Genomic DNA, 288,358 nt, shown 5'->3' on the forward strand with positions numbered 1-288,358 from the left:
TTTAATGGTAAAGTCACATTTTTGTCCAACTGTTACAGGAAAGACACGTTGGAAAAGTTACTGTTTACCTGCCTAAGGCCTCGGTGATGCACTTCAAAGGGGCCTCCCTTGTCACAAGCAGATGTATCTCGCACCTGGGCCTGCCACTCCACTTGTCCTTCTAGTTGCAAGGGGGCACCAACCCCAGAGGGAAGAGGAGCTCCCCCAGACCTGGTTTAGAGGCTGGGAGCATCCCCTTTGAGATTAGAATGTACAATTCTGCTTGAATGTCACATCCTGCTTGACAGGTCTGCTGGATTTTTACTTATAACATTTGGGGTGCACTTCAAAGGAGGAAAAGAGAATGATAAAACACTTTATGTGTACCCACTGTCTGGATGCCAATTTTGTCTCTGCGTTTGTTGGGGGTGCAGGGGCTGTTCAGAACTGGATTGTAATGATAGATGTGTGAGGGCACAAGGATTACCCTAGTATACTCCACACTTAACCCCAGCCCACAGAATCCAAGTTTAGTGTGGCTGAAGACTTTACCCATTTTGAAAATGTTCACATTTGTAGGGTTAGCTCTGGGAACCTGTCTCCTACTGTTTAGGGCACCCTCAGGGGTCATTCCTACCCACTAGGTCATGCCAGTAATACATGTGGCATCGATTGGCACCAACTTCAGGACAGTCCCGGACGAGGGGAAGATCAAAAGAGAACTAAATCTGCTGTCTGAGAAGAGCGTAGAAGCCTGGAACCTTCCCTTCCTCTAGTACCTTCATTAGCGAAGTGGACACCAAGAGTCAAAATGCTGACCTCTTGTTCAATATACAGGGACACAACAAGCTCCAAGCGGCTTATCTTCAACTGACCAGCTGAGCAGTAGCAACTAGACCTGGGCTTGACTCCACCTGCCACCCTATGAGTCTCTAAGTCAGTGGTTCCCAAACTTTTTAGAACCACAACACACTTTTTTGAACAACAAACTTTCGAGACCCACCTACCTTTAGTGGACTTCAGACAGACTGATTTTTTAATCTGCCTAAAGCATTGTTTAGTACCACATCATCATTTACAGATGGCACATTTTCCCATTGAAATGGCCTCTAACTTTGCACAGACATACTGTTTACTGATAAAACTTTATAGCGCACAAGTGATAATGTGTGGAATGTGTACTGTGGTTGTCTTGTTTGTCTATACTTTTATGATCCACAGCAATCAAAACAAAGTTCTATGATGATAATGTGTGTGGAAATCGGGTTTCTGGTATTATTTATCATTTGTGCATCGCAATGTCTTGATTTGTTTTGATCCTATTAAATTGTAGTTTCCAGCACACTGTAGAATTACAAAGTAATGTGCTTAATTATGGCTTTTCCTAACAGCTGAATGTATACAGTACATTTACAGGTATTTATGTTTTGGTGTGTGGTGCAAAAAAAAAAACCACTGTCACACTATGCTGTGCTCCAGCAAGATTGACACAAAGGGCTGACCAAACAGTCAGCGCCACAATAATGGGTAAGCCACTCCTCCTCTCCCCTAGAGCAGGCCCGCCCACCCGCCAGCCCCCAACCAAACACTCTGCTTTGTCGCAGAGTGAGAAGCAGAAACCTAAAATGGTATATATAATACCATTGTATGTTTCTGCTTCTCGCACTGTGAGAAAGCAGTGGGATGACGCTCCTCCGCCCACATGGAGGTGCCACCCCTGTTGGGAGTTCTTGGTTCAATTCTTACTTAAAACTTTGAAAATTCATATCTCCCGTTTCCCTTATTGGATGTTTGCAATTTTGTTTATTAAATTGTACTCTGTTTTTCTAATTTGTTTTGGAATTTTGTATTGTTTTGCATTTTGACTTTGATACTGTGTAATATTGCATAAATACTTACACATTGCCCCTTAGTTAAGCCCGTTTGCTTTGTGCTATAGTTACCGGGCGATTAAGCTGGGGTTTAATTAGTGACTTTAGTGGTTCACCCTGACAAGGATTCTGATTATTACTTGAGATGGGTACTTACCTCCCTCAACTAATAATTCAATTTCTTGCAGTGGTGATAATATAGTTGACAAGTTAAAACGAAATAGATCCAGCTTGGGTGTTGGGTTGTGAGATATTTTCAAAAGCACAGAGTACATATTTGGAAAGTGGATGCCAGCAGAGAGAGAGGGTGCAATCCTCATTGAGGGGTGAATGGGTGGATACCAGCAGCCTCAAGGCAGGTTTGACACTGCAGATTAGTGACCAGTTGCCCTTGTTTCAGTGAAGTAAGGGAGGTCAGAGATGCAGGAGGGACATTATTTGCATCTGGTTCACTTCGATGCAGGGTATAGTGACAGGCTCACCCATGGAGGGGGCAAGTGGAAAGTGAGAGGGTGGAAGTGACAGTGAACCATTGTGGAGGAGCAAGACAACCAGATAATTGCCAGTCAGGGAGTTAAATGGTCATCTGTGATGATAAGGTTGGACTTGAGTGCTCTGAAGTCATTGATAAGAGGCAACGAGGGACAAAACAGTGGCTACAATTACTGCCCGGGGTAACGTTAAGGCTTATGGTCCCTTGTTTTGGAGGGGATTAGCGGTGATAACCGGTTGCACTGACTCGAAACAAGCAAGAGCTGGATCCACAGCATGGACAGCCCAGGGACAGGCAGCAGCACAGGGGGGTTCAAGCGAAGTCATTTACAGGTGGATTTTTACAGCAAGGCTGAAGGGAGGTAGTAACCCCTTTGCTCTGTGCACCTTTGATAAAAGTTTCATCTCAATATCTGGAGGGCAATGAGAATTGAGAGCAGATCTGGAGCGACCAACAACAGGTGACACTCCAGATCACCACCAGGTGACATGTACCGCTCCGTTTAGGGGTCTCCCCAAATTAGATATCAAACTCCACGGAGACAGATGGGCACTTCCTACCCCATCCTTTGGGCTCTGCTCATAGGAATGCCAAGGAAGTTAGAAGTAAGACAGGCTTCCAAGAAAGTGCATTGCAGGTTATGGATGAGGAACCATAACCCAGATTCCACCCCCACACACACAACATTTAGAATAACTGCTGACTCCTGCAACAATCCCTCTCCCTCGTCTCTAACAGAGGGGGTCTTATCTAGACTTCATTCTACAGCGGCTCTGTGGGGCTGGTGAGGGCCCCTCTCAAACTGAGAACCCTATGTTGGCAATAGACACACTTTGATGGACACAAAACTATTATTCTAAGCATCATAAGTGCTCTTGTAAGTTGCATTTGGAGCCCAATTATTCCCGAAACTGGCGAGCTCATAAGATTGTTCTGCAAGTAAAGTTTTACTTCTTAGATGCTTTTAATATTAATCTGTGCAGACGTATAACCTTCTCTTTAAGAAGGGTAGTTTAGAACTGGAGGCATGTGGCAATATGCACATAAAAAAGAAATTATTCTGCAGAGTCTGAACAAGCAAAACTCATGGTAAATAAACATTATGTTAAAGTCTACTACCTATGTTAATCTATAACACCGCCAGAATACACCACACCAGGATGTGCAGTTTTCATTGCATAAATATAGTTTTGCATAGTTTGCAATTACTGGTTTGCAAGGTGTTTGCAGATTTTCCTGATTGCCTTTCTTCTGCCTTGAACATAACATCAGCTGGTACCAAGAACTCGTAGGCATCTTGTTTGCTAGTGCATAACTTGCTCAGCTTATTCCTCGAGTACTCTGAAACATTGTCACATGAGTAACTTGCAGTCATTTTTAGGTCTCGCTGAGCCAGCACATGCGCTGCTCTGCGAGAAATTTAGTAAACAGGCTTTTAAAAGTGCTACCATAGGCTTTTCCTGGCCTAAATCTTGTGTGCACATGTGTGTGCACACGTACAGCAGCCATGTGGGTTTCTGTCAAGCCTCATTAAGCCTTCCAGACTTCCAGCACGTGAATCCCCTCCCCTACCCCCTCCCTTCTTCCACTCCCTCCTCGTTAGTTTCATTTTCCTTTTCACTTTCAGGGGTGGCCGCATCACTTTTGCTTGTTTTTTAAATTTCCTTTAGTTGCTCCACCACTCGCGGACTTAGGCTTGTTTTCTAAATTCTCTGGCCGAGAGCAAACCCGAGGACAAAGCCGAGCCCCATGGCTGCTGATTGAGCAGGAAAGGCTGGCTCGCGCCGACCGGTTCAAGGCATTTATTCCCACAAGGACAGCAATTCACTGTGAAATATATACTGCCATCAGCACTGTCCCACTTAGCCGCCCCCCACGCAAAGCTGGACAAATGTTCTCACCTTCATTTTTCCGACAGAGGAACGCTATCAGGGTAGACATAGGATTTCAGCTTTTTGCTGTCTGCAGCTACCATTGCTCCCAGCATGCCAATGCGCACAGCTGTCAACCGACCCTACATAGGCCTCGAATGGAACACACTGCCAGTCATTTATGCAACTCCCAAAGCGCGCGGGCAATTGTATGACTGCATATTTAAGAAGAAAGGGCTTGGCGCTCACCTCTTTCTACACCTGTAGTACGCTGTATTTCCATACAGTCGAACCTACGGTAAAAAATGAATATAATTACAGGGAAATATAATGGTAAACGGAATTTTGTGGTGAGGTCTGTGTAATTATGTATCGCTCCTTGGTTTTGGGGCACTGCTGCTTCATTCGTTTATTTCTCATTCCGAGCCCAAGCTCAATCATTCTCTCTTTTAGGGCATGCTTTCTAAAGAATAGCAGCTAACCAAAAATTTCCCCCAAAAAACCGAATGGTATCTGCAGGAAGGAGAATACAAAAGGACACTCTGCATTATATAAGCATTCTTATTCTTTTTTGTTCAACAAATATGTCTAGTGGAACGAAACACGATGAAATCGTTGACATAATGAGGATTTTCAATGAAGAAACTTAGAATGAAGAATTGTAGTTCCTTTTATTTAGTTTTGTGATGATGTATAAAGACTGCATGGCACCAACTGATGCCTTCAAGCCACTAGGACACTTCAGCTCAGATGCCCCATCTGAGAGAAGCGTTAGGGAGTCCTCTTTCTCCAGATGAAGTAGAATACTTTTTAATTGAGTAACTGGGCTGGAATTTTCTCCATTCAATTTGAGCAAAACCTTTACACTTTTAGGTACTTCTACGTACACAAAATGCTAGGATCAGTATTACATTCCACAGCCATTAATAGATCATCAGGTTACAACATAAGTATCAATACCACCTCAACTACCTTCCAAAAAATTAATTCTGTATCACTGCATTTCAATCATTTACAGTCGTTCAATATTTGCCTATTCCCTCTATAAACAATTAAAAGTCCAAACAAAATGGAGCCTCTGAAACGACAATCGGGTACAACTTTATTGTCGTCTTTTATTTTGCCTTCCAAGCAACATTATAATATTGGAGTTCCTTAAAATATACATTATCTGGGGAGGTGGCCAAACAAAGAGAACTGAAGACACACCGAAGGGCTGCTCTCAGGGACCTAACTTCCACCACAATGCTTTCAAAGAGAAAATTAAGTTATGAAAAACAGCAAACCAATGGTAACATAAACAAGCATTGGCATAGCCAATACATCTCGCATTTGGGACCTTATAAGTATTTAGTAATGCAGCACAATATCCTTGGTGCAACAACATTAACTGTTGCATGGCTAAACACGTATAAGGTCCCAAAGGCGAGACCTAGTGGCTATGTTATGGAAAGGCACATGCTGCTTGGCCCTTTCTCATGAGCCCCCTTCAACATATTCGCACCAGTAACTTGCATGGATTTTGTGCACAAGTGCATAATTTGCTTAGAAGTTCACAACCACTGCACATTTTTCATAGTTTTTGTGGAAAATATTTGAAGTTCACATGAAAAAAAAGAAAACTATTCTTATAGTCCCAGTCAGCACATATATCACTGGTGGATTGGGGTGAGCCGGTGGGGAGAATATGTCCAGAGAAGGTGCCAAGATCTCTTACATGGACTGTTTGTTGGTAGTGTGGCACTAGTTTGCAGTTTCTCTTATGCTTTCTGTTGGCGTTTAGATTTGGGGTGGAAGATTTTTGCAAAAGAGTAACATTCCAAGTTGTGTGGCTTATGGAGCAGAATTCCTAATTTAGCATTCTTCAGAGCCGCCATCTTGGGTTCTAAGTGTCTGTCCTTCTTTCAAGTATTTTAGCGGACAACAAATTGCTAAGCAGAAACGCAGGTGGTCCTACAATATATGCTAATGAATACACTAGAACCCACAGTGATGCAGCTAGCCATGATGTGAATCAGGGGCACAACTAGACCTGAACTTGGGGGTGGGTGGAGGGGGGGGGCTACTAGTACTAAAAATGATGGTGGAGCCATTTGTCACACTGGGAACCATTCAGGTTTGGAAGGCCAATAGTTCAGGGTTTAATGTGGTAATGCATGGAAAAGGCATGTGTGCATGCCTGTTCTATCATGCTGTAAGCACATTAAAGCCAGATCTTTTATCTTCAATGCATTCCCCTGACACACCGACCACTGTTGGAGCGCAGAGTGTGAACACCAGACCTGCAAGCATCAGATTTCTGCAAGATGGTTGCTAGCAAGCAGGTCCTATGCATTTCTGAGGAAGCAGCTTAGCAAGAATGCCATAGGCCTGGTGCAAGCAGAAGAAATGGCCACTTTTAATGCTGGTGTGGTAGTAAATACAGCAATTGTCAGGGTTCAACGGGCCCGCCGGGCTCTGAGCTCCGGTGCCACTGCACCTGCTGCACCAATGATAGCTACGCCCCCTGTCCGATGCACAGCAAGGAAAAGTGTCTTTTCTGATTAAAAGAAGCATGAATTGCATCATGATAAAATGCTTCTAAGGAACAAGAAGATGAGTGTGGGAGGAATCTCCCAATGTGCCCACAAATGTGCTCCCACATTCACTGAAAAGCAGACTTGAGGTGTGAAGAATAAACTGGAATAAAGAAAATTGTAGGGAGCTTCCATCTGGCTGTCACGACATGAGAGGGGCCCACAAACAGCTCAACAGGAAGGAGTATACACAGAGAATAATAAGCGAATTACCTCTTCACATAGTATAAGCACGCATGTGTTGGTATTTCTATAGCATGAACCTAGCCCAAGAGCAACAGAACGTTGCACATTATGGGAAGTTATGGAAAATGATGCTAGACTGTATTCATCAAGTGGTAGCTTAAATCTTTTTGTTGCACACACTTACAGCAATATCTCCCACATTTACATTTTATGGAATACGTTTTTTTTATTGAGTTAATTGGTAGGTGTCTCGACATTTGTACACAGCCATTTGCCTACAGCCACAGGGGCCGGCGGCTAACAAATGAGGCATTAAGTGAGAATAGAACACTATTGCATTAATGCCGACATCCCAGAGGCTGGTAGCGCTCAGAGTTAAGTCCAGCAATTAGATAAAGCCTACTCTGTCAAGGACCTCATAAGTCCAGAAACGAGCACCCACCTAGAAAGAGAACAACAAATAAATAAAGAAAACCACCCACCCAATCGCCTCCCATGAAGAAGGAAAACAAAGGGGAACCCGTACCAAGATATCAGGGGTCGCAGGGCGACCCATGCCCCCCACCATGCCCACCCTCCAGTCCTCCCTCTCACGTACACAGGGCGTCACCTACTCCGCAGTTGATGGTATTAGACGTAACACTTGCAGGAATTTGGGGCAAGTGACCTCACGGAGGTCCTTCGACAGCAACGTTATGAAAGGAGCCCAAAGCTCTGTGTATTTCTCACTCTTCTGATTTTGGACCAGCGAGAGTCGCTCCATGGCAAGGGTCATCCAGAGCCTGTGGAGCCAGGCCATATGATCCGGGACCGTGGGAGTACCCCAGTGGACTAAGATCGCCTGGCGAGCTGCGATTAGTGCCAATGCCATCTGCCTGCCTCGAAATGACCGTAATGGGAAGGTGAGTGGATTCGATAGCCCTAGCAAAGTGTAAGCTGGGAAACGAGGGAATCTCAGTTTCAAATGCCGTGTCAATATCATTAAGTACCTGTTCCCAAAAACGCTCTAGCCTCAGGCAGTGCCAAAGAAGATGTGCGTGAGAGCCTGTCAAGCCACAGCCCCGCCAGCATTTTTCAGTGTGGTTTTTGTCCCATTGGTGGATCCGTGCTGATGTGAGATACCAATAAGATGCTACTTTAAATGTAAATTCAGTCCCTGCAGTGTTGTATGCCGTGTGGCGAGCCCTATAATTAATATTGTCCCACTCTTTGAATTTGAGAGCCCGACCCAGTTCTTCTTCCCACCGGAGTTGGCCGCAAGACGACTACCTGTGTGTGCGCTGAGTGAGGAGAACATAAAGTTCTGCTATGAGGTGCTTATCATCGATCTTGTTCGCTATCCATTTCTCGAAAGGGGTAAGCTTACGAGAGACGTGTGGCAGATAGGCCTTAGTGGTAGCCCAGTCGTGGAGCTGCAAATAATAGAACTCATCAGTGTGGGGAAGATCATAGTCTTGTCGAACCCGATCAAACGGGATGAGGCCCTCAAGATCAAATAAGTGGCCAAAACGCTTACACCCAGCTTTCCTCCATCTCTGAGCAACTGCAGTCTTAACTCCCGGGGGAAAATCTGGGTTGTCTACCATCAGCGTCATCGGGGATGGAAAGGTGGTAAGACCTTTCAAGACTGCCACCTCGTCCCACACCTTCATTGTCGCCGCCGTGACCGGGGAGGAGTATAAGCCCCATGAACGTGACCGGCGGGGAAGCCAGATTTCACGCCAGACATTCATGCCAGCACCTGCCTGGTCCATAAAGGTCCAGTGCTTCTTTGAAAGTGGGTGATTCCACTCCAGCACGTAGTGACGGTGCGCTGCCTGGAGGTATCTGTGAACTAGAGGCAGATTCATCCCTCTGTCCCCTTTGGGGCGCGATAGCTGCACTACCGAAAGGCGTGCTTTCTTATTGCCCCAAATGAATTTATTCATGGCAAGCTGCAAGGTCTGCAGTGCTTTAGGTGGCGGAACTAACAGGAGGGTCTGAACTAGGTATAGTATGCACTGCAGGATCGTCATTTTCACCACGGCGATGCGCCCAAACCAGGATACACTGTGTTTAGTCCACCCGTCCAGCACTTTATACGTCTGAGCCACTAAGGTTGAGTAGTTCAGCTCTAGCGTAGGTGGGAGTGAGTGGGTCAGAAGAATGCCCAAATAGGGCAAAGGGTCACTAGACCAGTGTAGGGGAAGAGTCTGCCTGAGGTCTTCCACCTGTATTTGCGGTAAGGACAAGTTGAGGACCTGGGACTTGCTAAGGCTGAGCTTGAAACCGGAAAGCCGACCAAAGGACTCAAGCTTGTCAACCAGCGTGGGGAGGGAGGTAAGAGGTTGTGCGAGGGAGAGGATGGCATCATCTGCATAGAGGCTTATCTTGTGGATGTCACCTCTGAACTTGAGATGCTGGATTCTCGGGTGATTGCGGATTTTCTGCGCAAGGGGATCCATATAAAGTGCAAATAAGAGGGGCGAGAGGGGGCACCCCTGCCTCGTACCCCAGGCGATCTCAAAGGGGGAGGAAGCCCATTAACTCTAACAAATGCCCGGGGTCACAGTAGATACACTGCACCCATTGAATAAAGCGGGCCCAAACCTGAAGCCCCGCAAGATGTCGAAGAGATATGTCCAACATACTCAATCGAACGCCTTTTGAGTGTCAACGGAAAAAAGCACATCTCCTACCTGGGAGCGGTGAACACTGTCTATGAGATAGAGAATGCATTTGGTGTTAGGAGGGGAGCTAACTTGTGACAGAATGTTTTATTAAACAGGGCAGGATAACCGTCAGGACCCGAAGATTTGTCAAGCTTCAATCGAGAAATGGCTGAGATAACCTCGTCCAGCCATATTGGGTCTCCTAAGGGGTCTGCCAGCGCCTTTGGGAGATGAGTAAAGTTGCTAGAATCCAAATAGTCTTGAGCGTCAGGGGGGTCAGGTGTATCTCCTCTAAAGAGAGAGTGGTAGAAGCACCGGGATTCCTCAACGATCTGGGAGTCCAGGTGGATCTCCCCGCCTGTAGGCTGCTTGAGGGAGGTAAAAGTCCCCGCCACTGCCCTGGCACGCAATCACTGTGCCAACATTCTCCCACATCTGCCATTACCTAAGTAAAACGAAGGTGAAGTAGGGCATATTCCGCCCTGTCAAGATCTAAGCGTTTAATAAGCATCCGCTTCTCTAGTGACCGCCACACCCTCGGGGCTCTGGTACCTTTATATATATATCGCCTCCAATTCTGCCACTTCTTTTTCGAGGCCCGAACGGACTTCCTTGCGTCTCCGAGCGTCAGTAGATGAATTCGCAATGAATTCCCCACGAATCACTGCTTTGAGGGTTTTCCAAACAACAGACAGGCACTTCGTAATCGCGCATGTCCACGTGCTAAAGGCGCCAAACATTGTGAAGGCCGCACTCAGCCAGCCATTGCTTACCCTGTGGAGAGATAGCTTCCACGTGCATGGAGCACTACCCCGTGCGGTCTCAGTCATTGTCTATGACCAAGTTGAGGTCCCGACTCACCACCAATGCAGAGTCAGGGGAGGCCAAGCCTTCGGTAATATGTCAATGGAGAAAAGGCTCCTGCTGTGTATTGGGTGCATAAATGTTAATTAGAGTGAGAAAAGTGGACCCCCGCTGAATACGGAGAGCCAGAACCCTGCCCCTGGACTTATAGAAGGTAGTCAGCACCTTACCATCAAATTTAGCCCCCGGAAGGATTGCTACCCCATTCTTTTTTTGCTGCGCCAGATGACCAGAATTGGTGAGGGAAGCAAGCAGATGAGTCTCCTGTAGCATGCAGATGTCGCCATATGCCTGTTCGAGTAGGGAAAGAATCGCAGCGCATTTGGTAGGGTGATTCAGGCCCCGAAAATTGAGGCTCACAAGTTTTAGGTCTCTAGTCATAACCAATGGGGTTAGCACACAAGGCACACCCATAGGGTTGAGGAAACAGAGCACAAATAGGGGCCAGAGAGCGTGTGGGCAGACAAGGCAGGGACGCAAGCGCAGGTCCTGGTACGGGAAACCCCTTAAAGAAACCCCTACAAGTGTACATAAAAAGGCAACCTAGAATAACTCAACCCCATGAAGGAACAGTAGACATAAGTCCATCTGCAAAGAAAAACCAAAGGGGTTCAGGCCACTGGTGGCAGACCACTGAACAGAGTACCTGGCGAACCAAGAAAAACAGAAGGGCATTCCATTGGGCAAGGAAAGGTAGTCGACCCAGGAGCCCCTCCTACCTCGCTCCATGACATCCATCCCGTATGCTGAACTGGGGTGCTAAAGGGGAACACGGGCGGTCATGGGGTTGCAAAAGGGAGGAGATCACCGCTTCCCAGTCCTTCGCCATCTCCTCCGGGTCTGGTTTCTCAGAGGCCAACGCTTTCCCAACTGTATGCCATTGTGACAGTCTTCGTGCGACCCGGCCTTTGGGGCTCTCCCTCCGCTCTGCATCCACCGTGTTGTCCAGCTCCAGCAGAGCAAGAGCCTCTGCAAGAGAGCGGATCTGTCCCAATTTCTCTTGGTACTTGAATATGATGCGGAAGGGATGGCCTACATGTTGGGAATTCCATTGTCACAGAGGTAGTAGGTGACCACTCGGAAGATCCTGGAAGAGGGCCGGGGAGTGCCCCTGGGAACTGGATTGGCTGGGCCGCTAGAGCCCTGCGTAGGATCTACTCCTTAAGCTGGATGTCATGCACGCAGACAAGCACATCTGGTGGGGAGGCCTTCCCTCCTCTGGGCAGGCCCACGCGATGCACCCTGTTCATCTGAATTTCTTGCGGGCCGTCGTCTCCTAAGATCTGCCAAAAGAGAGCCAGGACATAGAATCGCGGGTTATCTCCCTCCGCTCACCATGGGATTGCTCGAATGCGGATATTATTCCGTCATGAGCGATTCTCCAAATCCTCTGCATGGGCTTGGAGGTCCAGATTTTGATCCTGCAGCCGGATTACTTCCTGTTGTAGCTGGTGCAAGTACTCTTTGCGGCGTAGTTCGTGCTCCTTGAGGGCGGCCACCCTCTCTCCTACCTCATCCACGTCTCGCCGGACTTCTTTGAGATCAGCAGAGAGTTGGCCCTTCAAATCCAATATGTCCTCTTTGATGGCAGAGAATAGCTCCATCATGAAGGCCTTCATGGCTGGTCCATCTGCTCCGTCTATTTGCTCCGGGTGCCCCGAGTTCTGGGGTGTTGCGTTCACTGCGTCAGGGCCAGTTGTCTGCTTTGATAGCAAGTCCTTGAGGGTCTTCTCCCTCTTCGCTCGGGCTGACACCATGGTGCTGGGCAGGGCTCACGGGGGAGGCAACAAGGGATCCACTAGGATGTCACCCATCAGCCCTCCAGGCTCGGAAGGATGACAGTGTCGGAACTCAAGCCGGAGCATGCTCCGGGGGACCACCTGGCCGACGCTACGTCGCTGTAGGTCCGCAGTACCAGGTCACTCGCCTCAATCAGGCCTCGTGCTGCCGGGGCGATTCTCTTGCTCTACGACTCCCAGTACCCGCTTGGCCAGGTGGCGTGTGCAGAAAACCAGGCCTTTCTCTGCCCGGTAGACCAGTGAGGGCCCCAGTGATGTCACAGGCGGGAAAGGGGCCTATACAGCGCCCAGTTTCCTCTCCCAGCCCCCCGGCAGTGGAGCAGGTCTCTCGCTATCCTAGCAACAGTCTCTGAGGCTGTGTCCACTGACAGTTGTTGGGGCTTCAAGGGGGGGGCACGATGATCAGCTAAACTACCCCCACAGTCAGTGCCAGGGGTGTGATATGGCCACTTTGCAATCGGGCCCTCCGCTCTCTGCAGACTTGAAGATGGCCGACGGGCCTTCCCTCAATGAATATGACAAAGTCCCATGCAACACTGACCGGAGATCTGTCACTGCGGCAGTGTGTTTTCGTCCCTCCGGCCTCGCCACTACATCACTTTGTAATTGCTCCATCCCCTGTCCCCAAACAGTTATATGGGGACCGAACCTAAGTAGACCTTCCTACGGTGACGGTTCAAAAAAGTCTGGCAGCTGTGGCGGTGCTCTTTGCACCGGTTTCTGACCTGACCTGAGGGCCCTGCAGAGGCGGAGGAAGCGGGGGTTGCCGCGCACCTAGATGGTACTGCGATCTGCCCTAGACGGCGCTGATTCGGTGGGCCCCCGAGCCCTTGTATGGCTGGTACGTGGCCTGGGGGGTGTGAGTGGGCCCGTTGCTGAAGGAAAGCTGCCCGACGTGAAGATTTGCGGATCTTTTGGCTAGGCCTCCGTGGACCACCCGCCATCTTGTCTCCTTCCAGGCCGGGATCGTGCTCTGGGGAGCACCTGGTCCGGGACCTGTCCTCGCTCCCCCACTGAGGCCTGGAAACGGGCAGACCGGGCGATTATTTCCCCGGCGCAGCAGCTGGCCCCCACCACGACTGTAGACTTGCAGTGAAGCGCAACAGATCTTTAGATCGCCCGCTGTTGGACTTGGCCCTTCTGGCAGGTTCACCCCTGAACTTTTTGCTTTTTACATGTGACCTAGGGATGGTGATTCTTGGTTTCTGTACACTTTCACTGTGTCCCAGTGGAATGTGCATGCGCACTCTGAGTGCGTGGAGTAAGGTTGGCCTGCCCTCCCATAGGAATGCATGGGGAATGTCTGTGTCACTGATAGTTCCTGTTTTGTGAGGTGTGCAGGCTCGAGTTTGGTATGTGCGGACTAGTGTGATTGAATGCTGCGCAATGATGCGTGCAGCGTGTTTGTGTCTAATATGGAATGCCACTTCTAGAAGTGTGCCTGTCTGTGCAGTGAATGTGCTGGCTTGTGATTGGCTGGAGCTGGCTGGTGTGCCAGGCTCCATGGGTCTGCCCCGGTGGTGAGTGTTGAGATTAGCATGTGTGATGTGAGGGAGTGGTACACCTGGGACCTGAATCGGGCTGGACTTTCCCACACACAATGCTGGCTCCACCCCTGTGGTGCGACTGATGACCCTAGCCTGGCCAGTGAAAGGAAAGGGTGGCTGAGCACAACAACAGTGCTCCAAAACTAGCTGCGACTGGTTTTTCCCCCACCCTGAGACAAAGGAATTCACTATATAAAGAGGGGCTGTGTCCCCTTACAAAATGTTCTTGTTCCTGACTTGAATCTACCAGGGGCGTGCTGCTGCTGGGGCCCAGGGGAAGGCTTGCCTCCATGGGCCCTGCCCAGCTCCTGGATGCCTGGAGGACCCCTCTACTTCCTGAACCCTGGCAGAGGGGGCTTTGCTGATGGTGGGGCCCAGGAGGGACCGCCATGGGGGCTGTCTCCTTTCTGGACTGCCCTGTGTGCTGGCCTCTGGGCCCTGCTTTGCCTCCCTGACCTCCAGGACCTGTTTCTGTTCTGTTCCCCTTGCCCCAGGACTTGATGCTGCCTGTGGGCGCCCTGGGAGCGCGGGGCTTCTCTCTCCTGTGGCCGCGTGTGAGGGAATCCCGAGCGCAGGGATTCTCCCTGTGGTGGCCCCTTCATCGCAGGTGCCCACCCTGCATTATGCTCGTTATGGTATTTTTTTTATATACGGGAGCCCACCCCGTTTATGTGTTCCTCAGCGAGTGCCCACCTCGCTTCTATCTCTTAATTGGGTGTCGAGGGTGCCCACCCCTCCTTTTGGCCCCCGAGATTCACCGCCGGCCTGGGAGAAGCACCGGAAGCCGATATCTGGCCAGCCGCCCGGTAGTGGGCGGGACCTGGAGGACGTTGTTTCCGCTTCCCCCTGCCTGGGGGAAACCATGGTCTGCTGTTAGCCCGGAGCCTCGCGGGCTCCATTTCCAAATCCCGGCCCCAAGATGGGGGGCCGGGTGAAGCCGGGCAGCTGGTCAGGCGAGGCTCCCATTACCGAGGGAGAGCCCCGCAGCCGCCAGAGAATGCCCCCACCGCAAGTGCCGAGCCGAAGAGACGCCGCGGAGAGGAGACGCCGCCTCCCAGCCATCCGGTGAGTGTGGGCGTCCCCGCGGGTCACTCCCCAGTGCTTCTGCTGTTCCTGAGTCCACGAGGGACTCCAACGCCGGGGGCAGTTGTTTCTTTCTGAGTCCCCAGAGGAGGGACTCCACCGAAGGCGCCAGCATTTATCTCGAGCCCCCGAGGGGCTCCAGGGGGCAATTATTGTCAGAGCCAGAGAGGCTCTTGGCTGGCGTTTAGTTCTTTTTGAGTCCCCCACGAGGGACTCTCACGATCCCGGGCATTCTGGGTGGTAGAGCGGCCCCGGCAGGCAGCGGGCCGCTCCCCCCGCACTGGGCCCAATTCCTCCAGAGTCCACAAGACTCCAACGACGAGCATTGTTGTTTTAGTGCCCACGAGGGTTCAGGGGGCACAGTTGTACGTCCAAACCCCAAGGCTCCAAGGCCCACATTTGTTTTCAGAGCCTAGAGGGCTCCCAGGTGTGCAGTATTTGTCCTAGAGCCTAGAAGGCTCCCAGTTTGCGCAGTGTGGGTTCCTGAGGGGCTAGCGAGAGCCCCTGTCGCAATTTGCTACAGCTGCCCAGCAAGTATTGGGCAGCTGCACCGTTTAGGGTTCTTTCCTTTCTAGGGACTTGTTCTTGGACTTAGGAGTGAGACGCACTCCTTCATCCCTACCTTGGCGTTCCCCAGCTGCGCAGCACTTAGTGCCAGCTGCAGCGTTTAGGCCCTGTCCTGTCTTGTCCCTCAGCTGCCCAGCAAGTAGTGGACAGCTGCTACGTTTAGGTTTTGGCGCAGTGGCGCAACCTGGACTTTGATGTAAGTTCTGTGCTAATGTGATTTCTGTGAATTATTCTGTGCTGCACCTCTGAATGCGTTTTAATGCGTCATGTGCCTTGTTCCTTACACCTCTGAATGTGTTGTTTATGCATCATGTGTTCTCCTGTGCTGCACCTCTGAATGTGTTTTGATGCGTCATGTGCCTTGTTCTTACACCACTGAATGTATGTTTATGCATCATGTGTTTTCCTTCCCTACACCTCTGAATGTTGTGATGCATCATGTGTAATCTGTTCATGCTTACCCCTAAATGTATGGTGATACTTAGGTGGTTGTTTTCTCCTAGTACAGGTGATGCTAGTGAGGTCCTGGTTCCCTGCGTAACATTCTCCTAAGGTGGTTAGGGTTGCGTGGGTGGTACTTACCTCTTACCAGTAGTTACTGGTTGTGTGTTCTATTTGCTATTTGGTGCTACAGTGATTTTATATTCTAAGTGCTAATTTTAACAAGTATCCTAGTTCTAAAAGTGCATATTCCTGACAGTGGCCCATGTGGCCCTGTCCTGTACATATCCCCTGTAAATTCTGCCCGTGCCTGTTGGCACATTGTAAAGTGTGTGTTTCTATTTAATGTGTTTTGCAATACAAAGGCTATTTTTACATATACCTTGTGTGGAGTTACTTTTGTGGGGGGCCTTGGATGTTGTTGCTGGTGGGTGCGTGCGTGCGCAAATGCTTTACACATCGCCTCTGAGATAAGCCTGACTGCTCGTGCCAAGCTACCAAGAGGGTGAGCAGGGGTTGTCTTGGCGGGTGACTTCCTTACCCTGACTTAGGAATGATGGTTTCTGCCTGGCTTTGGCGCAAGCCTTAGCCAACCAGAAATCCCATTGTTAACACCCGCCATCTTCGCTCCCCTCCGGCGTGGTCTGAGTACGCAATCCGGGAGCCGCTGAGCGGGAGGACCTGCCGGACATGCTGCACAGGGCACACAGGAGCGACCAGCCCCAAGGACTGTCTGTCACATTTACATTTTAGTCAAATTTTGATTAAGTGATTTTCCACAACTATTCTATTCTATTCTGCAGATTTTATATTGTGCACAGCTACTCGGGGGCCTCCCAGTGTTGCAACAGAAACCGTAGATCATCGTGGGCTGCAAAGGAATAATCCCTAAACAGCCAGGCCTTCAAGGCTTTACAGAAGGTCAATTGGTGCTCCACTAGACAGAAGTTCAAGAGGTAAGGTATTCCACAGTTTGGATGCCAGAAAAGAGGTGGAGCGTCCACCCCAATCAGCTCTACGAATCCGGGGAACCTTCAATAAATGAGGAAGATAGAAGAAGTCTCCCAGGCAGATATTGGGATGCCAATGGTCTTAACAATAAAGGGCTTTTACTATTAATTCCCCTATGCATAATGCAGTGGCACTTGAACTGAACTTGGCATTACATCGGAAGACAGTGGAGGTCTTTTAGAGCCTTAGCAGCAGACTGATGTTCGGTATGTTCATTAGAAGTCGGGCAGCAGCATTTTGTACAATCTACAACCTTCTGACAACGTAACTGGGTGAACCAGGATATATGGCGTTCCCGTAATCAAGGCCTGATAGGACAAGGGCCTGTATGATCACTCTTCTGGCTGTAGATGAAAGAAGGTTCTTCACCTTCCTCAATAATGTCAAGATGCTATAGCAGCTGGCAGCAACCTTTTTTACTTGATGGTCCATCTTGAGATTGGGGTCCAGTCACATCCCAAAGCTCTTTATTGAGCTTTTTGGAGAAGGCAACTTGCCAGTCTGGTAAGGGGCTTGGGGCATTACTGCAGAAGTTATTACCCAGCAGCATACCTTTCATCTTATCCTCATTGAGTTTATGGAACCAATCTTATTATTAGTATTAAGTGACAATCCTGAGGCAATACACAACTGTGTGCTTACAACCATATTGGCCGGCAGTGTGGGGTCAAAGAGAGAGTTACATTTACACAGCTTCAGTGCCTACAACCCCGGGGCTGGCAGCGATGTCTGGATTGTGTAGAAAACCTAACTTCAATAATGAGAACAAATCTAGAAACAACACAGAACTGAATGAAGAGATAAGCAAAAGTCCCTCCCTCACACCCCTCAAAGGAAAAGAAAAAAGATCTGCACCTGTCATGGATTCATTAGCGTTGATACTGCCCTCCATGAGCTCCTAGACTTCTTATAAGGTCTGCCCCACTACATGCGGGACGTCTTCGCCCCTTCTACCTCAGAAATCAAATGCAAAATTTGGAGATATTTGGGGCCTGTTACTTTCCTAAACTCCTTCGACAGTAGCTGGATGAATGGGGCCCATAATTCGGCATAGGGTCTCGCCCTTGTGATCTTTAACTAGTGAGAGGCGTTCCATGGCGAGAGTCAGCCAAAGTCTATGCAGCCAGGCCATGTGGTCAGGGACATTCGTGGAGCCCCATTGCGCAAGGATCGTTTGTCGCGCTGCTAGCAATGCCAGTGCCATCTGTCTAGCCCTCAGTGAGTGAAGGGAAAATGTCAGCACGTTTGATAGCCCCAGTAGTGTGTATGCAAGGAAGCGTGGGATCTCAGTATCAAAGGCTTTGCCAATATCATTCAACACCCCCTCCCAGAAGGGCACCAGCCTTGGACAGTGCCAGAGTAAGTGCACTAAGCAGCCGCAAAGGCCACACCCCCTCCAACATTTCTCAGTATGATTTTTGTCCCAGCTATGAATGCTGGCTGGAGTGAGATACCAATAGGATGTGACTTTGTATGATGATTCGGTCCATGCAGTGTTATCGGCTGTGTGGTATGCCCTGTAATGGATGTTCTCCCAGTCTTTGTCCGAGAGGACCCTCCCCAGCTCCTACTTCTATCGTAGTTGATCCTTTGTACGCCCCCCCCAACTTCTGCTCTGTGGCAAGCATAACATACAGTTCTGAGATCATATGCGTTTCATCCTGTTTGCACGTTAGCCACTTCTCAAAAGGGGTAAGCGGCCGAGAGGCTTTCACTAGATAGGTCAGTGAAGTGACCCAATACCTAAGTTGCAGGTAGTGGAAGTCGTCCGACTTGGGCAGACCAGAATCCAATTGCAGTTGTTCATAGGAAAGTATGCCCTCTACATCAAACAGCAAAACCACCCTTTAACACCCCACTTTTCTCCATCTCTGAAAGACCTCAGATTTACAGCCTGGTGTGAAGTCTGGGTTGTCCACTATTGGGGGCATCGGCAAGGGGAATGTTGTCAGGCCTCTCCTAAATGGCATGGCATCCCATACCTTTAGAGTCGTCACAGTGACAGGGGAAGAGTAGAAACCCCAGGCCCTTAAATTACGCGGGAGCCACGCCTTCCTCCATATATTTGCTCCAGCTACCGCCTGGTCCATAAAGGTCAAGTGTTTTTCAGAGAGCGGACGATTCCACTCCAGAATATACCGGAGGTGGGAGGCTTGAAGATATCTATGTACCAGTGGGAGATGCACCCCTCCGTCCTGCTTAGGTTGTGTCATTTGGGAAATGGGTAATCGCGCCTTCTTCCCTCCCGAGACAAATTTGTTAATGGCTAGTTGCATAGCGCCTATAGCTTTCGGAGGGGGGTGGCCAGGGGTAGAATCTGGAAAGCATATAGAATCCACTGTAGCACATCATCTTTACCGCTGCTATACTCCCAAACCAGCCTAGTTTTAGTCTCAACCACCTATCCAGGGCTTCGTCGTTTGTTCCACCAGAGCGGAGTAGTTCATCCCCAGGGTTTTCGCTATCGCTGGAGCCAGGAAGGTGCCCAGGTTAGTTATCGGTTGCTTGACAGATTTTAGGGGGAATCTCTCCCTTAAAATCTCTTCATGTGCCTTGGGGGAGGAAAGGTTAAGAATCTTAGGTTCACTTTAAATCCTGACACTTTCCCAAAGGCCTCCAGCTCGGCCATGAGGATGGGCAGACAGGTGAGTGGAATGGAATTACGTTGTCCGCATTAAGGCTTATCTTATGGACATCACTTCCAAATTGTAGCCCCTGTCTCTGCGGGTGGTCCAGAATCCGTTGGGCGGTATACAGAGACTGGTAGAATTGACCAAAGGTCGCTGCTATCTGAGATCCCAGTGCACCTCCTCGCCTGAGGGCGTCTTAATCGATGGTATAGCCGCCGCCAGAGTTTAAGCTCTAAGCCTCTGAGCAAGCAACATGCCACATTTGTTGCTGCACAGGTAGAATTTATGGCGGAGATGGAGTAGGGCGTACTCAACCCTATTCATATCTAGGGGCTTTAGGAGGAGATGTTTCTTCTCCAGTTCTCTCCATACCCTTGGAGCATCTGTGCGCTTATGTACAGTTTCCTGCAAAAAGTACTGTCGGGTGTAACCAACTATTTCTTATGAATGCAATTCAATTCAAAACAAGTTATTTTCTGCACAAGTTAAATGTTAAAGCGTTTTTAAGGAACACAGCGTAGAAACACAAAAACCACAAAGAAATCAGGGGGCATATTACCAAGCAATAGCGATAATTATCGCTATTGCTTGGTTAGCGGGAAAAATTTACCGCTGAGCTGCGGCGATTTTTACCGCAAATAAACCTTGGTATTACCAAGGTTTAACGCAAATGCGATAAAAATCGCCACAAAGCATGAATATCGCTGAAAAGTCAGCGATATTCATGCATTACCGAGCTAATGCTCTTAGCCATGTTATCCACCTCCCATTGGATAACATGGCTAAGAACTGCTCAGGGCAGGTGTTAGCTTTTGGAGATATTCGCGCTTAGCGCGAATATCTCCAAAAGTTGGTAATAGGAGATAGCGATGTTAGCAACTGTTTACAGTCGCTAACATCTTGGCACGCCCACTTTGCATCTCATTAGTGATAAATATCACTGATATGCAAAGCGGGGCCCAAGATGGTCGCTATCTCCTACTAGCTGTCGCTAACTGGTGTTAGCGACAGCTAGGTAATAGGGAGATAATTTTATCTCCGCTTTCTTGGCTTTTAAAGCCAAAAAAGCAGAGATAAACCCCCTTGATAATATGCCCTCAGGTTTTTAAGGAATTGGGATATTTTATATAAATGATGCAATTGATATAAAATATCCCAATTCCTTAAAAACCTGATTTCTTTGTGGTTTTTGTGTTTCTACAGTGTGTTCCCTGAAAACGCTTTAACATTTAACTTGTGCAGAAAATAACTTGTTCTGAATTGAATTGCATTCATAAGAAATAGTTGGTTACAACCGACAGAAACACTGTACTTTTTGCATTACTATACCCATGTTCTGAGGGAGACAGGGTCCCCCCATTGTTTACTGAGTATGTATAGTTTCCAGCTCTCCCACCTCTTGTTCAATGTTCTGACGGATCTCCTGATGCTTTCTATTGTCAGCGGAAGAGCCATAAATTCCCCCCTCGTTACTAATTTCAGGACCTCCCATATCGCTGCCGACGAGGTGTCCTCCCTTTCATTATGTTGTATGTATTCTACAATTATTGACCAGATCACCTTCACCGTCTCCGGTGACTGCAACAGGCCCTCCCGGCGGCACCATCTCGTGTATTTGTGGCTGGCCTCAACTGATTGAATGGTGACAGTGATCAGCGCATGGTCCGACAGGGACCGTGGCTCTATATTTGCTTCACGCACCCTATGCAGAAGCGCTGTGGAGGCTAGAAAGTGGTCTAGGCGCGCATAAGATTTGTGTGTAGCTGAGTAGTATGTGTAATCCCATGTTTCTGGGTGGTGGTGGCGCCAGACATCATGCAGCCCATTATCTTTGAACCATTGTTTACCCACTGGGGATAGTGCCCCTATCTGAGCTGACCGCTGGTGGGAACGGACCTTGGCATCATCCATTACTAAGTGAAAGCCACCTCTCACCAGGATCGCTACGTCAGGAGATGCTGGACCTTTTGAGAGGGTCCTCATAATAAAGGGGTATTGGTGCGTGTTTGGCATGTAGATATTAATTAAGGTGAAAGGAGTGGAGCCCCATTAAATTCTACGTCCGAGAACCCTCCCCTTCACCTCATAGGGTAGAGAGAACTTTCCCTTCGAATTTTGCTCTAAACAGGATAGCACTCCATTATTTTTTACTGCCACTCAAGGACCAGTACTGGTGTGGGAATCGGCATGTTCTCATGCGGGCAGTGTCTCTAGCTAATAAGTGGGTTTCTTGTAACATGCAAATGTCATTGTCTGCATTCTCCAGTAGGGAGAGGATGGCAGCGCATTTCACAGGGTGGTTGAGGCCCCGTACATTGAGGGATACGATCTTTACATCCTTACCCATGTGGTGTATCCGATGTTAAGTGGTATATGGGGGTGTACGCATAGTAGGATGGGCGAAGTGGGGTGGGCCAGGGAGTGTGCGGCGCTACCCTTGCATATCTGGCCTCCCTATGACCGGTGCAGAATACACAAAAAAATAAACCCCATGCAAGAAATCATTATAAACGTTCACATCAGACTGGGTGGAACAAGAGCAAGCATTCCTAGAGACAAAAGTTTGTCTCAGTAGAACTGGGTAAGGGGGCAAGTGCCCACGGCTAAGCTCTAGGGGAAGGTGAGGGCGGTCTCCGACTCCACCACTTAGTTGTGCTCATCGTTCTTCCTGTAAGCATTCAGCTGGGGGACGAATGGTACGGGCTAGTGGCCAGCGAGGAAATAACTGCTTCTTGTTCCTTCACTTTAGTCGCTGTGTCCAGTCTGTGGAAGAATGGGTTCCTAACCATCGTCTGCCAGCGAGGTTGAGTGTGCCTCGATCCCTCCAGGGATATACGCTGCATTTCCGTGGACATTGGCTTCGCAATTCCCAGGACATCCCTGGCCTCCTGAAGTGAACGTATCTGTCGCAGCTTACCCTGATAGCGGAATATAATGCGGAAGGGATGACCCCAGGAGTGTGTGATTCCTTTCTCTTTTAGGTGCATCGTAATCAGCCGAAATTCACGTAGCTTGAACAGGGTGTCAGTCGGCAGATCTTGGAAAAATGTTGGAGAGTGACCGTGGAACTGCAAGGGGTGAGCGGCTCTCGCCTTCTTAATAATCAGTTCCTTCAGTCGTGTACACAAACCAGAATATCCGGCGGTGGAGCTTTACCACTTCTAGGCAACCCCAACCAATGGACCCTGTCAATCTGGATGTCAGCTGTGTGGTCGTCGCCCAACACCTGGCGAAAGAGGGCCACAACAAACTCCCTAATGTCCTCTCCCTCTGCACCTGATTTCACACCTCTGATGCACCCATAGTTGCAGCAGTAACAGTTTTGCAGTTCTTCCGCATGTCCCTGTTGCTCAATATTCTGCTCTTTAGGCTGGAGGATTTCTTGCTGCTTCATATTCAGTTCCTCATCCCTTCTGTTTTCATGCTCTTCAAGGGTCGCTACATGGTCGCCTATTTCCTCAACATCACGTTTAACTTCTTCCTCATCGAGTTTAAATTTACAACCAGCCATCTAACTGGCTGCTTCCTGGAGACATGGAATCAAAAACAGCTGTCTGGAGTTGGGGTCGAGGGAAATTGACATGACCAACTGGGTGTCATCTTCATTTGAGACCAATGAAAGCCCAAATGAGAGCACGATGTCGGTAAGGAGGAGCATATAATGATTAAAAGGGTGAGGCTCAGGGAGGAGCCCTAAGGAACCACACAGCTAAGGGGAAGTCTGATGAGTTATAGGACTGATCCAAGACCTGAAAGGTTTGGTTCCCCAGAAAAGAGTTGAGCCATTCTAGTGCCTGGCCCTTGACACCGGCCTTTGAAACTCTCTGAGTGAGAGTTAGATGGTCCACAGTGTCAAAGGCAGCTTGAGATCTAAGAGAATAATGGCTGCAGATCCTCCTTGATCAAGGAGCCGTCTCAGTTCCTGGTCCACCTCCAACAGCGCTGTTTCAGTGTTGTGGGCGGAAGCCCATTTGAGTTGGATGAAGCACTTCCTTGGATTCGAGGACAGGGGAGAGATTTTATGAACATGTTTTTCTAAGAATTTGTAGACTCCAGGTAACAAGGAGATAGGCCAATAATTACGGAGACAGAGATGGTGAAAATTCCTTTTTTTTTTAAATTGGCCTGACTATTGCATGCTTTCATTGGTGAGCTGCCTGTTCAGAGGAGAGGGAGATGTTGAGTAACTGTCAGCACAGGAGCGACGTATTTAGTGAATAATATGGAGAGGGGGCTGGGTCCAAGGGAGAGCCTGATCTTACTTTGTTTAGAAGATCATTTACAAGATTCACTGTGAGACTGGAAAGGCAGTAAACAGACCCTCTCGTTGATCCAGTGTTAGATTACTACCTACAAGGAGCATCAGCCAAGTTAATTGTGTCAGAGAAAGAGGAATATATAGCCATGATTGTTTTCTGAAAGTAACAGGCCAGATTATCACTGTGCTCGACTAAGGCATCCGGAGTGAGACTAATTGTTGGGGGCTGAGTAATGTATTAAAAATATCTTTAGGAGGGTTAGAGGAGTTAGCAATTTTGGAGAAGAAGAAGAAGGCTTGAGATGCTTTAATTTCTGTGTGTCTTATCGTCTGATCGATTTCCTATATTCAGATTTGCAGGACTCATCCTAAGTCTTTCTCCATCTTCTCTCCAAATGTTTGCACTCCTTTTTCAGGGACATCAAGTGGGCATTAAACGAAAGAGATGTATGGGCCAGCTGGATATCTGTTTTGCCATCTGACTGGTAGAACTCTGTCCAGTGATTTAGTAATTTACTCACTAAACTGGTGGGTGGCCAGGGCAACATGTTCCGAGAAGTTGGGTTATGATGTTTACATGACATCTAACCAATTACACAGATTATGTTTGGGACAGGCACGGTTCAGCAGCACAACTGCACTATTTTCAGTCAATGCCAAGTTGCATTCAAGCCAAGGTCCTCAGATTGACAGTTTAGGAACTAGATCACACCTCCTTCCTTAGTTGGCATATTAGAACTTTAAAAAAAAGCCTTAACATTGGATTTCACCACTCCTTGTAAATGCTCATGTTCTGTTGATGTTTTGACTTTAATAAATACATATAGAAAACCTTGGTCTCTTTAGGAAAGACGTAGAACAAAGACAACAAAACAAAACCTAGCTGTACAGGAATGCTCCTTGTTTGGGATGAATTCCCTTTCCCACCAGAGGTGTATGATTCTTCAATGGGAATCTCCTCACACCATGACAGCTAATCACCTTGGGGGTTACAACTACCTCTCTAAGAGGGAGTGTTGGAATTGAAAATGTTATTGCCCCTTGCCCATCCATGCTTATTACTGTGTTATGCTCTGGATTCAAGCAAGCCGGGCTGAAGACGGCTGGAATGCCAGAAACCGGTGTGCATGAATGTGTGAATGGTAGTGGGATGACTGTGATATGTATGATTAGCGACTATATGATGGTTTGATAGTGATTTTATCCTGTTTTGTGTCCTTTCTCATTATTTGTACTAATTCATTAATGATGTACTGAGGTTCATCCAATATATCTAGCACCCTAATTTGGTTAATAAATAGCTATTAAATAGCATTTCCCAGTCTTGAATAGAATTCTTTATTTGGAAGACATTAAGAGATATGAGTTGTAGTATCAGTATTGTCGTTTCTCTCCTGTTGTTTTACTTTCAAAGATCAGCAGCTACTCACGCCAATATCAATCGGCGAGATGTGGTCTAACAGCCTGAGCTGCTGACTTTGGAACTGGGTAGTTTGAATCCCAGCGTCAGCTCAGTGTCCTGTGATCCTGTGCAGATCACTTATCCTGCCTGTGCTTAAAAAAAATCTGATGGTGGCCAAGATGGCGGGCTGAGAGGTCGCACTTGCCGAGAGCTCCCGGACCCCTGAATCCCTGCACCGCTTGTAACCGCTGATTCCCCCCCGGATCACGCGGCGACTGAGCCTGGTGCCCACGGTGGAGGTGTGGAGCGACTGCTGAGCCCGGTTTGCGCCGTCGGGGGTGAGATCCTGACCGGTGAAGCTCGGGTCGGGGCCCGCTGAATGGCCCGTGTGCGAGCTGGAAGCTGCGAGTCTCCCGACCCTCGGAGCGTGACGGAGCGCCCAGCCGCCTGTGTGTGAAGCCCGCAGCGGTGCATGAACTGTCGGAGTGGGAGTCAGCAGCGGCTTCGCGAACGGCCCGGAGTTGTCCGACGGCGGTTGTGCGGAACGGAGCAGAGCGGAGGTGAAGAGCGGAGGCGGAGTCGACATCGCCTCACTACGCCAGCCCGTGGATTGAAGAGGCCCGCTGGGAGAGGCCGCTCCGGCCGGTTGTCTGAGCGGAGCAGCGGAACGGGGCTCCCGGGGCAGATCTCCCCCTGAGGCTACGGCCCCCGGCGACCATCGCACCGTGACTTTGCCCACTGGCCGGATTTTGGGTCCCGGATCAGAGACGGATAGGGGTTCTCCATATTGGGCGTTGGCCCCTCGACATCACAGAGCGGCCATTTTGTGGTCTCCGGCCGGGCAGCTCGGCCTTCCTGGTGCTCTTTATGTAGCGCTGCCCCCGGCTGGCATATAGCTGCTTTCTTTGCCCTCAACGTCCTCTACTCAGCTGCAATGTCGAACGCTAGAGGACAGCGACGGGGTGACCGAACTTTGCCGGACATGCTGGGACGCGGCACCCTACGCAGCGGTGGAACCCAACCCGCCACGACCTCCCCGGCCCCGACCAGGGGTGCAGATGGCGGAGAACCCCCGGTGACGAGATCATTTCTCGAATCGCTCTTTAGCTCCCTTCGGGAGGACTTTCAAACGCTCAAGCGTGAGGTGGCCGGGGAGGTCCGCGAAGTAAGGAGAGAGATGGACTCCCTGGGGGAACGTGTGAACACAGTGGAGGAAGCGGGTCACTCCAGGGATGAAGAGATCACCCATCTGCAGCAGGAGGTCCTGCGACTGCGGGAGCAACAGATTGAGCTACAGGCCCACGCCGAGGACCTTGAAAATCGGTCCAGGCGGAACAACATACGGGTCCGCGGTGTGCCGTCCGGTGAGGAGGGTGAAGACGTGACTGCTTATCTGGTGGCCCTCTTTCGTGCGATCCTGGGAGAGTCGGAGGACTTTCGGATCCGCATAGACCGAGCACATCGGGTGGGCCGCCCCCGCAGAGCTACGGCGCCCGCCCCGGACATTCTGGCCTTCCTCCCGGACTTTCCCTTGAAGGAGCGAATCCTCCGAGAAGCACGAGGGCAGCAATCTTTCCGATTCCGGGACCACCCTGTGACCCTGTTTCAGGACTTATCTACAGTCACGCTGCAGAAGAGGAAATCATTCAAGATCGCCACTGACTTTCTCCGGGAACAAGGGACACAGTACTCTTGGGGGCACCCCTTCCGTCTGATATTCCGATGGAACGGTGTTTTGCATCAGCTTCGGTCCCTCCAGGATGTCTGCGCGGTGTTGGGCCTCACAGCATCGGATACAGATACCCCGGCTCCGCGGCGGAGGCGAAGCACTCGTGACGGATGGCAGCAAGCTGGAGGGGGGACCTCTCCTCCGTCGGAGCGTCCGGGCTCGCCCGTGATCAGAGCGGACATGGCGGCCGCCATCCAGGAGGCCTCCAGAGTGGCGGCGAACGGCGAAGTGGCCCTGACGGCCTGAACTCACTCCGGGGGGAGTCTACTTTAGCTTATTCCTCTTGCAGGTGCGGGGATCCGGGGGGTGGGCTGGGAGGAATGGCGAGTGCTGGAGGAGGTGGCTGGACGTCCACTAGACTGATTTACCACGGCCCTGCCCGTTACGGGCCGGACTGGGACAATGTCTTTTTTGAAAAGTTTGAGTAGCAGGGACTGGGGTTGGGACAGGCGGGCAGATGTTTTGATTCTGGGGACTAGAGGGGGGGCCAGTTGCGGGGGTGGTGTAGATTTGGTTGTGTGGGGACAAGGGGGGTTTTTCTAGTTGTGGGGTGTTGGGGTTCGGGGACTGTACTGTGCCAGTGGACGGTTCAAAGTTGCTCTGTTTTGAGGCCTCGAGTGGTGCCTTCTGTGTTTGCCTGCGGGGCTTTGCCTCTTGACATGTGCTCCATTGATCCCCCTCCTTGATGGCTCTTAAGGTGCTTACTCTCAATGTGAAAGGGCTGAATAATCCGGTTAAGAGGCGGGCAGTGTTATCCTTGTTAGAAAACTCACAAGCGGATATCTGTCTGTTGCAGGAGACCCATTTGCTGGCTAAGGACTGCTCGAGGATGCGTACCCCTAAGTTCCCCACGCAGCTGTTCTCCTCTAGCGCCTCCAAGACGGCAGGGGTGGCGATCTTGTTTTCTAGGGGGTTCAGGGGAGAGGTCGTGTGCAAGGTAGCAGAACAGAAAGGGAGACTTCTAGTGTACAGGATCAAGATGGGGGGTTTAGCACTGACTGTTGGCACCATCTACTGCCCCAATGATCACCAGGACCAATTCTTACACAGGGCTTTGGAGGACGTAGCATCCACCTCTGATAGGCACATAGTGCTGGGGGGTGATTTGAACCTGGTTTTCGATGCGGCGGTGGACAGGTCTGTGCAGCGGCGCCACCAGTTGGGTGAGCTTTCGGGCTCGATTCGAGCTCGACTTGAGGAGCTGGATCTGCATGACATGTGGCGCCACCTCCACCCCACCACCCGCGCATACTCTTACTTCTCACATGCCCATAGATCTTATGCGCGATTAGATCATCTCCTTGTGTCGGGCCCAATGCTCCCTTTGGCTTCGAGTGTGGACATGGGGGTCCTCTCTCTTTCTGACCACGCCCCGGTGGAGGGCGCTTTCACTCTGCCCCCGGTGGTTCGGCCAAGAGGGGTCTGGCGGCTCCGGGACACGCTTTTGCACAGGCGGTCGGTGGTGGATCAGATCCGGGCGGCCATTTTGGATTTTCAGACCATAAATGATACTGGGGATACTTCTCGTGCGACACAGTGGGCAGCCCTGAAGGCGGTGCTCCGAGGCGAATTTATAGCGATTTCCTCGGCCGAGAATAGGGACCGACAGCTCAAGAGAGATGAGCTCACCCAGCAGGTGAGGGAGCTGGAGCAGGTTCATCACAGGACAGGGGCCCCCAGGGTGTGGAGGCAGCTGAAGGCGGCACGGAAACTCCTGGCGGCCCTTGACACGGACCGGGCGGAGTATGCGATGCTTCGCCTGAAACACAAATATTATACAGGGGGCGATCGGTGTGGGCGGCTCCTGGCTAATAAACTTAGGGTGCAACACCAGCAGCACCGTGTGAAGGAACTGGAGGACCCGACCGGTGGTAGGGTCACGGCTGATGAGCAAATAGCAGACGTCTTTCGCAGCTTTTATGCTGACCTCTACACCGGGGAGGCCCCCTCGGCCCGGGCTGAGATGGCCTATCTGGACTCGGTCCCGCTCCCGTCGTTGTCTCAGGAGCAGGCTCAGTATCTGGAGCGTGACATCCGTATCGAGGAGGTGATCACGGCGATATCCCGGCTTAAATTGGGCAAGGCCCCGGGTCCGGATGGCTTTATCCCGCTGTTCTATAAAACCTTCTGTCAGGAACTGGCGCCTCTACTGACCCGCCTTTTTAACTCCTTCGCAGAACCGGGAGCCATCCCCTCCGAATTTCTCCAGGCCACGGTTTCCGTGATTCCGAAGCCGGGTAAGGACAGGACCGCCTGTGGGTCCTACCGTCCCATTTCGCTACTGAACACAGATTTGAAAGTGTTCACCAGTATATTAGCCGCACGCCTGGCGTTGCACCTCCCGGGCATGGTTGACTCGGACCAAGCGGGCTTCGTGCCCGGTAGGCAAACAGTAGATAACACAAAGAGGGTGACGCACATCCTCGAGAAGGCTTCCAGGATCCCTGGGGAGAGGATGCTCCTGTCCATAGACGCGGAGAAGGCTTTCGACAGGGTGCACTGGCCCTACCTAGAGAAGGTCCTGAGCAAATTCGGGATTGGGGAGAAGTTCCGTCATCTGATCTTCAATTGTTACCGGTTCCCCTCTGCGGTAGTCCGGGTGAACGGGGGCAGCTCTCGACCCTTCCCCATTGAGCGGGGTACGAGACAGGGGTGCCCTCTCTCCCCTCTGCTCTTTGCCCTGTACATGGAGCCCTTTGCTCAGAGGGTCAGGCAGAACCCCGACATTGTCGGTGTCAAGATGGGTGAATTCCATCATGCGATCAGCCTGTACGCGGATGATGTCATTCTGACACTGGATGACCCGCGGAGATCGCTGCCGGCCTGTGTAGAGGAATTGAACTTATTCGCCAACGTGGCGGGCTTCAAGGTGAACCTGGGGAAGTCGGCCGCCCTTGACATTTCGCTTACTAACGCCACTAGAGCGGAACTACAGAGGCTTTACCCTCTGAGCTGGTCCAGGGACCGGATCCCGTACTTGGGGATCCTATTGGCGCCCTCCCTCCCGGAGATGGTCACGGCCAATTACGCGGCGCTGGGCGCGAAAATCAGGGAGGAATTGGGCCGGTGGGATAAGGGCACGCTGTCGTTGCTGGGTAGGGTGGCCGCGGTGAAGATGACTCTCCTGCCTCAGGTGCTGTACCTCTTCAGAGCGTTGCCGCTCCAGCCCCCCGCGGGGTGGCTTGCGGAGACTCAGGCTGCCATCGCGCGGTTCGTGTGGCAGGGCCGCAGGCCGAGGATCAAGAGAAGCATCGCTATGCTGTCACCGGAATCCGGGGGGCTGGGGATACCGGACTTGCGGAAATATTTCCAGGCCGCTCAGCTCCGCTATCTAGTGGAATGGAGCCGGTGGGAGTCTGATAAGCACTGGCTGTTCCAGGACCAGGCGGTGGCGGGAAGGACGCTGCAGGAAGTACCATTCTTGAAGCGGGCCCATCGACCCCCCAATCTCTATGCGTCTCTGGTAACGCGGGTCCCGCTCCGGACGTGGGACTCGGTGGCTGCCAGGTGCGAGCTTACCACCTTCCCCTCTCCCTTTACGCCGCTCATTGGCAACCCGGACTTCGGCCCCGGGATGGAGCAGGGCGCTTATGAGCGATGGCGGGTGGCCCGCTGCTGCACTCTGTATCACTTGTATTGCCCTGAGGGGGTTGTCCCCTTCCCGGACATGAGGAGGGATTATGGCCTCCCGGAAACGGAGCGCATGCGATACATGCAGGCGCGCCACTGGGCATTACAACCCCAAGTGCGCGACGCGGCACACCGGGAAATCACAGCGTATGAGCGTTGGTTAATTACTCGCACGTCGGACGCTAAACTGATCTCAGACCTGTATAAAATGCTGCAGCCCCCCTCCTTTCATATTCACAACCCCGGTCGGGAACGTTGGGAGCGTGAGCTCGGGCGCGTTTTGAGCCATAAAGAATGGGAACACATCTCCTTCCGCGCACGTCACTCGGCCTACCACACGGGTCTTACGGAGACCTTCACTAAAATCTCGACCTACTGGTACCGTACTCCGGAGAAACTGCACGAGATGGACAGGGCAATACCAGGGACGTGCTGGCGCAACTGTGGCAATACTGGTACACTAACACACATACTATGGGAATGTCCCCTGCTGGCTCCTTACTGGGAAGAGGTTTTGGGCGAGGAAGACAAATGCTTTGGGATAGAACTGCCTAGATTCCCGGCCTATGTTCTGCTAGGGTTGCCGAATGGGCTGATGTATCCCCTTAGATCTAAGAGAGGTAGACAGATCGCAATTGCGCTGGGGTCAGCGGTGCAGAATATTCTCATACACTGGCGCACTACCACACTTCCCTCTGTAGTTGGTTGGCTGCACAGATTATGGCATGTCCTTGGAATGGAGAAGATGTCCTTAGTAGCCCTGGGGGATACTGATACTTTTGAGGAACTGTGGGAGCCCTTTCACAGCCTGTTATGTTCCGAGTTTCGGGAGATCACCTGCCCTAGATACCTTAGGTTGTTAAGGCTGACACCGCCACCGGATCCGCCTGCTTGATTGGGTGGGGTCGGTACTGTGTAGCGGGGATTTTCGGAGAGTTGCATGTAGCGGAGACTGTAGATATTGGCACAGTACAGGGGGTGGGTCAGGGTTCGGTAGTTGGGGGTTCTGTTTGGTTGGGTAGGTTCTTGGAGCGGGGTTGCTTCCCCTCCCTTCACCCCCCCCCTTTTTCCCCTTCCCCTCTTCCCCTCCCCCCCCCCTTTTTTTCTTTTCTTTATTTCCTCCCGTTCTTTCTTGGTCCCCCCCCCCTGATTTTCTTTCCTCCCCCCCATCCCGTCCCTCCCTCCCTTTCTCCCCCCCCCCCCCTCGTTGTTTGTATGTGACCACAGTTGGGAAAGCTATGCTCCCGAGTCGGATGGGGCCTCTTACGAAATTGTAATTGCATTACTGTACTTGCTGTACAATGCGCATTGCTGTGCGGTTCCTGTGGTTTACTTGTTCCTTGCCCCTTTGTGTCCTACCCCACCCTGCTTCAATAAAATACTTTAAACCTAAAAAAAATCTGATTTTGTGTTATTTAATCTGGTGCTTGTGTAAAGCGCCATGATGCCTTTGAGCCCCAGCCCCCCACCATGAAAGATGCTATTGGCAGAAGAGTCTGGTCGCTGCATTTAAAAGACAAAATGTATTTCTTTACCTTTTTAGAATTTATTTAGTGCTTATTACTCATCATATGGGTAGTAAGCACTATATAAATGCAATTCCAAAGCAAGACAATTTGCTACTCCTACCTTGTTTACTTGAAAGCAGAGGAAGACGGCAGAAATTGCTTTTGAAGTGTAGACGCAGTCCCTTAAATAGAGCGTTAAAGAGCACACATTGCTTCTCTTTAAAACAATAGTGATCAGTAAAGCACACTGCCATACACATTTGAACCCCCACTGTGAGGTTTTTGTCCTGGGTGTTGTGGTTCATCTGTGACCCCTATCGCCTCCTTTCAGGACACTGCAGATGCAAGATAAGCTGAAGGGGTCTGTTGGAGAAAATGTTTGTTCAAACGCTCTCTTCTTCATCTGTAGTTTTCCCGGACTTTCCCTGGGACAGACACCCACACAGCTGCAGGCCTGCAGCCTAGGCTACGGAACACATAGGGGAGGAGGGCTGAAGCCCTTACAGCCCATTGAGCATTGCTCGCCTGAAAAAAATTATATCTCAGTTATTTCACCAAACACTCGTACACCACGCCTGGAGTGTATTCTGCAAACCATGTTTGGTTTGGTTTCTGTCACATGCCATGCGCCCCCTAAATGTTACCCGGAGGTCCCGGCACAGCTCATCTGTGTCCCAGTAGCTGCCTGGCTGTTAACATAGTTACATCATGGCAACAGGACCCCCCCGCCCCACAACATACCTACAAACCCGCAAATAACACACAAGACACAAGTGTTATGTTGGGAAAAAATTGCTGCAGGTTTATTACATACAACATTATGTAATCATGATGGGTTATCTAACGGGCGATCCAAGGGCAGGCCGCATTCTCGCCACCTGCCCGCCTGATGAGCCAAGCAGCACCGTGGCGAACCACCTGAGTGCTGCCCCTAATGGTAATTATTTTACTCGCGCCCCTAGTGGGACGGAGCGCAGTTAGGCAAGCCCCCGGTGGCACAGGCCCACAACCACCCGAAGGACTACTGGGGCGCCGACACGGGTTCCCGGACCTCCCCTGAGGTCCAGGTCTTAGGCTCTGGCACCCCTATGTGCCTGCTGAGGTACAGTGCTGCACCTCTCTGCTTCCAGATCGCCCTGTAACTCCGCCTGCAACCAAAAAAAGTAAACATTATAAAGTTCAACCAATTTCCCCCCAGCTGACACTCAGGGTAAGAGGTAGGGAGGGAAAAGAGTGTCCTAGTATCATCTGGAGGTGTCTGGGGCAGCAAAGAGGCATCTAAAATGGCGAGGGGAACTTAAATACCCCTCGCCCTGCCTACCGCCCCAGGCGCACGTCACTGGCCCAGCCCTCTCCCTGCCGGGACTCCTCCTACACCCAGAGGAGTGAGTGGCCAAGCAAGACAGAGGGCGCGGGGGGGAGGCCCTCTGTAACTAAGGTGCCGCCCTCCTGATGGCCACCGGGTGGCCTCGGGCAGCCGCATAGTTACATCATGGCAACAGGACCCCCCCGCCCCACAACATACCTACAAACCCGCAAATAACACACAAGACACAAGTGTTATGTTGGGAAAAACTTGCTGCAGGTTTATTACATACAACATTATGTAATCATGATGGGTTATCTAACGGGCGATCCAAGGGCAGGCCGCATTCTCGCCACCTGCCCGCCTGATGAGCCAAGCAGCACCGTGCCGAACCACCCGAGTGCAGCCTCTAATGGTAATTATTTTACTCGCGCCCCGAGTGGGACGGAGCGCAGTCAGGCAAGCCCCCGGTTGCACAGGCCCACAACCGCCCGAAGGACTACTGGGGTGCCGACACAGGTTCCCGGACTTCCCCTGAGGTCCAGGTCTTAGGCTCTGGCACCCCTATGTTCCTGCTGAGGTACAGTGCTGCACCTCTCTGCTTCCGGATCGCCCTGTAACTCCGCCACAGCCCGGCCGGCGGCAACTGCCGCCACCCGGGCCCCCTACCACCTAACTTCTTATACTATTTGGAGCCTTTGCACTGCAGTGCTTCCTGTAAGTCCAATAGAAACAGGTCCATACCGACTGGAGAAAGGTGGACACCATCAGGTTCAAAGTAACCTTTTATCTTGTCTTGAATCATTTCATGCCTGATGAAACCAATGCCCCTCTGCAAGGTGAATTTACGCATGTCGCCGTTCATTCTCCTCCTCGACTTCTCTATTGCTTCGCCTGACTTAGCGCCCTGCCATATCCTGCGTGGTACCAATTCGGACCACCATACTTCACAACTTCCCATTAATCTGCAAACTTCTCCCAGGTCCACTTTCATTTTTTGCAAAAGCGTTGACCTTCCCAGGTTGGTGATGTCATTGCCCCCCAGGTGGATGACCAGATGATGGGGAGGTGCCCCCCTTGAAGCTAGGGAGTCTTTGAGCCTAGGCAAAAGGCAGTTCCAGCGCATGCCAGGGAAACCCATCCACATGCACTTCGTGTTGGAGAAAACGCGCATTCAGTTCCTTATGGCCGCCCATCGGCCTAAACTTGCGACGGTTGAATGCCCCAAAACCCACACTCTTGAACCTGTTAAAACAAAGGACACAATTTCACCTTTTGTTCTTTATTAACACAAATGGTACAACACAGCAAACACTGCACACGAAAATATCACTTAGACCATCACTGCAAACTTAAAATCGACCCATATCTTATGGACGTATGTAACGCTTATAACAAAGGGATTCCCAGCGCCCAACTTTTTGTATGCTTGCCGCTGGCATGCCAGCGCAGGAAGCCGCAGTGGCCGCCCCTATTCGAAAAGAATGGCTGGAGAACTTCTTTCCCTTATTTACAAAACCTGCTCTGGAGAGACAATCATAATTTTGTCCATCTGGTACCTGGTGAGCAGGCTAAGATCCTCATGCATGAGGAGGTAACCTGCTGCTGTTGGTCGAAGGGCGAGGTAGGCACGGACCGCTGAGACTGGACAACCTATCTGGTCCTCTAATGGAGCCAGCAAAATGACAACGCCTTTCCTAGCCTGATCTGTCTTTGACTTCCTGAGCGTGATAGTCAGGTTGGTGTCTACATTGACGTCATCCCTGCCCAGAGCATCCCCTGAAATGTCACTCTTGGATCGTGCAACCAGCTCGCTACTACGAAAAGCTCCAAAGAAAGCTAGGCAGAAAGCTGCCGCAAACAAAGAGGATTCGAAATGAGAGTGTGCCACGGCTTGCAACGCCACCAGCATAGACTGCAGAGTGCGAAAATCAATGGGGGCTCTATTGTCCGGAGTCCTAGGTTCGTCCCTTGCCCACCCCTTTAGGGCTGCCCTGATGATGAAGGACTGGGCTGGATCACTCAAACCCTTCAGCTTGGCATCATTGCTAACAGCGGCTAAGTGGCAACAAATCCAGGAGTGAGATTTGCCCTGCTTCTTTGCCCAGACAGTGAAAGCCTGTACTTTGTCTACAAGGGCTACTCCCGCCAATCCCATGCCTATGACTGCCTTGTTGAAAATCGCCAGGTCCCTCCCATAACGCTTCCTGGTACCTGGCGCCAATGCTCTCTCCCCCATTGCTCTCAATTCTTGCTTCACTCCAAGATGCGCCATAGTGCCGGTGGGAAGGGGGTCATCTCCTTTCTCGCTTATGGGCAGGCCGCACGGAAACGGTCCCACTGGAAACGAGAAAGAGCATCAGCTGCAACGTTAATGACCCCAGGAATGTGTCGTGCCCTAAACTCCATGTTGCAGCGCAGGCTCCTTCTCGCTAACTTCCTCAGCAGGGAGAGGACCAACGGGCAACTGGCCGTCTGCCCATTGATAGCTTGGACAACCGCCATGTTGTTCGACCAAAAGAGGACCTTTCTGTCGGACAAAAGGCCGGGCCAGAGATGCAGAGCAATGACAATAGGGAAGAGCTCCAAAACTGTGATGTTGGCAGTGATGCCTCGCTTGCGCCAGGCGTTGGGCCATTCTTGCGCACACCATTGTTCGCCCAGAATTGCACCAAAGCCCTCCCTGCCTGAAGCATCCGTGAACATACTGAGTTCAGGACTGTCAGCCCAAGGTGCCCTCCAGATGACCGTGCCATTGAAGTCATCCAGGAACTCCCCCCACATTTTCAAGTCCTGCTTCAAGCCCGCTGACAATTTCACGAAGTGGCGGCGTTTGACTACTTTTGCAGTTGCCCTAGCTAATCGCCTAGCAAAGACCCAGCACGCAGGGATGACACGTGCCGCGAAGTTGAGTTTGCCAAGGAGGCTCTGGATGACGCCCAGCGGTGCCTTGTCCCTCCCCAGCAGATCGCGGATGTCCCGTTGCAGGTCCTTCACCTTCCCGGCAGGGAGTCTTGACACCCCATTAACTGTGTCTAGCTCGATGCCCAGAAACATGAGAATCTGTGCCGGGCCCTCGGTCTTGCCTGGAGCCAAAGGTACACCAAGGTGTCTTGCCAGATCCATGAAGCATGAAAGCCCTTTGCTGCATTCCTCAGTACCTTCCCTCCCAATGAATAAGAAATCGCCCAGGTAGTGAGTCACCGCCCTGACCTCATATCTCACCGAGAGTGACCACTGCAAGAAAGAGCTGAATGCCTTTAAGAATGCGCAGGATACAGAACAGCCCATGGGCATGCACTTGTCAAAGAAATACTGGCCTCCCCACTTGAAACCCAGCAGGTGATAGCTCGCAGGGTGAACCAGCAAGAGTCTGAATGCTGCCTCAATGTCGGCCTTCGCCAACCACGCCCCCCTCCCTGCTCTCCTGATGATGTCTATGGCCACGTCTAGTGAACAGTAAAATACAGAACATGCCCCCTCATCCAACCAAGAGTTAACAGAGTCCCCCTCCGGGAAGGATAGGTGATGGATGAGCCTGAAAGCCCCCTGTTCCTTCTTAGGGACCACTCCTAAGGGGGACACCACGAAATCCGGAAGGGGGGGAGGTCAAACGGGCCTGCAACCCTCCCCAAAGCCAGTTCTTTTCGGCTCTTCTCAGACACTACCTCGGGGAGGCCCCTAGCTGATTTCAGATTCTCTGCGTCCCTGCTGACCCTCGGCCCCAAGTAAGGGATTTTGAAACCTTCTAAAAACCCTTCCGACAATGTAGCCCTGTCTTTCGCATTGGGATACATCCTCAGAAGGGGCAGGAGGTTGGGAATAACAATTGGGGAAGGGCCTTTTGAATGGAGGGAACAAACAGTTGTGGTAACCCAAACAGAAGTGACGGCTGACATGTCGAGTTGCAACACAGGGTCATGTGGAGGCGCAGGAGACGGGTCGGTTGGCAATGGAGAATGGGCTGGAAAGGAATTGTCGGGCTGTTACTTTTCTTGTTTCTGCTGGCCCCCAGCTGAATCCCGCTTGTCGCATGACGAGGCAGGATGGGCGCCGCTGCGCTTGCTGCATGTGTGAGCGAATCTACAAGCCTTGCCCCATGTACAGTTCCCCGCATTAAACAACCTGCAAGTTCCAACGAAGGATCTTTTGCCACCCCTGTTGTAACCACCTCCTCCTCGCCCCCCCGAAAGGACTGTTTGAAATGACCTTTTTTGTCTTGTCTCTGGCCTTTCCCTGCCTCAACTTTCTTATCAACGGAGCTGGCTTTAGCAGTGACTTCCGCCTTACCCTTGCCCATGTACTGCATCCATAGCCTAACCTCCATTTGATCCCAATCCAGTTCGGGACACACTGCCATCTTTTTTCTAAATTCGCACTCGTACTTTTACCAACCCATGCCCCCGCTCGATTCCGCCTCATCAGTGATGACGCTTGCGTATTGAAACAGGCCCTGCGCATGCTCTGGGAAACGCTCTGTGATGACTGCGGCTAAGATAGAGAATGCCTGCCTCCAATTCTTGATAGATTTCTCAGGCCAGGCCTGATAGCGTACCTTCTTCTCCTCATCCTTAGCCCCCATCTTCCTAATGTCCACCCCATCGGCCCCGATCATGAGGAGGGAGAAAATATCAATAAATTCCCTACGCCAGATGCCTTCCTTTGCCGCCTGGGGCACCTGCCAAGCTAAAGAGCACTTCCCTGAAAGCATGGGAGCCATGGACATTTGTGGTGCTGCTGGCACGCTGGGCGATGATGTGCTTGCCACAGGGGTGGATGCTACAGGTGGCGCGGGAGGCGCTTGTACGGCGGGGGCAGGAGGAGACAATGCTTAAGTGAGGGGCGCTAGCGCTTCGCTATGCTGCTCGGCAGGGGGCGGAGGGGCCGGTAGGACTGCTCGCTGGGGAACCGCGACGTTGCTTCTGCCGGTTCCTACTTGTGAAATTTCGCTTCCCCACACTTGTGTAAAATTTGCCTCTGCTACTGCCACAGGAGCAGGTGCTGGTGCCCCTATCCCGCCCCCCGCAACCATATTTTCGCCGCCTGCCTGCTGCCCAGCTGTCTTTAGTCTTGCTCTAATCTCAGCCATAAAGTCTGTGAGGGTGCTGGTGAGCTTACCCAACTCGTCATGTGTAGCAAAGTTCGTGGGTGGGGCCACCGCTGCCCTGGGGGGGGAAGCGCTGACCACAGTGGGAGGGGACGCCGCTGCATGGACTATCACATTCCTGACTGGCTCGGTAGTGCGGCTTTTAGCAGGAGCCGGTTCCGCTGGAAAGTCTTTGCATGTGGGCCTCTTCAATCTCTTGGACCTCGTGGTCGACATGTCCTCTGTTACCTCGGGTTCTGCCGCTGGTGGCGACAAGACAACCCCGGAATCCCCTGGACCGTTATCACTCAACCGCTCACTGGCCCAAGCCACCCCTTTGGCCTTTATCAGGTCCATGAGTGCCTTCATTTGTGCATCCTGAGAAAGTCCTGCTTGAGACTCGTCAACTTGGGACATCTGGGAGAAGAGCGGGGGGGATCCCTGGCTATCCATTCCGTCTCTTCAAGCTCGGATCCTGAAAAAGAAAGGCTCCATGAGCTTGATATAGGGATAACGGTGTGCGGCTTAGAGCAAGGACAACCCTAGCTGGTGATACAAACCACCGGCCTACCCCCCCATTCAATGAGAATCACCCCAGCCGCTTCCTGTTCCTGCCGCCTTGAGCTAACCCCGTGAGCAATGATACATACCTCTAGAAATGTCTCATTAGAATGCAGTGCAGATGCGTATGCGAATGTTTCGGTACGACAGGTGTCTGAAAGGAAAAGGAATCCATGAATATGACGCTGAGACCTTGTGTGCCAATGTGTAAACAGCCATGGCCTGCTAGATGAACACTATACCACACATCTCACATGGTCGGTAACTGGGCGCCACCTGATGGTCCCATTGCACCTACACCTTAGGCCCAACTTCACCCGCATTACCTGTACTTTTGTTAATTACTGTGTGTCCCTGCACACCCAGCACGTCACCTCCTTCTACACCTGAAACAGAAGAGACCACGAGCACAAGCAACGAAAATTCTATGCTGAAATTACAATGCCTGTACTGAACATACTGTCCCTTTCCGCCCTTTACATTGGCGTGCCGCCCATTCCTTGACTTTGCCCGCAACTACCGATAGTTTCTATACCATGTTGATAACCATAACGTGTGGAAAAGGCATTTTGTCCACATAACTCTGAGCTTCCCTTGATCCCAATTGGCCCGTGCCCCCTATTAAAGCAGTGTATCGAGCACCGCCATAAATACTGTTGTGACCGAAAAAAGGGGGGGGGTTGTATGGGGGGGCACCCATCCAAACCCAAGGTGCTCGCATGTCGTGGCAGACAAAGACCACACCATCATGCACCGCGAGCTGATTGTTCGGGTGCCATGGACCAACCACCCAACCCCCAGCAGCGTGTAGACTCCCGCAGGAGCGAGGCCACCCGTTGGGGAAACGATCAACTTGTAACTTGCTCACACCGAGGACCCCCGATACCGACCAGCGAGGCGCTCAGAACGGTGAGCGCCCGCCCTACCCCGAACGCCCTAGCGACCCCCAGGGACCCCTCAGCGAACACGGTGAAGTCTGGCACCCCCACCTCCACAGCGGCCTGCTAACTAAGCAGGCCGACTAGCCTCGCTCAACCTCTACAAAGAGGGAGTAGGCGGAGGGGGGGGGTACCGGCCAGCTAGGCCTCCACTTACCGGTGAAAGTTGCAAAAAGAGTGTCCTAGTAGCGTCTGGAGGCGTCCGGGGCGGCAAAGAGGCATCTAAAATGGCGAGAGGAACTTAAATACCCCTCCCCCTGCCTACCGCCCCGGGCGCACGTCACTGGCCCAGCCCTCTCCCTGCCGGGACTCCTCCTACACCCAGAGGAGTGAGTGGCCAAGCAAGACAGAGGGTAGGCCCTCTGTAACTACGGTGCCGCCCTCCTGATGGCCACCGGGTGGCCTCGGGCAGCCGCAGATTTGCAGGGCAGGGAGGAGGTGGAGAACAGGTGGGAATAATAATAATATATTTTTTTAAAACACCTGCTTGCCACATCGCCACCCTTGCTTTTTCAGGCACAAACTCCCAGATTGCACTGCGGCCAATCCTGCTGCTGCTTTCATGCTGCTGAAAGCAGCATCACAATTGGCCTGAATGCTGATGTTTTGTGCTTTCAGTTAGACTGGGAGCCTGTGCCTTCTCTCTCCATCCTGGCAACGCACCTGGGGTTGAAGAGAGCTTCAGTGCGCATGCCATGATTAGATTAGATTAGAATACTTGTATAGCGCATGGCTTCCCCAGCAATGAGGCGACCGAGCACTGAAGCAGAGCACAGCGTAAGGAAGCAAGGCAGAGAATTAGCAGTGGGAGAAAAGCCAGGTCTTTACCAGCCTTCTGAAGGCCTGGTGATCAGGATTGCTATGGATATGTAGAGGGAGGGAGTTCCATTAAGCGGGAGCCGGCCATTTGAAAGATCAACCACCTGATCTGGTCCTTTGCATTCGTGGAATTCTTGCACGTAGCAGATCCGCCGAGCACAGCGCTCGTGAAGGTACCTAATGGGCGCATAGATCACTCAGGATTCTTGGGCCGATGCCTGTAAGCATCTCATGTGTGATACAGAGTGCTTTAAAATGAACTCTGAGTAGCAGTGCCCAATACACCCTCTCCAGCCTGTCATCACCCTGGCCCCTCCCCCAAGCCTCGGCTCCGCGAGAAAACTTAAACAATGATAAACAAAGGTTCATTATTGTTTTATTTTTCATTTTTTCAGCCGCCGGCAGGTGGGGTGACGCTCCTATGCCATTATGTAGGAGCCGCCGCTGCTGTGTCCACCTACCAATGTCCACTGTAGAAGGGACCTATTTGTGATGCATGTGTCTACAGTGCTTGGGGGGTTGATTGCAGTCTCCAGACAGTGGCATGCTCCAGAAACAGATGTTACTTGAAATAAACACTTCACTTGGCCTCAAGATGACATCATGCCTGGAGAAGAGATGGTGCAAGGATGTCTGTGTGATTAAGCAAATGGTGAGCACACAAAGTTCCACTGTGGAGTGGAAACACGTCTTGTGTAGTTCAGTTCACCAGCAGAGAAGAACATCTGTGAACTTTTCAACTGTATTCACTCTTTTTTTTTCATTTTTCAACAGCATTCACTTAATATTCAATCAGGCAATTTCAGCAATCACATCTGCAGGATCTGCCCTGGGCTAGGTTCCTAGATGACTTCCTTTCCTCAACAAGTTTCCTTCATCAAACAACTGAATCAGTTCTTCAAAACTAAGGGGCAACTGTTGATTAATCACAAAGGCCAATCACTCAGTGCTGCTGAGAGTATGACATCATCCTGGGTCCAATTAACAGTCAAGCGAGCAAAATTGATCCATCGTTTTATGTATGAATTTAGCTCTGCCTGATTACTACTGTTTACGTTTTTCTTGGTTTTACTGGTTGCGGAAGAACCCAATTTCTCCTGCAGGTAAAACCATCTGGAAAACTACCTGAGTCTTTGGCTGCAGCAGAGCCAAGTTTTATTGTGCTTTTTTTTAATGGAGTAAGAATACAATGCTTCCGCCCGGTAGAAAAAACCTTCCTTTTACTTCCCTACTCCACCCCCTGTACAAGGGCAATTATGCCGCAAGTAAATTACTGTGCAGTAAATCCTCTTCAATAGCATGCAAATCATAATCAGAGCCCCAGAGGTTATACCTTTGGTGACTCGCGGCAAGTGTGTGCCCGTAGAGCCTTGGAATTTCCAGTGCCTAATTTGAGCAGATGGTTTCCGGTGCTCAGCACCGGCACTTAATTGTCAGCACCAGCACCTATGACAGTCTGCCAGACAGTTGATCTGTTTTATTAAATTCAGAGATGAGCACAACAACTGTTGTTTATTAATTCAGTATACATTAAGAATGAGCAATACCTGCTGCCAAAGCCATTCTATTAACTTTGGGGGCCTAAAATTGTCAGAATTCTCATACTTGTAGGAGTGTGACTTATTACTTATGCAGCAATGGGCAGTGCAAGAGGAAATGTCCTGCTGAATAGAGGCCTGGCATTTTTGTTTACAAATTAAGCACTGGATGGGGTTCTCTAGTTGGCAGAGGTAGGTACCTTTGACCAAATAGGGAGCCCTTCTTCTAGTCAGGGCAACGGGGATACACACTTTAGATAACCCCTGCTCACCCCCTTGGTAGCTTAGCATGAGCAGACAGGCTAATCCCAAAGGCAATGTGTAAAGTATTTGTACCAACACTCTCAGTAACACAGTGAAAACACCACAAATGGACACCAAACCAGTTTAGAAAAATAAAATATCTTTATCTAAACTAAACAAGACCAAAACGACAACAAATCCAACATACAGAAACTCAGTAGAATGTCTTTAAAAAGGGTTGTTGCAAAAATAAACTTGTAGATGATAAATTCGACACTTTAGTTTTAAAGTACCTGGGATGCGTAACACAAAAACAAAAGGGGTGCAGAGAAAACGATGCGTTGATTCTTGCTGCGCGCCGATGCGTCAAGATGGCGCCTCGATGCGTTGTGTTGCGATGATACGGTGCGGTGTGAAACAATAGCGGCTTTACTGCAATGCGACAACGTGGATGCGATGAGTGCACGCCAGACGGCTGTGCTGCAAATTTGGTAGTTTTCTGAGCAGCGACAGGCCCTGGGACACGCTTCCCCAATGATGCGACAGCCCTGCGACACGTTTCTCCAGTGATGTGACGACACCCTCTGACGGCGAACAGCGGCAGTGGCAACACACTTCCTCTATGATGCAACAGGTACTGGCGAGGAGGAATGATACCCCTGTTTCTGTTGTTTTTTCCCCTGTTTTTTATTGTTGGTCCAAGTCTGTTTAGGACCCTTGGGGCGATCATCTTTGTCAGACTTCGCCGCCTGCGTTTGCTTTTGCGCTATCTTGGCAAAAGGCTTAACACCTAGACTATTACGGCCAACGGTTTTATAAGCCGCCGTGATAATTCTCGGTAACTGACGGGGTTTCTCTGCATCGGGGACATCACAAAAGCATTCGACACCTGGAAGCTTACTGCATCTCCCTTAACGTTAGCAAGGACAAGTTCAGAAACTACATCAAACATTCCCACGAGTCTCATTCCCAATTCAACATCCGCCTCCGGCCCATGCTCATCCTGAACATGCTTAATGACAGAGGGAAGGACAGACATTGACGGGGTGCGGAAGCATCTCTTATAGACTGCCGCAAAAATCATACCCCATGTAGTACAGTCAGTCACTTCAGGCACTTGTCTTTCTGCAAACTAATTGTCAGAATCCTGTGTTTGTCCACAGGAGTAGTATTGGGAAATACTGCCTCCAGTTGGTCAAACTTCTCGGCAAGCCAGAAAGGCATTTCATCCTTATCTTGGGGACGCTTGCCCACAACCGCATTAACCATGACAGGACTAAGCTTCAACCCGTTCAGCCCAACTGGATGCGCCGCAACGCCACGACCCCTAACTGGAATGTTGCGGGAAATATAATGAACCAAAGCCCTAATAACCGCTACTGCAGAGACATAAAGGGGCCTCAATTCAAGTAAGGGACATTTCCCTGCACGTGGGTGCAGGGTAAATACAGCCAAAACAGGCCAAGAAGAGCCTGGAATGGACAAAGGACCTAACCTAATTGGTGTAAGAGGGTGGGAAAGGGCGCCATCAAACCAAACGCGGTGCTGCCAAGCAGAAATCGGAACCTCCTGTGTCCTATTAGGAGTGTACTCCGCAGGCAGGGCAGTGGGAGTGAGTATGAAACACATTAGTGTCTGCATTAACCACAGGACACGTAACCCACGAGTAGAAAAGCTCAAATGGGTGTGCTGCGTCTGCCTCTACTACAAAAACCACTGCCATGCCTTCTAGGTCAACGGTGAAACCCTACAAATGATTGCGTACAGCCAAACAACTGTACACTGGGATATCAACTGCCATTATGACACAGAAAGAAAAGAGAACAATGCAATGTAATAAAGCACAACTGGGTAGCAATTCAAACAGAAACCGTTAATAATGTATCAAGCTTGAAAAGACCTATTTAATTATAGGTAGGTTTATCCGTCACCACTGTCAACCGGAAACAATAGTGAGGGGGTCGTGGACTGATACAAGCACTACTCGAGAGTCTCACTATAAGACCACAACGTTAGGTGTGCCATATCGCAAGGATTCTGCTCCTACACAGAACTGTGCACAGAGACCCAGGACCTCAGTGAAATGTGGTGTACCAAAAACTCACCCTAGTGCCTAGAAAACCCCAACCAGCTAGCATCAGTGTCACATTAGCTCTTCGTCCTATAGCAAAGCAACCAATGATTAGACAACCCAGAACATGCGACCTAGGATAAGCTCAGGAATGGTGGGATGTAAGAACACTCTTTTGTTATACTCTCATACCAGTCCACAACAGCAGTAAAAAAGAGACAAGGGTAAAGTTAAAATATTTACTTTAACGACGTGCTCTAAGGTGCAGTATCTTTGCTAACATAAGCAGACATATTACACAAAAGGCGAAATCATATTACAATGATGGTGAAAACAGGTACAATAGCGCCTAGTGAATCACCCTCCCTAGCTAGGAACTATCTGGCAGATGCATCATTGTCCTCTTTTGCGAGACCTTAATAGCGAATTTTAAGGAATCGCTATTAAAGACTTGCAAAACGGGATGCATGTAGGAATCGCAATGTTATTAGCGATTCCTACATATTCCTTATTAGCGATTCGGTAATAGCTAATCGTTAATAAGGAATGGCTTTCCCATTCATTCCTATGGGCCTAAAGGCCCATAGGAATGAATGGGAAAGCCATTCCTTATTAGCGATTAGCTATTACCGAATCGCTAATGTTTTGCTATTTCAAGGGTGCCAGGGTGTCCAAAGGACACCCTGTTGCACCCCTGAAATGGACCTGCGCACAAATGTTACACACACACATGCCCTAAGGGCATGTGTGTGCGCAACATGTAACTTTGAAAAGTGCACAAAAGTGCATTTTTCAAAGTTTTAGCAAATTACCACGAAGTTCAACTTCATGGTAATTTGCTCTCCCTATTAGCGAATTCGCTATTTTTTTGGGTTTCATGCATTGCATTTAAGGAATCTCATTTTGGGATTCCTTAAATGCAAGAGCAATTTAAGGAATCGCTATTTAGAGATTCCTTAAATTGCGATTTCTGCATTTGGGATGATGCATCCCAAATGCAAAAATACCGGGAGCAAACGGACAGATTCTGAGAATCTGCCCGTTTGCTCCCGGTATTTTCTTTGATGCATCTGCCAGTAAGTCTTATAAACTAAAGAAAGTCTCTTAGGCTTGCTTGGGGGACCCCATTACCTCTCAGCTCAGCAAGAGTGTATCACATCAGGATCAGCCAAGGCTCTCTGCATCACTGGAAACCGAAAATCTTCCAAGTGTCTAAAATCATGACTGCAGTGTGATAATAAAGGCGCCAGGATCTCGGCTGGCCTGCAGCTCCCATTTGTTGTGTCTAAGACTGTTAGCCGATCAGTACGAAAAACAGTTTCTATGTATGATAACCTTGATGGCTTCAGCACTCACTGTGCAGACTAAGGCCACGATGTAAGTCTAGGGATGTCGAAGACAAGCTCTTCTCATGTAAAGCATTTCATGTAGCCTAACTTACAACAACAATTATATGTAGTGTTGTGTGCAAAAGCGGCAGAAATATAAAATGGCGTTCAAACTTCTAATAAGCTCATGCTAACATAACTGGGAACAGGACTAGGTTCAGGCTTCACTACACATTTTTTAAAGAACACTTTGAAATTTGAAGTTTTACCTTCTCATAATGATTGTCAATGTTTTAATATGTTTCTCCTTAAAGGGTCTGATGGCAACACTATATTATTGATTAATTTTTATAATAACTCATTTGGAAGTGAAATGTTTAAAGTTGTTGCAATAGTGGAGGAATAGATGAATAAGATAATAGGGCTAAGCACAAAGGAACCAATGGTTTTTTGGATAGGAGACTTTAACGTACATCATTGTCCTGCTGCATTAACCCCAATGTGTGGCTTTGTAGATGAAGATGGGGAATCAAATATGCATTTTTCTCATAACGCTTATGGGAAATGCATTTTTCTAAATGATTTGGAGATCATGAACCCACGATCTGAATCAACAGGTCTTCCGCTAAATACCTTTTGCTCCTCTACATGTTGTTCCTCAATTGATGTTATAATAGCCTCAGCTAGACTGGGTGAAAAGCTCAACAACAGGAAAGTTGAATTCCTGGGCTTCAGTGACCATGCAGCTATAACATGGCATGTGAACTGCACGGGTATTTTTGGCTCCACTTTGTCACATATGAAACCCTATATAGCGAAAAAGAATGGGATAACATTGAAGTGGGGGGAATATTGATAAGGCTGTTGTTATTCCTCATGTAGTTTCAAACTCAATGGAAGAAAGAGAAATATGTCTTGACTCAAATCAGGACCCAGGGTCCATCATTAAGGCTTTTGAAGTAAAAGAGAAGTAAAAAGGAATCTCCCTTAAAATGGAAATACAAACCTAAGGGACCCTAGTGGTTCGATCGTGATTGCACTAAAGCACATTTTAACCTACGCCGATTACTTAAGACCGTACCTAAAAACCTCCAATTTGTAAAGCAGGCCCGCTTAACTTACACGGTGGCGAGGAAGAGCAGGTTAAAGAAATTGAAACTTGGGATAAATTATTGGTTGCATCCATCACAAATAATGTAAGGGATTTTTGGTTAACGATTAAACGCCCCATTTTTAAAATCAAACTCTGAGCCGAATTTGGATACGCATGTGGACGAGGACTCTTGGGTGGCGCACTTCAGTAATATTTTTAATGCCCTACCTGTAAACGCTGAGCTAATGGATGTAGAGCTGATCCCATCCTCTAGCACTATTCTTACTATTAATATAGGGGAAGTATGCTTGGAATGTAGCAATGTACAAGTAATAAAGCATAGGTTTTGATGGCGCTCCAATAGACTTTTTTACAGATTGCCCTGATTTATGGAGTCCTCTGCTTACTAATATTTTTAACTCTTTAGCAAGAGAGGGACCTCCTGCCTCTTGGTTTAAGGCCATTTTAGTACCAATTTTGAAAAAAGGAGATAAGCAAGACCCTAGGAACTTTAGACCTATTTCTCTCTTAGATAGCACAGTAAAATTGATGGGTATTGAATCGACTTGAGACGTGGGCTTTGACTAATAAGATTTTGATACCAGCACAATACGGTTTCAGAAAAGGGAGAGGCACTCAAGATCAATGCCTGAATTTGAGTTTGATCATAGCAAAGTATACCTACGCAAAGCAGGGAAATTTATATCTAGCCTTTATCGATCTTAGCGCGGCTTTTGATTATGTGTCTCATCCACAGCTGTGGAGAATTATGAGGGAAATGGGGTAGATCAGGCAGTGATCAAATTCATTAGACGATTCTATTCAAGAGCTGAAGCATGTGTCATGTATGGGTCACAGGTAAAATGTACTAGGGGGTTTCCTGTAACAAGAGGAGTTCGCCAAGTGTGCGTTCTCGCCCCTTTTTTATTCTCGCTTATACTAACGGGAGAGAGTCTAAATTGTTAGATTCAAATATAGATGTGCCAAGAATAGGAAAGTTGCATATGCCAATTTTATTATATGCAGACAATGCAGTTTTAATTGCACGAACAAGAAAAATCCTACAAAAATTGTTAAATACCTATGTGGATTTTATGAAAGGCCTTGATCTCCAGACAAATTAATCTAAGTCATTTGTTTTAATTACAGGGCCAAAGCTGAGCAAACCTCCTTCTTTTTTTTATCTCAAAACGTAAAGTGACACAAACAGAGTCCTTCTCATATCTAGGAGTCACGCTTGATTCTCAGACCTCTTAGAGGAATATGGTAGTGAATCGTGTGGTCTTGTTGGAGAAAAGTACAAATGCAATACGCTCATTTTCAAATAAGATGGGAACGAGGAACCTAGATTTTTTAAGAAAGGTTTATGGGGCGAAATCTAGGACAGTAGCTACGTATGGTGGAGGGGTGTGGGTCCATGTTACAGTAAAGAGGATACAAACAACAGAGGATTTGTTTTGGAAATCAATGATGAGTCTCCCAATTGGTTGTTCTAATTTTAATCTACATGAAGAATTAGGCCTCACTTACATAACTGATTGGATAAATGTTGCACCTATTCTTTTATGGAACTCAGTATGGTGTATAGACACAGTGTAACTTAAGCAACAAATAATACGGGATTGCTTATCCCTCGAGCATAGGGATAATATTTTATGGTTAAAGTATGTGAAAGATACTTTATATACTCTTGATCTCAGAAGCTTATTTGTATCCCCAGAAAAATGTGCCTCTGTCTCTAAAAAAGCATTAAAGGCCCGCCTAATAACCACTGCTAAAGATGGGACATTGACTGTCTACCGTAATAAATCTACAGTCAAAGAATATATTGAAGGTCCATTGCAGATTGAGGGTTGTTAGACCTGGCATCTTTGGCGTGGTTTCCACCTATCTTTTTACCTCTACCGCCTGCATTTTTGATGCTGTGCTGGATTTCGTTTTGCTGGTTTAGATGCTTTGGACACTCTGCCACTGCTGATCAGTGCCAGAGTGTAAGTGCTCCCTATGTAAATTGTTATCATGATTAGATATACCCGTTTGGCATATTTGTATCACCACAAAGTCCCTAGTAAAGTGCACGGGGTGTGCCAGGGCTGGTGATGACAAATGCTACTAGTGGGCCTGCGGCACTGATTGTGCCACCCACATGAGTAGCTCTAAAATGGTGTCTCGGGCCTTCCACTGCAGTGCCTGTGTGCAGTCTAGGAACTGCTGTGTCCTCCTGGTCAGTGTCCCAACTGATCAGGCCTACCCCTTCCCTTTTTGTGCACATTAGTCAACCCTATGGAAGGCCCAAGGTACCCCCCCTGGGCAGGGTGCCATGTATGTGAAAGGTAGAGCATGTACTGGTGCAGGTGACATGCTCTGGTAGTGAAAGGCAGCCATTTTCGTTTTTCACTATTGTAAGGCTATCTTGCTCCATAGGTTAACATGGGGATGCCGGCTACAGTGGCTACCAGCATTTCCTCCCATAGGAACAAGATAGGACAAAAGAGTCTAGTATCCCTGAACTCAGAATTTAATAACACATCTTTTAGGAAAGGTAGTTTTTAAATCCTGTGTTTGAGAACAGCACTTTTAGAAAGTTGCTGTTCTCTTGTCTGACCCTTCTGTGTGCCTTGGCCTGTTTGTGTATTGACTGTCTGGTTTGAGAGTGACAGGGGCTGGGGATTCCCCGGGAGGCTGGCTGAGTCAGCCCTAGGCTGAATGACTGCATTTGCAACCTGAGTGGTGGGAGGAGTTAGCACCTGGGCCTGAATAGGGCTGTGCCTGCCTGCCACAATGCTGGCTCCACCTCCTGCTGGACGTCTGACGACCCTGCCCCTCACTCTGAAAGGAAAGGAGAAGCCAGGAAAACAAAGTACTCAAGAAAAACCCAGAACTGGTTCAGACCGGGCTCAGGGCCCACATGCACAAAGAGAACAAAGACTTTAAGGGATATAAGTACAGGACGCCTGACAACAGAAAATTAGATCATCCTGGAATCAAGAAGGAACCTCTGCCAAGGAGAAAGCTGAATCTGAAGAAGGAAAACTGTCCTGCTGTTGCTCTGCTGGACTGACCTGTTGCTTTGCTGCCAAGGAGAGGGGAAGGACTTTGCTGTTGTGCTGTGTCCCCTGTCTTGAAGGAATCTCCAAGGGCCTGAGAAGAGCTGGCTCCCTGTTCTGAAGTCCCAGGAACAAAAGGACTTCACCCCCAATTTCCCTGAACTCTGCTGAGAGAGTTCTGTCCTTCCTAGAGTGCTTGATCCAGTTGTGGGGCCTCTTGAAGTTGTACCTGTGCTGGGAAGCTTGAAACTAAGCTTGAGAGACTTTTTGCAATTGAAAAGTTATCGCATCGCTCGCTGCGGAGCGCATCCCCGACAGTGCGAGGAAATTCCCGCCGCTACGAAGGCCGAGATTGTCGCAGCGCCTGTTGCCACTGCAAGAGCCGTCGCATCCTTCGTTTGCGGGACGCACCACTGTGAGTGTTGTCGCTGGGTGAGATCGCCGCACTGCTTGCTCGCAGACCGCATCACGCCGCTGCGAGTGTCATCGCAGGAGCCATCGCATCGAGGAACTGCGAGAGAGAAGATCACTGCTGGTTTGCGCATCGTCGCCCCGGAGATCGTCGCAACTCCAGAGATCGTCGCATCGTGCCTTTGCGAGAACAAACTTCCTACGGAACCTACGCACCGGAATCCATACAAGTGGCCTTCCTCCCCATACAGACCGGCTGTCGCATCGCCTCCCCAGGGTCTCAGGAGCAACGCATTGCTTGTTTTCCACCGCACCAGCTTCTGCTTTTGGAACTTTGTCGCAACTAAAAGGTACTGTGAGTAAACGTGACTCAACTGTGAACTTTTCACGCATCTGTGGATTATTTTATCGCAACCTAAAGAACTTACATTACAACCTTAAGAACTCTTTTGAAACCATATCCTTGAACTGTGTATGTTGGATTTTTGTCGTTTTGGTCTTGTGTAGTTTAGATTAAATACCTTTATTTTTCTAAACTGTTGTGGAGTCAGTTTGTTGTGTTTTCACTGTGTTACTGTGAGTGTTGGTACAAATACTTTACACATTGCCTCCTGAATAGCCTTGACTGCTCGTGCCAAGCTACCTAGAGGGTGAGCAGGGGTTATCTCAGAGGGTTTCCTCCTTACCCTTACTAGAATCAAGGGTCCCTATTTGGACAGTGCTACCTACCTCTGCCAACTAGAGACCCCCAGTTCTAACAAGGGTTTATTTTTCTATTTGGAATTTGTAACAATCCCACGGCACAGGTTTATTCCGGTAAGATTTCGGCTTAACTTTATTACCTGCATGTTGGGCCATTCTGCTGGTATCTTTGCCCAAAAGAACTCCTGTGTTGCCCATGTGATGACACTTCGCAACAATCTGATTTGCACATTTTCTTCTTCTGTAAATGTTATTGTAAACAAAGGCAAAGGTTTCTAATTCCGCTTTTACGTACGCACAATTTTAGACAATGTCGCCTGGCCTTGCATTTTTTACGTATGGTGTCTGATCCTTTGACTTGTAATACTGTTGCCTCCTTTTTATGCTTGTGTTTGAAAACGAGGAAATTGTGTATTGGCTAACATTTATGAACTGCTTCTTTCCAGTTTTAATCTGAACTTTTTTATCTGTGATGTATACTTGTACTTTTATGATTAACTTTGTCTTAATCGAATAAAATAAGTTTGATTGATTGAAGTGGACAAACTTGGCATTCAGGATTATGATAGCAGGCAAGCTCAAGATGGAATTGGTTTTAAGCCAATGGCACAAGCCAGGGTAAAGTCCCCACTGTCTCTAGAGAAGGGCTGGTGATGTCCACTGCAGCTATCATCCATACCCCATGGATAATCCTTCTTGTATGATACTTCAGCAAGCCTTTCTAAATATGAGAATGCATAGGGGTTGATGGCTGTACCAGAGGGCCATGGATTGGTCAGGTTGCCCATGCCCAGCTGCATTTGGGTGCCAGGAAAGTCCCTCTTTTTTGCCATATGCAAATCAGTCTTGACCCTGTTCCCCATAGGAACAGTCCAGCCCAAACTGCAGAGCCAGGTCTTCCCTGGACGGGAAACAATCATCCTGGGTCCAGTTTTGGGGTAACACCCCTCATCAGCCAGGGTAGCTTGAATCCAGTGGCAAAGTGAGCAAGGGAAGCACGTCCGGGTATATCCTGCTAACTTAGGGCAAACAAGGCAAACACCAGGAGATGATGGACGGAGCACTGAAACTTTTTAGACACACACCCCTGCCACAAATCTAGGTTGAATCTATCATCGTTCTTTAGCTCACTTTGCCACCCCAGTTCAGACCCAGCCATAGGCAAATCAGTCTTGACCCTGTTCCTCGTGGGAACATTCCAGCCCGAACTGCCAAGCCAGGTCTTTCCTGGACTGGAAACAAGCATCCTGGGACCAGTTTCGGGTTAACAATCCTCATCAGCCAGGCTAGCTTAAGTCCACTGGCAAAGTGAGCAATGTACCCACGTCTGGGCATATCCTGCCAACTTAGGGAAAACAAAGCAAACACAAGGGGATGATGGATGGAGAGCTGAAACTTTTCAGACACTCACCCCAAGTCACAGAAGTGGGTTGAATCCATCATCGTTCTTTAGCTCACTGCGCCCCCCCTCCACCAGTTCAGACCCAGTATATGCAAATCAGCCTTGACCCTATTCCTCATGTGAACATTCCAGCCTGAATTGCCAAGCCAGGTCTTCCCTGGACTGGAAACAATCATCCTGGGACCAGTTTTGGGGTAACACTCCTCATCAGCCAGGTTAGCTTGAATCCAGTAGCAAAGTGAGCAATGTACCCACGTCTGGTCATACCCTGCCAACTTAGGGAAAACAAAGCAAACACAAGGAGATGATGGATGGAGCGCTGAAACTTTTTAGACACTCACCCCAAGTCACAGAACTGGGTTGAATCCATCATCGTTCTTTAGCTCACTTTGCATCCGCCCCCCCCCCCCAGTTCAGACCCAGCATATGCAAATCAGTCTTAACACTGTTCCTCGTGGGAACAGTCCAGCCTGAATTGCCAAGCCAGGTCTTTCCTGGACTGAATACAAGCATCCTGGGACTAGTTTTGGGTTAACAATTCTCATCAGCCAGACTAGCTTAAGTCCAGTGGCAAAGTGAGCATTGGACCCATGTCTGGGTATACCCTGTCAACTTAAAGCAAACAAAGCAAACACAAGGAAATGATTGACAAAGTTCTGAAACTTTTCAGACATTCACCCCCAGTCACAGATCTGGGTTGAATCCATCATCGTTCTTTAGCTCACTTCGTCACCCCAGTTCAGATTCAGCCATATGAAAATCAGTCTTGACCTTGTTCCTTATGGTAACAGTCCAGCCAGAACTGGCAAGCCACGGGCCCGATATCCCTCATTGGATAACATTGGGAATCAGCACTCTGCACCCGGCCGCCCTGGTGCCGGCTGAGGGTTCTCTAGGAGTGCATCCTTGACCCTGGGGGGACCCTTGTTCTAACCCCAGAAAACCAACTCCCAAACCTAAGTACTTACCTGTAAACCGATAAGTTAATTTCCTCCCCCATAGGATTATACTGGCGGCTTTTCTGTGAAAAATGTTTTAAGTGTGGAGCAGGAAAATTGTATGAAACCTTAAGAACTGTGTACTCACAAAAACTGCTTTACTTACCTTTTATTTAGGAAATGTCCCAGTGTGACATCTAAGCATATCCCAATGAGTAGAAAAAGGAATCTAGTAAGTATTCAGACAGTAACTGCAAAGTAATTTCAATTGTTTCTGAATAATTAACCTATCTGTATCCAAATCAATTACATACAACTGCATTCAACTGTGTTATTCCTGCAAAGTATTATTTCACTTACCTGCACAAGGTCTGGCTTGGCTCTTGAAATAAAATAAAATAAAATATTATTTTTACAAAACAAATTGGTCAGAGTTCAGTGTTTGAGTGTGTGAAATCCTCTCTTGCCTGAGTGTGTACAATAAAGGGGAATATCCCGAACAACGACTCCGGAACAACGAGATCCGGAGTCACGCAAGCCGAACAACGACTTGCCCGAACAACGACTCAGCCTTAACCACGCATGTGCGTGGTTAAGGCTGATTCTGTCTAGGTTTTTTGTAGGTCGGGTGTGCTCCTTTGTAGGACTAGCATGTCCTTCCTGACTCTGCCGTAGAAGCGAACGCAGGTCTGAAATGTCACTCTGGTGCATTCTTCAACAATGTCTTTCTGCGATTCTGGCCTAAACCTTTCTGCCAGGCTGACATGCAACAAATCAGACATTCATATTTGGCTCCATGGGTCAGCGTACCAATTATCACCTATTACACAAGCACAGTTTAAAGAAGAATTAGCCACCCCCCCAAAAAAAAAATTCACTCTAGTTGCGCATCTGAGTGCCAACTATCAAGTTCAAGTTCAAGAATTTGTATAGCGCACTACTCACCCAGAGGGTCTCAAGGCGCTTGGGGGAGGGGGTGCATTATTTATCGAATAGCCAGGTTTTAAGTTCCTTTCTGAAGGGAATGTGGTTCTGTGTAAGGCGGAGGTGAGTAGGGAGAGAATTCCAGGTCTTGGCCGCCAAGTAGGAGAAGGATCTTCCTCCCATGGTGGATCTATGGATGCGCGGAACTGAGGCGAGGGCTTGATTGGAAGATCTTAGTTGGCGGGTGGGAGTGTAGAAGGAAAGTCGTGTGTTGAGGCATTCGGGTCCCAGTTTGTAGAGGGCCTTGTGTGCGTGGGTGAGGAGACGGAACGTTATTCTCTTGTTGACGGGAAGCCAGTGGAGGTCTTTCAGGTGACCAGTAATGTGGTCTTGGCGAGGGATGTCCAATATGAGTCTGGTTGATGCGTTTTGGATGCGTTGGAGTTTTTTCTGTAATTTGGCTGTGATTCCGGCGTAGAGGGTGTTTCCATATTCCAGTCGGCTAGTGACCAGTGCGTGGGTGACAGTCTTTCTTGTCTCGGAGGGGATCCAACGGAAGATTTTTTTGAGCATACAAAGTACGTTGAAGCAGGAGGATGAGACGGCGTTGACTTGTCTGGTCATCGAGAGGGAGGAGTCTAGGATGAAGCCCAGGTTACGTGCGTGGTCTGTGGGTATGGGTGCTGTGCCCAGGGCCGATGGCCACCATGAGTCGTCCCAGGCAGAGGGGGATGATCCGAGGATGAGGACTTCCGTTTTGTCTGAGTTAAGTTTTAGGCGGCTGTTTTTCATCCATTCGGCTACTTTTTTCATGCCTTCGTGAAGATTGGTTTTGGCGGTGTTAGGGTCTTTGGTGAGGGAAAGGATCAGCTGGGTGTCGTCGGCGTAAGAGATGATGTTAAGGTTGTGTTGTCGCGCGATGGATGCGAGTGGACTCATGTAAACGTTGAAGAGGGTGGGACTGAGCGATGATCCTTGTGGTACTCCGCAGATGACTTCGGTGGCCTCTGATTTGAATGGGGGAAGTTGGACTCTCTGGGTTCTCCCGGCGAGGAACGAGATGATCCAGTCCAAGGCTTTTCCTTGTATGCCGATGTTGCTGAGGTGTTGTATGAGGGTGCTATGACAGACTGTGTCGAAGGCGGCGGAGAGGTCGAGTAGGATGAGGGCAACTGTTTCTCCGTTGTCCAGTAGTGTTCGGATGTCGTCTGTCGCTGCAATGAGGGCGGTTTCGGTGCTGTGTTTGGCTCAAAAGCCGGACTGTGAGGTGTCGAGGGAGTTGTTGGATTCAAGGAAGGCGGCGAGCTGGCTATTGACGGCTTTCTCAATGACTTTGGCAGGGAATGGGAGGAGGGAGATGGGGCGGTAGTTCTTAAGTTCAGAGGGGTCTGCTGTGGGTTTCTTCAGGAGGGCGCTGAGTTCGGCGTGTTTCCAGCTTTCTGGGAAGGTAGCGGAGTTGAAGGAACAGTTGATGACATCACGGAGATGGGGTGCGATGATGGAGTCTGCTTTGTTGAAGATGTGGTGGGGACAGGGATCGGTTGGCGAACCTGAATGAATGGAGTTCATTAGGCGGGTGGTGTCTTCAGTGGTGATTGGGTTCCAGGCGCTAAGGTTGTTAGAGGGCGGTTTAGGTTCGGAGGTGGGTGGAGTGGATTGTTCTTTGGGAATGTTCTCAAAGCTGTTATGTATGTCGGCGATTTTGTTGTAGAAGAAGGAGGATAACGAATCGCAGAGGTCTTGGGAGGGAGTAATGTCGTTTGAGGCTGCGGTGGGGTTGGTAAATTCTTTGACGATGTTGAATAGTTCCTTGCTGTTACGGGCGTTGTTGTCGAGTCGATCCTTGAATGCTGATTTCTTGGTGGATCGGATCATTTGGTGGTGTTTGCGGGTGGCTGTCTTGAAGGTGGTCAGGTTGTCAGTGGTTGGGTTTTTTCTCCATGTTTTCTCGAGAGTGCGGCACAGTTTCTTGGATTTCTTAAGGTCATCGTTGAACCAGGGGGCCTTTTTGCTACCCTGTTTGGTTTGGTGGTTTTTCAAGGGTGCTAATTCTTCAACGTTGTGAGTGATCCATTGTTTGAGTTTGGTGGCAGCTTGGTTTGGGTCCGATGAGAGGGCGGGGGGGTTTTGGTTGAGCGATGTGAGGAGTTGGTCGGTGGTGATTTTGTTCCAGTTTCTTCGCGGAATAGGTTGTGGGGGGTTGTGGGTCGAGGTAGTTTTGTAGCTGAAGTGAACACAACTATGGTCCGTCCAATGGAGAGTTGTGGTGCGATCGAAGGAGATGTGTTTGCTGGAGGTGAAGATTGGGTCGAGCGTATGTCCGGCTACATGGGTGGGGGTGTCAACAAGTTGTTGGAGTCCGAGATTGGCCAGGTTGTCCAGAAGGGTGGTGGCGTTGCTGTCGTTTTTCTTTTCCAGGTGGAATTTGAAGTCTCCCAGTAGAATGTAGTTCTCGGAGGCGAGGGCATGTGGGCTGATTAATTCAGTGATGTCTTCGCTGAATTGTGTGCGGGTTCCTGGTGGCCTGTAGATGAGGGTGCCTCTAAGTGTGGTCCTGGGGTCGGTGTGGATCTGGAAGTGGAGGTGTTCGGTGGTTGCAAGGTTATCGTCAAAGCTGGTCGTGATTCTGATGGTGTTCTTATGGACGATGGCGATGCCTCCTCCTGTTTGGTTGGTGAGGTCTTTTCGGATGATCTTGTAAGCTTCCGGGATGGCTATGGCGATGTCGGGTGTTGATGATGCGTTCATCCAGGTTTCTGTAAGGAAGGCGATGTCCGGTGAGGCAGTGTCGAGTAGGTCCCAGAGTTCAGTGGCGTGTCTGTGGACCGAGCGGGTGTTCAGCAGGATGCACTTCAGGTGGTTAGAGTCTGGGCTGTGTTTGGAGTTAGTGGAATTGGTGTGGGTCTTGATGCAGGCGAACTTGCAGGATTGGCAGGTGAATGGACCGTGGGTATGTCCTGGGGCAGCTTCGTAGCATTGTGGTGTGCGTCCGGGGTTAAGGGCTAGGAGAGTGATGGCATCATATGTTATGCGGGCGGGGTGGATAATGCGGGGGCCAGGGGGTCTGGCGCTGGGCGCGGTCCAGGCGCGGACGGGCTTACCTTTGGCGCACCTTCGGCGCGACCGCTGCGCGTGAACGCTGCGCGGAAATGCATCTGTCATATGTGGATAGTGGAGGGGGAGGGGCGAGGGAGGGTCAGCTGGGAGGCGGGGGCCGGGTGTAGAGACAGGCCAGGAGGCAGAACAACAACAGCAAAATGGCCGCAAAATAAACAAACACCAAAGCAGGACGATATTGGGGTGCGGAGTAACGCTATGGGCAGTAGTGGCACCGGCACGATCGGTCAAAAAGTAATATACCGATCAGTGCGAGCCAAACAGTGATGGAAATGGGCAATAGGGCAGTACGATTTAATCCAGGCGCAGAGAAATTAAAGATGATGCACAGTGACGTGAGCGATTCTAGACAAGCAAACAAATATAGTTACAGCAATGAGCACTGGGAGCAATGAAGCGCTACGAATACCTTAAAGCACAGAGGAATATGATCTACAAAGCGACGCTTACGATTTTACACAGGCACAGCAGATGCGGTTACAACAGTGAGCACTGATCGCAATGAAGCGCTGCAATTCAAATCAGGCAGAGAGGATTTGAGATTAAAAGCGCCGCTTACGATTTTAAATTAAACACAGGAAATGCAATATCAAGCAGTGCGCGATGAGAGCAAACAAGAGCAGTGATACTTAAGTGGCCAGGGAGCGTAGTGGAGCGACCGCTTCTGAACGAGTCAGGACGGTCACAGCGCTTCACCAGGCGGGACAGTCCAGAGCTACGAGTGGGAGGGAGGGTCAGCTGGGAGGCGGGGGGCGGGGTGTAGAGACGGGCCAGGAGGCAGAACAACAACAGCAAAATGGCCGCAAAATAAACAAACACCAAAGCAGGACGATATTGGGGTGCGGAGTAACGCTATGGGCAGTAGTGGCACCGGCACGATCGGTCAAAAAGTAATATACCGATCAGTGCGAGCCAAACAGTGATGGAAATGGGCAATAGGGCAGTACGATTGAATCCAGGCGCAGAGAAATTAAAGATGATGCACAGTGACGCGAGCGATTCTAGACAAGCACACAAATGTAGTTACAGCAATGAGCACTGGGAGCAATGAAGCGCTACGAATACATTAAAGCACAGAGGAATATGATCTACAAAGCGACGCTTACGATTTTACACAGGCACAGCAGATGCGGTTACAACAGTGAGCAATGATCGCAATGAAGCGCTGCGATTCAAATCAGGCAGAGAGGATTTGAGATTAAAAGCGCCGCTTACGATTTTAAATTAAACACAGGAAATGTAATATCAAGCAGTGCGCGATGAGAGCAAACAAGAGCAGTGATACTTAAGTGGCCAGGGAGCGTAGTGGAGCGACCGCTTCTGAACGAGTCAGGACTGTGCATTCATCATTCTCATACCACCAATTCCATTCAGACGTTATATGCCCGGATCTTATGTAGTGTAGTTCCTATTTTCCCAATAGGCTCTGCACATTGGAATAACATAAACAGCAGTTTAAACATAGGACTGAGGTCATCTAGGTCTCTACTGACTATGTTAGACTTAATTTGGGTTTGCCAGCTAGCTCAGAGGTCACTAGAAACTTTCTCGAATGAATAGGGAGGGGTTAACTTCCCTGATTCAGACAAGAAGAGATTCAGCTCCTGACAACCGCATAAACATGACAACTTTGCTCCCTCAGAATAAAGAGTGCATCTCTAGAGTCGTGTGAAAACAATAGACAGCTATTTCACTCAGTCAATCGTGCATACTTAGTTTCACCAGAGTGCAGAGAAATAGAGAGACGGGCGTTTTCAATAAAAAGGTGTTATTTTATTGAGCAGTCTTCTTTCTCATGCAAGAGAAATGAATTGCCACAATTGCAATACTTATTATGAAGTAAAGTGCGTACAGTAAAAGTAGTATTACGAAATAATACTGTAAAAGCATAGATATGGTTTCTTAGCCATATGATACTTAAAATAGAAAAAATATATATACATACATGAAACCATTGACTAACGTACTCAACTGATGCTTCTAACTACGCCTACCCCGATGTACCTGACCTAGGCCTAATACTTGGGAAGGAGTAAGTAAGTAGCAGTTTAAGTTATGTTGGTTAAGATTGCTTTTGCCAAGGATCTGATTTAAGAATTCTCTTTAAGGGTTTAGTCAGCTCTGTACCTTAGTAATAGAATGTGGGAGGTCTGGTATCTCGTTCTTCAGGACTCGATCTCCCAGCAACCCGCAAGGGGGACTCAGGAACACCGGAGCTGGATTTTCTCGGCGTGAGAAAAAGTAGCTTCTCCAGCGCGTCAAAGGGGAGGGGCGGCTTCCGTGGGCTCTCGCATCAGCTGGTCTCTCGGGCAAGTAGATAGCCGCTCTGCTCCAAACCACCGCGTGTTTGCTTAAGGCAACTGTTGGTATTTTATACCTGAAAGGTGCCGGGTTTGACGTAAGGTTGGACATAAGACGTCACTAAGAACTAACAGTTCTTGCTGGACTCCAGGAGTTCTTGTTCAAATCAAAACAAAAGCAGGGGGGGAATTTCCCGGGCTGCTGGAGGCTTGGTTTGTTTAAAGAACGCGTTGTGCTTTCTAGGAGTCGATGGGAGTAGCCGTGCTGTGCTTTGGACTGCATGGGCTATTACTGAATATCGATATGATTCTTATGCCTTTGTAGGGATATTATTGATTATGACCGCACAAGGGCATGAATCGGGAATATCGAATTAGGGTCCTAGATAGAAATACAACACCCACTCCACGGATTAATGTCCATCATTACTAAAAAACTAAGCAATAATAAACATGTAACAATGCATGTGTGTTTTCCAACCCACCCCAAAATATATATCACATTTGAAATGGTACATGGTAAATACACGAAAATGAGTATTGGTACTGTATGCTTTTCAAGCAGTGTCATCATTCATAAAAATGCATATATATATTTAGCTGAAGGATTTGCGAAAATTTACACATGAAATGGCTCTGAATACAGAAAAGAAGGTCGAGACCATTCCATCACATATTTATACAAAATGCTGTATGTGCTAGAGGCTGAGGTAAAATATTGTCTCTAGTATCCTAAAAATAGAAGCTCTGTTCTCTAAGAATAGTTCTACTTTAAGCAGAGTACCTTGTGCCAAAAAAAGTAAATATTTTGGAAATGGAAAAAATAATTTCGTTTTCAGGGGAAAAAATAGTTCACATTTTTTTTCAGTAGCTTTGTTTATCAAAACTGAAGGCTGAATTCAGAGTTCAGGGAACGCTGTGTGATCATTGTTTTTTAAGAATTATTCTCGTTGACTGGAGAGAACATCATATCAGACAGACTCGCAAAAAAATGGTCTACAACATCAGGTGAAAGTTCGACCAAGTTCGAAAATGCTGCGACTGTGCAGTTTGGAGCGTGATTGCTATCATCGATGTTTGGATCAGCAATGCTCACAGAAGGTTGTACCTGTATGGTGCTGCTTTCCTCTCGTACCTCACCGCCACCTACTCGTAGTGGTGAAGTCTCAACGATTGCCGTCATCAGAATAGGTAGCCGCTGGGGACAACACGATGCATTAGTCGTTACCGGACCTAGCAAAGTATCGATATCCTTTGGTACTGCTGATGGTAGTGTAAGAGAGATGTCTAACACGCATTCTTCTCCGCATAGCAGACATCGAAGCACAGGTAAGATGCAATCCTGCCAGATTGGTCTGAATGAAAGAAACCAGGTTGTAGTTAGATCTCTTAGCCGGGCCAATCCGAGGACCTTAGTGATACGGTCTCGGTATCGTATTGCTAGGATCGTTTCTTCCATCGTTGCTAGAGTCTTGTCTGTGGATTGGCTTGCCATATCGGAGCAGAAGGAACAAAAATAAAATTCCTGCCACGAGTCCCAAGATTAATGGTAGGCCGCCAAAGACAGAATGGACAAAATTCGGGACGATGCCCAGAACTGTTTCAAAGGGTGCTAACAGTCCCAAAAAAACTGTCTTAAATACATGTGCGATGCCACTGGTATCAGACATGTTTAAGATTAGGCTTAACATTTCTGCGAAATGCGCGGGGCAATTTGTCGATAAAAGAGAATGTATCTCTGCCGATGTCCTTGCCATTTGCAGATCATACGTTTCTTTTGATGACGTTAGAGGCACAGTTGTCTGTAAAAAAATAGACTTCATTCTGCTTAAAGTTTCAATTTGAATAGAAGAGATATTCAACGAAGGCCATAACCCAGCCCCCGTATCTGGATTGCTGTGTGGATACAATACTTGCATACAGCAAACGACCCTGGAAGTTACAGTCACGAGATAAGCTTTCCCTGGCACCATCCCACAACAGCTGTGGTCACTTATTAAAATGTAACTCCCGTTACTAAGTTGTTTGAAAAATGTCTCTATCTGTTTTGCAGGACTGCCATGCAGGTGACATGAAAGGTTATTTGAAGACCCTTCGCAGGCTCCATGCAAGTTAATACCTTGACAGAGAAGTGTACCGCTTAGTGATTTTTTACATTTGTTACCACTAAGGAATACATCCCTTTTCCCTTCACTATAACATCTGTGTGTATAGGGTAAATCCCATGTTGATTTGATGTATTCTTTACCCAACTTTTCATACTGGCCTGCAGGTATATACTCTTGGCAGTATTTAAACTGGAAAGTTGTTATCGGAATTGAAATTGTTCCGTGTATTATCCATTCAATGACAGGTCTCTCTGACATTGTCAATGGTAATCTCTCAAGTTTTTCAATGCTCAGAATCCTATAATCTGCTCCTTTTTTTGCCAAACTGATTTGTTTATCAGTAAGGTTAAAGATACCGAATAATGACGTTGTGTTGATTAAACGCCATGGTACGTAGCCTGAACGCAGATTTTGCAACGTCCAACCAAGCTGTACAATAGAAAGTAATTTAGACTGTCCATGTTGTAACATTAGTAATTCCTGTTCTATTATATCAATAGCAGATGATACAATGCTGTCCAATGAATATATTCTGGAGGACAGAGTCGTTAACCCATTGTCCACTACAGAAAGTGATTTTTCCAAATTAATACGATCAATTTCTCGTATTTTCTCTGCTGTTTCAATTTTCATTACTTTCCAAGCTTCGTTGTACGCAGCGTATATACCGGCCGCTATGAAACGTTTTTGAAGCTGTTTGCGTGGTCCCATTATGAAATAACGCAAGTCGGCACCGTCTTTAAGTAAAGTCAAGTGTTGCTTAATTTCAGCCAGTGTGGATTTCTGTAGCCACTCAAGGCATAGCTTCCCTACACTGTATGTTGTAACTATCCCTGGATGTTGTCTCTGGGAGTATCTTGGGTCTGGCCTGGTCATTTTGAACCCCTGTGTTTTGTTCAGGAATCTATCTTGACAGTTGTTTGTGTCTGATGGCCAGATCAACCACTTTTTCCATTCAGGATGTGTTCTGTTTTGGTTAAAAATATGGGTTATGTCTATCTCCACATCTGTAGTGCTATCACTATCAGTTATGGGTTTTGGAATAGACGGGTTATTTAAGTCTTTTATCTTAGCTAAGCCAAGACAAGTAGTTTGTTCAATTGTGTCATTCAAAAATATCATTTGTTCTGGGATCATGCAGGCCCTAAATAATGCTTCTAGGCCTTGTACTTGCCAATCTTTGGTGCCCCAGATTGTTTTTGTGTCAATGTTGTTTTTCCAAAATTCAAAACCAAATGTAGACATTTTGTTATCAAAATTTTCAGAATAAATCAATTTAGTATTTGTCAACATTGTTTTCATTCCTGTCCTATTTAACATTTTAAAATAAAACGTTTTCGGATCACTGATGTTAAACCCTGAGAAGTACTGGAATTTCTCATAAAATGTTTCCGAGCTGCCTTTTGGCGGTGTTGGACAGTGTTCCATTGGTTATATGATAAAACAGTTCTAGGCTGTGCAGTTTTATGCTAATAGTAATCACCAAAGTGGTTATAACAGTATAGCTCTTCATAATTCGATGAACCCTGTAGGTAATCATGTTCAGTAAATTTGGCTGACATCTGACATCATATTATTAATGTTTTCAAAGTCCCAATCATCAGAGAAAGTACTTGGTGTCACAAAGTCACTTAATGAAACCTTGAACTGGTGTGGATACTTCAAGAGCTCAACCGTGCCAAAAATGTCATATTCAGTTCTGTCCCATGCTACCCCACCGGGTATTGGTTTGGCTGAGATGTTTACTGATGATAGTTCTCTTTTCTCGATGTGGGAGGATGTGTGAGGCTTTAGGACCAAGTTGATGTTCTGACTTGCTGTGTCCATTGTACTATATTTTCCATCAATGAATTTTCCGAAACATAGAACCATGATGAGCCAAAGCAGGAGAGTAAGTACACCTAACACAATCCATAATTCAATCCATGGTGAAATCAGATATGTTTCTTTTAGTTAGAGACAAAGTTCCATTATTTTGTCTTTTAAAGTTTTTGTTACATGCATTTCTTCATGCTCACTTGAATCTTCTGAGAAGTCGTCGAAGTTGATGAAGTAGCCAGATGCAGTTCTGTCAATTGTTGGGATTTTTTCCGGATTTTCATTTCTTTTGCATTTTTCTTTGTTTCATTAGAATAGTCAGAGGCTACATAATTGTAGATTGGTGTTTCTTGACGAACTGTTACTATTTGGGTTTCAAGAGGCACAAGTTCCATGGCATTATTGCATAGTCCTTTTTTATTCACTGCAGGTTTATCAAATTTGATTAGTCTCTCAGCATGAGCCTCTTGGATTGTAGCAAATTTTGGTATTCTGCTATTTCTTGGGAGTCCACTGGGCCTACTACTTATTATTGGCCACATGATTGTGGTTTTACCAGGTCGATGGATACAACTCGGCTCTCCTTTTTACCAGCAAGGGGTGGTAGTACAACTGATCTCATTCCGCTGAAGGCTAAGACAGGTACAGCTTTTCTGTAAGAAGGCCCAAATTCCTTCTTCACCGCGATCTTCTCTCTGACCAGATCCCCAATTTTTGGAATCCAGACAGGTCTTGCTGGGACAGGTGGTTTTTCTTCAGTGGTTGTCGGCTGTTGTTTCAATTTTATGTTACTCAGGCTTTTTCTTGTTTCATTTAGATCCTGTAAAACAGCCAAATGGTCTTTGATATCAAAGCATCTTTCTTCTACCACTGAAGTGTGACAGTCAAGATCCTGAATTAGCATTCTAGTACCGAACAATAGTTTGTATGGAGTGAGACCTTTTAGAGAATTTCTTGGCAGATTATTAAGACTACGTTGGACACTTGTTAAATGTTTGACCCACCCATCACCCGAACCTAATACCCTCGCCGTTATAGATTGCTTTATGTCCTGTTTTTTTCTTTCCACTACCGCATTTCCCTCAGGATGGAAGGGAGAAGAGTACCGCAATGCGATGCCCATGCTGTTCATGGCCTCTTTGTAAGCTTGAGAGCTAAACGCAGGACCCTGATAAGAATGTAGCATGCCAATTGCGTATGTGCCAATAAAGACTCGCAAATCTTTTATAACAGTTCTGGCGCCAGCCGAATGCTGCTGGTCTACATATTCAAGTTAATTTGTCTTAATAATTATTGGGACGTATTCTTCTGGTTGGATTTCTGTATCATAGAAAGCCTGAAGCTTTCTAACAAAGATGTCCGGGCAGTATTCTGGTCCGGTTCACAGCTGCGATCTCTGTTGCAGTCTGGACAATCCATTGCAAATTTGTAAATTTGCATGCTCATTCCCGGCCACCAGTACTCTGATTGTAATTCCATTAAAGATTTCAAGATCTGTTGGTGCCTCGAACCCAGTCCCATGTGTGCGCTTTCAATCAAGAAAACTCTCCGGTTCGTGTTTGGAATTACTCTATCCCCCACTCCAGTGATTTGAGCAAACGGAACGGAGTTTGCATCAATTATGTATGTATTACTGAGTGGATAGTTGAGAGGTAATGCTGCATAATTGCCTTTTAATGAGGCTTTTACCGCCAGCATGGTTTCCCCATCTATGTGTTCTTCTGAACGCTTTTCAGTGGCTACGGAAGCCGGTTGAACCGCTTCCGCTGTGGCTGAGTTAGCCAATGAATTCCCTGCAACGTGAACGCCATAAAGTTGATGACTCAGTGCGTGTATCACGTGAGTCTTCTGTAGTTCTTTCTTTAAAAGAACTACTTGTTCCCAAAGCGATTTATGCTTTATTGTGGCACCTGTGTCATCTTTGTAACCGTTTTTGCTCCATGTCTGCATGTCACTGTTGTAAGACTTGACGCAGAAATGCGAATCGCACACTATTAGTGTCGGGAATTCACGATTGGCATTTTCAAGCGCCATCTTTAACGATCTTATTTCAGCTTGTCCAGCTGAACAGTTTCTGATTGATTCAGTTTTGGTAATCATTGGTCTGAATTTACCAGAGGGCCAACGACCTTTAACAATCGCGCACACTGCTTTGTATGATTTTTCCACTACATTGTAGTGTTGTGCAAATCTGTCCATGTACATTACACAAGTGTACTTTTCTAGAGGCAGAATTTCGATTGGCAGAGGATATTCTAGTTCGTACTCTAGATCACACAGTTTCTTCAGTTTTGGGTCAAACTAGTATTTCACGTCTTCTGCAGCAAGAATATTTTCCCATTGTATCCATTCTGGATCTAATGCCACAGCATTTGAATTGCGTGTAGATGTTAATGCCTCAAGGGCTGATTCTGCTGTAAAAACAGTTATCCTTCTGCTTTGGGCTTGGGCTCTTTCTTTTGCTACAGCAGTTTGAACCGCCATCAGAATTTTTTCTGTAGAACTGGATTTCATTTCAGCTTTAGTGTACAAATGTGATTTGTAAGCTATAGGTACCGTTTCTCCCTCATTAGAGGTCAGGTATGTGAATCCGCATCTTCCTGGGATGACTCGGATTACAAGATTGCGTGTGTTTTCACGTGTTTGCAAATTTGTTTTAGTTAACATGTCTGTTTGTAGTGATCTTAAAATTTCGGTGTGTTTCTGAGTCCAATTTATTGATTTGAAATCAGGTCTTATTAATTCATAGAGAGGTTTAACTCTCTCTGCATAATTTAGTATGTATGTTCTTCCGAAATTCAGGAAACCTAGTATTGATTGTAAGTTCTTCAGCGTTTTTGGTGCTTGGAATACAGCACATTTCTCTAAGAAATTGTCTGCCAGGCTCTTGCATTCACTTGCTAACTCATATCCTAAAAATAGGACTGTTAGATGGGCAATTTGTGATTTTTTAAAGTTGAATTTGTAACCCTCTGAAGCGAACCCAAGTATTATGGTGTTCACTCTTTTTAAGTGAGTCTCCAGGTCATCATCTGTGAGGTAGATGTCATCAACATAGGATAATGCCTCATCGTCGTAGATTTGTAGTAACTCTGTTACCCTTGCTGAGAATAATCCTGGGCTATTCTTGAATCCCTGTGGGAGTCTACAGAAGTGTTTTTGTGACCCCATTATTGAGAAAGCGGTCAAATACCTGCTTTCAGGTGCAATGTTTTGACAAAAGAATCCATTACAGATATCTAAGGTCGTTTTATATTTTTTGCGTATAATGTTATTCATTAGTGCTGCACTGTGTGAGTTTTGTACTGCAAATGTTTTACAACAGGAGTTAAGGTGTCTGTAGTCCAAAACTAGACGATATGAGTCGTCTGGCTTGGAGACAGGAAACAAAGGATTGTTCATTTGTGAGGTGGATGTTTCAATCACCCCTTGATATTCAAGTTGATCTAAAATCTCTTTGACTTGCTTTTTAGCTTCTTGTTTAATTGGGTACTGCCTTTGTGCAGTGGGCTGATTTTTTAACTGGATTTTGTGGTGAGGTGAATCCTCATCCCATCCTACATGGTTTTTATATAAAGCTGGAGCTTGGGCTACTGCCCATTTTCTTGCAAGTGTATATTTGTTATGAATTGGTATATGATTAGAGAAGGCAGGCATAATTATTTCTTCACAATAAAGATGCGGATTGCGCACTCCTCTGTTTAATCCTAAACTGAAAAAGTGTGGTGTGCTCCAGGGATATCACTCCCCGACATCAGAAGTGTGGTAATCGAATAAATGTCTGTGGCACTTAGCGTAAGCGCCAGCTCCTTGGGCACAACCTTTTAGAACATGTTTCTCTTTGTTATTCCAAAATAAAGAATTTTTTTCACATAAACTCTTGTTTCAGATTCTTCTTTTCATTTATTTCATGTTGTCTTCACATGAAAACGATTTTTTTCAGATGATTATAATCAACAAATGTCATGCTTTAAAGCTGATACAACACATATAGGTACATCACTACCCAATGCATTTCGGACGGTCTGTCCTTCGTCAGGGGTATTCTGTAAACAAAATGAACATTCTATGTATCAAATCCTCCGAAAAAATGTCTAATTACATGTGTATACAACATAAGTGCAGCGAGTTTTAAAAGTGCTTTTAAATCGCTTTTCACATCCCAAGTCATATTCAGTGGTTATTCAATGTGCTCTGTGTAGTGCCCGAGTGTTTATAAAAAATGATAGACTCAATTATGTGTCTAAGATAGAGTATAACCCATAGTCTTGGTAACTCAACCATTAGGGTGATCATTCAACGTGGTTGCGTGCAAAAAATAACGAACGTAGCATAGACCTCAAAAGGAAACTGTGACATGCATTTGTGCGCATTCTTTCAAGAACTTACTTGTGAGATAGTATAGACCCATGCGTCTACTTCGTTCGCCCCTCGCTACCGAGTGTAGAAAGTACCGGTGTATATACGGAAGTGAAATCACCCGTGTGCTATCAACATAAAAAAAGGACTCTGTATACGGCGGCCATCTTATAGTGGTGTAAATCCCCAATCGGATAAGAATATGAAAAACGTGATGTGTAAATAATGTAACTGACGAGTGATTTAAAAAATAAGTGATTTAAATGAGTGAAGGATGTTAATCCTGGGGTGCAAAATCAGTATGGTACATTGCATTTTCAAACATACACTTTATCACACAAATGTTTCTCAAAGATAACATAAAAACTCCATCCGGTCATTTAAACCAAAAGGTTTGGAAGATTGCAGGAACTTAATCCAGTGATTTTCGCGTTTCAATAGAAAGTTGTTATTGTCTCTGTCATCACGCTTTTCCACGACCTCTACAGCAGCAAATCTGAGTTGGCTGACGTTGTGTTTGTTTTCCTTAAAGTGTAATGCTAGAGCAGATTTTGTATTTTCAGTTCTTATATTGCTCTTATGTTCATTGATGCGTACTTTCAGTTTACGTGATGTTTTTCCAGTGTAAACCAGTCCGCATGGGCATTTGATTATGTAAATTACATTTTCTGTGTCACATGTAGCATTCAATCTTAAATTGATGTTAGCGCCCTTCATTGGATGTTTCATCGATGGCCCTTTCATCATGTTGTTACAGTTTTTGCAGTTCAGACATGGTTGGTTGCCTTTGAAGGTGACAGAAGAAGTTGTTTTGGGCTTCTTGATAATTTCTTTCAAATTGTTCGCCCTAGTATACGCAAATAGTGGTTGGTCTTTGAAAATTTGATAGAAATCCTGTTCAGTACTGACAATTGGCCAATGTTTCAATATTGAGGTTTTGTATGCTTTTGAAACAACTGAAAATTTAGAGACAACTACAGGTCTCTTCATTTCATCTTTTCTTCTGACCGCTAAAGCGTCTTGTCGGGTGATCTTGTCACATCGTTCCTTGGTATTGTTTAGGATTGATTGAGGGTAACCTCGTTGTCTGAAACGTTCCATCATGTTGGTAGCTTGTTCTTCATATTTATCTGAATTAGATACTATCCTCTTGACCCTGAGTAGTTGGGAGAAAGGAAGATGGTTCTTAAGAGGTTTTTGATGGAATGACGTATAATGCAGTATGTTATTTTTATCTGTTTCCTTTCTGTATATGTTTTTTTCCAAACAATTGTTTACTCTTGTGACACTCACATCCAGGAAAGTGATTGTATTTTGACTCCTTTCAGCAGTAAATTGTATCCGATCATTGATGCGATTGAGTTGTGTTAATGCTGTTTCCAAAGATGTTTGATCGCCTTGCCATAGGACAAATATATCATCGATATATCTCAATAACACCCTGGCGTGTGTATCCCAAGGATGACAATTCAAGATATAGTTCTCTTCAAAATGTTTCATGAATGCGTTCGCATAGACCGGCGCTGCACAGTTGCCCATGGAAGTTCCTGACAACTGTGCATAACACTAGCCCTCCCATGAGAAATAACTTTGATACAAAGTGAAATGCATCAATTGAAAGATGAAAAGCTGGAAATCCATCTCTAAATCAGAGTTTAGTAAAATGTTCTCTATAGCTTCCAAGCCAAGATCATGTGGTATACTGGTGTATAACGCTTTCACGTCTATGGAGCATAACCAGATGGGTTCATTGTCTTCAAAAGTGATGCCATCTATCTGATGCAAAAAGTCTGTTGTGTCTTTCACATAAGTGCGAGATAGTTGGATCAAGGGTTGTAGGTATTTGTCAATCAATTTGCCAGTGTTCTCATGGATGCTACCTCAAGTTGAAACGATTGGTCTAAATGGTGGGTGTCTTAGATCTTTATGAATTTTCGGTAGCATGTACATGCTAGGGGTTCTTGGATTACTTGGAGTCAAATACTGTTTGGTTTTTTGATTGATGACACCATTCGCATGTGATGTGGTTAGAATGTTAACCAATACTTCCATGTATTGTCGAGTTGGATTTTGTTGCATCAGACTATAGGTGTTGGTATCTGAAAGATGCTCTTGTACTCGTTCTCGATAGTAGGTAGTGTCCATCAGGACTAGGGCACCCCCTTTGTCTGCTGATTGGTATGTAATCTCCTCTCTTTTGGCTAAGTTGTTGAGAACCGAGTATTCCTTGTTAGACATGTTGATCAATTTTTTCTTCCTTGTATAGTTGAAGCTCGAGATGTCATTTTTTACTAGATTTTCAAAGATATCCAGAGATTTGTGGCTCGCAGGTGCCATGAACGTACTTCTTGTTCGTAAACCTTTCAGTTGGTCAACTTGATTACTATCTGTTGTTGGTGCGATGTTCTCAAAGAAATGTCTTAAGCGCAAGGTGCGCATGAATTTGAATAGACTAACCTCAAGCTCTAGTTCGTTGGTGTGGCTGGTTGGAATAAAGGAGGTGCCTCTTTGTAATACTTTCATTTCTTGTTCTGACAGAGTGTAAGATGAAATGTTCACAACTAGGTTGGTTTCTTCTTTGGATTCTCCACTCTCTTGCTGAGTGTTGTGTTCCTGAGATCCCTTTCCGTCAGACCGTCCGAAATGCATTGGGTAGTGATGTACCTATATGTGTTGTATCAGCTTTAAAGCATGCGAGATGTGGCAGAGGAGACCTGTACTATTTTCTACCCCTTCCCCGGTCACTTACCTGTGTCATACATGTGGTGAATGACTCGTGTGAGGCAAACTGCGGAAATCCCTGTATCCATTCCCGTGGCTCCCACGACCTGATGGAGGACCTCAAAACGAGACCCGAGTGGCCGCCCATCGACTGCAATGCAGCTCAGAGGCTGCCTCTATCCACACGCTAATGCCACATTGGAAGGCTTCCTCGGCTCCTGCAGAGCAGATCCTCCCTCTCCCAACCCCGCATGTGGAAAATTCCAGCAAACTCTCAATCTGGGCAGACTGGTAAATTCCCCATATCCTAAATTAAGTCTATCGAACATTTGGCCATTTGTCTTAGGGGGTGTGTGCACCTATTCTTGCTTTCTCCCTAGAGGTCTTGGTTGCTCCCTACCCCATGTTTCCCTCCTAGCCTTAAATAGGTAGGTTTGTATGCATGCGTAAGAGTACAATATTTGTGTGCTTGTGAATCCGGTAAGTGGGTTGAGGTTTTGTGGCTCTCATATTTTCTTAAACTATAACATTCCATTATTATTCATGTTTCTGAAGGCTACTTGCTTTATAGATCAGATGGGTGTACACCATTCTTCATTACTGTACCACACCTTTGTTTTATATTATCATATTAGGGGCAACCACAGATGGGTAAGCAATGCAGAGGATTTGAATTATGTTGAAGAAGGGCACTCTAATAAAGTAGATTCCTAGTTAAGTACGGGGTTAGTAAAAATGAAGTGCATTAATCAGTACCTCAAAGCCCTCTCCATCGTCACTGTACGTGGTTGCAAATGTGCCGGAGGAATCCATAGGAAGGTCAGCCTTGAAATACACCAATATACTGTTACATGTAATGAGACGTTTGCAGTGGGTTGAAATGTGGAACCATGATATTAATGCAGATGCTTATGTGGATACTGGTGCAGGCCTCATCTGAAAAGCTTTATGATGTGAAGCCTTTCCATACAGTTTGTAGTTCACCAGTAAACGTTGATGGGTCCATCAGGTAACCTCCATGAAAGTGTCGAGAAGAGGCGCCGCCTAGGTTTATGCCTGTAATGCTGGTGTAGCAGTCAATTTCATTTATTTCTGACTTTTCATTTATAACATCAATGTAGCGCATTGTATATGTTCTTTTCCAATACCAAAATAGAATAAAGCTCAGATACATAAAATATCTACTGCACTGTAAAACAATTTTTTTAACTCTACTTAAAAACCTTCCAGCTAAAAAAAATTATACAGCCTTAGTATGTCCCTGAGCTCTCAATTATTCAATGTCTTTGCACGAGTGGCTCGTCTAGGCTTTTTTTGTGTCTTGGACATTCCAGTATAGATGTTGTTGTGGGATGAATATAACTACAAGTTCCAGAATGCAAAGCAAAGACTTGGAGAGGATGCAATACACATTCATTAAACATACTTCATTCTTCAATGTAAATTCTGCACATTGTATTTAAAAAATAATAATTTGGTAAATAATAAAAATTTTGGGTTAGCACCACCATAGGTAGTAGCCAACTTTCACTCATACAGAGCATCTTGGAAATTGTGTTTGGACTGATATTATTGACCACAGAACTTGACTCCGAAATTTCAGATCTCTGAGATAAGCTGGTTCTCTGAAGGCTAAGTGATGACTTTAGTGACGCACATCGCTTGTCCAGATTATTTTTGCAGTAGCACTACCCTCGAGGTCCAGAACAGTAACAAGTGACCAGGAATAATTAAGCTGAATGTCCTCTAGAGAAGCAAGAATACCAGAGTTAACAGTTCACTTCAACAAGGACTCATCCCCGACTCCCTCAAAATTGGACAAGTTACACCTATACTCAAGAAACCAACAGCTGACCCTACTGACCTAAACAATTGCCGTCCTATTACCAATATTCCCATCCTTGCAAAACTGTTGGAAAAATGCGTACAACTCCAATTGACAAAACACATAGATCCGTTAGACCTCCTCAACCCTCATAATCAGGCTTCCGAGCAGGGCACAGTACTGAAATTGCTATGACACACATAATTGATGATGCACTCCAAATCCTAGATCAAAATGATACCTGCCTCCTCATCCTTCTTGACCTCTCCTCAGCATTTGACACTGTCAAACACGTGAACTTACTCGAGCTGTTACACACCAAAATGGGTCTATCTGGGACTGTTCTCAAATGGTTCACCTCCTTTCTGCATAACAGGTCTCAGAAATTCAAGAGCAACAACTTGATGTCCCCACCAGTGCCTGTAACATTAGGCGTCCCACAAGGATCTTCTCTATCCCCAACATTGTTCAATCTGGTCATGGAACCTCTCGCCACCTTGTTACAAGCATCTAATGTACACTTTCACATGTACGCCGACGACACCCAACTATATCTCAAATTACAATCCCCCAAAGACATCAAACTTCTGAACTCAACTCTCAGAAACACCCAATCACGGCCTGCCGATAATCACCTCGAACTCAATGCTCTGAAAACTGAGTTCCTTCTGATCTCACCTCCCGCGGAAAATCTCCACCACTCAAACTTGGCTTAAACACCTAACTGCACTCAATGTCCAACCTACCATTGTGGACTCAGCGAAATCCCTAGGCATTACACTTGACGCCAACCTCAACATGCAGCAGCATATCAGTAAGGCAACTAAGGGAGCAAATTTCCAAATCAATACCCTGAGGAAACTTAAACCCTTCCTACCAGCCAAGGACTTCCAATCTGCAGTACAAACCCTAGTCATTCCTCGCTTAGACTACGGTAGCGTCGCCCTTTGCGGACTCCCTCTATCTTCAACTGCACCCCTGAGAGCCTCTTTGAACACTGCAGCGAGACTCATCACTGGATCAAAAAAACACTCACATATTTCCCCTGACCTAAAATCCCTGAACTGGCTACCTTTTGAAACCAGAATACACCTGAAAATTGCCTGCATGACGCACAGAGCTTTACACTACAACTCACCCGGCTACCTCACTCAGAAGCTGACAATATCTGGTGACACAAGAACCACTAGAAGCACAAAGAATCTTCTTATGAAACCTCGTAGATTCCGGAAGGTTAAAACATATAAACGCTCCTTTTCAGGAATGGCACCCAGGATCTGGAACTCACTCCCTCCAGAAACCAGACTTATCTCCTCCACTACATTCTTTAAGAAAGAAGTAAAAGCTATCCTCATGACTAAATTCACCTGAACTTGTACTTTGGATCTATTTGAGACTCTGCACCTATCTGCACTATTGTTTGTCTGTTTGTCGATTTGTATCATTGGTTTTAGTTGATTATTATGCTCCCCCATGTACCTACCCTATTTTGCTATTCATTTTTTACCTACAACAATTCTTTGCTCAAAAGTCTGTTAATCACCCCCTTGTTTCCTTACCCCCTGTTTTTGTAAAGCGCTCTGATATCTGCAAAGATCTTGTTTGCGCTATATAAAACTTTCAAAATAAATAAGCAGGTATTCGTTGACTGATAATTGTTTGGGATGGAGGCATTCCTCTTCCACTACTACAGTGCAGAATGACATTCAGGACAAAGAGATGACATGTAATGTCTAGGGAGCCTCGAATTTCTTAAATATATAAAATTTCAAAGTTCTGATCCCACATTGGATAACTACGCCCACAACAGCAAAGAACTATTCAACATCGTCAAAGAGTTCACCAACCCCACCGCCGGCACCAACGACATCACTCCCTCCCAAGACCTCTGCAACTCCCTATCCTCATTCTTCCACAACAAAATCGCTGACATACATAACAGCTTTGGTGACCAGTCCACCCCACCCACCTCCGAACTAAAACCCCCCTCCAACAACCTTTGCGCCTGGAACCCAATCACCACTGAAGACACCATCCGCCTGATGAACTCCATCCACTCAGGATCACCAACCGACCCATGTCCCCACCACATTTTCAACAAAGCAGACTCCATTATCGCACCCCATCTCCGAGACGTCATCAACTGCTCCCTCAACTCCGCTACCTTCCCGGAAAGCTGGAAACATGCCGAACTCAGCGCCCTCCTAAAAAAACCCACAGCAGACCCCACCGAACTTAAAAACTACCGCCCCATTTCGCTCCTCCCATTCCCTGCCAAAGTCATTGAGAAAGCCGTCAACAGTCAGCTCGCCGCCTTCCTCGAATCCAACAAATCCCTTGACCCTTCACAGTCCGGCTTCCGAGCCAAACACAGCACCGAGACCGCCCTCATCGCAGCAACAGACGACATTCGAACCCTACTGGACAACGGAGAAACAGCCGCCCTCATCCTACTTGACCTCTCCGCAGCCTTCGACACAGTCTGTCATAGCACCCTTATACAACGCCTCAGCAACGTCAGAATACAAGGAAAAGTATTGACCTTGATCATCTCATTCCTCGCCGGAAGAGCCCAGAGAGTCCGCCTCCCCCCTTTTAGATCAGAGGCCACCGAAGTCATCTGCGGCGTACCACAAGGATCATCACTCAGTCCCACCCTCTTCAACGTATACATGAGTCCCCTCGCATCCATCGCGCGCCAACACAACCTCAACATCATCTCCTATGCAGACGACACCCAGTTGATCCTCTCCCTCACCAAAGACCCAAACACCGCCAAAACCAACCTACACGAAGGGATGAAAGAAGTAGCCGAGTGGATGAAGAACAGCCGTTTAAAGCTGAACTCTGACAAAATGGAAGTCCTTATCCTAGGATCATCCCCCTCCGCCTGGGACGACTCATGGTGGCCACCGGCCCTGGGAAACGCACCCATACCAACGGACCACGCATGTAACCTGGGCTTCATCCTGGACTCCTCCCTCTCGATGACCAGACAAGTCAACGCCGTCTCATCATCATGCTTCAACATCCTACGTATGCTCAAAATAATCTTCTGTTGGATCCCTACCGAAACAAGAAAGACGGTCACTCATGCACTGGTCACAAGCCGACTGGACTACGGAAGCACCCTTTACGCCGGAACCACAGCCAAACTACAGAAAAAACTCCAACGCATCCAAAACGCCTCAGCCAGACTCATCCTAGACATCCCCCGCCAAAACCACATTTCCGGTCACCTGAAAGACCTCCACTGGCTCCCCGTCAACAAGAGAATAACGTTCCGTCTCCTCACCCACGCACACAAAGCCCTCTACGACCTAGGACCCGAATTCCTCAACACGCGCCTGCCCTTTTACACCCCAACCCGCCAACTACGATCGTCCAATCAAGCCCTCGCCGCAATCCCACGCATCCAAAGATCCACCATGGGGGGAAGATTATTCTCCTACTTAGCGGCCAAGACCTGGAATTCTCTCCCCACCCACCTCCGCCTTGCACAGAACCACCTCTCCTTCAGAAAACAACTAAAAACTTGGATATTCGATAAGTAAAGTACCCCCCCCCCCCCCTCCCTCAAGCGCCTTGAGACCCTCTGGGTGAGTAGTGCGCTATACAAATTTTAAACTTGAAACTTGAAACTTGGGCAAGTTGATGAGCGATAAGTAAAAACATGGCAGGCTAAAACTATTGTTCCGATCGTTCTGGCCTAATGACGTTGTCTCTTTGCCGGTTCAGTGAACCAATGCCTAGTATGCTAAAATGTATGGCTAATGAATGTCCACATTTCTTTTGGTTCTGGTTGTGGTAAATGGCAAAATATGAAACTACTTCAGAATGAGGCGATATCCATAAAAACAGTCCTACCTAATTTAGTCGCACTCAGACTACACTAAATAGGCCACCAGCTAGATCCAGGATATGCTTGTTTCTCCCCCCTCAACCACGTTAAGCGGAAATTGTCAAAAATCTTAGTGTCCATTCTTGAAAGGATTGGGTGGTTTTTTAGCCAGCTGAGTCGCAAAGTCCTTTGGAGGACTTGAGATAAAAAAGCAAAGCTACAGCAATGTCTTCAATACCAAAGATATATACAGAAGGTGGTCATAAAGATGTGCAGTAGTGCCATGTCAAGACAGTGAATCTGGAATTAGAGTGAAGGTGGTAATAAGTTTACAGTTGTACATCAACGTACAGTATTTATGGATATTTTATACCTTCCATTTGATGTACTCTGCACCTATGTAGTGCAAGTAGGTCTTATTGTGATGTAAAATCCAGCATCATTTTAACATCCATGAAAATGTAGTGTGGAGCTGTTATGGCTTGGGAATACTGTAATCTGGTGCCCCTTCTCTCAACTTAGTGCGCCCCTGGAGTCCCTGAACATTTCTCTGCTCCTAAGGATACAAATTATCTGCTCTCGGCTGTACTTCTAAATGGGGCGATATTGAGTCATTAGAATGTGCTGCAAGTCCACGGTAGTTACCGGTTTTGCTAACTCCAATTTAATGCTCTAAAATTGAAGTCTAACCGGTGAAGAAAATGCTTAATAATGCTGCCACGTCCAAACAAGCATTGGCATAGCCAATAGGTCTCGCTCTTGGGACCGTATAAGTATTTAGTTATGCAGCACCATATCCTTGATGAAACAACACCAACATTTGCCTGGCTAAACACTTATAAGGTCCCAAAGGCGAGACCTATTGGCTATGCCAATGCTTATTTAATATATATATATGACATCCATATGTTTTTTTGCACAGTTTTCATAGGGATGATTGATAGTACGATGTAGTATGTAAGTGGACCTATTGTGTGTGTATTGCTCAGCACTTTAGGGAGGGTTTTTTGCATTTGGTAAACCCTCCCCACTTTCTACATTAGTATATGTAACATATTACGCTCTGCACAACTGCATAAATGCTTTATATTGGATTACTAAATAATATTTCATAAAGATAACTATTAGTATATAAAAATTCATTTGTAACCTTAGCAATATGGGCATGAAATGTGATATTATTTAAGTATCCTTTTTAACAGACTCCACTGTCTTGCAGGGGGGACACTATTGCCATCGCATCCAAAAGACTATGTGGAGGAGGATGAAGCAGATATGTCTTCTGAGATTGATTTGGATGAAGAGAGACTTGAGCCAAGATCTGATGATGATGACACGTAAGGCCGCAACATATGGCTATGAGTATTTGAAGCACAGAAAAGTTATTCTATCAACAAAGATGTTCACCAATGAGGTGCTCCTGCAAGACAGTTATTTTTAAAGTTTAAATATTTTCTTGGAAGTATGCACTTGCAGCACAAATAATCAGGTTACACAAGATATCAAGTGCTACGTTCAGTATATATATCACCTAATCAATACCAACATTTCAAAGCAAAATGTTGTCCAAAATGAAACCCATCCAACCAGAGGGTGCTGACACCTAGCGACTAATGCCAGCTCACTTCAGTTTCTCTCCTCCTTTGCACAGCAACTCGTGAAAAACACTCTTCGGATCCACGAGGAACATGGACACTCAGCCTCCTCACCATTTCACCATTAAATAGATCACAATGGCGTACTGTGGCCCTCAGTTTGACCCATAACATTGCTTGCTGAACACACTCATTCTGAAATATGGCAAAGTGCTGCTTCAATTCTAATATTTGCTTGTCCTACTTAACAGCATTATCACATTCAGCCTTCAAAGATGCAAAATATTCATCTTGCTTCTTGATCTGTTTCTGTAGAGTGTACAACACATTTTCTTTGTCCTGTAACCCATCTTGCACTTTGCTCAACTCACCATAGCTTGCATACCATTCTGTAATTTATCTTGAAGCAACTGCCTCTCAAACGTATGCTTTTTCTCTAACTCAACCAACTCAAAAACAGTTCACCAGCTAGATTAATTGACCGTTTATTCTGCTTAGCTTCAGCAGTCGCCAAGATTCGTTTAGCCACATGTCAATATGCTAAATATAATTGGCTGGCGCAACATTGGGATCATATGTTGTGCCCACTATTATAGGACTTAGGACTCAGTACCCAACTCCTGAAAAAAAGTTGAGAAAGGGTGTAGCCCAAATGGACTCCTGTTGATTAAAAAAAGAATTAGGGGATCTGCAGTACAACAGTGAGGCTCCCGTGTCATTTCACAGACTTACTGTGGTCCTGCCAGAGCAAGCATCCCTACCATGGTGCTGCAGCTCCATAAAAGCTTCCATACCATGGTGCAGGATCCACAGTACCGGTTCTTGTACTGAGGGCTGGCACCAGGGAAGGAAGTCTGCAGTACACTGTGACAGGTATGTAATGTTTACCACACAGTTTTTACTAACATGATTGGTACAACGTAGGTCAGTAGAATGCAGGTAAGTACCACACAAGCCTTTTTTGGCCTGTTTAGGATGCAGTACTTTACAATGCAGGCAAGTGTTTTTTTTAAATGACATTTTTAATGTCATAAAAAGAAAGGGTAAGGAATGGTTAAGGGATAGGTACGTGTAAATGGGGGTAAGGTTTTAATTAGGGGTTTGTGATCAGTAGAGATTAAGGAAGGCTAGACTTTTTAAAGATTCGGGGTGGGTACAGATAGAGAGGGTAAGAGGTGTTAGGGTTCAGGGCAGGTCGAGGTAAATGGGGTAAGGAGTTTTTATGGTCCAGGAGTTTGTAGATGTAAAGGGATTTAAGGGTTAGGGGCAGGTAGAGGTAAAAGGATGTGTCTTTTACATTTGATGGCCAGGTAGAAGTAAAGGGAGGAAGGGTTTTTAGCGGTCAAGGGTGTGTAGAGGTAAAGGTAATACAAGATTTTTAGGGTTCAAGTGCAGGTAGATGTAATGGGTAAGGTTTTTTTAGGGATTCAGGGTTTGGTAGAAATATAGGGAGGTAAGAGACTTTTAGGATTCAGTGGCGCGTAGAGGTAAAGGGACATAGGGTTTTTAAGGGAGAATATATATGTGTGTGTATGTATATTTTTATAAAAAGGGGTATGGGTGGGCTCTTTAACAATCTCTCTCTCACTATATATATGTTTATGTACACATTTAATCATATATAAAATATCAGCTGTTAGAACACATAATGTGCTTCAAAATACCACGTTGTAAAACAACATAATGTTGACAACAATGTGTTGTAAACATCCATGGTAAAGGCATGCATTATTAATGAAGTGTATTATAACAGCTGATATTCCCGTGGCACCATCCTCTGGAGAAGCCTAGTAGCCAACCCCTGCTGTGCATGGGCAAAGGCAATGTGAACCAGTGGCTGGTCACCCACAGAATGTATGGTGAAGTATCTGGCCAGGGGCCGGTCACTGTGGCCAACTCCTGCTGCTCATGGCAAAGGACGTGCACAGCAGGGTTTGGACGCCTGCTGAGGGTTGGCCACCTTTGAGAGTTGGGCAGAGGGCTTCGCTTGACATTAGCCATAAACAGAGGTGAGATCCCAAAAAATATTGAGTTTAGGATATAATAAAAAAAACAAAGAAACTCACTCAAAAACCAAATGTCAAAGTGACATTAGAGTTAGGCTTGGTAATAAGATTGTAACATACATTAAAAAACACTCCAGAAATCCACACAAAAAAACCTGTTAAAATGCAGTTACAGTTACAAAGCAAAACCTCAAAAACACTGAAATTTGCCAAATAAACTTCTGTGAACTAATTATAACTTGCACCCTGTCACTCACAGCTTAAGACTTCACGTGTTATATCACTCACGTTAAATTACATCATTGGTGACATCACTGATCACATTTTAATTGACGTAACAAATTACATCATCTATGGTACTACCTACAAACTAGAAACAGTTATTATCACACGACTCGAGGGCAGAGATCCACAGACAAGCCCTTCTTCAAATTCCACAAACGTGTACCTCCAGATTTGGACGGAGGTCTTTTTCCTACCTGGCCCCATTCTATTGCGATAAACTTCCCCTAACAATTTGCTTATGCAGAGAGCTGGGTACGTTAATAAAATTCCTAAAAACCTGGCTGTTTTAGTCAGTTTTTCACTAGTCTTATACTTCAGCAGAAGCGCCAAGATATTTCTTCAGGGATGATTTGTTGCGCTATACCAAGAGAGCATAACATAACCAACTCGAATATCATTTTAAAAAAGAAAATTGGTTGGGAAAGCCCTAAAGTCATGTACCACATAAAATTACTATGTGTACATGTGAGGCAACAGAATGGACATTAGCAATTTCTGTTTCTTGAGAAGACTTGCTCAGTTTTGTGCCTAGCACCTGTTTTGTTTGTTTGATTTTTGGTCTCACAGAAAACCTTTATTAGGATTCTGCTTAGATGAGCTCAGAAACAGGTGCCCTTTATGCTAAGGCAAAAAATCACAAATAGGTAGTAAATTGTCATTGCTTATTTTGACAAGACCAGCACATTCTACCTTTTCACCACAAAAGAAACGTCACCAAAGGTGACATGAGATGATAGGAATTTGAAAGAATTAATGAATTTCCTGCCAGCTATCACGGGAAAATCTACATTTTTCATAACAACATTTCCAAAGGACGACACTGCGGCTGATACTTTTTCAGTAGCAAGAATCTTCCTTTGCAGCGTACTTTACCTTACCATCCTTCAATCCACTTGTTTTTCTGGAAATTGAGATAATCATGGATGTTAATTATTCTCATTAGCTATGATTGGTGCTAGTTGGTTTAATGCGTTGCTCTTACATTAGCATTACTACTACAAAATGTATCTTTATACACAAATTACTGAAATATTATCAAGTTTTTTTTAGAAAATGGAGCATATTATCTTAGCGTTAACCTTCCTCTGTCACTGATAACCTTAACATCCAATTTATTTGAACATGTATAATTTGGAGTGAGAGAAGGATTGTATGAAAGCTAGCTCTTGTGAGAGGTGCCTTAATTCTGAAAACATTTTTCAAAATAAATTCAATGTTCCTTCTGACCTATATCATCACATTATCTCCTATGTTTAGCTGATTTTGTAATATTTTGTTAATGTAAGTTAATAGTCTAGTCAATCAAGATAATTATATATTTTATGACGGTGACTTGTTATACTAAAATCCCATTTACAAATTCATGCATTACCATACATAGAACTATCAGTCAATCTATTGTTCTGTACAGTTCTATCAAGTTATGCTATTTTTTTTCTTTATGGTATTGAATTGTAATATAGCTATTGAAATCAACAGCATCCTTAATAATACAGAGTTTGACCCCTTCTTATTTAAACTAAACTTACAAAATCTCAAATATATAACCGAATTGATAACATAATATTTTAAAACAATGATTGCAAAATCCTTTTACAAAGAATTTTTGGTATTTTGGTAAGAGTAGTTCAGTTTTAACTGCTTTGATTATCATTGTTCTTTTCCTCAGAAATTTTGAAGACTCTGATGACGAACTGAGAGAAGCGTTGGTGGAGTCTTTGGAACAAGTTATACTTCCCAAAGAAGAGATATTGAACGACGAAGTAAAAACAGAAGAGATATGCCTAGAAGAGCAGAAACAGAAGATGTGTGGCTTACAAAGATGTGAGTGTTAAAAAAGTACAAACCTACATTTCCCAGTGTTTAAAAAAATCTTTTTATTGTATTTTCTCACAAGCAAACAGTATGTAAAATGATACATGGAGCAACCAAACCCCCAGCTTGCTGCAGCACACAGATACATATGAAACGGCAAGTCACAGAGTCAGCCTGAAATCAGATTAAAGGCAGTTAACACTCAGTTCAGAAAGTCGAGGATTCCATCCCAGACGGCCCTCACTCTGGAAAAACGCCAGAGTGTATGGAGCAGTGTTTCTTACTGTCCACAGCCCCTCGGGCAGCAGTTCGTGTCACTCATTCTCCTTAACGCAGAGCTGAGTACGCGCATAGTATGCCTGGTGTAGAAGCTTCAAATGAATGAGCCAGAACCCCATCCGGATAGCAACCTTCATGGGGCATTTACAATATACCCCCACTCATTGTCCTCTGAGTGGGGGTTGCAGCCTCTGTAACAGGCCTGGCTGTTGCTGAGAAGTGTGGAATACATCTGCGCAATATAGCATGCCTGCATAGCGGGTGACCAGTGCCTGATACTCCAATGGGCTTTTGTCCTCTATATCGTAAGGGCAGGGGATCCGCCGAGTCAAGATGGACCTAATCAGTAGATATCATAAAAATGACCCCCCCCCCTTCCCAGTCCACCCCAAAGGCATTTAATTCTGGATTTGAACGTCCATGAGCGTCAGCCACCCTTTGCCTCTCCAGAGATCACCCACTTTGAAGATGCCGATCATATATCAGCACCGGTGGCCCGACACCCTTTGCGGCCCCGCCATCGTACCCGTGTCCCACAGCGGTGTCTCCAGTGTCAAACAACCCGCCCATTCCAGCCTGTGTGTCACAAGCTCAAACCACCAAGACGGTCAGTTTCAGGAGGGTGGTTACTGTCCATGCCCCGTAGATTCACCGTGTGATCCCATGGGGCTCCAGCGGCCACCTGTAGGCCATCAGGGCTGACTCCCTCTGATGCGCAAAGGTTCAGTTATTGACCAACAGCAGGTGAGCGGCCCAGTAGTACAGTTATAGATCCAGCAGGGCAATGCCCCCTTCCAAACTGACTCCTCGTCAGTGTTCTAAGAGTGATCCTCAGGCACCACCATCCCAGGAAATTTCCCTAACCTCTGCCTCCACCCTTTAGAAGAAATGATCGGGGATCTCTAAAAATGAATTCTGCACCAAATAAAAGAAGATAGATCATCTTATACAAGGCTACCCTGCCCAGCAGGGGCAGAGGGAGGTGACACAAGTGTTCCGAACTGGACTGGAAACAAGCCTCCAGAGACTGTTTCCGGGGTATCTCCCCTCATGAGCCAGTCTAGCTTGAATCCAATAGCACAGCAAGCAAGGGGCCCTCGCATGGACATACCATTGGCCACTTGGGGCGAACATAGCAAACGCAAGATGATGGACTGAGTGCTGAAAATTTCCAAACACTCACCACCAGTCAAGAGATCTGGGTTAAATCCATCATTCTTTTGCTCACCATGCCACCCTAGTTTAGAGCCAGCCATATGTAAATCAGTCTTGACCCTGCTCCCCATGGGAACAGTCCCGCCCGAATTGCAAGGCTAGGTACTCCCTGGACCAGAAACAAGTATCCTGGGACCGGTTTCGGGGTATCACGCCTCATCAGCCTGGCTAGCTTGAATCCAGTGGCACAGCGAGCATGGGACCCACGTCTGGGCATACCCTTGGCCACTTAGGGCAAACATAGCAAACACAACAAGATCATGGACTGAATGCTGAAACATTTCAAACTCTCAAACCTAGGCAAGAGATCCGTGTTAAATCCATTGTTCATTTGTTCACCATGCCACCCCAGTTTGGAGCCAGCCATATGCAAAGCAGTCTTGACCCCGCTCCCCATTGAAATAGTCCAGTCCAAACTGCCTGGCTAAGTCCTCCGTCAGCCAAAAACAAGCATCCTGGCACTGGTTTCAGGGTATCCCCCCTAATCAGCCAGGCTGGCTTGAATTCAGTGGCACAGCGAGCAAGGGATCCCCATCTGGGCATACCCTTAGCCATTTAGGGTAAACATAGCAATTAGGGTACCAGCTACTTATATCTGCACTTTTTTAAGGCTATTTGAAACTAGGCAATGATTAGATGGCTCTTAGCTGGTTCAAGGCTTTCCTGTCAGATAGATCTTTTAGGGTCTCTATTTCACCGTATCTCTCCAAGGAATGTCCCGTTGAACAGGGAGTACCTCAGGGGTCTGCCCTCAGCCCCACCCTGTTCCACGTTTATGTCCTTCCTCTGGCAGAGGTAGCCAGGAAGTGCGGGCTCTCACTGGTGTCCTACGCCGATGATACCCAGCTGGTGGTAGCACTAAAAGACGAGAGCGGCCTGAGTGTGCAGAATTTTAAACAGACTCTCGCAGATATCACCAGCTGGATGTCATCAAACTACCTCCAACTCAATGCCGGCAAGACGGAGGTCCTGCTGCTAGGTAAAGATACAACAGCCTGGGGAAATAATTGGTGGCCTGAGACTCTGGATCAACCACCTGTACCCAAAAATGTGGTAAAAAACGTAGGAGTATGGGTGGACTCTGCCTTGAACTTTAACCATCATACTAAAAAAGTGGCTGCCACATGTTTTGGTATTTTACGAAACCTACGGCCTATTTTAAAATACTTTGACCACCATACCCGCCAATTGGTGGTACAATCAGCAATTCTCTCGCGGTTGGACTACGCTAGCTCCTTGCTGCTGGGAACTAACGTAGCCGAGAAAGCCAGACTACAGCGAAATCAAAATGCCGCCGCAACAGCTCTGACAGGTCTTCCGCGTCACAAATCTGTCACTACTACCCTCAAGAGTCTACATTGGCTCCCTGTAGAAAAGAGGATCCATTTTAAAACCTTATGCCTTGCTTTTAAAATTCTGAAACTTGCTTCCCCCCCATGCTATGTCCACTCCTCTCATCCTACGTTCCTCGACGCACTTTACGGTCGGAGGGACAGAACCTGGCCACTATTCCCCGCATTAAATTAAGTCGAATGGGCGGTCGCTCATTTAGATACCTAGCGGCCAAGCTCTGGAATGGATTCCCAGCCCAGATTCGTGAGATGAAGGATCTTCTATCCTTCAGAAAAGCCATAAAAACTCACCTCTTCTGTTAGTTATGTTGTGTCACCTACAGTCTACATCTTCAGCAGTCTCCTTTGGATACAGACAGCTAGCGCCGGGACGCCCCTTGGCTGGGGCAGCCGTGCGCTATACAAACACCTATAACATAACATAACATGAGAGTTTTTAAAAATTGCAGACACTGCTAGATGGTCACACTTTTCTTTGATTAATGTGTGAACGCAGCTGCCATTGAGCATATATTATAGTCAAAATTAATATTTTGTTTGCTATGTAATACTGAGTTCAAGGCATTGGAGTGCATGAAACTGACCATTCTTAATATAGCAGTAGTCCATGGAACATGAGGCACAATACAAAGAGCTGCATGGTTATATATCTGAAATACACTTACCTTTCCCAGATTAGAACCCAGGCCTGAAGGCTCATTGACCAGGAATGTGTCCACGAGACCCTACCTTTCTAGTCAATGGCTTGCGATTGAAAGCACTCCCTGACATGATTAGTGTGATTACCCCCGAGGGCAGAATTCTGGACTAGCTGTTAACAGATAATAATTATGTTGGGGAATTGTTGTTCAGTTTGGAATTCACATTAACTGCCACCTTTAGTAACATGGGATTCAAAATCTGGTAATGCCAAGATATTTGTGTAGAACCTGAGACTTCTAGGGTAATGACTTACTCAAAAAATCCCAAAATATCTTATGCAGTTAGACTGATGGATGTTTCTGCATGGCATTTCTATTTTTAGAAACTTGACAAATATTTTAGATATTGTTCTATTATTGTGCTATTATATTTTAAATTATTTTATGTATGGGGTCTATACTTCCGTCACTTTGCTAGTTCAGCTATTTTAAGTAAGAGGCCATATATTTATATTTTATAGGACTCAAAATTGTGTGTTCATTTGAGGACTGGGGACCACCTTAGCTGTTTACACTTTTTCTCTGGGAATAATTGCACTTTCACCATATTCGTGATTCAACTTACTCAGGGAATTCGCTACTGCTACAAAATGTCTGCCCATGATTTGGGACATTGGGCGCAGGGTTGTCTAGAATCAAAATATACCCCTAGATATAATTAGGATTGTGAGTTTGGCAAGGAGGGGAATCCTTCACGTTGTACCCTGCCAAAGTCTGTGTGCCCTTATTTAGAGACGAATAGACCTTAAGTAATCCATTAACATAGTCACATTGGCTCAGTCAACAGAATACTTCCTCTGACAGTCCAAATAAAGTAGGGGCTGTTAGAGGAGAAACAATACAGCAATTGCCCTAATTAGGGGGCATGGTGAATTTTGTTTTTCTTGTCCCTCACTGCTAGGAAAAACCTGGTGGTAAGGGACAGGAAAAAAACTAGAATGACTCCCCACAACATGGAAGAAAACTGCCCAGGTGTGGGGGAGGGGGCATTCTAGGACATTGAAAGGAACCAATGTGATGAGGCATTCTTTCAAGGTACAAAGCTGACACCACTGGGGCGAAAGTATCTCTAAATGTGTTGGCTGGAGTATCATCAGCATGAGTGAGGTAGTGTCCTCATACATCCCGGTAGAATCGACTCCATCTGTCAAAGACTAAACCCGGACCGTATCTTCTGACGTTTTTCTTCTTGTCAGTACAAGCCGCATATGTGAAGATCTTTATTTCTTTGTATTTATTAAAATCTATGGCAATTCTAGCACAGTAAGTCTACAATTAATTGATTGTCGTAAGCCCACAACTGTGTGATCACACAATATGGTGCCTTCTGCATAATGCAGAGCTGGGATACACTTGCTGCCCAAATTAGGAGAGGACAATTGGGATTATTGCAATATCTCTGCAAAAGATAGACAGAAACATTAAAAACCAGTGTGGATAGCTGAGGCATTGTTTCTTTTCCTGATAGTACACCACTTCATATTTACACATGTACCAAACCTCTGGGTTTATTCTAAAATAATTTGTTGGCACCTTCATTATTTTCCTTTGACCTTCATTTATGTGGGGTGTCTACTGGGTTTTCAGAAGGCTGATTGATGACTAAGCACGGATGCTTTATACATTTAAATCCACCAAAACATGTTCAAATACCCAAGTGACCATCTCTTGGTCTTTTAGGTGGAAGTTTAGTTTCATTTCATTTAAGTTGTTGCTATTTGGGCTATCTGCCATTTTAATTTTCAGTTAAAAGGGCTTATGATTACTGGACAATGCCATTCCCTGTCAGGAATTTACTAATTGTTTATTGATTCTGGACCAGTCACTTAAACAGACATATTACACTGCCGATCGTTTTTAAAAGTCTCCCTCTGTTTTCATTTTCCGGGTTCTCTGTCACTTCTGGAAGTAACCACTCCAGTTAATCTCTCTCGTCGGTCTGTATCAGAAAAGGATGCCACCTTCTTGCTTAGATAGATGCATATTGCTTCCTTGAGGGCAAGTATAACCAACTTATCTCATTAATGTTAGAAGGACACAACATCGTTGAGCTGTTATTTCTGTTGCCATCAGTCAAGCAGTCTATTGTCTTATAACACCCATAATGAGATCACAACAAACAGTGACGCCCTGACCTGCTCCATTTTTCAACACTGTTTTAAGCAAAAATTACCCTGCCACCATCATGACTGTTAGAAAAGTCTTGCATTACATTTGACATCTTCAGAATTGGGATATGGCATCTTTTGACCACTTCATGCCACGACCATTAGATCGTTTTAATTAACCAATCGAGTCTATTTAGCACATCCATCCAGAAAGTGGTGATCTACTGCATAGCTATTGCATATGGGAGAGAAAACCTACTTGTTGATTACAGAGCTAGTGCATACTATTTATTCTAAGTAGTGCCCCTTATTTTTGGTGAGATATATTTTGTTGGATCGCTCTTAATAAACAGCATTTATGTAAAGTTCAACATCACTGTTGTGTCCAATTGATATATATTTATTTCTTGGTGTAGTTGCTTTGACTCCTGAGGATCAAAGTGTTCAAGCCATGACATGAGCCAGTGCATTTCCTGTATACCACTTAAATAAAATGTATTATACCTGATTAAAAGATAAAGCATATCATGAAAGTTCATTGTCGAGTAAGGTGAAGTTAAATTAAGATTGTCAAATTCTCCAATGAATTAATTTTCCGAGTTATTATCAATACTGAGGTAGCTGGTTGAATCCAAATTTTTAATATGGACTGCTATGATTTATCTAAATATTATGAATTTCCTTAAATGGGGAGTTTTAAAATAATTTTCAAAAAGACTGAATCGCACCTGATTTTGTTTTGGCGCTCTTTGGGTTTTGTTACAATCAGTATATTAAACATCATTCATATTCCTTTGTTTATGACTGATAACAATTGAGCATATTCCACACTGTGGAGTTTTGAAAATATTTCTATTTGAATCAATTGTAGTCATAGTTTCGTATTCATATACGATATTGAGAATTTATTTATGATGTAATCTAAAAAGGTACGTGTAGCTATTTTTTTCCTTTTGGAAAAGTTAACAATTGACAATTATCAACCATATATTCGGGTCAATGGATGAACTTCCTGAATTACATGATTTTAATACTTTTTTGTGTCAACGTTTTTCTTACAATATTAATGATGACCATATTCTGAGATGTAGCTTAAAATAGGCTGAATATGTGAACAATCTGCAGTGGTAGGTGGACTTACAGGTGCCAATGTCATAGTGCCAGGCATTTATCTGCCTGCCCTGCGCCATGGATTTACATATCACATTGTAACAATTGCTTGTAGAGAAAACAAAAAAGGAAGAGAGGTGCAGGCGTATGAGTGAGAAGTACCACCCGTAAACAAGTACAGAGGCATCAGGGCTACTCTCATAGAAAAAAAATAGAAAACAAATGAGGACATGTGCTACAACATGGGGTCAGGCTGCGGAAGCTGATCACCGCTTCTTCTGTGAATAGCTCATCCTTATAGAACACCAACAGAGATCACGCTGAAGGTGACCCATGAAACATGGTGGTATAGAGGAGTGGTAGGAGAAAGGGAGCCCATAAACAAATGATTACAAAAATAGATAAGTATTTTACTTGTGAATGGGCATAGGAGTGTTCTGTGCATCGATTAAACTTCCAAGGTGAAATATCCTAGAACTGCATAAAGTATATACCTCTCTCAAGTTCAATATTACTTTAGAGGAAATGCAAACACTGCAAGTATATTAGTGCAAAATTAATAAATCTCCTTTAAAATAAGAATGTGAATTTTATGAACAGCTAAATGGGTGAAAGTGGTTATTTGGCTAGAATGACCTAAGATTCACAAATGTCCATCCAGCTCAGGGCTGTGCTCATCACGATTGAGGAGTCAGGCAGCGGGTCTAATTCAGGGGCTATTTCTTCGGGTCAGGCAGAAACAACATAACACCCAGTGTATTTGCCCATGAAGGACAGAGGGGAAGACAAAAACATTGCAGCCCTAGGGAACACCTATTCTGAGGCAGGCGTCATACATCAGCAGCGAGGCTGTGCGGCCTGCTAAAGGAATAAGAAGAACAAGCATCCCCGGAATCTACAACTGTTTGGTTTAGACAGGCATCAACTTTGGAGAGCCTTTTTCGTGGAGGTGCAGAGTGTGTTCTCTTTTCTTGGACTAAGAATATTTTGCTTGGCACACATTTGGGTTAATGCTTTGGATGTGGGTTCAACAAGGGTCATTGGTGACCGTGTCTTTGGATCCTAGGGTTTACCTGTGACTATTTGTGATTCAGAGCTGGACAGATAAGGTACTCCATCACAAATGCAATGGAGTACCCTGTCCGCCAAACGCTTGGCTTGTCCACCTCATGTAAGGACATGGAGCCCTGAGCTTTCCACTGATGGAGCTGTCCTTTTCTCTGTAGATGGAAAGCGTCATCCAACTGTGAGATGAAGTAGGGGTTCTCAGAGGAAGGGCATTACACTGCCCATCCTATTTAGGGACGGTGTAATGTCCTTTATTTCTATCCTTTACCATCAGGAAGAACAGGAGAAAACAAATCATGACCCCACACCCAGGAGGAAACCTCCAGGGAGTGGGGGTCATTAGTATTTATTTTCAAATACAAACACCCACTTTGGGATTGTGTTTCTGAAAAACAAAAATATATAAAAGTTTGGTGAACGCCTGTCAGAACCTACGGAGGCCGTTCATCTAACTGTACCTTGAGGGTACTGGAGTAACAGCGGTTCCTTTCAAGGTATAAGAGAGGACGGCTGGGCCAGCGGTTAACATTTATCCCTATGTCTGGGGATTTTTTTGTGACTGGCCCCAGAGATGGGGTTACTTGTAGCGATTTCTGTGGATTCTGGTGGGCTCTCAGTAATCGTATTAGGGGTGTATTCCATTATGCTTCTGACCTCTCTACTTTGTCGATTCTCATCCTTTTATTAGTGTCTAAGATTAGCTTTAGTACACATTTAACCTATGGTTCCCGACCATTCTTTGTTCCTCCCTGTCCTCTTCATACCATTGCCCTGTCTGAAGGTGCTTGGTGTTAGGGGTCCATTGTGGTGTGCTACCATCAGTACTGTTTTTGTGAGACATCTGCAGATCCTTGTAGTTTGTCACATTAACGTTGAAAACGTTTTGAAATTTGATATCTGATGTTAAAACAATCTGCGAATGTTTATTTGTTTAAAACCCTAGACGTCAAGGAGGTATAGGCAACTATCTTCAGAAAAACTAAGGCCCATATTTGCACAGGTTTTGTGTTACTTTTTAAAAAAGATTCAACGCAAAATCCTTTTAGTATTTACAAAGAAAGGCAAGTATCTGTTTGTGCTGCTTTATAACAATAAAAGAAAGCAGCGCAGGGCATTGCGCTGCCTGGCATTACTTTGCTTCAGTGAGGTGGTCCATGAGTGGTACATTTTGACACAAGCCCATATGTACAAAGGCTTATGGGTTTGCCCTACAATCCTGTGCTTTCCTGGTGCTAGCATAGCAAGTATTAATATCTTTAATTCTCTGGTTATTTCCTCTTTGCATCTGCGCTGCAATGTGCAGCACCCATCAAAGAGGAAATGCCCTCAAAAGATAGTTTCGGTGCAAACAAACTATCCTGATCACAAGCCAGACACTGTTGCAGAATGGGGCAAAAATGCCCGTGTTAGCGCTAGGCAATACAAAGTGCACCCGCACATAGAGAAAGTAGATTTGCACTATTTCTTTGAAGATATGATGCAGTTCGTCTCTTTCTAGGTGACGCAACACAGAGCTGCAACTTTTTTTTGCTGTACTGAGGTGGGCAACTTTTTATTAAATCTAGCCTCAAGATTCATGTAGGAAGGAGGTGGGTGATAATATTCCATATGACAAGGCGGGCACTTTTATCTAATGAGGAATAAGCCTAAAATTGATGTAGAAAATCTAAGGTAATAGGTATTATAAATTGAATTTAAATCCTGTGGTCTGAAGGACTGGTGACATTGGCATGTGTTTCTTAAATATCTAGTACCAAATTGGAAACTATTTTAATGGGCCAACTGCAGCTTTGGTATGAATAAGTCGTGGACCCGGGTGAATCCAGGGGTGGCCGCTCCATAATGGCAGAGAAGCGTCGCCCCACTGCCCAGAGCTAGCAGATCATAAATAAAATGCTAATAACACAATGTTATTATCATTTTATTTATTGCTCTCTTAGCCGCGCAATGGGTATGGGGCGGGCCGGCCATGCCGTGTGCAATTAGACATGCACACTTATGTTTCTCCAACCCAGCTGTGTTGCTCAGCAAGGTTGGAGAAAAGCCACAGGCTCCAAGGCACTGTCTGAGGGGCAAACAAGGCCGCTCAGACCAATCCTGGCACGGCTTTCCTGCTGTAAGAGCAGCGTCTGGATTGGGTGTGGAGCCTGTGCTCTGAGGCCCACCCATATCCGGGCTGGGTCAAAAAAGAAACGGGCGGCCGGGAGCAGGGCAGCAAGCAAGTGTTATTTGGTATTATTACCCAACCACAACCCCCGCTCCCCCACCCTAGATAGGCGGCGGCCGCCACTGGGTGAATCATCTGGGAGTTGAACTGCCAAACATCTTTGGACAGTCATGGTGCTTTGCAGACCTTCACAGGACAATTTTAGCCCCTGAACTACTTAGCTGATGGGATTCAGGCGCTGCAGAAAATAAGGTGTTCTGGTTCTCTAGCAGAAATTAAATAATGTATTTGTGGGATGAAAAACCCCAGTATGGTAGCAATTTAAATTGAATGCTTGAGAGCCTGCAATGGAGAGGAGGCTCTTATAATGCAACAGTGCCTTTCATTTTTCAAAGTTCTTCTGCATTAAAAGTTACAAGTACAATATGTTCTGGTAAAACAGACTGGTGTTTGCCCTCTGTCAAAGGGGGGACTACACTATGCCTAGCCCATCTGAAAGAAACAGGTTAGTATTAGATTCCTTACCTTAGAATATCCCCAGGCGTCAGTCTGGATCCGGAAACTTTTGCGTAGCAGTACCCCTGCGCGTCGGTAGGCGTCGTCTGCAGGCGTCGTCTGCGGCTCCGCGTCCGTCGTCGGCGTCGTGCGCCGTGATGGCGTCGCTGGAGTATATAGACGCCGCCTCCGTGCGCTGACGTCAGTTCTTCTTTTTTCCGCAGCAGTTAGCACAGATCCGAGAAGTGCAGTACTCCGGTCTCTTTTTGACCAAAGTTTTTTGATCTTTTGATCTATCTTTACGGTGCCGGTAGGATGCCTGGTTTTAAGAATTGTGATGACTGCGATCGCACGATGTCGGTCACGGACCATCACCGACTCTGCCTCCGATGCCTGGGCCCCGACCACGACATGGACGCCTGTGTCGATTGCCGAGCTCTGACGAGTAAAGCTAGGCGGGAGCGGTCCCGCAAGCTGCTCGAGCTGCGGGTGTCGGCCCCGCGTCGAGAGAGGTCCCGGTCCGGCCGGAGGTCGAGGGAGCGGTCGAGGGAGCAGTCGCGGAGCCGCCACGAACGCTCCGGAAGTCGTCACCATTCCTCCGGTTCCTCAGGCAGGAAACACAAGAAGTCGGGGCGTCGTCATCGTACCCCCGACGCTCGCGCGATGCGGCCGGGGGTTCGGGTGGCCCCACCCCTGCGGCTCCGCGTGAGCCGCCGGCGCGGCCTGCTCCATACCCTATGGTCCCTGGGCAAGGCGCGACGCCTGAGGAGATAGAGGAGTTCCTCATGGCCATGAGGAATCTGTCTTCTCCGACGGGGCCTACAGCGCCTTCGGGCCCTGTGGCCCCATCCGGAGGCCCTAGCGGGTCGGGTGCTCCTGCCTCGACGCCGCCGGGTGCTCTGGCCCCGGCGCCGCCGACGGCTCCGGCCCCGGCGCAACAGGGGCCTTCTGGATCGACGCCGGCTGGCCAGCCGACCTCTCCGGCGCCAATCCCATCGGGGTTGCCCCCGACGCCGTCCCCGGGCGGCGCCGCCCCCATACCCTCTCTGACTCCGGACGCGGAGTCGGACCGCCGTCGCCCGACGCCGAGTCCGACGCCGATGGGGCCTGTGGACCCCGGGGAGCCGGTCTACATTGTTGATTCCGAGTATGGTGAGGATGTAGATTACGGAGAGGATTGGGAGGGGTCTGAGGACCCTCTGACATGCGTATGTCAGTACAATGTGGACTGGACGGGTGACTTGGGTGACGCCAGTGGGCTAGATGAATCCCCTAACCCTGGCTTTGTCTTGCCTCCTACCGTGGCTTCGGAGGAGGGGGCAGCTTATTCAGTGGTGTTGATGAGGGCTGCCAAGGCCTTACACCTTGAGCTCCCCGTCGCGGCCGTGAGGACTAATATCCTCACTGAGGTCCTCAAACCGCAGTCATGCCCACAGGAGCCACTGCTGCCGTTCAACGAGGTCTTGACTGACGTTCTTCTGGGCGCGTGGTCCAGGCCCGCTTCAGGTTCGCCTGTTGATAGGAACGTGGCCAGACGCCATCGTCCGTGTACGGATGACCCCAAGTTCCTGTCCACCCATCCCACCCCTGAGAGTCTGGTGATCCAGGCCTCGACTTCCCAGACCGCATTCCCGTCGGCCCGCCCGACCGGGAATCCAAGAGGTACGACCAGTATGGAAAGAAGGTCTTCTCGTCCCTGAGTCTGGGACTGCGGTCTTGCAACACCGCGTGCCTCTTGGGCCGCTACACCCACTCTCTGTGGGATACGGTCGCGGACTTGCTGCCAGAATGCCCTCCGGAGGTACGGGCAAAAGTCGGCAAAGTTATGATTGAAGGCCGAGACGCAGCAAGGTACTCCATCAGGTGTGGTCTTGATACGACCGACTCGCTGGGCAGAGAGATGTCCACGACAGTGGCGATTCGTCGCCACGCCTGGCTGAGATCCGCCAACTTTTCGGCTGATGTCCAGAATACATTGATGGACATGCCGTTTGATGGCAGTCGCCTGTTTGGCGACAAAGCGGAAAACGCGCTGGAGCGCTTCAAGGACTCCAGGGTCACGGCCAAGTCCTTGGGTCTTTCGACCCAGCGCCAGCAAACGGGTTCGTTTCGCTCCTTTCGTGGCCAAGGAATGGGCGGTCCCACACGTGCTGCCAGCCACGTGCCGCAACAAAGTTATCAATGCGGTGGCGGCCGTGGAAACCGCCGTGGAGGCGGTCGGGGACAACGGCGAGGTCAGACCACACCTCCCCCCGCAGCATCCGCCTCAAAGCCCTCCTAGTCCGTGCTTTCAGGCCCATCAGACCATCACTTCGGACAGGTGGGTGCTGCAGATCGTCCGAAGGGGCTACTCCCTCCCCTTCGAGACCAATCCTCCAGCCATGCCACCGCAGAACCACCGTGTGTCGGGGGACAACTTGAAGCTTCTGCAGGAGGAAGTTACGACCCTCTTGGCCAAGGGGGCCATCGAGCGCGTTCCTGGGCCAGAAGTAGGACGTGGTTGCTACTCCCACTACTTTCTGGTGCCCAAGAAGGACAAAGGGGGCCTACGTCCTATCTTGGATCTACGGAACGTCAACCGCTTCCTCCGGAAGGAGAAGTTCAAGATGTTGACTTTGGCTCAGGTCTTGGCTGCTCTAGACCCACAAGACTGGATGGTAGCGTTGGACTTGCAGGATGCGTATTTTCACACCCCTGTCCTGCCGGCCCACCGGCGTTACCTGCGGTTCACGGTAGGCCACAAGCACTTTCAGTTTATCGTGCTCCCCTTCGGCCTTACCAGCACCCCACGGGTGTTCACAAAGGTGATGGCGGTGGTCGCAGCCCATCTGCGCAGGTTAGGGGTTTCAGTCTTCCCCTACCTAGACGATTGGTTGTTGAAGGCGGGCTCGCCCCAGACAGTCGTCCACCACCTTCAGATGACGGCAGACCTCCTGCACCAGCTGGGGTTCTCCATCAATGTGCCGAAATCACACCTGTGTCCCTCTCAAAAGCTCCTTTTCATCGGAGCGGTTCTCGACTCGGCGCAGTTTCGGGTTTATCCTCCGGAACAGCGAGTCCAGGATATACAGGCTTTGATTCCCATCTTTCAGCCGTTATCCCAGGTTTCGGTCAGGTTGGCGCTGCGGCTGCTGGGGCTGATGGCTTCCTGCATCCTTCTGGTGCATCACGCCCGGTGGCGGATGCGGGCTCTGCAGTGGGACCTGAAGTTTCAGTGGGTCCAGCATCAGGGCAACTTGTCCGACCATGTCTTGATCTCGGAGGGCACTGGGAGACAACTGCAGTGGTGGCTTACGGACCGCAATTTGGTCAGAGGCAGATCCCTCTCCCTTCCCCAACCGGAGCACGTTGTTGTGACGGACGCGTCCCTCCAGGGCTGGGGAGGCCACTTGGGAGAGGCAGAGATCAGAGGCATCTGGTCTCCGGCGGAGTCCCGGCTCCATATCAACCTGTTGGAGTTGCGGGCGATTCGTCTAGCGCTGAAAGCATTCCTCCCCTTTGTCAGCGGGAGTGTAGTGCAGGTGTTCACGGACAACACCACCGCCATGTGGTACTGCAACAAACAGGGCGGGGTGGGGTCGTGGACCCTTTGCCAAGAGGCTCTGCGCCTCTGGCAGTGGCTGGAACATCAGGGCGTGACTCTGATGGTTCAACACCTGGCAGGTTCTCTGAACGCCAGGGCGGACGAACTCAGCCGTCGGTGCTCGATGGATCACGAATGGCGTCTGAACTTGGACGTGGTGCAAGGTCTCTTTCTGCAATGGGGAGAGCCTTGGTTAGATCTATTCGCCACAGAAGAGAACGCGCAATGTCATCAGTTCTGCGCGTTGGAGTTTCCAAGACGGCACTCGCACGGCGACGCCTTTCGGCGCGAGTGGAGTTGCGGTCTGTTATACGCCTTTCCGCCTATACCACTTCTGCCCAGAGTGCTGAAGAAGATCAGGCGCGACCGGGCCCAGGTCATCCTTGTGGCTCCGGACTGGGCTCGAAGGTACTGGTATCCTGAGCTACTCAGCATGTCAGTCGGTCCCCCGATCCGCCAGCCCCTTCAGGAGGACCTTCTGTCGCAGCAGCAGGGGACGGTCCTCCACCCGAACCTGTCCAGTCTCCACCTCCATGCGTGGAGATTGGGCGGCGGCAGTTGAGGCCATTTGACTTGCCTCCTGAAGTCTGTGATGTGATTCTGGCAGCCAGGCGTCCCTCCACTAAGTCGGTATACGCCTGCCGGTGGAACAGATTTGTGGCATGGTGCACAGCAAAGGCTGTGGACCCTCTTTCTGCCCCTCTTTCCGAGGTTCTTCTCTTTCTTCTCTCTCTTGCCCAGCAGGGCTCTGCTCTGGGCACTATCAAGGGCTACCTTTCTGCCCTTTCGGCCTTTCTGAGGCTGCCTGATCAACCTTCTTTGTTCAAGTCCCCTATTGTAACAAGATTCTTGAAGGGCATCACACACATGTATCCACCTGTTCCGTTTGTGATGCCTCAGTGGGACTTGAACCTGGTTCAAACCTTCTTGATGTGTGCTCCCTTTGAGCCACTTCATTCCTGTCCTCTCCGTCTCCTGACTTTAAAGACGGCCTTCCTGGTTGCCATCACCTCTGCCAGGAGAGTGAGTGAGCTCCAGGCTCTTTCTGTCAAACCTCCTTTCATGTCCATTCATCCAGACAAGGTGGTTCTGAGAACTAGACCTTCTTTCCTGCCCAAAGTAGTCTCTGCTTTTCACATCGGGCAGTCCATCACCTTACCCTCCTTCTTCCCGCCTCCGCATCCTTCAAAGGATGAAGAGCGGCTCCATCGTCTGGACCCAAAACGTGCGCTTTCATTTTATATGGATCGCACACGCCAGTTCCGGGTGGATGACCAACTGTTTGTTGGCTACGTGGGTGCGAAGAAGGGACGGGTGGTGCACAAACGGACCATCTCTCGGTGGGTCGTTCTGTGCATCAAGGCGTGCTACTCTTTGGCTCGGAAGGAGCCTCCTGTTGGGCTGAGGGCCCATTCCACTCGGGCCACAGCAGCTACTACTGCCCTGGGCCGGGGAGTCCCCTTGCAGGACATTTGCCAGGCGGCTACGTGGGCCTCGCTGCACACTTTTGCGAGGCACTACTGCCTGGACAGTCAAGTCCAGAGGGATGGCTTCTTTGGCCGTTCTGTCCTCCAGGACTTTCTGGTGTAAGTTTGTATTGGTTCGCAGACCCACCACCGGGGTTGGTATTGCTGGGGTATCTATTCTAAGGTAAGGAATCTAATACTAACCTGTTTCTTTCAGATGAACAAGTTACTTACCTTCGGTAACGATATATCTGTAAGAAACAGTAGTTAGTATTAGATTCCTTACCGCCCCACCCATCCTCCCCGTTCTGCGAACTGATACCTAGGGTTAAGGTCATCCCTTTCAGGGCCCTAGTTTCAAATGGCACCAGCATTGGTTTTTTACATGGCTCTGCGTGTTCTGGCGTGGAAAAGCTGTGTACAAAGAACTGACGTCAGCGCGCGGAGGCGGCGTCTATATACTCCAGCGACATCATCACGGCGCACGACGCCGACGACGGACGCGGAGCCGCAGGGGACGCCTGCAGACGACGCCTTCCGATGCGCAGGGGTACTGCTACGCAAAAGTTTCCGGATCCAGACTGACGCCTGGGGATATTCTAAGGTAAGGAATCTAATACTAACTACTGTTTCTTACAGATATATCGTTACCGAAGGTAAGTAACTTGTTCATTTGGTCGAAAACGACGTTGATACATAAGTAAAGGTTAGGTTAGGCTGATTTATAAAGCGCAACAGCTGCCCCAGCAAAGGAGCGTCCCAGTGCTACGAGCAAAGAAGGCAGCTAGCAGCAAAGAATCCATCAAAACAGCAGAAGGAAAAAGCCAGAGAGACGACCACACCTAGAGGGCGGGGAAAAGATAAGTTTTCAGGGCCTTCCGGAATGTCAAGTAATTGTCCATACTCCGGATATAAACAGGCAGGTCATTCCACAACTTAGCTGATAGAATGCGAAAGGAGCGTCCACCGGCGTGGGCCCTTCTAACCTGAGAAACAACTGCGAAGTGTAGACCTGCTAAACAAAGGTGACGGGAAGGGGCATAGGCGGAGAGCAGGTCAGCCAGAATCCCAGGAGCTGGGGAAATCCTAAAAGCAAAACAGAGACTTAAACTGCACCTGTTTTGCCACTGGCAGCCAGTGAAGCTGACGAATGGCATTGGAGGTGGAACAGTGGTGAGGCAGGCCTAGAAGAGTTCTGGCGGCCACATTTTGGACTCTCTGCAGTCTCGCAATCTCTGTCTTGTTGGCCCCCAAATATAGCGAGCTGGCATAGTCCAATCTCGACAGCACGGATGCCTGGACAATCATCTGTCGGATGGATGCGTCAAAGAACCCCAGCAGGGGTTTAAGCCCGCGCAGAATGCCAAAACATGACGCCCGTACCTTCTTAGTCTAGGTTTGAAAACTCAAGGCCGAGTCCACCCAGACCCCAAGGTTCTTCACCACCTGTTTAGGGGTGGGTGCGGGCCCATGGTGGAGGGCCACCACTGTTAACTCCACAGCTCCCGGTCTTTCCCAACCAGCAGAACCTCAGACTTGCTGGCATTGAGCTGGAGACAGTTGGCCATCATCCACCCTGCGACGTCCACTAGAACACTCAGGAATTTTGCAGCGTCATTCAGACAGTCATTGGAGAGGGCGACAACTAGTTGTGTGTCATCGGCGTATGACACTATAGTCAGCCCTCTCCTCTTGGCTGCCTCAGCTAGGGGCTGAACATACAGGTTGAAAAACGTTGGACTCAACGCCGAGCCCTGCGGCACTCCTTGTTTGATAGAATGGGGTCTGGAGGCGAAGGGAGGGGCTGACACCAGAAAGGACCTCTCCGAAAGAAAGGAGATAAACCAATCCAGGGTGCAACCCATTATGCCAGCCTCCTTCAACCTCTGTATCAAAATCTGGTGAGAGTCCGTATCAAAATGAGGCACTAAGATCTAATAGGATTAGTGCCAAAGTACGTCCCTCATCCAGTGCTGCTCTTAGTTGTTCGATGGCAGCTAGGAGGGCAGACTCTGTGCTCAGACCCGGACGAAACCCACACTGGGAGGAGTCCAGTATGTTATTTTCCTCCAAGTAACCTGACAAGATAGAGTTGACATAGGCTTCAGAGAAATTAGTGGACCAAGGAAGTAGGGGGATAGGGTGAAAGTTCTCTGGTTTTGTTGGATCAAGGGTGGGCTTCTTTAATAGTGGCATCTCCCTGGCCTGCTTCTATGACCTAGGAACCTTGGCCATTGACAAGGACATGTTAATCACCTTGCTCAAAGGTGTTAATAGCACAGGGAGAAGTCTTATCAACTGGTCAGGCTTCATAGGGTCAGCCGGGGAGCCAGATTTAATCTTACAGCAGAGTGCACGTAGCACATCCTCGGAGATTGGCGGAAAGGTAGTCAGTGTATGAGCGACAGGGGTTGCATTAGATGTAGAGTGTAAATGTAACAATTACTCAAGAGGGGTGTGGCTGGGGATTTGCATGCTAACAGCCTTTACTTCATTGGTGAACTACACATTAGTATAACCTGGTTCGCTTTCAGGTTTACATAATATTATCCTATTCCGCTGGTTCAATCAATCAATCAATCAAGAGTATTTATAAAGCGCGCTACTCACCCGCTAAGGTCTCAAGGCGCTGGGGTGGGGGGCTGCTACCACTCAAAAAGCCAGGTCTTGAGTTGCTTCCTGAAGGAGAGATGGTCCTGGGTGAGTCGTAGGTGGATGGGGAGGGTGTTCCAGGTCTAGGTCTGCCAGGTAGGAGAAGGATCTACCTCCGGTGGTGGTTCTGCGGATCCGTGGGACGGTGGCGAGTGCGAGGCTGGCGGAGCGGAACTGGCGGGTTGGCGTGTAGAACGTGAGGCGGTTGTTGAGCTATTCGGGGCCGAAGTCGTGGAGAGCCTTGTGTGCGTGGGTGAGGAGTCTGAACGTGATCCTTTTGCTGACGGGGAGCCAGTGCAGGTTCCTCAGGTGGGCGGAGATGTGGCTGTGTCGGGGGATGTCCAAGACGAGTCGTGCTGAGGCATTCTGGATGCGCTGGAGTCTTTTCTGTAGTTTGGCGGTGGTCCCATCGTAGAGGGCGTTCCCGTAGTCCAGACGGCAGGTGAACGAGGGCCTGGGTGACCGTTTTCCTGGTTCCAGTGGGGATCCAGCGGAAGATCTTACGGAGCATGCGGAGTGTGTTGAAGCAGGAGGAGGTAACGGCGTTAACTTGCCTGGCCAGGCGCACATGGTGGTGGTGGGGGATGTAGGTTCGGTGGTGGGGTACGTGTTCTGAGCGCCGAAGCTGTCGTGTATGTGGACGATCTTACCATGAAAAAAGGTGGCCAGAGAGTTGCAGAAGTCTTGAGAAGGCGTGATGTCGTTGTCGCTGGCGTTGGGGTTGGAGAGCTCTTTCACGAAGTTGAAGAGTTCCTTGCTGTTGTGGGTGTTGTTGTCCAGTCGTTCTCTGAAGGATGACCTTTTGGTGGTGCGGATCAGCTGGTGGTGTTTGCGGGTGGCGTTCTTGAGGGCTGTCATGTTATCCGTTGACATGTTGTGGGGCCAGGCTTTCTCGAGGTCACGGCAGGATTTCTTGGAGTCTTTGAGATCGTTGGTAAACCACGCGGCTTTCTTGCTGTTGAGGTTGCTGGGAGGGTTTTTCAGTGGAGCAAGGGTGTCGGCGCAGTTGGTGATCCACTGTGTGAGGTTGCGGGCTCCTTCGTTGGGGTCCGTGGTGTCAGTGGGAGGGTTTAGGCGCAAGGAGGTGGTGAGTTGGTTGGTGGTGATCTTGCTCCAGCATCTTTGTTTTTTTTTATTGAGGGTGGTGGTGAGTCGTTGTTTTCCTGAAGTTGAAGTGAACGCAGCTGTGGTCGGTCCAGTGGAGCTCGTTGGTGTGGCTGAAGGAGATGTGGTTGCTGGAGGAGAAGACAGGGTCGAGCGTGTGGCCTGCGTAATGGGTGGGGGTGTTGACCAGTTGCTTGAATCTGAGGTTGGCGAGGTTGTCTAGTAGGGCGGTGGTGTTGTTGTCCTGGTCATTCTCTGGGTGGAAGTTGAGGTCTCCTAGGAGGATGTAGTCGTGGGAGGCGAGGGCGAGCGGGCTGATGAAGTCTGCGATGGCCTCGCTGAAGTGTTAGCGTGGTCCCGGGGGTCTGTAGATGAGGGTTCCTCTGAGGGTGGTCTTGGGGTCGGTGTGAATCTGGAAGTGCAGGTGCTCTGCGGTGGCGAGGGTGTCGTCGGTGTTGGTCGTGATGCGGATAGTGTTTCTGTGGGCGATGGCGATGCCTCCTCCGGTCTGGTTGACGCGGTCCCTCCGGATGATCTTGTAGCCCTCCGGGATGGCAATGGCGATGTCGGGGGCTGAGGAGGCATTCATCCAGGTTTCTGTGAAGAAGGCGACGTCTGGTGCCGTTTTGTCCAGGAGGTCCCATAGTTCGACAGCGTGCCTGTGGATGGAGCGGGTGTTGAGCAGGATGCACTTGAGGTGGTTGTTGTTGGTGGCTGTTTTGGCTGGCGCGCAGTGCAGGACCGAGTGCAGGTGAAGTAGCAAGCGTAGCAGGTGAAGACTCCCTGGGTGCGTTTCGGGGTGGCTTGGTAGCAGGCTGGATGTCGGCCGGTGTTGAGTGCTTGGAGGGTGGCGGTGTCGTAGCTCAGTCGGGTAGGCTGGCTCTGGCGGGGTCCAGGGGTTCTGACGCTGGGCGCGGTCCAGGCGTGGACGGGCGTAGACGGGCTTGCCTTTGGCACGCCTTCGGCGCGCCCGCTGCGCATACTCGCTGTCCTCGCCATTTATGGCGAAGTGGGAGGGAGGAGCAGCTGGGAGGCGGGAGTGGGAGACAGGAGAGGGGGCGGGCCGCAGGAGAGCAGCGGCTGGGAACAGAGGGGGTAAAGAGCGGGAAGGCGGAGCGGGGGAGAGCGAGGGCAATCCTGGGCAAGCCTGGCGATCGGGGCAAGCCTGGGCAAGCCTGGAGAGTGAGGGCAAGCCTGGAGAGCAGGGGCCCTAACGAGAGGCGGCAGCAAGAGGGCCAAGCAGGCAGCGGAAGCAGAATCCGGGCACACGGGGGCCGTGCGGTAGTGGAGTGACCGGGTCAAGGGTTGAAAATAATTCTCTAAATCTTGGAAATCTAGAAGACTAGTTTTACAGATCGAGTGACAGCATTTCTATTTTTCCAAGGCATAGGACTAGAAAATCTCTCGATGCTGTGTTACAAGCAAGCAAGTATCTGGTGCTCATCTAAACCTCATGTAAACAAACTAAAGTGTTACCGAGATTCTCAAATGGGCACTCAGAGGTATCTTCCTGATTGTTATGTGGTTTCTCTCTCTGAGTTTATGAAGTAAAAGCCAATTGTTTGTCTTTGCAGTTTTCTGAAATAAGGCATGTGCACACTTTGCTGCTAATACATATCTACGGTTACAAGGTTGTCAACCACATGCCTTAAACAGGAGTGCGATTCCTTATTTTTTAGTTGTGTTTTCTTTTTTCAAAGTAACAATGCGTAGGCAAGGAATATTATGTAGTTAATCTGAAAACATGCTATACTCTTATTGTAATGTAAAGATGTAGAGTTGTGGTAATATGTATTGTGTTATATTTTTCTACTAGAAACACTGTAGGCTGTTAAATAGGCTAACTTAGCTTATTAGGGGACCTCTATAATACTTCAAGAAGCAAGTGGTGTCTTTGTTCAGTTCGTATCGTAACACTCTCTTTTATAGAACCTATGTAGTAATTACTGTGAAGCTATTAAGTTCTTGACTTAACAAACACATTATTTTCCCCATTTGATGTTGCTTGGTTTCTCGGGTACATTTGCCTTGCAATGTGGTATGAATTCTGAGAAGGACTGATGTCAATGTTAGCAGAACAATATTCTATACTCTTTTGTCTTGAAACTTGCATGACTAATAATAAGATACAGCAGATCTCAAAGACTTTTACAAAGTTCAGTAGTCCACTCCCAAATGCCCAGCTGTATATATTTACCTCAAAATGATAATTTTTTTTGTAGTACTGAAATGGAAAACAATAGGAAAATTGTAGATGTGAAACGTACTTGTTTTAGAGGTGGATAATTCACTTATCTGTTACTGTGTGGATCAATAAGAATAGTGCTGCTCCAGGTTTTTAAAAGGCACTCCCTCTGGATCATATTGTCTGCTGCTGAGAAGAACGTAGCGGGAGCAACCTGAATCTTTGGCACAGTGGCAATGCACCTTCATCAGATCACCTTGGCAGGTTGGTACCAGTCCCCCATCAGTTCACAGAGCAAAAGTTGGCAGACCCAGCTTTCAAGAAACTTAAAGAGGAATACACTTTGACACCAGCAAAGGGTGTGACCTTGGGGGACAGCACTTAGAGGTCAAGATTCACTCCAGCAGAAGCCAGCAGCAGGGTCCTGGGCAGGTCCAGTTGGAACTGGTCAGCAAGGAATGCAGAAAAAGGCCTCTTGTAGCTTGATGTGTCCCTGTATCCCAAACAAGAGGTCAGCAAAATGACCCTTGGAGTCACTTCTCGGGTCCTAGGTTCAAGGCATGCACGTCCAGTCTACCTTCGGGTTATTCAGACAGAAGGGCAGTCCTTTTTCTGATTCCCCACAAGTCCAGTAATGTTCTGTGGAGGGTACTAGGGTTTCCACATTTATGGCCAGTGCTAGACTGTGGGTGGGGAATCTTCGTGCCCCTCTCCAACCCAATGGGATAAAAGAACCCGGGGGCGGTGGTGCTACCCACTTTTGCAGCACTGCCAGTGTGTTTCACTGTAAGCTATCCCACAGTGCTTCTCTCTACCTAAATACAACACAGCGGAAGCATTCTTCTCCTGGTCAGAGCTCCCCATGCCCACCCAGACTTGTGACTATGGTAATGGATTAAACCTCCCTTGTGGTCACTCCAAACCAGTCTGGGGCAGCTACCCCTCTCACTGGGTTTGGAGCCCAAGACAAAGGGAAACAGGCCTAGATGTGAGCTACATCTGCAAGTGACATGGTAGGCCCCCTTTGAAGAGTAGGAAGGGGCTTGGCATTGCCGTCCAGGCCATCCTGCTGAAGATGGAAAACACCTCTCCACACTCAAACCTTTTCTCCACAGTCTAGGAGCAATCCACATCTCACTGCCATTCAACAATTAGGTGACACTGGACACTTCAGAAAGGTCTTTTTGGCTAGGGTAGATATATGACAACTTTCTAAAAGTGTAATTTCTACAATAGCAATATAACATCTGGTGATTCTTAAGTTGGATTTTAAATTACCATGAAAACGAGCCTTGAATGAATTTTCTAGCTGCTCCCAAACCAAAATTAAGCATTATAAGTTGTTATATTGTAAGTCCATGTTCCTCTATGTGCGAGATAGCCTTGCTACCGTGAAAAGCTACTTTGGGGGTCTTTTACTGCTGTCACATTTAAAACCTTAAATAGAAATTTCCTACTTTTTAAATACCAAGCACATTGTCCTTTAGGAATTTAGGGTCTAACTTAGGGGTGACTTATAAATATCAAAAAGGAGGATTTAGGCCTGGCAAAAAGTTTATTTTGCCAGGTCGAAATGTCTGTTCATCAAAAGAAGGCAACAATCTGGGGTAATGCAACACAAAATATGGACATTTCCAACAGTGATGAAAAATTGGTTGTAACACCTAGCCTAATTCCAACCCCACATGTAATCCTAACTCTACTTATTGTCAAACTATTGTTAGTTCTTATTTCCTTTAAGATTAGCCTTACTGACATTTTATAGGAACATTTGTACAGTGTCAAATTTTGCAGATCTGCGGTCTGCGAATTCGTGCGAAACCGCAAAACAATCCGCGAATTCGCTGATTTTCCCGAGAAGTCGCGGATTTTTTTGCGATTTGCACTCTACTCAACTGGAGTACTTTCTACTGGATAATCAGTAAGTGCTACCTCGTTGGGTAAATGTATAGTGCTTTTCCTACACTGCAGCTGCGTAAAGGGCCAGAAGATTTGTCTCCACTGACCATGTGTGCCTGTAACTTTGCCACCGCACCAAAACGCGCTGAGGTCCCTTGAGTGAGCTGCCCATCATAGTTGGGAAAGGGCGGGAAGACGTTTGATACCGCTTGTGTGTGGTGCGGGGCCAAACGAGCGAGGCTTCTATGCGTGTCAATATGCCTCTTGTGTATACAGGGTCAGAGAGCGAGCAGGGCAGCAGGTGAGGAGAAAGCAGCCTCCTGATCACAGGAACTACACGGGGTTTGCGCTCGAGAAACTCAGGGATTGAAAGACCTCCCGCGAGTATTACAGCTAATTTTCGACTGCAGATATGGGGTTAAAGCTCACTTGCCCAGCCTCGACCGTGCTCACTAATGTTTTGGGCTGATTAAAGCGTTACTGAATTTGAGCTTCAACTCGGGCACCTGCTATATCTGTAAGTGCTTCCTGTTGAGGTTTAATTTTTGTGACAGGAGCCTCATGCCAGAATGAATCCTGCCCTGCATAGTTATCCACAAAGATGCCATCATTTTGTGCAATACCTCTACTCAACTGGAGTACTTTTACTGGCTAATCCAGTAAGTGCTACCTCGTTGGGTAAATGTAAAGTGCTTTTCCTACACTGCAGCTGCGTAAAGGGCCAGAAGATTTGTCTCCACTGACCATGTGTGCCTGTAACTTTGCCACCGCGCCAAAAGGCGCCGAGGTTCCTTGAGTGAGCTGTCCATCATAGTTGGGAAAGGGCGGGGAGAAGTTTGGTACCGCTTGTGTGTGGTGCGGGGCCAAACGAGCGGGGCTTCTATGCGTGTAAACATGCCTCTTGTGTATAAAGGGTCAGAGAGCGAGCAGGGCAGCAGGTGAGGAGAAAGCAGCCTCTTGGTCACAGGAACTACACAGGGGTTGAGCTCGAGAAACTCAGGGATTCAAAGACCTCCCTCGAGTATTACAGCTAATTTTCGACGGCAGATATGGGGTTAAAGCACACTTGCCCAGCCTCGATCGTGCTCACTAATGTTTTGGGTTGATTAAAACGTTACTGAATTTGAGCTTCAACTCTGGCACCTGCTTTATTTATATCGTAAGTGCTTCCTGTTGAGGTTTAATTTTTGGCCCACAGGAAGCACTTTCAGAGTTAAAGCAGGTGCCAGAGTTGAAGCTAACTTTGTAACCATTTTAGAATAGCGCTGGTAAGCTGCCAGAGTTGAAGTTGCAACTTGCAAGTAAGCAACTTCAACTCTGGCAGCTTGCCGGTGCTATTCTAAAATGGTTACAAAGTTAGCTTCAACTCGAGCACCTGCCTTAACTGTACGTGCCTCCTGTGGGCCCAAAAAAAAAATCCGCCCGCGAGCGGATTTGCGGATTTTTGGGCAATTTCGTGAGATTTGCGGATCGCGAAATTGCCGAAATTCCGCGAGCGGAACGGACTTTTGGCCCACAGTTACTTAATGCCTTTTTCAAGGCTGTGAAATGCTGATTATTGATGTTTATCACATACTGGGCTCTCTTTTGGAGGTGTTGGGGAGAATAAAGAGTTGCTTGTGCGCGAATCAAAATACTAGTCAGTAAGCATCAAAGCTATTAGTTTGTACTTGTAGTACTGCAAAGGGCCAGATGTAGGTGGCCCAATACCGGTCGGTAACGGCCGAAATTACCGAATTTCGGCCGTTACTGACCGGTATTGGGCATTTGGGATGTAGGTAGCCTAAATTGCAAATTAGGTAATTTACCGATTCGATATTTTAAGGAATCGGTGAATTACTGATTCCTCAAAATACCGACTCGCTAAATTACCGAATTTGCAATGTAGGGAGTACTCAAATGAGTGCTTTTCCCATTTTAGGATTCGTTATTTACCACCATCTATAAGTTGGTGGTAAATAAGGAATACCTTTGAAAATGCAAATCTGTGCATTTTCAACTGTGCCATGTGGCAGACATACATGTCTTTAGGGCATGTATGTGTGCCACATCTGCACACAAGCACGATTCAGGGGTGCAACAGGGTGTCAAAGTGACACCCTGGCACCCTTGAATGTTTCCCTCATTTTATCGAATCGGTATTTACCGAGTCAGTAATTGCCATTCATTCCTATGGGCCTATTACCGAATCTTACCAATTTGGTAATTTTTCCTGAAAATGTATCTACATCCCATTTACCTATTCTGAAATACCGAATCGGTAACATTTGGTATTTAAGAATAGGTAAATTGACATTACCTACATCTGGCCCAAAGTGATTAATGCTTTCTAGGAATGAAGGTAATTATCAGTAATCTCTTTTCTGAAAGGCATTAAATTCCAGAGTTGGTTGTCTGGACAGAGAAGTAGATTTCATTGTGTGGACTCTCTCTGAATGAAGGTGCCATCAATAATGGGGGAAGCCTTGGGTGAAGAGAAATTATTTTGTGATCTGAGTGTAGTTTTTGGTGTAAGAATAGTAGTTCCACTCCATGTACTGCTCTGTGAGTTGTGCTCAATACTTTGAACATGATCTTTCACACTACTGGGAGGTAGTGTAGGAGGAAAACAGGTGTGATGTAGCCTGCATAGGTAGGATAAGGAGTTGTATTGCTATGGCTTTCAGATTTCTTTCTAGCTTCCTCAGCTGTAATAGGGAGTGTTACTAGATAGAGTCCATTAGCAGACTGAAAGGGCAGTAGTACAAGAGCGACCGCAGTCTGGATCTTTTGCTAGAACCTAAGGTATGGGGAAAAACTTCAAAGACATTTAATCATGTAGAAGCTTGATTTGGCAACTTGATTGACTTGTGGTTAAAGGAATAATTTAGAGCACATGGTCATCCCTAAATTACTAATTTCAGAAGAGTACAATGGTTGGGTCAGCTCCTGAAGCCAAATGGTGATGGTTTTTCCAATTGCCATATACAAGAATCTTTTCGCGTGTTGCCTTTAAAATGGTTAGCAAACATCCACAGTCAGTGGCCTGAAAACATTTCCCCATGGTACATGAATGAAGATGGGCTAAAATATCTTTAAAATGACTGAAGTGTCATCTGCATAAATATAGCAGTAAAAAATGAAGGCGCATAGGAGCTCTGGTAGTGGTCTTAGGTAGATATTGAGCAGGAAGGGGGCAATGGCAGATCGTTGTAGTTCACCAGCTGATAAAGTGGGAAATAATAAGGGAAGCATCTTGACAGCAAGAGTACATGCAATCTCTTTCAGGATAGTTCCTCGAATATCAAGGACATGTAGTCTTTTAAGGAGGGAAGGTCGGCAAGCAAGGTCAAAGGCGGACGAGAAATCAAGTAGAGCCTCCATTCCCTATATTTTGTGGTCATTTTGATATCATCCCATGTTGTAGTAAGTGATCCCTTAGTGCCACAAACAGAACAGAATCATTTTGATAAGCAATTGTGATGATTTGAACTGCAAAACAATACACAAAATACAGAAACAAACATTCCTCAAACAAATACAAAAATGATTGAATATTTAATTTAATCCACACAAAAAATCTAAATTTTAATGAGAAGTTTGTCACTTTTATATACTCAATTGAGGTCTCACATCTTCCATACTATATTCTGTTTGATGCCCATGCAATGCTGCTACAAATCACTCGGAGAATACCAAATTTTTTTATAACTTTATTTATCATTTTGACAGTACACGAAAAACATAGGATACATTGATATGCAGTTACATCATTTCACCAATCCTCCATCATTATTTATTTAACACATATGTAAATCATTGTGCCGCTATTGTAGCTTTTATCAAATACACTTTGCATAAGTTGTTCCCTCCTTTACCTCCTGTATGCCTTATTTCTAGCCGTTAGCCCTAGCTCATTCCGTTGGCACTATCTCCTTGTATAATTCCTGTAATTATACCACATTATTTATGAACTTCATTCTAGAAGCTGTCGTGTGTCTCCTTCCTCCTGCTGTCGAAGGTTTTCTCGTAAAGGCTGCCATACGTCCTTTGGGCGACATGTGGGTGGTCTTAGCTCAGCATGTAGCTCACTCATAATGTTGCAATATGACATGCTCTTGAGCCACCCTTTAATTGTTGGTTTCTGTCTGCTACCCCAGCGTATAGCTATTTTGCGCTTCGCTAGAATCAGTGCCACTGCTGTGAATCTGCAATTACTTTTGGGCAGCGTGTCCACATAACCCATCAGCGCCAATTACTGGGAGGGGGTCAGTTATAGCCCAGTCATCTGCTGCATTATGCTAAATTCGTCTTGCCAATAGGTGTTTATTACATTACATGTCCAAGTCATGTGTATGAAAGAGGCTGCTAACGCGTTGCACTTAGGGCAATGCATTAACTTAGCACTTTTTATGTGGGTCATCTGCTGTGGTGTAACGTAAGCCCGTCTAAGTATCTTGAAATGAATAAGCTTGTGTATATGATTACAGCATCCTTCCCATATCTTGTCGGTGAGTGGCTGCCCTATGTCAGTCGACCAGGCGTCCCTAACTTTGGTAATATACAATATAGAGCACAGAAAAATTGTTTAGGAGACTGCCTCTATTGTCAGTTAATTTTAATTTCAAAACAATTGAATAGAAAAATACAACTATGTCCACGGTCTTATATGGTCCAAAAGTTAAACAATCCAATTGAAATATTGTCCATTTATACAAATTTCAATAAAGCTTCAAATATCATTGAAATGTTGTAGTCACATTGGTGCAGACAGCTTACACACGTTTCGTTGTGTATACGACATCTTCAAGGCTTGAACGCGGTCTCAAGTGGGCATATAAGTAGAGTACTAATTCTTTTTAACGTTTTGTGGAAGAGAAAAGAAAATCTTTGGAAAGGATTGCACTGTCAAGCGTCCAAGGAAAAAATAGTGCTTTACGACACTTGGGAGGAATGTGTCTCGTAAGGTCTACGAGACCAAAGATAAGTATCTAGAAGGCACACTGCGTGTCAATAGTTGCCTGTGTATTCTTAGGGCCCGTCTGTAGCACACTAAGGAACGGAAACAGTCTTAAAACAATTAGAATCAGAGAGACTGTAGACGAATCCGTAAAGAACCCCAATGTATAGTAGCATCAGTGGTCTATGAATGCCCCAAATGAGAGGCACCCCATTCGGTAAGTATGGTCCCGCACGGTAGAACGAAATCCTCCTAACTTTAGTGTCATGCTGTGGCATCAAGGTGAGACTGTGGCATCAAGGTGAGACATGCCTTGTATAGACAAGAAGCAACATGCTCCCCGCTATCTTTAATGACTGATGTAAGCGGCTCAAACTCTTCAGGCTCAGTAGGGTAGGTTGGGTTTACATTCCTAAGTGTGTTTTGTTTACGGGCCAGTACAAACTGATCCATTTAATTTGCGGGTTTCTAACGCGCTAGAATCGACTCCCGAAGGAGTATCTCTGCGCAATAGACCGCTGGGGAACCCATCCTGGCTTTCCCTGTGATACTGGGTTTCTCCAAGGTGAAACCAGGCATCCCCGGCGTATGTGGGGGGCCGTTGCGGAGATGAGGCAAGCTAATGCCCAGAGTTGCCAAGTGTGATCTCTGGTTAGAGTAGGCACCAAGGTGAGAATTATCGAGTCCGCTGACCCTGGTCCATGACCCTGCCGCGTCGGGAATTGAACCCTGGTCCCGGGCCGTCCTCTGCTCCCGGGTCTGCCACCTCTAACCAGTGAGCCACACCACTCCATGAAAGTGGCTGTCAAGAAGCAGGGGTCTTCTGTCCGGGAGAACACGTGCCCACCAGGGAACAAGTCGCCTAAGGTGTCTACCCCCAAGTGTCAATGAAAACACTTCGGATTTGTCCCAATTAGTGTGAAGGCTGGATAGGGCTCCGAAATCTTCTATTTCCCCTAGCAGCGGCTGGAGGTTAACCTCTGGTGTGCGAACATACAGCACCACATCATCCGTATATAAGGTCACTAGTACCGGCCCCATGTTTTAACTGGAGCCCTCTGTTAGTGATCCTTCTGGCAGTAGCGTATGAGCGGGTCCATTGTAATTATAAAAAGTAATGGAGATAAAGGGCATCCCTGCATGGTGTCTCTAGTTATGAGAAAAGGTTCTGTTATCATGCCAATGAATCGAATACGGGCGGTCGGTGCAGTGTACAGTAGTTTAATCAAGTGTTCAAAGCCCTTCGGAACGCCCATCTTAGCCAATATAGCATGTAAGATGGGCCACTCCACCGAGTCGAACACCTTCACCGCATCTAAAAATGCAGCTACTGCAGGGGTAGCCAGATTTATTGTGTTAACCACAGAAAAAAAGTTCCTTAAGTCTAGAGCTGTGGATCTGCCTTATAAATCCGGTTTGCGCTGGTGCTATAATTTGCTCCATAAGTAGGGACAACCTAGTCGGCAGCATTTTTGCTTACATTTTATACTCAAAATTGAGCAAAGAGAGCGGCCGATATGAGCACACTTTTCAGGATCTTTTCCAGGTTTAGGCAACAATATCAGGACTGCCTCTTTGAACGAGGGTGGAAGTATTCCTTTCTCTAAGGCTTCTGCATAAACCTCTAGTAAGTAGGAGGCCAACAGCCTCTTATATGCTTTGTAGGAGGCACCAGAGAACCCATCAAGGCCCGGGGCCTTGGATCCAGCCCTAGCCTCAATAGCCTGTTCTATCTCATTGGTTGAGAATGGTTCACTTAAGAATTGCCTGTGCTCATTAGGGAGCCAAACCATAGCTATCTTGCTTAAGTATTCCTTCATCCCATCTGCACTAGTTGCTGCCTTTATAGTGTAAAGATCCATGTAGTATTGCAATAATGTCTGCTAAATGGCAGCCGTTCCCAAAGCCATCCCTCCGTCTGGCTCTTGCAGCTTGGTAATATAGGTCTGCTTATAATGTGGCCGGAGCAGCCGTGCAAGCATGGGAATTGGTCGCTTCAGTATATTCTGCCAATAATTCTGTCCTGCGGTTTATATAAGGTGTGTTATCTCGGGGCTGTCTTGCCATGTTCTCTCTACCTAGTTTGGCTAGTTCTTCCTCTAATCTAGCTAAACTGCGTTTCAGGTCCCTTAGCACCGCCGTCTGTGTGGACATACATATCCCTCTGATACATGCTTTAAAGGCCTCCCATAGAGCACTCTGCGTGGAGACCGACCCCGTATTCAGTGCAAAGTAATTCACTATTGCTGTACGCAGTTCCTCTCTAAGGACCGTGTCTCTCAACGCCATGGTAGGGAACCTTCAATGCCTCTCGAACCTTCCCTCAGCCGGTACTTAACTGACAGGAGTACTGGGGAGTGGTCTGATAGGGTGCGGGGCAATTTACTACTGTTTGAACCCATGGAAGCACCGGTCGCAATAACAGCCAGTAATCTAGTCTTGTCCATGTGTAATATTGTTGTGCATAATGAGTATATTCAGTGCTCTGAGGGTTAAGGTGTCGCCATGTGTCCTTCAATTCCCAATTGTTAAAAATTTCTGTTAATACCATGTGGGACCGGGGCTTGCTTACCGGGGACTCAGCAGGACTGTCCAATCTGGGCTCCAGCAGAATATTCAAATCCCCTCCCAAGAGAATATAATCGGCTTCTAGAGTGTCTAATTGCGAGTGGAGCTGTTCATAGAAGGCTGGATCATCTGTATTTGGGGATTATATATTGGCCAGCAAGACCTTGTGCCCTGCCAGGACCCCTATTACCAGAAGAAAATGTCCTCCTGGGTCTGTAAACGTTGCAGTATGTACAAAGGACAATCGTTTGTTAACCAGTAGCACTACTCCTCGAGCGCATGTGGTATAGTTTTAAAAGAACCTGTGGGGACCCCAGGCAGATGCAAACTTATGTAGAGAAGAAGGTGATAAGTGTGTTTCTTGTTGATAAACGATGCTTGCGTATTGTTGACGCTCATATTGAAGTACTAGTCAACATTACTTTGATTGTTAATGCCTCGTACGTTCCATGTCAGTAGGGCGACTTTCGTGCTATGGTATATTTCTACCTAATGTGCCATTGTGAATAGTAAAGCATACTATGTCTTCTCTGTAGGATGTGGGTAACGCATATGACTGTCAACTGAACTGGTGTGACTGCATATTTTAAACTTTTCTATACCTCTGCCCCCTACCCCACCCCCACCTAGTGGCTGCCCACCAGGTGCTTCCCTATGTTCCCAAGGATTAAATGTTGATTAATACAACGCTAACATGGCAAACTTTCCCATTTCAATACCATTGTGAGCCCACTGAGGTAGTGGCAACGCCACATGGGCACCCCTTGCACTAGCGCTATTCTGTAACATTAGTCCCACTACGCATTCTTCTCTGTATACTCAGGCTGGCCCCCCTCTCCACAACCCCACGCCACTTATCTTCAGTTAAGGCAATATCAACAGACAGTTCACACAGCTCCATTCTTCCAAAAGGACAAATCAACTAGCTGTGAACAGGTCTGCACTCGTGCCCGATTAGGCTCCCTTTGATGCTCCTCCTGGGGAGGTGCCACCATGTAAATCGCCTGCCCCCGCATGCTGCTTGCAGAAGATCTGGACATATTCAGGATTATTGAATATTTTCGTCTTCCCATTCACATCTACTTTTAGGGCTAGATGTAGGTAGAAAAGATTTACCGATTTTAAATTACAGAATTTTACCGATTCGGTAATTGAAAATCGGTAAATCTATGGGTCCGACATGTAGGTATTCCAGATGTGCTGGAATACCGAATCAGATGAATTCATTATTTACCGATTCGGTAAATACCGAATAGGTAATGCCCATTCATTCCTATGGGCTTTGAAGCCAATAGGAATGAATGGGCATTACCGATTCGGTATTTACCGAATCAGTAAATACCGATTTACACAAGAGTGCAGGGGGTGTCACTTTGACACCCTCTGTCATCACCAAAACAGGCACGGGTGCCATGTGGCAGGCATGCCTGCCCTAAGGGCAGGTCTGCCTGTCACATGGCATAGGTGTGCACGCACACATGTGCATGCACACCGGAATCGGTATTTTACCATCAAATTGGATTTGATGGTAAAATACCGTTAAGGCTCCTGGGACTCTGAAGAGTCCCACCTACATATGGGTGGCTCCGAATCGGTAAATTTACCGATTTCTTATTTTACCGAATCGGTAAAATTACCGAATCGGTAATTTTACCGATTCGGTAAAATAATACCCCCTACATACCATTCGCCTATTTACCGTTCTGTAACGGCCGAAAATACCGATTTTCGGCCGTTACCGACCGACCTACATCGGGCCCTTAGAGTCTTGCAGGACATAGCATCCCACAGCGAAGGCCTAGCTTCTGCACTGCAGCCTTCGCTCCTGCAAACTTGCTCCTGCAAACTTGCGCCTGGCGTCCTGCACCAATGCAGTGACGTCCGGATATATGGAGACATTTGATCCCTGCCAGAACAGAGTTTCAGCTTCTCTGGCGAGGCGTAGCGCCATGTCTCTGTCTTTGAAGTTTAGCAGTCTTGCCAATATAGGTCTTGGTGGGCACCCAAGACTTGGCCTGGGCCCCAATGTTCTGTGCGCTTGTTCAACTACAAATGTGCTTGCAAATTGTTCAGACCCGAACAAGTCGGTCAGCAGGCCCTCAACAAACTGGTGTAACCTCCCTGTGTTGGTGGATTCAGGAATTCCCATGATGAACACATTATTGCGGCGGCTCCTGGCTTCCAAATCCTCGTTCTTGACTGCGACTGTCTTCATTATACGGTCAAGGTGCTCCACGCGCTTAGTAGTTTGGGCTGCTCCATCTTCCAGATCCGATATACGCCCTTCCGTTGTGTCCAGGCGGGTTTTGTGGCGATCAATCCACTCACCCAGCCCGTCAAACTGTCTGTCTAGGGCGTCAAGCCTTTTGTTTAGGGCCTTAAATCCTGAACACAGTTCCAGCAGGAGCACAGTGGTATCTGGGGAAGCAGTTCCTCCCATCACGCCAACGGACATTATGCCTCCCATACCTGTAGTTTGTCGCCCTCTGGTGCCTTGGACGCTTCGAACTGCAGTAGCCACTGCTTAGGGTCCTTGCTCACTATTCACTGTGGTCTCAATCTTCACCCTCAAGTAAGTGACGATGCGCGGGCTCCGTGGTTGTCCCCCACTGTAGTGTAGCTCTACCCAATTGTTACAATGTTGGCAAATCTTTGGTTGAGGTAGCGTTGGTGTTTATCACTGAAGATGACGTGGGAAATGTAAAGTATAAAGATAGTTGTTGTGAGTTGCAGTTCTTTGTAGCCTCTATTCAGTCTCACCAGCTGTGTCTCGCTCTCCCAGATGATTGTGCATCCGTCTCCGCCCTCTCCTCTCCACAGCAAAGGCTGTGGATCCCCCATTCCGCCCCTCTTTCGGAGGTTCTTTTGTTCCTCCTTTCTTTGGCCCAGCAGGGCTCTGCTCTGGGCACTCTAGAGGGCTACCTCTCAGCCATTTCAGCTTTTCTTAGGCTTCCTGATCAGCCTTCTCTTTTCAAGTCCCCTGTTGTAAATTGCTTCCTTAAAGGCTTTACTCATCTTTTTCCTCCTGTTCCCTTCGTAATGCCCCAGTGGGACTTGAACTTGGTTCTTACATATCTTATGTGAGCTCCCTTTGAGCCGCTACATAACTGGCCTCTCAGGCTTCTGACCTTAAAAACCGCCTTTCTGTTGGCCATCACCTCTGCCCGCAGGGTGAGTGAGCTCCAAGCACTTTCTTCTAAGCCTCCTTTTCTGACTGGTCATCCGGAAAAAGTTGTCCTTCGGACTCGTCCTTCCTTCCCAAAGTGGTTACTCCTTTCCATATTGGACAGACCATCACTTTGCCCACCTTCTTTCCCCCTCGGCATCCTTCCAAAGAAGAAGTGAGGCTCCACCATCTGGATCCAAAGCGTGCGCTTTCCTTTTACTTGGATCGCACAAAACAATTCCGGGTGCATGACTAGCTCTTTGTTGGTTATGTGGGCACCAAAAAAGGTCAGGCCATGCACAAACTGACCATTTCTAGATGGGTCTTTTTGTGCATTAAAGCTTGTTATTCTTTGGCAAAGAAGGAGCCTCCAGTGGGATTGAGCACCCATTCCACCAGGGCGATGGCAGCTACCACGGGAAACATCCTTTACATTGCGGATGTTTCAACGCAGTGCTGTCATGATGCGTCCTTTACAACGCAAGTCGTAACCACGACTTGCGCTGGAGGGCGCTACAGGATTAAGAATAGTATATTTACTATTCCAACACCTTCCCTAGTGTCCACGGGGACTGGTGTTAGAATAGTAAATTATACTATTCTCGATCCGCGCCCCCAACGCAAGTCGTTGTCACGACTTGCGTTGTAAAAGACGCGTTGTAACAGCACGCGTTGTGACGGTACGCGTCGTAACGTCATACATCCAGCTACCACTGCTTTGTAACGTGGAGTCCCACTTAATGACATCTGTCTGTGGTTCTGTGGTTCCGTAGATTCTGAACCTGTTCAATAAAGGTCGTCGGATATAGACGATTTTGGTGTCAGCGGACCGCAAAGGACGAGTGCGGTATGTACGAGTGTTTTTGTAATAATCGATCAATGAGAACACTACGTATTCATAGATTTCGTCTGAAAGCTCGGGTTCCATTTTGTGTACGGCAGCCATTTTGTGTGGTTGCCCTCACATAGGCCGATGACTGCGGCCGAACAAGTCTTTGGGACACGTACACCTTTAGCTGACTTCTGAGTGACCTGAACGAACTGACTCCCTTGCCCGAGGCTGACCTCGTTGAGCCAGTTCCTTGTTAAGCAGCTGGTCGGATAGAGATCAAAGAGCAGGACATTGCTGAGTTTATGGTACATGCACACACCCTTCTATCTTGCTTGTCATCTGCTTCTGTTCCTTCCTTTATGGCTTAATTACTGATATGGGTTGAGGTCTTTATGATGGGTCCGTCTGGCCTGTTCGAGCAGGAATGTTGAATTTTGCTTGGTCATTTCTGGTGGGCTGGACAACAGAAAGTGGGATTGTCGTCATGCGATATGTTTGAAATGTCACCCTCCAATTGGTCAGTTTGTATGTAACCGATGCTAGCCAGGAATGTGATTTTTAGCATAAAAGACGATGCTCCGCTCTATGAATTTGTGCAGTCTCTAGCGAACCACCCGTGTTGTGCTTCGTAGACCTCGGTTCCTGGTTGCAGCCAATAAATTTGGTCTTTGACGTCATCAAGAAGTGTCCCGTGTCTCTGTTTGCCAAGGCAGGGGAACTCGAAGACATCGGGCATTTTCCCTGGCGCCGCCCGGTTCTTCAGTTGGGGCCCAACGTGGGGCAACTTCAGCGGTACCGGTCCAAGCCTGAAGATCGTGAGGAGCTTCGTGTGAAAATTCTGGAGGAAGGCCTGCCACTTCCTCGACCCCTGTATGTCGTCGTGATCCGAAAGTCTTTGCTGCGAGGTTCCCCGTTTTCCGACGGCTACGAAGGACTGCTGCCCTGACTGTCGCCCTGTCTTGGAGCCATTAGATGATTTGTAGAGCGAGACGATAGACGGGTCTTCTGGTGACGCCATCGACATTTCAGTTAAGTATGAGTGGAGCGTCTCCCAGTCTTTAGTTTTGTTTTGGTATCCTTTCGGGATTCTTTGATTTGGTACCGGCAGGCCCCAAAGCTGAGGGACTTGTGTATTCACGAGACTATCGTTTTTAATATTCCCTTGAAGTTTGAAGATAGACTAGTGAGCGAAGATGCCTGGTCTTAGCAGACTTGGAAAGATATTTTGTTGTGGCTGTAATAGGGATTCCCGATTGGAGGATTCGTGTCCGGTTCCTCCGATTTGAACTCCGACCTATGAACTCTATATAAAAAATGGAGTGGGTCCTATCACGTATAATGAAGTATGGATCAAATATACCAGGAAAGACGGTGTCCTACAGTGGCCCCGTTATGGTAGCTTTGAAACAGAGATTTTAGATAATCTCGAAGTTAAACTGTTCAAGAAGAAAGCCCGGCCGGCGATGTTTGACTCTTTTCGCTTATGGCGAAAGGAAGCCAAACAGAAAGAAATTAAGTTAGCGAAACGAAATAAACGAGAATGTGGTATGTCAATGGTGCAAGCTGCTATACAGTTTAGGGATAATGAAGAAGAACAAGAAAGCGAACAGATAATTAGGCAACGTAAGTTAGCGGTGGACAAGTGCTATCCAGCTTTGCCACCTCAACAGCAAGAAGAGAAGAAAGATCTTGCGAAAGATCCTTTAATGTAGCACCTATTGAGTTCGCCACCCCCTTATGTGCAGAGTGCTACAGCACCTCCACAAGCTATAGTTGTGCAACCTCCGGTTGTTTTGCCTCCTGTGGTTCCTCAACAGCCAGCTCCTCTTCCATTGGCTCCTATTCCTTTGGCGCAGCCTTCTCAAGGGCCGCCGACTTTGCTACCTTCTTCGTCTGCTACTCCTACGCCTGTCTTGTTTACTCCCCCTGTTACTGTTCCGACTTTGGTTTCTTCTCATTCTGCTTTGTCTCCTGTTCTTTTGTCAACTTCTCCTTCTGCTCGACAGAGAATGACTGATTTTGTTGCTGGTCTCTTCTCTCCTCTTTTGGGTTCATTGGGTATGTATCCTGTTGTAGAGCGTAAGCAATTGCGTAGCCAATTGCCTGGTCCTGATGAACGGACAGTGTTAGATCACTTAGCGCGTAAATGGGTTACGTATCCTTTGCACTATGATCTCGAGTGTGTTATGGATGTTTTTTGTCAATGGGAAGCACCGAAACAAAGATATGTTTTCAATATGATGTGTTCTTTCCTTCGCGAACAATGGGAAGATGGTGATGTAGGACAAACTCCGTCTGAGTTGTACCGTATACGTTCTGAGTTTGCGAAAGGGCCTGTTGTGGGTCTTGGGGTTGAGAAAGCAGTTGCGACGTTGTTGTCGTTTAGGAGTGAGTCTCCTTCTCAGCGACTGTTTGAGCCTGATTCTTTGGTTAAGAGAAAGGCGCGACAATATCCGATGCGAGAGGTTCTTCCAGTTTGAAGACCTGGTGATGCAAATGCTGTTCCAATTATTCCGCCACATTTTCAGCGAGTTTGGGTACATGTTCCATGGAAGCTTGCTGAAGTTTTAGCCCTTAAGCAGACTTTGCCTGATCCACGTAAAAATCCTGCAGGGTACTATAAGGAATTATCTCAAACTGCGGATTCATGTATTATGAATCTAGCCGATATAGACATGTTCTTTGGGAATGTTGTTCCACAGCCTATATGGGGATTGATTCGTCATATGGATCATGCACAGGAATTAGGTGATACATGGAATAATCTTAGAGCCGCAGATAATAGACAAGTAGGTGGTGCTAAACCAGAGGATGTGATTACTGATCTCCCTGGTAGGATTATGATTATATGAAGACTTTGATGCCTGCTATGCGTGTTAATTGGGACAAGTTGTCTGCGTGTAAGCAGAAGAAAGACGAGACTGTGTCTGACTTTTTCACTAGATTCGAAGAAACGTTTACTGACCATAGTGGTCAGGACATGAGTACAGAAGGTGGTCAACGGTTGTTCGTTGACAAGTTTGTGCATAATTTGCTTCCCGACTTGTGTAATAAGTTGAAGGATTCTGAGAGTGCTTGGGCTGTTTCTACGTCAGCGCAGATTTTGGCTACTGCCCAGTACTATGAGAATAGAAATAAGGATGAGATAGAGAAAGCGGATAGGAAGACTAAGGAATTGAAGACTAAAGTTCTTCTACAGCAAGCTTATCTGCCCCGTAATAATCAGCGCGATTATCAGCAACCTCAGCAATATCAGAGAAACTCACAAAGGTTCGAGTCTTCTCAACAGCGTTTTCCCGTAGGAATAGCTTTGATCAGCAGAATGGTGCGTCTGGTAGGATGGCACAGTACTATGCGGACGATTACTATGTTGAAGGTGAGAATGTGGATGCTAATGATTGCTAGGACAGCCATAGACAAAGAGAGGGAGTTGTTTCAGTTCCAGTAGATCAGAGTGGACCTTATGTTGAAGAGATTGCATCAGGTGTGTCAGAGCCTTTTCTGTTGGATACTGGTGCTGCGAAGAGTTCTATTATGCACTCTAAACTCCCTGGCGCACCTTTGTATGGCTTAACGAATGTTTCAGTAGGTTTTTCTGGCGCCCCGGTTACGAATCCGATTTCTAGTCCGTTGTCTATTCTGTTGGACCTTGTGAATTCGAAGCACCCCTCATTCTAACGACAGGTTGTGGTGAGAACTTGTTGGGATTGGACTTGTTGAAGAGATTGTATGCAACGCTACATTGTTCTCCTTCAGGAGTACATCTTACATTGGGTAAGAGAGTGATCTCTCCGATGTATTTATCTAAAGATCGACTTCCACCTGAATTGTCTTCTCTCCCTGATTCTCTTTGGGCTACTGGTCCTAATGATGTGGGTCTCCTAGAGATTCCGCCATATGTTGTGACGTTGAAAGCGAATGCTAGATTGCCAAGTATTCCGCAATATCGAATTTCCAGTGATGGTGAAAGAGCACTTTTGGAGATCATCTATGATCTGATTGTGAAAGGTGTGATTGAGGAAACGAGAGGTAATGTGTGCAATAGTCTGGTTTTGCCTGTTCTGAAAAGAACGGATTCTTCACAGCCTCCTGTATATAGGTTTGTGATCGATCTCCGCGAGGTGAATAAGATCGTTGTTCCGCAATTTCCTGTTGTGCCTGATATCACCACTTTACTGACTTTGATCCCGGCTACAGCCACGTGGTTTTCGGTGATTGACTTGAAGAATGCTTTCTTCAGGATCCCGATTGCCGTGGAGAGTAGGGATATCTTTGGCTTCTCTTTAGGAGGACAAAGTTTCCGGTTTAAGCACGCTCCTCAAGACTATTGTGAAAATCCATCGATCTATAGTCAGGCTTTGAAAACACAACTTAATTTGCTTGTTTTACCTGATGGTGCTGCTCTTATTCAGTATGTTGACGATCTGTTAGTTGCTGCTGACAATGAAGAGATCTGTAGAGAGGCTACTTTGTCGTTGTTACGTCATTTATCTGATTTCCATCATAAGGTTTCTCTATCAAAGTTGCAATATTGTTGACAAGAAGTTACCTACTTAGGTCACCTCTTATCGAAGGAGGGAAGGAAACTGACCCCAGAAAGAATTCAAGCGATTGCGAAAATTAGTGTGCCTACGACACAGAGAGAAGTACGTGCTTTCCTAGGTATTACGCCGTACTGTAGACAGTGGATCCCTAATTTTTTATTGCTTGCGAAGCCTTTGATAGCTCTTACTGTTAAGGATACTCCAAATCCTATTCCTTGGACTGACGAATGTCATAAGAGCTTTTCAGAATTGCACGATGCGTTGTGTTCGGCTCCTGTCTTGGGTACTCCCGACTACAGTAAGCCTTTTACATTATATGTCCACGAGAGAGAGGGATGTGCATTGTCGGCTTTGACTCAGCAATTTGGCGATAAACAACGTTCATGTGCTTATTTTTCGTCGACTTTGGATCCCGTAGCTAGAGCGTTGCCGAGTTGTTTGAGAGCTACAGCAGCAGCGGCTGTTTCGATTCGACAGTCTGCTGGTTTGGTTATGGACTATCCACTAATTTTGATGGTTCCACATGCAGTGGATACCTTAATAATTCGTACCAAGACACAGCACTTAACTAGTGCTCGGTTGTCAGGTTATGAATTGACACTGTTAGCGAGTCACATACATATAAAGAGATGCAACACTTTGAATCCAGCTACGTTGTTGCCGATTTCAGTAGAGACAGATGTTATTGAACAACATGATTGCTTCCTTAGGACAGAGGAAGAAACAAAAGGGAGGATAGATCTTAGGGATACTCCTCTTCCAGAGTGTGATGGTACCTTATGGGTTGATGGTTCGTGCTTTAAGCTTCCGAATGGTGATACAACTGCGGCATATGCTGTTACGACTTTGCATACGATTGTTGAAGCTGCACGTATCCCACATAATTCAGCGCAAGCAGCAGAGTTGATTGCATTAACGAGAGCGTGTGTGTTGTCGAAAGGAAAGCGAGTGACTGTGTATACCGATAGCCAGTACGCGTTTGGTGTGGCTCATAGTTTTGGACGTTTGTGGAAAGAGCGTGGGTTCCTGACTTCGCATGGAACTAAGATTCAGCATGGTCAATTGGTGAATGAACTTCTTGAATCTCTTACTTTGCCGTTGCAAGTCGCGATTGTGAAATGCAGTGCGCATAAGAAAGTTACGGATGATGTTGGTCGTGGTAATGCGTTTGCAGATGAAGTCGCGAAAGAAACTGCGAGAAATGTGATGAGTCGAATGTATGTTGCGGGTCCGGCGAGATTGGTTCCGGATAGGAGTATGTGTGAAGATACGCTTGAGAGTGTGAAATCCATCCAAGCTGAAGCTACAGAGAAAGAGTTGAATGAATGGAGAGAAAGCAAGGTTAATTGGATTCGAATGGTTGTTGGATTGAGTTGTCAGAGCATCAGAGATGGTTGTTACCCGATGCGTATGTACTTCCAGTGGTTACGATGGCTCATGGATTGGCACATATCAGTGTAAAAGGGATTTGCAAGTTGTTAGCTCCAGTATGGCAGAATGCTGGTATTCCTAAGTGTGTGGAGAATCTGGTTAAGAATTGTATGGTGTGTTTGATGTACAATCCTGGTAAGGGAATTCCAACTCCAGCTGGTTATTTTGCTCCTCCAACGTATCCGTTTGAGGCTTTGCAGCTAGATTTCATCCACATGGAGGGGTGCAACAACCTGAAATACGTCTTAGTGGTTCTTTGCTCTTTTTCTAGATGGGTGGAAGCCTACCCTTTGAACGATAATACTGCCTTGTCCCCAGCGAAAGTCCTTATTAAGGAATTCTTCCCTAGGTTTGGTTTGCCGAGAATGATCTGGAGTGACAATGGGAGTGAATTTGTAGGTCAAGTGATGAAGAGAGTATGTGATGGATTAGGTATCAAGCAGAAGTTCCACGCTGCAAATCATCCCCAATCAGCTGGTTTAGTCGAGTGCTATAATGGCACTCTTAAGTTGAAATTAGCTAAGATTCAAGCGAGCTCTGGTTTACAATGGCCAGATGCTTTGCCATTAACTCTTCTGTCCACTAGAATGACTGTGCATTCACAAATGGGTCTTAGTCCATACGAGGTAGTGTTTGGTCGCCCGGCAAATGTTTGGGGAGTGCCGCGGCCGACAAAGTTTAGTGAGATAGAACATCCTGTGTTGCTTGACTACCTGTATGAATTGACGGCTAAATTGCATGTTTTGCATCAACAGGTTCATGATTCACTGCCACAAGCTTCTGAAGATCCAGGACACGCCATTGAACCTGGCACCTGGGTGCTGGTGAAGAATTTCCAGCGGACCAAGAACGATCAGCCCCGCTGGAACGGCCCGTATTTAGTTCTGTTGTCCACCCGTTCTGCAGTACGAGTGCACGGTACAAAGAACTGGATCCACGGCGTACATTGTAAGAGGGCTCCTTTGCCTCTGCCGTACGACCGGTGGGTCCAGAAAGGACTTCCTGATTCTGAAACTGAGACCGTGCCTCGTTTTCTGCCTTTCAGCGATGCCCGTTTGATTGGAACGAACACTGAGCAAGAAAGTGACGATCTTCTTCAAGAAGCTGTGCCTCAGTTGAATAGTATGAACACTGTTGAACCTGAGTTATTATTCCGTGAACAGACATTGCCTGGCAAAGAGCGTTATAATTTGCGACCGAGAGTCGCTGGACTAATAAAGCACTGAGATTCTTTCTTTTACTGATATTTTTAAGGTTAGCTCTCCTCCGAGGAACTATTTTGATTTTTGTTTTTCGAACCGCCATCTGGGTTCAGCTGTAGGGTCGCGGTGTCAAGTCTTTGGAGTGCAAGCCGAAGACGTTAGGTTGACGGTTCTGGTTGGTCTAAGGGAGTTGCCCTGGACTGACAGACGCGTTCCTTAGCGCAGAACACCCTACCGCCGCGAGCAGCAATTAGAGAGGATGGAGTTTTTCGAGATGGAGAGACTTGTTGAAAGAATAAGCTTTAAGAGCAAAATATGTAAATTAATGAGCAGAAAACGTTTTTTAATATTGTGTTTGCTTATATTGCTTAGCTTAATGATATTTTTAATTGGATATGTGACATTCTCTTTTCAAGTGACGTTCATGCCCACTATGCAACCTATGCCTCCTCCTACTGTTTCTTCGCATTCTTTTCACCCTCTGCCCGAACATGAAATTGTTAGAAGATTGGAATTTGCTAATAATTCCTTTGGTCAACTCCTGTATCAACACCAGCTAGTAATGAACACGACAAATTGTTGGGTGTGTGGCCTTATGCCCCATACTACCAATAAAGGTATTCCTTACCTGGTTTTGCCTTTTAGCTACAATCGTTCTATTTGGGCATATAGAACGATGTTCATTTATGCTCATGGAGTCTATCCCCAACGTTCCGTGAAAGATAGTCCAAAGACTAGTGCTCTGGTCAAGGGTATAGTCGACATGATTAGGGGAATTAGTTCGTATGAGACTATCCCGAGAGATGAGACACAAGCATACATTGGTTGGAACATTACTGGATACGGAGTTAGTCTGAGTGTTAACCAGCGAGCGAAGAAATCCCCTCCAATTTGGATAGTGCCCCATCAGGGTCATTATTGTCTGCAAGGTAATGGCAAGAATCCGAGAGCTCAGTTAGGGAAGAGCGTTTGCACTGAGACTTCTGTTTTTGCGTCTCAGACTTCCCCAGCGTTCCTAGCAGCTAAGGGTACCTATTTCATCTGTTACGATAAAGCGTACACATGGTTGCCCCCTGACTTTTCGGGCACATGTTTTGTTTCGTTCCTGTTGCCTCCCACATTTACAGCTGCGGCAGATTACCATAAGACGAGAGTTGCTAGAGGTGTCTTCAGTAAGGAAGATACCGCAGGACAAGAATTGGGAGATTTCTTTAAGGGTTTTCTGCCGTTCTGGGGACCCATGGCTAATAGCAGGAACATTCGACAGTTGACGAGAGTGGTTGAGTCCACCATAGTCGAAACTGCCGGTGCCCTTAGTAACTTGACTGCTGAGCTCCAGTCGGATCGACTTATGACTCTTCAGAACAGAGTTGCGCTAGATGTCATACTTGCAGATAGAGGTGGGGTGTGTAAATTGATTCAATCGAGCTGCTGCGTTTTCATTCCAGACAACGCTCCGACAGTTTTCCAGGCCATTTCCAGACTACATAAGATCTCCGAGTCTGTACATATAGACGAGGGAGATTGGTCGTTGATGGGATGGTTTGGGGGATTGTTATCCACGTGGGGATGGAAGATTCTGATGGTCATTGGGATGATCTTAGCTATCCTTTTCCTGTTCTGTCTTTGCGTACAGTGTGCTCCTGCTATATGTGGCCTTTGTGCTACTTCGTGTGCGAGGAGACCTGTCCAGAGAGAGTTGCTAAGTACTACGATGATGCTACAGCAACATCTTGATGATCTGATGAATATAGACCTGGATTCAGACTGACATGGGTTTGGGTTTGTTGCCTATGTAAGGGCAAAAGGAGGGCCTGTGGTTCTGTGGTTCCTTAGATTCTGAACCTGTTCAATAAAAGTCGTCGGATATAGGCGATTTTGGTGTCAGCGGACCGCAAATGACGAGTGCGGTATGTACGAGTGTTTTCGTAATAACCGATCAATGAGAACACTACGTATTCATAGATTTCGTCTGAACCCTCGGGTTCCATTTTGTGTACGGCAGCCATTTTGTGTGGTTGCCCTCACATAGGCCGATGACTGCGGCCGAACGAGTCTTTGGGACACGTACACCTTTAGCTGACTTCTGAGTGACCTGAACGAACTGACTCCCTTGCCCGAGGCTGACCTCGTTGAGCCAGTTCCTTGTTAAGCAGCTGGTCAGATAGAGATCAAAGAGCAGGACATTGCTGAGTTTCTGGTACATGCACATACCCTTCTATCTTACTTGTCATCTGCTTCTGTTCCTTCCTTTATGGCTTAATTACTGATATGGGTTGAGGTCTTTATGATGGGTCCGTCCGGCCTGCTCGAGCAGGAATGTTGAATTTTGCTTGGTCATTTCTGGTGGGCTGGACAACAGAAAGTGGGATTGTCGTCATGCGATATGTTTGAAATGTCACCCTCCAATTGGTCAGTTTGTATGTAACCGATGCTAGCCAGGAATGTGATTTTTAGCATAAAAGACAATGCTCCGCTCTATGAATTTGTGCAGTCTCTAGCGAACCACCCGTGTTGTGCTTCGTAGACCTCTGTTCCTGGTTGCAGCCAATAAATTTGGTCTTTGACGTCATCAAGAAGTGTCCCGTGTCTCTGTTTGCCAAGGCAGGGGAACTCGAAGACATCGGGCATTTTCCCTGGCGCCGTTGGGTTCTAAAACCTGGTTCTTCATGTCAGGCAGCTACGTGGGCATCACTGCACACATTCACAAGACACTAATGCCTGGACAGCCAAGTCCGCAGAGAGGGCTTATTTGGCTGTTCTGTTCTCCAGGACTTCCTGGTGTGAACTTAGGGTGCAGACCCACCTCCCGGGTTGGTATTGCTGGGGTATCTATTCTAAGGTAAGGAATCTATAACTAACTGTTTCTTTCAGCTGAGCAAGTTACTTACCTTCGGTAATAATAATATATCTGTAAGAAACATAGGTTAGTTATAGATTCCTTACCGCCCCACCCATCCTCCCCGTTCTGCAAACTGACTTTTAGGGTTAAGGACTTCCTTTCAGGGCCCTAGTTTTGTGCAACAGTGGTCAGTGTCTTGCATGGGTCTGCGGTTCTGGCATGGAAAGTCTTGTACAGAACTGACGTCAGTGCGCGAGGGCTGCCTCTATGTAGCTACCGTGATATCATCCCGGCGACCATGACGCCAACGACGAACGCGGAGCCGACCGACGCCATCTTTCGACGTGCAGGGGTAATGCTGACAAAAAACTTTCCAGATCCAGTCTGATGCCTGGGGGTAATTTGAAGGTATGGAATCCATAACTAACCTATGTTTCTTACAGATATATTGTTACCGAAGGTAAGTAACTTGTTCTTTATGGGGATCTGCTTTCTTACTGTTAAAAATTGGGTCTCTACTTGGCAGTTGTTTGCACCCTGTCCAAGTAGGGACCCACGATCCTAGTCAGGTAAGTGTAGTACACACTAAGTTTACCTGTGCTCATCCTAGAATAGCTCGACACAGAGCAGTCAGGCTAAACTAAAGAGGCAATGTGTAAAGTATTTGTACTCACACACACACACACCCCCACACACACAACCACACACACACACAACCACAACCAAACCCCCAACCACAACCACACACACACAACCAACCACAACCACACACACACACACACACAACCACACACACACAACCACACACACACAACCACACACACAACCACACACACAATCACAACCACACACACAACCACACACACACAACCACACACGCAACCACAACACCACACACAACCGCACAACCATACACAACCACACACACACACACAAACGCACACACACAACCACACACACAAGCACACACACACACAACCACACACACAACCACACTCACAAGCACACACACACAACCACACTCACACAACCACACACAAACCACACACACACAACCACACACACACACACACAACCACGCACATGACCACACACACAACCACAACCACACAAACACACACAACCACTCACACACACAACCACACACACAACCACACACACACACACAACCACACACACACAACCACACACACACAGCCACACGCAACCACACACACACAATCACACACACAACTAAACACACAACCACACACCTACAACCACACACACAACCACACACACACACAACCACACACACAACCACACACACAACCACACACAACACCACACACAACCACACACAAAACCACACACAATCACACATACACACAACCACAACCATGCACACAACCACAACCATGCACACAACCACACACAACCACAACCAAACACACAACCACACACAACCACACACACAAACACACACAACCGCACACACAACCACAACCACACACACAACCACATACACACACAACCACGCACACAACCACACACCTAACCACACACACACACACACAACCAAACACACAACCACACAGCCACACACACACAACCACACACACACACAACAACACACACACAACCACATACACACACAACCACACACAACCACACACACACACAACCACACACACACAACCACAACCACACACACAACTACATACACACACAACCACACACACACAACCACACACACACACAACCACACACACACATACAACCACACACACACAACCACACACACAACCAACCACACACACAACCAAACACACAACCACACACAAAATCACACATGCAACCAGAACACCACACACAACCACACTCACAACCACACACACAACCACAACCAAACACACAACCACAACCAAACACACAACCATACACACAACCACACACAACCACACTCACACAAACACACACACAACCACAACCACATACACACACAACCACAACCACGCACACAAACACACACACACAACCACACACACACAACCACAACCAAACACACAACCACACACACAACCACATACACACACAACCACACACACCCAACCACACACACACACACAACCACATACACACACAACCACACACACATACACACAACCACACACACACAACCACAACCACACACACAACCACATACACACACAACCACACACACACAACCACACACAACCACACACACACACAACCACACACACAACCACAACCACACACATAACCACACACACACAACCACACACACAACCAACCACACACACAACCGAACACACAACCACACACACAACCACACATGCAACCAGAACACCACACACAACGCACAACCATACACAACCACACACAGCCACACACACAACCACACACACACAACCACACACAACCACACACACACAACCACACATACACACAACCACAACCACGCACACAACCACACACACAACCACACACAACCACAACCAAACACACAACCACACACACAACCACACTTCTACACATACAACCACACACAACCACAAAACCACATACCACATACACAACCACACACACACACACAAACACACACACAACCACACACACACAACCACACAACCACACACACACAACCACACACACAACCATACACAACACCACACACAACCACACACACACACAACCACACACACAACCACAAACACAACCACACACACAACTACAACCACAACCACACACACAACCACACTTCTATGCACACACACCCACAACGACACTGACACACACAAAACACACACACAACCACAACCACACACAACCACACACACACACACAACCACACACACACAATCACACATATACACAACCAAACACACATTCACACACACACAAAACCAACCACAACCACACACACAACCATAACCACAACCACACACACAACTACACACACATAACCACACACACACACACCCAAACACACACACCCAAACACACACAACCACACACACAACCACAGAGACACACAACTACACACACACAACCACACACACACACAACCACACACACACCACACAACCACACACACAACCACACACACAACCACACACAAAACCACACACACAACCACACACACACACACCCCCGGCCACTCACTGCCTATCAGCCTCCTCTCAGCCAGGTAGCACGATCAGTTTCACTTTCACGCGATCGCAATCAGTTTCACTTTCACAGCCGCGTTCGCTGTGAAAGTGTTCGCGTTTTTAGTTTTATTCATTCACTTTTGTTTTCTAGTGCTTGACAATCCAATCTCTACAATATTTAAGCAGCCTGCACGTCTCCTGTCAACCATACCACTCCATGCATTTTCTCTGATCCACATGGCACTGGTGCGTCTAGCCTGGCACACACTGGGTGATGATCTCCGCACCTCCTTCTAGACCCCAGCTCACTACTGTTTGCAGTCTGTCACTCACCCCTCACCTTCCTTGCACTCACCATTCACCCCTTAGGCATGGCAGTCACTCCTCGCACCTGGCACTCACCCTTCTCCCTCTCTGGCACCCAGCATTGACTCTCTGTGACACTCAACTGTCGCCTCCCCGACACCCACCCTCGACCCTCCTGGTGCTCATAATTCCCCTCCCTGGCACATATCCTTCACCTCCCTGACACTCATCCATATCCCTCCTGGCATTCACTACTCGCCCCCTTGGCACTCACTCTTCACCTCCATGGCAGTAGCCTTTCCTCCCCCTAGCCTAGCAACTACCCTTCACCCCTTGCACTCACCCTTCCCCTCCCTGGCACTCACCTTTGACTCTCCTGACTCTTACATCTCACCTCCATGACACTCAACCTTCATCTCCCTGGCACTCACCCTTCATCCCCCTGACCTGGCACTCAACCTTCACCTCCGTGGCACTAGCCTTTCACCCCTCTGGCCTGGCAGCTACCCCTCACCCCTGGCACTCATACTTCCCCTTCTCGGCACTCACCCTTCCCCTCCCTGGCACTCACCCTTGACCCTCCTGACTCTTACTTCTCATCTCCCTGGCACTCACTCTTCGCCTCCCTGGCACTCACCCTTCACCCCCATGGCCTGACAGTCACCCTTGTCCCTCCTGGCATTCACTCCTCAACTCCTTACCACTCCCCCTTGACCCTCCTGGCACTAGCCCGGTTTCCCCCAAGAACAAAAAATAACAAGCATTGGCATAGCCAATAGATCTCACCTTTGTGACCGTATACGTGTTTAGCCGTGCAACAGTTGATGTTGTTGCACCAAGGATATTGTGCTGCATAACTAAATACTTAGAAGGTCCCAAAAGCGAGACCTATTGGCTATGCCAATGCTTGTATAATATGTTACACCTTAAAGCAGGGGTCTTCAAACTGTGGGGCGTGACCCCCAGGGGGGCCGTGGAGCGATGCAAAGGGGGTCGCGCCTTCACAGTCATACTTCTGTCCAGGCCCAAAGGCTTCAGCCCCCCTCCTCTTTCGTCGTGTCTCTCAGCCCGGCTGCTGCTGCAGTGCAACTCGATCTGCTGTGGGCTTGGCTGGGCAGTGTCTGGAGTCATCTCTGGCAGGCCCGAATTTTTCACATGTCTTTAAAGACCATTTGCATATTTACATGCCATTGTAAACTGGTTACAGAGGCTTAGTTTTTTTCCTGGTTTGAGTACCCCCTGGGCCCTCAAGGTGCCAGTTCCTTACATTTGTATTTTACAATTACTGCTGTAGTGTGAGAGTGCATTTAATGAAAAGGAATATAAGTAGGGATGCCTGCCTGTTGTGTTTAAAGAGCCTGCAAAGACCTCCTCTTGACACTAAATAGACTTTTAAATACAAAAGTATGTATGCATTAGTTATGTGACTTTTCTGTCTTTTTTCTCTTTGTCAGTTATGGATCATTGAGGCAGCCCTAGAACACAATTAAAAGCGCTTTCTATTTATATTTGCTGTTCGAAGTATGCACATAAGTGCTGAAAATACAACTTTAGGTGACTGCTTATTTTTGTACCGACTTGGCCATCAAAATAATCTGCTGCCAACCCTAACCATAGGACTGTAAGTTTGTTGCAGGATCAGCACATTATTTATTTCCTCCACCCTCGATCCCCGATTAATGCCGCAGTAGTTTAACTTAGATCTTAACCCCTTCGCCGCGGGGCTAATTCCCCCGCGGTGCGGGGGGAGGGGGGCCACGCACAGAGCCGTGGTGCTTGTGACAAGCTTGGCTCTTCACGCTGCACGGTGGCGCAGTGCTCATGACGAGCTGAGCTCGTCATGACCACGCCCGGTTAATGGAAAGCCCAGCACAGCAGGGAAATTATCCCCGCGTGGGCTTTCCGCAGCGGTTATGACAAGCTCAGCTCGTCATGAGCACGGCGCCACTGTGCCTCATGGCGAGCTGAGCTCGTCATGAGCACTGATGTGGTTAAACCCTACGCCGCCGTCAATAACATGTTACTTCAAGTGTCTAGGAATGCACCCTACCTTCAGACAACTCACTCCTCAATATCGCCCTGCACTCACACTGATCACCATGCACTCACACCATTCACCCTGCACTCCCAGTGATCACAATGCACTCACACTGATCACCATGCACTCACACCATTCACCCGCTCACCCTGCACTCACAGTGATCACACTGCACTCACAATGCACTTGCGCTGTTCACCCTATACCTCACCCTGCAGTCACATGAGTACACTACTCATCCTGCACTCATGTGACACTTCACTCACCTGACCCCCTCACTGCTCAATATGCAACTCACTCAAACAAGCCCATCAGTAATCATACATTCATTCATCCCATTCTGAACTTGCATCCGCACCCAAATTCATATGCCACCTCACTCACCCTGCAGTCACTCCTCGTAACCTACTCTCGCACTTTTGCATCGCTCACCGTGCATTCACATGGGCACTCGTCACCCACACAGTGTGCAGAGGGTTAATGTGCCTGCTACAAAGAACGTGTACCATGCAGGTCACAGAAATGAGAGTGAGTAAACTATGAGTAGCGCTATAGGAAAATTAAATGTTTGTCAGAAAGGTGCTATAGAGAGATGAGGTGCATTGTTGGTGAGTGGCAGCGAAGGAATTCATGGAGAAGGAGGAAACGTGGGGTGGGGCACCAAAAAAGACTGTTGCACCGTGTGCAACCAGTGTTAGGACCAGCCCTGGCTGGAAGTATTAGTCCCCTCCGAATTTCTGGACTAGTGACTTCCCTGCTTCTGGCTATTATTATTATTTACATTTGTTGTGCGCTACTGTTACCAAAAGATGTCCTGGGGCTAATAATCATCTGCTGCATGTAGGCAAATGAGAAACACACAGAGGGAGAAAGTGAACCAGCCAAATTGGGTAACCTAAAGAGCATTGAGAAAGGTTTTTATATCTTCCTAAAGGATAATAGATTCATGGTGGAGCGAAGCAAAGGAGGGTGCAAGTTCCATAACTGCGCGGCCTGCACCAAAACAGCGAGACAGACAACTCATGCCTTCTTGAATTAGGAACAAAAAGCAGAGTGGCACAGGCAGAGAGGAGCATACGGGTCCGACCTGTGTGCTTGGTGAGGAGAGTTGAGAGGATGAGAGAGGACAGCAAGGGAGTGAGAGAATTCGATTGCAGAGAACAGGGATGAGGAGAAATGTGATTTGCCAAAGAGAAGTGTGGACACGCAAGAAGTGAGTGTGAGTCAAAGGTGAGGGCTTCTGTTAGAACAAAGGGGAGATGTGAAAATTGAATGGGGGACTCGAGAGGTCTAAGATACAAATAGACAAAAATTTCAATGGAGAGACGAGGTGAACGAGAAGTGCTGAGGGGCACGGGAGGTGACGGGACAAGAGAGGCCATGAGATAAATGTGAGAGACTGTTCGAGATGAGGGCAGTGAAAAGACAAAATGGCAAGAGATGATTAAAGGTGAAGTGAGAGGTTGAATGAGGAGAGTTCAGATGTTGTAAAAAGGGGTGAAAGAAAATGGCCTGCAAAGTGAGAGAGGGATGGAAGGGGGGGGGGTGAGAGGAAAGCTGCATAGGTAAACTGCTTTACTCTGCACAAAACCACCAGGTTTTAAAGGGACCCCTGCTTCTCCTGGCCAGGGCCAGGTGAGCTTCTAATCTGGCAGCACATATTCCTGCAGAGTGGAAGGCCCTTCTCAAAGGTTGGCTAGAAATATTTCTGATGTTAACTGCTTTATTTTGGTTATAAACGAGTACTGATGGGGTGAAATCTTTCCTCAGTGTTACTGTGTGTAAAAAATGTCAAAATAATGAAGCAATGCTATCCCAAAATACGCTGCATCACATAACATCACTTACATTTTCTTCCCACACAATTTAGTCAAGCCTGTCGCGTAATTTGGGCCTCACCTGCTTCATAATTCTAGTAGTCCGGCCTACAGGTTTAGAAATTTTTGTCAGGAGGGGGTCCTTACGCCTCAAAATGTTGACAGGGGGGTTCTTGGCATCCAAAAGTTTGAAGACCTCTGTCTTAAAGGGTCTGATGGCAACACTAAATTATTGATTAATTTTTATAATAACTCATTTGGAAGTGAAATGTTTAAAGTTGTTGCAATAGTGGAGGAATATATGAATAAGATAATAGGGCTAAGCATGAAGGAACCAATGGTGCTTTGGATAGGAGTCTTTAACTTATATCAATTGGCGTTAACCCCAATTTGTGGCTTTGTAGAAGATGGGGAATCAAATATGCATTTTTCCCATAATGCTTATGTGATGTAATGTAATGTAATGTAACCAGATTTATAAAGCGCATGGTTACCCGGAGGCCTCCCAGCGCTAACATGGGAAATGCATTTTTCTAAAAGATTTGGAGATCATGAACCCACGATCTGAATCAACAGGTCTTCCGCTAAATACCTTTTGCTCCTCTACATGTTGTTCCTCAATTGATTTTATAATAGCCTCAGCTAGACTGGGTGAAAAGCTCAACAACAGGAAAGTTGAATTCCTGGGCTTCAGTGACCATGCAGCTATAACCTGGCATGTGAACTGGCCGGGTATTTTTGGCTCCACTTTTTCACATCTGAAACCCTATATAGCGAAAAAGAATGGAATAACATTGAAGTGGGGGAATATTGATAAGACTGCTGTTATTCCTCATGTAGTTTCAAACTCAATGAAAGAAATAGAAATATGTCTTGACTCAAATCAGGACCCAGGGTCCATCACTAAGGCTTTTGAAACTAATTCGCGAGAACTAAAAAGGAATCTCCCTAAAAATGGAAATGCAAACCTAAGGGACCGAAGTGGTTCGATCGTGATTGCACTAAAGCACGTTTTAACCTACGTCGATTACTTAAGACCGTACCTAAGAATCCCCAACTTGTAAAATAGGCCCGCTTAACTTATACGGTGGCGAGGAAGAACAGGTTAAAGACATTGAAAGAGGAAACTTGGGATAAATTATTGGTTGCATCCATCACAAATAATGAAAGGGATTTTTGGTTAAGGATTAACGCCCCATTTTTAAAATCAAACTCTGAGCCGAATTTGGATACGCATGTGGACGAGGACTCTTGGTTGGCGCACTTTAGTAATATTTTTTAGGCCCCACCTGTAAACACTGAGCTAATGGCTGTAGAACTGGTCCCATCATCTAGCACTATTCTTACAAATGATATAGGGAAAGTATGCTTGGCAATGGAGCAATGTACAAGTAATAATGCACAGGGTTTTGATGGCGCTCCAGTAGACTTTCCTCTGCTTACTAATATGTTTAATTCTATAGCAAGAGAGGGACCTTCCGCCTCTTGGTTCAAAGTCATTTTAGTACCAATTTTGAAAAAAGGAGAGAAGCAAGACCCTAGGAACTATAGACCTATTTCTCTCTTAGATAGCACAGTAAAATTGATCGGGAGAGTGCTATTGAATCGACTGGAGACGTGGGCTTTGACTAATAAGATGTTGATACCAGTACAATACGGTTTCAGAAAAGGGAGAGGCACTCAAGATCAATGCCTGAATTTGAGTCTGCTCATAGCAAAGTATACCCACGCAAAGCAGGGCAATTTATGTCTAGCCTTTATGGATCTTAGCACGGCTTTTGATTGTGTGTCTCACCCACAGCTCTGGAGAATTATGAGGGAAATGAGGGTAGATCAGGCAGTGATCAATTTCATTAGATAACTGTATTCAAGAGCTGAAGCATGTGTCAGGTATTGGCCACAGGGAGAATGTACTAGGGGGTTTCCTGTAACAAGAGGAGTTCGCCAAGAGTGCGTTCTTGACCCTTTTTTATTCTCGCTTATTCAAACGGGAGAGAGTCTAAATTGTTAGATTCAAATATAGATGTGCCAAGAATTGGAAAGTTGGATATCCCAATTTTATTATATGCAGATGATGCAGTTTTAATTGCACGAACAACAAAATCCCTGCAAAAATTGTTAAATACCTATGTGGAATTTATGAAAGGCCTTGATCTCCAGACAAATGAATCTAGGTCATTTGTTTTAATTACAGGGCCAAAGCTGAGCTAACCTCCTTCTTTTTTTTTATCTCAAAACGTAAAGTGACACAAACAGAGTTCTTCTCATATTCTCATATCTAGGAGTCACTTTTGATTCTAAGGCCTCTTAGAGGAATATGGTAAAGAATCGTGGGGTCTTGTTGGAGAAAAGTGCAAATGCAATACGCTAATTTTCAAATAAGCTGGAAACGAGGAACTTAGATATTTTAAGAAAGGTTTATGGGGCAAAATCTAGGACAGTAGCTACGTATGGTGCAGGGGTGTGGGGCCATGTTACAGTAAAGAGGATACAAACAACAGAGGATTTGTTTTGGAAATCAATGATGAGTCTCCCAATTGGTTGTTCTAATTTTAATCTACATGAAGAATTAGGTATCCCTTACATAACTGATTGGATAAATGTTGCACCTATTCTTTTATGGCACTCAGTATGGTGTAGAGACACAGTTTAACTAACGCAACAAATAATACGGGATTGCTTATCCTTCGAGCATAGGGATAATATTTTATGGTTAAAGTATGTGAAAGATACTTTATATACTCTTGATCTAGGAAGCTTATTTGTATACCCAGAAAATGTGCCTCTGTCTCTAAAAAAACATTAAAGGCCCGCTTTATAACCACTGCTAAAGAATATATTGAAGATCCATTGCAGATTGATCTTCCTATTTGGAATTTGTAACAATCCCACGGCACAGGTGGGATTTACTCTGTTAAAATTTCGGCTTAACTTTATTACCTGCATGTTGGGCCATCCTGCTGGTATCTTCTCCCCGAAAGAACTCCTGTGTTGCCCATGTGATGACACTTCGCAACAATCTGATTTGCACATTCTCTTCTTCTGTAAATTTTATTGTGAACAAAGGAAAAGGTTTTTAATTGCGCTTTTACGTTCGCACAATTTTAGACAATGTTGCCTGGCCTTGCATTTTTTACGTATGGTGTCTGATCCTTTGACCTGTAATACTGCTTCCTCCTTTTTTTGCATGTGTTTGAAAACGAGGACATTGTGTAACTATTGACTGACATTTATGAACTGCTTCTTTCCAGTTTTAATCTGTAACTTTATTATCTGTGATGTATACTTGTACTTTTATGATTAACTTTGTTTTAATCGAATAAAGTAAGTTTGATTGGTTGATGATTGAAGTGGACAAACTTGGCATTCAGGAGTATGATTGCAGGTGAACTCAAGATGGAATTGGTTTTAAGCCACTGGCACAAGACAGGGTAAAGTCCCCACTGTCTCTAGAGAAGGGCTGGTGATGTCCACTGCAGCTATCATCCATAGCCTGACAGGGTACCCCATGGATAATCCTTCTAGTATGCTACTTCAGCAAGCCTTTCAAAATATGGGAATGCATGGGTGTTGATTGCTGCACCAGAGGGGCATGGATTGGTCAGGTTCCCCAGGCCCAGCTGTATTTAGGTGCCAGGGAAGTCCCTCTTTTTTGCCATATGCAAATCAGTCTTGACGCTGTTCCCCAACAGTCCAGCCCAAACTGCAGAGCCAGATCTTCCCTGGACGGGAAACACTCATCCTGGGTCCAGTTTTGGGGTAACACCCTTCATCAGCCAGGGCAGCTTGAATCTGGGTGCAAAATGAGCAAGGGAACCACGTCTGGGCATATCCTGCTAACTTATGGCAAACAAGGCAAACACCAGGAGATGATAGACGGAGCGCTGAAACTTTTTAGACACTCACCCCTGCCACAAATCTAGGTTGAATCCATCATCGTTCTTTAGCTCACTTCGTCACCCCAGTTAAGACCCAGCATATGCAAATCAGTCTTGACTGTGTTCCTTGTGGGAACAGTCCAGCCCAAACTGCCAAGCCAGGTCTTCCCTGGACTGGAAACAAGCATCCTGGGGCCAATTTTGGGGTAACACTCCTCATCAGCTAGGCTAGCTTGAATCCAGTGGCAAAGTGAGCAACGGACCCATGTCTGGGCACACCCTGCCAACTTAAAGCAAACAAAGTACCATATTAAAATCTATCTTCACCTTGTTCCTCATGGTAACAGTCCAACCAGAACTGCCAAGCTAGGTGCCCGATATCCTTCGTTGGATAACATTGGGCATCAGCACTCTGCACCCGGCCACCCTGGTGCCGGCTGAGGGTGCTCTAGGAGTGCATCCTTGACCCTTGGGGGGGGACCCTTGTTCTAACCCCAGAAAACCAACTCCCAAACCTAAGTACTTACCTGTAAACCGATGCGTTAATTTCCTCCCCTATAGGATTGCATTGACTGCTTTTCTGTGAAAAATGTTTTAAATGTGGAGCTGGAAAATTGAATGAAACCTTAAGAAACTATGTACTCACAAAAACTGCTTTACTTACCTTTTATTTAGGAAATGTCCCAGTGTGACATCTATTTTTTTTTTGAGAAGCAATTGACTTGGAAGTCCTTTAGACCAATTAATTCATGTGTGGTCTTATAGAGCGATTTGTTGCTTAGAGTATTTTTTACTTTTTCCCTTGCATTACGTTGTTATGGATTGTAAATGAACTTGGTGTCAAGATAGGGCACCCCACAATAATTGATGTCTGTTGATGAAATTGTCTCTATGTGATGAATTCTATCTCTATATATTGTTTAATGTTGTAGAATATATATGTTGTTTTGTACAAATTGTAAATATGTATGTATAGTGTTTTTTCTTAGTTGAAACAATACAGAAACATTTAAAAAATAATGAAATAAAATAGGTATGAACAAAGTATACCTTACAAACTCCAATTGATATTGGTTTGTAGTTCTTAAATGTGAGACATGAAAGAAATGTACAGCTAGTAATTCTTTGTATAAGTATCCAGTGTGACATCTAGGCATATTCCGCTGAGTGGAAAAAGTAATCTAGTAAGTATTCAGACAGTAACTGCAAAGTAATTTCAATTGTTTCTGACTAATTAACCTATCTGGATCCATATCAATTACATACAACTGCATTCAACTATGTCATTCCTGCAAAGTATTATTCCACTTACCTGCACCAAGCCTGGCTTGGTTCTTGAAATAAAATAAAACTAAACAATATTTTTACAAAACAAATTGGTCAGAGTTCAGTTTTTGAGTGTGTGAAATCATCTCTTGCCTGAGTGTGTACGATAAAGGGGAATATCCTGAACAACGACTCCGGAACAACGAGATCCGGAGTCACGCAAGCTGAATAACGACTTGCCCGAACAACGACTCAGCCTTAACCATGCATGTGCATGGTTAAGGCTGATTCTGTCTCGGTTTTTCGCAGGTCGGGTGTGCTCCTTTGTAGGACTAGCATGTCCTTCCTGACTCTGCCATAGAAGCGAATGCAGGTCTGAAATGTCACTCCGGTGCATTCTTCAAAAATGTCATTTTGCGCGGTTGGCCTAAACTCTGCTGCCTGGCTGACATGCAACAAATCAGACGTTCGTATTTGGCTCCATGAGTCAGCGTATCAATTATCACCTATTACACAAGCACAGTTTAGTATTAAATGTTTTTATTGATTTTACAAAAGTTAGCAAACAGTAATGCCATATAAGAATTGCAGATTAGTCCGAGGGCTGACCCACCGAGCGATGTTAAGGAAGGTACAAGCCATCGGCCATGTCATGAGGAAGCAGTCTTATACACAGCAAGCCGCCTACAACCCAACCTGGGCCGGCCGCGTCATAAACACTGTGAGGCTGGAAAGCATCCCGGGGACCCCATTGCGTCCCCTGCCATTTGGAGACATGAAGACATGTTATCCGAGCTAAGGAAGCTTTATGTCCAACAGTCTCTCTTCGAGCACCTTCCTTTTGCCCTACGGCCTAACAGCCACCCCTAGACATCGTCCCTCGGACGCCCCTAATCAACAAAAAGAAGGAAGACCCCCCCTAAACAATCCCAACCCTACCCAGACCCCGACAACCCCTTCCCCCATGTAACCCCACCCCTCCCAACTCCCCCAATCCCGCCCCCTTTGGTCCATGGTCCACCTTTACTCCCGCCGCTGGTCCCTCGCAACCTTCAGTGTCGAAGCAGTTTATTTTTGTCTGTTTCGGTGTCCGTCAGCCTCAACAGTCGGAGATACTTAGGACAAGTCACCTCCGTAAACTCAGAAGCCAGCAAGGATAGGAATGGCCTCCACAGCTCGGCATAGCTTGCCCCCTCCCCTGCCCTAGATAGTGATAGTTTCTCCATGCCCAGAACCATCCAGAGGCGGTGAAGCCAGCCCTGATATGTGGGGATGTGTTTTGATCGCCAAAGCGCCACTACATTCTGTACCGCTGACCCCAACGCGATCGCTATCAGACGACCCCTCCGCGATCACAATGGGTAAGTCAGTGCATTAGGCAACCCTAGGATTACATAGGCGGGAAAGCGGGGAATATCTGTTTTGAAATGTGTGTCTACGTCCACTAAGATCTGGCTCCAGTATTCTTGTAAAAATGGACAGTCCCAGAGTACGTGAACTAACGTGCCAACCTGACCACAGCCGCGCCAACACCGGGGATCCTGTCCACTATCCATTTCATACAGGTGTTCGGGGGTGTAATACCAGTAGGACGTGACCTTCGTAAGCGTGTCTGTAAGTACCATATGGTAGGCCGAGTGCCGCGCTCTATAGTAGACTCCCTCCCACTCCTTGTGAGTTAGGGCTCTCCCCAGCTCCCGCTCCCAGCGCACCCTGCCTGCGTTGTAGGTGTATCTGTGTTTTTGCATGAGCATTTTATAGAGGTCTGAAATCAGTTGTTTATCATTAGTGCGGGAGATCAGCCAATACTCGAATTTTGTCAAGCGTCTGTCCGCCGCGGACCTTACTGCGGTGTTAAGCGCCCAGTGCCTGACCTGAGGGTAGCGAAGCCTCTCAGTTTCTGGTAGGCCGAATTCCTGCCGAAATCGCTGGAAGGGAATGACACCTTCTGGGCCATAGACATGATGGAGTGCGCAACAACCCGCAGGCTTCCAGCGCGCAAAAGATGTCTCGTCCATCCCCGGGTGGAAGTCTGGGTTCCCGATGATGGGGGTGAGGGGAGAAGGGAGGGTGGTGAGTTCTTGGCTAACCCCCACTCGGTCCCAGATCTCCAGAGGTACCCGCATGATGAGGGACGCATAGAGATTGGGAGGCCTGTGTTCCCGTCGCATAAAGGGGATTTCCTGCAGAGTCCGTCCAGCGACGGCCTGGTCTTGAAACAGCCAATGTTTCCCAGATTCCCATCTAACCCATTCCACTAGGAAGCGGAGCTGGGAAGCTTGAAAATACGTTGCCAAGTCTGGCATCCCAATCCCGCCTTGTTCTGGTGCCAGCATGGCGATCCTTCGCTTCAGGCGGGGTTTTCTCCCATTCCATATGAACTGCGACAGTTCCGACTGCATCAGTTTTATCCAGCCTCGTGTGGGCGCAAGGGGAATCGTGCGAAAGAGGTATAGTATTTGGGGAAGAACCGTCATCTTAACAGTGCCACCCTACCCAACCAGGACAGCGGATAATACTTCCATTGTCCCAAATCGCGTCTTATTTTCTGTCGCAGGTTGGAATAGTTGAGTTCTACGGAGGTCTGAAGGGAAGGTGCCAGTTGTATCCCAAGATATGGGACCGCGTCCGTCGTCCACGGCATGGGGAACTCCGCCTGTAAATAGGCAGGTGTGGTGGTTTCTAGTGACAAGTCGAGGGCCACTGATTTAGACATGTTGACTTTGAAGCCTGAGACTTGGCCGAATCGCTCGAGGCCTGCAATTCACACCGGGAGAGAACTCCGGGGGTTAGCGAGCGATATCAGCACATCGTCAGCGTACAGGCTTATGGTGTGAACGTCGCCCCCGAACTTGATTCCCTGCACTTTCGGGTCGGACCGTAGAAGGTGCGCGAGAGGCTCCATATAAAGGGCGAACAATAGGGGGGATAGTGGGCAGCCCTGCCTAGTGCCTCGCTCGATTTCAAACCGGGGAGACGTACAGCCATTGACTCGGACTGCAGCTGAAGGAAATTTGTAGCAGTTAAACACTCTAGTTCGGAATTTGGGCCCTATACCGGCCTTCAGCAGCATCCTTTCCAGATAAGGCCAATGCACCCTATCAAATGCCTTTTCGGCATCGATGGCCAGCATCATAAATTCACCCTCTGTTCGAGCGGCCTTTTCTAGAAGGTGGAAAGCTCTTTTAGTGTTGTCTGAGGTCTGCTGTTCTGGAATAAACCCAGACTGATCCGGGTCGATCAGTCCCCCATGTATGGTCCCAAGCGAGAGGCGAGGATCCCTGTATAAATCTTAAGATCGACATTTAAGAGGGAAATAGGCCTATATGCTCCGCACTCGGCGGGATCCTTACCCGGTTTAGGTATCACCGCGATGGACGCCTCCAGTAGGTCTCTCTGGATCGCTCCCTCCTCAGCGAAGGAGGTAAAGAGTCGGACGAGTAGCGGGGCCACCTGGCCACAAAATGTTTTATAAAAGCTCGCCGGGAAGCCATCCGGACCCGGAGCCTTGCCTAGTTTGAGCCGGGAGATCGCAGAAATCACCTCTTCCGGTCGGATGTCTCTGTCTAAGCAATCGATCTGATCCTGCGTCAACGCCGGCAGGGGGAGAGCTGCTAGGAAATCTGTCTCCGCCTCCGGGTTTGAGGGGTCGGCCGCATACAATTCCGCATAGAATGCACTGAAAGCCTCAGCTATGGCTTGGTCTCCGTTCACTGTGATGCCATCGATCCCTCTTATCTCACGAACCTCCCTGCGCTGCGTGACCTCGCGGAGCTTGTTCGCCAGCAAGCGCCCACATCTGTCCCCGCTCGTGTAATAGGCGTGGCGCAGTCATAAGGCTGCATATTCTGCTCTATCTAGATCGAAGGCTGCGAGTTGTTGGCGGGCAATTTTTAATTGCCTCCATATTCTCGGAGCCCCTGTTCTCCTATGTATCTGTTCCAGTTCCCTGGTCTGCCGTATGAGCTCATCCCTCTTGGATTGTCGTTCCACATTTTCTGCTGTCGAGATAGATATAAATTCACCCCTAAGAACAGCTTTCAGCGCAGCCCACTGTGTAGACAGAGTGGTGTCACCGTTGCTATTATGGGAGAGGTAGTCAGTGATCACGCTCTGGATTTGAGTGACCACCACCTTCCTCTGCAGCAATGAATCTCAGAGGCGCCAAACCCTACGCGAGCGTTGGGCAGCTGGCATGGAAAGGGAGGCCGTGACTGGAGCGTGGTCGGAAAGGGAAGCAGTACCTATGTCGGCTCTAGTGACAAGCGCTTGAGTGGCAGTGGAAACAAGCAGGTAGTCGAGACGCGCATATGTTTTGTGGGCAGCCGAAAAGTATGTGTAATCCCTCTCCCCAGGATGAAGCGTACGCCATAGATCCACCAACCCTAGATCCTGTAATCTAGCTTTGCCTGCTTCTGTAAGCGCCCCCACCTGTGTAGTGTGTTGACAAGACCTGTCCAGTATGTTGCCAAAAACCAGATTTAATTCCCCGCCCAAAACTAAGTGATGGTCAGTCGTGTCAGTGACATCAGTGAGCGCTCTGTGTAGGAACTGTTCTTGGCCTTCGTTGGGCCCATATATCGAGCCAATCGTAAGAGTCCTGTCCCCCAGTGCAAACCTGCATACTAACAGTCGCCCCTTGGTTTCAGCCAATTTCCCCAACACCTTGCCCCTAAACGTTTGTGCCACCAGGATCGCAACTCCCGCCTTCTTGTCAGGGCACGAGGAAAAGAACTGGTGGGGAAATTTACAAGACCTCATCCGGTGACAATCCCTGGCCAGAAGGTGCGTTTCCTGCAAGAGGCATATGTCCACCTGAGACTGTTCCAACTGGAGCAAGATCGCTTTGCGCTTGACAAGGTTGTTCAGGCCGCGCACATTCAGCGTTAGGATAACTAGATCATCCATCATCATCTAGAGGTGCAAAACCTCGACCCGCCCCGCATGCCTCCCCGGGAGATCTAAGTCTGGTGTCCCCGAGTCTGTCCCAGCCCACTAACTCCAAAACCCCGGCGCCAGAACCCACCCTACTGACAGTCGAACCATGGACCAAATTCCCTACCACACCCATTCCCCCCCTCCACCCCCCAGAACTGCAAACTGTCATAGTCCCTCATCTAGAGATGAAAAGGAAAAAACCAGCACAGGGTAGTCTTACTAGTCTGTCCGGGAGCACTCTCCCACCGACGGCCATGTGGCCAAAACGGGCAACCAGATCACCAGGTCTCAGCAGGCTCTTCACCCTGTGGGGCCAGTACCGCCATCCGTGGCCACCGCATCCACTACGGCGCGTTGACCCGCTGCAATCTCCGTCGCCGGAGGTTTCTTCACTCGTTTCCGCCGCCGCTCCTGGCTCCACTGGGGCCTGCGCGCCTCCGTCTCGGGTGTGGTTCCCGAGGCCTCGGTGCCTTCCTCGGGTGTTTCTATTCCTAACAGAGTGCAGGCCTCCGAGACCGACCGGAGCTGGTACTGTTTGTTCTCCAGTCTGAAGATGAGATGGAAGGGGTGACCCCAACTGTATGGGATATTGTTCTGTTGGAGATACGATGTGACGGGTTTGAAAAGACGGCGTTTGTGCAGCATGAGGGCCGCCAAATCTTGGTACAGCAGCGGCGACGTGCCCTGAAATGCGATCGGGTGTTTCTGACGTGCCCTCTTGTAGTATCTCTTCTTTGGTGCGGTAGTCTTGGACACAAACCAGTATGTCCGGGGGTGGCGCCGTCGCCGCACGGGGCAGCCCGGTCCTATGTGCCCTGTCTAGTTGGAGGGGTGAGTCTAATGGCCGCCCTAACACGTGGTTGAAAAGTTCTCTAGCATAGCGAAACGCGTCTTGGGTCGCCTCGGACGTGGCCACGTTGCGAATGCGAATGTTATGGCGTCTGGAGCGGTTCTCCAGGTCTTCCAAGTGGAGCTGAAGGTCCACCTGCTGGTCGTGCAGACGGATGATTTCTTGCTGTTGGGCCGCGAGTTCAGTGTCTTTATCGTCGCTTTTAGTCTCCAGGTCTGAAACCCTTTCCCCTATGCCGTCCATCTCACGCCGCACTTCTCTGATTTCGCTGGTAAATTCTGTCTTAAAGGTCTGAATATCGTCCCGCAGGGACGCAAAAAGGGATTCCAGAAAGGCCTTTGTGATGGGCTCCGACCCGCAATCGGTGTTTTGTTCCATCTTCTTCGGGGTCGGGACCACTGTGTCGTTTTCGCGAACAGCTCCTTCACAGTTTTGCCCCGGGGGGGCCTGCCCGTAGACATCACGCAGCCCCGGTAATCGATCCACCTGGCGGTCCCGCGTTCTTCAGCAAGTCCGTCAGGACCTCCTTCTCACCGTGCCTGCAAGGCGACTCCGGATCTCCGCGGGGCCAATGCACCCTGTCCGCCAAACTTAGCGCGGGCCCCTCCCTCTGGCTTGCCTGCACTCGGGTTCAACCGTCTTCTTGGGCCCTGGCGGGCCCCGCAACAACCAGCCACCTCCGCTCACTCCTGGTAGGCCACACCTGTCCCCTGGCTGTCTGGCCGCTGCTCTATGCGCTGTCTGCGGGGTCCTCCTCACCGCTGTAGAGCCCCTATGCCAGTGATCGCTCGACCTCAGTCCTCCAGAACGGGGAGCGCAGCCCCCAGCCGCTAAATGTCCAACAGCCCCACTGGTGCCTCCGACCTCACACAGCTAGGCACTGCACTGCGTCGCAGTCCTCCCCAAGCCAGCAGGGCCTAGGCCTCGCTCGTCTCTGTCGAGGCGTCACCCACACCGCCGGGCCGACCTGCCCATCGAAGGCGCCCCTCTCTTCCCAGGGCGGCCACTGCCACACTGATCCCGGACTCACGGAGCCTCCGTTCATGTGTCGTGCTCCAGGCCTTACTTCCGCCGCCCGTCCCCTCCGGTCTCCGGGCCTCCCCCTCCTGATGGCTCCGCCGTACCCGGGACCTCCGTGGCGATGCCTCCTCTCGTGCGTCCGCCTCCACCGTTGCCGCAGGTCTCCGCTCCGCACTCCGGCGATCGCCCAAGGCGTGTGCTGCAGACGACACCACGGCCGCCGGGACAGGGGTCCTCCGCTCGCCTGCACACTGACGCGGGAGCTGGCCTCACTTTCGGCCCTGCGGGGGATGGGCGCCTCGCGCTCTCGGGGCTTTAGGCTGCCTGATGCATGGAGCGCCTCGCGTCCGCCGAGCTCCCTAGACCCGTTCCGTTGTGTACTCGGTTCCGGCAGTCCTCAGCCCAACACCGTGGACCAGGGTGCGCCAGAACCTGTGCTGAAAACGGCCGCCAGCGGGAGCAGTGGAAACACACGTCCGCTCACTCCGCCATCTTGGCCACGCCCCACACACACAAGCACAGTTTAAAGAGGAATTAGCCCCCCGCCGAAATTTCACTCTAGTTGCGCATCTGAGTGCATTCATCATTCTCACACCACAAATTCCATAACAGACGTTATATGCCCTGATCTTAAACTACACACAACAGCAGCGGCGACGTGCCCTGAAATGCGATCGGGTGTTTCTGACGTGCCCTCTGTAGTATCTCTTCTTTGGTGCGGTAGTCTTGGACACAAACCAGTATGTCCGGGGGTGGCGCCGCCGCCGCACGGGGCAGCCCGGTCCTATGTGCCCTGTCTAGTTGGAGGGGTGAGTCTAATGGCCGCCCTAGCACGTGGTTGAAAAGTTCTCTAGCATAGCGAAACGCGTCTTGGGTGGCCTCGGACGTGGCCACGTTGCGAATGCGAATGTTATGGCGTCTGGAGCGGTTCTCCAGGTCTTCCAAGTGGAGCTGAAGGTCCACCTGCTGGTCGTGCAGACGGATGATTTCTTGATGTTGGGCCGCGAGTTCAGTGTCTTTATCGTCGCTTTTAGTCTCCAGGTCTGCAACCCTTTCCCCTATGCCGTCCATCTCACGCCGCACTTCTCTGATTTTGCTGGTAAATTCTGTCTTAAAGGTCTGAATATCGTCCCGCAGGGACGCAAAAAGGGATTCCAGAAAGGCCTTTGTGATGGGCTCCGACCCGCAATCGGTGTTTTGTTCCATCTTCTTCGGGGTCGGGACCACTGTGTCGTTTTCGCGAACAGCTCCTTCACAGTTTTGCCCCGGGGGGGCCTGCCCGTAGACATCACGCAGCCCCGGTAATCGATCCACCTGGCGGTCCCGCGTTCCTCAGCAAGTCCGTCAGGACTTCCTTCTCATCGTGCCTGCAAGGCGACTCCGGATCTCCGCGGGGCCAATGCACCCTGTCCGCCAAACTTAGCGCGGGCCCCTCCCTCTGGCTTGCCTGCACTCGGGTTCGACCGTCTTCTTGGGCCCTGGCGGGCCCCGCAACAACCAGCCACCTCCGCTCACTCCTGGTAGGCCACACCTGTCCCCTGGCTGTCTGGCCGCTGCTCTATGCACTGTCTGCGGGGTTCTCCTCACCGCTGTAGAGCCCCTATGCCAGTGATCGCTCGACCTCAGTCCTCCAGAACGGGGAGCGCAGCCCCCAGCCGCTAAATGGCCAACAGCCCCACTGGTGCCCCCGACCTCACACAGCTAGGCACTGCACTGCGTCGCAGTCCTCCCCAAGCCAGCAGGGCCTAGGCCTCGCTCGTCTCTGTCGAGGCGTCACCCACACCGCCGGGCCGACCTGCCCGTCGAAGGCGCCCCTCTCTTCCCAGGGCGGCCACTGCCACACTGATCCCGGACTCACGGAGCCGCTGCACGGAGCCTCCGTTCATGTGTCGTGCTCCAGGCCTTGCTTCCGCCGCCCGTCCCCTCCGGTCTCCGGGCCTCCCGGCGCCTCCCGATGGCTCCGCCGTACCCTGGACCTCCGCGGCGATGCCTCCTCTCGTGCGTCCGCTTCCACCGTTGCCGCAGGTCTCCGCTCCGCACTCCGGCGATCGCCCAAGGCGTGTGCTGCAGACGACACCACGGCCGCCGGGACAGGGGTCCTCCGCTCGCCTGCACACTGACGCGGGAGCCGACCTCACTTTCGGCATGCATGGAGCGCCTCGCGTCCGCCGAGCTCCCTAGACCCGTTCCGCTGTGTACTCGGTTCCGGCAGTCCTCAGCCCAACACCGTGGACCAGGGTGCGTCAGAACCGGTGCTGAAAACGGCCGCCGGCGGAAGCAGTGGAAACACACGTCCGCTCACTCCGCCATCTTGGCCACGCCCCACACACACAAGCACAGTTTAAAGAGGAATTAGCCCCCCGCCGAAATTTCACTCTAGTTGCGCATCTGAGTGCATTCATCATTCTCACACCACAAATTCCATAACAGACGTTATATGCACTGATCTTAAACTACACACAACCCTGACACATTTGTTTACACGTGTAGTACAACTTAAAGAGCTGCAATAGTGTGAACTCACTGCACTTTCAATCCATTATTTGTGATTTTCAGTTCACCCCAACTCCAAGTTCTTAATCACAATAGATGATTCTGCCCTCATGCTGATAATAAATAAGCGCTCATTCTGTGATCAAGATACATGAAAAAGAAAACGACCACTAGATGGCAGGCTAGCATTCTGCATGATCGAACTTTAACATCATACCATGAACTTTATAATGTGCGCTCCAAACAGTTGAAGCTCCAGATAAGTAATCAGACACAAGGAAGTGGGGGAGGTGATGCTGTGATAGGTCGACCTAGTGACAGGCGATGCACTAGCATACACCGGCAATGTAGCATCACGTGTCACGATTGCAGTACGTGCAGGCATGGCTTGTGTGTGGGTGATTGTGCTTATTTTTAGGGTGGGTGGAATTGGTATTTAAGGAGTGGGGGGGATCGGCTTACTAGTTGGAAAACATTTTTTTATACCATGCATTCCTTTACCATGAAAGATTGTGGTAAATGAATGTGTGGGAAAAAAATTGTGGTTTCGACTGGGTCGTGGTTATGACCTCGTTGTTAGGGAAATCGTGGTTGGGGAACTCGTTGTTCAAACATACAACCTACAATAAATGCTTAACACTACCCTCTATAAAGCCTTACTGCTCGCCCACACTACTACAAATAGAGAGTAAGGTATTATCTATATTTACCTCTGCCTACCTTTGAGGATCTATTGGACTCTGTGTATACCTTACTTTGGCATACTAGATACAGAGTTAGCTTCTTACAAATACTACCAGTTGGTATGGGCCCTCTTCCTTCAACTGTGCTAATACCATTCCTATGCCATTCTCTGAAGCATCCGTCTGCACGATTAATTCCTTGGAGAAGTCAGGAACCTTGAGTACAGGTGCTGTACACATGGCCTTCTTGACGGTATTCAAGTCTTCATGACAGGCCCGTGCCCAGATCGCCAATCTGAGCTGTTTCTTCAATGTCACCTCTGTTACCAGAGCAACAATGGTGCCTTATCCCTTAACAAATTTAGGAGAGAGGAGTTGGTCCAACGGCTAGGGCGGTCGGCCTCAAATTTGGGGAACTTGGTTCGAGTCTCGGCAATGAAGCTGAACATCCTGTGATTCTGGACAAATCACTTAATCTCCCCGTCCCTAACAAAAATGAATGTGTTCTCATGTAATGCAACTGGTGCTATGTAAAGCGCTCTGATACCCGATTCAGGTCAAGTTTGCGCTATATAAAACTCTGTTTAAAAAATCATTCTTTTGTAGTATCCTGTGAGGCCTAGGAAGGTAATCACCTCAGTCTGTGTTTTAGGTGGTTGCCAGGTCATGATAGTCCCAATCTTAGTTTGGAGAGGATGACCTTGCCCCCGTTCAGCGGTGGCCCAGACACACCAGATAGACCCTACCCTATCTCGCACTTACTGACCTTGATAGTCAGGCCTGCCTGTTGCAGAGCCTGAATCACCCTCCTGGAGATGTTGCAAGTGCTCCTCCTAGTTGGAGATATAGATCGTAAAGTCGTCCAGATCAGTGGCACAGAAGACCTCCTTTCCAGCTAGGATGCTGCTAGCCAATCTCTTGAAGGTGGCAGGGCATTCTACAGGCCAAAGGGCATCACCCGAAATTGGAAGTGACCCTCTAAGGTTGAGAGTTCTGACCTCTCTTTTGCTCCTTCAGTCAGAACAACTTGCCAGCACCCTGATGCCAAATCAAAAGTACTGAGGAATTTGGCAGTGTCCAGCCTGTCAATGAACTCATCAGCTGAGGGGATGGGGTATGCATCAGTCCTGGTGACTTAATTGAGACCCCTGTACTTCATGCAGAACCTACGTTCAGGGGTTGCGCCCAGTGGGGCAGCCGTTGATACTCGCACCACAGGGCTGGACCAGGGACTGTTGGAGGGCTCAATCACCCCTAACACCAGCATCTTGGAGACCTCCTTGATGCTGACTCGCACTCTGTCTGACAATCTGCACATGTTGATCTTTACAGGTAGGGTGTCCCCAGCATTCAGATCATGGACGCACATGTGTGTGTGTGTGTGAGTCCCGGTGTGAGGGAGAAAAGAGAGGTAAACTGCCCCAATAACTGATAGCAGTCATTCTCATGCTCTGGGGCCAGGGTAGAAGAGAGAAGAACACCTTCCACTGACCCATTGTGCTCCTGGAAAGAGGAGGTCAGGGAGAGGCCCGCTCTCCTCTTCCACACCTTCATCTTTCACCAGGAGCATGCCCACTTCATACCTATCAAACTGTGGCTGAACGCGATTCATGTGGAGCACGCTTAAAGGGTTCCTAGGGTTTGAAGATCTACCAGGTAGGAGACTTCTCTTTTTGCTCTTTCACATCATATGGGCCCGCCCAGCAATCCTGGGGAGCTCTGGACTCTGGCCGGCTGGTCATACTAGAGCATTATAACCTCTTGACAAGAGCATCTTAACCTTTTGACTGGCCTCAAGGTTACGTTTTACATTTTCCAGAAGCAGTGCATTTGGTTGCGGAGGGCCAGCATGTAGATGACCACATCCTGGGGAGGTTTCCTGGGAGCTTGCTCCCACCCCTCCCTTCAAAGCTCATACATACCCTAAGAGGGGGGTCATAGAGGAGTTCAAAGGGGCCAATAACTAATTGTTTCTGTGGCACCTCCCTGTAGGAAAAGACAAGGCATAGATGGAGGATGTCCCACTCATGCCTCATGGGCTCAGGAAGGCCCATTATCATGTCTTTCAAGGTCTTGTTGAATCTCTCCACAAGACCATTGATTTGGAGCTGATAGGGTATAGCACACTCATCCCACTTGGACTGCATTTACACTGACATGAAGGCAGTACCTCAGTCAGACACTACCTCCCTAGGGAACCCCACACAGGTAAAAATCCCTATCGGAGTTCTAGCCACTCATCAGGGTTCTGGCCAACACAGGTACAGTCACGGACCTCAGAGAGATGACCTCTGGCTAGTGGTGGTATTTTCCACCAAAACGAGCACAAACCTGTTGTTAAAGTATGTCTTGGGGTCTAAGGTCCAAGGGTCCAATAATGTTGATGCCTACCCTTTCAAAGGGAGTTTCAACAACAGGTAGTGGAGTCAGGGGAGCTTTGTGCTTTTTCCCTGACTTCCCACTGGCCTGGCTGGTTGGGCAGGACGTACAGTATTCAGCTGAGGCCGTCTTCATCAAGGGATAATAAAAGTGTGCAGAAAGCCTGGTGAAGGTTTTGTCTTGCCCTGGGTGTCCTGCCAGAGCTATATGATGAGCCAAACCTAGTAGGAAGGTCCTGGAACACTGGGGGACCACAGCATGTGGGCTTACCCAGAACCAGGACCCTTAGGCTCGCCATATAGGAGGTTATTCTCAAAATAGATCAGGTGATCTCCAGAGGTGTCACCTTCTGCCTGGGCTTGGGCTTGCTCCCTCAAGAGTGGGACAGTCTCTCTGCATCTTGCAGAACTGGTGGGGCCACCCTTAACTTGCCAACCAACAAGCTCAGACAGGTCACAAAGGGTGTCAATGTGCTCCCCAGTTGTTTCGGGCCTCCTCCTCAGGTGCCCCGTCAACCTCGACCATGGGGAATTCAGGGGCTGGTTTTTCACACCCTACCTCTCTCTTTCATGGCAGTAGTCTGGGCCATTGTTTTAGGCTGCAGACACCCTTGACTCCCTTCACAGGCAGGCATAGGCCGTGTGATCATACAGACCCATTCAGGCAATCCCAAAATCTCCAAGTGAGACCTGAGCTCTACTCCCCTCTAGATAGTGTGCTCCATATCATTGCCTAACAAACCATTTACAGGCATGGAAGGGCTCACAGCTACTTTCAGAGAACCTGAGATCACCCCCCACATTCAAAGAGAACCAGAGCTATTGGTAGATCGCTCTCAAGATTGTCAGCGATTATGACTTGGTGGAATGTGTTAGGAAGGACCTGCTCTGATGACACCTGCTGATTCTTCACAGGAGTCATACTGGTTTATGTGTCTCTCAGAGCCTCCAACAGTTGGCAATTAATGGTGAGCCACTGCCAGTACTTCAAAGTATTTTCAGGCAAATGGGCATTTGGCAGTACTTTTGAGGGGTCAGCCCAAACTTTACAATTAAAATAGCCTTCGTTGATTTGGTCCCCAACCTTTATAATCAGAAGTGTGCTTGCAGGTGTGGTTTTAAGATCCAATATGTAGAGAGATAATTTGGGAAATCAAAAATGCCAATCGGGGAGAATTTGAAATTGAAATTGGTCCTAGGTGTGGAATGGTAGTGTATACCAAATCACTGAATGGCACTGCACAAACACCTAATCTCACCGCTGATCACCATTGTTAGAAATTGGGCTACTGGATGACAGGGGCATGGGACTTGGTCAAGCAGGAACCACAATTCTAGTCACGTGAGAAGTAGGCTACACTAAATTAACCTATGCTCAACCTCTGGCAGCTTGGCACAGAGTAGTCAGGTCTAACTTTAGAGGCAATGTTAAAAGTATTTGTGCAACACTACTTACAGTAAAATGGTGATAACGCCAAATGATCCCTTACCAGTTTAGAAAGTTAGCTCTGAACAAAAACAACAAATATCCAATTAGTAGACTCGGTGATATCAAAATGTAAAATGTATAGTAGAAAATAACAGCAAGAAGCAAAAAGCACCATTGAGGATATCTGGTCACGTCCGGCCGGGACAAAGTCACCAGTTTAGGCTGACCATAGTGGTGCACGGGCGAGCTAAGAAATCCACCAGGAGACTGTTCAGATATTTCTCTACCACTGTCCACAGAAAGGGAATGAGAGAAATGGGTCGATCGCTATCAGGTAGGAAGGGACTAGAATAGATTTTTATTAAAGCTGGATGACTTTAGCAAGTTTCCACCCAGCACGCACCACCACAGTGGACAAAGAAAGGTTAGTTAGGGTCACAAAGATGGGGATAAGAATCTCCTCAGCTTTATGTATCAGATCTGGTTTAATCGGATCATCGGGGGAGCCCTACTTTACTGTACACATAAGGGCTTTGAAGGAAGCGTTATCAAGCTGTTCGAATTCCACCATCTTGAACCCCTGTGACAAGTCTTTGATGTCAGGCATCCAGAACTGGAACTGGGGTTGTCACTTAAAAAGTGTGTTTAAATATAATTAACATTTAAATGTAATGCATGTGTGCTGTGAACACAATAAACAACAACAAAATAAAAAAGCTTTGGGCAAGTCAACAGATCTGGAGTAGGCTGCCAGTCTTTTGGCTTTTTCAATGCTTATTTTGTTTTCTCATGGCTTCTCTAAAACTTTATTGATAAGGGAGCAGCCAGGCCAAAACGAATTTAAAAAATTGCCTAAAAGGAAAAAACATTTTGGTTTTAAAATGCACTCAAAGTAGTCCCTGGCACTGAGGATAACTACTTTGTCTGTGCATGTACTCCCTGTGAAAGAGCAGAATGCTGCCATTCATCGATAACTTAGCCAGTGGATGAAGTGGGCTGAACCATTACCTCATGTTGTATGTTGTAGTGGACAGAAGACTATATGAATGACATAATAAGAGACCAATGGGCGAGAAAGGCTGACTGAAAGACCCTATAATTGAGACTATAATAAATATAATTTTTATAAAATCAAAAGGCCTTGGATAATCAGACCTAACAATAATAAAAACAAGCACTGGCGTTGCCAATAGGTTTCGCATTGGAAAGTTGGAGCTATTGGCTTTGTAAATTACATTGTATATTTATATACTGTTATTAACAATGCCAATAACGATATATAAATATAAAATGTCATTTACAAAACCAATAGCTCCAACTTTCCAAATGCGAAACCTATTGGCAACGCCAGTGCTTGTTGAAGGACGAGGCGGTGACATCACTTAAAGCGCCCAGCCAGCTGGAGAACAAGATGGCCGCCTGCAAAAGGTCCTCCCCTGCAGGGCTTGGTAACACAGATCCTCATAGTTGTAGTGCGTTATCTTTGCTCAGCAAAACATTCCAGTAGATTTAGCTGTATAGAACAAGGATTAATGTGTCATGGGAGTGCGTTCTATTGAAGCAATTGCTCCCACTCTGATCTTGACAAGTGTTTATATGTACCTTTTTTTATCACTCCCAAGCGTGTCATGCTTGCCTCTAAAAACAATTTGAAAATGTTTATTAGTACACAAAGACGACTTCTTGTTTGAACCGGGTTTTGTACTGATTACGCTCCCCTTCGCTGGTTCTTGGCGTATCTCATCCCATGCCGAAGCTGCCACGCTTACTGGCATGATTCATTGGAGGTTAATTAAATCCATCTTCAAAACAACGAGGGGCCAATGAGCCATATCCTCGTTGCAATAGTAAATTAAATGATGCAATTGTTTCTAACTCCACCATCCAAAGGGGGCGGAGGGAGGGAGGAGGGCAAAGTAAATGAACAGCTCCCGGGCCGCACGCCGCGCGCCCCCAGAGAGCCAAGTAGCATGTGGCCATAAACCTGCTTTTAATTTGCGGCTGCAACACAAGATTATGCCGTTATCAGCTGCCGGGCCGCCGCGACGTGAAAAATTACTCTCTCTGAAAATAAAGACGACTCAATTCCAAACACGAATTAGCAGCGCATCCCTGTTTCAAATGTAAATTAGTACAAACAGGGTGACAAAGCAGGACTGGAAAAAAATGTTGCTTTGATCGAAAGTTGGCGCTGCGCATAGAGCAAAGAAAGCATGCAGAAATCAAATGCTCGTGTTTTTCGTAGCGGCCCTCGGCGTCATTAGACTAATTAATAATGCCGTCAATAAACTCTGCGCTGCCGCTGTCATTGTTCACACTGTATGTTTTATGCCCTGCGTGGCCGTCGCTGATGGCAGCTGTGGGACTCAGCTGGCACGGAATGACAAAGAGTGACAGCCGTACCAGGAGTGCCTGTCTCTGCTTGGCCCTGGCTGGGAATGGCGGCTGCCACACCTTCCATTCATCACCTAGCTGACAGTGATTGTGACGGATGGGCTTGTTGGAAGCTTGCAGACCTTAAATTGCCCGCTGCTTGCCACTCAGAGGTACGTCTACTCCCAGCTGAACTGGGGCTATTAGATGCTTCTTTTCTGCGAGTAATCAGGAGGACTAACTAATTTATCACATAGATTACGAGATTTAAATCAATTAGAGGTCAGAACCAAATGACACCGGAGTAAGCTAATAGAGACACATAAAGTTTACGCAATGCACGACAGCAGGACAAGAAGGACATACTGTCATATAGTTATTTTTTTCTCCCCGACACAATAGTAAAAACAAGTCAGGCCCGGGCCGTGCTGTGATTGGCTGACGTCACGGGGGTGTCCCGGGCCGGCAGCCAATCACAGCGCGGCCCGGGAAATGACGTCACGGGGGTGTCCCGGGCCTGCAGCCAATCACAGCGCGGCCCGGGACACACGGCAACAAGGGGCGGGGCTTAAAAAAAGACCCAGAAACGCCCCCGAATCGCGTTTTCACTGGAAAACGTGATTGACGGCCAATCTCTTCCAATGGCTAGCCTCCATTTATGGAGCTAGCCAATGGAAGAAGGGCGGATTCAAGTCCCCATAATGTAAACAATAGCTTTCGCCTGGGCTTAGCCCTGCTTCGCAGTGCTACGGCCAGGTCGAAACCTAACAAGAAAATATACTTTTCATGGCCCAGTCATACCACGCAGTACAGTGTCATGCAACTAGCAGTGCAAGGGAGCCACAACACACGTGTCCCCAACGTTACCCATGTTCTAGTGGCGATGGAAATTATATAAATGGACTGCGTCAGATAAAAGAGTTTCATCACCCATCCTAACTTGGCTCCCAGGTCAGCACAAGACAGGATAAGAACCTAATAATCAAAACAAGAATAATCACCGTGATGCAGCCGTGGGGAGGGGGCCCAAAGGATGCAGAAGTTGGCAAAAGCGGGAACAGAAAGATAAATTATTAAAATGGCTAAATCAAAAAAACGTATGACACAAATGGAGTGAGAAAACGAAGGAAGAAACTGAGTATGGGCTATAAAACAGATTAAACATAAAGGAAGGACAAGAGGATGATCAAATGAAAAAAGGAACAAAAAAATTAATGTGAATATGGAATAGGGAAATATGAAAATAAAATAAAATATGATTTTAAAGAATAGAGAGAAAAAAATGTATATAAATAGATTATGATCAAATGAATTCCCACAAAAAGAACTGCAGTTGCTCAAAACTGCGTGCATACTGATAAACCATGAAGTGCACGATCTTCTCAACCTAATATGAACTTTTTTTGACTTGTAGTTATTTTGGTTGTTAATTTACTTATTCATATACTAACTATTGCGCGACCTCCTCTGATTTGCCTGTACATGAATTGTGACCTTCTGTCCTGAATTTTTGTACTGAATTTTAACCCGATGTCCTGAATGTTCACACCCACCATCCTGAATATGCACCCATGCCAGTTGGTCACCCTAATCATTCCTCTTTCACGCGCACTCCAGACATGTCAGTCATGTGGTGTGCGCTCTAGCCTACCGGCGCATACGGGATGACGCGGTGCGCCGTAGGCTAGAGCGTGATAGGCGCGCATGCGCACGGAAGAGAGAGAAACGGCGCGAAGGAACCAAATCGGCAGTTGGCGACCGGAGCAAGTCGTTGTTAGACGCTCGGCGACCTTAGCTCATATCTTGATGTTGTAACCTAAATAAAGAAGACCTTTCACCTACCCCTGTGTGAGAGCATCCTGTGGGGGTACTAACATACATTACAGTGGCGACGAGGCTGGGATCCGGACACCATCGGGTACAAGACGACGGCAAGGGAATTAACCCCCACACCCACGAGCCAGTGAAGGCACAGGACCGACAAAGGAGAGCAAGGGCGTGGCAGCAGCGCAACAGCACGACCAGAGACAAGCCACCAACCTCAAAAGCCAGGTCAGTGTGGCCCAAGACTCCAAAAGCCCCCAGGCAGCAACCTGGCAACCAAGGGAGATACCCCCGAGCCAGAGGAAGGGGGGAGGACAGCGCAGGCAGCGCACGTTTCGAGGGACAATACCCCAGGTAGCCCAAGGGGTCAAGGAGACACGGCAGGCAGCGCAGGAGCGCCCGGTGTACCCACCAATAGGACCCAGGAAGGAGGACCTAGAGGGGAAGCCAGAATGGCGAATCAGGCATCAGCCCTAATGGCACCAGTCCCATTCCTAACCAGGCCAGGGGAACCCCAACTAAAATGGGAAGACTGGAAGGAATATTTCCTAAATTACATCGAAGCCCTGGAAGACGAGAGTGAAGGGGAATACAAGCCGGAAAGGAAGAAGAGGCTTCTGCTCCACAACTTAGGCCCAGAAGGGGTCAGAGTGTTCAAGAACCTGGTGCCCAAAGAGAGGGGCGCGGAGGAGACGGACGTCTTTGTGAACGCATTGGACGACCTGGACAGCCACTACCGCCCAGCAGTCTGCGTCTCGATAGACCGCTATAACTTCCAACAGAGGAAACAAGAGGCGGGAGAATCCATCGACGACTATGTAGCAGCCCTACGCAGGTTGGCCATCACGTGTAGATATGGAAACCTACAGGATGAATACATAAAAGACCAAATAGTGATGCACACCACCAGCAGAGCAGTCCAAGACAAGCTATGGGCAATGAATGAAACCACCTTGAAAGAAGTAGTGGCGATGGTCAAAAAGGCGGAAATGTCGAAGAGAGGCGCGGACGCGGCGAAAAGAGAAAGCGGGCCCAGACAGATGATCAACAAGATAGATGAAGCGCCGCAATCCAGCAAACCCAAAAACACGCACGGAGATCCGAAGAAGGACACAAGAGGACCTGGGAAACAGATGCCTCGCCCCAGCCCAGGAGCGAAATTTGCGTGCTACAGATGCGGCAGTACTGCGCACGCTGCCCAGGATAGGCGCTGCCCCGCGTTTCGCGCCAGGTGCTCATTCTGCGGGTTGACCGGGCACTTTGAGAAGGTCTGCCGTAAGAAAGGAACGAAATCCACGGTCAAGTGCATCGACTCGGCCACGGCCAACGTCAGTGAAGAGGACGAGCAGGAAGAGGATGACCTAGTGCTATGCATCGAGGATCAGGTGCTGGACGTATCCGGGAAGCGCAGGGACAAACCCCGCACCCACATGCACATAGGAGGCATCAAGGTATATGTGGCTGTGGATTCGGGATCCCCATGGACCATAATACAAAGATCGATATGGGAAGAGGACTTCGCGCCAGTGTTAGGTCCTGACCTGGATCCGCCGGACATCAGACCCATCTCGTACACGGAAAATTCTATTCCATTGGTAGGATGCAAGGACTTGGTGTTCGAATTTAGAGGACGGTCAGCCACATGCACCTTGTACGTAGCGGAAAAGGGCCCATCCGTGCTAGGATGGAGAGACGCAGGTGCCCTAGGAATCGTCCTCAACCCCGGAGGGAAAGAACAGATCCTGCTAACAGACGAATGGCCCCTCTCGAGGGAGGAGGACTGGAAAGCAGCATACCCTAAGGTATTTGAGGGCACGGTCGGAAAACTGGATAAATTCGTGCATAAGATGATCCTGAAGGAGGGAGCAGTTCCAGTAGTACACAAAGTACGGAACATACCGATCTCCACAAGTGAGGCAGTGCGCCTGGAACTACAGAAGCTGGAAGAGCTGGAGATCATCGAACCAGTCGACAGTGCAGAATGGCTATCGCCCTTGGTGGTGGTCAAAAAGCCCAACGGGAAGGTCCGGCTCTGCGTGGACCTGAGGGAGCTCAACAAAAACCTCATAGTGGAGAGGTTCCCGCTCCCCAGAATTGAAGAGATGCTAGCCAGGACAAAAGGCATTACTCACTTTTCCACCATAGACCTCACGTCTGCATACTACCAGATAGAACTCCACCCGTCGAGCAGGAAGTACACAGCGTTCATAACGCCCTTTGGATGCTACCAATTCAAAACGATGCCCTTCGGCCTGGCATCCGCTGCGGCCGTTTTCCAGAAGTTGATGCACAGGTTGTTTAAGGACATCGCGGGAGTGCAATACTTCCAAGACGACATCTTAGTGATGGGTTCCGACAAAAGTGACCACGACGAGAAACTGCATAAAGTTCTGAAAGTGCTGCAAGGCAAGGGAATGACGGCGGAGTGGAGCAAGTGCAGAATTGGATCTCGTACTGTGACCTACCTAGGGCACGAGATAGGAACACGAGGAATCTCGCCTAAGGAGCAGAACGTGAAGGCGATAAAGGATGCCAAGGCCCCATCCACCAAAGAAGAAGTGCGGTCATTCCTAGGAATGGCCGAGTATTACAGCAGGTTTGTTAGACATTTTGCCACAAGAACACACAGGATGAGACAACTGACCAGGCACAATACAAAATTCGAATGGGATACGGAAGCCCAGGCCGAATTTGAAGCCATTAAAGACTGTATCAGCCATGCCATTCCCCTGCAGGGATTCGCCCCCACAGAAAAGTCCATAGTGACAACGGACGCCAGCGATAAGGGCTTGGGGGCTGTCTTGGCGCAGGAGAGGGAGGACGGAACAAGAGAAACCATCAGTTTCGCATCCCGGGCGCTGTCCCCGACGGAACAGAGATACAGCGTAATTGAAAAAGAGATGCTGGCGGTCACGTGGGCGTTGAGCAAATTTCGCCAGTTCATATGGGGCACGAGATTCAGGCTCCAGACGGACCACAAGCCACTCATCAAAGTATTGACGTCATCAGGTCATGACACAGCCACTCCGAGAATAGCAAAAATGACCCTGAAATTGCTGGATTTCACATACGATGTGGAATATCTCCCAGGTACGCAGAACAGGGTGGCTGATTACCTCAGCCGGGCAGCGGCCATGGAGGAGGCACCGGGAGAGTCTCCGGACACAGAAGAGATGGTCGCCAGCATGGAGGATCATGAGTCGTCCATCAGTGCGCAGGAATGGCAAGCAGCATATGAACTCGACGAGGAGAAGATGGAGATAAAGAAACATCTCACGTCGGGGTGGCCGGATAAGAAGAAGCTAACGGAGGGGGTCAGGCGCTTCTACGAGATGAGAGAAGAGTTGTCCCTGAGTGACTCGGGAATCTTCTTGTACAGAGGAGAGAGAGTGGTGCCCCCAGCGACGCTGATACCCCGACTGCTGAAGGTGCTTCACGAGGGGCATCTAGGCATAGTGAAAACCAAGGCTTTGGTCAAGCAGATGTATTGGTGGCCAGGAATGGATGCCCACATCGAGAGACAGGTGCGGGAATGTGAACAGTGCCAAGGAGCGGACAAAGTGCTACGCCCACTCCGACCTGCATTAGGGAAATTCGACACCCCACATGGCCCTTGGGAGGAAGTGGCCATAGATATCCTGGGGCCCATCCTGGACAACAGAGGCGTAAATAAGTACATATGTGTGGTAATAGACAGGTATTCCAAGTGGCCAGAAGCAGACATACAAGAGTCGATGGACACAGACACGATCTTGAAGTTTCTGACAGGGCTCTTCCTCAGGGAAGGAATACCCAAAACTATCCTCAGTGACAACGGACCGCAATTCGTGTCGGACAAGTGGGAGAAATACATGAAGAGGAACGGAATCGAAGTGAGACACACGGCCGTATACCATCCGGCATGCAACGGCCAGGTCGAAAGGTTCAATAGAGTGCTCATGGGCTCCATTCAGGCAGCCATATCGCAAGGAAAGGACTGGGAAGTAGAAATGATGAACATGATGTGGGCCTACCGGATAACGCCCTCAGTAGTGGGGTACAGTCCGTTCCAAGTGTTAAGAGGACGGCATCCCTTCACACGGGACAACGTGGCATGGAGGGAGAAGACCATCACCAGCAAGTGGTCCCCGGCCGTGGTGCAACACAATCTGGAGAAAGCCCAGAAGATCTATGCAGCACACTACAACAAACGTCGTGGCGCTAAGGACACAGAACTAGAAGAAGGGGAGTGGGTGAGAATCAAACTCCCTACTTTACAGAGGAAGGGCGAAAGCAAATTCAGCCAGCCGCTACAAGTCAAGGAGGTGCGGGGCAGGGCGGCCCTCCTCAGTGATGGCAGAGTCTGGTCGCAGGATCGTATGGCCAGGGTCAACAAAATCTTAGTCTGGCCCAAGACTGAGGAGATCGAGAGAAGCTTGGATCACCAGGAGGCTCTCCCGCTCCCTGAGTGCGGCACAGACAACCAAGAGGAAGGCATAAGGGAGGACCATGAAGAAGCAGTATTGAGAGCCGGGCCGACTGATGGAGAAGCAAGACAAGTGAGTGCGGAGCCGAGAACAGGCGGGAGAGAAACTGAGGTGTCCCAAGGAGAGACAGCGGTGAGAGAGAACATGCCGGTAAGACACACCCGCAGCGGAAGGGCAGTTGTAGTGCCCTATCGTTATAATGACTTTGTGATGAATGGACACTAGATTGGTGCCAGCCCCCCGGGCGCCCCACATAGACTATGGACACAGTTGGAGGACATTCACCTTGGGGAGGAATTGTTATGTTGGAGTATGGTGTAAAGGGGGGAGATATGTGGTGTGCGCTCTAGCCTACCGGCGCATACGGGATGATGCGGTGCGCCGTAGGCTAGAGCGTGATAGGCGCGCATGCGCACGGAAGAGAGAGAAACGGCGCGAAGGAACCAAATCGGCAGTTGGCGACCGGAGCAAGTCGTTGTTAGACGCTCGGCGACCTTAGCTCATATCTTGATGTTGTAACCTAAATAAAGAAGACCTTTCACCTACCCCTGTGTGAGAGCATCCTGTGGGGGTACTAACATACATTACAAGTCATTCCCTGGTCTTATCTCCTGGTGTTCGAGGTGGCAAAATGTTCACGTTTATTCCAACCATGCGTATATATGAGACATTAGCGCCTCCTTCCGGCACAGGTTGTAAAGAGCTGGGCCAGTACTTTTCAATCAGAGACTTTACACATTCGTCCTTCAGCAAAGACGCGCACTGTGCTTCCTGCAGGAGACGAGGAGCAGTTTTCAATGTTAACAATTAGACCCACATAAACCGCATCTACGGACGCACTAAGGACGACCTGACCGAGCGGCCAGCATTGCACAGGGTTCGAACTACAGGTCTCCTGAAGCGAGACTCGAAGGCTGGCCCCTTCTGTTCACTATAATATTCACCGTATGAGAACAAGTACGTTTGTATTTATATCAATACAAACATTTCTTAAAAGGTATAACGCGGTTTACTGGACTAGGGGAGAAACTGGACAGAGATGCGGATATGTCCCAGTAAAAATCATTTAACTTGTACAATGTAAGGAAAGGGCGCCATGCAAGCAAGTTGTGAGAATAAGACGTACAATCAAAATGTAATTGATTTTAAACGAAGACTAAAAACAACCACGTTTGACATACGCTTGAAAGGCGCGTGCCTTCCCAGCGGCACCAGAAGCAGAATCCTGTGAATGGAACACTTATGACCTAACAGGCGCTCCAATGCGATGTCACGAGGCGCAGAGTAAATGCAGGGGGGAGGCCGTCACGGCAGCGGAGAGAAAAGGAGAGACCACTGTTGGGGAAGTATATCGGGTAGGATTGGATCTTATTCAGGTTAATCACAGGATCATTTTGTGACAAAAAAGTTAAATTATCTCAATAAAATGCACAATAACCGTGCCTTGCCTGCTCCCCCTGTTGAACTGAAACACATGGTATCACCCACACAGCAGCGATGTATGATGACACGCTGAAAAGCCTCGATTGTGACGTGTCCTTGGTATAAGAGGCTGGTAACCAGGCAGCTGCAGCATTACACTCGGGGACACCGGACGGAGAGGACCGCTGCTGGCGGCTGGAGCTCGGGGCAGGGAGAGGCCGAAGCTGCGGGGGCTGAGCAGGCTCCGAAAAGGAAGGGGAGCCCTCCGTCCCTCTTCCTTCCTTTCCCTCCCTCCCTCCCTCCCTCCCTCCCCCTTCCTTCTCTATATTTCTTCTCCTCTACCCTTCATTCTTCTACCCTTTCCTCTCCTGACCCCGCCTCCCATCCAATGCCCTTCCCTTCCACTCTACCCTATCTCTTATAACCGTTCCCCTTCCCTCCCGTCTCCTTTCTTCCCTTTCATTCCTTTTCCTCTATATCCCTTTGCTATTTCTCATCGCTTCCCTTGACTATCTCATCTTCACTTCCCTTCCCTAACTCTCCTCTCATCTCCCCTTCCTTTCCAATTTCTTCTAGCCCCTTCTGTTCTCTTTTCCTTCTCATAATTTCCCTTCAAATGTCCTCCCCCTTCCTTCTCTGCATCGCCTCTCCCTTACCTTTCTTCCCCTTCCTTCCTCTCCCCTCCACTCGCCTTCCTTCCTACCCTTTCTCTTTTATCCTTTCCCCTTCCATCCTCTTCATCTCCTTCGCTTCTCCTCCATTTGCTTCACTTCCCTTTCCATTTCCCTTCAATTCCCTTCCCTTTCTTCTCCCTCTCTCCTCCACTCTCCCTCCCCTTCCTCTTAACCCTCCCTTTCATTGCCTTTCCTCTTACTTCCATCCATTTCCATCTCCCCTTCCATTTCATTCCCTTCCCTATCTCTCCATTACTTCCTTATCTCTCCTTCCTCTACCATTCCCTCCCCTTCTTACCTTCCCCTCACTTTCTTCCTTGCATATTGCTTGTCTCTTCTTTAGGCCTCTTGCCTATCTCTCTTTTCCTCTCCTCACCTTCAATTTCCATCCCTTCCCCTGTTCCATATCCTTTCCTTACCCGTCCCTTTCCCCCCCGGCCTCTCCATTCCCTATCTCTTGGCTTATCTTCTCTTGCCTCTCCTTCCCTTCTGTCCTTCCCATCTCTCCTCCCCTCCACTCTCCCCTCCATTCATTTCCTTTACCCTTCCCCTACCCTTCTCTAGCTTATCTCTCCCCTCACTTCCCCCCTCCTTCCCTTCTGTTCCTTCCTTCCCTATCTCTCCTCTCCCCTTCCCTTTATGCCTTTACCTTGCTCTCCTCTCCCTTTCCCAAACATTCTTTGCTTTTCTATCCCTTCCCTTTCACCCCCCTACCCCTCCCTTCGATATCTCTCCCTTAACCTTCCCTTTCCATTCCCTCCCATGTCCTTTCCCTTCCTTCTGTCTCTGCTTTTCTTTGCCCTTCCCTTTTCTCCCCTCGCCTTCCCACCATTCCCCTTTCCTTCCTTGCTACCCCAATTTTTGTATCATATCCCATTCTCTACCCTTCCTCCGCTCTCTTTCCCATCACGTACCTTCGCTGTCTCAACTCTCCCCTTTCCTTCACCTCACTCCCCATTTCTTAATCCCTATCCCCTCCCTGCATCTTCCATTTCCTTGTCTCCCCTACGCTTCACATTCCTTTCCATCCCTCTTCCCTTCCCTTTCCTGTCCCTTCCGTATAGCTCCTCTCCTTTCTAACACTTTCCTTCTCTTCCACTGCTTATGTATCCTCTCCTTTCCTTTCCTCTTCCCTTTTATCTATTTCCCTCATTGCCTCTCCTCTCCCATCTGCTCTCCTAACCTTCCCGTCCACTATCCCCTTTTCTTCTCTTCTCTATCTTTCCTGTTCGCGTCCCCATATCTCTCCTTCCCTCCCTTGCCTTCTCTATCCCCTTAGCTATGTCTCCTATCTTCTCCCGTTTACCTTCCCCTGCATCCCTTCTCTCCTGCTCTTCTCTCCTATCGGCTCTCCTCACCTTCCCTCATTTTTCTTCCTGCCCTTTTTCTTTCTACTCTATCCCTTCCATATCTTTCCTCCCTACCCTTGCCTCCCTCCTTTGCTTCCCCATCACTCCTCTCCTCTGCCCATCCCTTCCTTTCCCTTCCCATTGTTTCATTTTCCTTCCCTAACTTCTTTCCTTTTCTGTCTTTTCTCTCCCCTACTGTTCCCTTCCCCTAACTCCCATTACCTCCCTCGACTATCTCTCCTCTACTCGAGCCTTCCCTCAAGTACCCTCCCCTCCCTTTTCACTCCCTCTTCCCTATCTCCTCTTTTCTCTGCCCTTCCCTCCCCTTCCCCATCTTCTCATACCTCCTTTTCCTTTCACTTCACTTTTCTTTTTTACCATTTCTTTCCTCTCCAAACTCTTTCCGTCCCCACCCTCCTCATTCTCCCATTCCCCTCCATTCCCTATCTCTCCACTCTCCCCTTCCCTTCCTTCCCTATCTATTCTCTCCCCGTCCCGCCTGATACAACCCTTTCCTTGCTTTCCTCTCCCTTCCCATTAGTTTCATTATCTCTTCTATCCCCTCCGCTTCTCTTTCCCTTCCCTTTCTTTTCTTCTTTCCCTTCCTTTCTTTGCCAATGTCTTTCCCCATCTACCCTTTCCAGGCTTTTTAGCTATCGTTCCACCCTTTCCTCTTCTCTTCCCTTCCCTCCCCTTCCCATCTGTACACTCCTCTTTCTCCCAAACCTTTCCTTCTCCGCCACTCCCTGTTCTCTCCTCTTCTCTCCCCCTCTCCTTTCCTCTCCTCCTTTCTCCTCTCCTCTTCTCTGTTCTCCTCTCTCTTTTCCTTTACTCTTCCCTTCCATTCCTTTCCCCTTCATTTCTCTTCCTTACTTCCCTAACTCTTCCTTTCCCTTTCCTAGTTGCTCTCTCCCCTTTACCTCCCTTCCCTATCTCTCCACACTTCTCATCTCCTCAGCGTCTCTTCCTCTTTACATACACTTTTCATGACGTTCCACCCTCCCCTCACCTTCTTTCCCTTTCCCAGTCACTTAATTATTTCGCTACCTCTCCTCTCCCCTCCTACATTTACTTCCCTTTTATAATATCCTTCCCTACCCTTCCCTGTCTCTCCCCCAAACCTCTCCCTCCATTCCTTTCATTCTTCCCTATCACCTCTAGTATTACCCTATTATCCTCAATTTCATTCTCTTCCTTTCCCATTTCTCCACTTTCCTGCCTTGCCTTCTCCTCCCATCCGCTCTCCTCACCTTTCCTTTAACTCCCCTCTTCCGTTCTCTTCTAGTTCCTCTGTTTCCCTTCCTATCTTCTCCCCTTCCTTCCCTTGCCTTTTCTCATCTCCCCTTCCATCTCCTCCCCATCTCTTCTCTCCCTTTTCTTTTCCTCCTCATGCCTTCTCTCCCCTTTGTCTCTTCTAATCCCTTCCCTCTTCCCATTCCTTTCCCTCTCTTTTTTCTCCTCACTTCCATCCTTAATTTCTCTCCCCCTTGTCCCCCTCCACTCCCAACTTTTCTACCTATTCCTTCCATTGTATCTCCTTCCCTCTTCTCCTCCCCTTCCTGCCTTCACTTCCCATTTCCCTTACACTCCTTTCCCTTAGCTTTTTCTACTTTCCTGTCTAACCCTCCCTTCCCCTCCCTCTCTACTTCTATTCCCTTCCCTTCAATTCCCTTTGGTTCTCTTCCTTACTTATCTAGCTCTCCTCCCCCTTTCCTTTCACTTCCCCTAACTTCCTTCCCTATTTTAGCTCTCCCTTTCACTTACCTTACCTATCTCTCAAATCTTCTCTTCTCATATCCACTCTCCTCAGCTTTCCCCTTTCCATGCACTTTCCCGAAAGTGCATGGAAAGAGGAAAGCTGAGGAGAGTGGATATGAGAAGAGAAGAGTGGAGAGATAGGTAAGGTAAGTGAAAGGGAGAGCTAAAATAGGGAAGAAAGGTAGGGGAAGTGAAAGGAAAGGGGGGAGGAGAGCTAGATAAGTAAGGAAGAGAACCAAAGGGAATTGAAGGGAAGAGGGAAGGGAATAGAAGTAGAGAGGGAGGGGAAGGGAGGGTTAGACGGGAAAGTAGAAAAAGCTAAGGGAAAGGAGTGTAAGGGAAATGGGAAGTGAAGGCAGGAAGGGGAGGAGAAGAGGGAAGGAGATACAATGGAAGGAATAGGTAGAAAAGTTGGGAGTGGAGGGGAACAAGGGGGAGAGAAATTAAGGATGGAAGTGAGGAGAAAAAAGAGAGGGAAAGGAATGGGAAGAGGGAAGGGATTAGAAGAGACAAAGGGGAGAGAAGGCATGAGGAGGAAAAGAAAACGGAGAGAAGAGATGGGGAGGAGATGGAAGGGGAGATGAGAAAAGGCAAGGGAAGGAAGGGGAGAAGATAGGAAGGGAAACAGAGGAACTAGAAGAGAACGGAAGAGGGAAGTTAAAGGCAAGGAAAGGTGAGGAGAGCGGATGGGAGGAGAAGGCAAGGCAGGAAAGTGGAGAAATGGGAAAGGAAGAGAATGAAATTGAGGATAATAGGGTAATGATAGGGAAGAATGAAAGGAATGGAGGGAGAGGTTTGGGGGAGAGACAGGGAAGGGTAGGGAAGGATATTATAAAAGGGAAGTAAATGTAGGAGGGGAGAGGAGAGGTAGCAAAATAATTAAGTGACTGGGAAAGGGAAAGAAGGTGAGGGGAGGGTGGAACGTCAAGAAAAGTGTATGTAAAGAGGAAGAGACGCTGAGGAGATGAGAAGTGTGGAGAGATAGGGAAGGGAGGTAAAGGGGAGAGAGCAACTAGGAAAGGGAAAGGAAGAGTTAGGGAAGTAAGGAAGAGAAATGAAGGGGAAAGGAATGGAAGGGAAGAGTAAAGGAAAAGAGAGGAGAACAGAGAAGAGGAGAAAGGAGGAGAGGAAAGGAGAGGGGGAGAGAAGAGGAGAGGACAGGGAGTGGCGGAGAAGGAAAGGTTTGGGAGAAAGAAGAGTGTACAGATGGGAAGGGGAGGGAAGGGAAGAGAAGAGGAAAGGGTGGAACGATATCTAAAAAGCCTGGAAAGGGTAGATGGGGAAAGACATTGGCAAAGAAAGGAAGGGAAAGAAGAAAAGAAAAGGAAGGGAAAGAGAAGCGGAGGGGATAGAAGAGATAATGAAACTAATGGGAAGGGAAAGGAAAGCAAGGAAAGGGTTGTATCAGGCAGGACGGGGAGAGAATAGATAGGGAAGGAAGTGAAGGGGAGAGTGGAGAGATAGGGAATGGAGGGGAATGGGAGAATGAGGAGGGTGGGGACGGAAAGAGTTTGGAGAGGAAAGAAATGGTAAAAAAAAAAGTGAAGTGAAAGGAAAAGGAGGTATGAGAAGATGGGGAAGGGGAGGGAAGGGCAGAGAAAAGAAGAGCTAGGGAAGAGGGAGTGAAAGGGGAGGGGAGGGTACTTGAGGGAAGGCTCGAGTAGAGGAGAGATAGTCGAGGGAGGTAATGGAAGTTAGGGGAAGGGAACAGTAGGGGAGAGAAAAGACAGAAAAGGAAAGAAGTTAGGGAAGGAAAATGAAACAATGGGAAGGGAAAGGAAGGGAAGGGCAGAGGAGAGGAGTGATAGGGAAGCAAAGGAGGTAGGCAAGGGTAGGGAGGAAAGATATGGAGGGCAGGAAGAAAAATGAGGGAAGGTGAGGAGAGCCGATAGGAGAGAAGAGCAGGAGAGAAGGGATGCAGGGGAAAGTAAACGGGAGAAGATACCTTACCCCTTCCCCTCCATCGCCTGTCTCCTTCCCCACCGCGCTCTCCTCTCCCCAACTCTTTTCCCCCTTTTTATACCTTCCCTTCCCTTTCGCCCTCTCTCCTGCCCACCTTCACTATCTCGTGTTCCCCCTCCCTGACCTTCCCTCATTTCCCCTTCCCTCCCATCCCTAATTCTACTTTTCCTTCTCTTCCATTTCCGCTAGCTCAAAGATACAGCAGACTGAACTGAGCATGAAAAACACAAAACATCCAACCCTTTAACAAGAAAAGTTTAACAAGACATTCATTTTTTAGTGTTCAAATTTTTTATTAAACGTATTTTTCATACATATTAAACAAACGCATTGCAAGGAATATAAACATCCATTTGCATCTAAATATAATATTTATAACATGAATGGGGTGCTAATGGTAATTTTATATATGCGTTTTGGGGTGCAAAGGGTAATTTGAGATTTGATGGTAGGTATGGATTTTGGAGTGACAAGTGTAATTTTAGGGTTCAGTGTGGGTATGGGTTTTGGGGTGCAAAGGGTAATTTTAGGGATCAAGTGGGTATGGGTTTATGTGCGCCAAGGGAAGTTTTAGGGTTAGGGGAGGTGTGGGTCTCTATGGTGCGAAGGATAATTTTGGGGTTCAGGGTGGGTATGGGTTTTGGACTGTAAAAGGTTATTTTAAGGTCCAGGGTGGGTGTGGGTTTTGGGATGCCAAGGGTATTTTTAGGGTTCAGGGTAGGTATGGGTTTTGGGGTGCCACATGTTTTATTTAGTGTTCAGGGTGGGTATTTGGTTTTGGGTGACAAGGTTGAATTTAAGGTTCAGGGTGTGTGTGGGTTTTGGGGTGCCAAGGGTAATTTTAGGGTTCAGTATGGGATTGGTTTTGGCGACCAAGGGAAATTTTAGAGTTCAGGGTGGGCATGGGTTTTGGGGAGCCAAGGGTAGTTTTAGGGTTCAGAGTGAGTTTGGGTTTTTGGGTGCTAAGGGTACTTTTAGGGTTTGGGGTGGGTATGGGTTTTGGGGTGCCAAAGTTCATTTTGGGGTTCAGTGTGGGTATGAGTTTTGGGGTGCTAAGGGTCATTTTAGGGTTGAGCCTGGGTATGGGGTTTGGGGTGTCAAGGGTAATTTTGGGGTTCAGGGTGGGTATGAATTTTGGGGTGCCAAGGGTAATTTTGGGGTTCAGGGTGGGTGTTGATTTTGGGGTGCAAGGGTAATCTTAGGGTTCAGGGTAGGTAAGGGTTTAGTATGCCAATGGTAATTTCAAGGTTCTTTGTAGGTATGGGTTTAGGGGTGTCAAGGTTATTTTTGTGGTATGGGGGATATAGGTTTTGGGGTGCCACAGGTAATTTTAGGTATTGGTTTTGGGGTCCAAAGGGTCATTTTAGGGTTCAGGGTAGTAATGGGTTTTGGGGTGCCAGGGGTAATTTTAGGTTTCAGGGTGGGTATGGGTTTTGGGGTGCTAAGGGTCATTTTAGGGTACATTGTAGGTATGGGGTGCCAAGGATTTATGGGGTTATGGGTTTTGGGGTGCTATGGGTAATTGTAGGGTCCAGGGTGGGTGTGGGTTTTGGGGTGTTGAGATACTTTAATTTTCGGGTTCATTGTAGGTATGGGTTTTGGGGTGTCAAGGTTATTTTTGGGGTATGGGGATATGGGTTTTGGGGTGCCACAGATAATTTTAGGTATTGGAATTGGGGTGCAAAGGGTAATTTTAAGCTTCAGGGTAGTTATGGGTTTTGGCGCGCCAAGGATAATTTTAGGTTTCAGGGTGGGTATGGGTTTTGGGGTGCTAAGGGTAATTTTAGGGTACATTTGGTATGGGGTGCCAAGGTTTTTTTGGGGGTGTTTTTTGGGGTGCTAAAAGTAATTTTAGGGTTCAGGGTGGGTATGGGATTCGGGGTGCTAAGGGTAATTTTAGGGTTCAGGGTAGGTATGGGTTTTGGGGTGCTAAAGGTCATTTTGGGGTTCAGGGTGGGTATGAGTTTTGGGGTGCCAAGGGAAATTTTGGGGTTCAGGGTGGGTGTGGGTTTGGGGGTGCCAGGGGTAATTCTAGGGTTCAGGGTGGGTATGGGTTATAGCGTGCCAATCGTCATTTTAGGGCTCAGGATGGGTATGGGTTTTGGGGTGCTAAGGGTAATTTTAGGGTTCAGGATGGATGTGGGTTTTGGGGTGCCAAAGATAATTTAAGGGTTCGGGGGGTGTGGGTTTTGGAGCGCTAAGGGCAATTTTAGGGTTCAGTATGGGATGGGTTTTGGCTGAGCCAAGGGTAACTTTAGAGTTCAGGGTAGACATCGGTTTTAGGGAACCAAGGGTAGTTTTAGGGTTCAGAGTGAGTATGGGTTTTGAGGTGCTAAGGATCATTTTAGGGTTGAACCTGGGTATGGCTTTTGTAGTGCAAGGGTAATTTTGGGGTTCAGGGTGGGTATGGGTTTTGGGGTGCCAAGGGTAATTTTGGGGTTCAGGGTGGGTGTGGGTTTAGGGGTGCCAAGGGTAACCTTAGGGTTCAGGGTGGGTATAGATTTTGGGCTGCCAAGGTTAATTTTAGGGTTCAGGGTGGGTATGGGTTTTTGGGTGCTAAGGGTCATTTTAGGGTTGAGCCTGGGTATAGGTTTTGTAGTGCAAGGGCAATTTTGGGGTTCAGGGTGGGTATGGGTTTTAGGGTGCCAAGGGTAATTTTAGGGTTCCGGGAGGGTGTGGGTTTAGGGGTGCCAAGGGTAACAGTAGTGTTCAGGGTGGGTATGGTTTTTGGGGTGCTCAGGGTAATTTGGGGGTTCAGAGCATGTGTGGATTTAGGGGTGCCAAGGGTAACCTTAGGGTTCAGGGTGGGTATGGGTTTTAGGGTGTCGAGGATAATTTGAGGGTTCAGGGTGGGTTTTGAGGTAGCAAGGGTAATTTTAGGGCTCAGGGTGGGTATGGGTTTAGGGATACCAAGGGTTGTTTTAAAGTTCAGTGTGGGTATGGGTTTTCCGGGTGCCATGGGTGATTTTAGGGTTCAGGGTGGGTGTGGGTTTTGGGGTGCCAAGGGTAATTTTAAGGTTCAGTATGGGTATGAATTTTGGGGTGCAAAGGGTAATTTTGGGGTTCAGGGTGGGTGTTGGTTTTGGGGTGCAAGGGTAATCTTAGCGTTCAGAGTAGGTAAGGGTTTAGTATGCCAATGGTAATATCAGGGTTCTTTGTAGGTATGGGTTAAGGGGTGTCAAGGTTATTTTTGGGGTATGGGGGTTATAGGTGTTGGGGTGCCACGGGTAATTTTAGGTATTGGTTTTGGGGTCCAAAGGGTCATTTTAGGGTTCAGGGTAGTAATGGGTTTTGGGGTGCCAGGGGTAATTTTAGGTTTCAGGGTGGGTATGGGTTTTGGGGTGCTAAGGGTAATTTTAGGGTACATTTGGTATGGGGTGCCAAGGTTTATTTGGGGGTGTTTTTTGGGGTGCTAAAAGTAATTTTAGGGTTCAGGGTAGGTATGGGTTTTGGGGTGCTAAAGGTCATTTTGGGGTTCAGGGTGCGTATGAGTTTTGGGGTTCCAAGGGAAATTTTGGGGTTCAGGGTGGGTGTGGGTTTGGGGGTGCCAGGGGTAATTTTAGGGTTCAGGGTGGGTATGGGTTATAGCGTGCCAATCGTCATTTTGGGGCTCAGGATGGGTATGGGTTTTGGGGTGCTAAGGGTAATTTTAGGGTTCAGGATGGATGTGGGTTTTGGGGTGCCAAGGATAATTTAAGGGTTCGGTGGGTGTGGGTTTTGGGGATCTAAGGGCAATTTTAGGGTTCAGTATGGGATGGGTTTTGGCTGAGCCAAGGGTAACTTTAGAGTTCAGGGTAGACATCGGTTTTAGGGAGCCAAGGGTAGTTTTAGGGTTCAGAGTATGGGTTTTGAGGTGCTAAGGATCATTTTAGGGTTGGGCCTGGGTATGGCTTTTGTAGTGCAAGGGTAATTTTGGGGTTCAGGGTGGGTATGGGTTTTGGGGTGCCAAGGGTAATTTTGGGGTTCAGGGCGGGTGTGGGTTTAGGGGTGCCAAGGGTAACCTTAGGGTTCAGGGTGGGTATAGATTTTGGGCTGCCAAGGTTAATTTTAGGGTTCAGGGTGGGTATGGGTTTTGGGGTACTAAGGGTCATTTTAGGGTTGAGCCTGGGTATGGGTTTTGTAGTGCAAGGGCAATTTTGGGGTTCAGGGTGGGTATGGGTTTTGGGGTGCCAGGGGTAATTTTGGGGTTCCGGGCGGGTGTGGGTTTAGGGGTGCCAAGGGTAACAGTAGTGTTCAGGGTGGGTATGGGTTTTGGGGTGCTAAGGGTAATTTTGGGGTTCAGGGCGGGTGTGGGTTTAGGGGGGCCAAGGGTAACCTTAGGGTTCAGGGTGGGTATGGGTTTTAGGGTGTCGAGGATAATTTGAGGGTTCAGGGTGGGTTTTGAGGTAGCAAGGGTAATTTTAGGGCTCAGGGTGGGTATGGGTTTAGGGGTACCAAGGGTCATTTTAAAGGTCGGAATGGGTTTTGGGGTGCCATGGGTGATTTTAGGGTTCAGGGTGGGTGTGGGTTTTGGGGTGCCAAGGGTAATTTTAGGGTTCATTATGGGATGGGTATTGGCGAGCCAAGGGTAATTTTAGAGTTCAGGGTGGGCTTGGGTTTTGGGGAGTCAAGGGTCGTTGTAGGGTTCAGAGTATAGGTTTAGGGGTGCTAAGGGTAATTTTAGGGTTCAGGGTGGGTATGGGTTTTGGGGTGCCAAGAGTAATTTTAGGGTTCAGGGTGGGTATGGGTTTGGGGTGCCAAGGTTAATTTTAGGGTTCATGGTGGGTATGGGTTTGGGTTGCTAAGGGTCATTTTAGGGTTATGTTATGTTATGTTATATTGACTTTTTGAGCGCACAGCTGCCCCAGCAAAGGGGCGTCCCGGCGCTATATCTGGAAAGAACATAACAAACAAAGCAGAACACAAAAGGAAGCTAATAAGGCAGGGGGAAAAGATACGTTTTCACAGCTTTCCTAAATGCAAAAAGATTATCTAAGGAACGGATGTGAGCAGGAAGTGCATTCCATAGTTTGGAGGCCATCACCATGAACGATCGACCACCCAATCTGCATTTATGGAATCGGGGAACCAGTGCCAGATTTTGGCCAGCAGAACGCAGGCTACGCGAAGGAGTGTAGGGAGTCAAAAGATGCTGAAGGATGGCAGGGGTATCAGATTTCAAAATTTTGAAGGCAAAACATAGCGCCTTAAATTCGATACGTCTGATGATTGGCAGCCAATGAAGTTTGGAAATTGTGTTACGGGCTGAGCAGAAACGCGGGAGGCCCACGAGGGCTCTAGCTGCCGCATTCTGGACCCGTTGGAATCGCAGGACTTCTGCCTGATTAGCACCTAAAAGTAATGCACTGGCATAGTCAAGTCTGGATAGTACGCTCGCTTGAACCACCAACTGGCGGGTGGAGGCGTCAAAAAATTTGAGAATGGGCCTCAAGCCGCGTAAAATGCCAAAGCACGTAGATGCTGTCTTTTTGGTGTGGCACGAAAAAGTGAGTTTGGAATCCAGCCAGACACCCAAATTCATAAGTTCTGACACCGGTATTGGCGGAGGTCCCAACTCTTTAGGCCACCAGTCTGCGCCCCATAGATCAGGTTGTTTCCCCAATACCATCACCTCGGTTTTGAGGGCGTTGAGCCGGGGTATGGGTTTTGGGGTGCCAAGGGTAATTTTGGGGTTCAAGGTGGATGTGGGTTTTGGGGTGACAAGAGTAACCTTAGGAGTCAGGGTGGGTATGGCTTTTGGGGTACCAAGGTTCATTTTAAAGTTCAAGGTGGGTATGGGTTTTGATGAGCTAAGGGTAGTTTTAGGGTTCACAGTGGGTATGGGTGTTGGGGTGCTAAGGGTAATTTTAGGGTTCAGGGTAGGTATGAATTTTGGGGTGCTAAGGGTAGTTTTAGGTTTGAGACTGGGTATGGGTTTTGGGGTGCCAAGGGTAATTATGGGGTTCAGGGTGGGAAAGGGTTTTGGGGTGCCAAGGAAAATTTTGGGGTTCAGAGTGGAGTGGGTTTTGGGGTGCTAAGGGTAATTCTAGGGTTCAGGTTGAGTATGGGTTTTAGGGTGCCAATGGTAATTTTAGGGCTCCGGTGGGTGTGGGTTTTGGGGTGCCAAGGGTAATTGTAGGGCTCAGGGTTGATATGGGTTTTGGGGAGCCAAGTGTAGTTTTAGGGTTCAGAGTGAGTATTGGTTTTGGGTTGCTAAGGCTAATTTTTGGGTTTATTGTAGGTATGGGTTTTGGGGCGCCAATAGTAATTTTAGGGTTCAGGGTGGGTATGGGTTTTGGGGTGCTAAAGGTAATTTTAGGGTTGAGCCTGGGTATGGGTTTTGGGGTGCCAAGGGTGATTTTGGGGTTCAGGGTGGGTATGGGTTTTGGGGTGCCAAGGGTAATTTTGGGGTTTAGGGCGGGTGTGGGTTTTGGGGTGCCATAGGTAACCTTAGGTTTCAGGGTGGGTATGGGTTTTAGGGTGTCAAGGGCAATTTTAGGGCTCAGGGTGGGTATGGGTTTTGGGGTAACAGATGATTTTAGGGTTCAGTGTGGGTTTTGGGGTGCCAAGGGTAATTTTAGTTTTCAGTATGGGATGGGTTTTGGTGAACCAATAGTAATTTTAGTCTTCGTGGTGGGCGTGGGCTTTGGGGAGTCAGGGGTAGTTTTAGGGTTCAGATTAAGTATGGGTTTTGGGGTGCTATGGGTAATTTTAGGGTTCAGGGTGGGTATGGGTTTTGGGGTTCCAAGGTTAATTTTAGGGTTCAGGGTGGGTTTGGGTTTTGGGGTGCTAAGGGTCATTTTAGGGTTGAGCATGGGAATGTGTTTTTGGGTATCAATGGTAATTTTAGGGTTCAGGGTCTGTATGGGTTTTGGGGTGCCAAGGGTAATTGTAGGGTTCTGGGTGGGTGTGGGTTTTGGGGTGCCAAGGGTAACCTTAGGGTTCAGGGTGGGTATGGGTTTTAGGGTGCCAATGGTAATTTTAGGGCTTAGGGTGGGTATGGGTTTTGGGGTGCCAAGGGTAATTTTAGGTTTCAGCGTGGGTGTGGGTTTTGGGGTGTCGAGGATAATTTAAGGGTTCAGGTTGGGTGTTGGTTTTGGGGTCAAAAGGGTAATTTTAGGGCTTGGGGTCGGTATGGGTTTTGGGGTACCAAGGGTAATTTTAAAGTTCAGGGTAGGTAGGGGTTTTGGGGAGCCAAAGGTAGTTTTAGGGTTCAGAGTGAGTATGGGTTTTAGGGTGCTAAGGGTAATTTTAGGGTTCCTTGTAGGTATGGGTTTTGGGGTGCCAAGGTTACAAGGTTATTTTTGGGGTTATGGAGGATATGGTTTGTTGGCTGCCACCGGTAATTTTAGGTATTGGTTTTGGGGTGCAAAGGGTAATTTTAGGGTTCAGGGTGGTTATGGGTTTTGGCGTGCCAAGGGTAATTTTTGGTTTCAGTTTGGGTATGGGTTTTGGTCTGCTAAGTGTAATTTAAGGGTGCATTGTAGGTAGGGTGTGCCAAGATTATTTTCGGGGTTATGGGGGTATGGGTTTTGGGGTGCGAAGGGTAATTTTAGGGTTCAGGGTGGGTATGGGTTTTGGGGTGCTATGGATAGTTTTAGGGTTAATGGTAGGTATGAATTTTGGGGTGCTAAGGGTCATTTTAGGGTTGAGAAAGTGTATGGGTTTTGGGGTGCCAAGGGTCATTTTGGGGTTCAGGTTGGGTGTGGGTTTTGGGGTGCCAAGGGTAATTCTAGGGTTACGGTTGGGTATGGGTTTTAGGGTGCCACTGGTAATTTTAGGGCTCACGGTGGGTGTGGGTTTTGGGGTGCCAAAGGTAATTTTAGGGTTAATTGTAGGTATTGGTTTTGGGGTGCTAAGGGTACTTTTTGGGTTATGGGAGGTATGAGTTTCGGGGTGCCAAGGGTCATTTTAGGTATTGGTTTTGGGGTGCAAATGGTAATTTTAGGGTTCAGGGTGGGTATGGGTTTAGGGGTGCCAAGGAACATTTTAGGTTTTAGGGTGGGTATGGGTTTTGGGGTGCTAAGGGTAATTTTAGGGTTCAGGGTAGCTATGAGTTGTGGGGTGCCTGGGGTTATTTTAAAGTTCAGGGGGTATGGGTTTTGGAGTGTCAAGGGTAATTTAGGGGTTCGGTATGGGTTTTGGAGTGCTATAGGTAATTTATGCTGGGTATTGGGGTGGTAAGGTTATTTTAGCAATTTAAGGGGGTATGGGTATTGGGGTGGTATGAGTTATCTTAGGGTTTTAGGTTGATTAAAAAAATGAGATATATATATATAGAGAGAGAGACAGGGAAGGGCACAGGACAGTAGAAGGGGATGGGTGGAGTTAGAAGGGTATAGGACTGAAGATAGAGATAGGTAAGAAGATAGAAAGGAAGGGTATAGGAGGAGAGAGAAAGAATGGAAAAAGAAGGGAAGGAAAGCAAGAAAAGAGAAGAGGAGGGACAGGAAGGGAAGGGGAGGGGGAAAGGGGAAAAAGGGAAGAGGAAGTGAAACGGGGAGGGGAAAAAAAGAGAAGCGGAAGCATAGGAAAGGGGAGGGAAGGGGAAGGTTAGGAAAGGAGAGAAACTGGAAGGAAAGGGATTAGGATAGGAGGGTTTGGAAGGGGATAGGACAGAGGACAGGGAAAGGAAGGGAATGGACTGAAAGGAAAGAAAAAGGAAAGGAGGGGAAGGGAAGGGAAGAAGAAAAGGGATGGAAAGTTGGGGTTGGAAGGGTAAAGGCGGAGACAGGGAAGGGCAGGGAAGGGAAAGTGCAAAAGCGCAAAGGAAAGGGAGAAGGGGAAAGGAAATGGGAAGGAGGAAAGGGGAGGGAAAAAAGGGGTACAGAAAGGGGAGGAGAAAGGTTAAGCAAATATGGAATGGAATATAAGAGGGAGGGGAGAAGGGAATGGAGAGGTAAAGTATGAGACAAGGAAGGTGTATAGGAGGAGACAAAAGAGGTGGGAAGGGATATAGGAGGAGACAGGGAAGATAAGGGGTATAAAAGGAGACAGTGAAGGGTGGGGGTATAGAAGGAAACAGAGAAGGGGTATAGGATTAGACAGGGAAGGGAAGGGGTACAGGAGGAGACAGTTAAGGGAAGGGAAGGAGTATAGGAGGAGGCAGGGAAGGGGCATGGGAGACAGGGAAGGGAAGAGGTATAGGAAAAGGCAGGGAAGGGGTATAGGAGGAGACAGGGAAGGGAATGGGTATAGGAGATCACACGGAAGGGGTATAGGGGAAGATGATTAGGAGGAGACTTGGAAGGGAAGAGATACAGAAGGAGACAGGGAAGGGGAGAAGCATAGGAGGAGGCAGGGAAGGGGTAAAGGAGACGGAAAGACGGGTTTAGAAGGAAAAAGGGGATGGGGAAAGGGAAGGGAAGAGAGGGATATAGGAGGAGACAGGGGATGGGTATAGGAGGAGGCATAAAAGGGGTATAGGAGATGGGGAGGACGGGTTTAGGAGGAAAAAGTGAAAGGGCAGAGGGAAAAGGGGAGAGGGATATAGGAGGAGATAGGGAAGGGACGAGAGGGGCATAGGAGGAGTCAGGGAAGAAAAGGGAAAGGGTAATAGGAGGAGAGAGGGAAGAGAAGGGAAGAAGGAAAGGGAGGGAAAGTGGGGATTGGAAGGATATAGGTAGAGACAGGAAAGGGGAAGGAAGGGAAGGGGAAAATGAAAAGGGAAAAAGAAAGGGACAAAGGAAAGGGGGAAAAGGAAAGGGATAAGGGAAGGGGAGGGGAAGGTTAGGGGGAAGGGGAGGGGAGGAAATGAAGGGAAGGAAACGTAAACAAAAAGGGGAAGGGAAAGGAAAAGAAAAGAAGAGAAGTGAAGGGAAGGGGGAAGTAGAAGGGAAGGGGTGAGGGGTATATGAGGAGACAGGGAAGGGAAGTGAAGAGGTATGAGGGGACAGGGAAGGGAAGGAATACAGGAGGTGACAGGGAAGGGAAACAGTATAGGAGATAGGGGAGTGGTATAGGAGGTGACCGGGAAGGATGGGGTAGAGGAGGAGACAGGAAAGGCAGGGGTATAGGAGGAGACATGGAAGCAGAATAGGAGAAGACAGGGAAGGGATATAGGAGACAGGGAAGGAAAGGGCAGGGGCATGGGGGAGACAGGGAAGGGTTATATGAAGAGGCAGGGAAGGGAAAGGGTACAGGAGGAGACAGGGAAGAGATATAGGAAAAGACAGGGAAGGGAAGGGGAAAGGGAAAAGAGGAAAGGGGAAAGGAAAGGGGAAGAGAAAGAAACGGAGGAGGAAAGGGAACAGACGGAATGAAAGGGAAGGGAGAAGGGAAGAAGGGGAGGGAAGAATGGAAGAGGATGGGTAAAGTAGGAGACAATGAAGGGGTATAGTTGGAGACAGGGAAGGGATATAGGAGGAGGAAACAGTGAAGGGAAGGTGTATAGAAGGAGGCAGGGAAGTGAAGGGTATAGAAGGAGACGGAAGGGAAGGGGGGGCATAGGAGACAGGGAAGGGAGGGGTATAGGAGGAGACAGGGGAGGGGTACATGAAGAGGAAGGGAAGGTAAGGGGTATAGGAGCAGTCAGGGTAAGGAATGAAAGGGAAGGGGTATAGGAGAAAACAGGGAAGGGGTATAGGAGGAGACTGGGAAGGGTTAAAGGAGGAGACAGGTAAGAGAGGGGAGGTGTATTGGGGGAGGCAGGGAAGGGGCAGAGGAGACAGGTAAAGGAGGGAAGGGGTATAGGAGGAGGCAGGGAATGGGTATAGGAGACAGGGAAGGAATGGGGTATAGGGGGGAAAAGAGAAGGGGTATGGGAAAAAGAGAAGGATATAGAAGGAGACAGGGAAGGGAAAGGTAATATGAGGAGACAGGGAAGGGAAGAGCAAGGAAGAAGGAAAGAGAGGGAAATAGGGGGTTGTTAGGATATAGGCAGAGACAGGGGAGGGCAAGGAAAGGAAATGAAGAGAAGGGGAAAATAAAAAGGGGAAACGAGCAAAGGAAAGGGGAAAGGGCACAGCACAGAGAGGATGAGAAAAGAAAGGGGGAGGGGAAAGTTAAGGGGATAGGGGAGTGTTGGACAGGCCCCAGAAGGCGGCTCGCTCCCTCCCCGCATGACAGAGCCCGGACACCGGCTCTCCAGAAACCACCCCCAGAAGTAACCCGTAACCCGTTCCACACGGGACACCTGCCCCGAACATCCCGTAACACCAGCCTGGGCCTCCACCGACACCATCGCCCGGGCCCAGCCGCCATCTTGGACCTTGCACCACGAGGCCGCGTGGCCTCAGCTCGACCCTAACCCTGGGCCTGGCCAGGCCCCGACAGCCCGGCACCACCATCCACCCGGGAGGTGAGCGGACCACTTGGCAGGTCAATGGGAGAGAGGAGTTCGATGGCTCTCCCCCTCCAGGTGCCGATCGCCCCCAGCTTCCCCCGGGCGCTGGCTCCACCCCCCTGCTGGGTGTCTGGACTCCCTCATCCCGGACCTCCCGACCTCCAAGGGCGAGGGTCCGGACATCAAAGGGCCCCAGCCCTATAACTGGGACAGCTCCAGAGCAGGAAGGCAGTTGTATCCTGGAGTCGAGAGACACCGTGAAGAACTCATCCTTGACGGACTGCTGGCGCTGCCACAGCCCTGCCTTGTGAACTGTCGTCCTGCCTGCTGGCGCTGCCGCAGCCTTCTGCAACCTTCATCCTCGTCGGGACCTGCTGGCGCTGCCGCGGACCGTTGTAACTACCACCTACGTCGGGACCTGCTGACGCTGCCGCGGACCGTTGCTACCTACGATCATCTCGGGACCTGCTGGCGCTGCCGCGGCCCGTCCTCCTAGAACGCCGAGCTCGAGGATTGTGAGCTAACCATCTCTTCATCGCAACTACCAGATTGGTAACAAGACTGTCCCGCTACCCCCTTTCCCATTCAAGAGACTAGAATCGAGGGGACCCCTGAGTCCTGACCTCCTTGTACCATTCTACTGTACTTCAAGATTGCTTATAAAGAACGTTAAACCTTATCTTTGTGTGGTGTCCATCTGTGGGGGAGAAGTTACTTGTCTGTACGATCGCTGGAGACGGCTCTCCCCGGAGACCTCTCCCCTTGTCCTCGGCCGACCCTCCCGGTCCCGTCTAACATTGGTGGCCAGCGGCGGGATCCGAATCAACGCGTACGTGCAGAGAGTGACTCACCCCACAACTAAACCACAATGACAACCAAAGAGAGCGGAGCCACCGAAAAATTCCAGATGGAGAAATTGGAAGAGTACAGCCATCGTGAGTTAAAACAATTTTGCATCGAACTAGGCATTGCTACCACCGGTCTGAGCACAAAAGACGATTTCAAGCACGCCATCGAATCTTGGGCGGAAACCGGGGCCGTCAGATCCCCGGACCGAAACGTCGCAACAGCAGAGATCAACACCACTTCTCCCGAAGAACGGAGAGCGGGTCTCTCACAGGAAGAGATCCAAGAAAGAGAAAGAAACAGACTACACGAATTAGAGATGGCACGGCTCAAGATGGACGGCGAGCTAAAACTAGCGGAACAAAAACTGAACTTAGAACACTTACGGCTCCGAGAAGAGCGGGAAGAAAAGCAAAGACAAAGAGAACTCGAAGAAAAGAGACTGGCGTACGAACACGAGCGCAAGCTAGCTGAAATAGAACTACGGAAACAAAACAAAGAACTAGGGGTGCCCGAGCAACCGCGCACCCCAGGCGCTACGGAACAAAAAGTCCACATCCCCAAGGACGTCGTCCGAGAATTCTATCGGAACGACGACATACAACAGTGGTTCAAGGCCTATGAGATCGCCATGGCCTCCCACCGGATCGATCGAAGTGACTGGGGCGCCGGTCTATGGGGGAGGTTCGTCAACGAAGGCCGCGATGCCCTGCTACAGCTCCCGGACCACCAGATGACGTCCTATGACCACATGAAGGCCGCCCTCCTCACTCGATATGGACTCACGCCCGAAATGTACCGCCAGAGGTTCCGCGACTGCACCCGGATCACGGGTACAACTTGGGTGGAATATGTGAACTATTTTAGCCGAGCCTTCGAAGGGTGGATCAAAGGTAGCCGAGTCACCACCTACGAACAGCTCTTCAATCTCATTGTTTGGGAGCACCTCTCCAACAACTGCTTCGTCGAGCTCAGGCAGCACCTCCTCGACAGTAAAATGACTGACCCTCGGCAGCTCGCCGCTGAGGCTGACCGATGGGAGAGCACCCGAGTGGCCCGGGGTGGGCCAACCGAGCAGAACCGAAACAACCAAGGCCCTCATCGTCCCCGAGGAGGAGGGGGAGGCCAGGGCCGGGGCCGAGATGCCGCTCCGGCAGCTCCCGTCAACAACACCCCACCCCCGGCTGGGCGGGGGAACCCTCCGATGCGCCCAGGGTTCCGAGCCAATGTCACGTGCCATCGGTGCCAGCGGGTCGGACACTATGCCAACGACCCGAACTGCCCCAAGAACCAGACTCCCGGGCCCCGCCAGGTCGTGGCTGCCGCCCTAGGAGAAGAACAAACGTACGAAGAGCACGAAGAATATGAACAGGAACAGCCCGAGTGGGAACCTGCCGCCATGGTCCTGGCCTGCCTAGGGGGAAGAGACATGGTTCCGCGGGTCCCCCTACCCACAAACACCCGAAAATACAGCCAGTGGGTGAACATCAACGGGCGCAAGGCCGAAGCCCTACGTGACACCGGGGCCAGTGTGACAGCCGTCCGCTGTCACCTGGTGACCCCGGAACAAATCCTGCCCAACGTCCTTTGCCCTGTCCGTTCAGCTGACAATTCTGAGAGCCTATGTCGGATGGCCTGTGTCCCCTTTGAGTGGGGAGGAGTGTCCGGCATGCTAAAAGTGACTGTCCGCGATGATGCCCCCGTGGACTGCCTCCTGGGGAATGATCTAGAGAGTTCCCCATGGGCGGCCGTTGAAAGAAGAGAGCACCTGGGGATGCTGGGCCTCCCAGACTGGGCGTGCGTAACAACCCGGTCCATGGCCGCCCGTGCCGTCCCCAGGCCCGAAGAGCCCGAATGGCCAGCACCTCCTCCCCCGATTGCTCCAGAGGAAGACGCAGGCCACCCTGACCCCCCAGAACGAGCCCCGGAAGAGCCCGCCCAGCTTCAAGACCTTCCAGACCTGGCTCAGTGGCGTCAAGAAGGGGGGCCCACCCAAGAACAATTTCGGCAGGAGCAAAAGACCTGTCCCTCCCTAGAGGGACTCAGACAGCAAGCCCTCGCCCAGAGCGCAGGAGACACCGCAGGGGCGCACTGGACCTACTGGGACAACGAATTACTGTACAGCGAGCAAAGAATTGCAGAACTGGGGGCCAGTCGGGTGCTGGTGGTACCCCTCCGTTTCAGAGACTTCCTTTTAAACTTGGCCCACGATGTCCCCCTGGCTGGGCACCTGGGGCAAGATAAAACCTACAACCGCCTGGTGACCCACTTTTACTGGCCCAAGATGCGAAATGACGTTTCCAACCACTGCCGGGCCTGCCCCACCTGCCAAGCCAGCGGCAAGAGCGGCCGAAAACTCAAGGCGCCCCTGCAACCATTCCCTGTTGTCACCACCCCGTTCGAGCGAGTAGGAATAGACATTGTGGGGCCCCTGGACCCCCGAACAGCACAGGGGCACCGATTCATCCTGGTCCTGGTGGATCACGCCACCCGGTATCCCGAGGCCATCCCCCTACGAACAGTGACAGCGCCAGTGGTAGGCCGAGCCTTGATGGGGATCTTCTCGCGAGTGGGCTTCCCCCGAGAAGTCGTCAGTGACCGAGGCACGAACTTTATTTCGAAGTATATGAGATCCCTCTGGCAGCAGTGCGGGGTCACCTACCGTTTCACAACACCCTATCACCCGCAAGGAAACGGACTGGTCGAGCGGTTCAACCGCACCCTCAAGGGAATGATTATGGGGCTGGAGGAGCCCCTATGCCGCCAGTGGGACGTGCTACTACCGTGCCTCCTCTTCGCCTACCGAGAAGTCCCCCAGAAGTCCCTCGGTTTCAGCCCTTTCGAGCTCCTGTACGGGCACCCTGTCCGAGGGCCCCTCAGCCTGGTGAAGGAAGAATGGGAGATGGCCCCCCTGAAAGCCCCTCCGGATGTCTACAAATACCTCCTGACCCTCCGCAACCAGACCAGGCGATTCAGGGAGGTCGCTAAAGCCAATCTGGAGGCCAGTCAGGAGGACATGAAGAAATGGTACGACCAACATGCCTCCTCCATTGAGTTTGAACCTGGTCAGCAGGTGTGGGTGATGTCCCCCACCGAACCCTGTGCCTTGCAAGACAAATGGACAGGACCCTTCAAGGTGGTCGAACGCAAGGGCCCCGTCACCTATCTCATCGACATGGAGTCCCCCCGAAACCCCCTCCGGGTCCTCCACGCCAACAGACTCAAACCACACTTTGTGCGCTCAGAGCTCAGCCTCCTGATGGCTACAGACAATGGAGTGGAAGAAGACTCCGAGCCACTCCCGGACCTGCTGAGGACCCGTGAGAGGTATGGTTCCGTGGATGGGGTCCGACTCTCCAATGCCCTGACCCCGGAGCAGCGCCAAGACTGTCGGACCCTCCTGTTGCAATTTGCAGATCTGTTTTCCCTCACCCCCGGGGTCACCCCCTGGTGCCTTCACGATGTAGACACTGGGGACAGTCCCCCTATCCGACATCGGGCATACCGAGTGCCAGACCGGGTGCGCGCCTGCATCCAAGAGGAAGTCACCAAGATGCTCGCACTCGGGGTCATCGAGCCCTCAGACAGCCCCTGGGCCAGCCCAGTCGTACTGGTGCCCAAAGCGGCCGCCCCAGGCACCACCCCCGAGCTCCGGTTCTGCGTCGACTATCGGGGTCTGAACGCGGTCACCAGAACCGACGCTCATCCTATCCCCTGAGCCGATGAACTGATCGACCGCATGGGAGCGGCCCGCTACCTAAGCATCTTCGACCTGACAGCCGGCTACTGGCAGATCGGCCTCACCCCCAGGGCTCAAGAACGATCCGCTTTCTCCACCCCAGATGGGCACTACCAGTTCACCGTGATGCCCTTCGGTATGAAAAACGCTCCAGCCACTTTTCAGAGACTTGTGAACCAGGTATTGGTGGGCCTCGAAGACTTCAGCGCCGCCTACCTGGACGATATCGCAGTATACAGCCGCCACTGGTCAGGCCACCTCCGAGAGGTCCTGCAGGCCCTTCAGCGAGCTGGCCTCACCATCAAGGCCAGCAAATGCCAAATCGGCCAAGGGTCTGTGACCTACCTTGGACACCAAGTGGGGAGCGGTCTGGTGGCACCTCTCCAGCTCAAGATCGCTCCATCCAGTCCTGGCAGCCCCCCGTCACCCAAACCGAGGTGCGAGCCTTCCTGGGGCTCACTGGATACTATCGAAGATTCGTGAAGGACTATGGCAGCATTGTGGGGCCACTCACAGAACTCACATCCAAAAAGCATCCCAAAACGGTCACCTGGACCCCAGACTGTCAAGCGGCCTTCGAGAAACTGAAGGCCGCCATGTGCACCGCCCCGGTGCTCAAGGCCCCCGACTACAGCCGCGAGTTTATAGTCCAGACCGATGCCTCGGACTATGGTATTGGGGCCGTCCTCTCACAGCTCAACTCCGAGGGGATCGATCAGCCGGTGGCCTTCATCAGCCGACGCCTCCTGGCCAGAGAACAGCGCTGGAGTACCATCGAGCGGGAGGCCTTCGCAGTGGTGTGGGCCCTCAAGAAACTCTGGCCCTACCTCTTCGGTACCCACTTCCGGGTACAAACAGACCATCGCCCCCTGCAATGGTTAATGCAGATGCGGGGGGAGAATCCCAAACTGCTGCGATGGTCCATCTCCCTGCAAGGGATGGACTTCACTGTGGAGCATCGCCCTGGTCAAGATCACGCCAATGCGGATGGCCTGTCCCGCTTTTTCCGCCTCGACGGAGAGAGTCCCCAAGAAGATGGGTAACTCTCCCCTCCTTCAGCTGGGGGGGACGCATGTTGGACAGGCCCCAGAAGGCGGCTCGCTCCCTCCCCGCATGACAGAGCCCGGACACCGGCTCTCCAGAAACCACCCCCAGAAGTAACCCGTAACCCGTCCCACACGGGACACCTGCCCCGAACATCCCCGTAACACCGGCCTGGGCCTCCACCGACACCATCGCCCGGGCCCAGCTGCCATCTTGGACCTTGCACCACGAGGCCGCGTGGCCTCAGCTCGACCCTAACCCTGGGCCTGGCCAGGCCCCGACAGCCCGGCACCACCATCCACCCGGGAGGTGAGCGGACCACTTGGCAGGTCAATGGGAGAGAGGAGTTCGATGGCTCTCCCCCTCCAGGTGCCGATCGCCCCCAGCTTCCCCCGGGCACTGGCTCCACCCCCCTGCTGGGTGTCTGGACTCCCTCATCCCGGACCTCCCGACCTCCAACGGCGCGGGTCCGGACATCAAAGGGCCCCAGCCCTATAACTGAGACAGCTCCAGAGCAGGAAGGCAGTTGTAACCTGGAGTCGAGAGACACCGTGAAGAAATCATCCTTGACGGACTGCTGGCGCTGCCACAGCCCTGCCTTGTGAACTGTCGTCCTGCCTGCTGGCGCTGCCGCAGCCTTCTGCAACCTTCATCCTCGTCGGGACCTGCTGGCGCTGCCGCGGACCGTTGTAACTACCACCTACGTCGGGACCTGCTGGCGCTGCCGCGGACCGTTGCTACCTACGATCATCTCGGGACCTGCTGGCGATGCCGCGGCCCGTCCTCCTAGAACGCCGAGCTCGAGGATTGTGAGCTAACCATCTCTTCATCGCAACTACCAGATTGGTAACAAGACTGTCCCGCTACCCCCTTTCCCATTCAAGAGACTAGAATCGAGGGGACCCCTGAGTCCTGACCTCCTTGTACCATTCTACCGTACTTCAAGATTGATTATAAAGAACGTTAAACCTTATCTTTGTGTGGTGTCCACCTGTGGGGGAGAAGTTACTTGTCTGTACGATCGCTGGAGACGGCTCTCCCCGGAGACCTCTCCCCTTGTCCTCGGCCGACCCTCCCGGTCCCGTCTAACAGGGAGGGGGTGGAGGGGAGGGGAGGGATGAAGGGAAGGAAAGGTAAAGGAAGGGAGAAGGGAAGGGGGTATAGGAGGAGACAGGTAAGGGGAGGAAAGGCATATGAGACAGGGAAGGGAAGGGGTATAGGAGGAGACATGGAAGGGAAGGGCAGGGGTATAGGTGGAGATAGGGAAGGGAAGGGGTATAGGAGGAGACAGGGAAAGAAAGGGAAGGGGTACAGGACACATGGAAAGAACGGGCAGGGGTATAGGAGAAGACAGGGGAGGGAAGAGAAGGGGTATAAGAGGAGGAAGGGAAGAGGAAGGAGAAGCAGAAAAGGAAAAGGGCAAAGGAAAGGGGAAAGGCGAAGGAAAGAGGGAAGGGGAAAGGAAATGGGGAAGGAGAGGGGAGGGGAAATGGGGAAGGGGAGGGGAAGGGGAAGGGAAAAGAAGGGAGAAGGGAAGAAGGGGAGGGGTATAAAAGGAGACGGAAAGGAAGGGGTATAAGAGGAGACAGTGAAGGGAAGGGGTATAGAAGGAGACGGGGAAGTGAATGGGGTATAGAAGGAGATGGGAAGGGGTATAGGAGACAGGGAAAGATAGGGGTAGAGGAGGAGACAGGAAAGGCAGGGGTATAGGAGGAGACATGGAAGAGGTATAGTAGACAGGGAAGGGAAGGGATATAGGAGACAGGGAAGGAAAGGGCAGAGGTATGGGGAGACAGTGAAGAGAAGGGGTGTAGGAAGATGCAGGGAAGGGAAAGGGGACAGGAGGAGACAGGGAAGAGGTATAGGAGGAGACAGGGAAAGGAAGGGAAAAGGGGAAAGGGGAAGGAAAGGAAAAGGGGGAGGAAAGGGAACAGACGGAGTATGAAAGGGAAGGAGGAAGGGAGTAGGGAAGAAGGGAAGGGGGAAGAATGGAAGAGGATGGGTAAAGTAGGACAGGGAAGGGGTATAGTTGGACACAGGGAAGGGGTATAGGATGAGGAAACAGTGAAGGGAAGGGGTATAGAAGGAGACAGGGAAGTGAAGGGGTATAGAAGGAGACAGGGAAGGGATATAGGAGCGGGTAGGGAATGGAAGGGAAGGGGTATAGAGAAAACAGGGAAGGGGTATAGGAGGAGACTGGGAAGGGATAAATGAGACAGGTAAGAGAGGGGAGGAGGCAGGGAAGGGGCATAGGAGACAGTTAAGAGAGGGAAGGGGTATAGGAGGAGGCAGGGAAGGGGTATATGAGACAGGGAAGGAATGGGGTATAGGAGGAAAAAGATAAGGGGTATGGGGAAAAGAGAAGGATATAGAAGAAGACAGGGAAGGGAAGGGTAACATGGGGAGGTAGGGAAGGGAAGAAAAAGGAAGAAGGAAAGAGAGGGAAAGTGGGGGCTGGAAAGATATAGGAGGAGACAGGGAAGGGGATGGGTATAGGAGGAGGAAGGGAAAGGGTATTGAAGTAGACAGGGAGGGAAGGGGTATAGGAAGAGGCAGAGAAGGGGTATAGGAGCAGACACGGTATAGGAGAAAACAGGGAAGGGGTATAGGAGGAGACTGGGAAAGGAAGGGATACAGGAGGAGATAGGTAAGAGGGGAGGTGTATTGGAGGAGGCAGGGAAGGGGTATAGGAGACAGGTAAGGGATGGGGTATAGTTGGAAAAGATAAGAGGTATGGGGGAAAAGATGGGTATAGAAGGAAACAGGGAAGGGAAGAGAAAGGAAGAGTGACAAGGGGAGGAAAGTGGGGGTTGGAAGGGTATAGGCAGAGACAAGGAAAGGCAGGGAAGGGAAATGGAGGGAAGGGAAGTGGAAAATGAAGAGAGGAAAAGGGCAAAGGAAAGGGGAACGGGCAAAGAGAGAAGGAGAAAGAAAAGAGGGAGGGGAAAGGGAAGGGAGTGGAGGGTGGGATAAAGGAAAGGTAAGGTAAAGGAAGTGAGAAGAGAAGGTAAGGGAAAAAGCAAGGGGGAAGGGGTATAGGAGGAGACAGGGAAGGGGTAATAGGGAGACGGGGAAGGGGTATAGACAGGGAAGGGGTATAGATAAGGAAGGGAATGGAAGGGGAAAGTATAGGGGGAAACAGGGAAGGGAAGGGGTTTAGGAGGAGAAAGGGAAGGGAAGGGAGGAAGGGAAGGGGTATAGGAGGAGAAAGTGAAGGGTATAGGTGGAGACAGGGGAGTAGCATGGGAGGAGAAAGGGAAGGCAGGGGTATAGGAGAAGACAGGGAACGGGTATAGGAGGAGACAGGGAAGGGGTATAGGAGTAGACAGGGAAGGGAAGGGGTATAGGAGTGGACAGAAGGGGTTTAGGTGATGACAGGAAAGCGGTTTGGAGAAGACAGGGAATGAAAGGGAAGGGGTATAGGACACAGGGAAGAAAAGTGAAGGGGTACAGGAGGAGACAGGGAAGGGGAGAGAAGGGGTACAGGAGTAGGCAGGGAAGTGAAGAGGAAGGAGAAGCAGAAAGGGAACAGGGCAAAAGGGCGAAGGAAAGGGGAAAGGGCAAAGTAAAGGGGAAGGGGAAAGGAAATGGGGAAGTAGAGGGCAAGGAAAAGGGAACGTGAGGGGAAGGGAAGAGAAGGGAGAAGGGTAGAAGGGAAGGCAAGGGGTAACGTCGGAGATAGGAAAGGGGTACATTTGGAGACAGAAGGGGAGGGAAGTGATATATGAAAGAGGGAAGGGGTATAAAAGGAGACAGGGAAGGGGTATAGGAGGAGAAGACAGTGAAGGGAAGGGGTATAGAAGGAGACAGGGAAGTGAAGGGGTAATAATGGAGACAGGGAAGAGGTATAGGAGGAAACAGGGAAGGGAATTGGTATAGGAGGCGACAGGGAAGGGAAGGGGTATAGAAGGAGACAGGGAGGGAAGGGGTATAGGAAGAGGCAGGGAAGGGGTATAGGAGCAGACACGGTGTAGGAGAAAACAGGGAAGGGTATAGGAGGAGATTGGGAAAGGAAGGAGATAGGTAAGAGAGGGGAGGTGTATTGGAGGAGGCAGGGAAGAGGTATAGGAGATAGGTAAGGGATGGGGTATAGTAGAAAAAGATAAGGGGTATGGGGAAAGAGAGGGGTATAGGAGGAAACAGGGACAGGAAGAAGGAAAGAGGAGGAAAGTGGGGGGTTGGAAGAGTATAGGCGGAGACAAGGAAAGGCAGGGAAGGGAAATGGAGGGAAGGGAAGGGAAGTGGAAAATGAAAAGAGGAAAAGGGCAAAGGAAAGGGGAAAAGGCAAAGAGAGAAGGAGAAAAAAAGAGGGATGGGAAAGGGAAGAGGGAAGGGAGTGGAGGGTGGGATAAAGGAAAGGTAAAGGAAGTGAGAAGAGAAGGGAAGGGAAAAAGCAAGGGGGAAGGGATATAGGAGACAGGGAAGGAGTAATGGGTAGACAGGGAAAGGGTATGGCTAGGGAAGGGGTATAGATAAGGAAGGGAATGGAAGAGAAAAGTATAGGAGGTAACAGGGAAGGGAAGGGGTTTAGGAGGAGAAGGGGAAGGGAGGAAGGCAAGGAGTATAGGAGGAAAAAGTGAAGGGTATAGGTGGAGACAGGGGAGTGGTATGGGAGGAGACAGGGAAGGGATAGAGGAGACAGGGAAGGCAGGGGAATAGGAGGAGTCATGGAAGGGAAGGGGTATAGGAGAAGACAGGCAACGGGTATAGTTTTAGACAGGGAAGGGGTATAGGAGGAGACAGGGAAGGGAAGGGGTATAGGAGGGAACATAAGGGGTTTAGGAGTAGACAGGAAAGCAGTTTGGAGGATAGAGGGAATGAAAGGGAAGGGGTATGGGACACAGAGAAGGAAAGGGCAGGGGTACAGGAGGAGACAGGGAAGGGAAGAGAAGGGTATAGGAGTAGGCAGGGAAAAGAAGAGGAAGAATCAGAAAGGGGAAAGGGCAAAGCCGCAAAGGAAAGCGGAAAGGGCAAAGGAAAGGGGGAAGGGGGAAGGGGGAAGGGGAAAGGAAATGGGGAAGGAGAGGGGAAGGGAAAGGGAACGTGAGGGGATGGGAAGAGAAGGGAGAAGGGAAGAAGGGAAAGGGAGGGAAAGGGAGGGAAGGGGAGGGGTAAAGTCAGAGATAGGAAAGGGGTACAGTTGGAGACAGAAGGGGAGGGAAGAGATATATGAAAGAGGGAAGGGGTATAAAAGGAGACAGGGATGGGGTATAGAAGGAGAAGACAGTGAAGAGAAGGGGTATAGAAGGAGACAGGGAGGGAAGGGGTATAGGAAGAGGCAGGGAAGGGGTATAGGAGCAGACACGGTATAGGAGAAAACAGGGAAGGGTATAGGAGGAGATTGGGAAAGGAAGGAGATAGGTAAGAGAGGGGAGGTGTATTGGAGGAGGCAGGGAAGAGGTATAGGAGACAGGTAAGGGATGGGGTATAGTAGAAAAAGATAAGGGGTATGGGGAAAGAGAGGGGTATAGGAGGAAACAGGGACATGAAGAAGGAAAGAGGAGGAAAGTGGGGGTTGGAAGGGTATAGGCGGAGACAAAGAAAGTTAGGGAAAGGAAATGGTCTCCTCCTATACACCTGCCTTCCCTGTCTCCTCCTCTACCCCTTTCCTTCACTGTCTCCTCCTATACCACTTCCCTGTCCCCTCCTATACCACTTCACTGTCTCTTATACCCCTTCTCTGTCTCACAGGCCTTCCCTCCCCTTCCTTGTCTCCTCCTATACCCCTCTCCTCTTCTCTTCTCTTCTCTTTTGTCTTCTCTTCCCGCCCCCTTTCCATTTACCTTTCCTTTCCTTCCCTTCACAAACACTCAACTTCCCTTCCCTTTACCCTCCGCTCCCATCCCCTTCCCATCTCCCTTTCCTTTCTCTTCCCTTTCCTTTGCCCTTCCCTCCTTTCCTTTGCCCTTTCCCCTTTTTCATATCGCCCTTCCCTTCATTTGCCTTCCCAGCCCTTCCTTTCCCTTTCCTTTTGTCCGCCTATACCCTTCCAACCAACTTTACCTCCTGTTCCTTCTTCCCTTCTCTTCCTTTCCCAGTCTCCTCCTATTACCCTTCAATTCCCTGTCTCCTCCTATACACCTTCCTTATCTCTGTCTATACCCTTTCCCTTCCCTGTCTCATCCTATACCCCACTCTTCCCTTCCCTGTTTCCTCATTCCCCTTCCTTTTTTTCTCCTATACTCCGTCCCTTCCCTGTCTCCTATTCCCCTGCCTTCCCTGTCTCTTCCTCTATCCCTTCCCTCTATCTCTTCCCACACCACTTCCCTGTCTCTACCTATACCCGTCCCTTTCTCCTCTTATACCCCTTCCCTTTCCCCTCCTATACCCCTTCACTTCCCTGTTTCCTCCTATACCCTTTTCTTCCATTCCCTTCCTTCCCTTCCCTGTCTATACCCCTTCCCTTCCCCTTCTCCTCCTATACCCCTTCCCTGTCTCCTCTTATACCCCTTCCCTCCCATGCTTCCTCCTATACCTATTTCCTTCCCTGTCTCCTATGCCTTTCCCACCCCTTACCTGTTTTGCCTTTCCCCTTCCCTTCTCTTCTCCCTTTACCTTTCCTTCAATGTATCCCTCCACCCCTTCCCTCTCCTCTTCCCTTTGCCCACCCCTTTTCCTTTCTCCTTCTCCCTTTGCTTTGCCCTTCCCCCATTTCCCCTTTTCATTTTCCCCTTCCCTGCCCTTCCCTATCCCCGCCTGCACCCTTGCAACCTCCACTTTCCCTCTCTTTCCTTCTTCCTTTCTCTTCCATGTCTCCTCATATTACCCTTCCTTTCCCTGTCTCCTCTCTTTTTCCCCATACTCATAATCTTTTTCCTCCGATACCCCATCCTTTCCCGGTCTCCTTTACCCCTTCCCTGCCTCCTACTATACCCCTTCCCTCTCTTACCTTACCACTATACCCCTTCCCTGCCTCCTCCAATACACCTCCCCTCTCTTACCTGTCTCCTCCTTTATCCCTACCCTTCCCAGTCTCCTCCTATACCCCTTCCCTTCCTTTCCCTGTCTACTCATATACCCCTTCCCTTCCCTGCGCCTTCCTATACCCCTTCCCTGTCTCCTCCTATACCCTTTCCCATCACTGTCTTCTTCTATACCCCTGTACTTCCCATCTCCTATACCCCTTCGCTTCACTGTCTCCTCCTATACCCCTTCCTTTCCCTGTCTCCTTTTATACCCCTTCCCTTCCCTTCTTTCCTTCTCCCTTCTTTTCTCTTCCCCTTCCTTTCCCTTTCCCCTCCCCTCTCCTTCCCCTTGCCCCTTCCCCCTTTCCTTTGACCTTTTGCTCTTTTCCTTTCCTTTTCTGCTACTCCTTCCTCTTCCCTTTCCTGCCTCCTCTTATACCCCTTCTCTTCCCTTCCCTGTCTCCTCCCATACCCATACCCTTTCCTTCCCTATCTCCTATACCACTTCCATTTCATATCCTATCTCCTCCTATTCCCCTGCCTTCCCTGTCTCCTCTATTCCTTTCCTTCCCTTCCCTGTCTCCTCCTATACCACTCCCCTGTCTCCACATACACCCTTCCCTTTCTCCTACTATACCCCTTCCCTTCCTCCCTTCCTCCCTTCCCTTTCTCCTCCTATACCCCTTTCCTTCCCTGTTTCCTCCTATACCTTCCCTTCCATTCCCTTCCCTTCCCTGTCTATACCCATTCCCTTCGCTGTCTCCCCATTACCCCTTCCCTGTATCCTCCTATATCCCTTCCCCCGTGCGTATCCCTTCCCTTCCTTTCCCTTCTCTTCTCACTTCCTTTACCTTTCCTTTCCTTTATCCAACCCTCCACTCCACTCCCCCCTTCCCCCTACCCTTTCCCCTCCCTCTTTTCTTTCTCCTTCTCTCTTTGCTCTTTCCCCTTTCCTTTGCCCTTTTCCTCTTTTCATTTTCCACTTCCCTTCCCTTTCCTCCATTTCCCTTCCCTGCCTTTCATTGTCTCTGCCTATACCCTTCCAACCCCCACTTTCCTCCTCTTTCCTTCTTCCATTCTCTTCCCTTCCCTGTTTCCTTCTATACAAATCTCCTTTTCCCCATACCCCTTATCTTTTTGCTACTATACCCCATCCCTTTCCTGTCTCCTATACCCCTTCCCTGCCTCCTCCAATGCACCTCCCCTCTCTTACCTATCTCCCCCTGTATCCCTTCCTTTCCCAGTCCCCTCCTATACCCCTTCCCTGTTTTCTCCTATACCCTGTCTGCTCCTATATCCCTTCCCTGCCTCTTCCTATACCCCTTCCCTTCCTGTCTCCTTCTATACCCCTTCCCTTCCCTGTCTCCTCCTATACCAATTCCCTTCCCTGTCTCCTATACCTCTTCCCTGTCTCCTTTATTACCCCTTCACTTCTCTGTCTCCTTATATCCCCTTTCCCTTCACTGTCTTCTCCTTCTATACCCCTTCCCTGTCTCCTTTTATACCCCTTCCCTCTTTCATATATCTCTTCCCTCCCCTTCTGTCTCCAACTGTAACCCTTTCCTATCTCTGACTTTACCCCTCCCCTTCCCTCCCTTTCCCTTCTTCCCCTCTCCCTTCTCTTCCCGTCCCCTCACGTTCCCTTTCCCTTCCCCTCTCCTTCCCCATTTCCTTTCCCCTTCCCCCTTTCCTTTGCCCTTTCCCCTTTCCTTTGCGCTTTTGCCCTTCTCCCTTTCTGATTCTTCCTCTTCCCTTCCCTGCCTACTCCTTTACCCTTCTCTTCCCTTCACTGTCTCCTCCTGTACCCCTGCCCTTTCCTTCTCTGTGTCCCATACCCCTTCCCTTTCATTCCCTGTATCCTCCAAACTGCTTTCCTGTCTACTCCTAAACCCCTTATGTTCCCTCCTATACCCCTTCCATTCCCTGTCTTCTCCTATACCCCTTCCCTGTCTACAACTATACCCGTTGCCTGTCTTCTCCTATACCCCTTCCCTTCCATGACTCCTCCTATTCCCCTGCCTTCCCTGTCTCCTCTATCCCTTCCCTGTCTCCTCCCATACCACTCCCCTGTCTCCACCTATACCCTTCACTTTCTCCTCCTATACTCCTTGCCTTCCTCCCTTTCCCTTCTCCTCCTAAACCCCTTCCCTTCCCTGTTTCCTCCTATACTTTTCCCTTCCATTCCCTTCCTTATCTATACCCCTTCCCTATCCATACCCTTTCCCTGTCTACCCATTACTCCTTCCCTGTCTCCTATATCCCTTCCCCCTTGCTTTTTCCCTTCCCTTCCCTTCTCTTCTCACTTCCTTTACCTTTCCTTTATCCCACTCTCCACTCTCCACTCCCTCCCCCCTTCCCTTTCCCCTCCCTCTTTTTTTTCTCCTTCTCTCTTTGCCTTTTCCCCTTTCCTTTGCCCTTTTCCTCTTTTCATTTTCCACATCCCTTCCCTTCCCTCCATTTCCTTTCCCTGCCTTTCCTTGTCTCCGCCTATACCCTTCCAACCCCCACTTTCCTCCTCTTTCCTTCTTCCTGTCCCTGTTTCCTCCTATACCCCTTTCTTTCCCCATACCCCTTATCTTTTTCTACTATACCCCATCCCTTGCCTGTCTCCTATACCTCTTCCCTGCCTCCTCCAATACACCTCCCCTCTCTTACCTATCTCCTTCCTTTCCCAATCTCCTCCTATACCCTTCCCTGTTTTCTCCTATACCGTGTCTGCTCGTATACCCCTTCCCTGCCTCTTCCTATACCCCTTCCCTCCCTGTCTCCTTCTATACCTCTTCTCTTCACTGTCTTCTCCTTCTATACCCCTTCCCTGTCTCCTTTTATACCCCTTCCCTCTTTCATATATCTCTTCCCTCCCCTTCTGTCTCCAACTGTACCCCTTTCCTATCTCTGACTTTACCCCTCCCCTTCCCTCCTTTTCCCTCCCTTTCCCTTCTTCCCTTCTTCCCTTCTCCCTTCTCTTCCCGTCCCCTCACGTTCCCTTTCCCTTCCCCTCTCCTTCCCCATTTCCTTTCCCCTTTCCCCTTCCCCCTTTCCTTTGCCCTTTACCCTTTCCTTTGCGGCTTTGCCCTTTTCCCTTTCTGATTCTTCCTCTTCCCTTCCCTGCCTACTCCTATACCCTTCTCTTCCCTTCCCTGTCTCCTCCTGTACCCCTGCCTTTTCCTTCTCTGTGTCCCATACCCCTTCCCTTTCATTCCCTCTATCCTCCAAACTGCTTTCCTGTCTACTCCTAAACCCCTTATGTTCCCTCCTATACCCCTTCCCTTCCCTGTCTCCTCCTATACCCCTTCCCTGTCTAAAACTATACCTGTTGCCTGTCTTCTCCTATACCCCTTCCCTTCCATGACTCCTCCTATTCCCCTGCCTTCCCTGTCTCCTCTATCCCTTCCCTGTCTCCTCCCATACCACTCCCCTGTCTCCACCTATACCCTTCACTTTCTCCTCCTATACTCCTTGCCTTCCTCCCTTCCCCTTCTCCTCCTAAACCCCTTCCCTTCCCTGTTTCCTCCTATACTTTTCTCTTCCATTCCCTTCCTTATCTATACCCCTTCCCTAGCCATACCCTTTCCCTGTCTACCCATTACTCCTTCCCTGTCTCCTATATCCCTTCCCCCTTGCTTTTTTCCTTCCCTTCTCTTCTCACTTCCTTTACCTTTCCTTTATCCCACCCTCCACTCCCTTCCCCCTTCCCTTTCCCATCCCTCTTTTTTTCTCCTTCTCTCTTTGCCTTTTCCCCTTTCCTTTGCCCTTTTCCTCTTTTCATTTTCCACTTCCCTTCCCTTCCCTCCATTTCCCTTCCCTGCCTTTCCTTGTCTCCGCCTATACTCTTCCAACCCCCACTTTCCTCCTCTTTCCTTCTTCCTGTCCCTGTTTCCTCCTATACCCCTCTCTTTCCCCATACCCCTTATCTTTTTCTACTATACCCCATCCCTTACCTGTCTCCTATACCTCTTCCCTGCCTCCTCAAATACACCTCCCCTCTCTTACCTATCTCCTTCCTTTCCCAATCTCCTCCTATACCCTTCCATGTTTTCTCCTATACTGTGTCTGCTCCTATACCCCTTCCCTGCCTCTTCCTATACCCCTTCCCTCCCTGTCTCCTTCTATACCCCTTCCCTTCCCTGTCGCCTCCTATACCAATTCCCTTCCCTGTTTCCTCCTATACCTCTTCCCTGTCTCCTTTATTACCCCTTCACTTCCCTGTCTCCTTCTATACCCCTTCCCTTCACTGTCTTCTCCTCCTATACCCCTTCCCTGTCTCCTTTTATACCCCTTCCCTCTTTCATATATCACTTCCCTCCCCTTCTGTCTCCAAATGTACCCCTTTCCTATCTCCGACGTTACCCCTTGCCTTCCCTTTCTACCCTTCTCCCTTCTCTTCCCTTCCCCTCACGTTCCCTTTTCCTTGCCCTCTACTTCCCCATTTCCTTTCCCCTTCCCCTTTACTTTGCCCTTTCCCCTTTCCTTCGCCCTTTTGCCCTTTTCCCTTTCTGCTTCTCCTTCCTCTTCACTTCCCTGCCTACTCCTATACCCCTTCTCTTCCCTTCCCTGTCTCCTCCTGTACCCCTTCACTTTTCTTCCCTGTGTCCTATACCCCTTCCCTTTCATTCCCTGTCTTCTCCAAACCGCTTTCCTGTCATCTCCTAAACCCCTTCTGTCCACTCCTATACCCCTTCCCTTCCCTGTCTACTCCTATACCCCTTCCCTGTCTCCTCCTATACCCGTTCCCTGTCTTCTCCTATACCCCTGCCTTCCCTGTCTCCTCTATCCCTTCCCTTTCTCCTCCCATGCTACTCCCCTGTCTCCACCTATACCCTTCACTTTCTCCTCCTAAACCCCTTCCCTTCCCTGTTTCCCCCTATACTTTCCACTTCCATTCCCTTCCTTATCTATACCCCTTCCCTGTCTATACCCCTTCCCCGTCTCCCTATTACCCCTTCCCTGTCTCCTCCTATACCCCTTCCCCCTTGCTTTTTCCCTTACCTTCTCTTCTCACTTCCTTTACCTTACCTTTCCTTTATCCCACCCTCCACTCCCTTCCCTTTCCCCTCCCTCTTTTCTTTCTCCTTCTCTCTTTGCCCGTTCCCCTTTCCTTTGCCCTTTTCCTCTCTTCATTTTCCACTTCCCTTCCCTCCATTTCCCTTCCCTGCCTTTCCTTGTCTCTGCCTATACCCTTCCAACCCCCACTTTCCTCCCCTTGTCATTCTTCCTTTCTCTTCCCTTCCCTGTTTCCTTCTATACCCATCTTTTTCCCCATACCTCTTATCTTTTCCAACTATACCCCATCCCTTACCTGTCTCCTATACCCCTTCCCTGCCTCCTCCAATACACCTCCCCTCTCTTACCTATCTCCTCCTGTATCCCTTCCTTTCCCAGTCTCCTCCTATACCCCTTCCCTGTTTTCTCCTATACCGTGTCTGCTCCTATACCCCTTCTCTGTCCCTTCCTATACCCCTTCCCTCCCTGTCTACTTCAATACCCCTTCCCTTCCTCCTCCTATACCCATTCCCTTCCCTGTCTCCTCCTATACCTCTTCCCTGTCTCCTTTATTACCCCTTCACTTCCCTGTCTCCTTCTATACCCCTTTCCTTCACTGTCGTCTCCTCCTTTACCCCTTCCCTGTCTCCTTTTATACCCCTTCCCTCTTTCATATATCTCTTCCCTCCCCTTCTGTCTCCAACTGTACCCCTTTCCTATCTCCGACTTTACCCCTCGCCTCCCCTTCTTCCCTTCTCCCTTCTCTTCCCTTCCCCTCACGTTGCCTTTCCCTTCCCCTCTCCTTCGCCATTTCCTTTCCCCTTCCCCCTTTCTTTTGCCCTTTCCCCTTTCCGTTGCCCTTTTGCCCTTTTCCCTTTCTGCTTCTCCTTCCTTTCCCTTCCCTGCCTACTCCTATACTCCTTTCCTTCCCTTCCCTGTCTTCTCCTGTACCCCTGCTCTTTTCTTCCCTGTGTCCTATACCCCTTCCCTTTCATTCCCTTTTTCCTCCAAACCGCTTTCCTGTCTACTCCTAAACCCCTTCTGTGCCCTCCTATACCCCTTCCCTTCCCTGTCTCCTCCTATACCCCTTCACTGTCTCCTATAGCAGTTCCCTGTCTTCTCCTATCCCCTCTCCCTTCCATGTCTCCTCCTATTCCCCTGCCTTCCATGTCTCCTCTATCCCTTCCCTGTCTCCTCCCATACCACTCCCGTCTCCACCTATACCCTTCACTTCCTCCTCCTATACCCCTTCCCTTCCTCCCTTCCTCCTCCTAAACGCCTTCCCTTCCCTGTCTCATACGCCTTTCCTCCCCTTACCTGTCTCCTCCTATACCCCTCCCCCTTCCTTTTTCCCTTCCCCCTTCCCTTCTCCCTTCTTTTACCTTTCCTTCCCTTCATCCCCCACCCCTCCACTTCCCTTCCCTTTCCCCTCCCCTTTTTCTTTCTCCTTATCCCTTTGCTTTACCCATTTCCCTTTCCTTTGCCATTTCCCCTTTTCATTTTCTCCTTCTCTTCCTTTCCTTGCCCTTCCCTGTCTCTGCCTATATCTTTCCAGCCCCCACTTTCCCTCTCTTTCCTTCTTCCTTTTTCTTCCCTTCCCTACCTCCCCATGTTACCCTTCCCTTCCCTGTCTTCTTCTATATCCTTCTCTTTTCCCCATACCCCTTATCTTTTTCCTCCTATACCCCATTCCTTCCCTGTCTCATATACCCCTTCCCTGCCTCCTACTATACCCCTTCCCTCTCTTAACTGTCTCCTATGCCCCTTCCCTGCCTCCTGTCCTCTCTTACCTGTCTCATTTATCCCTTCCCAGTCTCCTCCTATACCCCTTCCCTGTTTTCTCTATACCCCTTCCCTTCCATTCCCTACCCGCTCCTATATCCCTTCCCTGTCTCCTTCTATACCCCTTCACTTCCCTGTCTCCTTCTATACCCCTTCCCTTCACTGTTTCCTCATCCTATACCCCTTCCCTGTATCCAACTATACCCCTTCCCTGTCCTACTTTACCCATCCTCTTCCATTCTTCCCCCTTCCCTTCTTCCCTTCTCCCTTCCTCCTTCCCTTTCATACTCCGTCTGTTCCCTTTCCTCACCCTTTTCCTTTCCTTCCCCTTTCCCCTTTTCCCTTCCTTTCCCTGTCTCCTCCTATACCTCTTCCCTGTCTCCTCCTGTCCCCTTTCCCTTCCCTGCATCTTCCTATACCCCTTCTCTTCACTGTCTCCCCATACCTCTGCCCTTTCCTTCCCTGTCTCCTATATCCCTTCCCTTCCCTGTCTACTATACCTCTTCCATGTCTCCTCCTATACCCCTGCCTTTCCTGTCTCCTCCTCTACCCCTATGCTTCCCTGTCTCCTATTCCCCTTCCCATCTCCTTCTATACCCCATTCACTTCCCCGTCTCCTTCTATACCCCTTCCCTTCGCTGTCTCCTCTTATACCCCTTCCTTTCCGTCTCCTTTTAAACCCCTCCCCTTCTTCCCTTCTCCCTTCTTTTCCCTTCCCCTTCCCCTCCCCTCTCCTTCCCCATTCCCCTCCCCTCTCCTTCCCCATTTCCTTTCCCCTTCCCCCTTTCCTTCGCCTTTCCCCTTTCCTTTGCCCTTTTCCTTTTCTGCTTCTCCTTCCTCTTCCCTTCCTCCTCTTATACCCCTTCTCTTCCCTCCCCTGTCTTCTCCTATACCCCTGCCCGTTCTTTCCATGTGTCCTGTACCCCTTCCCTTTCTTTCCCTGTCTCCTCCTATACCCCTTCCCTTCCCTATCTCCACCTATACCCCTGCCCTTCCCTTCCATGTCTCCTCCTATACCCCTTCCCTTCCCTGTCTCATATGCCTTTCCTCCCCTTACCTGTCTCCTCCTATACCCCCTTCCCTTCTCCCTTCCTTTACCTTTCCTTCCCTTCATCCCTCCCCTCCCCTCCACCCCCTCCCCTATCCCCTTCACTTTCCCCTCCCCCTTTCTTTTCTCATCCTCTCTGTGCTGTGCCCTTTCCCCTTTCCTTTGCTCGTTTCCCCTTTTTATTTTCCCCTTCTCTTCATTTCCTTTCCTTGCCCTCCCCTGTCTCTGCCTATATCCTAACAACCCCCACGTTCCCTCTCTTTCCTTCTTCCTTGCTCTTCCCTTCCCTGTCTCCTCATATTACCTTTCCCTTCCCTGTCTTCTTCTATATCCTTCTCTTTTTCCCATACCCCTTCTCTTTTTCCCCCTATACCCCATTCCTTCCCTGTCTCCTATACCCATTCCCTGCCTCCTCCTATACCCCTTCCCTCCCTTACCTGTCTCCTCTGCCCCTTCCCTGCCTCCCCCAATACACATCCCCTCTCTTACCTGTCTCCTCCTTTAACCCTTCCCAGTCTCCTCCTATACCCCTTCCCTGTTTTCTCCTATACCCCTTCCCTTTCATTCCTTACCCTGACTGCTCCTATACCCCTTACCTTCCCTACCTCTTCATGTACCCCTCCCCTGTCTCCTCCTTTACCCCTCCCTTCCCTGTCTCCTCCTATACCCCTTCACTGTCTCCTATAGCAGTTCCCTGTCTTCTCCTATCCCCTCTCCCTTCCATGTCTCCTCCTATTCCCCTGCCTTCCATGTCTCCTCTATCCCTTCCCTGTCTCCTCCCATACCACTCCCGTCTCCACCTATACCCTTCACTTTCTCCTCCTATACCCCTTCCCTTCCTCCCTTCCTCCTCCTAAACGCCTTCCCTTCCCTGTCTCATACGCCTTTCCTCCCCTTACCTGTCTCATCCTATACCCCTCCCCCTTCCTTTTTCCCTTCCCCCTTCCCTTCTCCCTTCTTTTACCTTTCCTTCCCTTCATCCCCCACCCCTCCACTTCCCTTCCCTTTTCCCTCCCCTTTTTCTTTCTCCTTATCCCTTTGCTTTACCCATTTCCCTTTCCTTTGCCCTTTCCCCTTTTCATTTTCTCCTTCTCTTCCTTTCCTTGCCCTTCCCTGTCTCTGCCTATATCTTTCCAGCCCCCACTTTCCCTCTCTTTCCTTCTTCCTTTTTCTTCCCTTCCCTACCTATCCATGTTACCCTTCCCTTCCCTGTCTTCTTCTATATCCTTCTCTTTTCCCCATACCCCTTATCTTTTTCCTCCTATACCCCATTCCTTCCCTGTCTCATATACCCCTTCCCTGCCTCCTCCTATACCCCTTCCCTCTCTTAACTGTCTCCTATGCCCCTTCCCTGCCTCCTCCCCTCTCTTACCTGTCTCATTTATCCCTTCCCAGTCTCCTCCTATACCCCTTCCCTGTTTTCTCTATACCCCTTCCCTTCCATTCCCTACCCGCTCCTATATCCCTTCCCTGTCTCCTTCTATACCCCTTCACTTCCCTGTCTCCTTCTATACCCCTTCCCTTCACTGTTTCCTCATCCTATACCCCTTCCCTGTCTCCAACTATACCCCTTCCCTGTCCTACTTTACCCATCCTCTTCCATTCTTCCCCCTTCCCTTCTTCCCTTCTCCCTTCCTCCTTCCCTTTCGTACTCCGTCTGTTCCCTTTCCTCCCCCTTTTCCTTTCCTTCCCCTTTCCCCTTTTCCCTTCCTTTCCCTGTCTCCTCCTATACCTCTTCCCTGTCTCCTCCTGCCCCCTTTCCCTTCCCTGCATCTTCCTATACCCCTTCTCTTCACTGTCTCCCCATACCTCTGCCCTTTCCTTCCCTGTCTCCTATATCCCTTCCCTTCCCTGTCTACTATACCTCTTCCATGTCTCCTCCTATACCCCTGCCTTTCCTGTCTCCCCCTCTACCCCTATGCTTCCCTGTCTCCTATTCCCCTTCCCATCTCCTTCTATACCCCATTCACTTCCCCGTCTCCTTCTATACCCCTTCCCTTCGCTGTCTCCTCTTATACCCCTTCCTTTCCGTCTCCTTTTATACCCCTCCCCTTCTTCCCTTCTCCCTTCTTTTCCCTTCCCCTTCCCCTCCCCTCCCCTCTCCTTCCCCATTCCCCTCCCCTCTCCTTCCCCATTTCCTTTCCCCTTCCCCCTTTCCTTCGCCTTTCCCCTTTCCTTTGCCCTTTTCCTTTTCTGCTTCTCCTTCCTCTTCCCTTCCTCCTCTTATACCCCTTCTCTTCCCTCCCCTGTCTTCTCCTATACCCCTGCCCGTTCTTTCCATGTGTCCTGTACCCCTTCCCTTTCTTTCCCTGTCTCCTCCTATACCCCTTCCCTTCCCTATCTCCACCTATACCCCTGCCCTTCCCTTCCATGTCTCCTCCTATACCCCTTCCCTTCCCTGTCTCATATGCCTTTCCTCCCCTTACCTGTCTCCTCCTATACCCCCTTCCCTTCTCCCTTCCTTTACCTTTCCTTCCCTTCATCCCTCCCCTCCCCTCCACCCCCTCCCCTATCCCCTTCACTTTTCCCTCCCCCTTTCTTTTCTCATCCTCTCTGTGCTGTGCCCTTTCCCCTTTCCTTTGCTTGTTTCCCCTTTTTATTTTCCCCTTCTCTTCATTTCCTTTCCTTGCCCTCCCCTGTCTCTGCCTATATCCTAACAACCCCCACGTTCCCTCTCTTTCCTTCTTCCTTGCTCTTCCCTTCCCTGTCTCCTCATAGTACCTTTCCCTTCCCTGTCTCCTTCTATATCCTTCTCTTTTTCCCATAACCCTTCTCTTTTTCCCCCTATACCCCATTCCTTCCCTGTCTCCTATACCCATTCCCTGCCTCCTCCTATACCCCTTCCCTCCCTTACCTGTCTCCTCTGCCCCTTCCCTGCCTCCCCCAATACACATCCCCTCTCTTACCTGTCTCCTCCTTTAACCCTTCCCAGTCTCCTCCTATACCCCTTCCCTGTTTTCTCCGATACCCCTTCCCTTTCATTCCTTACCCTGACTGCTCCTATACCCCTTACCTTCCCTACCTCTTCATGTACCCCTCCCCTGTCTCCTCCTTTACCACTCCCTTCCCTGTCTCCTATGCCCCCCTTCCCTTCCATCTCCTTCTATACCCTTCACTTCCCTGCCCCCTTTCCTGTCTCTACCTATACCCTTCCAATCCCCACTTTCCCTCCCTTTCCTTCTTCCCTTCTCTTCCCTCTCTCCTCCTATTACCCTTTCCCTTTTCTTCCCTGACTCCTCCTATCCCCCTCTCGTCCCTTCCCTATCTCCTCCTATATCCCTCTCCCCTTTTCCCTATGCCCTTTCACTTTTTCCTCCTAAACCCGTCCTCCCCATCTCCTATACCCCTTTTATGCCTCCTCCTATACCCATCCCCTGTCTCCTCCTATATCACTCTCTTCCCTTCCCTTTCCCCATCCCCTTTTTCCTTCTAAACCCGTCTTTCCGTCTCCTTTACCCCTTCCCTGCCTCCTCCTATGCTTCTCCCCTTCCCTGTCTCCTTCTGTATCTCTTCCCTTCCAAGTCTCCTCCTAATCATCTTCCCCTATACCCCTTCCGTGTGATCTCCTATACCCATTCCCTTCCCTGTCTCCTCCTATACCCCTTCCCTGCCTTTTCCTATACCTCTTCCCTTCCCTGTCTCCCATGCCCCTTCCCTGCCTCCTCCTATACTCCTTCCCTTAACTGTCTCCTCCTGTACCCCTTCCCTTCCCTGTCTAATCCTATACCCCTTCTCTGTTTCCTTCTATACTCCCACCCTTCACTGTCTCCTTTTATACCCCTTATATTCCCTGTCTCCTCCTATATCCCTTCCCACCTCTTTTGTCTCCTCCTATACACCTTCCTTGTCTCATACTTTACCTCTCCATTCCCTTCTCCCCTCCCTCTTATATTCCATTCCATATTTCCTTAACCTTTCTCCTCCCCTTTCTGTACCCCTTTTTTCCCTCCCCCTTTCCTCCTTCCCATTTCCTTTCCCCTTCTCCCTTTCCTTTGCGCTTTTGCCCTTTCCCTTCCCTGCCCTTCCCTGTCTCCGCCTTTACCCTTCCAACCCCAACTTTCCATCCCTTTTCTTCTTCCCCTCCTTTCCTTTTTCTTTCCTTTCAGTCCATTCCCTTCCTTTCCCTGTCCTCTGTCCTATCCCCTTCCAACACCTCCTATCCTAATCCCTTTACTTCCAGTTTCTCTCCTTTCCTAACCTTCCCCTTCCCTCCCCTTTCCTATGCTTCCGCTTCTCTTTCTTTCCCCTCCCCGTTTCACTTCCTCTTCCCTTTTTCCCCTTTCCCCCTCCCCTTCCCTTCCTGTCCCTCCTCTTCTCTTTTCTTGCTTTCCTTCCCTTCTTTTTCCATTCTTTCTCTCTCCTCCTATACCCTTCCTTTCTATCTTCTTACCTATCTCTATCTTCAGTCCTATACCCTTCTAACTCCACCCATCCCCTTCTACTGTCCTGTGCCCTTCCCTGTCTCTCTCTCTATATATATATATATCTCATTTTTTTAATCAACCTAAAACCCTAAGATAACCCATACCACCCCAATACCCATACCCCCTTAAATTGCTAAAATACCCTTACCACCCCAATACCCAGCATAAATTACCTATAGCACTCCAAAACCCATACCGAACCCCTAAATTACCCTTGACACTCCAAAACCCATACCCCCTGAACTTTAAAATAACCCCAGGCACCCCAAAACTCATAGCTACACTGAACCCTAAAATTACCCTTAGCACCTCAAAACCCATACCCACCCTAAAACCTAAAATGTTCCTTGGCACCCCAAAACCCATACCCACCCTGAACCCTAAAATTACCATTTGCACCCCAAAACCAATACCTAAAATGACCCTTGGCACCCCGAAACTCATACCTCCCATAACCCAAAAAGTACCCTTAGCACCCCAAAACCAATACCTACAATTAACCCTAAAATTACCTTTGGCACCCCAAAACCCACACCCACCGTGAGCCCTAAAATTTTCAGTGGCACCCTAAAACCTATACCCAACCGTAACCCTAGAATTACCCTTGGCACCCCAAAACCCACACCCAACCTGAACCCCAAAATGACCCTTGGCACCCCAAAACCCATACACTTTCTCAACCCTAAAATGACCCTTAGCACCCCAAAATTCATACCTACCATGAACCCTAAAACTATCCATAGCACCCCAAAACCCATACCCACCCTGAACCCTAAAATTACCCTTCGCACCCCAAAACCCATACCCCCTTAACCCCAAAAATAATCTTGGCACACCCTACCTACAATGCACCCTTAAATTACACTTAGCAGACCAAAACCCATACCCAAACTGAAACCAAAAATTACCCTTGGCACGCCAAAACCCATAACCACCCTGAACCCTAAAATTACCCTTTGCACCCCAAAACCAATACCTAAAATTACCGGTGGCAGCCAACAAACCATACCCTCCATAACCCCAAAAATAACCTTGTAACCTTGGCACCCCAAAACCCATACCTACAAGGAACCCTAAAATTACCCTTAGCACCCTAAAACCCATACTCACTCTGAACCCTAAAACTACCTTTGGCTCCCCAAAACCCCTATCTACCCTGAACTTTAAAATTACCCTTGGTACCCCAAAACCCATATCGACCCCAAGCCCTAAAATTACCCTTGGGACCCCAAAACCAACACCCAACCTGAACCCTTAAATTATCCTCGACACCCCAAAACCCACACCCACGCTGAAACCTAAAATTACCCTTGGCACCCCAAAAACCATACCCACCCTAAGCCCTAAAATTACCATTGGCACCCTATAACCCATACCCACCCTGAACCCTAAGGTTACCCGTGGCACCCCAAAACCCACACCCACCCAGAACCCTACAATTACCCTTGGCACCCCAAAACCCATACACACCCTGAACCCTAAAATTACCATTGACACCCAAAAACACATACCCATGCTCAACCCTAAAATGACCCTTAGCACCCCAAAACCCAAACCCACCCTGAACCCTAAAATTAACCTTGGAACCCCAAACCCCATACCCACCCTGAACCCTAAAATTACCCATAGCACCCCAAAACCCATACTTGATCTGAACCCTAAAACTACCCCTGACTCCCCAAAACCCACGCCCACCACGAAGACTAAAATTACTATTGGTTCACCAAAACCCATCCCATACTGAAAACTAAAATTACCCTTGGCACCCCAAAACCCACACTGAACCCTAAAATCACCTGTTACCCCAAAACTCATACCCACCCTGAGCCCTAAAATTACCCTTGACACCCTAAAACCCATACCCACCCTGAAACCTAAGGTTACCTATGACACCCCAAAACCCACACCCGCCCTAAACCCCAAAATTACCCTTGGCACACCAAAACCCATACCCACCCTGAACCCCAAAATTACCCTTGGCACCCCAAAACCCATACCCAGGCTCAACCCTAAAATTACCTTTAGCACCCCAAAACCCATACCGACCCTGAACCCTAAAATTACTATTGGCGCCCCAAAACCCATACCTACAATAAACACAAAAATTAGCCTTAGCAACCCAAAACCAATACTCACTCTGAACCCTAAAACTACACTTGGCTCCCCAAAACCCATATCAACCCTGAGCCCTAAAATTACCCTTGGCACCCCAAAACCCACACCCACCGGAGCCCTAAAATTACCATTGGCACCCTAAAACCCATACTCAACCTGAACCCTAGAATTACCCTTAGCACCCCAAAACCCATACACACCCTGGACCCTAAAATTACCATTAACACCCAAAAACACATACCCATGCTCAACCCTAAAATGACCCTTAGCACCCCAAAACCCAAACCCACCCTGAACCCTAAAATTAACCTTGGAACCCCAAACCCCATACCCACCCTGAACCCTAAAATTACCCATAGCACCCAAAAACCCATACTTAATCTGAACCCTAAAACTACCCCTGACTCCCCAAAACCCACGCCCACCGCGAAGACTAAAATTACTATTGGTTCACCAAAACCCATCCCATACTGAAAACTAAAATTACCCTTGGCACCCCAAAACCCACACTGAACTCTAAAATCACCTGTTACCCCAAAACCCATACCCACCCTGAGCCCTAAAATTACCCTTGACACCCTAAAACCCATACCCACCCTGAAACCTAAGGTTACCTATGGCACCCCAAAACCCACACCCGCCCTAAACCCCAAAATTACCCGTGGCACCCCAAAACCCATACCCACCCTGAACCCCAAAATTACCCTTGGCACCCCAAAACCCATACCCAGGCTCAACCCTAAAATTACCTTTAGCACCCCAAAACCCATACCCACCCTGAACCCTAAAATTACTATTGGCGCCCCAAAACCCATACCTACAATAAACCCAAAAATTATCCTTAGCAACCCAAAACCAATACTCACTCTGAACCCTAAAACTACACTTGGCTCCCCAAAACCCATATCAACCCTGAGCCCTAAAATTACCCTTGGCACCCGAAAACCCACACCCACCGGAGCCCTAAAATTACCATTGGCACCCTAAAACCCATACTCAACCTGAACCCTAGAATTACCCTTAGCACCCCAAAACCCACTCCACTCTGAACCCCAAAATTTTCCTTGGCACCCCAAAACCCTTTCCCACCCTGAACCCCATAATTACCCTTGGCACCCCAAAACCCATACCCAGTCTCAAACCTAAAACTACCCTTAGCACCCCAAAATTCATACCTACCCTGAACCCTAAAATTACCCTTAGCACCCCAACACCCATACCCACTGTGAACCCTAAAACTACCCTTAGCTCATCAAAACCCATACCCACCTTGAACTTTAAAATGAAGCTTGGTACCCCAAAAGCCATACCCACCCTGACTCCTAAGGTTACTCTTGTCACCCCAAAACCCACATCCACCTTGAACCCCAAAATTACCCTTGGCACCCCAAAACCCATACCCCGGCTCAACCCTAAAATGACCCTTAGCAACCCAAACCCATACCCACCATGAACCCTAAAATTAACCTTGGCACCCCAAACCCATACCCACCCTGAACCCTAAAATTACTCTTGGCACCCCAAAACCCATACCCACCCTGAACCCTAAAATTACCCTTAGCACCCCTAAACCTATACTCTGAACCCTACAACGACCCTTGACTCCCCAAAACCCAAGCCCACCCTGAATCCTAAAATCACCCATGGCACCCCAAAACCCATTCCGAACTTTAAAATGACCCTTGGTACCCCTAAACCCATACCCACCCTGAGCCCTAAAATTACCCTTGCTACCTCAAAACCCACCCTGAACCCTCAAATTATCCTCAACACCCTAAAACCCATACCCACCCTGAACCCTAAGGTTACCCTTGGCACCCCTAAACCCACACCCGCCCTGAACCCCAAAATTACCCTTAGCACCCCAAAACCCATACCCACCCTGAACACTACTGTTACCCTTGGCACCCCTAAACCCACACCCGCCCGGAACCCCAAAATTACCCTTGGCACCCCAAAACCCATACCCACCCTGAACCCCAAAATTGCCCTTGCACTACAAAACCCATACCCAGGCTCAACCCTAAAATGACCCTTAGTACCCCAAAACCCATACCCACCCTGAACCCTAAAATTAACCTTGGCAGCCCAAAATCTATACCCACCCTGAACCCTAAGGTTACCCTTGGCACCCCTAAACCCACACCCGCCCTGAACCCCAAAATTACCCTTGGCACCCCTAAACCCATACCCACCCTGAACCCCAAAATTACCCTTGCACTACAAAACCCATACCCAGGCCCAACCCTAAAATGATCCTTAGCACCTCAAAACCCATACTCACTCTGAACCCTAAAACTACCCTTGGCTCCCTAAAACCGATGTCTACCCTGAACTCTAAAGTTACCCTTGGCTCAGCCAAACCCCATCCCATACTGAACCCTAAAATTGCCCTTAGCGCTCCAAAACCCACACCCCCCGAACCCTTAAATTATCCTTGGCACCCCAAAACCCACATCCATCCTGAACCCTAAAATTACCCTTAGCACCCCAAAACCCATACCCATCCTGAGCCCTAAAATGACGATTGGCACGCTATAACCCATACCCACCCTGAACCCTAGAACTACCCCTGGCACCCCCAAACCCACACCCACCCTGAACCCCAAAATTTCCCTTGGCACCCCAAAACTCATACCCACCCTGAACCCCAAAATGACCTTTAGCACCCCAAAACCCATACCTACCCTGAACCCTAAAATTACCCTTAGCACCCCGAATCCCATACCCACCCTGAACCCTAAAATTACTTTTAACACCCCAAAAAACACCCCCAAAAAAACCTTGGCACCCCATACCAAATGTACCCTAAAATTACCCTTAGCACCCCAAAACCCATACCCACCCTGAAACCTAAAATTATCCTTGGCGCGCCAAAACCCATAACTACCCTGAAGCTTAAAATTACCCTTTGCACCCCAATACCAATACCTAAAATTATCTGTGGCACCCCAAAACCCATATCCCCATACCCCAAAAATAACCTTGACACCCCAAAACCCATACCTACAATGAACCCGAAAATTAAAGTATCTCAACACCCCAAAACCCACACCCACCCTGGACCCTACAATTACCCATAGCACCCCAAAACCCATAACCCCACAAAACCTTGGCACCCCATACCTACAATGTACCCTAAAATGACCCTTAGCACCCCAAAACCCATACCCACCCTGAAACCTAAAATTACCCCTGGCACCCCAAAACCCATTACTACCCTGAACCCTAAAATGACCCTTTGGACCCCAAAACCAATACCTAAAATTACCCGTGGAACCCCAAAACCTATATCCCCCATACCCCAAAAATAACCTTGACACCCCTAAACCCATACCTACAAAGAACCTTGAAATTACCATTGGCATACTAAACCCTTACCTACCCTGAACCCTAAGATTACCCTTGCACCCCAAAATCAACACCCACCCTGAACCCCAAAATTACCCTTGGCACCCCAAAATTCATACCCACCCTGAACCCCAAAATTACCCTTGACACCCCATAACCCATACCCAGGCTCAACCCTAAAATGACCCTTAGCACCCCAAAACCCATACCCACACTGAACCCTAAAATTAACTTTGGCACCCCAAAACCCATACCCACCCCAAACCCTAAAAGTACCCTTAGCACCCAAAAACCCAAACTCACTCTGAACCCTAAAACTACCCTTGGCTCCCCAAAACCCATGCCCACCCTGAACTCTAAAATTTCCCTTGGCTCGCCAAAACCAATCCCATACTGAACCCTAAAATTACCCTTGGCACCCCAAAACCCACACACACCCTGAACCTTAAATTCAACCTTGTCACCCAAAACCAAATACCCACCCTGAACACTAAAAAAAACACGTGGCACCCCAAAACCCATACCTACCCTGAACCCTAAAATTACCCTTGGCATCCCAAAACCCACACCCACCCTGGACCTTAAAATAACCTTTTACAGTCCAAAACCCATACCCACCCTGAACCCCAAAATTATCCTTCGCACCATAGAGACCCACACCTCCCCTAACCCAAAAACTTCCCTTGGCGCACATAAACCCATACCTACTTGATCCCTAAAATTACCCTTTGCACCCCAAAACCCATACCCACACTGAACCCTAAAATTACACTTGTCACTCCAAAATCCATACCCACCATCAAATCTCAAATTACCCTTTGCACCCCAAAACGCATACATAAAATTACCATTAGCACCCCATTCATGTTATAAATATTATATTTAGATGCAAATGGATGTTTATATTCCTTGCAATGCGTTTGTTTAATATGTATGAAAAATATGTTTAATAAAAAATTTGAACACTAAAAAATGAATGTCTTGTTAAACTTTTCTTGTTAAAGGGTTGGATGTTTTGTGTTTTTCATGCTCAGTTCAGTCTGCTGTATCTTTGAGCTAGCGGAAATGGAAGAGAAGGAAAAGTAGAATTAGGGATGGGAGGGAAGGGGAAATGAGGGAAGGTCAGGGAGGGGGAACACGAGATAGTGAAGGTGGGCAGGAGAGAGGGGGGAAGGGAAGGGAAGGTATAAAAAGGGGGAAAAGAGTTGGGGGGAGGAGAGCGCGAATAAAGGTAAAGAAAGGGTGGGGAAGGAGACAGGCGATGGAGGGGAAGGGGTAAGGTATCTTCTCCCGTTTACTATCCCCTGCATCCCTTCTCTCCTGCTCTTCTCTCCTATCGGCTCTCCTCACCTTCCCTCATTTTTCTTCCTGCCCTTTTTCTTTCTACTCTATCCCTTCCATATCTTTTCTCCTTGCCTACCTCCTTTGCTTCCCTATCACTCCTCTCCTCTGCCCTTCCCTTCCTTTCCCTTCCCATTGTTTCATTTTCCTTCCCTAACTTCTTTCCTTTTCTGTCTTTTCTCTCCCCTACTGTTCCCTTCCCCTAACTTCCATTACCTCCCTCGACTATCTCTCCTCTACTCGAGCCTTCCCTCAAATACCCTCCCCTCCCCTTTCACTCCCTCTTCCCTAGCTCTTCTTTTCTCTGCCCTTCCCTCCCCTTCCCCATCTTCTCATACCGCCTTTTCCTTTCACTTCTCTTTTTACCATTTCTTTCCTCTCCAAACTCTTTCCGTCCCCACCCTCCTCATTCTCCCATTCCCCTCCATTCCCTATCTCTCCACTCTCCCCTTCACTTCCTTCCCTATCTATTCTCTCCCCGTCCCGCCTGATACAACCCTTTCCTTGCTTTCCTTTCCCTTCCCATTAGTTTCATTATCTCTTCTATCCCCTCCGCTTCTCTTTCCCTTCCCTTTCTTTTCTTCTTTCCCTTCCTTTCTTTGCCAATGTCTTTCCCCATCTACCCTTTCCAGGCTTTTTAGCTATCGTTCCACCCTTTCCTCTTCTCTTCCCTTCCCTCCCCTTCCCATCTGTACACTCTTCTTTCTCCCAAACCTCTACTTCTCCGCCACTCCCTGTCCTCTCCTCTTCTCTCCCCCCTCTCCTTTCCTCTCCTCCTTTCTCCTCTTCTCTATTCTCCTCTCTTTTCCTTTACTCTTCCCTTCCATTCCTTTCCCCTTCATTTCTCTTCCTTACTTCCCTAACTCTTCCTTTCCCTTTCCTAGTTGCTCTCTCCCCTTTACCTCCCTTCCCTATCTCTCCACACTTCTCATCTCCTCAGCGTCTCTTCCTCTTTACATACACTTTTCTTGACGTTCCACCCTCCCCTCACCTTCTTTCCCTTTCCCAGTCACTTAATTATTTCGCTACCTCTCCTCTCCCCTCCTACATTTACTTCCCTTTTATAATATCCTTCCCTACCCTTCCCTGTCTCTCCCCCAAACCTCTCCCTCCATTCCTTTCATTCTTCCCTATCACCTCTAGTATTACCCTATTATCCTCAATTTCATTCTCTTCCTTTCCCATTTCTCCACTTTCCTGCCTTGCCTTCTCCTCCCATCCGCTCTCCTCACCTTTCCTTGCCTTTAACTCCCCTCTTCCGTTCTCTTCTAGTTCCTCTGTTTCCCTTCCTATATTCTCCCCTTCCTTCCCTTGCCTTTTCTCATCTCCCCTTCCATCTCCTCCCCATCTCTTCTCTCCCTTTTCTTTTCCTCCTCATGCCTTCTCTCCCCTTTGTCTCTTCTAATCCCTTCCCTCTTCCCATTCCTTTCCCTCTCTTTTTTCTCCTCACTTCCATCCTTAATTTCTCTCCCCCTGTTCCCCTCCACTCCCAACTTTTCTACCTATTCCTTCCATTGTATCTCCTTCCCTCTTCTCCTCCCCTTCCTGCCTTCACTTCCCATTTCCCTTACACTCCTTGCCCTTAGCTTTTTCTACTTTCCTGTCTAACCCTCCCTTCCCCTCCCTCTCTACTTCTATTCCCTTCCCTCTTCCCTTCAATTCCCCTTGGTTCTCTTCCTTACTTATCTAGCTCTCCTCCCCCCTTTCCTTTCACTTCCCCTACCTTCCTTCCCTATTTTAGCTCTCCCTTTCACTTACCTTACCTATCTCTCCACTCTTCTCTTCTCATATCCACTCTCCTCAGCTTTCCCCTTTCCATACACTTTCGGGAAAGTGCATGGAAAGGGGAAAGCTGAGGAGAGTGGATATGAGAAGTGAAGAGTGGAGAGATAGGTAAGGTAAGTGAAAGGGAGAGCTAAAATAGGGAAGGAAGTTAGGGGAAGTGAAAGGAAAGAGGGAGGGGAGCTAGATAAGTAAGGAAGAGAACCAAAGGGAATTGAAGGGAAGAGGGAAGGGAATAGAAGTAGAGAGGGAGGGGAAGGGAGGGTTAGACGGGAAAGTAGAAAAAGCTAAGGGAAAGGAGTGTAAGGGAAATGGGAAGTGAAGGCAGGAAGGGGAGGAGAAGAGGGAAGGAGATACAATGGAAAGAATAGGTAGAAAAGTTGGGAGTGGAGGGGAACAAGGGGGAGAGAAATTAAGGATGGAAGTGAGGAGAAAAAAGAGAGGGAAAGGAATGGGAAGAGGGAAGGGATTAGAAGAGACAAAGGGGAGAGAAGGCATGAGGAGGAAAAGAAAAGGGAGAGAAGAGATGGGGAGGAGATGGAAGGGGAGATGAGAAAAGGCAAGGGAAGGAAGGGGAGAATATAGGAAGGGAAACAGAGGAACTAGAAGAGAACGGAAGAGGGGAGTTAAAGGCAAGGAAAGGTGAGGAGAGCGGATGGGAGGAGAAGGCAAGGCAGGAAAGTGGAGAAATGGGAAAGGAAGAGAATGACATTGAGGATAATAGGGTAATACTAGAGGTGATAGGGAAGAATGAAAGGAATGGAGGGAGAGGTTTGGGGGAGAGACAGGGAAGGGTAGGGAAGGATATTATAAAAGGGAAGTAAATGTAGGAGGGGAGAGGAGAGGTAGCGAAATAATTAAGTGACTGGGAAAGGGAAAGAAGGTGAGGGGAGGGTGGAACGTCATGAAAAGTGTATGTAAAGAGGAAGAGACGCTGAGGAGATGAGAAGTGTGGAGAGATCTGGAAGGGAGGTAAAGGGGAGAGAGCAACTAGGAAAGGGAAAGGAAGAGTTAGGGAAGTAAGGAAGAGAAATGAAGGGGAAAGGAATGGAAGGGAAGAGTAAAGGAAAAGAGAGAGGAGAACAGAGAAGAGGAGAGGAGAAAGGAGGAGAGGAAAGGAGAGGGGGAGAGAAGAGGAGAGGACAGGGAGTGGCGGAGAAGGAAAGGTTTGGGAGAAAGAGGAGTGTACAGATGGGAAGGGGAGGGAAGGGAAGAGAAGAGGAAAGGGTGGAACGATAGCTAAAAAGCCTGGAAAGGGTAGATGGGGAAAGACATTGGCAAAGAAAGGAAGGGAAAGAAGAAAAGAAAGGGAAGGGAAAGAGAAGCGGAAGGGGATAGAAGAGATAATGAAACTAATGGGAAGGGAAAGGAAAGCAAGGAAAGGGTTGTATCAGGCGGGACGGGGAGAGAATAGATAGGGAAGGAAGTGAAGGGGAGAGTGGAGAGATAGGGAATGGAGGGGAATGGGAGAATGAGGAGGGTGGGGACGGAAAGAGTTTGGAGAGGAAAGAAATGGTAAAAAAGAAAAGTGAAGTGAAAGGAAAAGGAGGTATGAGAAGATGGGGAAGGGGAGGGAAGGGCAGAGAAAAGAAGAGATAGGTAAGAGGGAGTGAAAGGGGAGGGGAGGGTACTTGAGGGAAGGCTCGAGTAGAGGAGAGATAGTCGAGGGAGGTAATGGAAGTTAGGGGAAGGGAACAGTAGGGGAGAGAAAAGACAGAAAAGGAAAGAAGTTAGGGAAGGAAAATGAAACAATGGGAAGGGAAAGGAAGGGAAGGGCAGAGGAGAGGAGTGATGGGGAAGCAAAGGAGGAAGGCAAGGGTAGGGAGGAAAGATATGGAAGGGATAGAGTAGAAAGAAAAAGGGCAGGAAGAAAAATGAGGGAAGGTGAGGAGAGCCGATAGGAGAGAAGAGCAGGAGAGAAGGGATGCAGGGGAAAGTAAACGGGAGAAGATAGGAGACATAGCTAAGGGGATAGAGAATGCAAGGGAGGGAAGGAGAGATATGGGGACGCGAACAGGAAAGATAGAGAAGAGAAGAAAAGGGGATAGTGGACGGAAAGGTTAGGAAAGCAGATGGGAGAGGAGAGGCAATGAGGGAAATAGATAAAAGGGAAGAGGAAAGGAAAGGAGAGGATACATAAGCAGTGGAAGAGAAGGAAAGGGTTAGAAGGGAGAGGAGCTATATGGAAGGGACAGGAAAGGGAAGGGAAGAGGGATGGAAAGGAATGTGAAGCGTAGGGGAGACAAGGAAATGGAAGATGCAGGGAGGGTATAGGGATTAAGAAATGGGGAGTGAGGTGAAGGAAAGGGGAGAGTTGAGACAGCGAAGGTACGTGATGGGAAAGAGAGCGGAGGAAGGGTAGAGAATGGGATATGATACAAAAATTGGGGTAGCAAGGAAGGAAAGGGGAATGGTGGGAAGGCGAGGGGAGAAAAGGGAAGGGCAAAGAAAAGCAGAGACAGAAGGAAGGGAAAGGACATGGGAGGGAATGGAAAGGGAAGGTTAAGGGAGAGATATCGAAGGGAGGGGTAGGGGGATGAAAGGGAAGGGATAGAAAAGCAAAGAATGTTTGGGAAAGGGAGAGGAGAGCAAGGTAAAGGCATAAAGGGAATGGGAGAGGAGAGATAGGGAAGGAAGGAACAGAAGGGAAGGAGGGAGGAAGTGAGGGGAGAGATAAGCTAGAGAAGGGTAGGGGAAGGGTAAAGGAAATGAATGGAGGGGAGAGGGGAGGGGAGGAGAGATGGGAAGGACAGAAGGGAAGGAGAGGCAAGAGAAGATAAGCCAAGAGATAGGGAATGGAGAGGCCGGGGGGGAAAGGGACGGGTAAGGAAAGGATATGGAACAGGGGAAGGGATGGAAATTGAAGGTGAGGAGAGGAAAAGAGAGATAGGCAAGAGGCCTAAAGAAGAGACAAGCAATATGTAAGGAAGAAAGTGAGGGGAAGGTAAGAAGGGGAGGGAATGGTAGAGGAAGGAGAGATAAAGAAGTAATGGAGAGATAGGGAAGGGAATGAAATGGAAGGGGAGATGGAAATGGATGGAAGTAAGAGGAAAGGCAATGAAAGGGAGGGTTAAGAGGAAGGGGAGGGAGAGTGGAGGAGAGAGGGAGAAGAAAGGGAAGGGAATTGAAGGGAAATGGAAAGGGAAGTGAAGCAAATGGAGGAGAAGCGAAGGAGATGAAGAGGATGGAAGGGGAAAGGATAAAAGAGAAAGGGTAGGAAGGAAGGCGAGTGGAGGGGAGAGGAAGGAAGGGGAAGAAAGGTAAGGGAGAGGTGATGCAGAGAAGGAAGGGGAAGGACATTTGAAGGGAAATTATGAGAAGGAAAAGAGAACAGAAGGGGCTAGAAGAAATTGGAAAGGAAGGGGAGATGAGAGGAGAGTTAGGGAAGGGAAGTGAAGTGAAGAGGAGATAGTCAAGGGAAGCGATGAGAAATAGCAAAGGGATATAGAGGAAAAGGAATGAAAGGGAAGAAAGGAGACGGGAGGGAAGGGGAACGGTTATAAGAGATAGGGTAGAGTGGAAGGGAAGGGCATTGGATGGGAGGCGGGGACAGGAGAGGAAAGGGTAGAAGAATGAAGGGTAGAGGAGAAGAAATATAGAGAAGGAAGGGGGAGGGAGGGAGGGAGGGAAAGGAAGGAAGAGGGACGGAGGGCTCCCCTTCCTTTTCGGAGCCTGCTCAGCCCCCGCAGCTTCGGCCTCTCCCTGCCCCGAGCTGCAGCCGCCCGCAGTGGTCCTCCCCGTCCGGTGTCCCCGAGTGTAATGCTGCAGCTGCCTGGTTACCAGCCTCTTATACCAAGAACACGTCACAATGGAGGCTTTTCAGCGTGTCATCATACATCACTGCTGTGTGGGTGATACCATGTGTTTCAGTTCAACAGGGGGAGCAGGCAAAGCACGGTTATTGAGCATTTTATTGAGACAATTTAACTTTTTTGTCACAAAATGATCCTGTGATGAACCTGAATAAGATCCAATCCTACCCGATATACTTCCCCAACAGTGGTCTCTCCTTTTCTCTCCGCTGCCGTGACGGCCTCCCCCCTGCATTTACTCTGCGCCTCGTGACATCGCATTGGAGCGCCTGTTAGGTCATAAGTGTTCCATTCACAGGATTCTGCTTCTGGGGCCGCTGGGAAGGCACGCGCCTTTCAAGCGTATGTCAAACGTGGTTGTTTTTAGTCTTCGTTTAAAATCAATTACATTTTAATTGTACGTCTTATTCTCACAACTTGCTTGCATGGCGCCCTTTCCTTACATTGTACAAGTTAAATGATTTTTACTGGGACATATCCGCATCTCTGTCCAGTTTCTCCCCTAGTCCAGTAAACCGCGTTATACCTTTTAAGAAATGTTTGTATTGATATAAATACAAACGTACTTGTTCTCATACGGTGAATATTATAGTGAACAGAAGGGGCCAGACTTTGAGTCTCGCCTCAGGAGACCTGTAGTTCGGACCCTGTGCAATGCTGGCCGCTCGGTCAGGTCGTCCTTAGTGCGTCCGTAGATGCGGTTTATGTGGGTCTAATTGTTAACAATTGAAAACTGCTCCTCGTCTCCTGCAGGAAGCACAGTCCGCGTCTTTGCTGAAGGACGAATGTGTAAAGTCTCTGATTGAAAAGTACTGGCCCAGCTCTTTACAACCTGTGCCGGAAGGAGGCGCTAATGTCTCATATATACGCATGGTTGGAATAAACGTGAACATTTTGCCACCTCGAACACCAGGAGATAAGACCAGGGTATGACTGACATGTCTGGAGTGCGCGTGAAAGAGGAATGATTAGGGTGACCAACTGGCATGGGTGCATATTCAGGATGGTGGGTGTGAACATTCAGGACATCGGGTTAAAATTCAGTACAAAAATTCAGGACAGAAGGTCAAAATTCATGTACAGGCAAATCAGAGGAGGTCGCGCAATAGTTAGTATATGAATAAGTAAATTAACAACCAAAATAACTACAAGTCAAAAAAATTCATATTAGGTTGAGAAGATCGTGCACTTCATGGTTTATCAGTATGCACGCAGTTTTGAGCAACTGCAGTTCTTTTTGTGGGAATTCATTTGATCATAATCTATTTATATAATTCTTTTCTCTCTATTCTTTAAAATCATATTTTATTTTATTTTCATATTTCCCTATTCCATATTCACATTAATTTTTTTGTTCCTTTTTTCATTTGATCATCCTCTTGTCCTTCCTTTATGTTTAATCTGTTTTATAGCCCATACTCAGTTTCTTAGTTCGTTTTCTCACTCCATTTGTGTCATACGTTTTTTTGATTTAGCCTTTTTAATAATTTATCTTTCTGTTCCCGCTTTTGCCAACTTCTGCATCCTTTGGGCCCCCTCCCCACGGCTGCATCACGGTGATTATTCTTGTTTTGATTATTAGGTTCTTATCCTGTCTTGTGCTGACCTGGGAGCCAAGTTAGGATGGGTGATGAAACTCTTTTATCTGACGCAGTCCATTTATATAATTTCCATCGCCACTAGAACATGGGTAACGTTGGGGACACGTGTGTTGTGGCTCCCTTGCACTGCTAGTAGCATGACACTGTACTGCGTGGTATGACTGGGCCATGAAAAGTATATTTTCTTGTTAGGTTTCGACCTGGCCGTAGCACTGCGAAGCAGGGCTACGCCCAGGCGAAAGCTATTGTTTACATTATGGGGGACTTGAATCCGCCCCTTCTTCCATTGGCTAGCTCCATAAATGGAGGCTAGCCATTGGAAGAGATTGGCCGTCAATCACGTTTTCCAGTGAAAACGCGATTCGGGGGCGTTTCTGGGTCTTTTTTTAAGCCCCGCCCCTTGTTGCCGTGTGTCCCGGGCCGCGCTGTGATTGGCTGCAGGCCCGGGACACCCCCCTGACGTAATTTCCCGGGCCGCGCTGTGATTGGCTGCCCGCCCGGGACACCCCCGTGACGTCAGCCAATCACAGCACGGCCCGGGCCTGACTTGTTAGGTCTCGCTATTCGATGCGCACGCATCGAGCTTGCGGGGATATAGGGCTTTAAACAAACTTTAACTAACTGGGCGATTTGGTGCTGTGCCCGTGGCTTTTAGGTCAATGCGCAAGCGCATTGACCTAAAATGCGCGTGCACATCACCAAATCGCCGTCTGTTCCCTCAGACGCACTCCAGGCCCCTGCTGCTTTCACACCCTCTCCCCGCTCCGCCCCCTCCCCTGCCCGCCGTGTCGCATTTCTCCTCCCCCCTCCCCTTCTCTGCCTTCCCTCCGTCTTCTTTTTTTTTTTTTACCCGCTCCGCACCCTCCCCTGCCCGCCGTGTCGCATTTTTTTTCTTTCAAATGCTTCCACCCAGTTTGCGATCCTGTACACATTCATCCCCATTGTTTCCAGTTGTTAGACGACGTGAAACATTGGCAATAAACGGACGGATATTTTGCTGGCAGTAACGTATCTTCAGACTGACTGGATTAGCATCGATATTTGAAGACAGCTTGCTTGTAGCTAAAAGGCAGGTCAGTGCAACGGGATTACATTGCCTTAGACACGGGTGTGGTATCTGACTTGGGAGCAGACATAGTGGGGAGGTACATACCAGCTCACACTGAAGCAAGAAACACAGGCGAACTTGCACCAGGCCCCTGCTGCTTTCACACCCTCTCCCCGCTCCGCCCCCTCCCCTGCCTGCCGTGTCGCATTTCTCCTCCCCCCTCCCCTTCTCTGCCTTCCCTCCGTCTTGTTTTTTTTTTACCCGCTCCGCCCCCTCCCCTGCCCGCCGTGTCGCATTTTTTCTTTCAAATGCTTACACCCAGTTTGCGATCCTGTACACATTCATTCCCATTGTTTCCAGTTGTTAGACGACGTGAAACATTGCCAATAAACGGACGGATATTTTGCTGGCAGTAACGTATCTTCAGGCTGACTGGATTAGCATCGATATTTGAAGACAGCTTGCTTGTAGCTAAAAGGCAGGTCAGTGCAACGGGATTACATTGCCTTAGACACGGGTGTGGTATCTGACTTGGGAGCAGACATAGTGGGGAGGTACATACCAGCTCACACTGAAGCAAGAAACACAGGCGAACTCGCACAGTTATTTGAAAAGTGTTCTTAATGAAATAAAGCAGTCTCAATCACTGGTAATTCCTTGGCATGCCTACTCAATGGGTGGCAGTGTACTGCACTGAGATATAATACCAACTCCTCAGCAACTGTAGATTATTATATAAATGCCTTCCCTCATTCTCCGTTCCCTCATTCTTGTTCCCCTTCTCACCGCTACTCGAGGGGCACCCCCGGCTGCCCACAGAGCTGTCGATGCCACTTCCATGTCTTCTTTACCCTCCATCCCCTCCCTTCCAGCGGAGCCAGGGACAACCTGCGACCAGCACCCTAGAGTATGGTCAGAGCTGTGTGTCTCAGCTTATGAAGTGGACTAGGCCGTGTCCTGCCTGCTGCATGTCAGATTACTTTGTTGAGAGGTATTTTGTTGTAATTGCGAATATCTACAGTTTATTACCCACGATGGGACCCTTACTGGAAAACATTTCAATTCTGGCGCTGTTACATTTTAAACACATTCGGTTTACAGTTGTAAACATCATTGTGGGGTTAGCTCTTGTGAATTCGGACATGTCTCTCCCAAGAAGCCAGGGAGTGTAACAGGCTCTTCTTGACCCAGGGCCTGTGTGGCGATGTAAGGTGGTTGACTCAGGCCTGGGTGCAGGAAAGGTTCGTGGACGCTGTGCTTGTTCGCAATCCATACAACAGTTTCCTTTAAATGTACTTTTTATGTCATTAAGTCTGGCTACAGACGGCTTTAAATCTTTCAAAAACAAATTCAAACAACTCTAACAAAACATACAATGTTGAGCAGTACAGAGAGCCAGTGGGGTGTAGGTTAGCCCTTTTTCATCTATCGGTTACTGAGTGTTTTTAGGTCTCGCTATTCGATGTGCACCATCACCTCCACATCCACCATGACATCCACCGCCACATCCACCACCACATCCACCACCACTACATCCACCACCACATCCACTACAACCACCACCCCATCCACCACTACCACCACCACCGTATCCACCACCACCACCGCATCCACCACATCCACCGCATCCACCACCACCACATCCACGGCATCCACCACCACATCCACCATCACCACCACATCCACCATCACATCCACCACAACATCCACCACCACATTCACATCCACATCCACCATGACATCCACCACCACATCCACCACCACCACCACATCCACCGCATCCACCACCACATCCACCACCACATCCACCACTTCCACTGCATCCACCACCACCACATGTGCTTCCCACGTACGCGCAGCGGACGGGCGCAGCGGGCGCGCCTAAGGCAAGCCCGTCTGCGCCCGTCCGCGACCGACCGGGACTAGGGGCCACAGATCCTACCTGTCCCCTGGTCTACTCTTCAGCCCAACTTACTGCACACCTGGCTCCCTTCCCTCTCCCCTCCCCTCTGTTACATCACCTCGACTCTTTCGGTATTCTTGTCCCCCACCCACCTTGTCCGCCTCTTCTCACTCCTCCTCTCACTCTCTGCCCAACTTCTTCCTCTTCTTCCTCCTCCGCCCTCCCGCCTGTTTCTTGTCCCCCATCCACTCCTCCTGCTGCTACTGCTTGCCTGCTCAACACTCGTTCGGCAGTCAGACATCAGACCGAACTCTTTAACCTCTTGAGCACCGAATCCCCTGACTATCTATTTCTCACTGAAACCTGGTTTTCTACTGATTCCCTCCCGGATCTCCTGGCCATTCTTCCTGACACCTACTATGCCCTTGGGGCGGATCGCCCGGCTGGGAAGGCTGGGGGTGGCGTGGCGATGATCATTCGCTCCAACCTGAAATTTCAGCTTCTTGACCATCCACCAATACCCAATGTGGATTACTTGGTGGCCCGTTCCCTTAATCTCCCTAATCCCCTCACTGTCGTCCTCATGTACCGTCCTCCCCAATCCATGCCCCTATTTGTTTCCACCTTGCAGGACCTCCTGGCCACTCTGGCGGTCAACCATTCATCGGTCATCTTACTTGGCGATTTCAACTACTGGCCAGGTGACCCCAGAGAAGATTCTTTTTCCAAAGACTTTTCTGCTACCCTCCAGTGTCTGAATTTTTTACCTCACATTCTGGCTCCCACCCATGTCAAGGGTCATACCCTTGACCAGATCTGGTCACTGCGCCGCGACATCTCACCCCCTCTTTTACTTCCCTGTATTTGGTCTGATCATTTCACTATCTCTTTTTCTATTTTTTCTGCACTTGCTGTCAAATTACCCTTATCCAAAAATGTACTAGCTCGTAGCTGGAACCAAACGGATCTTATTTATTTATTTATTTATTTAATTTATATGGCGCGTTATAACCACCGGGGTCTCTAAGCGCTGTTTGTCCAGATTTACATGGTGAGATGTTATATTCACTAGAATCTTAACATACTCTCATCTTCTCTGGCCTCTTCAATGCCAGACCTTACTGGCCTCTCCTTAGACTCGCAGACAGAAGCCATTAGCACCTGGCTTTCCTCCTCCTGTGATCAGGTTGCCCCTCTCAAAAAGGTAAAATCTGTCCGCCCCTACGATGCACACAAATGGTTCACCAAGGAGCTTAAAGATCTTAAACTCGATCTCAGGCGTTCGGAACGTCACTGGAGACGTAATTACTGCCCCATCCTCCGTGCCAAGTATAAACTCCTTCTTACTGATTACAAAAAAGCGATCTTGGCGGCCAAAACTAACTACTTCACTGAGAGAGTTGCTCTCTCTGTTAATAAACCTCGAGAAATTTTTTCCCTGGTTCATCATGTCGCCACCTCTGATCGCACCAGCACCAGTCTTGTCCCTACCCAGTCCCTCTGCCTCTCACTTAATGATTATTTTATTGACAAGATCGCCAATATAAAGGCAAATATTCCCTTGGCACAACATACTGGTGTTCCCTGTTCCCTTCCTCTGCCTTCCTCGTCAATGGATCATTTTTCTCCTATTTCTAAAGATTGCTTTCTCAATCTGCTTTCTAAAGTCAAATCCGGCTCGCCAGCGGACTGTGCCCCGGCACGGATCCTTAAAGTTCTTTTCACCAACTGTCCCGCCTCTCCTCTTGCTCTTCTTAATGCCTCCTTGACTTTGGGTTCTGTTCCTTCCTCTTTTAAAAACGCAAGGGTTCTTCCCATTCTTAAGAAACCCGGCCTAGATCCTTCTCTCCCCTCTAACTTCCGGCATATTTCTCTTCTCCCCTACTTGGGGAAGATCCTTGAAAGCCATGTCACCTCTTGCCTGTCCTCTTATGTCGAGGAGAACCACCTCTTGGCCTCCCATCAGGCAGGCTTTCGACCAGGACACTCTACGGAGACAGTTATCATCGCCGTCCTGGACGAACTCAAGGGGAAAGCGGACACCATTCTTCCCCAAGCCTTGGTTGTCCTCGACCTGTCCGCTGCGTTTGACACGGTCGACCATGCCATCCTTCTCGACCGTGTCAGCGCAGCGGGCATCTGTGGCGTAGCCTTTTCTTGGCTGGCGTCCTTTCTTTCGGGCAGGTCCCAAGCGGTTCATCTCTCGAGTTTCTCCGCTCCCCCTCTTCCAGTCATCTGTGGGGTCCCTCAAGGCTCTTCCCTCTCCCCTCTTCTTTTTAACCTCTATATCCACCCTCTTATTATTTCCCTTCGCGAGCTGGGGGTCTCTGTGTACAATTACGCAGATGACCTCCAGCTCGTCTTTGATCTTTCTTCTCCCTCGATTTCTCTTCCTAAATTCTGCTCCACTTTAGTTTTTATTTCTGATTGGATGAGCACCAATCATTTAAAGCTCAATCCTGACAAAACAGAGCTTGTCCTCACGGGTGGTCCCTCCAACCCCTGGTCCTCGATTCACTGGCCCCCCTCTTTTGGCTCCCCCCCTTCTCCGGTCCCCTCTGTTCGGACCTTGGGCATTAAGGTCAGCCATGACCTTACCATGCATGCCCAAGTCAGCTCCGTGGTATCCTCCTGTTTTTTGTCCCTTCGTCTCATCCGGAAGATCTCCCGGTATTTCTCAGCGGACGCCCTTAAAACCATAGTCCTGGCCCTTATCACCTCTCGCCTTAACTATGGGAATGGTCTGTACGTAGGCATTCCTGCTTATGAAATCCGTCGCCTACAGGCCATCCAAAACCAGGCTGCCCGTCTCATCCTCCGCCTTCCCAAATCATCCCATATCACGCCTGCACTTAAGTCCCTCCATTGGCTCCCCGTGCACCTCAGATCATTTTTCAAATTGGCCTGTTTGGCCTTTCGGGCCTATACACACTCAGCCCCCCTCTTCATTAGTTCTTTGATTACTCCTTACACTCCCACCCGTACTCTTCGTTCCTCTTCTCTCTCCCTCCTGCATGTCCCCCGTTTTCGTAAATCTAGAACGGGGGGCACTCGCTTCTCGGTTCTGGCCCCCCGTTCTGGAATACCCTTCCTCTCTTTATTCGTTCTATTCCCAACTATGCTCACTTCCGTAAAGCTTTGAAAACATTTCTGTTCTCCCAGGCATTCCCCTGTTAAACTCCCTTGGTCTCCTCCTTAGAGTCTAGTTTGGTCTAAGCGCCAGGAAGCCGCTTGGCCGCAGTGTGCTTTATTAAGTTTCTTTTTCATTTCATTTCATTTCATTTCATCCACCACCACCACCACATCCACCACCACATCCACCACCTCATCCACCACCACCACATCCACCACACCCACCACCATCACTTCCACCACCACATCCACCACCACTTTCACCACATCCACAGCCACCACATCCACCACCACCACATCCACCACATCACCACCACATCCACCATCACCACCACATCCAACCTTCACATCTACCACCACCACATCCACCATCACATCCACCATCACCTCCACATCCACCATGACATCCACCGCCACATCCACCACCACATCCACCACCACCACATCCACCACCACATCCACCACCACCCATCCACCACCACTGCATGCACCACCACCATCACACCCACCACCACTACATCCACCACCACATCCACTACAACCACCACCCCATCCACCACTACCACCACCACCATATCCACCACCACCACCGCATCCACCACATCCATCGCATCCACCACAACCACATCCACCGCATCCACCACCACATCCACCACCACATCCACCATCACCACCACATCCACCATCACATCCACCACAACATCCACCACCACATCCACATCCACCATGACATCCACCACCACCACCACATCCACCGCATCCACCACCACATCCACCACTTCCACTGCATCCACCACCACCACATCCACCACCACCACCACCACCACATCCACCACCGCATCCACCACCACATCCACCACCACATCCACCACCTCATCCACCACCTCATCCACCACCACCACATCCACCACACCCACCACCATCACTTCCACCACCACATCCACCACCACTTTCACCACATCCACAACCACCACATCCACCACCACCACATCCACCACATCACCACCACATACACCATCACCACCACATCCACCATCACATCCACCACCACCACATCCACCATCACCTCCACATCCACCATGACATCCACCGCCACATCCACCACCACATCCACCACCACCGCATCCACCACCACCGCATGCACCACCACCACCACACCCACCACCTCTACATCCACCACCACATCCACTACAACCACCACCCCATCCACCACTAACACCACCACCGTATCCACCACCACCACCGCATCCACCACATCCACCGCATCCACCACCACCACCACATCCACCATCACATCCACCACAACATCCACCACCACATCCACATCCACCATCACATCCACATCCACCATGACATCCACCACCACATCCACCACCACCACCACATCCACCGCATCCACCACCACATCCACCACCACATCCACCACTTCCACTGCATCCACCACCACCACATCCACCACCACATCCACCACCGCATCCACCACCACATCCACCACCACATCCACCACCTCCTCCACCACCTCATCCACCACCACCACATCCACCACACCCACCACCATCACTACCACCACCACATCCACCACCACTTTCACCACATACACAACCACCGCATCCACCACCACCACATCCACCACATCACCACCACATCACAACCACATCCACAATCACCACCACATCCACCATCACACCCACCACCATCACATCCACCATCACCTCCACATCCACCATGACATCCACCATCCACTACAACCACCACCCCATCCACCACTACCACCACCACCGTATCCACCACCACCACCGCATCCACCACATCCACCGCATCCACCACCACCACATCCACCGCATCCACCACCACATCCACCACCACATCCACCATCACCACCACATCCACCATCACATCCACCACAACATCCACCACCACATCCACATCCACCATGACATCCACCACCACCACCACATCCACCGCATCCACCACCACATCCACCACCACATCCACCACTTCCACTGCATCCACCACCACCACATCCACCACCACCACCACATCCACCACCGCATTCACCACCACATCCACCACCACATCCACCACCTCATCCACCACCTCATCCACCACCACCACATCCACCACACCCACCACCATCACTTCCACCACCACATCCACCACCACTTTCACCACATCCACAACTACCACATCCACCACCACCACATCCACCACATCACCACCACATACACCATCACCACCACATCCACCATCACATCCACCACCACCACATCCACCATCACCTCCACATCCACCATGACATCCACCGCCACATCCACCACCACATCCACCACCACCGCATCCACCACCACCGCATGCACCACCACCACCACACCCACCACCTCTACATCCACCACCACATCCACTACAACCACCACCCCATCCACCACTAACACCACCACCGTATCCACCACCACCACCGCATCCACCACATCCACCGCATCCACCACCACCACATCCACCATCACCACCACATCCACCATCACATCCACCACAACATCCACCACCACATCCACATCCACCATCACATCCACATCCACCATGACATCCACCACCACATCCACCACCACCACCACATCCACCGCATCCACCACCACATCCACCACCACATCCACCACTTCCACTGCATCCACCACCACCACATCCACCACCACCACCACATCCACCACCGCATCCACCACCACATCCACCACCACATCCACCACCTCCTCCACCACCTCATCCACCACCACCACATCCACCACACCCACCACCATCACTTCCACCACCACATCCACCACCACTTTCACCACATACACAACCACCGCATCCACCACCACCACATCCACCACATCACCACCACATCACAACCACATCCACCATCACCACCACATCCACCATCACATCCACCACCATCACATCCACCATCACTTCCACATCCACCATGACATCCACCGCCACATCCACCACCACATCCACCACCACCACATCCACCACCACATCCACCACCACCGCATCCACCACCACCGCATGCACCACCACCACCACACCCACCACCACTACATCCGCCACCACATCCACTACAACCACCACCCCATCCACCACTACCACCACCACTGCATCCACCGCATCCACCACCACATCCACCATCACAACCACCATCACATCCACCACCACCATCACATCCACCACCACCACATCCACCATCACCTCCACATCCACCATGAAATCCACCGCCACATCCACCACCACATCCACCACCACCACATCCACCACCACCACTACATCCACCACCACTACATCCACCACCACTACATCCACCACCACCGCATCCACCACCACCGCATCCACCACCACCACCACCACCACCACATCCACCACCACCACCACATCCACCACCACATCCACCACCACATCCACCACATCCACCACCACATCCACCACCACCACATCCACCACCACCACATCCACCACCACCACATCCACCACCACATCCACCACCACATCCACCACCTCATCCACCACCACACCCACCACCATCACTTCCACCACCATCACTTCCACCACCACATCCACCACCACTTTCACGACATCCACAACCGCCACATCCACCACATCACCACCACATCCACCACCTCCACCACCACCAACACCACCAACACATCCACCACCACATCCACCCCCACATCCACCACCATCACCACCACATCCACCATCTCCACCACCACCATATCCCCCAGATCCACCACCACCACATCTATATGTGTGTGGCTCTGTGTGTTTGTAGGTGCAAATGCAATGTTCTTGGATTTTCGTCACAATAACATACACTGAACATAATCTTCACAAAAGTTATTTACAAACGTTTAAGCTATTGCCATTATAAATTACAATAGCTTTTATTTAAGTATTAATTATTTACAAAATTAAAAGCCATTGTTATTTGTAATATCAATACATCTAAGTCACGTGAATACAACACACATTGCATTACAAATGCTATAGGTGTCACATTTGCAAAAGTTAAAACTATTGACATTGTAACTGACAAAGCTATTAATTTTGCTACTTTCAAAACCAACACATAAATTAAAAAAGTGTCATTTACAATACCAATAGCTCAAACTTTCCTAATGCGAGACCTATTGCATTTCCAATGCTTGTTTTTACTATTGTGTCGGGGAGAAAAAAATAACTATAGGACAGTATGTCCTTCTTGTCCTGCTGTCGTGCATTGCGTAAACTTTATGTGTCTCTATTAGCTTACTCCGGTGTCATTTGGTTCTGAACTCTAATTGATTTAAATCTCGTAATCTATGTGATAAATTAGTTAGTCCTCCTGAATACTCGCAGAAAAGAAGCATCTAATAGCCCCAGTTCAGCTGGGAGTAGACGTACCTCTGAGTGGCAAGCAGCGGGCAGGTTAAGGGCTGCAAGCTTCCAACAAGCCCATCCGTCACAATCACTGTCAGCTAGGTGATGAATGGAAGGTGTGGCAGCCGCCATTCCCAGCCAGGGCCAGGCAGAGACAGGCACTCCTGGTACGGCTGTCACTCTTTGTCATTCCGTGCCAGCTGAGTCCCACAGCTGCCATCAGCGACGGCCACGCAGGGCATAAAACATACAGTGTGAACAATGACAGCGGCAGCGCAGAGTTTATTGACGGCATTATTAATTAGTCTAATGACGCCGAGGGCCGCTACGAAAAACACGAGCATTTGATTTCTGCATGCTTTCATTGCTCTATGCGCAGCGCCAACTTTCGATCAAAGCAACATTTTTTTCCAGTCCTGCTTTGTCACCCTGTTTGTACTAATTTACATTTGAAACAGGGATGCGCTGCTAATTCGTGTTTGGAATTGAGTCGTCTTTATTTTCAGAGAGAGTCATTTTTCACGTCGCGGCGGCCCGGCAGCTGATAGGCATAATCTCGTATTGCAGCCGCAAATTAAAAGCAGGTTTATGGCCACATGCTACTTGGCTCTCTGGGGGCGCGCGGCGTGCGGCCCGGGAGCTGTTCATTTACTTTGCCCTCCTCCCTCCCTCCGCCCCCTTTGGATGATGGAGTTAGAAACAATTGCATCATTTAATTTACTATTGCAACGAGGATATGGCTCATTGGCCCCTCGTTGTTTTGAAGATGGATTTAATTAACCTCCAATGAATCATGCCAGTAAGCGTGGCAGCTTCGGCATGGGATGAGATACGCCAAGAACCAGCGAAGGGGAGCGTAATCAGTACAAAACCCGGTTCAAACAAGAAGTCGTCTTTGTGTACTAATAAACATTTTCAAATTGTTTTTAGAGGCAAGCATGACACGCTTGGGAGTGATAAAAAAAGGTACATATAAACACTTGTCAAGATCAGAGTGGGAGCAATTGCTTCAATAGAACGCACTCCCATGACACATTAAACCTTGTTCTATACAGCTAAATCTACTGGAATGTTTTGCTGAGCAAAGATAACGCACAACTATGAGGATCTGTGTTACCAAGCCCTGCAGGGGAGGACCTTTTGCAGGCGGCCATCTTGTTCTCCAGCTGGCTGGGCGCTTTAAATGATGTCACCGCCTCGTCCTTCAACAAGCACTGGCGTTGCCAATAGGTTTCGCATTTGGAAAGTTGGAGCTATTGGTTTTGTAAATGACATTTTATATTTATATATCGTTATTGGCATTGTTAATAACAATATATAAATATACAATGTCATTTACAAAGCCAATAGCTCCAACTTTCCAATGCGAAACCTATTGGCAACGCCAGTGCTTGTTTTTATTATTGTTAGGTCTGATTATCCAAGGCCTTTTGATTTTATAAAATTATATTTATTATAGTCTCAATTATAGGGCCTTTCAGTCAGCCTTTCTCGCCCATTGGTCTCTTGTTATGTCATTCATATAGTCTTCTGTCCACTACAACATACAACATGAGGTAATGGTTCAGCCCACTTCAGCCACTGGCTAAGTTATCGATGAATGACAGCATTCTGCTCTTTCACAGGGAGTACATGCACAGACAAAGTAGTTATCCTCAGTGCCAGGGACTACTTTGAGTGCATTTTAAAACCAAAATGTTTTTTCCTTTTAGGCAATTTTTTAAATTTGTTTTGGCCTGGCTGCTCCCTTATCAATAAAGTTTTAGAGAGGCCATGAGAAAACAAAATAAGCATTGAAAAAGCCAAAAGACTGGCAGCCTACTCCAGATCTGTTGACTTGCCCAAAGCTTTTTTATTTTGTTGTTGTTTATTGTGTTCACAGCACACATGCATTACATTTAAATGTTAATTATATTTAAACACACTTTTTAAGTGACAACCCCAGTTCCAGTTCTGGATGCCTGACATCAAAGACTTGTCACAGGGGTTCAAGATGGTGGAATTCGAACAGCTTGATAACGCTTCCTTCAAAGCCCTTATGTGTACAGTAAAGTAGGGCTCCCCCGATGATCCGATTAAACCAGATCTGATACATAAAGCTGAGGAGATTCTTATCCCCATCTTTGTGACCCTAACTAACCTTTCTTTGTCCACTGCGGTGGTGCGCGCTGGGAAGAAACTTGCTAAAGTCATCCAGCTTTAATAAAAATCTATTCTAGTCCCTTCCTTCCTGATAGCGATCGACCCATTTCTCTCCTTCCCTTTCTGTGGACAGTGGTAGAGAAATATCTGAACAGTCTCCTGGTGGATTTCTTAGCTCGCCCGTGCACCACTATGGTCAGCCTAAACTGGTGACTTTGTCCCGGCCGGATGTGACCAGATATCCTCAATGGTGCTTTTTGCTTCTTGCTGTTATTTTCTACTATGCATTTTACATTTTAATATCACCGAGTCTACTAATTGGATATTTGTTGTTTTTGTTCAGAGCTAATTTTCTAAACTGGTAAGGGATCATTTGGCGTTATCACCATTTTACTGTAAGTAGTGTTGCACAAATACTTTTAACATTGCCTCTAAAGTTAGACCTGACTACTCTGTGCCAAGCTGCCAGAGGTTGAGCATAGGTTAATTTAGTGTAGCCTACTTCTCACGTGACTAGAATTGTTGTTCCTGCTTGACCAAGGCCCATGCCCCTGTCATCCAGTAGCCCAATTTCTAACAATGGTGATCAGCGGTGAGATTAGGTGTTTGTGCGGTGCCATTCGGTGATTTGGTATACACTACCATTCCACACCTAGGACCAATTTCAATTTCAAATTCTCCCCGATTGGCATTTTTGATTTCCCAAATTATCTCTCTACATATTGGATCTTAAAACCACACCTGCAAGCACACTTCTGATTCTAAAGGTTGGGGACCAAATCAACGAAGGCTATTTTATTTGTAAAGTTGGGCTGACCCCTCAAAAGTACTGCCAAATGCCCATTTGCCTGAAAATACTTTGAAGTACTGGCAGTGGCTCACCATTAATTGCCAACTGTTGGAGGCTCTGAGAGACACATAAACCAGTATGACTACTGTGAAGAATCAGCAGGTGTCATCAGAGCAGGTCCTTCCTAACACATTCCACCAAGTCATAATCGCTGACAATCTTGAGAGCGATCTACCAATAGCTCTGGTTCTCTTTGAGTGTGGGAGGGGGGGTGATCTCAGGTTCTCTGAAAGTAGCTGTGAGCCCTTCCATGCCTGTAAATGGTTTGTTAGGCAATGATATGGAGCACACTATCTAGAGGGGAGTAGAGCTCCGGTCTCACTTGGAGATTTTGGGATTGCCTGAATGGGTCTGTATGATCACACGGCCTATGCCTGCCTGTGAAGGGAGTCAAGGGTGTCTGCAGCCTAAAACAATGGCCCAGACTACTGCCATGAAAGAGAGAGGTAGGATGTGAAAAACCAGCCCCTGAATTCCCCATGGTCGAGGTTGACGGGGCACCTGAGGAGGAGGCCCGAAACAACTGGGGAGCACATTGACACCCTTTGTGACATGTCTGAGCTTGTTGGTTGGCAAGTTGAGGGTGGGCCCACCAGTTCTGCAAGATGCAGAGAGACTGTCCCACTCTTGAGGGAGCAAGCCCAAGCCCAGGCAGAAGGTGACACCTCTGGAGATCACCTGATCTATTTTGAGAATAACCTCCTATATGGCGAGCCTAAGGGTCCTGGTTCTGGGTAAGCCCACATGCTGTGGTCCCCCAGTGTTCCAGGACCTTCCTACTAGGTTTGGCTCATCATATAGCTCTGGCAGGACACCTAGGGCAAGACAAAACCTTCACCAGGCTTTCTGCACACTTTTATTATCCCTTGATGAAGACGGCCTCAGCTGAATACTGTACGTCCTGCCCAACCAGCCAGGCCAGTGGGAAGTCAGGGAAAAAGCACAAAGGTCCCCTGAGTCCACTACCTGTTGTTGAAACTCCCTTTGAAAGGGTAGGCATCAACATTATTGGACCCTTGGACCTTAGACCCCAAGACATACTTTAACAACAGGTTTGTGCTCGTTTTGGTGGAAAATACCACCACTAGCCAGAGGTCATCTCTCTGAGGTCCGTGACTGTACCTGTGTTGGCCAGAACCCTGATGAGTGGCTAGAACTCCGATAGGGATTTTTACCTGTGTGGGGTTCCCTAGGGAGGTAGTGTCTGACTGAGGTACTGCCTTCATGTCAGTGTAAATGCAGTCCAAGTGGGATGAGTGTGCTATACCCTATCAGCTCCAAATCAATGGTCTTGTGGAGAGATTCAACAAGACCTTGAAAGACATGATAATGGGCCTTCCTGAGCCCATGAGGCATGAGTGGGACATCCTCCATCTATGCCTTGTCTTTTCCTACAGGGAGGTGCCACAGAAACAATTAGTTATTGGCCCCTTTGAACTCCTCTATGACCCCCCTCTTAGGGTATGTATGAGCTTTGTAAGGGAGGGGTGGGAGCAAGCTCCCAGGAAACCTCCCCAGGATGTGGTCATCTACATGCTGGCCCTCTGCAACCAAATGCACTGCTTCTGGAAAATGTAAAACGTAACCTTGAGGCCAGTCAAAAGGTTAAGATGCTCTTGTCAAGAGGTTATAATGCTCTAGTATGACCAGCCGGCCAGAGTCCAGAGCTCCCCAGGATTGCTGGGCGGGCCCATATGATGTGAAAGAGCAAAAAGAGAAGTCTCCTACCTGGTAGATCTTCAAACCCTAGGAACCCTTTAAGCGTGCTCCACATGAATCGCCTTCAGCCACAGTTTGATAGGTATGAAGTGGGCATGCTCCTGGTGAAAGATGAAGGTGTGGAAGAGGAGAGCGGGCCTCTCCCTGACCTCCTCTTTCCAGGAGCACCATGGGTCAGTGGAAGGTGTTCTTCTCTCTTCTACCCTGGCCCCAGAGCATGAGAATGACTGCTATCAGTTATTGGGGCAGTTTACCTCTCTTTTCTCCCTCACACCGGGACTCACACACACACACACACACATGTGCGTCCATGATCTGAATGCTGGGGACACCCTACCTGTAAAGATCAACATGTGCAGATTGTCAGACAGAGTGCGAGTCAGCATCAAGGAGGTCTCCAAGATGCTGGTGTTAGGGGTGATTGAGCCCTCCAACAGTCCCTGGTCCAGCCCTGTGGTGCTAGTATCAACGGCTGCCCCACTGGGTGCAACCCCTGAACGTAGGTTCTGCATGAAGTACAGGGGTCTCAATTAAGTCACCAGGACTGATGCATACCCCATCCCCTCAGCTGATGAGTTCATTGACAGGCTGGACACTGCCAAATTCCTCAGTACTTTTGATTTGGCATCAGGGTGCTGGCAAGTTGTTCTGACTGAAGGAGCAAAAGAGAGGTCATAACTCTCAACCTTAGAGGGTCACTTCCAATTTCGGGTGATGCCCTTTGGCCTGTAGAATGCCCTGCCACCTTCAAGAGATTGGCTAGCAGCATCCTAGCTGGAAAGGAGGTCTTCTGTGCCACTGATCTGGACGACTTTACGATCTATATCTCCAACTAGGAGGAGCACTTGCAACATCTCCAGGAGGGTGATTCAGGCTGTGCAACAGGCAGGCCTGACTATCAAGGTCAGTAAGTGCGAGATAGGGTAGGGTCTATCTGGTGTGTCTGGGCCACCACTGAACGGGGGCAAGGTCATCCTCTCCAAACCAAGATTGGGACTATCATGACCTGGCAACCACCTAAAACACAGACTGAGGTGATTACCTTCCTAGGCCTCACAGGATACTACAAAAGAATGATTTTTTTAACAGAGTTTTATATAGCGCAAACTTGACCTGAATCGGGTATCAGAGCGCTTTACGTAGCACCAGTTGCATTACATGAGGACACATTCATTTTTGTTAGGCACGAGGAGATTAAGTGATTTGTCCAGAATCACAGGATGTTCAGCTTCATTGCCGAGACTCGAACCAAGTTCCCCAAATTTGAGGCCGACCGCCCTAGCCGTTGGACCAACTCCTCTCTCCTAAATTTGTTAAGGGATAAGGCACCATTGTTGCTCTGGTAACAGAGGTGACATTGAAGAAACAGCTCAGATTGGCGATCTGGGCACGGGCCTGTCATGAAGACTTGAATACCGTCAAGGAGGCCATGTGTACAGCACCTGTACTCAAGGTTCCTGACTTCTCCAAGGAATTAATCGTGCAGACGGATGCTTCAGAGAATGGCATAGGAATGGTCTTAGCACAGTTGAAGGAAGAGGGCCCATACCAACTGGTAGTATTTGTAAGAAGCTAACTCTGTATCTAGTATGCCAAAGTAAGGTATACACAGAGTCCAATAGATCCCCAAAGGTAGGCAGAGGTAAATATAGATAATACCTTACTCTCTATTTGTAGTAGTGTGGGCGAGCAGTAAGGCTTTATAGAGGGTAGTGTTAAGCATTTATTGTAGGTTGTATGTTTGAACAACGAGTTCCCCAACCACGATTTCCCTTACAACGAGGTCATAACCACGACCCAGTCGAAACCACAATTTTTTTCCCACACATTCATTTACCACAATCTTTCATGGTAAAGGAATGCATGGTATAAAAAAATGTTTTCCAACTAGTAAGCCGATCCCCCCCACTCCTTAAATACCAATTCCACCCACCCTAAAAATAAGCACAATCACCCACACACAATCCATGCCTGCACGTACTGCAATCGTGACACGTGATGCTACATTGCCGGTGTATGCTAGTGCATCGCCTGTCACTAGGTCGACCTATCACAGCATCACCTCCCCCACTTCCTTGTGTCTGATTAGTTATCTGGAGCTTCAACTGTTTGGAGCGCACATTATGAAGTTCATGGTATGATGTTAAAGTTCGATCATGTAGAATGCTAGCCTGCCATCTAGTGGTCGTTTTCTTTTTCATGTATCTTGATCACAGAATGAGCGCTTATTTATTATCAGCATGAGGGCAGAATCATCTATTGTGATTAAGAACTTTGAGTTGGGGTGAACTGAAAATCACAAATAATGGATTGAAAGTGCAGTGAGTTCACACTATTGCAGCTCTTTAAGTTGTACTACACGTGTAAACAAATGTGTCAGTGTTGTGTGTAGTTTAAGATCAGGGCATATAACGTCTGTTATGGAATTTGTGGTGTGAGAATGATGAATGCACTCAGATGCGCAACTAGAGTGTAATTTCGGCGGGGGGCTAATTCCTCTTTAAACTGTGCTTGTGTGTGTGGGGCGTGGCCAGGATGGCGGAGTGAGCGGACGTGTGTTTCCACTGCTCCCGCCGGCGGCCGTTTTCAGCACAGGTTCTGGCGCACCCTGGTCCACGGTGTTGGGCTGAGGACTGCCGGAACCGAGTACACAGCGGAACGGGTCTAGGGAGCTCGGCGGACGCGAGGCGCTCCATGCATCAGGCAGCCTAGAGCCCCGAGAGCGCGAGGCGCCCATCCCCCGCAGGGCCGAAAGTGAGGCCAGCTCCCGCGTCAGTGTGCAGGCGAGCGGAGGACCCCTGTCCCGGCGGCCGTGGTGTCGTCTGCAGCACACGCCTTGGGCGATCGCCGGAGTGCGGAGCGGAGACCTGCGGCAACGGTGGAGGCGGACGCACGAGAGGAGGCATCGCCACGGAGGTCCCGGGTACGGCGGAGCCATCAGGAGGCGCCGGGAGGCCCGGAGACCGGAGGGGACGGGCGGCGGAAGTAAGGCCTGGAGCATGACACATGAACGGAGGCTCCGTGAGTCCGGGATCAGTGTGGCAGTGGCCGCCCTGGGAAGAGAGGGGCGCCTTCGACGGGCAGGTCGGCCCGGCGGTGTGGGTGACGCCTCGACAGAGACGAGCGAGGCCTAGGCCCTGCTGGCTTGGGGAGGACTGCGACGCAGTGCAGTGCCTAGCTGTGTGAGGTCGGAGGCACCAGTGGGGCTGTTGGACATTTAGCGGCTGGGGGCTGCGCTCCCCGTTCTGGAGGACTGAGGTCGAGCGATCACTGGCATAGGGGCTCTACAGCGGTGAGGAGGACCCCGCAGACAGCGCATAGAGCAGCGGCCAGACAGCCAGGGGACAGGTGTGGCCTACCAGGAGTGAGCGGAGGTGGCTGGTTGTTGCGGGGCCCGCCAGGGCCCAAGAAGACGGTCGAACCCGAGTGCAGGCAAGCCAGAGGGAGGGGCCCGCGCTAAGTTTGGCGGACAGGGTGCATTGGCCCCGCGGAGATCCGGAGTCACATTGCAGGCACGGTGAGAAGGAGGTCCTGACGGACTTGCTGAAGAACGCGGGACCGCCAGGTGGATCGATTACCGGGGCTGCATGATGTCTATGGGCAGGCCCCCCCGGGGCAAAACTGTGAAGGAGCTGTTCGCGAAAACGACACAGTGGTCCCGACCCCGAAGAAGATGGAACAAAACACCGATTGCGGGTCGGAGCCCATCACAAAGGCCTTTCTGGAATCCCTTTTTGCGTCCCTGCGGGACGATATTCAGACCTTTAAGACAGAATTTACCAGCGAAATCAGAGAAGTGCGGCGTGAGATGGACGGCATAGGGGAAAGGGTTGCAGACCTGGAGACTAAAAGCGACGATAAAGACACTGAACTCGCGGCCCAACAGCAAGAAATCATCCGTCTGCACGACCAGCAGGTGGACCTTCAGCTCCACTTGGAAGACCTGGAGAACCGCTCCAGACGCCATAACATTCGCATTCGCAACGTGGCCACGTCCGAGGCCACCCAAGACGCGTTTCGCTATGCTAGAGAACTTTTCAACCACGTGCTAGGGCGGCCATTAGACTCACCCCTCCAACTAGACAGTGCACATAGGACGGGCCGCCCCGTGCGGCGACGGCGCCACCCCCGGACATACTGGTTTGTGTCCAAGACTACCGCACCAAAGAAGAGATACTACAGAGGGCACGTCAGAAACACCCGATCGCATTTCAGGGCACGTCGCCGCTGCTGTACCAAGATTTGGCGGCCCTCACGCTGCACAAACGCCGTCTTTTCAAACCCGTCACATCGTATCTCCAACAGAACAATATCCCATACAGTTGGGGTCACCCCTTCCATCTCATCTTCAGACTGGAGAACAAACAGTATCAGCTCCGGTCGGTCTCAGAGGCCTGCACTCTGTTAGGAATAGAAACACCCGAGGAAGGCACCGAGGCCTCGGGAACCACACCCGAGACGGAGGCGCGCAGGCCCCAGTGGAGCCAGGAGCGGCGGCGGAAACGAGTGAAGAAACCTCCGGCGACGGAGATTGCAGCGGGTCAACGCGCCGTAGTGGATGCGGTGGCCACGGATGGCGGTACTGGCCCCACAGGGTGAAGAGCCTGCTGAGACCTGGTGATCTGGTTGCCCGTTTTGGCCACATGGCCGTCGGTGGGAGAGTGCTTCCGGACAGACTAGTAAGACTACCCTGTGCTGGTTTTTTCCTTTTCATCTCTAGATGAGGGACTATGACAGTTTGCAGTTCTGGGGGGGGGGAATGGGTGTGGTAGGGAATTTGGTCCATGGTTCGACTGTCAGTAGGGTGGGTTCTGGCGCCGGGGTTTTGGAGTTAGTGGGCTGGGACAGACTCAGGGACACCAGACTTAGATCTCCCGGGGAGGCATGCGGGGCAGGTCGAGGTTTTGCACCTCTAGATGATGGATAATCTAGTTATCCTAACGCTGAATGTGCGCGGCCTGAACAACCTTGTCAAGCGCAAAGCGATCTTGCTCCAGTTGGAACAGTTTCAGGCGGACATATGCCTCTTGCAGGAAACGCACCTTCTGGCCAGGGATTGTCACCGGCTGAGGTCTTGTAAATTTCCCCACCAGTTCTTTTCCTCGTGCCCTGACAAGAAGGCGGGAGTTGCGATCCTGGTGGCACAAAAGTTTAGGGGCAAGGTGTTGGGGAAATTGGCTGAAACCAAGGGGCGACTGTTCGTATGCAGGTTTGCACTGGGGGACAGGACTCTTACGATTGGCTCGATATATGGGCCCAACGAAGGCCAAGAACAGTTCCTACACAGAGCGCTCACTGATGTCACTGACACGACTGACCATCACTTAGTTTTGGGCGGGGGATTAAATCTGGTTTTTGACAACATACTGGACAGGTCTTGTCAACACACTACACAGGTGGGGGCGCTTACAGAAGCAGGCAAAGCTAGATTACAGGATCTAGGGTTGGTGGATCTATGGCGTACGCTTCATCCTGGGGAGAGGGATTACACATACTTTTCGGCTGCCCACAAAACATATGCGCGTCTCGACTACCTGCTTGTTTCCACTGCCACTCAAGCGCTTGTCACTAGAGCCGACATAGGTACTGCTTCCCTTTCTGACCACGCTCCAGTCACGGCCTCCCTTTCCATGCCAGCTGCCCAACGCTCGCGTAGGGTTTGGCGCCTCCGAGATTCATTGCTGCAGAGGAAGGTGGTGGTCACTCAAATCCAGAGCGTGATCACTGACTACCTCTCCCATAATAGCAACGGTGACACCACTCTGTCTAGACAGTGGGCTGCGCTGAAAGCTGTTCTTAGGGGTGAATTTATATCTATCTCGACAGCAGAAAATGTGGAACGACAATCCAAGAGGGATGAGCTCATACGGCAGACCAGGGAACTGGAACAGATACACAGGAGAACAGGGGCTCCGAGAATATGGAGGCAATTAAAAATTGCCCGCCAACAACTCGCAGCCTTCGATCTAGATAGAGCAGAATATGCAGCCTTATGACTGCGCCACGCCTATTACACGGGCGGGGACAGATGTGGGCGCTTGCTGGCGAACAAGCTCCGCGAGGTCACGCAGCGCAGGGAGGTTCGTGAGATAAGAGGGATCGATGGCATCACAGTGAACGGAGACCAAGCCATAGCTGAGGCTTTCAGTGCATTCTATGCGGAATTGTATGCGGCCGACCCCTCAAACCCGGGGGCGGAGACAGATTTCCTAGCGGCTCCCCCCCTGCCGGCGTTGACGCAGGATCAGATCGATTGCTTAGACAGAGACATCCGACCGGAAGAGGTGATTTCTGCGATCTCCCGGCTCAAACTAGGCAAGGCTCCGGGTTCGGATGGCTTCCCGGCGAGCTTTTATAAAACATTTTGTGGCCAGGTGGCCCCGCTACTCGTCCGACTCTTTACCTCCTTCGCGGAGGAGGGAGCGATCCAGAGAGACCTACTGGAGGCGTCCATCGCGGTGATACCTAAACCGGGTAAGGATCCCGCCGAGTGCGGAGCATATAGTCCTATTTCCCTCTTAAATGTCGATCTTAAGATTTATACAGGGATCCTCGCCTCTCGCTCTCGGACCATACATGGGGGACTGATCGACCCGGATCAGTCTGGGTTTATTCCAGAACAGCAGACCTCAGACAACACTAAAAGAGCTTTCCACCTTCTAGAAAAGGCCGCTCCAGCAGAGGGTGAATTTATGATGCTGGCCATCGATGCCGAAAAGGCATTTGATAGGGTGCATTGGCCTTATCTGGAAAGGATGCTGCTGAAGGCCGGTATAGGGCCCACATTCCGAACTAGAGTGTTTAACTGCTACAAATTTCCTTCAGCTGCAGTCCGAGTCAATGTCTGCACGTCTCCCCGGTTTGAAATCGAGCGAGGCACTAGGCAGGGCTGCCCACTATCCCCCCTATTGTTCGCCCTTTTGTATGGAGCCTCTCGCGCACCTTCTACGGTCCGACCCGAAAGTGCAGGGAATCAAGTTCGGGGGCGACGTTCACACCATAAGCCTGTACGCTGACGATGTGCTGATATCGCTCGCTAACCCCCGGAGTTCTCTCCCGGTGTGAATTGCAGGCCTCGAGTGATTCGGCCAAGTCTCAGGCTTCAAAGTCAACATGTCTAAATCAGTGGCCCTCGACTTGTCACTAGAAACCACCACACGTGCCTATTTACAGGCGTAGTTCCCCATGCCGTGGACGACGGACGCGGTCCCATATCTTGGGATACAACTGGCACCTTCCCTTCAGACCTCCGTAGAACTCAACTATTCCAACCTGCGACAGAAAATCAGACGCGATTTGGGACAATGGAAGTATTATCCGCTGTCCTGGTTGGGTAGGGTGGCAGCTGTTAAGATGACGGTTCTTCCCCAAATACTATACCTCTTTCGCACGATTCCCCTTGCGCCCACACGAGGCTGGATAAAACTGATGCAGTCGGAACTGTCGCAGTTCATATGGAATGGGAGAAAACCCCGCCTGAAGCGAAGGATCGCCATGCTGGCACTAGAACAAGGCGGGATTGGGATGCCAGACTTGGCAACGTATTTTCAAGCTTCCCAGCTCCACTTCCTAGTGGAATGGGTTAGATGGGAATCTGGGAAACATTGGCTGTTTCAAGACCAGGCCGTCGCTGGACGGACTCTGCAGGAAATCCCCTTTATGCGACGGGAACACAGGCCTCCCAATCTCTATGCGTCCCTCATCATGCGGGTACCTCTGGAGATCTGGGACCGAGTGGGGGATAGCCAAGAACTCACCACCCTCCCTTCTCCCCTCACCCCCATCATCGGGAACCCAGACTTCCACCCGGGGATGGACGAGACATCTTTTGCGCGCTGGAAGCCTGCGGGTTGTTGCGCACTCCATCATGTCTATGGCCCAGAAGGTGTCATTCCCTTCCAGCGATTTCAGCAGGAATTCGGCCTACCAGAAACTGAGAGGCTTCGCTACCTTCAGGTCAGGCACTGGGCGCTTAACACCGCAGTAAGGTCCGCGGCGGACAGACGCTTGACAAAATTCGAGTATTGGCTGATCTCCCGCACTAATGATAAACAACTGATTTCAGACCTCTATAAAATGCTCATGCAAAAACACAGATACACCTACAACGCAGGCAGGGTGCGCTGGGAGCGGGAGCTGGGGAGAGCCCTAACTCACAAGGAGTGGGAGGGAGTCTACTATAGAGCGCGGCACTCGGCCTACCATATGGTACTTACAGACACCCTTACGAAGGTCACGTCCTACTGGTATTACACCCCCGAACACCTGTATGAAATGGATAGTGGACAGGATCCCCGGTGTTGGCGCGGCTGTGGTCAGGTTGGCACGTTAGTTCACGTACTCTGGGACTGTCCATTTTTACAAGAATACTGGAGCCAGATCTTAGCGGACGTAGACACACATTTCGAAACAGATATTCCCCGCTTTCCCGCCTATGTAATCCTAGGGTTGCCTAATGCACTGACTTACCCATTGTGATCGCGGAGGGGTCGTCTGATAGCGATCGCGTTGGGGTCAGCGGTACAGAATATAGTGGCGCTTTGGCGATCAAAACATATCCCCACATATCAGGGCTGGCTTCACCGCCTCTGGATGGTTCTGGGCATGGAGAAACTATCACTATCTAGGGCAGGGGAGGGGGCACGCTATGCCGAGCTGTGGAGGCCATTCCTATCCTTGCTGGCTTCTGAGTTTACGGAGGTGACTTGTCCTAAGTATCTCCGACTGTTGAGGCTGACGGACACCGAAACAGACAAAAATACACTGCTTCGACACTGAAGGTTGCGAGGGACCAGCGGCGGGAGTAAAGGTGGACCATGGACCAAAGGGGGCGGGATTGGGGGAGTTGGAAGGGGTGGGGTTACATGGGGGAAGGGGTTGTCGGGGTCTGGGTAGGGTTGGGATTGTTTAGGGGGGGTCTTCCTTCTTTTTGTTGATTAAGGGCGTCCGAGGGACGATGTCGAGGGGTGGCTGTTAGGCCGTAGGGCAAAAGGAAGGTGCTCGAAGAGAGACTGTTGGACATAAAGCTTCCTTAGCTCGGATAACATGTCTTCATGTCTCCAAATGGCAGAGGACGCAATGGGGTCCCCGGGATGCTTTCCAGCCTCACAGTGTTTATGGCGCGGCCGGCCCAGATTGGGTTGTAGGCGGCTTGCTGTGTATAAGACTGCTTCCTCATGACATGGCCGATGGCTTGTACCTTCCTTAACATTGCTCGGTGGGTCGGCCCTCGGACTAATCTGCAATTCTTATATGGCATTACTGTTTGCTAACTTTTGTAAAATCAATAAAAACATTTAATACTAAACTGTGCTTGTGTAATAGATGATAATTGATACGCTGACTCATGGAGCCAAATACGAACGTCTGATTTGTTGCATGTCAGCCAGGCAGCAGAGTTTAGGCCAGACGCGAAAAATGACATTGTTGAAGAATGCACCGGAGTGACATTTCAGACCTGCATTCGCTTCTATGGCAGAGTCAGGAAGGACATGCTAGTCCTACAAAGGAGCACACCCGACCTACGAAAAACCTAGACAGAATCAGCCTTAACCACGCACATGCATGGTTAAGGCTGAGTCGTTGTTCGGGCAAGTCGTTATTCAGCTTGCGTGACTCCGGATCTCGTTGTTCCGGAGTCGTTGTTCAGGATATTCCCCTTTATCGTACACACTCAGGCAAGAGATGATTTCCCACACTCAAAAACTGAACTCTGACCAATTTGTTTTGTAAAAATATTATTTCGTTTTATTTTATTTCAAGAACCAAGCCAGGCTTGGTGCAGGTAAGTGGAATAATACTTTGCAGGAATGACATAGTTGAATGCAGTTGTATGTAATTGATATGGATCCAGATAGGTTAATTAGTCAGAAACAATTGAAATTACTTTGCAGTTACTGTCTGAATACTTACTAGATTACTTTTTCCACTCAGCGGAATATGCCTAGATGTCACACTGGATACTTATACAAAGAATTAGTAGCTGCACATTTCTTTCATGTCTCACATTTAAGAACTACAAACCAACATCAATTGGAGTTTGTAAGGTATACTTTGTTCATACCTATTTTATTTCATTATTTTTTAAATGTTTCTGTATTGTTTCAACTAAGAAAAAACACTATACATACATATTTACAATTTGTACAAAACAACAAATATATTCTACAACATTAAACAATATATAGAGATAGAATTCATCACATAGAGACAATTTCATCAACAGACATCAATTATTGTGGGGTGCCCTATCTTGACACCAAGTTCATTTACAATCCATAACAACTTAATGCAAGGGAAAAAGTAAAAAATACTCTAAGCAACAAATCGCTCTATAAGACCACACATGAATTAATTAGTCTAAAGGACTTCCAAGTCAATTGCTTCTCAAAAAAAAAATAGATGTCACACTGGGACATTTCCTAAATAAAAGGTAAGTAAAGCAGTTTTTGTGAGTACACAGTTTCTTAAGGTTTCATTCAATTTTCCAGCTCCACATTTAAAACATTTTTCACAGAAAAGCAGTCAATGCAATCCTATAGGGGAGGAAATTAACGCATCGGTTTACAGGTAAGTACTTAGGTTTGGGAGTTGGTTTTCTGGGGTTAGAACAAGGGTCCCCCCCCAAGGGTCAAGGATGCACTCCTAGAGCACCCTCAGCCGGCACCAGGGTGGCCGGGTGCAGAGTGCTGATGCCCAATGTTATCCAACGAAGGATATCGGGCACCTAGCTTGGCAGTTCTGGTTGGACTGTTACCATGAGGAACAAGGTGAAGATAGATTTTAATATGGTACTTTGTTTGCTTTAAGTTGGCAGGGTTTGCCCAGACATGGGTCCGTTGCTCACTTTGCCACTGGATTCAAGCTAGCCTAGCTGATGAGGAGTGTTACCCCAAATTGGCCCCAGGATGCTTGTTTCCAGTCCAGGGAAGACCTGGCTTGGCAGTTTGGGCTGGACTGTTCCCACAAGGAACACAGTCAAGACTGATTTGCATATGCTGGGTCTTAACTGGGGTGACGAAGTGAGCTAAAGAACGATGATGGATTCAACCTAGATTTGTGGCAGGGGTGAGTGTCTAAAAAGTTTCAGCGCTCCGTCTATGATCTCCTGGTGTTTGCCTTGTTTGCCATAAGTTAGCAGGATATGCCCAGACGTGGTTCCCTTGCTCATTTTGCACCCAGATTCAAGCTGCCCTGGCTGATGAAGGGTGTTACCTCAAAACTGGACCCAGGATGAGTGTTTCCCGTCCAAGGAAGATCTGGCTCTGCAGTTTGGGCTGGACTGTTCCTATGGGGAACAGCGTCAAGACTGATTTGCATATGGCAAAAAAGAGGGACTTCCCTGGCACCTAAATACAGCTGGGCCTGGGGAACCTTACCAATCCATGCCCCTCTGGTGCAGCAATCAACACCCATGCATTCCCATATTTTGAAAGGCTTGCTGAAGTAGCATACTAGAAGGATTATCCATGGGGTACCCTGTCAGGCTATGGATGATAGCTGCAGTGGATATCACCAGCCCTTCTCTAGAGACAGTGGGGACTTTACCCTGTCTTGTGCCAGTGGCTTAAAACCAATTCCATCTTGAGTTCACCTGCAATCATACTCCTGAATGCCAAGTTTGTCCACTTCAATCATCAACCAATCAAACTTACTTTATTCGATTAAAACAAAGTTAATCAAAAAAGTACAAGTATACATCACAGATAAAAAAGTTACAGATTGAAACTGGAAAGAAGCAGTTCATAAATGTCAGTCAATACACAATGTCCTCGTTTTAAAACACATGCATAAAAAGGAGGAAGCAGTATTACAGGTCAAAGGATCAGACACCATACGTAAAAAATGCAAGGCCAGGCGACATTGTCTAAAATTGTGCGAACGTAAAAGCGCAATTAAAAACCTTTTCCTTTGTTCACAATAAAATTTACAGAAGAAGGAAATGTGCAAATCAGATTGTTGTGAAGTGTCATCACATGGGCAACACAGGAGTTCTTTCGGGGAGAAGATACCAGCAGGATGGCCCAACATGCAGGTAATAAAGTTAAACCGAAATCTTAACAGAGTAAATCCCACCTGTGCCGTGGGATTGTTACAAATTCCAAATAGGAAGATCAATCTGCAATGGATCTTCAATATATTCTTTGACTGTAGATTTATTACGGTTGACAGTCAATGTCCCATCTTTAGCAGTGGTTATAAAGCGGGCCTTTATTGTTTTTTTAGAGACAGAGGCACATTTTCTGGGTATACAAATAAGCTTCCTAGATCAAGAGTATATAAAGTATCTTTCACATACTTTAACCATAAAATATTATCCCTATGCTCGAAGGATAAGCAATCCCGTATTATTTGTTGCGTTAGTTAAACTGTGTCTCTACACCATACTGAGTGCCATAAAAGAATAGGTGCAACATTTATCCAATCAGTTATGTAAGGGATACCTAATTCTTCATGTAGATTAAAATTAGAACAACCAATTGGGAGACTCATCATTGATTTCCAAAACAAATCCTCTGTTGTTTGTATCCTCTTTACTGTAACATGGCCCCACACCCCTGCACCATACGTAGCTACTGTCCTAGATTTTGCCCCATAAACCTTTCTTAAAATATCTAAGTTCCTCGTTTCCAGCTTATTTGAAAATTAGCGTATTGCATTTGCACTTTTCTCCAACAAGACCCCACGATTCTTTACCATATTCCTCTAAGAGGCCTTAGAATCAAAAGTGACTCCTAGATATGAGAAGAACTCTGTTTGTGTCACTTTACGTTTTGAGATAAAAAAGAAGGAGGTTAGCTCAGCTTTGGCCCTGTAATTAAAACAAATGACCTAGATTCATTTGTCTGGAGATCAAGGCCTTTCATAAATTCCACATAGGTATTTAACAATTTTTGCAGGGATTTTGTTGTTCGTGCAATTAAAACGGATATATGACGGTACAACGCGTACCGTCACAACGCATACCTTTACAACGCGGCCGTGACAACGCAAGTCATTACCACGACTTGCGTTGGGGGGCGCGGATTTCGAATAGTTTAATTTACTATTCTAACACCAGTCCCTGTGGACCCTAGGGAAGGTGTTAGGATAGTAAATTAACTATTTTTAGACCTTGAGCGCCCTCCAGCGCAAGTCGTGGTAACGACTTGCGTTGTCACAGCCGCGGTGTAAAGGTACCGCGTTGTGAAAACATCGTTGTAAACGATGTTTACCAATTAAAACTGCATCATCTGCATATAATAAAATTGGGATATCCAACTTTCCAATTCTTGGCACATCTATATTTGAATCTAACAATTTAGACTCTCTCCCGTTTGAATAAGCGAGAATAAAAAAGGGGCGAGAACGCACTCTTGGCGAACTCCTCTTGTTACAGGAAACCCCCTAGTACATTCTCCCTGTGGCCAATACCTGACACATGCTTCAGCTCTTGAATACAGTTGTCTAATGAAATTGATCACTGCCTGATCTACCCTCATTTCCCTCATAATTCTCCAGAGCTGTGGGTGAGATACACAATCAAAAGCCGTGCTAAGATCCATAAAGGCTAGACATAAATTGCCCTGCTTTGCGTGGGTATACTTTGCTATGAGCAGACTCAAATTCAGGCATTGATCTTGAGTGCCTCTCCCTTTTCTGAAACCGTATTGTACTGGTATCAAAATCTTATTAGTCAAAGCCCACGTCTCCAGTCGATTCAATAGCACTCTCCCGATCAATTTTACTGTACTATCTAAGAGAGAAATAGGTATATAGTTCCTAGGGTCTTGCTTCTCTCCTTTTTTCAAAATTGGTACTAAAATGGCTTTGAACCAAGAGGCGGGAGGTCCCTCTCTTGCTATAGAATTAAACATATTAGTAAGCAGAGGACTCCATAAGTCAGGGCAATCTGTAAAAAAGTCTACTGGAGCGCCATGAAAACCCTGTGCATTATTACTTGTACATTGCTCCATTGCCAAGCATACTTTCCCTATATCATTAGTAAGAATAGTGCTAGAGGATGGGACCAGTTCTACAGCCATTAGCTCAGTGTTTACAGGTGGGGCATAAAAAATATTACTAAAGTGCGCCACCCAAGAGTCCTCGTCCACATGCGTATCCAAATTCGGCTCAGAGTTTGATTTTAAAAATGGGGCGTTAATCGTTAACCAAAAATCCCTTTCATTATTTGTGATGGATGCAACCAATAATTTATCCCAAGTTTCCTCTTTCAATGTCTTTAACCTGTTCTTCCTCGCCACCGTATAAGTTAAGCGGGCCTATTTTACAAGTTGGGGATTCTTAGGTACGGTCTTAAGTAATCAATGTAGGTTAAAAAGTGCTTTAGTGCAATCACGATCGAACCACTTCGGTCCCTTAGGTTTGCATTTCCATTTTTAGGGAGATTCCTTTTTAGTTCTCGCGAATTAGTTTCAAAAGCCTTAGTGATGGACCCTGGGTCCTGATTTGAGTCAAGACATATTTCTATTTCAGGTTTTTTTTTCAGGTTTTAAAGTCTTTATTTCGATTGATTAAAATCATAAAAGACAATTTTACAGCAATAATTAAAAAAACAGTAAATACACATACATAAAAAGAATTAAATGGTTATAGACAATCCTGAAACAACAAATTCCCCAAATGGTAATAGGAATACAAATAAATATCAGATAAATTCATTCTGTCCGGGTTTAAACTGTTATTTTGCCCTGAGTATCCACGCCCAGCCCAAATATTTAGCAGTACAGACTGTGATGATTTCCAGTGTGTTGGTTTTTAGCACATGGATAGCCTCTGCTGATTTCCTTATGGGCAAGCTCTGAAAGAGAGGTTTTAACCATTTGGCCCTTGGTTCATGGTATTTGGGACAAGCAAACAGAAAATGGCCCTCGGTTTCCTTCTGGCCTGGGCACCATTTGCATTTGTCCAAGATGTTCGGGGACCAGTTCTTCGTAAATGTATTCAACGGCAGTGTGCCCACGCGAAACTGGTGAAAAAGTTTCCTGTCTAAAGATTTGGTGATTGTGTCCCAATAATGTTCACGTATGGGATCCAGCTTGAAACAGAGAAACCTGCCAGTAAGACTAGTAGAACTGGAGGCACTGATTCTGTTTAAGCGAAGCGTGGCCCAGTACAGTTCTTTGAATGCCAGTTTAGTTGGAAAAACATTAGCTGCTGGGGATAACCAAAGGTGCTCTAAGCCCATATCCGTCAGAATGGTTTTGACCATTCGGAACCAGGGAATTTTTTCCGAGCCACTAATTGCCCTTACTTCAACCACCCCATTTGCAAAAAGGGTAAGATCAGGCGAGGTCCAAAGGCGCCTCCAGAAGGCAACCAGACGAAATCTGGCCATCTCATTAATTGGACGGCATCCCAAGTCCAAGCAGAGGGGGATAGAGGGGGACGACTGCGGCAAGCCAACAAGGTTGCGGAGGAACTTGCACTGTATTTTAAACAGGCCCGTCAGATCCATGTGGCCCCACAGATCTGCACCATATAGAATTGCAGGGTTGATTTTTGCGTCGTAAATTTTAAGGACTGGTGTGACTCGCTTTGTAATAGATTTCCTTTGCTCACTGAGTAGGCAGCCAGTAAGTCGAGCAAGTTTGAGATGTTGAGCATCAACTTGCGATTTCCATCTCAGGCGACTATCTAGCATTACCCCCAAGTATGTCATGGTTTCTACTTGGTCCAGTTTAACTCCACCCATACTAACTGTACTCCGGACAGGGTGGTTCTTGGTTAACACCATGAATTTGGTTTTCCCAACATTCACCTTAAGGTCGCTGATAACACAGAACTCCTCGAAGCGGTCCAAGGCCCGCTGTAATCCGCTACGTGTCCTGGAGAGGAGTAGAGTGTCATCAGCAAAGATGAGCATCGGGAATCGCTGTCCAGCCAGCATGGGGGCGTCGGTTGGGGTCATTTCAAAAAATTTTACGACTTGATCAATGAACAACAGGAAGAGAGTAGGTGCCAAGACACAGCCCTGGCGGACGCCACGGGTGACTGGGAAGGGTTCTGTTACCTGGCCCTGTCCACCCCATCTTACCCTGGCAAAGTTGTCCTTGTGCAATTTAATTATCAGGTCAAGCAGTTCTGATGGCATTCCCAAAGTCTTCAATACTCCCCACATTTTCTCCCTTGGTACGAGATCGAAGGCGGACTTCAGATCGATGAACGCTGCGTAGATGGTACCACCGCCAAGCAGCACCACCTTCCAGTAGATCAGACAAAATCTGAACACCTGGTCGATGGTGCTGGTTCCCGATCTGAAGCCCGCCTGCATTGGGGATAGGATGTTCTCCAACTCGATCCATCCCTGGACCCTGCCCAAGACCATGCGAGCAATGAGTTTTTGGATAGAGTCAATAAGACTAATCGGGCGATAATTACCCGGATCAGACCTATTGCCCTTTTTGTAGATCGGGAGGATCTCCGCCCCCTTCCAAGATTTGGGTATGCCTGCACCTGCGGCTATGGAATTTGCCACCATGACAATGTATGGTATCCACAGGGTAGGGTTTGCTTTAAATAAGTCAGCAGGTATGAGGTCCATACCTGGCGCTTTCCCCCGCATGGTGCAATTTAGTGCAAGCTCTACCTCTCCTTCTGTGAAGGTGACAATCTCGCTTTGGATTGTAAGGTGGGATGTCCCTTCTGATGTACTAGAAGGACTAGGGTTGGCTGCACAGAACTGAGATGCGTAGAAGGTCACCCATTCATCAGGGGGCACATGGTTTGTGGGGATACGTCCGTCCGGATCCTTCCCCCATTTAACTATTTCCCAAAATTTAATGGGGTTATTAGACGTGGAGGCTACCAGGAGGTCAGACCAGTAATTGTCCTCCCACTCTCTTTTGGCTTCCCCTTGTATTTTCCTGTAGGATGATCTAGCAACTTTCACAGAACTGGCATTCCGGGACTTAACTGCTTTAACTAGGGCAGTATGAGCTTCCCTGCAGTTTTTATTATACCATTTGTGGGGACGGGTAGGTACTGTGTTGTTTCCCTGTCTGCAAGGTTTCGAGAGCAGAATTTTTAAGTCCTCAAAGCAACGATTGTGGAGACTCAAGATGAGGTCAGCTTCTCTGGTATTCTCCCCCAACACAGCGTGGGTCAGCATTTTATTAAGAGTGTTGTTAACCACACTGGTGATCTCGTTATTCAATAGCTCGTCCCCCACAATTTTGGACCATTTTACCCTCTTCCTATCATTAGATAGGAGGGTGTCCCCTGTCAGAGTGGTACCAGGTTCTTCTAATCTTGCTAGGCCTGGCATCTTAAGTCGTAAACTCAGGGGATTGTGGTCACTTTCTGGGCGGGGGGTTACCTCCATGTCCAGCATCAGGGACCAATCTTCCACTTTCAGTAGGATGTAATCAATACGACTTTTTCTTAGCCCGTTGTCAAAGGTACAGTTGGCTCCCTGGTCTGATTTGGTTCGACCATTACAGGCCCGAAAGCCACTATTTAGGCAAAAGGCCGTCCAATTTACCGCTGCCTCAGTGGCAGGTACTGGTTTAGAAATCAACAACTCAGGTATGCCCCAAACTGCGTCCTCCACAGAACCCCAACAATCCCCAGAGGCTAACAGGGGTTCAAAACAACAATTTAGGTCCCCAGCAAGCATGCAAACATTGGTACAATCAAGGGTGGCCAGAGCAGATTCTAATATCTCCAACAATGGTGGCGTACGGCCACCTGGCAGACCACGAGCATATATGTTTAGCAGAATCAAGTCCCGATGGCCAGACTTTCTCAGCCTAACAATAAGCAGATCCGGGTTTGATATACATATCTCCGAAATGCAATAACCCAGGGATTGTCTCACCCAGATCAGTAACCCCCCTGAGGCTCGCCCTTTGGGGTTCCCAATGACATTACGAGTGGCTGCTTTGTAAAAATTTACATATCCCTGCTTAAAATATGGGTCGACAGCCCAGGTTTCCTGTAGTAAAATGACATCGTATTTGTCCGTAAACTCAAGCCAATCACCAGAGTGGATACGACTTTTGATCCCAGCAATGTTCCAGGACACCAGCGCTAGAGTTTCCGGTGTGAGTACCATAGGGTAGGTCGCCACCTCGGAAGCTACAAGCCTGTCCTGTCCTAACCCGGCTTCCAATCCATTATCAGGTCCCCCCAAGAGACTATGATCAGCCAACAGCCAAGGGGTTCCCCCGTCCCTAGGAGATGGTGAATCCCACTCTGTTGGAACTGGGACCCTATTGCACTCCTCTGCCATGACTGTAAGTTGGGTGGACGCCTTTACCTGTCTCTTGTCTCCAACCTCTGAGGGGGCCATTTCAGCGAGATCGAATGTTAAGGGTGGTTTGTTGAGTCAATCAATGGCCTCCAAATCAGACAGTGGACCGAAGCGGTTAAATAATGGTGGGAAGATTGGTAGGTGCGGTGTCATAGGGTAGTTCCTAGTGATGGTACGACCCTGTTTGGGGGCCCTATGTGAGTGAGCCTGTCTTTGGGGATAGAAATAGGAAAGGTCTAGCGTTTGAACATCCCCCTGTCTGGCAAACCTAGCCTCACGACAGATTGTGTCCACTACCCAGGAATCCCTGAACGATATTAAAATGCAGTCACCCTCCAAATCCTTGGTGCTCTGACCCACCCAGTCAACCCTCCTTACATATAGTATTTCTGTTGGCGAGGATGGAGGCAGGGGTCTATATTTATTCAGCCAAAAGATAACCTTGTTACGCAGGTCTTCGTGGGTCTCCCTTTTGCCAGATGGTAGTGGGGCAACACCAGTCAACACCATGGTATACGGTGTTGCCTCAATAGGGATATCAACCCGCGGCGTAGTATGTCTGGGTTGCTTCTTTGCCGGGGGATTTAAATTATTTCCTTGGATCGCTGGGTGCCTATTGGTAGGGACACTCTGGGAGACAGTATTAGGTTTTACCTGGGAGGGTGGTTTGGTAGTTTGGCGTCTAGCGGGGGTTTTATTCGTCGTAGGTTTAGTCGTGTTTGAACGTTGGGACACAGTCTTTGATACCTTATTTGGGGAATTTTTGTGAGCTCCCCCTTTATTGGCGTTGGGGTTGTCTGCTACAGGGCCTGGTGGATTATGATTGTTAGCAATGAGACTAGATGGGATGTTGGCTGTATTTGAGGCTAAAGATGGTAGGGAAGATTTAGCTGACCCGGAATCTATGTCTGACAAAGACAATAAAATAGCGGAGTTCGCATTTACTACGGCCTCCAGAGAGTTTATTTGCAGTGTCATTAATCTGGTCCTCTCCAAAACTGGTGAAAGGAGGTTTTTTATTAAAGCCTCCATCTTAGCCAGCAGAGAATCATCACTGCTTAAGCATGTTGGACATGGGTTTGAGGAGCCCAGGGAAATAAGGGAGGGGCATAAGGTGTTAGTCAGGGCATTTGTACATTGAGTTCCGCTTGAATGGCCTAGCCCTAGTGTGGGATTGCCAGCGGGGTCTCTTAATTTCGGTATCTTAGGTTCTCTCCCTCCCTTGGTGCTGGAGACTTGTTTTCTTTTCCTTGAGCCCTTATCCCTACCTGTGGAATCCGTGTGGGCTGGGGCGACGGAATCCACATTGGGAGGGTCAGGGGTTAAGTCGACAGAGTCGGAGTTTTGATTGGTGCAATGACTATCCTGGGTTCCAGGATCTCCTGATGCTTCATGGTCGTCCAGGGGATGTTTGGGAAGGTCTATAGTGTGAGCGGATGGATCTATCTCCTCGCTATCCAAGTGAACTATAGCTTCCGTGGTGTCTAGATGTATACAGTTAAAAGCTGCATGTGCTTGGGCAGATGGCACGGGGCTGGGGATCTTAGCTAACCTACCTAACGAAGAGCGCTTGCCACTGACCAAATCTAAGGAAAGACGCTTTTCCACCATTGCTATTTCCTTTTCGAGGATGCCCGTGGCTCGTGTGATAAAAGCGTCTAATGGGCCTGAAACCACTCCTGTGGGAGTATTGATTTGAACATTACGTGTTTTACCGGATCTCAGAGCCATGATTTCCGGGCTAACACCAACTACAATAGTCGGACCCAAATACACCCTTTATATAACTGGAATTGTCGCTAGTAGATCCGCCCAGAAGGCTGGACGAATGTTCGGGAGTCCAGACACAAGTGTGCCTATCTTACTTGTAACGTGGCAGATCAGGGATTTGGGGCCGGGGCCGTCCGCTGCCGTCCTCGAACGGCCTCAAACGGCCCGCTCTTAGCCCGGTCTTCGCTCCGGGCTGCGTCCCGCGCTGCGGGAGTGCTAGTCCCTGTTATACCTGCGCTATTGAAGGGGGGCGGGCCGCCAGGGAGAGCGGACCGGAAGTTGTCACTGGTCTGACAGGGACTCCTGGGTAATGGAGTCCCTGACGCTCGCAGCCCTGCAGCCCTCAACCACTGTCAGGAGGTTTTCCCGCTAGTACTCTGTGATGATGCCCCTTACAGAGTCCAGCGCCGAAGCGGCACCCGCGGAGCGGGTGCGGCGAGGTCCCGTTTTGCCTGTCACCCAAGTCGGTAAGCGCGTCCTTGTAGTGCGCTATCTACAGAGATCCAAATGTCCCGCTGGTGCTGGGGGAAATTGATGGTTTTAAAGCTCCTTCAGTGGGCGGCCGCCAGGGAGAGCGGACCGGAAGTTGTCACTGGTCTGACAGGGACTCCTGGGTAATGGAGTCCCTGACGCTCGCAGCCCTGCAGCCCTCAACCACTGTCAGGAGGTTTTCCCGCTAGTACTCTGTGATGATGCCCCTTACAGAGTCCAGCGCCGAAGCGGCACCCGCGGAGCGGGTGCGGCGAGGTCCCGTTTTGCCTGTCACCCAAGTCGGTAAGCGCGTCCTTGTAGTGCGCTATCTACAGAGATCCAAATGTCCCGCTGGTGCTGGGGGAAATTGATGGTTTTAAAGCTCCTTCAGTGGGCGGCCGCCAGGGAGAGCGGACCGGAAGTTGTCACTGGTCTGACAGGGACTCCTGGGTAATGGAGTCCCTGACGCTCGCAGCCCTGCAGCCCTCAACCACTGTCAGGAGGTTTTCCCGCTAGTACTCTGTGATGATGCCCCTTACAGAGTCCAGCGCCGAAGCGGCACCCGCGGAGCGGGTGCGGCGAGGTCCCGTTTTGCCTGTCACCCAAGTCGGTAAGCGCGTCCTTGTAGTGCGCTATCTACAGAGATCCAAATGTCCCGCTGGTGCTGGGGGAAATTGATGGTTTTAAAGCTCCTTCAGTGGGCGGCCGCCAGGGAGAGCGGACCGGAAGTTGTCACTGGTCTGACAGGGACTCCTGGGTAATGGAGTCCCTGACGCTCGCAGCCCTGCAGCCCTCAACCACTGTCAGGAGGTTTTCCCGCTAGTACTCTGTGATGATGCCCCTTACAGAGTCCAGCGCCGAAGCGGCACCCGCGGAGCGGGTGCGGCGAGGTCCCGTTTTGCCTGTCACCCAAGTCGGTAAGCGCGTCCTTGTAGTGCGCTATCTACAGAGATCCAAATGTCCCTTCTATTTCTTTCATTGAGTTTGAAACTACATGAGGAATAACAGCAGTCTTATCAATATTCCCCCACTTCAATGTTATTCCATTCTTTTTCGCTATATAGGGTTTCAGATGTAAAAAAGTGGAGCCAAAAATACCCGGCCAGTTCACATGCCAGGTTATAGCTGCATGATCACTGAAGACCAGGAATCCAACTTTCCTTTTGTTGAGCTTTTCACCCAGTCTAGCTGAGGCTATTATAAAATTAATTGAGGAACAACATGTAGAGGAGCAAAAGGTATTTAGTGGAAGACCTGTTGATTCAGATCGTGGGTTCATGATCTCCAAATCTTTTAGAAAAATGCATTTCCCATGTTAGCGCTGGGATGCCTCCGGGTAACCATGCGCTTTATAAATCTGGTTACATTACATTACATTACATAAGCGTCATGGGAAAAATGCATATTTGATTCCCCATCTTCTACAAAGCCACAAATTGGGGTTAACGCCAATTGATATAAGTTAAAGACTCCTATCCAAAGCACCATTGGTTCCTTCATGCTTAGCCCTATTATCTTATTCATATATTCCTCCACTATTGCAACAACTTTAAACATTTCACTTCCAAATGAGTTATTATAAAAATTAATCAATAATTTAGTGTTGCCATCAGACCCTTTAAGGCAGAGGTCTTCAAACTTTTGGATGCCAAGAACCCCCCTGTCAACATTTTGAGGCGTAAGGACCCCCTCCTGACAAAAATTTCTAAACCTGTAGGCAGGGCTACTAGAATTATGAAGCAGGTGATGCCCAAATTACGCGACAGGCTTGACTAAATTGTGTGGGAAGAAAATGTAAGTGATGTTATGTGATGCAGCGTATTTTGGGATAGCATTGCTTCATTATTTTGACGTTTTTTACACACAGTAACACTGAGGAAAGATTTCACTCCATCAGTACTCGTTTATAACCAAAATAAAGCAGTTAACATCAGAAATATTTCTAGCCAATCTTTGAGAAGGGCCTTCCACTCTGCAGGAATATGTGCTGCCAGATTAGAAGCTCACCTGGCCCTGGCCAGGAGAAGCAGGGGTCCCTTTAAAACCTGGCGGTTTTGTGCAGAGTAAAGCAGTTTACCTATGCAGCTTTCCTCTCACCCCCTCCCTTCCATCCCTCTCTCACTTTGCAGGCCATTTTCTTTCACCCCTTTTTACAACATCTGAACTCTCCTCATTCAACCTCTCACTTCACCTTTAATCATCTCTTGCCATTTTGTCTTTTCACTGCCCTCATCTCGAACAGTCTCTCACATTTATCTCATGGCCTCTCTTGTCCCGTCACCTCCCGTGCCCCTCAGCACTTCTCGTTCACCTCGTCTCTCCATTGAAATTTTTGTCTATTTGTATCTTAGACCTCTCGAGTCCCCCATTCAATTTTCACATCTCCCCTTTGTTCTAACAGAAGCCCTCACCTTTGACTCACACTCACTTCTTGCGTGTCCACACTTCTCTTTGGCAAATCACATTTCTCCTCATCCCTGTTCTCTGCAATCGAATTCTCTCACTCCCTTGCTGTCCTCTCTCATCCTCTCAACTCTCCTCACCAAGCACACAGGTCGGACCCGTATGCTCCTCTCTGCCTGTGCCACTCTGCTTTTTGTTCCTAATTCAAGAAGGCATGAGTTGTCTGTCTCGCTGTTTTGGTGCAGGCCGCGCAGTTATGGAACTTGCACCCTCCTTTGCTTCGCTCCACCAAGAATCTATTATCCTTTAGGAAGATATAAAAACCTTTCTCTATGCTCTGTAGGTTACCCAATTTGGCTGGTTCACTTTCTCCTTCTGTGTGTTTCTCATTTGCCTACATGCAGCAGATGATTATTAGCCCCAGGACATCTTTTGGTAACAGTAGCGCACAACAAATGTAAATAATAATAATAGCCAGAAGCAGGGAAGTCACTAGTCCAGAAATTCGGAGGGGACTAATACTTCCAGCCAGGGCTGGTCCTAACACTGGTTGCACACGGTGCAACAGTCTTTTTTGGTGCCCCACCCCACGTTTCCTCCTTCTCCATGAATTCCTTCGCTGCCACTCACCAACAATGCACCTCATCTCTCTATAGCACCTTTCTGACAAACATTTAATTTTCCTATAGCGCTACTCATAGTTTACTCACTCTCATTTCTGTGACCTGCATGGTACACGTTCTTTGTAGCAGGCACATTAACCCTCTGCACACTGTGTGGGTGACGAGTGCCCATGTGAATGCACGGTGAGCGATGCAAAAGTGCGAGAGTAGGTTACGAGGAGTGACTGCAGGGTGAGTGAGGTGGCATATGAATTTGGGTGCGGATGCAAGTTCAGAATGGGATGAATGAATGTATGATTACTGATGGGCTTGTTTGAGTGAGTTGCATATTGAGCAGTGAGGGGGTCAGGTGAGTGAAGTGTCACATGAGTGCAGGATGAGTAGTGTACTCATGTGACTGCAGGGTGAGGTATAGGGTGAACAGCGCAAGTGCATTGTGAGTGCAGTGTGATCACTGTGAGTGCAGGGTGAGCGGGTGAATGGTGTGAGTGCATGGTGATCAGTGTGAGTGCATTGTGATCACTGGGAGTGCAGGGTGAATGGTGTGAGTGCATGGTGATCAGTGTGAGTGCAGGGCGATATTGAGGAGTGAGTTGTCTGAAGGTAGGGTGCATTCCTAGACACTTGAAGTAACATGTTATTGACGGCGGGGTAGGGTTTAACCACATCAGTGCTCATGACGAGCTCAGCTCGCCATGAGGCACAGTGGCGCCGTGCTCATGACGAGCTGAGCTTGTCATAACAGCTGCGGAAAGCCCACGCGGGGATAATTCCCCTGCTGTGCTGGGCTTTCCATTAACCGGGCGTGGTCATGACGAGCTCAGCTCGTCATGAGCACTGCGCCACCGTGCAGCGTGAAGAGCCAAGCTTGTCACAAGCACCGCGGCTCTGTGCGTGGCCCCCCTCCCCCCGCACCGCGGGGGAATTAGCCCCACGGCGAAGGGGTTAAGATCTAAGTTAAACTACTGCGGCATTAATCGGGGATCGAGGGTGGAGGAAATAAATAATGTGCTGATCCTGCAACACACTTACAGTCCTATGGTTAGGGTTGGCAGCAGATTATTTTGATGGCCAAGTCGGTACAAAAAGAAGCAGTCACCTAAAGTTGTATTTTCAGCACTTATGTGCATACTTCGAACAGCAAATATAAATAGAAAGCGCTTTTAATTGTGTTCTAGGGCTGCCTCAATGATCCATAACTGACAAAGAGAAAAAAGACAGAAAATTCACATAACTAATGCATACATACTTTTGTATTTAAAAGTCTATTTAGTGTCAAGAGGAGGTCTTTGCAGGCTCTTTAAACACAACAGGCAGGCATTTTTCTTTTGGCAACCCTACTTTATATTCCTTTTCATTAAATGCATTCTCACACTACAGCAGTAATTGTAAAATACAAATGTAAGGAACTGGCACAGTGAGGGCCCAGGGGGTACTCAAACCAGGAAAAAAACTAAGCCTCTGTAACCAGTTTACAATGGCATGTAAATATGCAAATGGTCTTTAAAGACCTGTGAAAAATTCGGGCCTGCCAGAGATGACTCCAGACACTGCCCAGCCAAGCCCACAGCAGATCGAGTTGCACTGCAGCAGCAGCCGGGCTGAGAGACACGACGAAGGAGGAGGGGGGCTGAAGCCTTTGGGCCTGGACAGAAGTATGACTGTGAAGGCGCGACCCCCTTTGCATCGCTCCACGGCCCCCCTGGGGGTCGCGCCCCACAGTTTGAAGACCCCTGCTTTAAGGTGTAACATATTATACAAGCATTGGCATAGCCAGTAGGTCTCGCTTTTGGGACCTTCTAAGTATTTAATTATGCAGCACAATATCCTTGGTGCAACAACATCAACTGTTGCACGGCTAAACACGTATACGGTCACAAAGGTGAGATCTATTGGCTATGCCAATGCTTGTTATTTTTTGTTCTTGGGGGAAACCGGGCTAGTGCCAGGAGGGTCAAGGGGGAGTGGTAAGGAGTTGAGGAGTGAATGCCAGGAGGGACAAGGGTGACTGTCAGGCCATGGGGGTGAAGGGTGAGTGCCAGGGAGGCGAAGAGTGAGTGCCAGGGAGATGAGAAGTAAGAGTCAGGAGGGTCAAGGGTGAGTGCCAGGGAGGGGAAGGGTGAGTGCCGAGAAGGGGAAGTATGAGTGCCAGGGGTGAGGGGTAGCTGCCAGGCCAGAGGGGTGAAAGGCTAGTGCCACGGAGGTGAAGGTTGAGTGCCAGGTCAGGGGGATGAAGGGTGAGTGCCAGTGAGATGAAGGTTGAGTGTCATGGAGGTGAGATGTAAGAGTCAGGAGAGTCAAAGGTGAGTGCCAGGGAGGGGAAGGGTGAGTGCAAGGGGTGAAGGGTAGTTGCTAGGCTAGGGGGAGGAAAGGCTACTGCCATGGAGGTGAAGAGTGAGTGCCAAGGGGGCGAGTAGTGAATGCCAGGAGGGATATGGATGAGTGTCAGGGAGGTGAAGGATATGTGCCAGGGAGGGGAATTATGAGCACCAGGAGGGTCGAGGGTGGGTGTCGGGGAGGCGACAGTTGAGTGTCACAGAGAGTCAATGCTGGGTGCCAGAGAGGGAGAAGGGTGAGTGCCAGGTGCGAGGAGTGACTGCCATGCCTAAGGGGTGAAGGGTGAGTGCAAGGGAGGTGAGGGGTGAGTGACAGACTGCAAACAGTAGTGAGCTGGGGTCTAGAAGGAGGTGCGGAGATCATCACCCGGTGTGTGCCAGGCTAGACGCACCAGTGCCATGTGGATCAGAGAAAATGCATGGAGTGGTATGGTTGACAGGAGACGTGCAGGCTGCTTAAATATTGTAGAGATTGGATTGTCAAGCACTAGGAAACAAAAGTGAATGAATAAAACTAGAAACGCGAACACTTTCACAGCGAACGCGGCTGTGAAAGTGAAACTAATTGCGATCGCGTGAAAGTGAAACTGATCGTGCTACCTGGCTGAGAGGAGGCTGATAGGCAGTGAGTGGCTGGGGGTGTGTGTGTGTGTGGTTGTGTGTGTGGTTTTGTGTGTGGTTGTGTGTGTGGTTGTGTGTTGTGTGTGTGGTTGTGTGTGTGTGTGGTTGTGTGTGTGTAGTTGTGTGTCTCTGTGGTTGTGTGTGTTTCGGTGTGTGTGTTTGGGTGTGTGTGTGTGTGGTTATGTGTGTGTAGTTGTGTGTGTGGTTGTGGTTATGGTTGTGTGTGTGGTTGTGGTTGGTTTTGTGTGTGTGGTTGTGTATATGTGTGATTGTGTGTGTGTGTGGTTGTGTGTGTGTGTGTGTGTGTGGTTGTGTGTGGTTGTGGTTGTGTGTGTGGTTTTGTGTGTGTGTCAGTGTCGTTGTGGGTGCTTGTGCATAGAAGTGTGGTTGTGTGTGTGGTTGTGGTTGTAGTTGTGTGTGTGGTTGTGTTTGTGGTTGTGTGTGTGGTTGTGTGTGTGTGTGGTTGTGTGTGGTGTTGTGTGTGGTTGTGTGTGTGGTTGTGTGTGTGTGTGGTTGTGTGTGTTTGGTTGTGTGGTTGTGTGTGTGTGGTTGTGTGTGTGTTTGTGTGTGTGTGTGTGGTTGTGTATGTGGTATGTGGTTTTATGGTTGTGTGTGGTTGTATGTGTAGAAGTGTGGTTGTGTGTGTGGTTGTGTGTTTGGTTGTGGTTGTGTGTGGTTGTGTGTGTGGTTGTGTGCGTGGTTGTGGTTGTGTGTATGTGTGGTTGTGTGTGTGTGGTTGTGTGTGGTTGTGTGTGTGTGTGGTTGTGTGTGTGGTTGTGTGTGGTTGTGTATGGTTGTGCGGTTGTGTGTGGTGTTCTGGTTGCATGTGTGGTTGTGTGTGTGGTTGTGTGTTCGGTGGTGTGTGGTTGGTTGTGTGTGTGGTTGTGTGTTTGTGGTTATGTGTGTGGTTGTGGTTGTGTGTGTGGTTGTGTGTGTGTGTGGTTGTGTGTGGTGGTGTGTGTGTGGTTGTGTGTGTATGTGGTTGTGTGTGTGGTTGTGGTTGTGTGTGTGTGGTTGTGTGTGTATGTGGTTGTGTGTGTGTGTGTGGTTGGGTGTGTGTGGTTGTGTGTGTATGTGGTTGTGTGTGTGGTTGTGTATTTGGTTGTGGTTGTGTGTGTTTGTGGTTGTGTGTGTGTTTGTGTGCGTGGTTGTGGTTGTGTGTGTATGTGGTTGTGGTTGTGTGTGTGTTTGTGTGTTTGTGTGAGTGTGGTTGTGTGTGGTTCTGTGTATGGTTGTGTGTTTGGTTGTGGTTGTGTGGTTGTGGTTGTGTGTGTGTGGTTGTGTGTGTGGTTGTGTGTGTGGTTGTATGTGGTTGTGTATGGTGTTCTGGTTGCATGTGTGTTTGTGTGTGTGGTTGTGTGTTCGGTTGTGTGTGTGGTTGGTTGTGTGTGTGGTTGTGTGTGTGTGGTTGTGTGTGTGTGTGTGGTTGTGTGTGTGTGTGTGGTTGTGGTTGTGTGTGTGGTTGTGTGTGTGTGTGGTTGTGTGTGGTTGTGTGTGTATGTGGTTGTGTGTGTCTGGTTGTGTGTGTGTGGTTGTGTGTGTGTGGCTGTGTGGTTGTGTGTTTGGTTGTGTGTGTGTGTGTGTGGTTAGGTGTGTGGTTGTGTGCGTGGTTGTGTGTGTATGTGGTTGTGTGTGTGGTTGTGGTTGTGTGTGCGGTTGTGTGTGTTTGTGTGTGTGGTTGTGTGTGGTTGTGTGTTTGGTTGTGGTTGTGTGTGGTTGTGTGCATTGTTGTGGTTGTGTGCATGGTTGTGGTTGTGTGTATGTGTGGTTGTGTGTGGTTTTGTGTGTGGTTGTGTGTGTGTGTGGTTGTGTAGGTGTGGTTGTGTGTGTGTGGTTGTGTGTGTGTGTGGTTGTGTGTGTGTGTGGTTGTGTGTGGTGTTGTGTGTGGTGTTGTGTGTGGTTGTGTTTGTGGTTGTGTGTGTGTGGTTGTGTGTGTGGTTGTAGGTGTGTGGTTGTGTGTGTGTAGTTGTGTGTGTGGTTGTGTGTGTGTGGTTGTGTGTGGTTGTGTGTGTGTGGTTGTGTGTGTGTGGTTGTGTGTGTGGTTGTGTGTGTGAGTGGTTGTGTGTGTTTGTGTGGTTGTGGTTGTGTGTGTGGTCGTGTGCGTGGTTGTGTGTGTGTGTGGTTTGTGTGTGGTTGTGTGAGTGTGGTTGTGTGTGTGTGCTTGTGAGTGTGGTTGTGTGTGTGGTTGTGTGTGTGTGTGCTTGTGTGTGTGCTTGTGTGTGTGCGTTTGTGTGTGTGTGTGTGGTTGTGTATGGTTGTGCGGTTGTGTGTGGTGTTGTGGTTGCGTGTGTGGTTGTGTGTGTGTGGTTGTGTGTGTGGTTGTGATTGTGTGTGTGGTTGTGTGTGTGGTTGTGTGTGTGTGGTTGTGTGTGTGGTTGTGTGTGTGTGTGTGTGTGGTTGTGGTTGGTAGTGTGTGTGTGGTTGTGGTTGGGGGTTTGGTTGTGGTTGTGTGTGTGTGTGGTTGTGTGTGTGGGGGTGTGTGTGTGTGTGAGTACAAATACTTTACACATTGCCTCTTTAGTTTAGCCTGACTGCTCTGTGTCGAGCTATTCTAGGATGAGCACAGGTAAACTTAGTGTGTACTACACTTACCTGACTAGGATCGTGGGTCCCTACTTGGACAGGGTGCAAACAACTGCCAAGTAGAGACCCAATTTTTAACAGTAAGAAAGCAGATCCCCATAAAGAACAAGTTACTTACCTTCGGTAACAATATATCTGTAAGAAACATAGGTTAGTTATGGATTCCATACCTTCAAATTACCCCCAGGCATCAGACTGGATCTGGAAAGTTTTTTGTCAGCATTACCCCTGCACGTCGAAAGATGGCGTCGGTCGGCTCCGCGTTCGTCGTTGGAGTCATGGTCGCCGGGATGATATCAGGGTAGCTACATAGAGGCAGCCCTCGCGCACTGACGTCAGTTCTGTACAAGACTTTCCATGCCAGAAGCGCAGACCCATGCAAGACACTGACCACTGTTGCACAAAACTAGGGCCCTGAAAGGAAGTCCTTAACCCTAAAAGTCAGTTTGCAGAACGGGGAGGATGGGTGGGGCGGTAAGGAATCTATAACTAACCTATGTTTCTTACAGATATATTATTACCGAAGGTAAGTAACTTGCTCAGCTGAAAGAAACAGTTAGTTATAGATTCCTTACCTTAGAATAGATACCCCAGCAATACCAACCCGGGAGGTGGGTCTGCACCCTAAGTTCACACCAGGAAGTCCTGGAGAACAGAACAGCCAAATAAGCCCTCTCTGCGGACTTGGCTGTCCAGGCATTAGTGTCTTGTGAATGTGTGCAGTGATTCCCACGTAGCTGCCTGACATGAAGAACCAGGTTTTAGAACCCAACAGCGCCAGGGAAAATGCCCGATGTCTTCGAGTTCCCCTGCCTTGGCAAACAGAGACACGGGACACTTCTTGATGACGTCAAAGACCAAATTTATTGGCTGCAACCAGGAACAGAGGTCTACGAAGCACAACACGGGTGGTTCGCTAGAGACTGCACAAATTCATAGAGTGGAGCATCGTCTTTTATGCTAAAAATCACATTCCTGGCTAGCATCGGTTACATACAAACTGACCAATTGGAGGGTGACATTTCAAACATATCGCATGACGACAATCCCACTTTCTGTTGTCCAGCCCACCAGAAGTGACCAAGCAAAATTCAACATTCCTGCTCGAGCAGGCCGGACGGACACATCATAAAGAACTCAACCCATATCAGTAATTAAGCCATAAAGGAAGGAACAGAAGCATATGACAAGCAAGATAGAAGGGTGTGTGCATGTACCATAAACTCAGCAATGTCCTGCTCTTTGATCTCTATCTGACCAGCTGCTTAACAAGGAACTGGCTCAACGAGGTCAGCCTCGGGCAAGGGAGTCAGTTCGTTCAGGTCTCTCAGAAGTCAGCTAAAGGTGTACGTGTCCCAAAGACTCGTTCGGCCGCAGTCATCGGCCTATGTGAGGGCAACTACACAAAATGGCTGCCGTACACAAAATGGAACCCGAGGGTTCAGACGAAATTTATGAATACGTAGTGTTCTCATTGATCGATTATTACGAAAACACTCGTACATACCGCACTCGTCATTTGCGGTCCGCTGACACCAAAATCGTCTATATCCGACGACCTTTATTGAACAGGTTCAGAATCTAAGGAACCACAGAACCACAGACCCTCCTTTTGCCCTTACATAGGCGACAAACCCAAACCCATGTCAGTCTGAATCCAGGTCTATATTCATCAGATCATCAAGATGTTGCTGTAGCATCATCGTAGTACTTAGCAACTCTCTCTGGACAGGTCTCCTCGCACACGAAGTAGCACAAAGGCCACATATAGCAGGAGCACACTGTATGCAAAGACAGAACAGGAAAAGGATAGCTAAGATCATCCTAATGACCATAAGAATCTTCCATCCCCACGTGGATAACAATCCCCAAAACCATCCCATCAACGACCAATCTCCCTCGTCTATATGTACAGACTCGGAGATCTTATGTAGTCTGGAAATGGCCTGGAAAACTGTCGAAGCGTTGTCTGGAATGAAAACGCAGCAGCTCGATTGAATCAATTTACACACCCCACCTCTATCTGCAAGTATGACATCTAGCGCAACTCTGTTCTGAAGAGTCATAAGTCGATCCGACTGGAGCTCAGCAGTCAAGTTACTAAGGGCACCAGCAGTTTCGACTATGGTGGACTCAACCACTCTCGTCAATTGTCGAATGTTCCTGCTATTAGCCATAGGTCCCCAGAACGGCAGAAAACCCTTAAAGAAATCTCCCAATTCTTGTCCTGCAGTATCTTCCTTACTGAAGACACCTCTAGCAACTCTCGTCTTATGGTAATCTGCTGCAGCTGTAAATGTGGGAGGCAACAGGAACGAAACAAAACATGTGCCTGAAAAGTCAGGGGGCAACCATGTGTACGCTTTATCGTAACAGATGAAATAGGTACCCTTAGCTGCTAGGAACGCTGGGGAAGTCTGAGACGCAAAAACAGAAGTCTCAGTGCAAACGCTCTTCCCTAACTGAGCTCTCGGATTCTTGCCATTACCTTGCAGACAATAATGACCCTGATGGGGCACTATCCAAATCGGAGGGGATTTCTTTGCTCGCTGGTTAACATTCAGACTAACTCCGTATCCAGTAACGTTCCAACCAATGTATGCTTGTGTGTCATCTCTCGGGATAGTCTCATACGAACTAATTCCCCTAATCATGTCGACTATACCCTTGACCAAAGCACTAGTCTTTGGACTATCTTTCACAGAACATTGGGGATAGACTCCATGAGCATAAATGAACATCGTTCTATATGCCCAAATAGAAAGATTGTAGCTAAAAGGCAAAACCAGGTAAGGAATACCTTTATTGGTAGTATGGGGCATAAGGCCACACACCCAACAATTTGTCGTGTTCATTACTAGCTGGTGTTGATACAGGAGTTGACCAAAGGAATTATTAGCAAATTCCAATCTTCTAACAATTTCATGTTCGGGCAGAGGGTGAAAAGAATGCGAAGAAACAGTAGGAGGAGGCATAGGTTGCATAGTGGGCATGAACGTCACTTGAAAAGAGAATGTCACATATCCAATTAAAAATATCATTAAGCTAAGCAATATAAGCAAACACAATATTAAAAAACGTTTTCTGCTCATTAATTTACATATTTTGCTCTTAAAGCTTATTCTTTCAACAGGTCTCTCCATCTCGAAAAACTCCATCCTCTCTAATTGCTGCTCGCGGCGGTAGGGTGTTCTGTGCTAAGGAACGCGTCTGTCAGTCCAGGGCAACTCCCTTAGACCAACCAGAACCGTCAACCTAACGTCTTCGGCTTGCACTCCAAAGACTTGACACCGCGACCCTACAGCTGAACCCGGATGGCGGTTCGAAAAACAAAAATCAAAATAGTTCCTCGGAGGAGAGCTAACCTTAAAAATATCAGTAAAAGAAAGAATCTCAGTGCTTTATTAGTCCAGCGACTCTCGGTCGCAAATTATAACGCTCTTTGCCAGGCAATGTCTGTTCACGGAATAATAACTCAGGTTTAACAGTGTTCATACTATTCAACGGAGGCACAGTTTCTTGAAGAAGATCGTCACTTTCTTGCTCAGTGTTTGTTCCAATCAAACGGGCATCGCTGAAAGGCAGAAAACGAGGCACGCTCTCAGTTTCAGATTCAGGAAGTCCTTTCTGGACCCACCGGTCGTACGGCAGAGGCAAAGGAGCCCTCTTACAATGTACGCCGTGGATCCAGTTCTTTGTACCGTGCACTCGTACTGCAGAACGGGTGGACAACAGAACTAAATACGGGCCGTTCCAGCGTGGCTGATCGTTCTTGGTCCGCTGGAAATTCTTCACCAGCACCCAGGTGCCAGGTTCAATGGCGTGTCCTGGATCTTCAGAAGCTTGTGGCAGTGAATCATGAACCTGTTGATGCAAAACACGCAATTTAGCCGTCAATTCATACAGGTAGTCAAGCAACACAGGATGTTCTATCTCACTAAACTTTGTCGGCCGCGGCACTCCCCAAACATTTGCCGGGCGACCAAACACTACCTCGTATGGACTAAGACCCATTTGTGAATGCACAGTCATTCTAGTGGACAGAAGAGTTAATGGCAAAGCATCTGGCCATTGTAAACCAGAGCTCGCTTGAATCTTAGCTAATTTCAACTTAAGAGTGCCATTATAGCACTCGACTAAACCAGCTGATTGGGGATGATTTGCAGCGTGGAACTTCTGCTTGATACCTAATCCATCACATACTCTCTTCATCACTTGACCTACAAATTCACTCCCATTGTCACTCCAGATCATTCTCGGCAAACCAAACCTAGGGAAGAATTCCTTAATAAGGACTTTCGCTGGGGACAAGGCAGTATTATCTTTCAAAGGGTAGGCTTCCACCCATCTAGAAAAAGAGCAAACAACCACTAAGACGTATTTCAGGTTGTTGCACCTCTCCATGTGGATGAAATCTAGCTGCAAAGCCTCAAACGGATACGTTGGAGGAGCAAAATAACCAGCTGGAGTTGGAATTCCCTTACTAGGATTGTACATCAAACACACCATACAATTCTTAACCAGATTCTCCACACACTTAGGAATACCAGCATTCTGCCATACTGGAGCTAACAACTTGCAAATCCCTTTTACACTGATATGTGCCAATCCATGAGCCATCGTAACCACTGGAAGTACATACGCATCGGGTAACAACCATCTCTGATGCTCTGACAACTCAATCCAACAACCATTCAAATCCAATTAACCTTGCTTTCTCTCCATTCATTCAACTCTTTCTCTGTAGCTTCAGCTTGGATGGATTTCACACTCTCAAGCGTATCTTCACACATACTCCTATCCGGAACCAATCTCGCCGGACCCGCAACATACATTCGACTCATCACATTTCTCGCAGTTTCTTTTGCGACTTCATCTGCAAACGCATTACCACGACCAACATCATCCGTAACTTTCTTATGCGCACTGCATTTCACAATCGCGACTTGCAACGGCAAAGTAAGAGATTCAAGAGGTTCATTTACCAATTGACCATGCTGAATCTTAGTTCCATGCGAAGTCAGGAACCCACGCTCTTTCCACAAACGTCCAAAACTATGAGCCACACCAAACGCGTACTGGCTATCGGTATACACAGTCACTCGCTTTCCTTTCGACAACACACACGCTCTCGTTAATGCAATCAACTCTGCTGCTTGCGCTGAATTATGTGGGATATGTGCAGCTTCAACAATTGTATGCAAAGTCGTAACAGCATATGCCGCAGTCGTATCACCATTCGGAAGCTTAAAGCACGAACCATCAACCTATAAGGTACCATCACACTCTGGAAGAGGAGTATCCCTAAGATCTATCCTCCCATTTGTTTCTTCCTCTGTCCTAAGGAAGCAATCATGCTGTTCAATAACATCTGTCTCTACTGAAATCGGCAACAACGTAGCTGTATTCAAAGTGTTGCATCTCTTTATATGTATGTGACTCGCTAACAGTGTCAATTCATAACCCGATAACCGAGCACTAGTTAAGTGCAGTGTCTTGGTACGATTCAACAAGGTATCCACTGCATGTGGAACCATCACAATTAGTGTATAGTCCATAACCAAACCAGCAGACTGTCGAATCGAAACAGCCGCTGCTGCTGTAGCTCTCAAACAACTCGGCAACGCTCTAGCTACGGGATCCAAAGTCGACGAAAAATAAGCACATGGACGTTGCTTATCGCCAAATTGCTGAGTCAAAACCGACAATGCACATCCCTCTCTCTCGTGGACATATAATGTAAAAGGCTTACTGTAGTCGGGAGTACCCAAGACAGGAGCCGAACACAACGCATCGCGCAATTCTGAAAAGCTCTTATGACATTCGACAGTCCAAGGAATAGGATTTGGAGTATCCTTAACAGTAAGAGCTATCAAAGGCTTCGCAAGCAATGAAAAATTAGGGATCCACTGTCTACAGTATGACGTACTACCTAGGAAAGCACGTACTTCTCTCTGTGTCGTAGGCACACTCATTTTCGCAATCGCTTGAATTCTTTCTGGGGTCAGTTTCCTTCCCTCCTTCGATAAGAGGTGACCTAAGTAGGTAACTTCTTGTCAACAATATTGCAACTTTGATAGAGAAACCTTATGATGGAAATCAGATAAATGACGTAACAACGACAAAGTAGCGTCTCTACAGATCTCTTCATTGTCAGCAGCAACTAACAGATCGTCAACATACTGAATAAGAGCAGCACCATCAGGTAAAACAAGCAAATCAAGTTGTGTTTTCAAAGCCTGACTATAGATCGATGGATTTTCACAATAGTCTTGAGGAGCGTGCTTAAACCGGAAACTTTGTCCTCCTAAAGAGAAGCCAAAGATATCCCTACTCTCCACGGCAATCGGGATGCTGAAGAAAGCATTCTTCAAGTCAATCACCGAAAACCACATGGCTGTAGCCGGGATCAAAGTCAGTAAAGTGGTGATATCCGGCACAACAGGAAATTGCGGAACAACGATCTTATTCACCTCGCGGAGATCGATCACAAACCTATATACAGGAGGCTGTGAAGAATCCGTTCTTTTCAGAACAGGCAAAACCAGACTATTGCACACATTACCTCTCGTTTCCTCAATCACAACTTTCACAATCAGATCATAGATGATCTCCAAAAGTGCTCTTTCACCATCACTGGAAATTCGATATTGCGGAATACTTGGCAATCTAGCATTCGCTTTCAACGTCACAACATATGGCGGAATCTCTAGGAGACCCACATCATTAGGACCAGTAGCCCAAAGAGAATCAGGGAGAGAAGACAATTCAGGTGGAAGTCGATCTTTAGATAAATACATCGGAGAGATCACTCTCTTACCCAATGTAAGATGTACTCCTGAAGGAGAACAATGTAGCGTTGCATACAATCTCTTCAACAAGTCCAATCCCAACAAGTTCTCACCACAACCTGTCGTTAGAATGAGGGGTGCTTCGAATTCACAAGGTCCAACAGAATAGACAACGGACTAGAAATCGGATTCGTAACCGGGGCGCCAGAAAAACCTACTGAAACATTCGTTAAGCCATACAAAGGTGCGCCAGGGAGTTTAGAGTGCATAATAGAACTCTTCGCAGCACCAGTATCCAACAGAAAAGGCTCTGACACACCTGATGCAATCTCTTCAACATAAGGTCCACTCTGATCTACTGGAACTGAAACAACTCCCTCTCTTTGTCTATGGCTGTCCTAGCAATCATTAGCATCCACATTCTCACCTTCAACATAGTAATCGTCCGCATAGTACTGTGCCATCCTACCAGACGCACCATTCTGCTGATCAAAGCTATTCCTACGGGAAAACGCTGTTGAGAAGACTCGAACCTTTGTGAGTTTCTCTGATATTGCTGAGGTTGCTGATAATCGCACTGATTATTACGGGGCAGATAAGCTTGCTGTAGAAGAACTTTAGTCTTCAATTCCTTAGTCTTCCTATCCGCTTTCTCTATCTCATCCTTATTTCTATTCTCATAGTACTGGGCAGTAGCCAAAATCTGCGCTGACGTAGAAACAGCCCTAGCACTCTCAGAATCCTTCAACTTATTACACAAGTCGGGAAGCAAATTATGCACAAACTTGTCAACGAACAACCGTTGACCACCTTCTGTACTCATGTCCTGACCACTATGGTCAGTAAACGTCTCTTCGAATCTAGTGAAAAAGTCAGACACAGTCTCGTCTTTCTTCTGCTTACACGCAGACAACTTGTCCCAATTAACACGCATAGCAGGCATCAAAGTCTTCATATAATCATAATCCTACCAGGGAGATCAGTAATCACATCCTCTGGTTTAGCACCACCTACTTGTCTATTATCTGCGGCTCTAAGATTATTCCATGTATCACCTAATTCCTGTGCATGATCCGTATGACGAATCAATCCCCATATAGGCTGTGGAACAACATTCCCAAAGAACATGTCTATATCGGCTAGATTCATAATACATGAATCCGCACTTTGAGATAATTCCTTATAGTACCCTGCAGGATTTTTACGTGGATCAGGCAAAGTCTGCTTAAGGGCTAAAACTTCAGCACGCTTCCATGGAACATGTACCCAAACTTGCTGAAAATGTGGCGGAATAATTGGAACAGCATTTGCATCACCAGGTCTTCAAACTGGAAGAACCTCTCGCATCGGATATTGTCGCGCCTTTCTCCTAACCAAAGAATCAGGCTCAAACAGTCGCTGAGAAGGAGACTCACTCCTAAACGACAACAACGTCGCAACTGCTTTCTCAACCCCAAGACCCACAACAGTCCCTTTCGCAAACTCAGAACGTATACGGTACAACTCAGACGGAGTTTGTCCTACATCACCATCTTCCCATTGTTCGCGAAGGAAAGAACACATCATATCGAAAACATATCTTTGTTTCGGTGCTTCCCATTGACGAAAAACATCCATAACACACTCGAGATCATAGTGCAAAGGATACGTAACCCATTTACGCGCTAAGTGATCTAACACTGTCCGTTCATCAGGACCAGGCAATTGGCTACGCAATTGCTTACGCTCTACAACAGGATACATACCCAATGAACCCAAAAGAGGAGAGAAGAGACCAGCAACAAAATCAGTCATTCTCTGTCGAGCAGAAGGAGAAGTTGACAAAAGAACAGGAGACAAAGCAGAATGTGAAGAAACCAAAGTCGGAACAGTAACAGGGGGAGTAAACAAGACAGGCGTAGGAGTAGCAGACGAAGAAGGTAGCAAAGTCGGCGGCCCTTGAGAAGGCTGCGCCAAAGGAATAGGAGCCAACGGAAGAGGAGCTGGCTGTTGAAGAACCACAGGAGGCAAAACAACCGGAGGTTGCACAACTATAGCTTGTGGAGGTGCTGTAGCACTCTGCACATAAGGGGGTGGCGAACTCAATAGGTGCTACATTAAAGGATCTTTCGCAAGATCTTTCTTCTCTTCTTGCTGTTGAGGTGGCAAAGCTGGATAGCACTTGTCCACCGCTAACTTACGTTGCCTAATTATCTGTTCGCTTTCTTGTTCTTCTTCATTATCCCTAAACTGTATAGCAGCTTGCACCATTGACATACCACGTTCTCGTTTATTTCGTTTCGCTAACTTAATTTCTTTCTGTTTGGCTTCCTTTCGCCATAAGCGGAAAGAGTCAAACATCGCCGGCCGGGCTTTCTTCTTGAACAGTTTAACTTCGAGATTATCTAAAATCTCTGTTTCAAAGCTACCATAACGGGGCCACTGTAGGACACCGTCTTTCCTGGTATATTTGATCCATACTTCATTATACGTGATAGGACCCACTCCATTTTTTATATAGAGTTCATAGGTCGGAGTTCCAATCGGAGGAACCGGACACGAATCCTCCAATCGGGAATCCCTAATACAGCCGCAACAAAATATCTTTCCAAGTCTGCTAAGACCAGGCATCTTCGCTCACTAGTCTAGCTTCAAACTTCAAGGGAATATCAAAAACGATAGTCTCGTGAATACACGAGTCCCTCGGCTTTGGGGCCTGCAGGTACCAAATCAAAGAATCCCGAAAGGATACCAAAACAAAACTAAAGACTGGGAGACGCTCCACTCATACTTAACTGAAATGTCGATGGCGTCACCAGAAGACCCGTCTATCGTCTCACTCTACAAATCATCTAATGGCTCCAAGACAGGGCGACAGTCAGGGCAGCAGTCCTTCGTAGCCGTCGGAAAACGGGGAACCTCGCAGCAAAGACTTTCGGACCACGACGACATACAGGGGTCGATGAAGTGGCAGGCCTTCCTCCAGAATTTTCACACGAAGCTCCTCACGATCTTCAGGCTTGGACCGGTACCGCTGAAGTCGCCCCACGTTGGGCCCCAACTGAAGAACCGGGCGGCGCCAGGGAAAATGCCCGATGTCTTCGAGTTCCCCTGCCTTGGCAAACAGAGACACGGGACACTTCTTGATGACGTCAAAGACCAAATTTATTGGCTGCAACCAGGAACAGAGGTCTACGAAGCACAACACGGGTGGTTCGCTAGAGACTGCACAAATTCATAGAGCGGAGCATCGTCTTTTATGCTAAAAATCACATTCCTGGCTAGCATCGGTTACATACAAACTGACCAATTGGAGGGTGACATTTCAAACATATCGCATGACGACAATCCCACTTTCTGTTGTCCAGCCCACCAGAAATGACCAAGCAAAATTACACATTCCTGCTCGAACAGGCCAGACGGACCCATCATAAAGACCTCAACCCATATCAGTAATTAAGCCATAAAGGAAGGAACAGAAGCAGATGACAAGCAAGATAGAAGGGTGTGTGCATGTACCATAAACTCAGCAATGTCCTGCTCTTTGATCTCTATCTGACCAGCTGCTTAACAAGGAACTGGCTCAACGAGGTCAGCCTCAGGCAAGGGAGTCAGTTCGTTCAGGTCACTCAGAAGTCAGCTAAAGGTGTACGTGTCCCAAAGACTTGTTCGGCCGCAGTCATCGGCCTATGTGAGGGCAACCACACAAAATGGCTGCCGTACACAAAATGGAACCCGAGGATTCAGACGAAATCTATGAATACGTAGTGTTCTCATTGATCGATTATTACAAAAACACTCGTACATACCGCACTCGTCCTTTGCGGTCCGCTGACACCAAAATCGTCTATATCCGACGACCTTTATTGAACAGGTTCAGAATCTACGGAACCACAGAACCTCAGACAGAAGTCATTAAGTGGGACTCCACGTTACAAAGCAGTGGTAGCTGGATGTATGACGTTACAACGCGTACCGTCACAACGCGTGCTGTTACAACGCGTCTTTTACAACGCAAGTCGTGACAACGACTTGCGTTGGGGGCACGGATCGAGAATAGTATAATTTACTATTCTAACACCAGTCTACGTGGACACTAGGGAAGGTGTTGGAATAGTAAATATAATATTCTTAATCCTGTAGCGCCCTCCAGCGCAAGTCGTGGTTACGACTTGCGTTGTAAAGGACGCATCGTGACAGCACTGCGTTGAAACATCCGCAATGTAAAGGATGTTTCCCGTGGTAGCTGCCATCGCCCTGGTGGAATGGGTGCTCAATCCCACTGGAGGCTCCTTCTTTGCCAAAGAATAACAAGCTTTAATGCACAAAAAGACCCATCTAGAAATGGTCAGTTTGTGCACGGCCTGACCTTTTTTGGTGCCCACATAGCCAACAAAGAGCTAGTGATGCACCCGGAATTGTTTTGTGCGATCCAAGTAAAAGGAAAGCGCACGCTTTGGATCCAGATGGTGGAGCCTCACTTCTTCTTTGGAAGGATGCCGAGGGGGAAAGAAGGTGGGCAAAGTGATGGTCTGTCCAAAATGGAAAGGAGTAACCACTTTGGGAAGGAAGGACGAGTCCGAAGGACAACTTTTTCCGGATGACCAGTCAGAAAAGGAGGCTTAGAAGAAAGTGCTTGGAGCTCACTCACCCTGCGGGCAGAGGTGATGGCCAACAGAAAGGCGGTTTTTAAGGTCAGAAGCCTGAGAGGCCAGTTATGTAGCGGCTCAAAGGGAGCTCACATAAGATATGTAAGAACCAAGTTCAAGTCCCACTGGGGCATTACGAAGGGAACAGGAGGAAAAAGATGAGTAAAGCCTTTAAGGAAGCAATTTACAACAAGGGACTTGAAAAGAGAAGGCTGATCAGGAAGCCTAAGAAAAGCTGAAATGGCTGAGAGGTAGCCCTCTAGAGTGCCCAGAGCAGAGCCCTGCTGGGCCAAAGAAAGGAGGAACAAAAGAACCTCCGAAAGAGGGGCGGAATGGGGGATCCACAGCCTTTGCTGTGGAGAGGAGAGGGCGGAAACGGATGCACAATCATCTGGGAGAGCGAGACACAGCTGGTGAGACTGAATAGAGGCTACAAAGAACTGCAACTCACAACAACTATCTTTATACTTTACATTTCCCACGTCATCTTCAGTGATAAACACCAACGCTACCTCAACCAAAGATTTGCCAACATTGTAACAATTGGGTAGAGCTACACTACAGTGGGGGACAACCACGGAGTCCGCGCATCGTCACTTACCTGAGGGTGAAGATTGAGACCACAGTGAATAGTGAGCAAGGACCCTAAGCAGTGGCTACTGCAGTTCGAAGCGTCCAAGGCACCAGAGGGCGACAAACTACAGGTATGGGAGGCATAATGTCCGTTGGCGTGATGGGAGGAACTGCTTCCCCAGATACCACTGTGCTCCTGCTGGAACTGTGTTCAGGATTTAAGGCCCTAAACAAAAGGCTTGACGCCCTAGACAGACAGTTTGACGGGCTGGGTGAGTGGATTGATCGCCACAAAACCCGCCTGGACACAACGGAAGGGCGTATATCGGATCTGGAAGATGGAGCAGCCCAAACTACTAAGCGCGTGGAGCACCTTGACCGTATAATGAAGACAGTCGCAGTCAAGAACGAGGATTTGGAAGCCAGGAGCCGCCGCAATAACGTGTTCATCATGGGAATTCCTGAATCCACCAACACAGGGAGGTTACACCAGTTTGTTGAGGGCCTGCTGACCGACTTGTTCGGGTCTGAACAATTTGCAAGCACATTTGTAGTTGAACAAGCGCACAGAACATTGGGGCCCAGGCCAAGTCTTGGGTGCCCACCAAGACCTATATTGGCAAGACTGCTAAACTTCAAAGACAGAGACATGGCGCTACGCCTCTGATGTAAATATATAATTTACCGTCTTAATTTCTATGCAGGTAAGTACTTAATCAATAATAACTCAAATCGGAAAGAAAAAGACAGAGTCCGTGGTGTTAGAGTTCTTAGGGGTTTTATTCCTTAAAAAGGAATGGTCAAGACCTGGATATCATGTTCTTCCCACCACAGGGGTGGAAGAAGGGATAGAGCACAGTTTTATTGACAATACATAGCTTATATACTTAATTTACACCATAGAAAGCAATATAGTAGGCGTAACAGCTGAGAGAAGACAAGATAACAGTATCCACGTGTTACTAGTACGTAATCAGAAGGCGTGGACTAGGCGTGAACTAGAGGTGTGTGCTAGAAACGTCACAGGTAGGTGTCACAAGGGGGTGGCACTAAACAGAAATGTTGCAATGTCAGCAGAAATCGGAAGCTTGGATGCGCGCGCAGCTGCATGACGTGTGATTGACGTGAAACTGGAGGGTGCAGGGGGCTTGACATTTCCACTGACGGAAAGAGACAGAAGTCTGGCATGTCAGATCAACTTGTACTTCTATCATATCTGATATCTGATGTTTGGGAACCATATTATCTGGACGGAAAAGGTCTCTGGGGCAGAAGCTATTCTATACTGACTGTGAGTGCGTGTATAAGCGCCTGGGTGTCTGCATGAGAAGCGTGGGGGCATGGGCCTTTCATGGGAGCATGGTAACAGAGGCTATGAATTACTTGCACGGAGACAGGTCGGCCCTTTGCTCTGCAGCTGAGGGGGATGTTTACTGGAACTAGTAGGCAGGAATGTATTTTCGAGGAGCGGAACAGATAATTCGAAGGTTGTAGTCAGTCTTGGCAGGCAGCAGGCTGAGCTGAGCGCGGTGGGCCGCGCTGGAAGTAAGTCAGAGTTCACGGGTACAGGGGCAGCCTGGGCTGAGGCTTTCAGAGTCAGAAGCCAGAAAAATGGCTCGATGGCAGAAATACAGGGCCTATTTTGCCAGAGCTGAAAACGTGTAAGGTACACTACAAAAAGACGTTGGCATAGCATACTTAGGAACGGACTATTTAACCCATTCAGGGTGGGTCTGAAAGAGGACATGTTAACGTTGGACGCAAATGTATTTGCGTCTTCATAGCAGGCGCAGGAGGGAAGTTACATGCACTTTAAGCTGGTATATGGAGACGGTGGGGTACACGCTAGGGAACACAACTTGACCATAGAATTTATATTTCCTCATTCCCTCCTTGTTCCCTACGGACCCTTCATGATATATCGATCCTCATGAATCGATCAGTTTGTTCTTGTAACATCATTTGCTCTTCTTTCTTTCTTTTACGTCTTGAAAGGAAACTGGAATGTTCAATACATGAAGTGGCACACAGTCCACAAATCGCTGGCCCACACTGTAAGCACAGGCAGCAACTGAATACTAGGACTAGGCCAATGCCTAGGAAGGATAGGATCTTCCATCCCCAAGCTGTTAACGTTGTCCAGAACCAACCGGACCAAGTCCAGGTGCCTGGATTCTGATGTATCTGATTTGCAATTTTATGGAGACGTGTAATAGCTTGATATACAGATGGTGCGTTTTGTGGAATGAAAACACAGCAACTTGACCCGATGACCTTACAGGCTCCGCCTCTATCTGCCAAGATGACGTCAATAACAAGACGATTCTGAAGAACAACAACCCGCATGGCGGACTGCTCTTCGGTTAAGTTACCTAGGGCGGAGGCAGTTTCATTCACTACTGCTTCAAGTGTTCTAGTTAATCTGCGTATTAATTTACTATTTTGGACAGGGCCTAAAAAGAAAAAGAATCCTTTATTAAAATCGGTGTACTGTTCCCATGCCGTTTCTGTGTAGTCGACAAGGGAGATATCTCTTCTGAGTCTATTCTTTACTAGATTTGGATTTCTGTGATAATCAGGAGGAGCTAGAAAAACAGGTGGCAGAAGGAATGCAATGTAACAGGTACCATCCCAATCTGGAGGTAAACGTATGTATGCGGTATGACCACAAACAAAATAGGAATGACGGATAGCTTTAAAGGACGATTTACCATGATCACTGAATTCGACCACAGTAGTACATTTACTATGACCTAAGTGTACTGAACCTTTCTTCCTGACACATAATTCACCAGTGACTGGTAATACTGACATAGCGGGCAGAACTGGTGCAGCTTCAGATTCAACAGTAAGAATCATAAGGTTAATTGTGTAATTACCTAGTCCATATACTTCATTTTCTAGATTAGTTCCTATTCTAGTGGGGAGTCCCTCCTTATCAGGGGAACAGACGTCGAGCAGGACCAAGTTCAAGTTTCCCCAAACCCAGCCCCCATCGAAAACAGCAATATCAGGATCTAAGGAATTAATTATTTTAAACCATGCACCACAGGAGCCATTGTGAGTGAACGGATACGGAAAGAGGGGCAGAGCTCCCTTGTAATTCTGGTAAGGAGGGAGTCGGCCACATATCCAGCAGTTTGTAGCATTATTCGTCTGATGGGAATGATGTAGCATACTAATGAAAGTGTTGTTGCGCAGCGCAAGTCTGTAAGAAAGTTCATGTGGAGATAACTCGCTAAAAGAATGTTCAGCAGATACATTGTAAGCAGATTGTTCACGCTTGAAAATAGGGTAATAGATAGGGAGAAGTATGCTTGCAACAATAATTAGAAGACTTAGAAAAAACATGATTAATAATGTCACTATACAGTGACTACGCAGTGATTTGCAGTATGTACGTTTCTTGAATTGTCTCTCTCTCTCTCTATCTCGATCTAGGGGATACATGTCAGAAACTATTTAACCGATTCACCTAGGGGAGGACTTAAACAATTAAATTGTCTGACTTGCTAGATCGGAGCTTTGATCTGTACTCTTCTTGTGGAGTTTTCTCTCGTTCGGAAACTTTAAAGTCACTAGTTTTGATACAGTCTTTGGTGGGGGTGGACGAGCCTGGGTCTGGTTTCAGTTCATTGCATTTTTTAATATGGCTCGTGTGGACCCACCCCTTTCTGCCTTCCAGTTTCACTGCGGTCCTCGTTGTAAGAAGGACGGTCTTTGGCTCCTTCCAGCGGGGCTCCAGCGGACTTTTCCTGTCGAAATTTCGTACTAAAACTGTGTCACCAGGACGGACATCGTGTGGCTTTACATCAGTGTTGTCGGGGAAAGCTGCGGCAACCTGTGAACGACATGATTGGAGTGCAGACATCAAGGAGGCAAGGTAATCTGTCAACATATTGCAATCAACATCAGTAATTTTCTTAGGAATGGGCATCCCCCACATATTCGGTGGTCTACCAAAGACCACTTCGTACGGGGATAGTCCTGATCTCGAGTGGGCAACCATCCTCATATAGAACAGTGCCACTGGCAGGGCGACTATCCAGTCGACCCCTTTCTCTTGACATATTTTAGCAAGGCGTGTCTTTAGTGTCTGATTATGCCTTTCTACAAGGCCTGCGGCTTCGGGATGTCGGACACAATGGAATTTCCACTGGTATCCTAGCAATAGGGAAACCTGCTTCATTAATTCGGATGAGAATGGCTGACCGTTATCTGAGTATACGACACGAGGCATGCCGTACCGTGGGAAGAATTCACGAACCAACTGCCTGGCAGTGGTCGGAGCAGTGTAATCTGGGACTGGGTATGCTTCGGTCCAACGGGACAGTGCACAAACAATTACGAGGACATATTTGAATCCTCGACAACGGTCCATCTGGATATAATCCATCTGGAGGACTTCAAAAGGGTGATCGGGAAGATGAAATCCACCTTGCTCTACAGGGACGCTTTTACCTGGATTGAACTGACAACAGATCATGCAAGTACGCACTTTCTGTTTTGCTGCTGCTCGTAAGTGTTTATTGCTCCAAAGATTTTGTAAACTGTCTAACATCGCTTTTTCTCCTAGGTGTGCTGGACTATGTGCTGTATTGATCATGACTTGAACCATAGAATCAGGGAGAAACCATGTGGATTTTCCCTTCGTCATCCAACCTTGATCTGTCTGGATCCCTCCTAGTTCAGTCCATTTCTTTATTTCATCTGGAGTAGCATGTGCCTGAATGTCGATTACATCTAGTGTGGGATCCCTGACTGTCATACAATTTGTCGGTCCTATTGTCTTTGTCACATCCGTTGTCTGAGTGTGAGTCAGTGCTGTATGTTTTGCTGTCTGGTCTGCCAGGTCGTTACCCTGGGAAACAGAATCTGTAACTTTAGTATGTGCTTTACACTTCATGACGGATATGCCTGAAGGCAGATGTATTGCTTCTAACAGTGCTTGAATGAGGGGACCGTGTTGGATCTTGGTACCATGAGAGGTCAGAAAACCTCGTTCTTGCCATAACATTCCGAAGTCGTGTACAACTCCGAACGCATAACGGGAATCAGTATATATATTAACATTTCTGTTCTTGGCTAGAATACAGGCTCGGGTCAGAGCAATAGGCTCTGCCGCTTGAGCGGACAGTGTGTCAATACGATGTGTTTATTTTACTTCGGTTTCAGTGGTCACTGCATATGCGGCCACTAATTCTCCTGTACTTGTTCGCATACATGAACCATCCACATAAAGTGTCAGGTCTGGATTTGTCAGTGGAACATCTGTTAAGTCTCGTCGGGGCTTTGTTACTGCATTAATGATTTCTATACAATCATGCGGGGCTGGATCTGTCATAATTGTAGGTAACAGTGTTGCGGGGTTCAGAATGCTGCAGCGTCTGATTTCAATGTGTGGCTGGAATAGCGTCAATTCATAACCTGTCAGTCGTGCTATAGTCAAGTGTTGAGTCTGGGTTCTGTTTAACAGAACCTCTACAGAATGTGGAACTTGTACTGTTAACTGATGTCCTAAAACAATTGAATCGCTCTGTCTGATTGCTAATGCTGTTGCTGCTACTGACTTTAAGCACGCAGGGAGTGTCTGGGCTACTGAATCCAATGTACTTGAAAAATAAGCGCAAGGCTTATGTGAACCTGCTTGATCTTGAGTGAGGACAGACAATGCTGTACCATCACGTTCTGTAACAAAAAGTGTAAACGGTTTGCTGTAACATGGTGTCGCTAAAACTGGTGCTTGACATAATGCTTTCTTTAGTTCCTCAAAGGCTTGTGTATGTTCCTGAGTCCAAGGGAGGACAGTCGAAGTCGCTGCCTCCTGTGTCGTTAACTGGATGAGTGGTTTAGCTAGAAATGCATATTGAGGAATCCATTGTCTGCAGTACGAGGTGAGGCCTATAAAGGCCCGCACTTCCTTTTGTGTCTGGGGTCGTGGCATATTTACAATTAACTGAATGCGATCGGGAGTGAGCTGTCTCCCCACTTTGATGATGTAAATATATAATTTACCGTCTTAATTTCTATGCAGGTAAGTACTTAATCAATAATAACTCAAATCGGAAAGAAAAAGACAGAGTCCGTGGTGTTAGAGTTCTTAGGGGTTTTATTCCTTAAAAAGGAATGGTCAAGACCTGGATATCATGTTCTTCCCACCACAGGGGTGGAAGAAGGGATAGAGCACAGTTTTATTGACAATACATAGCTTATATACTTAATTTACACCATAGAAAGCAATATAGTAGGCGTAACAGCTGAGAGAAGACAAGATAACAGTATCCACGTGTTACTAGTACGTAATCAGAAGGCGTGGACTAGGCGTGAACTAGAGGTGTGTGCTAGAAACGTCACAGGTAGGTGTCACAAGGGGGTGGCACTAAACAGAAATGTTGCAATGTCAGCAGAAATCGGAAGCTTGGATGCGCGCGCAGCTGCATGACGTGTGATTGACGTGAAACTGGAGGGTGCAGGGGGCTTGACATTTCCACTGACGGAAAGAGACAGAAGTCTGGCATGTCAGATCAACTTGTACTTCTATCATATCTGATATCTGATGTTTGGGAACCATATTATCTGGACGGAAAAGGTCTCTGGGGCAGAAGCTATTCTATACTGACTGTGAGTGCGTGTATAAGCGCCTGGGTGTCTGCATGAGAAGCGTGGGGGCATGGGCCTTTCATGGGAGCATGGTAACAGAGGCTATGAATTACTTGCACGGAGACAGGTCGGCCCTTTGCTCTGCAGCTGAGGGGGATGTTTACTGGAACTAGTAGACAGGAATGTATTTTCGAGGAGCGGAACAGATAATTCGAAGGTTGTAGTCAGTCTTGGCAGGCAGCAGGCTGAGCTGAGCGCGGTGGGCCGCGCTGGAAGTAAGTCAGAGTTCACGGGTACAGGGGCAGCCTGGGCTGAGGCTTTCAGAGTCAGAAGCCAGAAAAATGGCTCGATGGCAGAAATTCAGGGCCTATTTTGCCAGAGCTGAAAACGTGTAAGGTACACTACAAAAAGACGTTGGCATAGCATACTTAGGAACGGACTATTTAACCCATTCAGGGTGGGTCTGAAAGAGGACATGTTAACGTTGGACGCAAATGTATTTGCGTCTTCATAGCAGGCGCAGGAGGGAAGTTACATGCACTTTAAGCTGGTATATGGAGACGGTGGGGTACACGCTAGGGAACACAACTTGACCATAGAATTTATATTTCCTCATTCCCTCCTTGTTCCCTACGGACCCTTCATGATATATCGATCCTCATGAATCGATCAGTTTGTTCTTGTAACATCATTTGCTCTTCTTTCTTTCTTTTACGTCTTGAAAGGAAACTGGAATGTTCAATACATGAAGTGGCACACAGTCCACAAATCGCTGGCCCACACTGTAAGCACAGGCAGCAACTGAATACTAGGACTAGGCCAATGCCTAGGAAGGATAGGATCTTCCATCCCCAAGCTGTTAACGTTGTCCAGAACCAACCGGACCAAGTCCAGGTGCCTGGATTCTGATGTATCTGATTTGCAATTTTATGGAGACGTGTAATAGCTTGATATACAGATGGTGCGTTTTGTGGAATGAAAACACAGCAACTTGACCCGATGACCTTACAGGCTCCGCCTCTATCTGCCAAGATGACGTCAATAACAAGACGATTCTGAAGAACAACAACCCGCATGGCGGACTGCTCTTCGGTTAAGTTACCTAGGGCGGAGGCAGTTTCATTCACTACTGCTTCAAGTGTTCTAGTTAATCTGCGTATTAATTTACTATTTTGGACAGGGCCTAAAAAGAAAAACAATCCTTTATTAAAATCGGTGTACTGTTCCCATGCCGTTTCTGTGTAGTCGACAAGGGAGATATCTCTTCTGAGTCTATTCTTTACTAGATTTGGATTTCTGTGATAATCAGGAGGAGCTAGAAAAACAGGTGGCAGAAGGAATGCAATGTAACAGGTACCATCCCAATCTGGAGGTAAACGTATGTATGCGGTATGACCACAAACAAAATAGGAATGACGGATAGCTTTAAAGGACGATTTACCATGATCACTGAATTCGACCACAGTAGTACATTTACTATGACCTAAGTGTACTGAACCTTTCTTCCTGACACATAATTCACCAGTGACTGGTAATACTGACATAGCGGGCAGAACTGGTGCAGCTTCAGATTCAACAGTAAGAATCATAAGGTTAATTGTGTAATTACCTAGTCCATATACTTCATTTTCTAGATTAGTTCCTATTCTAGTGGGGAGTCCCTCCTTATCAGGGGAACAGACGTCGAGCAGGACCAAGTTCAAGTTTCCCCAAACCCAGCCCCCATCGAAAACAGCAATATCAGGATCTAAGGAATTAATTATTTTAAACCATGCACCACAGGACCCATTGTGAGTGAACGGATACGGAAAGAGGGGCAGAGCTCCCTTGTAATTCTGGTAAGGAGGGAGTCGGCCACATATCCAGCAGTTTGTAGCATTATTCGTCTGATGGGAATGATGTAGCATACTAATGAAAGTGTTGTTGCGCAGCGCAAGTCTGTAAGAAAGTTCATGTGGAGGTAACTCGCTAAAAGAATGTTCAGCAGATACATTGTAAGCAGATTGTTCACGCTTGAAAATAGGGTAATAGATAGGGAGAAGTATGCTTGCAACAATAATTAGAAGACTTAGAAAAAACATGATTAATAATGTCACTATACAGTGACTACGCAGTGATTTGCAGTATGTACGTTTCTTGAATTGTCTCTCTCTCTCTCTATCTCGATCTAGGGGATACATGTCAGAAACTATTTAACCGATTCACCTAGGGGAGGACTTAAACAATTAAACTGTCTGACTTGCTAGATCGGAGCTTTGATCTGTACTCTTCTTGTGGAGTTTTCTCTCGTTCGGAAACTTTAAAGTCACTAGTTTTGATACAGTCTTTGGTGGGGGTGGACGAGCATGGGTCTGGTTTCAGTTCATTGCATTTTTTAATATGGCTCGTGTGGACCCACCCCTTTCTGCCTTCCAGTTTCACTGCGGTCCTCGTTGTAAGAAGGACGGTCTTTGGCTCCTTCCAGCGGGGCTCCAGCGGACTTTTCCTGTCGAAATTTCGTACTAAAACTGTGTCACCAGGACGGACATCGTGTGGCTTTACATCAGTGTTGTCGGGGAAAGCTGCGGCAACCTGTGAACGACATGATTGGAGTGCAGACATCAAGGAGGCAAGGTAATCTGTCAACATATTGCAATCAACATCAGTAATTTTCTTAGGAATGGGCATCCCCCACATATTCGGTGGTCTACCAAAGACCACTTCGTACGGGGATAGTCCTGATCTCGAGTGGGCAACCATCCTCATATAGAACAGTGCCACTGGCAGGGCGACTATCCAGTCGACCCCTTTCTCTTGACATATTTTAGCAAGGCGTGTCTTTAGTGTCTGATTATGCCTTTCTACAAGGCCTGCGGCTTCGGGATGTCGGACACAATGGAATTTCCACTGGTATCCTAGCAATAGGGAAACCTGCTTCATTAATTCGGATGAGAATGGCTGACCGTTATCTGAGTATACGACACGAGGCATGCCGTACCGTGGGAAGAATTCACGAACCAACTGCCTGGCAGTGGTCGGAGCAGTGTAATCTGGGACTGGGTATGCTTCGGTCCAACGGGACAGTGCACAAACAATTACGAGGACATATTTGAATCCTCGACAACGGTCCATCTGGATATAATCCATCTGGAGGACTTCAAAAGGGTGATCGGGAAGATGAAATCCACCTTGCTCTACAGGGACGCTTTTACCTGGATTGAACTGACAACAGATCATGCAAGTACGCACTTTCTGTTTTGCTGCTGCTCGTAAGTGTTTATTGCTCCAAAGATTTTGTAAACTGTCTAACATCGCTTTTTCTCCTAGGTGTGCTGGACTATGTGCTGTATTGATCATGACTTGAACCATAGAATCAGGGAGAAACCATGTGGATTTTCCCTTCGTCATCCAACCTTGATCTGTCTGGATCCCTCCTAGTTCAGTCCATTTCTTTATTTCATCTGGAGTAGCATGTGCCTGAATGTCGATTACATCTAGTGTGGGATCCCTGACTGTCATACAATTTGTCGGTCCTATTGTCTTTGTCACATCCGTTGTCTGAGTGTGAGTCAGTGCTGTATGTTTTGCTGTCTGGTCTGCCAGGTCGTTACCCTGGGAAACAGAATCTGTAACTTTAGTATGTGCTTTACACTTCATGACGGATATGCCTGAAGGCAGATGTATTGCTTCTAACAGTGCTTGAATTAGGGGACCGTGTTGGATCTTGGTACCATGAGAGGTCAGAAAACCTCGTTCTTGCCATAACATTCCGAAGTCGTGTACAACTCCGAACGCATAACGGGAATCAGTATATATATTAACATTTCTGTTCTTGGCTAGAATACAGGCTCGGGTCAGAGCAATAAGCTCTGCCGCTTGAGCGGACAGTGTGTCAATACGATGTGTTTCTTTTACTTCGGTTTCAGTGGTCACTGCATATGCGGCCACTAATTCTCCTGTACTTGTTCGCATACATGAACCATCCACATAAAGTGTCAGGTCTGGATTTGTCAGTGGAACATCTGTTAAGTCTCGTCGGGGCTTTGTTACTGCATTAATGATTTCTATACAATCATGCGGGGCTGGATCTGTCATAATTGTAGGTAACAGTGTTGCGGGGTTCAGAATGCTGCAGCGTCTGATTTCAATGTGTGGCTGGAATAGCGTCAATTCATAACCTGTCAGTCGTGCTATAGTCAAGTGTTGAGTCTGGGTTCTGTTTAACAGAACCTCTACAGAATGTGGAACTTGTACTGTTAACTGATGTCCTAAAACAATTGAATCGCTCTGTCTGATTGCTAATGCTGTTGCTGCTACTGACTTTAAGCACGCAGGGAGTGTCTGGGCTACTGAATCCAATGTACTTGAAAAATAAGCGCAAGGCTTATGTGAACCTGCTTGATCTTGAGTGAGGACAGACAATGCTGTACCATCACGTTCTGTAACAAAAAGTGTAAACGGTTTGCTGTAACATGGTGTCGCTAAAACTGGTGCTTGACATAATGCTTTCTTTAGTTCCTCAAAGGCTTGTGTATGTTCCTGAGTCCAAGGGAGGACAGTCGAAGTCGCTGCCTCCTGTGTCGTTAACTGGATGAGTGGTTTAGCTAGAAATGCATATTGAGGAATCCATTGTCTGCAGTACGAGGTGAGGCCTATAAAGGCCCGCACTTCCTTTTGTGTCTGGGGTCGTGGCATATTTACAATTAACTGAATGCGATCGGGAGTGAGCTGTCTCCCCACTTTGGACAGCAAGTGACCCAAGTACCCAACTTGCTGAACACAGAATTGTAGCTTCGAAGGAGACACCTTGTGTCCCTTGTCGGCCAGAAAATGTAAGACTGTCAGTGATGCTTGTTCGCATTCGGGCTCACTTCGTGCGGTGATCAGCAGATCATCGACGTATTGCAGTAAAGCAGTGTTAACTGGCATTTGAATACAATCTAGTTGTCTTTTCAGTGCTTGACTATAGATGCTGGGGCTTTCTGTGAATCCTTGAGGTGCGCGGGAAAATTTGAAACTTCGTCCATTTAAACTGAATCCGAAGAGATATTGGCTCTCTGGATCAATAGGTACACTAAAGAAGGCGTTCTTGAGATCAATTACAGTAAAGAAGGTTGCTTCTGAATCAATAGCAGTCAATAAGGAAGAGATATCGGGGACCACAGGGTACTGTGGTACAATACATTTATTCAGCTCTCTTAGATCAATCACCAGCCGATATACTGGCGGTGCATTGGGATCAGTACGTTTAAGAATTGGAATGATGGGTGAATTACAGATATTGGAGTCGGTCTCTACGACCACTCCTTGGGCTATGAGCTCTTCAATGATTTCCAGTAAAGCCACTACAGCATCGGGTGGTAACTTGTATTGTCTGATTCGTGGTAGAACTACTCCTGTCTTGAGTGTAACACGGTATGGTGTGATATGCATACAACCTACATCAGTTGGGCCTGTTGCCCACAAGTGATCTGGTAAATTTTTTAATCTGACATCGAATTCTCGTAAGACATAATGGCCCTTGAAATCCCGCAGAAAGAGTCTAACCCCCTCCGGGGAACAGCAGATTATGGCTCCTAGAGCCTTCAATGTTTTAATTCCTAACAGATTTTCTGGGCATGATTTCGTAAGTAACAAGTCTGTAACTCGTGATAATGGACCCAAAGCCAGGGAGACTGGTTCAGATACTTCATTTACAATGGGCTGTCCTGAAAAACCAAGGGAAACATTTTGTGAGCCTGAGAGGGGTGCCCCTGGGACTTCATTATGACTAATTGTTGTGCGGCTTGCCCCTGTGTCAATTAAAAACTTTCTATCTTTTCCCAATACTTGACTGTGTACATAAGGACCCTCTTGATCTACAGGAATTTCAATAAGAGGCAAGCCAAACTCCCTCTCTAGGCTGTTTCATGTGTATCGTTGATACTCTGGATAAGCAGATTGGGCATACTGGTACATCTGTTGGGAAACTTGTTGAGTCGAAGCGGTGGGCTGTGGTACCGCTACTGTCTGTGCTGTATGAGATGAAGCATTCATAGGCTGTGTGTTTTGCATAGGTTGTACATTCTGTGAGGTCTGTTGCTGGGCCTGATCTTGTCTTGGTGGATGCGGTCTTTCTTTAGTTTTACCTGTTGCTATGTTATGTTTCAGAACTGGACATTCATGTACGTAGTGACCTGGCTGCTTACAATAGTTGCATGTCCCTTTAACGGGAGCTGCAGAATGATTTGT

The sequence above is a fragment of the Lissotriton vulgaris genome, unplaced genomic scaffold, assembly GCF_964263255.1.
Source record: "Lissotriton vulgaris unplaced genomic scaffold, aLisVul1.2 SCAFFOLD_769, whole genome shotgun sequence".
Taxonomy (NCBI): domain Eukaryota; kingdom Metazoa; phylum Chordata; class Amphibia; order Caudata; family Salamandridae; genus Lissotriton; species Lissotriton vulgaris.